The sequence below is a fragment of the Epargyreus clarus genome, unplaced genomic scaffold, assembly GCF_041222505.1.
Source record: "Epargyreus clarus isolate Ecla_fem2 unplaced genomic scaffold, WU_Ecla_fem_2.2 ptg000021l, whole genome shotgun sequence".
Taxonomy (NCBI): Eukaryota; Metazoa; Arthropoda; class Insecta; order Lepidoptera; family Hesperiidae; genus Epargyreus; species Epargyreus clarus.
In genome coordinates this window covers 8,621,072-8,896,133 of record NW_027332228.1, presented here as the reverse complement: position 1 = coordinate 8,896,133, position 275,062 = coordinate 8,621,072, and the positions used below count along the sequence as shown (strand labels likewise).

Genomic DNA, 275,062 nt, shown 5'->3' with positions numbered 1-275,062 from the left:
TAGACCACGCCCCTAATTCCCGCCAAACAGCTCTGTTCTATGGCGTTCGGAAATACGTCAAGTGTTTACTCGATACAGTTCCAAATTTGAATTATTAAAATTAAATCAAATATTCGTTCAGAAATTATCGTAAAGTTAATACAGTGTTCTTTATTTAAAAACTATAATCTAAATACAATGTTTTGAACAGAAACCCACTTAATATCGAATTATATTCTCAACTGCCTGCGACATATTTATATTTCATTGCAATCACATCTAAATAGAGCAGGCGTCCCTTTTTTCTATGTCTATAAATAATCAACTAAATTAAATAAATTAGCCGTCTAACTACAAGATAGCATTGTGTTAGATTATTATTTGACTAATTGGTAATGTCACTTTTAATTTAAGCTGATAATAAATCATAATAGTGAAATATGCGGCACACAATCAACTTCTTACTTGTAATGAATTAATACTTTAGGGTTTAGACTCATTATTCTAGTATTGTATGAGTAGATATATGATATGTTTGTTAAGTCCATGACACATACATTGTCGTACAACATCCTATTTCCATTTTATTACGATATAGAAGTAGAAAACGAGCACCATGTGATGGTAATTGGTAGAGTAAGGTCGATCACAAATGCATTACTACCCCTGAGGACTTATATGGAACACACAGATAAGTATTCCTTCCTTGCCACACCCTACAAATAAAACAAAACAATGCTTTACACTACTGTTAGGCAGTAATAGGTGACCACAAAGTGCTCTACCACGTAATTAAACTTTCACATCTTGTTTAGATCTACGTCTGAAACATATGGTAGGTATACGTCACAATTACTTAGTAGAGAAGTAATTCCCTAAAACAGAACACTAACTTCAGTATTAAGATTATTACAGAGAACATCTAAGAAAATTACAGGCTCTGTTCGCCCAAAATAAGATTACCTATCTACTCGAATTTCACACTAATGTCTTCTACCAAACTTGGCCAGTTTCAATTATAGGCAATGGTCTGGAAAACACTAGTAATTTTTATTCTAAAGATAAATATACACTAATTAAACACTTAGATAACAACTTACACTTAGATTAAATAAAATGACACATATTTTAAGATATAGGTAGGTAACTATTTATATTCCTTTTTCTATGAATAAATACATCGGACTAAATAAATAAAACCATTTTAAATATAAATAACGTCTTACTTTCATCTCACTACTCACTGCTATCAAATAAATGTATATTATGTGTAAACAATAGATAGGACGCGAACATTTTTCAGCGAAAACGTTTTAATCTTTGTACTTGAGACCTAATCTGGGACCGCTATCCGTGCCCATAAAAGACAGGTATCGCACCAGAAATTTGTAATGGTCCATCGATGTAATCCGGCTTACTAGTCGGATTATCTGAGATAGCCTTTCATGTCCAGTCCTAATTTTGGGTTCGAAGTAGAAACTCATTTATTGGGACAAAATATTTAGTTTGCACCAACATGTAAATCTACAAATCAAATAATATGAAACATACTTGTAACTTTCAAACAATGCAATAGTTTAACGTGAGAAAAGTGACATCGGCTTTTGATTTTTTATTACACAACTTGTCTGGACCTCAAAGCATATTTCACAATTTGTTTCAAGGATTCTTTTCTGGCGTATATTCATATAAACGTTTAAATTTCAAAGTTAAACTTCTTTTAGCGTATTTACGAAAAATTATGAAAATAATTTGTTCGACACTAACATCTAAATCAACATCATCAAGTTGACTTATACTTGAATATTAACATTATTAACAGAGAACTTTAAACATTTTATTTTTAGATATGTTATGATGATACGTTATAGTCCGCGCCAAACTGCTAGACCGCTCCGAAGTTGTTGGACTAAAGTATAGTCATACAATTTGCTATGGCGACGCGATTCATTTCTATATTCAGAGCGGACTAGCAGTTTTACGCGAACTATACGTTCTAATCAGTGCGATATTTTAAAGTAAAACTTCTTACTTCTTACGTATATAAGTCCATACGATTTTTAATTTTCGTATAGTTGCCGTTTGCCGTTTAGACTCTAAACTTTAGATGATTACTATGCCGAAGCCCGTACATAGTCGCGGTCGTGAGCTAGCATCTTATTATTGTAGCTTACCAAAAAGCACTCATGTACGGGCTTCGGCTTAAAATAAATACAGTAATTGGTGTCGTGAGAAAACACATTTTGTCACTCGGAAATACTGAAATGTTGGCGGAGACATTATGCGGAGTATTTGTAAGAAAGACACATCTTTCCATTTACAGTGCATAAATCTTTCGCATTTTAGTGAAATAACATCGCTCAGACACGAACATTTATTTCGGTCGCAACGCAACCCTCGCGGCCTATTATGTTCAAATGAGTAATCTCTAGTGACATTTGACATTGGTATGTCCATGTTGTGGAGGACATGTTTAGGAGTCAGTCTTTGTATCTTACTATACTAAGTACTTCTATACTAAGTTAAACATTTAAAAGACCACCAGTTATTAAAAAAAACTACGTATTCGTATCACCTCACAATTGATTGACATATTCGCAAATAGAATATGAAGAATGAAGCCTTTCTTTTTGCAGTGTTGACACGAGCATTAAGAAAAATAGTACAATATAATTAACATTTCTCTCACCTATCAACTATATTATTAACACACTACGTAGATATACACATACTTTTCCGAGGCGTTCTAGCTTAGTCCTCAAGGGTAGCGTAGCGTCGCATCTGTGGCCGACCTCAGGTAGGAATACATAATCTTATCTGGGGTTGGTTACAGTTGTCCATGGGCGGCAGTAGCCACTTACCATCATATTGAGTACTTGGTCGTCTGCTTCTCCTATATTAAAAAAAAAGATATAAAGATGCAAATTTTTCAAAACCGCGGCAAGCGCTCTACTTTCTCCAAACTGTGACAAATTATCATAGTTTCGATACCTAGTCTGATTTAGTTTAAAAGTCCTTAATTTCTTTGATGGCACTCTAACACGGGCTCCGGAAAATGTTTAATATTTACAATTTTCAATGACTTGTAATTACAGACTTCAGAGAAGCTCTGATTAAAATTAAATTTCATTACATAATAACCAAGTGCCGCGGCTTCCTACTTTCATTACAAAATTCTATTGTCTATTCAGACATCCACTTCCGAGATTAAGGCTTAATAAACGCATAAATTGGTTTCTTCATTAAATTTCTGCTTTGTGTTGCTAAGTTTCATATAAAGACGAATGGTCCTGTCGAAATAGTTGTTGATAATCGCTCATCAACCAATGATCCTTTACGCTATGAAGGAGCTAAGTGTTTAAAATAAACGCTTCATTATCTTTCAAAGCTGCGAAGCTTTGATTATAACTACTTGACTCGCTATAGCCACTCTTCCTGGAATTATGGTAAAGTAGATGTAGAGTACGGCACGTTATTAGGTTCGTTGTACGCTTTTAAACATTTTTATTTAATTTTTATAATCCAAATAGATACTTTTTGTTATCATTAGGTGCCTAACATCCTACTTAAAAAAAAACCTTACTAATTTTAATTACCAGGTGGGTTTTGGTCGGTATCGTCTCGCAAAGTTCAAACTACCTGACTAATTATAGCCGGTGATTTTCCCCGTGCATAATATTCCACATAGTAATACTCATAGTTACGTTTGAACTTTCCCTGCGTAAATAGACTACCGCCCTCAATCTGTCAGAATAATTGCACAGTCATACGAGGCAGAACTAACTAAGTTAACTCGACGAATCGGGCACAAATTCGTCGGCAACATGAAAATACAAGTGCAATTTCTATTCGTAAATCCGTACGTGTTCGTAGTCGGATTAACAACCCTCAAAGCTTATTTTATGTTGTAGCAGCGAAGGTATTACGGCCCAGCTAATACGAATTGGCCACTCAGTGATTTGTTCCCGAGTCCGGGTATATTTCCGAGACAGTCATTAATTTATTTCGTTAATGAAATTCGGAATTCGGATAAAACACACAAGAACACTTAACTGTATTTACAATTGATATAAGTTGTTCTAAAATATAAAATAAAATAAATTATAAAATATGTTACTTTATTTCAGAAGCTTAGTGTCTATATTAAACTAATTTGATACAATAATGAAGTATTTCATCATGAAGGTATTTGCCATATCACAATACACAATGTCGTTAATAACTTTTGGACAACATCCAAAAAGTTTACTTTAGCCGCCCTGCTGTCACAAGATAACCGTCCGAACTCCGAAGTCCGGAGCTAACAAGCTATTTTCTTGTGTAAGCCTCTGAAGTATATTGAGGAAGTATAAACCGAAAGTCTTTTATATGGCGGTAGTAATAGTACCATAAGGTTAAGAGGTTTACATAAACCAAAATGATACATAAAAACCGGCAAAAATCATCAATATGGTAGACACGATGTATGTATCTACACATAAATAATAATGAATTTTAAAAATTTATTAAAAACAATTAAATTGCAAAATCAGAAATGCTGTATATTTTATGAACGCTTTGTAATTCTTACATTTTTATATATAAACTAGCTGACCCGGCAAGGTAAAAATCGGTAAAGCCGTTTCGGAGGAGTACGGTATCTAATATTGTAAAACCATAATTTTATATATAAGATGAGATAAATAAGTATACAATAAAATACAAAATTATTATTTCAATGTTTTGAAAATAAACAGAGTTAATATAATAATTAATTACTTTCTTGAGCACTAATCGTTGATTGTATTAGGTATACAGATAGTTTTGCAATATTTTGATATTAAAAATCTCGTCTTCCTATTTTGCATTTTGCCACTAGAGAAGATTGATGTAAATAATGCTGGCTCATTTCCATTTTAACCAGCATCTGTTAAACTGTTTAGTTTACTTTGGAAGCTCAGTTAATTTATAGTCTGTAGTTGTCAGATAGGTAGGTACTGCTTTTTGCACCAAGAGGAAGTTATAATAGGTACTATACAAGTAGATATTCCACTAAATTTAAAAATTATCTTTGAAAACTAAATATAAAAATGTATTTCATTGTTAGTCGATTAATATTCCTATAACGCCAAAGTTCAAATCAATTTAATATGTCATAATTATACGCATGTGTATAGGAGTAGCAGCATATAGAGCAGTAATAGCCTAGGTGTTAAGAAAATCGGCCTCTCGATCGAGAGATCTCTGATTTCCAAAAAATATGTGCGTATTAGAAAATAATTATCACATCGTGAGGAAACCTGCAAACCTAAGAGATTTATAAAAAAAATCTCAAGGGCATGTGAAGTCTACCAATACGCACTTGGCCAGCGCTGTGGACTACGGCCTAATCCTTCTCATTCTGAGAGGAGGCCCGTGCCCAGCAGTGGGACAGTAATGGGTTGATGATGGATACGCATGTATAAATAAAAGTTAATCTACCCAAAACTTTATTCATCTTATTATCACGTACACAAATACACGTCTCAAAAGTAAATCACTACAATATACAAACAATATTTAAACTTTTCGTTTTCAAGTAAATTTCTGTGTAAACAAATATAGTTTGTAATTAGCATTCAGGGCAGACATGGCGCCGTTATTGAACCAACCTTAGTTTACGGAAAGCTAACGACCGCCTGTCACAACGTTAAAGGCAAAATATTTAGTCACAATCACGCCCTGCCGTTATTTAGTGACAGTCTTCGTAATAAGAGGCACTGAGATACAAATTTTAAAGTCATGTCTAGGTTGTTTTAACAAAGACAAATAAAAAGCTTTAAGTTGTACTGGAAATTTTGATAATGAGTATTTCGTACGTTTAAAATTAAAATAGAAACAATATTAGAGTATCTATGTGTTTAATAATGTTTATGTTTATTATAGTATACTATACTCATATGTATTTACCGGTTTTCTAAATTCGGGACTCCATCTCATCGTATACTTAAATATCGTTTCCTACTGTTCTAAAATAAGACGGTCCAAAGTCATACGGTTTTCGAATTATTTGTTTGATTTACATTACTTTGATTTATGAAAAAAACAATAAATTAGAATATAATAAAATTTGAATATTTGATAGACTGTAGTTTTTGATAGACAAGTAGGATTTTGTGAGACAATATGACAACACATATTTACAACTTAATATTAACACGCAGATGGCAATTATAGATCACATAAAACATTGACCAAACGCAAATAGAAAAATAGAAAATACTTATATTGTTAATTAAGACATTACACAGATGTTATCTGGTGCCGAAACAGCAAAATTTGTTAAACTTTCGTTGTACCAAAATGGAATAATATGAAACACAAAACGTAACAGAAAAACAAAATTACAAGTCTAATAACATTCTTAGTATTTTCCTTTTTTTTGCTATAAAAGTAAACTCCACGAAGCCAGCAGTAATAGCCTAGTGGGAGTGATATTAACTTCGGCCTGTCCGAGGGATCCATGGTTCAAATCAGAAATATGTCCGTATAAGAAATAATTATCATACGCTTTAAAGATAAAAACATCGTAAGGAAACAAATATGTTTTTTGGCTTCAGGAATACCTGAAGCCAAAAAAAATCTCAAACATTGTGAAGTACATACCCTTCCGGTGTGAAGCCCTATTATCTTATATTATACTAGCTGACCCAGCAAACTTCGTACCGCCTCAAAATCTATTTATCAAATATATTTCATATAAAATATAGCTTGTTATTCGTGGATATAGATGAAGCTTTCGAATGGTGAAAGAATTTTTTAAATCGGTCCAGTAGTCTTTGAGCCTATTCATTACAACCAAACAAACAAAGTTTTCCTCTTTATAATATTAGTGTAGATTATTTTAACTATCGCCCAATCCCTTTGAACCAAAGAGGAGATCCGTGGCCAGCTATACTACCGTTATGTGCTGATAAGTAAATTGAAAGCCTCATAATTATGTGTCCATCCGTAGCGTATCGAATAAATATTATCGTTGATACAGGTGTTAATAAGCCCCATAAATATTTGGGTAGTTAACGCAATTTTAAAGCCAAAACGACATTTGGCTGGTTCTGGGCTATGAAAATAACGTTCATTATAGCTGACTCGGCTTGCCATAATTCTCAGTGAAAGCAAAACTGTCCTATTGGTTAAACTAGTATTTGCTAAAGTTCGTTAAGGAGTCGAATTTTCACCATTTTTTAATTCTTAAGTACGGGTAACTATCGAAATGTTTTTGGCTATTTATTTACAGATTAAATTAGGTATACACGTACATTCCACAAACAAACAATCATGGCTTTGACTGTCAATAGCCAATATCACTCCATGAGAAGAGTTGGACATGCGTTATACCCGTTAGTCTTTTGGCCTACATACTGCCAGAGACATATAACGATATAGGAGCAATACCCTTACATACTTTATTGTCGTATACTTGTAAATTGTAGGTAGGTCACATTCTTGTGACTTCTAATATTATTTATATTAGAAGTCACAAGAATCTTAAAATTATTAAGGTAAATATCAAGGTCTACATACCTAACAATAAGTATTATAATATCAGATATATTTTATAAAATAAAAATGAATATTTCTTTAGTACGATAGAATATAACTACCAGTTTCCTTACAAAATTTGGTTCTTATTTTTTTGTGACAAGTGACGAGGCTTACAAATTAGGTCTCGAGGGAAACCGACTACGAGAAGAATAATTTACTATGAAAAAATCTAAGGTACATGTTGTAGATGTAGCTTAAATGTGTGTTGAAATTGTTTATATAATTCCATTCCTACTAACAAAGATTCATTTTGTCGATGTAGGTACCTTGAATGTTTGTTGTTATTGCTTAAATTATTTCAATCCGACAATTTAAATCATATTAAAAGTTCATACGTTCCCAAAGTTTAAGGGATTAGGTTAGTGGTCCATAATTTGCAATACGGTATTGACATTCACAACTTAGATATCTAAAAGTTCAGAACCCATTTCATATTCACAGACGCTCTACTATCCCTCAGAGAGTACGTAAAAGCATAACATTTATCTATTTTAAGTACCTATAGGTAATTTCGAAATTGCTAGTTTTATATATAGGCACTTATCCATATATTGTATTCTTATTAGCAAGATCTCTTTTAAATTTAACTGAACACTTATATTGTGAACGAATGTTTAAACTAAGGTAAAAGACTTTATAGTAAGTAATTCCAGGTCCTACGCTATTCCATGATGTCGGTATGTAGCCGGTAGCACTCAAACTCAAACATAAGCAAATTTCCAAAAAAGAACCAAGACCAAGAAAATTACCCGCGAAAATAGCAAGTATAATTTGTGTATCAACTCATAATATCAATATTGTGACAAAAAAGCTTGAATTAATGTATATTATTTTGTCCGGAATTAGCATTACAAATTTATGGTCCCTTTAACATACCAAGCTGTCAAAATTATCGCTATCACCACCAGTAAATCGGACAAGTACCTACGGTTACCTAGCTTATCTATCGATTTTACCAATATACATTTAACGTTTATAACCTTATTGGAAAAGGTCCTATCTAACATTTGTAAATGTAGGCAATATAACTACTTACCTGATATTATACCCTTATATTTTAATCGTAGGGTATATGTGCCTATTTGCTTATTTGTAGGCAACTGAGACAACTTTATATTAAAATCCTAAAAGTTATAAATAATTTCGAGACTGATGCTTATTAGCAATGTACGTTAGGCAATATATTTCAATATTTTTTATATCCATTGACTTTATAACGCATAAGATAAATAAATACTTTGAATGTGGTAGAACGTGTGATTCGACTTCGAAGCCACCACCACCGCACCTGACTTATAACTTCAATATTATTTCAAAGTTTTATAGGAAATACAAATTTTGTCCCAGACAATTCATCGTAAAATTTGTGGTAGTTCGTAGAAATCCAATAAAACTTAGTAGATACAGAATGAACAGCACAGCTCTGTTCGATAAAACTTCGGGAGTTGAACACATCATTCTTTTAATACAGCCCTACTTAGAGTAGGGCTGTATTAAAAGAACAAAGCCCACTAGAACGGAACATTCTTGCAAAACTTGTAAGAAATCATTGAAATAAGTTATGATAAAATACATTAACAAGATAAGCAGTGATAGTTATGTAGTTTTAAATTCGCCTCATTCGACGGGTCCGAGCTTCAAACCCAAGGCATTCGCCTCTAATTTTCAAAATTATGTAAGTAGACACATATTAAAAATTAAATATTATTATTTGCTTAATAGAAAGAATTGAAACTGTGCTACACACCCGAGTTCTTAACTTAATAAAAATAGGTTGACGATGACATTTCCAATAAAATATTTTTTCTTAACACCACATGAAATGATCGAAGGTACCTATCACATAATTCACATGAATTATATAAAACAGTAGGTAGGTATGAAATCAACGAGATTATGTTGAATATGTTAAACTAAGCTATATTAACATTGGATCTACTCTGAACTCAGCACGTGAGTGTTAGCTAAGCTCTAGAGTTACCCGTCAACTGTAAGCCAGTATTAAATCACAGATGCAGTCGCATTGCTGATAATTATACATTTTAGCCAGTGACATAATTCTTCGACTTACATCATTGGTAGCATTGGTGTACCATTAGTATGATAGGATTTAAAAATAACGAACATTTTAAGCCTTAGTAAAGTTATTTTAATATGAATTAATTTCTTGTTACTTTAACTTTAGAGAATGCGGGTAAATGTTTATGTAGGTAGTTACCTAAATTAAATTAATTTCATAAATAATTTCTCGAAGAGAAACTATTTATTTATTTATCTACGAGTGAATAAGTCTAGTGTAGTATGAATATAATACATATTTTAATGCATATATGTATATTGAATGTTTTTTCACATCCAACGCTAATAAAGGTTTCATTCCAACATAGAAAGTTTGAGAGCATAAATAGACCTCCGGAATACGAAGAACACTTGTAAGACTTATGTTATTAGAAGTTATGTAATACTGTAACAAATAGTTACCTTATTTTTCCTAATAAACAAACTAGGAAAGATTTAGCAAATATGTCGAAGAGGTAGGTATAGTTTATTACTTTTTGTTTATACTTTGAGATATTTATCATCTTTTTGTACATCCCATTGTTTTTATAAGCATCGAAAACATATAGGGTTTTGCAGATGACTTTTTTTTTGTTAACGAGGGGGAAACCTTCAAAAGGTACCCGGTGCCGTGGGAGCGACACAGGGTTATGTGAGACTCTTACCGCACTAAAACCCCCCGGTGGCCGTCCTCGGCGCTGCGTAGAGGATTCCGAGATCTCTAACGGAACGCAACCGGAGTTAGCGCGGTGCCCCGTCGGGCTCCACCGAGGTGAGCTTGACGCTCGCCACACCGCAACCCCGGAAGCCCCGTTTTAGTCGCCTCTTATGACAAGCAGAGGATACCGTAGCCCTATTCTGATCCCAGAACTGTAGGGACTCTGCAGAAGCCTACTCCAGAGTTAACTAATATAATTCTGCCTAATAACAACGGTGTTCAGCGCTGATGTCCTGGTGATGTTCTTGTTGCTACTTACCATCAGGCGGACTGCATGCTCCTTTGCTACTCCTTTAACACAAAAACTCTAATTTATCCATTGATAGGAGCGAATAATACAAAGATAATACGGTATTACGGTACCGTCGTGTATTCATCTATGTATAATATAATAGGTACATATAATTTATATTATCTGCTTGCTTAATACTTAATTACGAGAAAATACATGTAAACTGGTTGTCCTGCAGACAATATAAATATCAGGTAACGCAATACGTAATAGGTAGTCATTATATTTATACCCTGTGTTATTTACTGTTGTTCCCACAGCAAGATTTTATTACACTTGTTAAATATTGTATATCTGAGTTTTAAGGACCGACAACGTTCCCTGGGGGCTTCTAACATTTGTATAAACTAAGTATGAAAAAAAGGGTTCAAAAAATAAAGCTGCTTTCATTTGTGCAAAATTATTTAGTAGGTATTCAATATATTTTGTCCAATAAATACAGCAAGAATACTTTTTGTTATACATTATTAAACATATTTCTACTTAGTGCCTACACATATAAATATACAGATACAAAAATACAAAGATATTCAATCAGTAAGGTAGAATTCACAACCTTATACATTGCTAAAGTTGAGGCAAAAATTTCACGATGGCATTAAATTTACTCCACGAAATATTTTAGTCCATTAAAACAATTACATACAAAATTTTCAATCCAGAGATTCTTGCTTTGCCAAGTCTCCAACGCAATAATACAGTTTCAATATTTTGGTGTTGCAATATTTTATTTGCAAACGTAGTCGTTGGATATAAAATTCTGCACATGTATACCAAATCATATCTTAACAAAACAAAACTTATATAAAAATAATGTAATTTATTATTAATCTAATGTATTCGTATTAAACATAGCATAGACTACTTTCCCATACTAGGTATAGCTACTTATTATATTTTATTACCCTGTGAAATTTTCGCCTTGTGATAACAATAAATGTTGAACGCTGAACAATTTTATCAATTATAATATACTTTAAACAACCAGTCAAATTCAATAATAATAAAACTTAATATAAGTCTAAAACGATATGTATTACGGACGCGAACATCAAATACAACGAAAACTTATCATTTTGTGACATTTAATCACATCATTATAATACAATTATATTTTAATGATGTGTAACATATGTAATAGACATAAAAATAAACAATTGTGCAAAATTTAACATCATTAATATATTTTAGTCATCGTTATTTACAAATAAAAATCCCAATGCCCTTCGTAGTAACTTTGACTTATTTAATAATTTAGCCAAAGTCTTAAAAGCATTTGTTTAACATAAAATTAATAATATTAGTAGGTAATTAATTTAAATAAATGCGTGACCAGTTAGTTATATATTGGTTGGTAGGTACACTATTTCCTGTTAAACGAAATAAAGTAAAAAAACAACTCATAAAAAGGTACGTAGTAAGCTAATAAATAGACATAATTAAATAAATATCTGTAAAAAAATCAAATTATTAACGCCAACTACGACAAAATAATACATGCCAAAGAAAGGCCATTTTCACTGTAATTTACGCGAAAGAATCGGAATTTCTTAACGAACTAACACAAATGTTTGTAAAAAATACATTCCAATAGAAGGCAAAGGCATTACATTCAGAATTATATTAAACTCGTGACAGACACAACCATTTTAATTAAACACATTTCTATAACTATTCGATACGTTAGGCGATGTGTGTGTTTATGTACAGATTTCACGCACACATTTCTAGATATGCCTAGGATTGTCAAGTTTTATACTGTAATACCTAATTTAGATACTCTAGAATAATCCGCCGAGTAACTCTTCCAACAATGACGAGTATGTAAACGTCGTTCACGATTACAATCGCCTAAGTCTTTCAAGCTTAACAACCTAGACTCGGGTGTATACGGTAACATCCGACTAGGTTACATACTCGTGCTCGCGTTTATTCGTCTGTACACGGCGAGTATCTAAACTTGGCATAATGGTTTAAATCGTAACACTAAAATTCTTACATTCAGTAACCTAAAATCGAATGACATGATGAAAATGAAACAAATACAAAAAGTTTTAGTCTTTTCATGTATTGGAATGATATTGACCGTCTGATTTTTTATTCAAGAAATTGATTTTTGTTTAAGCATATATAAGCTAAAGTATATAACGTTAAAAGGTAAAACCGTTTTTAACATGGAAGATTAATGAAGACGAAGGTTCAACATAAGGGTAGTTTCATTAATTTAAAAGTTGGGTAGCGTAATTCATGTATCCATTCGGTAACAAAGATAAAGAAAATAGATATACCTATCTACATTTTGTTCATTACAATTTAAATAATTATGTCGTTTTATGTCATGTAAAGTCATTCAAAGTTTACCCAAAATGTCTTAGGTATTCCCGGCTGCCGGAGACATTCGTTCCAACTCTCGGCGTAAGGGGATTTCTCGTCTATAATAGCTTTACCGAGAATTTCCTTCTTCGCCATTTTCGTCTTACATCCCAGACTGATGTATATGCTGACAATGTGTATATTCGCCTTGAAGACAGTCAGTTTCACGGTAGCCGACTTGGGATCCCATCTAGCCGAAATTGTTGGCACAAATCTATCGCTCTTCCAATAGCATTCCGCCTTGTTTGCTTCCAAAATCGTCGCCTTTAAGTATAGGGGAGCTGGAATAGAAAACGTTTTGAATTAATTTGATTTGTTAAACTGGAAGGTTATAAAAATACAAACTAGGATAATTCATGGTGATTATATATAAAGAAACACAATCAAATATTACACGAGTTTATTCAGGTTAGTCTAAAAGTAGTCAGCCTGCACGGAGGGCCCTTTTTTAAACCCTGCATAGATTCCTCTCAGCCGCGGGGGCAGCGGGGGGCTATGCCGGACTCCTGCCGGCTAAAACTCCACGGTGTGTCGGGGCTGCGGGTATTGTTATTAGTTATTAATCTGCCCTCGTTGAATATAAGGACGGAATTGTACTATTAAAACTGAACTAAACATATGTTTCGATACACATATGGAAACGTATTTCATGTTCCAATTCCTGTCAAAGCGAAACTCAAATAAAAACAAATTGAATAAACGTGCTAAGGTTAAACCTAAATGCCCTTTGTTTAGAGATGACGGTGTCGTATAGGTATCGAGCTAGGCTCAAAACTCAAAAGCAGTGATTTGTAAAGCAGGCGAGCGTAATGCTCTGTGCCTATTGAAGAGGAGAGAGTTGTCGCGATTGCGCGTCGAATCATATACATTGAATAGCGCTAACAAGTCACTGCGCAATTCACTAACCGTAATGTATGCAAATTGCAATCTTCAACGAGTACGATGTAATCTAGCAGGATTCACTCATCTTTTTAACTGACTTCAATGGAACGTCGTCGAAATCACATTTCTATATACAATTACTAACTGACCCGGCAAACGTTGTGTGGCCATATAAAAAAAAGTTAAGGGTGAACAACCCTTATCTCTTAGGGATAAGATTTAACCCCAAATTAATCACGTAAAAATAGTGAAGATCTGAGAGTTCCTCATTATTTTGGATGTATTCAAAGATGTTTTACTTCTAAAGGGTTTTCCTTGAAAATTTCTGCTTGTTAGCCACAAAAATTTAAAGAACAAACAAAAACTGCAATTAATTAAGTTAAACCTTTAGAAGATATTTTCCGTTCAAGATTCCGTCGTTATTATGATAATAATTATAACCGTGTACAATGCCACGAGCACGATACTTCAAAGGTCTTTAAAAACCTTAGGTATTTAAATATATTGTCGTATGTCAGATGTTCTCAAACTTATTGCTTCCGTTCACTTTTAGAATTAAATATTTTATAGCTTCCCCTAAAACTATCATTATGTTCTTTGGGGCGAAAAAACTAAAATATAATTATAAAAACTAAATCCTATAACAATAATCTGTACCTGAAAATGGCAAAAAAATGTTCACTAGAATATAATCCCTTGATTAAATTCAATAACCTTTAAATTTCTCTGGACCATTCGCCGGCCTCTTTAGACCCTTGGTGGATTACAGGGGTACATCGCCCACTTTAAGAAACACTGTCGTATGAGAATACCTTCGCCATACCGTGTTAAGCAAAGTACCAGTCGATATTGAGGTCACATTTTACGACGTCCTGTCCTGACGGTCGGTGATATGACGGTAATATCGTACATATTGGAAATTTGGAACTTGTAAGACGATAACTATTTGCAATTTAGCGACATGCTGTGAACATGACTTTTACGCTATTGAAAGTGTATCTATGTATGTTGTAAAGTACCTTTACTTATATTTTACAACAATTTGTCTTAAGTGTAAACATATCGGTGTCGTTTCTTATTTTTATTTTTTTATAAATAACTTATAACAAGGTCTTATTTAACCTGTCTTATTTGTTCATGTGTGAGGGTCAAATCTTATATCTATTATCCCCAACCGACTCAGCTGAAATTTTTCGTACACATTTAATTTGGATGATGCATGAATACTTAAATGACATATTCTAAATCTAATATAGCGAACTCTCCAAGATGGCGAACCAATTACTTTTTTGCATCCTCTATAATACGTGTTACTTTGCTTGTGTTTGTTTTGAGATATCATATTATAATTAATTAAATAATTATATATGCACAATGCACATGGCACATCCTTTAATACAATAACCTACACTGAATTTTAAAATCGTAAACCTTGTCGCGAACATACGAGTACATGCATGCAGTAAGTTTTTATAACACGGTAATTTTCCTGTATACTCGTAGTTAGTCATCGTATTTATTTTAGTTTATCCTTTCGCGGAATCCTTTGACATCGCATTAAATATTCATATAACCACTGCATAAAAACCTCTTTTTATCCTTTTGGAGTAATAACCAATGTACTGTGTAACGTTTAAAATAAATACCTTTATACTGTTCCTGTTCTTGCATAGTTTGAACGCTGCACCGTAACCTGTTCACGGTCAATTGAACGGTATCGTTTAGTCCATCTTCACTCCCCGTGTACAGCAGAGTCACTTCCAGTTGACCCTTTTTGTTTTCCCTCTGAAACATACGAAAATATTGTTTATTTGCTTAATACATGCAAATAATAATATAAGTTAGGGAAAACAAGTTTACCAAATATAAGCACCAGCGACAGAAAAAATACCCTAGAGCAGTCTACTCATTGACTACTGTCGCCTGAGCGATAGTTAGATAGGCTACCATCCTGCAACATATCTATTTGGCAATTGCTAAGACGCTCGTAGGTCCAAATTGCTACTTGAACATCAGACGAACGACATTTCTTTTTCATTATTAGATCTTGCAACGGACGATCGTAAAGGCGTCTTTACAGATGTCGCCAGTATCATCAACAACCACTTAATCGTAAAATCTACTACAAATTTTCAAACAATAATAGCCAGTGGACAGTCAGCCTAAGTGCGAAAGCTCTATGGCAGTATATTACATGCTGTGTTAGCGCGCCTAACAAAAACAATATATATAGCGCACTAAAAAAATGAAATACCTCAATATATCGCTAGATTTACTACATAATATATTGTAACTGGGCTTGGTCAGTTGACAGTATTCCTACTCTAGTAAAGGTTTTGTATGAACGTTTCCGCTCCGCAGATTGGGGATTTCAAACGGTTAAAAGGTTCTGACAGATGGATTGGCAAGTAGCCCATAGGTAATGGTACCTAATCAATACCAAAGTCGTCTTTTACTACAATTCTTTTCTAGTTGTGAAACGTTTATATCCATCAGTGGAACATACTATGTAGATACTGACAGACAATATAATGTATGATACAGATAGCATAATTATGTCCAGGTCCATTAACGTTTGAATAATATCAAAATCCTTTGAAAAAAATATGTATAGAATGTAAAAGCTTAGATTCAGAACTCATGGAGCTCTTTCGCCATGAAGGGACGCGGAAGCTCATCAGGCGTAGATATATGAAATATAGATAAATGGAAAATCTGCGGCGTGCGCGCATATTCTGTTGTTTGCACTGAAACGGTCGGCAACTTATATCGATTACCTTCCATCTAACTGACAATTGTATTCCGCCGAATTTGCGGGCTCCTTTATAGCTACGTATCTGCTCAAAACTGTGATCTCGCGAGTTTTGAAAAGGTATACAGCGTCTGTGCGCGGAGGCAGAAGGCAAACGCTCCGTACCTCTTATTAGAAGACGCCGAATATAATTGTTAAATTGACATCTAACGACGAAGGCGAAATGAAATGTCGTTAAAGCAATTTCACTGCCGAAATGTCAAATCATCATTTTACTATTATGGACAGAAACGCGAGTTAAATTGTTTGCTTTATTATTACGATTCGCAATAAACCTTTTAAATGCAACAATCATAGGCAACAATGGCATTTATATTTATGGAATGTCTACCTCGATAAAGTCACTCAATTACTATGAAAAATTACGACACCTACTAAGTGATAAAACTAGGTTGTGAGTAGAATTTTAATTACTAACCTTAATCTATTTGACGACCCAGAAAATAAATATTGCGAATAAATTTGTATCGTTATATCCTCCTTTGAACAAGATTGAAAACAATGTTACTGGGGGATAACAACTACTTAATTGGAAGGAAGAACACAAGTTGTTACAGCCTATATTGATTAGCCAGAGTAGTGACAGCGCCTTCGTTTAAAAATAGGTCTCTCAACGTTAGGGTTCGAGACTCGAATCCCATACATCCGATTTTTTGAAATTACGTTCATATTACAATTTATTAAAAGTTGATTTAATGGTGACGGAAAATATCGCGAGAAAAACTAATGAAGGCCTGAACCATTTGTTCTTTATAAAAAAAATAGTCGAAGTCTTTCAATGCGCACTTGATCAGCGTGCTCTATGCTGTAAAGCTAAACCCATCTAATTTTGAGAGGAGACCCGTAACCCGTAACCAGTACATGGGCTGACAAAAAAAAGTTGTTATGAGTATAACGGGAACTCATTACAGACACAAATAAACTTCAATAAAGCTACCGCACACTACTGTTACAGAATCAATAAATTTTCCGACAATCTATTACGTACCAGACATTACATGTTATTAAGTTAAGATTAAAACTACTTCGCAACAATCCGCTACAAATATGTATGATGGTATATATTTTAAACCATGCAGTATGTACCACCCTCCCTCCCTCAAAGGATGCATGCAGATGCAAAAATTAAAAATATACACCACCATACATACCACCACCAACACGTGTTTCGCTCCAAAACGGAGCATCATCAGGGTAAGTTGACTCTACGACGGTTAATCGCTAAGTGACGCTGTCAACCTAATGCATGCCTTATATAATGGTATCCAACCCTCCCCTCCACAATGAAATGTAAACAACTGATGACAGTTGTGTGATAATAAGGTTATAGATTAATTATTCGCATTAAATCTGCGAATAATCATCTGTTTATTGATTGTTGGTAAAAATATGAAGTAAAGGAGAGCTGGACACATTAATTTGTTCATTCAGCAGTGTAATCCTACTGTTGTTATTGTGCTTAATAATCTCCCGTTGTTCTAATATATTAAGTCTACAGCCCTTGTCACCCGTGTGTAAAATTTCATACGTATGGTTACTTGGCACATTATGGCCCGCGTCTATTAGATGTTTAGCGAAATTTGACTTGTCTGCGTGACCACTTGTATACGCGGCTAGATGTTCGCGATAACGAATATTAAAATTTCTCCCAGTTTGACCGACGTAAACGCCATTGCAATCAGAACAAACAATTTTGTAGACGCCTGATTGTTCATGTCTACCTCTTTTTTCTTTACAGTTACAGATGGATTTAATATTATTGTTTGTTCTGAAGGCAACGCTGATGTTATGATGTTATGATGTATTCAGTTGTTTACATTTCATTGTGGAGGGGAGGGTTGGATACCATTATATAAGGCATGCATTAGGTTGACAGCGTCACTTAGCGATTAACCGTCGTAGAGTCAACTTACCCTGATGATGCTCCGTTTTGGAGCGAAACACGTGTTGGTGGTGGTATGTATGGTGGTGTATATTTTTAATTTTTGCATCTGCATGCATCCTTTGAGGGAGGGAGGGTGGTACATACTGCATGGTTTAAAATATATACCATCATACATATTTGTAGCGGATTGTTGCGAAGTAGTTTTAATCTTAACTTAATAGCATGGATTTCCGCAAAGTAACGCCTGATACAATTAACTATTACATGTTATGATTGATGGCGACAAAATTATACGAATTTAAAAAGAAGACTCAAGGCTATCATCTTACGTCATCGCACTAATAGGTGGCATACGAGATACTCCGTGCTGGGATCGCTCGAGGTCATAACCATTCTATTGTTGGTCTGCATAATAAGAATCAAGACTATTTTAATTCCCCTCCAACATTGATGATGACTCATGTATTAACAGATTCCAATTATCTACAATTGCTTTTTTACAAGGAATTTTTGAGCCTATACTAGTAAGTTGTGGAATTGAACGACATTGCATTTACTCAAAATTGTTCGTGAGTATATTAGGCATAAGTCATAACGCATATACATTGATGTGTGTCATTTTCTATTTCCATGTTTTTCACCCGACTGCAGAGGGTAATGTTTTTCGAATGTGTCGTATTATGTTAAAATCCGTCCAGCCGTTTTGGCGTTCATCTAAATTTTGGGAGTGATAGACATAGACTGATTACATTTTTAGGCAATCGGGTTTTTTGGTTTCACAATAATTTTCTAGTTACAACATAGATTACATTTTTAAGCACTCGATTTTTTGTTTTAATCAAATCTCTAGTTACATCAAATATTTGGTCCTATTACTATTTGATATTACAGTCTGGTAAATTGGTAAAGAAAATAATTTAAAATGGGAACATTCCTACTTGCTCTCGCTTACTCAATATTGACGCCTATACACAATTTCACACGCGTGTCCACCGAATAGTGTCGAACACAATCAGCATTATTTTTACTTTGGTTTTTGTTATCTGCCAGTTCCTTTGTGCTGTCATTATCTAACTAAACAAAAATGAGAACACTATCAGCAAATATAAATACGACATACTTTCAACTAATATATTTTCTCGGATTTGTCCTTACATTTTTATTATTAAATAACTTGTAAGAAGCAATGAAATAAATTGCTGGCTATACGCTAGAAGTGAGGATTTTTTAAATACAGAAATCATGTACCGATTTCGTGATTACCTAAAGTGCATATCTACATAGTTACTTAACCCTTTACGTACATACTACATAGTTACATACTTGATAAGGTCACGGTACTAAATCAAGGGACATTGTCTATACCTGCCAAAAAACTTAGCTAATGGGTGATGTAATCGCATGAAATTAGTGTGTAGGTAGGTAGGTAGGTATATAAAAGAAGCTATTATTTTTTTGTTAACGACTGCACAACAATAATCTCGCGAGTTAAGATCTTGTTGGTTCGTAAACTTTAGAAACAACCCATAAATGACGTAGCCTCGCGGCACGTTTGACTCTGATAATACGCTTCACTAATTAATCTAAAGAACGTTAATTATCGCAAAATAGTTGCCATCCACCAAACTTAATTAATATCACTTACCCGTGATTCTGTGGAGGAGAGTCCGCTAGCAATAGCGTTTATAGGTCGCCAAATATCAGGTGTGCCGATCAAACCATTCTTGAGATCATTTTGAAATAGTTTCGAGTCGAAATTCCAAGTCGCAGCTCCTACCGTCCTGCGTTTTTCCAATAACGACTTTTGCACCGCCGCCTCTGTCTTCGTTGACTTAAAGCTACTGAAAGTTTTTTCTAGAAAACCTCCTTTTGGTTTTTGTTCTGGTTCCTCTGTTAATTTTGGCGCTTTTTTCGAGTCTACTGTTTTAAGGCTTTTCCGTTTGTCTGTCTCTTGTCGTTGTTCTAATATGGCGTAAATTGTCAGCGACAAGAAATGTCCTGCAAGTTGACTTTGAAGGTCTACTTTTTCGGAAGATTTCTTCGCTTCCTTGTGTTTCAATTGAAATTTGAAGTCTTCATTCCATACTGGCCATGAACTCTCCTGGATTGATGTTTCGAATTTGCTTTCGCCGGGAAATACTTTAATCTGAAAATGGAAATACACATAACTATTTAAGCAAAAATTAAGCTTCAAAGCTAGTAATATACGGGTAGATTATAATCTTTTAAGTACGAAATTCTAACGATACCTACATATTTTTTTCAATGTTAAGTAATTGTGTATATTGTATTATTGAGTATATTTCCATTCGCCACAAATCTAATTTGTTGTTCGTTAAGCAATAAAAATATAGGTACTTAGAAAAGCTATAAAAATAAAAACAGTATAACGTAATTTTAACGCTAACTTGAGTCACGTAAATCACGTGTAGTCTCTCTAAGTAACTAAGTATGTCAGACAATATCTCGTAAATAATTGTAAACATTTTTCCTGATTTTATTGCACAAAATATAAAACTGTATTTTTCTTGGAATTTTACATACGTACATCGAACATATATATTTAGTTCAATATATAGCAATACTTACCTATTCAGTGAAATATTAATATATCAATAACAACAGATATACGTACCTATGTACTATTTATGTAAATAGGTAGGTACATCGCCTCATTAAAGGCTAGTTGCAATTATTAGTATGTTAATACAAGATTAATAAAATTGTCACGTTGTATAAACAAACAGTTAATATAACCAATCAATCATCACTCAATCAATCAATCAATTAGTCATTGATTTATGTTTAAAGGTTGTTTATAAATTCTTGAAGCAATGGTAGAGTCTCGGATATCTGTGATAGAGTCACTGCCGATACCTGAAACCACCATTGTAAAGCCAACACAAATGCTTGCGGTCAAATGAAACATTATACGAGTAACAAGGTTTGTTTATTACTTATTGTTAACTTAGGCCGGTTATTAATATTCAATCTATCCATGTTAAGATCGAAATTCGATATAAATTGTTATATTACGATGTATGGTAAGCTAAAATAGGACAGTACCCTTAGTTTTTGTTTTTACAAAAATGACTGTTTTTGTATTTGTTTACGTATTTGCACATACATTTCGTAAAAACTCGTACTAATAGCACATATTGATTAACATACGTTATAACTTGTTAAAACACTAACTTAGAAACAAAAAAGTTTTGTAAACCAAAAAGTACACCTTATTGTAAGTAGGTAACGCACGAATCTGTCGGTAGAGTCAAGTAGCGCCACAATAATCAAACTAATGTGTTGATAAACTTACAAGTAATTCCTAACTTGCTGGTGAAGAGAAAAATATTTATTTGTGAATTAAATAAATTTAACATAATGTATGAAATTTTTAAATGTTTAAAATTAAAAAAAATAGTCTATTACTTATTAGGTTTTTAGTTAATCATCAGAATCCATGATATAGAATAAAAGCAGTTTAGCTGTATCTAATAGGAAGGTTTATATTAGCTAAAATATTTATGTGTTTGTTTGTGTACAACAAACACATAAATATTTTATGAACAGGTTTTTATGTTTTGGTTTTGTGCAAATACGTTTTGCTACAATGTTTAAAATCATTAACATACAAATTACTTAAAATGTAAGTATAGATTCAAATACTAGTAATGAAGTAATATTTATTAGACACCTACATTGAAGTTAGCGTAAAATACTATCAGACAACGTTAGAATTGATAAGAATACTGGATTCTGTGTGTCCAATCACACGTACCACTATACCACACGCGAGTGAAAAAAATCAACAAGCAGTGATTACGTGTGAATACTATTACAGCAGCTTCTTGTTAACGTTGTGGTGACTGCAAAACATATTCGCCACGAAAAGATAACCAATCTCCAGTCTCAGGTTTGCTGGAAGAAATTTCTTTATAAATAAGCAGTGCCTTTGCACTAAATTTTAGATATAAGCTCTCTTTTGTATTGTATTTTTGTGTGCATGAACAAATAAAATAAATAAATAACCTCTTTCCTTTGGGGAGTTAAAACATATTTACTATAGAATGGTCAGACCACAGATCAGTTTTGGGTCGGACCCATATGAGCGGTGTCGCTTTCAATTGCGTTGTGGTTGCGATATATTCACTATCTTCTACAGTATCGTTTTGGACGACAAAATATGCTCCACGTGAATAAATGTATGCATTGTCATACTTATTTGCAGCTGTCATTGGTGTACGCGTGGATAGTCACTAAAACATAAGTGTATATACTTTTTGATCAAAACTCGAGAGTTTAGAGATCACTCGATAACTTATGAATGCATGACAGGGTGATAAGCGTGAGATAAGGCGGACCGCAAACCAATGAGTAACGTAGTTTTGATAAGGAGTGCGATAACAGCCTAATTGAATACATTTTCCGAATATCTATGTATACTTTATGAAGCTTAGCATGTCAGGTCATTAACTAGGTTCTTTTGTATGTTGTAGATGTACCAAACGAGCATGCAGTCTACCTCATAATAAATGGCAGCTGCCGCTCATGCATATCTATACATATAAATAAAATTGGAGTGTCTGTTTTAATATTGAAATAACCGCTTACTACATGCATTTGGTGCATACGTTACATGCACCAAAATAACATATTTTACAATTTTTGTCTGTCTGTCTGTTTGTTCTGGCTAATCTCTAAAATGGCTGAACCGATTTTGACGGGACTTTTATTGGCAGATAGTTGATGTAATACGGAGTAACTTAGGCTACTTATATTTTAAAACTAGCTGTGCCCCGCGGTTTCACCCGCGTTATTTTTTTTACGCGAGTGAAACCGCGAGGTTCAACTAGTCTTTAATAAGCTCAGATAGGATTAGAGTCGTACATGAGATCGTCCACTGATGCGTTGCCACCCTTACTTTCTCTGAGGACTAAGTTAGAATGCCTCTTACTCTCTTCCATACAAATCAAAACACAAAAATGTTTAAAACTGAAGTTATTAAAAATAAATATATGTAGAGATGGTAGTGGTACCCATGGAATCTAATCATGAAGGGTTCCACCAACTGTCAACCACCGCTTTGAGTAAACTCATTAATATATAAATATACTAGCTAACCCGGCAAACGTTGTGTTGCCATATAAATAAAAGAAATGTTAAGGGTGAACAACCCTTATCACTTATGCGTATGAAAAATAGATAGTAGCTGATTCTCAGAGCTACTGAATATGCATATAAACTTTGGTGAAAAGCCGTTTAGTGGGAGTACGGTAACTAACATTGTGACACGTGAATTTTATATATAGGATTAAAGCTATAATCTGATAAATACAAACGAATCTCTGCCCCAAAATTCTATTTTGAAGCAATTTAAAAAATAACGTTACAATTACTTTCAATTCAAAGTATTCGCTAACATTTTATAAATGTGGATAACAAGACTAATATTCTAAAGGTTACAAGAATTTAATTTAAATCTCAGTAAGTGTTTTCATTTCTAACAATAACCAAAATCGTAATTACTCGATTCAAATATAAATGTTTTTGTAGAGACGTTTACACGCACATACACACCATAGTAAAAGGTTAATATTTCGAACTCGATGAAGAAGATAGTTTCTTTTCTGGCCAGACTATATTGATAACTAGCTGACCCGTCCAACTTTGTACCGCCTAAAATCTATTTATCAAATATATTTCATATAAAATATAGCCTATGTTACTCGTGGGTAATGTAGCTTTCAAATGGTGAAAGAATTTTTAAAATCGGTCCAGTAGTTTTTGAGCCTATCCATTACAATCAAACAAACAAACAAAGTTTTGCTCTTTATAATATTAGTATAGATATTTCATTTCAAATGATTAATAACAATGCATGACATAGAAATAATTCTTTATCTCTATAGATAGTGGTATCTTTGCGATTTTACGGAAATGGCAATTTGTTACGTCCACAAGTAGCGGCTTAGTGAAGCCAGGTGAAGCTTGTAAAAGGAAATTGTTGATAATATAGCTTTCTCACACCGATATGTTCAATCATTTTCTTTAATTAAACCAAGTTATGCAGTATGACCGCTGCAACTATTTATGACCTACTTCTAGTCGCGGGTGTACCACACCATAAGGATGTATGGAGCGTAGGTACTCCTCTACGCTACTTAAAAGCGAATACGTCTATAGATAGATCTGTGTAAGTACAATATTGTACCTTGCATCTTGACCTAAATCTCTGTCAATGCAAGAGGAGACTCAGGTCTGTACCTGTATTATAACTGTGAGGATACCCGTGCCCAGGTGTGGGTCAGTAATAATTTAGATATTCTAGCCCGTTATTGAAATACCTCTAAATTTTAGCATTTATCTATTGAACCGAGTTACGTCTCGGAATTCTATTTTACACAGTAGTATCAAGACCCTGCTAATCCAAGTTAATTGGAATAATTGCCCGAAGGAGATCTCTGGTTAGTTACAGCGCTACAAAATGATTCACCCAAATTCCGTAATCAATTCTCAATTTGTTTTAAAATTATCCTTAATAGCACTAATTTTGTGTTTCATTGGGTCATGGACCTACAATCTAACAATCTAAGTGGTACGCGTATAAATTGCTTAATTACTGCTTATTTTACATACGATCATAATGTGATTACATGATCCTATTACCCACGAGTATCTTCTATGCATATAATAAGAATAAAGTTTCGCGTATCTGTAGGTACATCAAATATATTTAGAAAAAAAATGTCAGAAGAACAATATTATAATTTTGTCTGTCTATTTGTGTGTTCGGAAAAGAGAATTTCAGTATTTTTTTAATAATGATAAGTAACGCTTAACGCCTTCTACACTCACAGCCCCACACTGGGATTCCGTGTCGTGGGTGCTAAGGACACACACAAACAGCCAGACCCAGAAACAAAGACCTAAATTCATCAGTTACATATCTGTCTGACCGGAGATCGAACCAGGGACCACGCGAGTCGTCGTTTACGAGTGTGCTTCGTGTACTCGTTAGATGGCGTTGTATAAAGATATCATTATACAGTAATACCCCGACTTACGCTACCCCGATTTACGCGAATTCGGAGTTACGCGATTTTCAAATCTCGTCGATTCTCCTATGGTTTGATTGTGCCGCAATTCCCGATTATAAAAAATAAGCTTACTAACCCTACAATTATTCATGTAAACATTTTTATTTGTTGCACGAAGTCAACACATTCGAAATCATACCATACGATGGTATGTACGATGCATACCCCGACTTACGCGAAGTCGACTTACGCGGTTATCACTCGGTCCCAACAATCGTGTAAGGCCGAGGTATTACTGTATTGTAAATCCACGCGAACGAAGTCGCAGGCACAGTTTTTAAATAACATAGTTAATCATTTATAAAGCATAGTAAGAAAGAACGGCAGAAAAGTTCCTAAATATTGTCAATTATTATCAATCATTGTCAATTATTTCTATCTTCTTGTAAATCAAAAGTCGGAAAGTGTTCAAGTTTTTGTGCCCTTAAAAAGTTTTGTTTGCTTACTTTGCTTGATATGACTATCAAACTCACGAATACTATCGATAATATATTAAGTACCCAATATTATAGTATCTTATAGTTTATATAGTACATTTACTAATGACTCAGCCATAATGCAATACAAGTACTATATAAACGCAAAAAGTTGAGTGCCTACTTATTTAATGGAATAACCTACAACTTATTAAGATGTACATAAACATGTTAAAATTAAGAAAACAATGACAAATATTAAAATTGAGGTTAAAAAATATATAATTTCTTAATAATTTGTTATTAACTCTACAATTGTATTAAAAATTCAGTGCATGAAATTGACTGCCTTAATATGCATCTTAATAATTGACTTCGTCTCATATAGACTACCAGTCTGCTCATCTTGTACCCATTTCAGAAAAGAAAAGAAACTCAAATATTTATAGCAAAGCAGTACCTACTCTAAACCGTATCGGTATTGAGGTATTGACATAGGACCTCGTTAGAAGGTTCAGATACGAGCACGAAAAACGCCAATAGGAATGTCTCAAATCGTCCTATTACTAACCATTCCAATATTTGTACACGATCAAGATACTGTTTACCAATGTCACTCTCACAGTCTGACATTAAGATATAAATTAGTCCATTTAAAGTTTTGAGCACAATCACACTGAACTCTTACTAATTAATAAGTCCGCCAGCTTTTTACCGACTCTATGATTATTTATGTTATATTTACTTAGTATAGTATATTATTTACTTACAAATACTACTCTTAGCTCAGTGACTTGTTTCGTAAATACTAATTTGAAAGCGCAAACAACATTATTCCCATGTATTGGTATGGTTGAGTAAAAGAAAAATTATTGTAGTTTTTAGACTCCTTTAGAACAGAAAAAAAGAGAAATAAAACATTAACGTAATACTTCTTCACGAAGTATTGCATCATAGCAAGTAATATCAACAGAATCGTGGTGGTCCTCCAAGTTATGTTTGAACATTCTTTTTCGCCACAATAGTGAAAAATGCTTACTCCTTTCAGGTATCAGGTAACCTCGCTGACTTAATATTAATTATATCTGTAAGGTAATGGATATTCTTGGGCCTTAGAAAATCTTTCGACGTGGTCCTAATTTTATATTCTCAACACGATATGAGAGCGGTGGCGTTAGGGGGCGTCAGGCTTGTAAATGTCTGCAACATGTTTGCTGATTATCTGGTGATCACAAACAGGAAGTGAGAGTCAAACGATATGAAAGTGACGACGCCTTCTACGCCTACGGTATTCCTTAAGGTAGCACGCACGGCGAACATTTTATTTTTAATTTTTTTATTGACCATCACTGAATTAATTATAGGTATGTGATATTTAAATAGCTAACGCTAGTACTTAAAGTCATTATGAATATGGACATATAACTGTACATACTTATAAGTGTTTTAAACAAGCCAAAATTTGAGTTCTAAAAGTTTCGTGTGATAGTTTTTATATACCATTGTCGTGTTAATATATCATTAAGTCGTTCAGAAACTTTGTTTATGAAATTCACTTACTAAAGTTAATAACCAGTCATTCTTATAAGCACGTAATAAATAGGCGTTAAGTTTGTTTTGGTATTCAGTAGCGAAAAATTGGCCGAAATGATAATGGTCACGGTTGTCCATTGACATCTGTAACCATATCGCACGCCGTCCTCAGGTAGGATTCTAATCTATACTAACATTATAAAGAGGCAAAGTTTGCAACTTTGATTGTTTGTTTATAACGGCTAATCTTTGGAAATACTGAACCGATCATGAAAATTCTTACACAATCAGAAATCTACACTATTCAGGATGGCTACATTTTATTATGATTGAACAAAAAGCGGGCGAAGCCGCGGGTACTGCTTGTCCTATCTAAATTGGAATTCTACATGACGACGTCTACTCAGCACTCACCAAATGAGTTGCCCTCCCTAAGGACCAAATTGAGTCGGCTCGTATAAAGTTCTCATCCTTATCAGACCTTTCAAACCAGAAGAACACTTAACTCTGCTATAAATAGGAAATGACTACCCATAAACTACTATGATTGTAAAAAATACTTTTTTCTGTGAAAACATATTCAAGTTTAGATGTTTGCAGTAACTTAGTGACATAGATACCTTTGTTGACGATTTATTCAGTACCTATACGTATGTGTGCAACGGAAGGTAGTAGGTACAAGTTTCACCACGCCGGTAATTAGAGAAACAATTAGACGGATGTAAAAACACTGAACCGAAATGGAAGCTACCTACTGTATGTCGGCTATGTCGCTAGTTTTAAGGCAGTAGTTAACAAAGTACCTATTCATCGTATTTAGGGCTTTTGTACACGACGGTTACATACTCTCGACGAAATATTGGGACCGGGCGGAAATTACAGTCGTAAAATAGCCGTTGTTGTATAGCGTCTAAGGTTACCAGCTGAAAATAATAATGTATTATGTTTTCCTAGACATTTAGTCCCAGCCTGGTCATACCGAATGACCTATTTTATTTGTTGATACCTTTTTTAGTTCTTTCGGTTATATCAATAATTGATATTAGACTAGACACCACCAAAACCTTTACTTACCGAAATACGGTTATCATGCATTCGTATTCCCGATTTCGATAAAAAAAATCTCATTCGCAGGGCGTTAGATTTTTATCCATAGCCATAGGTTATGGATAATTACATATAGTTACAGATAATTGAATTCAAAAAATTGACAAATATTATGGACTTACCTGTCTATACTTATCTATAAAAAATAAATCGGATTTGTTGCAGTTTTATCAATAAGCAAAATAAATAAGCTCGTTTATCAATAATACCTATATAATTATTATAGTTATCCTTCCAAATCTACGTATAATACTGGCAGGCAAATGTTTATTACTTTTAATTAAGGACAAATGACGTAAATTCTGAAAGGCTGTTAATTAATGTTGCAGGTACGTACACAAAATAAAAAGCTATGTTAAAAATGTAATATAATATTAAAAATAATAAGTAGCAGGAAGTTACCTTAACAAGGTATCCGTGGGCCCGACTCAGTCCAAACAAGGACGGGAGGTGCCGTGCGCCGATAACAGTTACATACAAATTTTTGCTAACTGGATGCAAGGCCAACTTGAACCCTATCTCGGGATCTAAGCTTCCACTACCAGCCAACTGGTTCTCCCGGTTCGTATTCCAAATATTCTTCAATTTATTCAACGAGAATGCCATTGTAAACAATGAGCGTCTTTTCTGCGATATCACGAATTAAACAACTCGCATTTAAAACCGGTTAATTGAATAATTAATCACGCAACAATCAACCGCTGGAAGCTTGGGTATAAAAAGTTTTTATCCACATTTTAATTTATTATCATGCTACACTACACGGGTGATCACGAAAAACATTTTTCGCACAATTAAAACACAACTAAACTACTCAATTGACAGTATGAATTGTTTAATTAGAAATCGGCGTGTGAGTATGTATGCGGCTCTACTCTACACTACAAGATTCTGTTGTCGTTGTCACGGCCGCTTGACATTAGTTAACACTATCAATGTAATGCGGCTCATTCAAATGTTATGAATTATTTCGTTCGACTATCGGAACTCTCTTTCGCGCGTGTCATAACTTCCTATTCTACTATAATTGTTTGTACTATCTATAGTACAACAATATTTTTCGTATTAAACTAACCTCAATGGAACACACACACGCCATCTATGGAACCTTATCGATTAGTACTAAAACGTCACTGTTTATGATTAGAACTATAGATGGCGCTATAAAATCAATAAACCAAGAGCGGTATATTTTGATTTGGGAAATTATAAAACGATCGAATAAAAAAAACTTTGCGACTGATAATGACATACTGTTTTAATAACTTGTTCGACTACATTACTAAGTGAGCGACTGGAAATATAGAGGCAACTTTAGTATTAAGATAGATTAGGTTTTTCTAATTGAATTGGTTAGGTTAGGTTGGAACATAATATGTTATATTATAACACAATACAAAACTAAGCGAGCAGGGCGCGGCAGCGCCCTGCTAGCGGGTGGGCCCAATCTGTATGAATTCAGACCTTACCTTTATTCATGATCAATGAAATGAGCACCCAATATACTACTTATTATAGTATTTTTCAAAGTGGTTTTTGTATTCGAAACACTTCATTTAAAATAAAATGCTGCTCAGTATTTAAAAAAAAAGCAACATTTGCTAAATATTGAATAAAACGCAGGACGTAATGTTTACACTTAGACAAATATTAGGTCGCCCAAATTCGTATTTTATCGCTCATTTCGTATTTTAAGTAACTCAAATTAATGTTTGTAAGTTGCTGTTCTGTTGACTTGTCGTCACTCGTCGCAGCCAGTCGCTCACTTAGTAATACTATAACCAAAATTCATTATTTTTGTCATTCAAAACTTTTATTTGCAGTCACTCGTTTAAATACTACCCTTTTGATTTAACAACCAAAGGAGATTAAATGATTATATCTCGTGAATCTCGTGATCCTGATTTATACGTACAATTTCTGAAAAATCTAAGCAGTTTCATAAATATTTTACAAGTTATAAATAATGTTATTGTTCATAATATAGGCAATGACTCAAAATGTTAAACAATTATCAATAAATACTTTAGGTTTAAATAAAAAGGAACATCTACAAAAAATACTCATTTATTCATTAAAAGTTACATTATAAGAATAGTAATGTCTGTACAAACAGTGCCAATACCATGTCATATAGAATAATATACTTAACATCACCAAACTATGTAGCACAGAGTAACAATAAATAGGTCTTCATACTTGTTTTAATAAAATATGATTAACCGAAATTACGAAGTATGGGTTCAAATTTTGTATTTTTATGAACCTTATACAACCATTACCATTATAGGGTACTTTTTAGAATACAGAGATAAAAACGATTGTAGTTACGTTTTCTTTTTATTTCATATTTGAGAGCAAATATACTGAGTGTCAATATGTTTATTATCAATATGTTTTATTGACGAAATGCATAAACTTCGCACCATTTATTCAATTCCGCTAGCAGATTACCGTTGAATAAAGAACGGACTTAACAATTCATACGAATAAAAGTCATACATTTAAGACTTTGAAACCACTTTGCTGAGCACAGTGACGATGGCATCATAGTAGTGAATTACAATGGACACTAATAATACGAACATCGCGAAACAAATGCCGGTTATGTACATAAATTGACTCGCTTCTTGTGGTGTCGCGAGAAGTTCTTCGCTGCTCGTATCACGATCTAAGGCATCGAACTCTGAAGTATCTGAAATTAAGAAGTTCTTAAATAAACCTGCGAGATAAAGATTTAGAGAAGTATTCTAAAATTATAATAATTTTCACCAAAAATTCGTTTCAGTAAATTTTACTTTGTATAGAACCACATGTAACTAATGACAGAAAGCAATATGTGAAAATATTCATATACTCAGTCTCAGAAAAACATGGTAAGGACACTTACATAGCCTTTGAGACTAATCCTTTGGGATCTTAGAGACCACCAGAGATCTTAAAAAAAGTTCTCAAAGATATGTGAAGTCTAACAACATGCATTTGACCAGTGTGATAGACTATGGCCTAATCCTTCTCTCTGAGATGAAACCTATGTCCAGCAGCACAGCAGTAACAGGTTGACAAGGACAATTCTCTAATTACTATTTTAATTCCTCAATTATTTTAATTTTAATAAAAACAAGTATACCATTAATATAAAATATTTAATGTGCCCTTACCTGCTGGTGTTTCAACATCGCAAACCACATCAGCCTCAGTAATTTGCAAGTCCAGAAGTTCTCTGACTGACAACAGAGCTTCAGCTGGCGCTTCTCCAGGGAATAAGTAGTCACAGAGGTAGAGCGAGCCAACTGGGACGAGCACTCGTCGAGGAGGCTCATTGAAACACACTTTTTCTAAAATCATAAAATAGATATGTGACATATATTTTTATTGAAATGATGATGTTTAAACAATTTTAAATATTGTGCAGGGTACTATTAGGGTAGTAGTTATTTTTTTGACACCAGAGGCAGAGAATTAAGTCTGTTATGAGCAATGTAATAATTAAGAATGGGATAGGTTCCAGAGTCAAAAAAATAAATGTAATTAACGTAGGTAGGTATTTTAATCAGTTAATATGACATTCCTAAACTAGAATTCAATTGTCAGGGTAACAAAATGTTGAATTAAAAAAAATGCTTACCCTCTGGCAACAAATTGTCATCAATCAATGCATCGCAATGCATAGTGAATCTCGACGCTAGTGACCTTATTATATCCTGCTTCACTGCCGCAATTGCTTCACTAACAGTTGCTTTGGGGTACATGAAGATACTAGATGACACAACTCCACTGAAGTGTATGCTACCATCGCATTCTAAGTATTCCACAGATTCTGGCATGGAGTTCTCCTGAAAATTGCATGTTTTATTCCAACCAAACAAAAGAACTCGAACATCAAGTACCAAGGCATTACTGTTTCTTATCTTGTACAAAACAAATACACAAAAACTGATTGATAATTAGGAAGTACTAAAATGACACTATTTTGTATTTGTATATTTACAAGGTACGAATTGCATAATGTTGATGTAAGAAAAGTAAAATTTGTATGATAAAGTTTGTTGATACTTACAAATGGCACAAATAAAGAAACATGCATAGATTTGGGAGTCTCTTGTGTAGTTTTGGCACTATTTTTAGGCTTTTTCTTCTTGATCAATGATTCAAGAGCCTCTGACCCATCCTTAAGTTCTCCGTCAATAAACATGACACTTGACTCAATTGCTTTATGAGCTGACTCCAATATTTGCTGTAAAATAAAAGAAAAGGTTAAAATTCTATGTATTCAATTTAATCCATCCTCTATAAACAAGTCTTAAATGTTTTATTTATCTGTCAGTTGAACAACAAGACTTAATTATACACATTTTAACACTTAAACAATACTTTAAATAAATTAGCACTAAATTGGAATTGGAATCTTTCGCCGGCCCAGAAGATAATTATTAAAAACTAGTCCACATAAATTTGTATAATCATATCGAGCTGGGCTAACATACATTAAAAGGTGATATAAAATGCCACACTACCTGTTGGAAACAGTGGAAGAGATTTTTAAAACAAATGCCATAATATGCATAGGCAGAGTAAATGCAGTGCATGTGGCAAATTTCTATATTGGGATGGACACCAATGACTTTGGTTGTGGCGTGTGTGCTTTCATGTGTCAGCTCTTATATTATAAATTTATAATATATTTGAATACTAGTTTTTGCCCGCGGCTTCGCCCGCGTTTAAAAGAAAATAATATAACATAGTAACATACATAAAACTGATAAATCGTACTGTCAACTTTGCTTAAGATCATTACTTGATTAAATGCATATTTTACGATTCAATCCTTACTAATATTGATTAAAATAATCGATGTCTTGGGTCCAAAAGATCGATTCTCCGATTAATCGATCTTAGATCGCCATCCCTAGTTCACGTGGGATTTCCGACATAAAAAATATCCTATGTCCTTTCTCGGGTCTCAGACTATCTTTGTACAAAATTTCATTAAAATCGGTTCAGTGGTTTAGACGTGAAGAAGAAACAACCAGACAGACAGACAGAGTTACTTTCGGATTTATAATATTAGTAAGGATTGAATTTCTTACCTGGAATTGATGTTTGACAGATATTCCACTCTTCTTAACTATAACAGGGTACATTTCATCAAACTCGTAGTAACAATCTAATCGTTGCCATTGTTGAGGTTTGGGTAAGAACTTCCACTCAACTGGCTTCATTGCAGTTTTGCCCGTTGACCCGACCTCAAGACTCTTACACGTCAATACCTTTGTATTTGTTGACATGTGTAGTATTAACCTTTCATTTGAATGTGTGTAGTGGCCGTACATATACTGGTTACTACTCAGAACCTTGTGAGTGTAGTTCAACACTGTTTTTATTTTACTGAAGTGATTGGGATCCTCAAAAATATCTTCATCACTCGTAATGAATATACCTGAAATTTTAAAATCATCTTGTGTTAATAAATTTCTGTGAAGTAATAAACAGTCTTCTAATAACAGTAGATGATACAGATAAGTCGTGGAAAGGATGATCATAACCGGAAGATGCCATTTTGTCAAAGACTGCTAGATTCTGTCAGCTCACAAGCTTTCACAATTGTGATTGTGGCCTGTGTGGATCTATTGACTATTTAAGGCTGGTATATAGATAAATAGGAGTACCTTGAACAAACATTCCTCCAGGCAACATCCTGGTGACGTGTTTGGCGTGGTCAGCCACCCAGGCTTCTGACACTCCCAACAGATTTCGTACAACATCTGGTTTTTCCGATACGTAACTAGTGTCTGAAGCCGTATCAGAAACTTTTTCCTCAGGAGTTCGGGCTAGGTGGATCACATTTTCTCGTGCATTTGTTACCTAAAAACGAAAAATTAATGTCTGTGAGGATAAAACTGTGGCGAGTCATTTAATTTAAATTATAAAATACATACTTGACCCAAAATTAATCCGATAACGAAGGCTTCTTTCGACGCATATTGCTCCAAATATTGGAGACAGTACTCCGGAGAATACACCGTTCTAACCATTTTGATATTGACGAGCTTTCACTTTCACATGCAAGTTAATAAGTAGTAAGCGTTAACACTTCTTGGTAATTATTTTATATTTTGATGAACGGACATCTATCATTACCAAATAAATATCAATATCAACAATTCAATTTTTAATTGACATTACGTTGGGAGTCGCATTGACTGTCGGTGTCGTGTCGACGAATGTCAAATTGACAGTTACTCCTGGCATGGCATTGCATTACTGTCAATACTGTCACTATCTGCCTTGTCTGTGGTCGTATCGATTGAGCTAATAAAATATATGAAATAATATTACTAACAAGCAAGTCCCGCGTACACGAGGTTTGCCAAGGCGATTGAATCAATTAAATGCGCGTTTGGTATATTTAGCATTAATTACATAATCATCAACACGGATATTGCTTATGAACCAAATTTAATCTATGCAACTAAATATGACAGAAATTATTAGTGTCCTTCATGTCTCTGTCAATAATTCAGAATCCAGGGTTGCCAATTTTAGGGAATTTACCCCAATTAAGAGTTAGTTTAGGAAATGGTTCTGGGAAGGGTAAGGTCGATAATACAATATAATAATGTATCGACAAATTATCGAGCATTTTATTGTTATTAAGTAATAATAAATACTCCATTAAACTTATGAGTTATGAATAAGCCGATTAAAGACTGAAGTAGAAAAACTTTAGGATTATGTATTCAAATTATATAAATATCATTGGCAAGTCAACGCAAACTAAAAATGAGCGACCTTCTATCCTTCAATGGTATAGGGCCAAAATATCTTTAGAAGGTATGAATATAAGGACCCTCTAGTTCAAATAATATAGATTGTGGATCTAGGAGGACCTCAAAAATGTACAATTTAATCCATAGCGCCTATATTTAAGCGATTTCAAATCCTCCACAAAATTGTTACAGTATGATAACCCAGCCCTCTTAATACAACTCAAATTCCAAAAAAATAAATTCGATATAATACGATTTTGATATTCAATTTTAACCTTCACTGCTTGGTGAAAAAAAATGTGTTTTTTGGTGGACGTTTTTCCTTCCTGTAAGTATTCTATAAACCATTAAACAAAAGACGAATAAAAGTGTAGAGAAATTATGAATATATGAAAATGGCATTACACTTTACAAATGGCATTAGGTTAACGATACAATAACTCCGATGGCCTTTGGTCCCCCGGATTCATAGGACAGCGGGTGCTATGCGCAGACTGCTGCCGAATCTCGGGGGACCAAGGGAAGAAGTCCGCCGCCTCTACGTGGGTGTGATACGCTCGGTTGCGCTCTACGGTGCGCCGGTATGGTCGGACAGATTGTCTGTCAGCCGGCGTCGTGCGCGGAAACTGAATTCCGTGCAACGTATGATCGGAATCAGAGTCGCCCGTGGTTATGGTACCATATCGTATGAGGCGGCGACAGCCCTGAGAAGGCTTCCGCCCCTGGACATTCTGGCGGATATGGACGCATGGATCTTCCATAAGATCCGCGTCCTCCGCCAGAGGGCTGAACCCTTCAGCGAAGAGACGGTCGTAGCGCTTCGGAGGAGAGCCAGATGACGCGCTCTGAGATGCTGGCGCGATCGACTTCAGGAGCCTCGAAACATACACCATAACTGGTGGTAACATAAAGGATGGTTGACGCTATCTTGCCGAACTTTCGAGCCTGGCTAAGAAGTAGGGGTCGAGTAACCTACCGCCTAACTCAGATACTCACCGGACCTGGCTGTTTCGGTGAGTATCTATCTGAATAGAATAGGTAGGGAAGAGACGGCCCAATGCCATCATTGTGGGCATGACGAGGATTCCACATAGCACACGCTGCAGTACTGCCCCGCGTGGGACTCGCAGCGGCGGACCCTCGTCGAAAAAGTGGGACCGGATCTCTCGTAAGAGGCGACTAAAAAGCGGCTTCCGGGGTTGCGGATGGCAAGAGTGGGAGCTCGAACCGCCCGGCATGCAACCCTAGGATGGACGGCGGTATGTGTGGTCGCATACCGTCGTGAACACCAGATGGTATGGTGTGTTTCAAGCTCACCTGGGCGGAGCCCGACGGGGCAACGCGCCAAGTGGACTCCGGTTGCGTTCCGTTGGAGATCCCGGAGTCCTCTACGCAGCGCCGAGGAGGGCCACCGGGGGGGTTTTAGTGCGGTAAGAATCCACATAACCCGTGCCGCTCCCACGGCATAGGGTACCTTTTGAAGGTTTTCCCCTAGTCAACAAATAAAAAAAGGGTACCGATACAAGGTAATCTATTATGGGGTTAATAGTTTTTAAGTAAAATAATATGCAGACAGAGCCGACAGAGCCTGACCATGACTAAATAAAACTACCATTACAAATAATTTCATTTTAATTTATTATGTAATATTTGCAACACTTACTAGCATGCATATTACCGGATCCGACAATCAAGTAAATAAAAAAACTGAACTAGATACTTAATTCGTAATCGCAAATAAAAATGTACCTAATTGTTGTCAGCCCTTTCTTTTATAAGTGAGGCAGTTTTTAAACAATATAAAGTGCTTAAAGTTAAATTTCTGCGAAATCTTGATTGTCAGTTAACAATAAAATACTTAAATACTTATTATAGCACTCATTCTCTTTAAATAGGTACTCGAGCGTGATATTAATGAAATTTTCGCAGCAGTAACGCAGAATCATTATCTATTGCATTCTAATGCAACTTTCATAATTAATTAAACTTGCATTTCGAGAAATCCATTTCCGGATGTTGTTCCATGAATCTGCAAAAAAATAAATCAATACGCTTGTTATGTAAATGACGCAAATGCAATATATCGCGGAAAGAAATGACAAATTACGAAAACAAGTAAGCACGACACTCGCTATTCAATTACGTGAGCTTAACTATTATTTCTTTAATTATCAATACGTTTATTGATAAATGGGCATTTCACATGGTTAATAACAGTGACTTTTTATCCAAATAACAAGACAAAATGTATCAGAAGTGGAAGTTATAGGGATATTTTGTCAACTTTAGAGTCGCAAAAATAAACTTTTCGGACCGATTACAGTGTTTTAGATTTTAAAAACATATAACACATTACAGTTACGCGTCATTTGATACGATCATCATTATAAACTTACTTCTTCAGCACATCCTGTTTCTTTTGTTCGTCACTGGTGGGAAGACCCATCTCCTTTTGTCTTTGATCGTACATCATTTTCTCAACAAGTCCTCGAGTTTCCCCATCTAAGTCTGATAGTTTTGATGGCTCTGAAAAAAGTCATAACAAAAGATTGTCATAAATACATGATATATAAATATAACAAACTATTGAATCATTGAAATCATTATTCCATAATATTAGTACAATTCAACTCATTTTTACAGTATGAATAGACATGTTGTAGATAAAACATGTTTTAATTAAAAAACTAATGTTAAATTAAGTCTAGTCTATTTCCACAAAAAAGTACCTGGATTAATTTTCTTTGTTGATATTTCTGGATCAGTTTTCACGAGTCGGCTCCACCAGTTCATTTTGTTTACCTGTACCAAAGTAAAGATTAGGCCACATGTTCATACACTGAAATGATTTATCATATTATTACAAATATTAGCAAAAAGTTATACCTTTTCTAAATTGACGAGTAGATTCCGTCCATCTTGTAGCACCCATGTGGACTCCTCAATTTTAACGTCCGCGTCTAGTTCCCCATCAATAATAAGCGGTTGGCCTTTGATGCCAACTTTTAGGTGACGTTTGTTGATGATAACGGTCAGATCTCGTGGCCTCAAGATTTGTCGCAGTGGAACTCGTAACTGTAAACAATTTATCAAGATGTACCAAAACTCAGTTGTGTCAAGTGGCACCAGTAATTCTGTCGCCATTATGATGCAGTTGATTTAATCAAAGGAGCACAGCTGGCTCTTATGTATAATGTATGCCCTGCAACTTGAAGTTTTAATACCTCTAACACTTTTCATAGAATTCAAAACCTGACTCAGACTCTACCGTACTTAGACCGATTTATTGGTGCAGGGATGGTAGTTAAAGATAGCATCACAATCATGTCACTTTACGTAAGTACGTGACTAAATATTTATTTATATATCTTCTGAAGGTCGTCCGTTGTTGAGGACATAACGATATCGGAAATTATATTACACGCAAATGCCTTAACATTTATCAACAGTCGGCTACACACGAAAACGAGGGAATTATAAAGTTTATCCAACTATGAGCACAGACATAAAGCATATTAACATGTTCATTACCAAGTTAGCGTTGTCTGAGTGTGCATCAATGGCGAGAGGAAAAATGTTCACTACTTGGCGACCTATTGTCGTTTCGACGTTAAGAGAATAGTAAAGACCTCTTTACTCAAATAAAGGGCGATTTTACCTCTAAAGGAGTCAACATTCCATGGGCAAGGTTGAATCAACTGACATGTAACAGTATCTATATTACGCAATTTATTTAAAAAACGGCAATTTCTGAATTACAACATAACCATTCCTAGGTAGCCTATTCTGAGTAATCATTTTTATAATAATTCGTACCTAAATGATATGGATGAAGTATTATTGAAATATTTGAAGAAACTTACATGATATTGATTACCTGTATATGCAAATTCTGTTAAACAATATTCATTACCTTAAGTGTATAATATAAAAATTAAAATAAAGTCAGAACCTCGATATCTGTTAAGGTCTCGAGAAATTTGAAATAAAGCGTTACTGTTACATAACAGGATACAGTTTACAACAATTACGTATTTACGTAGACGGATATAAATGTGGCAGCAAAGCAAGGTTCTTGTACCGATACACATTGTAAAGGTTAAAGGTATTATTCACATTTAAAACATTTTTAAATTATTCTCATGTACTATGTTTCATCGGGTAAGATCATTTGCTAGTTATGACGTATAGTATCTTAAACCTGATATTATAATAATAACTGCAATAATGTCTCAATGATTCAAGAATTACAGATACTCACGCTTACAAAATACCGATCACGTAAGCTTATCCGAATTCCAAAATTGCAACATTAAATTGACTGCGAATCACTTAGATAAATCGCTTTGACGTAGTTGAAAATAATAATATGCTAAATCAATAAATATTTAATTCTAATATGATGTTTTTTATAATAAAAAAGGAGCAAGCTTCCGTGAATTATTATTTCATCATCGAATCTACGTAATACATGCATCAGGAACACGTCAAACGAATCAAGTGTTTATATGAGATAAGTATAACGTATAAACTCTACGAGTGTTTATGCATTTTTTGCTTGATTTACATCGCATTTAGGCTCTATACTCTTTAGTAGATTGACCTTATTAACATCTCATTAATTACTGTTTGCCGCTTTAGTGTGGCCGCCTGAACAAGGTGCTATAGAGGTGCTGGCGTCATAACATCATGCTTAGAATACGGAATGATAGATTCTAATATAACAATTACTATGTTTCACAAGAGGACCGCCACGAAAGAACGCGAACGACCACGAAGGCGTGATGACCTCGCATTCCTCACAAGGACGATGTATATGAATACGTCTGCGATTAACCAGAATGGACAGCTACATCACGCTACGCTATGCTTCGAGTATCATTAAAATGATGAAAGCCTGTTTGAGATGCCAATACATTAATTCAGGTCGTCAATAACCAAAGTAGGCATGCAACTGCAGACATGTCTTTGTGGACATTCAACTCGCAATGTATCGACTTATGGGAAAGCACAAAGCCAAATAATGATTCATATCTTTTATTATTCTTCATACGAGGAAGGGATCCTTTATGGGACTCGTACTTTTAAAGTACGTATTCTAAATTCTAATGTGTTCATCGAATTCTCCGAAGTTGTTAAAACGATCGTAGAATATTCTAAACTGTATTCTATTCTACTAGGGCAGATCCCATAGTTTTTCTCGTGAATCGTTCTTTCTTTTTTTTTATATAATATAAGAGTAGCAGACGAGCATGCAGTCCACCTGATGGTAAGTGGCTACTGCCGCCCATGGACATCTATAATCAACCCCAGATAGGATTAGATATTCCTACCTGAGGTCGGCCACAGATGTGCCGCTACCCCTGAGGACTAAGCTGGAACGCCTCGAAAAAGTCTGTCTCCCTTACCACACCCGTCAAACCGGAACACAGCAGCGCTTAACACTGCTGTTATTAGGTAGAAATAGGTGTGGCGGTGGTGCCGCCGGAGTCGAACCACAAAGGGTTCTACCACCTTTTTGTTTTTTTGGAATCATTAATATTTAATGTGATGTTTTTTTTTGTAATTAGGACTCTATAACAATCGAAGTGATACATGCCTGAATGTTCTCATTTATTTGAAGGAATAACAATCAAAAGTTCTTTAAGCTTGATCTATTCTCAATTAGATAATACCTACTTGAAGATGACCTTCAAAGATGAAGGATGGATTTCATCAGTATCAACACCGTGATACATACAACAAGTAGCGTCTACTATGTTTACTCAAGTAATCCTAAGGAAAATTGGCAAGCACACACGTTTTGCATTCATGATGGTGCAACATTATGTTAATTTTGACCTTGAACTCATCAATTCTGATGGCGCAGAGATACTGCCCGCCTAAAGCATGCGACTTTGGGACTTGTAAATATAAAATATACTGTATACTTATTGAAAACGTAAATATATTAAATCTAACCAAGAAAAAGTATCTCATATTCATATTAATGGTAATAATTATAAACCATAATCATAAAGTATATGGGAGGTAACACACGAATGATAGTAAATTACACGAGCGACAGTTTATGAGGGCAACCAACGCTGGCGACGTGCGGTGGCAGACAGCGATAATCGCTGGCGACGGGCCACGATAGTCGCGATGGGCATGAGCTATGGGCTCGTGTATAACTCCCTAAAAAAAGGGACTGCTCACACACCTGCTGCAGGGGCAGTCTAGGGTACATGGCGGTCTTCGCGATATCGGGAGTATCTCTACACACTTGTCTGCTATGTAGTGTTCCAGATTTCCATTTTCACCTGCTTAGGTAATGGTGGCAGGGGCAATCTAGGGACCAAGGACAGTCCCCCTACCACCCTGCCACAGGACGGATCTCAGAAATTGCCTACACACATCACAATTGTCATTCCTACACCTAAACCCTAGATTGCCCCTGCGGCAGATATGTGAGTGTGATTTAGTGTCAGAATGACAACTATTATTAATTATTGTACATCAAAATAACATCCATGAATAATTCGGATCCAAGATAATTGCAATATTACCAAAGAAATTAAATACATGGGGCTATACGAGTAGAACGGACTTTAACAAGATTTCCATACAATAACTTTCATCCCATTTCACACTGAGATCACATTGAATCGATGGACAATGGACACATACGAGGGTACGTTTTTAAGTTCGCGGAATGAGGGACAAGGAGCGAAAATAAAATGTCAAAATTATTTTTCTTTTTCTACATATTCTCCTGCAAGACGAATGCATTTTTCAGATCTTTGTATTAACTTATTTAAACCCTCATAAAAAAATGTTTTGTCCTTGTCGGAAAAATACGAGGAAATTGCGTCCTTTACTTCTTCGTCTGTAGAAAATTTCTTTCCACGAAGCTCTTTTTCATTTTTGGAAAGAGATAATAATCGCTGGGAGCCAGGTCTGGACTATAGGGTGGGTGATTTAAAATATCAAAGCTCACCTTATGCAGGGCAGCCAGTGCAATACGGCTCTTGTGTACGGGCGCATTGTCGTGCAACAGCAGGACACCTCTGGATAATTTTCCTCGTCTTATTTCTTTGATGGCTTCTTTTAACCGCTCCAAGATTGTTGCGTAATATTCTCCGGTTATAGAGACACCTTTATCTTTGTAATCTATTAACAAAATTCCTTCTGCATCCCAAAAGACTGTCGCCATGAGTTTGCCGGCCGATTGTGACACCTTAAACTTTTTAGGAGGTGCTGTACCCTTTTTATGCCACTGCATGGAGTCTTGTTTAGACTCAGGTTCATAATGGTGAACCCAAGTTTCATCTCCAGTAACAATTCGATTCAGTACAATATCCTTATCTTCTCCACAGAGGTTCAAAAACGCACGGGAACATTCAACGCGCTGTTGTTTCTGAGGCGGCGTGAGCATTCTCGGCACCCACCGCGCGCTGACCTTAGTCATGCCAAGATGGTCATGCAGAATTTTAAAAATGGTTGTATCCGATACTCCAACCATTTCTGCAAGCTGTTTCTTCTTTAGCCGAGCATCTTCCAGTACTAATTTTTCGACTTCCGCTATCGTTTCCGGAATGGTCACCTCAACAGACCGTCCTGGTCGTGGGTCGTCTTCAAGTGAATCCCTGCCTTGCTTAAAAAGGTTGTTCCACTTGTAAACCATCGTTTTTCCAGGGCAAGAGTCCCCGTAAACCGATGACATCTCTTCCATTATGATTTGCACAGACTTTCCTTGCTTGGTAAGGAACTTTATAACGGCGCGATGCTCGATTTTCTCCATACTTCCAATTTTCTTCCGGATTGAGTTGTTTAATTGTCGATAGTTTTAAAACTAATGATGCAATTGTGATAAAACTTTATATTTATACTATTTATGAGTCACACGTACCGCCCTTAACGAGCCCGCTATCCCCCCTCCAACCCTTCCATTCCGCGGACTTAAAAACGCACCCTCGTATTTTAGAACTTATTACCGATTGGTTAGAAGCTGTGGATGACACTTTTGCACACTTCTCTATAAGTACTATATACCTATTACATTATAATGTTACATTATAGGTGTGACCTCTGACCATGGAATGTTAAGAGTTAGAACGTATATAGATCACTAGCACTCGTGGTCACAATGAAAATACCAGTACCTACATATTGTTTGCATTTTAATAAGCATGTTTCATTTATAGGCAGTATAATTAGTGTAACTATCCTACGATTCTTTAGACAACTATGAAGATTTATAGTAGACAGCCTCGTTTTTAATTGATGACTGTCTTAATAGATCGCTACGACTATTTCTTATTAGATCAAGGCAAAAATAATTGTGCAGGGTAACGCTGTAAAAGTACCACTAACAAGTTACCACTTCGGTTTCTTATTTTGAAATAAAGAGTGTAGTTGGAACCATATAATCGCATTAGGCAGAACCTTGCTGCTGAGGAATAGCAAGCCCGACAGGCCTGTATACAGATGACCTATTAAACATTGCATCACACATTAATATTAACGAAAGAACATATTTTTCGACACAAAGTAAATTAAACATTTGCAACCGCAATAGCAAAACAACCACGGAACAATTTGTAACAATAAATAAATGTTATAATATTTTTTGTCAATCTGCAAACATCATTCAACTCGCCACAATCGAATATACGATCTTCGTAACGATATAACGTAATATGGCGGTCTTTACATTTGCCGTATTTTCGTACACGTGTGATGTATTATCGTCCTATTCGTACATTCAAAAAACCCAGCCATTAGTCCCCAGATCCTGTTGAAGCTCAACCTATCCGGAAAAAACCCAACCGGATCGCGGGTAATGTTGCGTGTATTGTGGTGATAATGAAATAAACAGATCCTTTAAGCCATCATTACATCGTCACCCGGTTGTATTATATTGCAAAATATGTAGTTCGATATTATGTTTGCATAGTTTATTAGTTCTATATTTACATTAATTGAAATATGTTTTAGTGCCTAGATTTAATTATGTAGTTCTAGTAAATAGTTCCTCATTGCATAATATAATTTTATACAATCAGGTGAAAGAGAACGTGGTGCTAAGAGTTCTACTTCTTCAAAGTCAGCGAATTATTGGCGACTCCTCTGATATTACTACGGCGGTAATTCCTTTCCATCAGTTAGGTTGTCTACCATATTCCTAGCATTAACTGCGTTTCATGAAAATATTTTTTCCGGAGATTACATCAACCAAAATCGTATTGCACCTCTACAATCAAATTCGTACAAAATGCTCTCAAATGAAGTGGGTTAAAAAGTTACAAATATTTCTTAAAATCGTGATTTAGCCTATAATATGAATATAATTACGGAGCGGTGCCGATTACTAGAATCCCAAGCGATTCCTTCGCCATTAGAACGTGTTGGTAATCGGCGCGTAATCGTGTGAAGGTATTATAACACCACGCTATTGAGCACAACAGTTACTGCAAGGTTTTTAACAAAAAGTTATTCGTTAAAGCAACAAAAGATTGAAGGCTTACTTAATTTCTCAGTCACACGCTCGATTCCACTTTTAATTGGTATGTGATTATACACTCAAATTCACCATAGGACTACTCAATATGGTTTTTAAGTCTTTCCTTTGAAATCACGCGCTTAATCGATTGCTTAGTATTTCAGTAGCGTCTATCTTTTCGTGTTAATGAACTTACTTCAAACAATCGACATAATTTTGCGGTGGCGAGCGAGGTGACTAATATTAGGTTACTTATAGTTGACTGTCATCGCTAAACCAGTTTGGGAAACTATTAATAACCTCAGTACAGGTATTCACAAATATTTACCAAGTAAAAAATACACAAAAATATTTCTTTGAAGAACTTATTTTTTTAAGTTGTATTATTTTACTTAAGTGATTTTGTATATGCTATTAAGGTTGTTAAATGAAGTGAAGGTAAAAAAGGGTTGATTAATCCTATTAAAGGAGTTATTGTTAGGTGTCCTCTGAATGATCTCGGAAAATCCCAGGTACCAACGTTTCAAAATAAATGGCTGCCTATAGTGCACTTATCCACCTTTTTTACGTGAGATCTGAGCTTCACAAAGATTATAAGATTTCGTCTCTACAGAGAGATTTGGTCTCTACAGAGGTCAAACTAATATGGGTGTCTATGGTAAAAAATATTGTTGTGCCCCTGGCAAGATTTGAAGTAGGTATACGCCCCCCGACACTTCTAGTAAAATAATCCAAAATAACGATACTCCTGACAACTAAGTCACAAAGCCTCATACTAAACAAAGATCTATATGTATACTAAACAAAGATCCGTTTTACCACATGCTCGATACCATTAAAGGTATCGGTACAAAAATTACTCTTAGGAAGTTGCTACACACATATATGCCTATTTAACTATCTTTAATTTGAAATCAGCACATCATTACTATTTAAAATGTTATTATCTTTTGATTGAAGATTAAAGACAATTTGAAAAAAATAAGACAACCTAGTAGGCGGTCCTCGTGTCTAATAATTGCAATGTAGACCTGAGCTGCATTAAGGTCCGTCAATCACGAATCAAATATTTATAATTACATATCTAGAAATACCTACATAATATATAAAATGTTATTAGGTTTTACACAAAGTTTTTAAAATAATTGCCGACACTGATTAATCTAATTAGGCTAAAAATGTCTTAACCCCTTGCTTAAAACCTGCGGTTTCGGGTAAGAGTTCAATATGCCGCCCAGGAAACGCGTAAACGACTTTTTTTAATGTATTAAGATTTCTAGCGTCCCCTAAAATGTACTATGAAACAGTCCTAAATCCAGGCGGGCAGTGGGCTGGCGGATTTCCGTATGTGAGCAGAACTACTCAGCTGCTAAAAGAAAAAAATACAGGTAGCGACAATGCAGTCGCCCCTGAACCATATTAAGCATTTATTATCTATATCTAGCAGCACGAATTGGGTCAAAATATTATTGATTTTTTATTATGTTACATGCCCTAGACACAGTATAAGTATCTATGCGGTATTCTATCTTCATACAAACGCACGGAACGCAAGTTATACCTACGCGCCTCGTTTTCGGTATGCACTCGATACGCGAACAGCCGCGAATGTGCCGCAGTGATGAGCGGTCGGTGTGACGATTTTTAAGCAGTGCTTTTTTATTTCAACCATTATATAGCGTGTGTAGGTACCGACATGATTTGTATCTCGATTGCAAAGCAAAAATTGATAGCAAAATACCTGGATTCATAAATAAATAAATGGGTACGACGAAGGAAAATGACATACGAATGATAATTTAGCAAAAGCTATTCTCGTTGAACAAGAACAAGTTATAACTACACTTTCATACCTAATCATTTGCAATTTATTTATTATAACTTATTATTTTGCACTAAAACAAAATGTCAGTCAACCTCTCGCCTACTAAGGAGCGGCTATGTAACGGCTGATATATAATATTAAAACGGCCAAAGTACAATATTTACAATATAAAAAACTGGAAGAAAGTCAGACGTAATTAAAACACCGGAGCGGGCAGCCCTAACGCGAACTCTCGCCCAGCACCCCTGTAGGTATATAATTCAAGGACAGGGCCGAGTTACAATACTGTGTAGATCCTTATACCATGCCCTAGATATCGTACGAGATGGTTTTAACAGGAGATACTTTAGCTTTAATCAATTGCGATCGGTTGTACATTTCCCGAATGTTAAGAACCTATTGAATCCTACATGTTTCAATGCATGGAGCACGCGTCCTCGCTCACTGTTGATGTTGCAACCATCGGGAGGTGCGTCACGAGAACCCGTAGCTATTCGCAACGTGACTTAGCTTCTGTATTGCTTCTTTAAACCTTCTCGTATAGACCACCGTTTTCCTGTAGGGTAAGCGGTAGGACTTGTTACGCGGCAATGTTTGGTGCGGACGTTGTTCAAATTGCGGGTCTGTTTTGTGTAAATATTACACGAGCACGCGTTTTAATGTCATACTTACGTAAGTAACTTCATAATTTTTTGTGTATTTAGTACAAAAAAGTCTTACAATGTCGTCAACATCCAATTTGGTATGAAAAAAATAATATCACATTTTTTTTTTGATGTTAACGTGTAAAAACGTTAACAAATTGCAATTCTTTTGTAACTACGTGTTTTTGAATGTTAATTTGTTTGTATTAAAAAAAGTAACTTAAAACATTAAAAATAATGTGAACCATCAGTTAGTGTGGCGTGCAAAATAGACCGAAACAAAAAGGTTTATGAAACAAAGTCGTTAAGCACTTACAAAATGTAAAACTGAAGCATACATACTCATTTTATGTATGAACATTAAAAATCAAATTTTGTGTTCAGGCCGGCAGCTTACAACCTCATATATAAACCTTGGTGATTGTTGCAATACTCTCAGTACGACTCTAGTCGCTTTGCCGGTTGGAAGAGGCGCGTTCTACGTCGCCGGCCACACGGAGATCGCGAGAGAGGCCTAACTCAATTTCGCTGAAGAGGCAAGGTAAATCCGTCAGACATGTGGAGTGAATGCAGTGTTCAGTGACGAAATATTAGTGAACAATCAAAACAAGCGCTCAGGTGATAACCCAAAGAATGGATGCTAAAAACCCGGTAAGTGATTTAATTAGCCTAGACATAAACAATGCGCTTATTCATAACACACGTGCCCATTAATAAGTGCAAAGGCACAATAGACTTAGATAAGCTTGTTAGTAATTCAATACAATAATGAGAATAATTTAAAAGTTCTCCTCTGAGTATGATTTACTCAGAGGTCATGACTGTTTCAGATCAATTACTATTTTTGAATTGCCTTTACTATAATTCAATATGATTTAAGAACTTAACGTGTCTATTCCGTAAGCCTTTGTATATTACTTTCGCTTAAGTGAATCTAGCAATCCGGTATTGGATTTCCATTACTATTTGTTAAAAACAACTTGTAATAGGTATACGAAGATAGTACGTTGTATTGTCATATACCTATTATAATATTTACTCGATTTATAACCGGTAGAACTAGCAACCTATGTCTAAGCAAAGTTAACGATAATTAAGGATTTAAGTATGCATCGGAATTACTAGACATAGGAAATATTTGATTTACAAAAGTTTCGAACGTTAAAATATCAAATTTTAAAATGTAAGGTTCAATGCGCAGGTGGAAAAAATTTGCTCACAAAAATACACCCATATACTATTCGTGCACCTAGTAACATCGTTATGCGACTTGGAATGTAGAATGTTGTACCTATCAAAACAAGAATTTTAACATCGTTCGAAATAACCACATCCGCATATTTATTAGCGGCGAAGATTTAATTAATAGATGGCAATAGATTGTTTTGTAGACTTTACTGAATCAACTCTCATATTATCTATTTATTCTTGTTTTTATAGCTATTTGATTGGACCGCAAAGTTTGTTAATTTTTATGAAGTTCAAAAGCTCAAGGAGTAATAAACTTTATGTTTTCTAGCGGAATAAATTAAAATACCGCGGCTAAGATGTAACTAACTTCATGTTGACTAATTAAATATTGAACGTGTCTTAAAGTTCGATTGGATATACGCATATACGTGGAGTAGGAAATCTCTTTGGTTTTTTTTTATAATCCTGTCATTGTACACAAATTTACCACTGTGACTTTAAGGAAAAGATCTTGCCTTATTTCTATAAAAAAACTAAACTTTTAAATATGTTTATATTTCTGCCCACGGGATATGGAAAAGTCCGACCTCATTTTGGTTCTTGACATGTCTATGCCCATTTTTATTATGTAAAAATTTAAAAACTGCACTTTGCACGCCAAGCTCGTTATTGAATAATATGCAATATACTTGAGTAAAATATTAATATTCATTTAGTATCTCTACTTCTGGGAACATGAATATATTGGTAATATAAAACTTACTAATAAACCAAAACTCAAGGTTTATTTAGAAACATGTGGAAGCTCGTCAACGCTTCTCGGTTCGAAGAGAAACTTACCACTACCGCACCAAGTCATAGAAAACAATCGCTCGGCTGAAAAGAACTTTGTTACAGCATACTTATTACGGAAGTAAGTACATTGCACGCGCAGATTTCAAACAATGAATCGGTATTCTCGCATTTCGGTATTAGAGGAAATAGTACCGAGTGGCCATAAAGTGAACAATTCAAATGAATGAATGAATTGCCAAACAATCACAACATGCGTTGACCAACATTGTTAGAATGAAAGGGAGAACTTAATGCCTAATTGCATACTCTATTAATCAACTCCACGTATTAGGACTGAGACTGTGTAAAGCATGTGAGAGATACGTAAATACATTCCTATAACAATTAAAGTTAAACTTTGGTTTGAGGTTTGGGTGAAAAATCTTTTTGATTTTTTATCTGTATGATTATATAAGTTAAAAGTATAAGGTTAAGGATATGGATTTCTGTGTCAAATAAAATCTTTACGAGGTTTACAAATCAAGCGGCACACTGACCTCGCCACACAGTTTTTCATGTTATGACATAAACGTAAACCTCATTTCAATTGGTAATTTACTTATTGCAACTATGTACACACATAAATAAAGAAAAGATGAAAAACTTGGTAGATGCCACAAAAGTGTAATATTTTGTTATGTGTATTATATTGTTTTTATCATTCATTCATGTAACATACACTCATATAGCAAAGATATGAGGTGAATTAAGTGAATGGAAGGCATTCAGTTTTATTGACTCAGCGGGACATTATATCTCCGTAGACAAGAACAATCTAGTCTAAGTGGATTAGATCAAGTAGCGTCAGTTAGACCCAAATTAAATAGCACAGGGACTGACAAGTGAAGTTGGCATCGACGGGCGGCCTTCACATTTCACAACACCCGGACTTGCGCGCATCCAGCTAGCTAGACCTACGGACGGCGGCGTACACTCATTCAGCCACTAATCGACCAAAAATTCTCAAATTGCTACATTCCAAATGATTATTCATCAAACATCGACGAATATAACCGATGTTAACTTCATAAAACATATTCGATACGAAATCCGGTCCCATTTTATGATTGCCAATGACACTATTAGAACTAAATTCTGTTTGTACTCCCGTTAATATTAAAGGATAAAACGACAGCTATCAATTTCGGAAATTAAAATGCCACTATTGCGAGAGTTTATGTTATCTAAATACACAATTTCTCGTTGTTTATAGAATATTCATCCAAATCAATAAAATACGTATAGTCGAATACACGATCTCCTTGTTTTTGAAGTCTTTTAAAAATAGCAATAATATACGGAAGGACGAACAGGTGAACAGGACGACAGGGAAAGTACGATACTATAAGGTTTTTAATCCTTAAGAAGCAATTATGTAAGTTACAGAGCTTTCTTAATAAATCCAGTGGGTTTTGCGTGTCACGTTATCACGTAATAAAAACAATGTTGACCAACTCCACTTAAAGCTTGAAGCAATTCTGAGTTCCATCCTACTTCGTAGTTTTCCCATAATTTCTAATTCAAAATACCGGAGCTCTATTCGGATATTGTACGTGAACTTGAGAGTATAAGTATAACAGCCAAGCGTCGAAGCTGAACGTAAATGAATGAAAGATTTGCTGAATAAACAATATTTTAGATTAAATCAACTATCGAACAAGACAGCGAAGAAGTGTGAATTATTCAAATTTTGTTATTATGTAAGGTACCATAATATATGAATTATTAATTTAAAATGTAAATTTAACTTTGTTTACCTCAAAACGGAAGTTTTCATTGAAAAAAAACCGTCTGTGTCAGTGCCAATGACATTAATAAAATTATAATCAATAGTGCCTTTCAAGGTTAAAACCGAATATTAGCGCAAAATATATAAATAAATTACATAATAACACCCATATTATTGATACTGAAATCAAATTACATATATCAGTCTGTATAATTGACGAATAATTTGCTCTACATAAAGATAAAATTAATAGGAACAGGTCATAAATATTGCAGTGATTTGAGATAAGAGTATAATTTTCCTGTCATAACGTAATGAAAGTTTGTTTATAAACAGCCTCAAGCAGTAATACGTCTGTTACGTCATAATAGCGTACTACATACATTGTTTTTAACTCGTCATAAGTTAATGTCGACTCTATTAATTCTTGTGGGTGATTATTTTCTTTTTAAATCATCCGGCATTCAATTTGAATTTGCCCTTGTCTGTTATAATAAATTTTAATGAGATATCGTATAGTTTATTGATGAACAAATTACATCATAACCATGCAAAATAAGAACCAATAAATTTATATTAAAGAAGTTTTTAAACTTTATTACTGTAATTTTTTCATATTGTTCTTAGAAAACCCTTTCATGTGATGCCCATATCATAGGGGTGCTTTAAAATAATAGATACAAAATGGATTTAGAATTACGTCACTAATCTAATCATTTGAAGAAGAATCATTTGAAGGTGGTAGAACCCTTTGTGGTTCGACTCCGGCGGCACCACCGCCACACCTATTTCTACCTAATAACAGCAGTGTTAGGCGCTGCTGTGTTTCGGTTTGAAGGGTGTGGTAAGGGAGACAGACTTTTCCGAGGCGTTCCAGCTTAGTCCTCACGGGTAGCGGCGTATCTGTGGCCGACCTCAGGTAGGAATATCTAATGCTATCTGGGGTTGATTACAGATGTCCATGGGCGGCAGTAGCCACTTACCATTAGGTGGACTGTATGCTCGTCTGCTACTCTTGTATGATAAAAAAATGCATTATTATTGACACCAAATGTGTGTGCAAAATTTCAGTCCAATCGGATATCGGGAAGTGGATAAAATTTAACTAGATAGATTTGACTCTACATACGAGTACATATTAACTAAGAAAGCAATTTAAATAAACGCCTATGAAAATAGCACGATTTTATCCATCCATTTACATTCTGTCAGCTGATTACGACTCTTACAAGTTCAAACAGCAGCTATTCGTCCCGTGGTTTACCGACCGAGTTGTGATTACGAAATAAAGCAAACAAAATTTTTCGCGGTACGAAGTCGATGAAGTGTAAAAGGTCAACGGTCACAGATTAATAAAAATTTCTAATCGTGATAAATAGTATACATAAATTATACTACCTACTATCGATTGGTAAAGTTTGCGAAAATCTTTCTTCGACAACGAGGTAGATCAACTACAACAAATGAGGTTTTGTGATACAAAAAGCAGGACACTTGTGCAATATTTAAAAGTAACGTTAGAGACACCGTTGCTGGCCGGCTGGGTATTTCACGAATTATTTTTAATAATATATGAAATGGAACAACGATGTTCATTGCAATATGACCTAGTAAGTATTACTAAATTCGAAATAAAAAAGAAATATGCAAGTGAAAACGAATACAAGTACCTACTTAATATAAAAATGACCTATTAATCGCAGAGCATTCGATCAACTTTCTAATCGGTAATGGAACAGATGTCGGTTAGTTCTCAACCGTTTTGTAACGTTCCTATTAAAATAGAGACAAGGAAATAGAAAACGAATCTTATGAAAATAACTAAACTACACAACAAAATAAAATGCAAATGACCTTAATCTCAATTGACACAACATACAAAGACGAGTTTGTATTTATCATTCACTTAACATGATAGCCAGGAAGACTGTTTTTTATAAAGACACCAGCACGTCAAGGTGAAACATACCTTTGTATAGGATACAACAACTAAAAAGTCCGCAGCTCATTTATAACAAGTGACACAACGTCAATAAGCAATAAGGACTATTATGTAATTATAGATCCAAAACAAAAAATAGATTACCATGGACACGATTGTAATCCTTATCGTCACGTAGCAGTATTTTTCATACGTCAGCAAATGATGTCATTAAAGGCATCAATACAAGAATCCGGATGAGTAACCAACCATGGTCACTTTTTCTATCGAAGCATCCCACTCAAATTATAAGTGCTGTACGCTAATGTTATGACGCAGTGTAATTATTGACTCAATCAGGGAAGTCAGTGAACGAGTTCAAAGATCAATGATTTCCAAGAACTTTTGGACATTGCTATAATATTTTATCATAAAGACTATCGATACAGAATAAACGCTTAGAAAAAGGTATATAAAATTTGTAAACCTAATTAAGTTCTACTTAATCTATGTATGTAGTAAGCCTAAATATAAACCTACATAGTAAATCAGCTGACACCCAGCTTCGCATATTGCGACAAGCTAGATTTAACTATGGCCTCTATTTACCCAACAACTCTAACTTGGCTACGCAAATTTACAGCGTATACATAGACAATTTCGTAAAGTGTTGGCATTGGGCTATAAAGTGGAAGTAATTACTTGAACGTTAATAATTTATTTTAATTTGCCAATACTTAAATAATCAGTCAAGTACAAGTCTAACTCGCAACCGGAGGGTTCCGTATAACCCATAATTTTCCCAAATTTTGGTTTTTAATATTTGTTATCGTAGCAGCCATTAAAGTAAATGCATTGAGAAATTTGAACTGTCTACCTATTAGGGTTCAATAGATAAAGGGAAAAACGTCGACACCTAGCGGTTTCTGTGAGCATTATGGCGACCCCCATTTATTTTCAACTTTTTTTTATTCTTAGTATTTATTATTATAGCGTCCACTCTTATACATACTTTGTAAAAACATCAAGTGTCTATTTATTACGGTTCAGGAAATAGAGCTCTTGATAGATGGACAGACAGCGGAGTCTTAGTAATATGCTTACGGTTTTTTCCCTTTGGGTACGGAACCCAAAAATAATTGTTTATTTGTGAACCGTATCATATCACTGATACGTCTTACGGTCTTCATTGTCAGACAGTCAGTAGTCAAGCAGCTTCCAAGCAATTTGCATTGACACGATTCCTGTTAGCTTCATAAATACGGGCAATTGAGTTCAAGGACGAGCATAAGAATCATGCTAGTGTTTGTGACCAGCGTGAACAATGAGTTATGCAGCGGTGTCCTCATGTAATCGCGTATAAAATATGATAATTGGAGGCTCAAAACCACGTTCTGCTGTCTGTTACCTCTCTACGTTTTCTTGGGTTGTTTACAAAATTATATGTTTGTGTTTACGAATTAATGTTTGTGTATCACACAGTTAACTCAGGAACATTTATATGTTTCAACTAAAATTTTTATTGTATTAAAAACGGCAGGCGAAAAACCGATTACCTATCAAATTTTGACAGCTTTCAGGGTTGCAAAACGCTGCAAAGTATTATGACCACCGTTTACAGTTATGGTTTTAATACTTTCTTTCTTGGAATGAGTAAGGCAATGATATGTGCATATCATTACAAGTCTGGAGCAAGAAATGAAATGAAAAGTATTGAAATCATGATCCCAAATCCGTTAGCCATTGTGACATTTGCAGTGCCGAAAGTATTCCAAGAAGAGCCATGCAACAGCAAACTTTCTCTTCTAAAGGGGAACAGTCTAGATGGTCGTTAACTGATTACCATGGTAAATGTAGCAAGCATTGTTTCAGAAGAGAGCGAGTAACACTTCCTCTAAAACAAAACATTGGAAATATTAGCGTCATTGAAATAAATTGCATACAATAATGTCACCTAGAAACTCTAACAGATTATACAAGCAACAAAAGAGAATCCATTTATTAGCCCCGGAACGAATTAATCAATGTAAATCCTTCGCATGTTATATATTATATAAGTTTAAAAGATTGCCGAGTTGCATAAAGTGTTTGTCTCGGCTTTGATAAAATGGCCATCATCATTTGATTTATGTATGTAAGTAATACCTAATGTGTTCCGTTATAGACACGCGTGCGCGAGCGCTTTCAATTAGATTCGTCAAGATTACTGTCGCTATTGCATAATATGTCTTGATGATCGGTTCACATGTTATTCAACTCTTCACCTATGATTACTGTATTGCGTACTTCGTCACCGTTAGGTAAAATTACCAGATAAACTAGTCGTTTTAGTGCCGGAGCTTTAACGTTATTTTAATAATCTCTGTAATTGAAAATAGTTTTAAGAATATGTTCGGGACATCATTGTTGCAAGCAATTTTCAAGTTTATTTTAATACTTCAACGACCTTCATTAAAATCCTCTGTCATTTTGTAAGCAAAATGGATACATATTAGGCATTCTACATGAAACACGAAATTGAATCCGGTGCACGTAATCATTTCGCATTCCACTCCTTGTTGCAATATCCTTTATGGGCTGACATAATCTTGATATAGGTAAATGAGAGGTATGTCACTAAATTCTTGATAAATCAATGTAAATTTCATATTCAGTCGAATTTTATTAAATTACTTTTGTTATCCACAGAAAATACGTCTTTTACGTAAGTAATAGCCTGCATAAAGTACACTATATGCAAAGGTTATCTTTATATGCAAAATATTTATAATTGCATTTAACATATTCGTAGCAGAGCACGCAGAGTTAATGGAAGTGAATGCTAATTGCCAGAAGGTAATAAAACAGACCACGCCGAAGTCCACGTGCAAATGCACACGTTGCTTTACCATAAGATATTATGATGTGATACATACATATAGATATGTTTATGTATCACGGTTCTTAGAAAAAGTAGGATTCCTAGATATAGCTTGACCTTTCCTTTGTATGCCTGATAGTATCGATATTGTACTAAATCATCAATTAAATTGAATTCAATTAATATAAAGACAATTAATCACAATAGCATTTAACAAATCAATCCTAGTGTGAGTAGATCTAATGGAAGTAAATGCTAATTGTTAGAAGGTAATGAAACAAACCACGCCGGCGTCCACGTGCAGCATACACATTAGTTTATAAATAACTAGCATCCAGCTGTCGGCTCCGCCTTAGTGTGAAGTTGACGTTCAACGTTCTCAATAATTGTAGGTACCTCTTTCCACTTCTTCGCTCCAATTTGAAAAGCTCATATAATAGTACTACCGAAACTTCGTTATTTTAATTAACCATCTAAAACTAAATTGTTTGCATGTCATAAATACTAGAGAGATCAAGCTATTCAATGAATTCCATGATATGTTGATAGCAACCAATAACATTTTGGTAGACTGCAGCTTCATAATGGAGAAAGGATACAGAATTGGATTCTATTGAGTCATTTTCGAAACATTGGCATAGAAACAAAATTTACTTGTATTTTAATTATATGAGTTATATGTAAATGTGTTTAATGTTATCTGCACACATAAGGCTCACAATGTGCTTTACAACGTGTCCGAGCCACGTGTCCAAAACAATTAAATCGTGAATGATGTAGGTGTGGGTACACATCCGTTGTCGACCACGTGCCCTTTATACTGTGCTCACACAGATTGACGCATAATTAACAACAGCACATGTAATGCAACCTAATAGATTCAGTTTACTGTACACGTTGCATGAGAATTTCGAATTCTAATTACCCTCTTATAGTTACGACTTTAAACGCAAACATTTAAATATTCTTTGTGTTGAGCTTCTATAGGTGCTAGAAATGATTGAATTATTATTTTAAAAGCGGAACCTTATGAATGATTAAATATATTCATACACCTAGCTGGAAAGTACGCAGTGCTTGTTGTAAAGGCTGTTCTGTAATGTTACCATGGTGACGCCAAGAATGAAACCGGTTTCTTTACGTTTAGACAAACATTTTGCAACATGCGCCCACCGAGGCTCTATCAGAACTCTGGTAGTGGTTGGTACAATAAATATACTACGAAAATCATTTTAATGGACTGTTGACAGGTTATTGTTCATAAAATTGTAATGTGTAACAAAGAAGTCATATAAAGCGTGGATAACCTCGCAAGCGCCCTTAAAGAAAAACGTTATTATTCTAACTAACTATATAAGCTTATCCATTATCTTATCAAAGCAACAAAGAAGACCATGAAGCCGAAAGCAAAACTAAGATTTATTGCGCCAGAGGCCGACGAAACAAGACCGCAAATAAAGAGAACGCGAACCTTGAACACGGTATCTGACAAAATCAATCGGACTCCGAACAAAACTTGACCTAAAAATAAAATTGATGAAACTTTATTAACAATAGCGGCAGAAAAGCAAAATCATGAAGACGACGCATTTGACAGTTTTTGAATTAATAATTGTAGTACTTGGGCAACAAGTTTCGCTTTACGTTCGTCTTGCCATCACGAACTCCATATTTCCAAGATTAATGATTCAAGAGTGATATTATCGCGGAACTGATACATGTTTGTTATGTAACTTGTACTCACGGTAGAGCGTTTTGATAATATTTTGACCCACTTTTTGGGACCGCGGTCACGGCAATTACTAAAATTTAAAGTTCAATTAAAGTTAAATAAAAATCCGGATAACACCCGTTTTGATTTAGACTAGTTCGTAAATCTGGCCTCTATTTCAATCTTGTTATTTTACGAAGCCAAAACAAAGATTGTTTTTAAATTAGTATGTTTGTCTGTACGGGCTGTTCTTCTGAACTTCTCGAATATGAGTGCCCCAGGGAAGTAATAGTAGAATAATTATGATCAGAGTATTTGATTACTTTATTTTTAACGACAATACAATTTTACCCATATTGTTTGAAGTATACGGTTACATCGAATTACCTCTCACAATCTGGACACAAGTCTAGTAAGGTACTTTTGAAAAATTGATTACTACTTCACCCAAAATGAAAATGTTTCATACGGTCCCGTCAAATTATATTACCCAGCCAATCGTCAATAAATAGGGGTAATTCGTAACATTGGTAAGTAAGTTTAAGTGCTTTTGGAATGCAGTTATTCCTGCTTGTTATCATGATGTAATGGTCCTTTAACCTAACCGAAGGCTATCTGGCAGTGTATAATTAATTATTGTGGGAAACGAATTCCTAGCCAAATATGGTACCAAATATTTGTAACGACCTCCCCTTTCTCGCAACAAGGCCTGGTATTATTGAAATTAAACTACAGTTTGGCACTATTACGTAACTATAAACTATGGTTATGCACGTTTTCTAGTTTGGCGATTGAACTACTGGAAATGAACCCCATTTTCATTGTCTTCCACATGTTTTAAAAGGAAGCAAAGGTATATTATCCTTTGACATGCTGAAAGTAATGGTAATGAAAAAATCTAAGCTATGATGGCCTAGTGGTATATATTTCGCTTTTCAGTTCCGGACATACGGATTCAAATACTAGAGAAAGTCCTCTGAATTTTCCAGCGTATTATCAAAACATGAGGTAAAAATCTTAAGCCTGAGGCTTTTTCTTAGATCTGGCCCTCTTTGTAAAAAATATTAATGGCGAATTGTAATATATTAGTAAGATTACAATACGGTAGAGTATACAAGTTTATTGGTGCTGCTGCATTGCAATATAGATTTGCACGTTGGCACCTAGATTGCAACACTGAGTTCAGCCGTTCATTTTCAGTTTAACTTGTTGCTTAGTCGTTGAATAGTTAACGTAAATAAGTTCTTTACTGAATACTTCGCAGGGATTTCCTCATAAACTACTATATTGCCAAACAACAAGAATTTAGCACGAACTTGTGAATTTTGAAGCGTGCATAGCTCCGGAGCTTGCACACATCTATGAAGTTAGGGTCTCAGACACGCTACATTCAGCATCGGTCGATCGAAGATTTAGCTGGTTTTTCGGAAGCTAGACACAACTTCGAATGCCTTATCGATGAGAACATCTGACGGGATTTCCACTCCCCTTATATTTATTCACCGATTCGCGTTGAAGTATTCAGTAGTAAGGAACTAGGCTTTCGAAAACCACGTATCTAGAAATGGGACATAAAAAATGGGGTTGCGTCCAAGATAATTTTTATTTACTTTAAAAGCTGATAGCAAATACTTAAATGTATGTATATGCATTGCCTTAATCGGTCGTTGCTTAGTTACACTTAAAACCGGTTAGTCTATAATGGTTATTTTTATATCGTTTTTCCTATCGAAGCGATTTTCAAGGAGAATATTTATAAAATATTTCCGGAAAAAACGTTTAAAGTTTACTTGATTTAGATCCTCTAATCGGAAGGAAACCTGCTTTAAAGAAATAAACCCTCTGGCTGATATACTAATATTTTTTAACATACAAAAAATTACATTTGCAAAAAATATTGACCAGTGAACAAAGTTGATATTCATAATTGCTTATAGCTTCCCAGCACATTGGCTTTAATTTATTAAACCAATGCTGGATGTCTAGTCAATAGGAGGCCCTTCTTTAGGAGAATGTGAGCAATCTTGGGATTACTCTAGTATCGTAAAGAATCATTTTCATCAAATTCATATTGTCCCATTACCAGGCACGGGTCTTTGAAAACTCTTTTCCTTCACTGTTAAAGCGTTTAATTTATTATATCATCTACACCCAGAGATGTCCCAAATTCCAACTCCAAGCCTCAGTAAGTCCGAATTTCCAAACCTCTAGGCTATTACCACTAACATGTACCTATGTAACACGTGTAAACAATTTCAGATAACACACGAGTGGCACATACCGCGGCCGTCGCTCGCTAGCAGCGCGTCGAGTAGCGTCAGTGACGCGCGCTCCCGCGGCGGTTCCGCCTCCAGCCAAGGCTCCTCTAGCAATCACAGCACCCACGTAAGACAATCATTATTCGATAAACACCTAACGACATCTTGCGATTGCTTATTATGGATAATCAGGGAGTGATTGAATAATTATTTGCAATTATCTATACCTAGACGTAAATAAAACTGATGTTTCTGTCTGTACTCTGTAATTTCAAAATAACTTTTCTACTATACTATACGATATTTTCTAGTATACTGTCAAAATTATGCTTTCAAGCTATTGCCAGAATAGTTCTACTAAAAATTAGAAAAAAACTACCCGATCGATTTTTCACCCAAAAACATCAAATTCGACACTTAGAAGCACAAAGAGTATCGATTAGCTAAATTATTTGATCCCTAATAGTCAGATAAATAAATAATTTTCGAAAATACAAGTACCTCATTAAACTAAAACTAAACACTCTACATTATTTTTACAACTATCATACAAAAAGCTTGAAGATCATGGGCAACTACTCTACATAAAATGTCAGCATAAAGGACTCAGGTACAAAATAAAAATAAACCACTTTAAATTTGTACGTGGGCAAAGCGCTTCCAATAACAAATACAAGAATAATAAATCTAACCCAACCCAGCCTTACATGGCATTAGATTGAATGACCTATGAGTAACTTGACCATTTTATTTTAACATCACATTTTTATTTATAAGTTTCGTGTATTACCTACCTATCACAGCCATTTATAGCCTATCACAACTTTTACCTTACATTAAAAGTTTTTAATAATTGTGCTTTCTATATTTGCTATTCTCTTTCTATTATCTATTTCAATAAGTATGTTCTGTTTTCTATATTAAGGGACTACTTTTATAAAAACAGTTGCAAAATAATTACAATACTCAAACAGGACTCCTTGAACTCTAATAAAGTTTAAAAAATGCTAGTATGTAGATGTGAAATTGTGATTTAAAAACATCAAACATTTAAGAGATCCGTATTGCAATAAAATGGTTTCGGGGAATGCCTAATGGTTACTTAAAAACATGATTTTATTATTGTCAATAAACATTTAAAATAAACACGTCATAAGAAACTTATTATTATCAAAACAGCATCCGGTACATAATTCACGAATAGCTCTAAACAACGAAACCTGCAATAAATTGCGAAATTTTAGAATCTAATCGGTGCAATGACTCACGGCAGCTCTTACAAAATTAAGCAGAACAGACTACAATGTGTTTATCGCTGGACTTATTGATGCATACAAAAACTATTGCAACTAATTTCATTGCAATATTCACACCTTTTTGTTTGTAATAGGCTTAAAAATATTACATGTCCGGTTGAAATCGATGTTTTTGTTATTGACGAAACAACAAAATGCATGGGGATATCCGATTGAGGAACAAAACGCACGTGACTCGATGTTAACGTGACGTGTCCATTAATGTTCACGTACAAAAAGAATATCCGTACATTTTTTCAGCAAGGCCTTTAGATGATATTAGCGCTTCACTTGTATCCGGAATGTTATGCTAATAATAATTAGTATGAATACCATAATATGTTTATATGGTATTTTATAAGATTCCTCGTTTTAATTTTTAATTATATCTTGGAAATCAAGTTGTTTATTATCGATAATGTTAAGTTTATCAAGCAGTTTTGCAGCCCATAAGAGGAAAATCAAGGAAAATAATCATCCACGTGACATCCCACGTCATTTGTTACCTCGGCAATGATTTTAGAATAGTACATAATTGAAAATTATTTAATAAATTATTACTATTGGAAATTCCCTTGCAATACAATAAGTGTATTAATTTGCACGCAGACTACGTTTTAATAATAAATGTTTTTGTTGCAGAGTGTTTCATCTGGATCGCTGCTTCTGAGCGCGGCACAATTAGTTCGGATGAACAACCGAAATGGTCTAAGAGAACACGAGGGCCTCCAAAACGAGCCGTTGAACTACGGTCGGAAGTCAGCTCTATCCAACGCAGTCGTGTCTATACCAGAAGAAAGCCGCGAAGCAACTGATGCATTCTGGCAAGACGTAAAGCGGGGATCAGATCCCAGACAGGACACGACATCTATTGCGAGCTCCACACATTTTACAGTAGTGAACGGATTTACGAAACATCGGACCAGTAAGGAAAAGTCGTGCTGTTGCGATCACTCGCATCAGATCACAGTCCTCGTCATATCAATGACAATCTTGTTTTCGGCGTGTATCTTAGCTGCTATATGTTTTGTCGAAAGTGAGTATACCAACATATTTTTTTTTGTATATCCACCGCAAAAATATATTTAAGAAAATACTATCGTATAGTAAGTTGCTTCAAGATGCGCTGCAATAAATAATACCTATACCTACCTACAAATTACAATACTTTTAAATTGATTTTTTTTCAGGTTTCTTTCTCTTTCTCCTATCTTTTTCTCTAAAAAGAGATTTACATACATACTTTACTTCTATTATTGGCATCGAATTAATACGCATCGATATTTTATAATCTCATAATTAATATTAGAGTTGGTATACCTATTGTAAGAAACCTTAATTCTTAACGGTTCATATTTTATCTTATCCACAACAAACCCGTACATTATTACAAAAGCCCTCAACCAGTAAATCCATTAAGTGGTTGACAACAGTTCGGTAGCTATCAATCATTGCGACATAAATATACTTTGCAGTTCATTTAATTGTATTTTTTGCTTCACAGTGCGCATGCGTAAGGAGACCGGCATGTACAAATACTCTTAAAATGGAGACGAGGACTTTTAAGAAGAATAATCATTGGAATACGACGATTTATAAAAACGGCACTGTATGTTAATTACAACGCGTATCGTTGACAACTAGCAAACATATATTAGTACAAAATACATGATAAAGTATAAGTCGTTATAAAGTGTTATTTATAGAAAAAGATATTAAAACGACAAAAAATAAAGCAATAATCAGCGAAGAATCTTCGAAGGATCTGTTACTAGGTAGTATTATGATTAGGGTAATTATTTATGAATTAGGCGAAAATAGGAAAAAATTGTAGCAAATTAAATTATTTATGTTCGTACTTAGTGCTTTTCTGTAATATTATATTATCATTTTAATCATAAAATTAAACCAACAATGCTGTAATAATTGTTTAGTAAGATTTATTTAAATTATGGATGCGATGTACAAAGCTTTCCTTAGTATGTAATCTAATACCATATTATTAGGTAAAGGTTTATGTACAATATAAATATAATGATTCTGATATATTAAAATTATTCTCCGAATAAATTCATATGCTAAAAGTAACACTAATTTTATCTATTGTCTATTTTGCAACTAAAACATGTATTATACATATAAATATTATATTTATTTAACAGGGCATTTTTTAAATATTATCACTGTATATTATGTTATAAATCGTTATATGTTAAACAGGCAAAGTAACTCAAGGTTCTATTATATTTTACCTATACTATACGATTGTCAACACCTAAATGATATAAAAATAATTAGCCAATAGTGATGTAGAGCGAGTTAAAATTTCGAATTACAAAATCATGTTAAACTATAATAATAATAATGAATAACAATTTGCAGAACTTGTAGCGCCTCAAGCGGCAATAATTCGCATCTGCTATGTATCTTTATCAATAGCAGTGAATTTCCGTGATACTACTGAATTTACAAAAATAAAAAAATATAAAGCAAAATCAATGCATAAAAATGTGAGAACATTTTTAAATTCAAGGACAATACACGACATTTACATATGTTTGTATTTTTTTGCATTCTTATTCACCAATCCTAGTAGAGGGCATCATAGTTGAATATACATACTTCCTTCTAGCAATAAGTCATATTATTCCTATTTATAACTTTACTGCACAGAGATAATTTCTTTCAGCCTAAAGGACGAACCCTTGGGACTGGTATGACATTAAATAACAATTTAATTTTTCTTTCATTGTATATTTATAATTAACTTAAATGAATTTGATTACATGTGGAATGTCTGTGAAAAATATTTAAGTATTAAGTAGAATAATTTTATTGGAACCTGTGATAATAAAACAGAAATAAAATTATGTGTGTTGTATTATTGATGAAGTAAACCTACTCTATTTTTTTACACAAGAAGTGTTGTTACACTGTTTTTTTTTCGATAAGCATATTAAAAAAACATACACAAGCATTAAGTCCATATAACATTCAGCAGTCATTGCAGTCATCTTGTCATAACATGCTTACGAATAAATGTAAAAACTGCCTATGTTGGAACAAACAATATGTTTAACCACTTCAAAAAATTATATAATCACTGGAAAGGCTAATAGACTTTTAGGACATAAACAATAAATAGCCTATCCGTGAATTTTTTTTTATCATTCCATAACCTTTGATCTGCTTTGGTTAATCTGTCATAATCTCATGTCAGTTGCAATAGTGCTAGTATGTATGACCATACCTATAGTTGCAATAGTATAGGTATGACTGTCTATCAGTGGAAATAATTTGAAGGTAGTAAAAGTAATTCCTATCAAACAAAGGTATATAATAATAAATAGATGATTCGTATTGTGAGACAATTACTGCACTGGTTTGACATGCAGTGGGTTTCGGTAGCTAGCTAAATGAGACCTAAATCATGAATTTAGATTTCTATTGTGAATCTGGGTGATTTTGTACTCATTTTTGTGTGTGTCCAATCTCCATGGTACCCACCATACGGGAAAAATCCTAGTGTGCCTATAAGTTTAAAACATTATTAAAGCATCTTCAAATGACTTACCTCAACTTCCTCCAATGTCTGTGTCCATCTATAATGTTCCAAGTCACAACCATTGCCAGAATTTGGTTTTATTTTATCCTTCTCCTTGGGATCATCATCATCTTCAGGTGCATCTGGTGTTTCAACATCACTGGTGGAAGCGTCGCCACTGCCATTTTCCTCTTCTAGATAAAGATTAAGCAAAAATTGGTTTTAGTTCAAAGCAGATTGTATGTTAGTTATGACAAATTAATATTTACATAACATTCCAGCTGGTTATTAGAGCAAGCTTGACTGAAGGTATATGGCTACTGCCGCCTTGGACATCTGAAATCAACCTCAGATAAGCTTAGATTCCTATTTATGCAGCAATACTAGCTATCAGTCACAACATTATAATCATTAGGGATAATGAGGCGAGAGTCCCTATCAGTATCGACTCTAGTTATATTTGGCCTGTTGGTGTAGACTTGGTTTCCGGATGTTGTGTGGGGACTGAATGCAGCTGTCTTGCATTAGAGAGGGAACCACTTGAGTTAGACCTGAGGACTAAGTTGGAATGTGTGTCTCTCTTACCACACCCTACAAATGAAAATACACCAGCGGTAACATTTCTGTGCCATACTGAATGTTATAAGGTAGAAAGAGTTTGACAGTAGTGCATCTGAAGTTCTAGAACCTTCAATAATCAGATTTTCTTCAATAACTTATTAATAATGCATTGTAAAAACATATTATCATACCAATAGTTATGAAAAAAGCATTATTCTAACTCATCAAGAGCATTCATTATATTTAGATCACAACATTATCACTACGGCAACCAAGACTCTTAACAATCACACAAACCTTGTAAGTATGAACAAATAAGAAAAATTATACTGGATTTAATAAGAAATTATTTTAAAGGTCAGACATTCATTGTGCAGTAAGCTAGCTGAAACACTAAGATAAATATTAGGTTTGAAGCTTGGTTCCACAATAAATTAAATGTAGCACAGTATGCACATTCAGATTTAAATTGGAACCGAACTGTACCCTTACGTTTCTTATCTTTCTCAATATCTTCTTGCATGTCAATTGCTTCCTGATCTGTTAACTCTGTGACACTTGCAGGTTCAAAGTCTTTAGCAATCCTCTCCTGCTCTTTCCTCTGCTGGATTTCCTTTAACCTTTTTTCTGCTTCTTCTTTCTCCTTCTTTGCCCTGTTAGATTCCTGCATTGCCTTTTCAGCATGAAGAAAGAATGTTTCTTTCATAACCTGAAATAAAAAAAGGAATCATATTAACATAGAACACCTATTTGTGTGCTACTCCAATGAAATACAGACTTTTATTAAAACTTATTTAAACACCATTTAATTTAATTTATATTTGCATTTGGACTGGTAGGACTATATAGTCCGCTCTGAATATAGAAATGAATCACGTCGCCATAGCAAATTGTATGACTACACTTGCTCGTAACAACTTCAGAGCAGACTAGCAGTTTGGCGAGGACTATGCTTTATGAACATCTTTAATAATGCATGATCGAACTTACCTTCTGCCACTCTCCTTCTTTGGCTCCAGTAAAGAAATCTGTTTTCCTAGCTAGAAATGAAGCTATTGTGTTCAGGAGCTGGAAAGAAAGACAAAACATTTTAGCAGTCAAATTATTACAGAGGTTAGAACCCTTTAGGGTTCGACTCCGGCGGCACCACCGCCACACCTATTTCTACCACATAATAGGGTAGCGGTGCATCTGTGGTCGACTTCAGGTAAGAATATCTAATCCTATCTGAGGTTGATTACAGATGTCAATGGGCGGCAGTAGCCACTTACCATCAGGTGGACTGCATGCTCGTCTGCTACTCCTATATTATAAAAAAAAAAGTGCCCAGGGTGTCAAAATGTTTGATTTCCTATCAGTCATTTAGATAACCCTACTCAGAAATGGCAATGCGTCTAATATAGACTAGGTTATGCTACTGGCAGGTGGGTTCCTATTATTAAAGAAATTTATAGGCAGCAGTGACCACTTAACATCAGTGGTGACGAAATTGATACTTCTGCTTCGAAAAGACACATGCATGATCAGCATATTCTGAGATAACTGCTACAATATATAGTACCGAATCTTCTAGAAGTTTGGAGGTCTGTAACTTTAAAAAACCATCTACTTACGTCTTTCACACCACCTTCATGCTGCTGAGCCATCGCTAAAAGCATGGAATCGAACCTCTCCGGGTCGTTAGCCATTGTTTTAATGTAAATAGTACCAAATTAAATACGTGAGTGTTTCGTAGATCCAAATAGACTTTATTAAATTCCTCGTGTATTCCAACGTCACAATCTCACTCAATTCTCAAATCTCAAGTAAATTCAAGAAGAATACAGTGAATACACAAACAGTGACAAACACAAAGAACAGAGACAAAAACCGATTGAAATAACCGGTAGGTACGGGAAAAGGCTAGGGATAGGAGCTATACTCAAATTTACTCAAACCATAATACGATAGCGAATGACATTGTAGAATCGATAGGAACTTTCTAGATAATGTATCGATCTTTACTTTGACGTTTTCGTTTGACATTTCAATTATTCATAAAATTATTGAAAGAATGATTTTAATGAATGAACTAGGATTATTTCATTTAAATAAAGATAAATGAACAAAATATTTATTTAACTAATTGTTTGTTGTTTGTATGTAACATCTATTACTACTCTTATGACTTTATGAAAGAAAGAAGTGACTCCTTACATCATATGAATCAGTAAATATATTATAATAAAACAAAAGTATGCACTCTTTCGTTGCTGCATTGCTAAATACTAGTTATTATTTTATTATACTGTATTAAATATTCAGAACAGTACAATAACAATAACTTTGTAAAATTATCAGTTATACTTTTTATACGACAATGTACGTGAAGTACGTGTACAAAATATTGTAATCTTGAGATATATTTTGTAAAATAATTCAATTTAATTATAAAAGAGACGCTTTCGTTTCTAAATAATAAATTAGTAAAAATTAAATATCTCGTTTAAGTTTTAAACAATATCAACTTTCCATTTAGCGAGTATCCGATTCAATGCACTGCATGTAGATATTATCTATGGAATAGAAAAGTGAAAGAAGACCGTGTCATTGGAGGTCATGCACTTTATTTTTATTCATAAAAAATATCGTTCCTACAATCTTATTAGATAAATATTGTTGATATTGTATTAAATATTCTAATGTTTATTCATTTAGTGATGTGCATATCTGACCTGCCTGTGAGTGTTTAAATTTTTGATCGAAGGATACTTTCAAGCACACTGTCATGGTTTAGAATTAGCGAATGTGATGTTGTTTTTCAGTTATACCAAGGGGAAACGTAGTAATGGCAGATCAGTTTTGTTTGCGTTGGAATAACTTCCAAACGAACATAGTCAGTGCGTTAGATTCATTGAAGTGTTCCGAAGATTTGGTAGACGTAACGTTGACTTGCGAAGGGAGAAATATCAAGGCTCATAAAGTGATATTGTCAGCGTGCAGTCCATACTTTAGGAATGTGTTCAAGGTGAATGACTTAGGACATTAATAACCTTCATGTTTGCTAATGGCACTGGCACACTTGGCTACATGATTTTGTTTGAGTTCTCTTGGCATTATGTCTTATTACCAAGTTTCTTTTAGGAAAATCCGTGTCAGCACCCGGTGATAATCCTGAAGGATGTGTCAGCGGATGATATTGTTAGTCTGCTCTCATACATGTACCAGGGTGAGGTATTCATTGAGGAGAGTAAACTATCATCATTCCTGCACACAGCAGCTCTCCTTCAAGTGAAGGGTCTCACTGGGGTAACACAGCAGGTATAGTAAACAATAGTGCATACCAAATATAGTAAATTTCAGTTATTTTTTATAATCTTCATAATGTATTGTATATGTGTTCTTAAAGTTCTATTTATTTGATTCTAACAACAGGAAGATTTTTTTGATATTATTTAATAACAATGAATAAAATATTATTGTAAAAATATTTTTATTTCTAGAATGAAAGCTTCTCATCACCAAGTACAACAAACAAGTTATATACTCAACTGACAATATCATCAAAATCCCACTTTGGTATTACTCACAAGGACACTAAAGTACCAGGGTTGAAGAAAAGACGCAGTAGTACCTCAGACAAGCCAAATGATGTGCCTATCGGAGACCATAAGAAAAGCAAGATATTAGAGACATGTGATATTTATACTAGAAATAATGGACCACACGCTGCAAGGATTGACAACCCTGTGTTTACACCAGAAAATAATGTGGAGAAAACTAAACATGAACACTCAATTGTTACAGCAAATGGAAAAAGTTCAACAATTGTAAGTGCACTTTTATTTTCTTTACTTAATTAATAATGTAAAATGTAATTAACAAGTACTAATTGTTTAAAGTTAAGAAAATTTCAGATAGAAATTAATAAAAAAATAAAATACTGACACACTTTTTATATGACAAAATCACCTTTTTAGTATAATTATCCTCACCTGCGTTCTACTACATGTATCGCAATGAAACATATAGTCTACAAATCTGTGTTCTAATATGAAAACAACAATATAATGTTTCATTGCAATACATGGATTTAAACTGTAAAAAACATATGATATGGCAATCCAGTGCATATCAACATATTTATATATAGATGAATTTAATACATATCTGGTTTTCTTACAGGTGAATGTTCAAGATGACATTCCAGTTTCAGTGAAAACTGAATGGATAGATGAAGATAATTCACCGATACCCCCACCTATATGTAATTCAGAAAATGAAGACAGTGTTCCTGACTATGAAAATAGTATGCTTGCCAGATCTTTACTATCAGGTATGTTATAACTTACTATACTTTCTCTAGCTCCTATAGTTACATAATTATTAATTTGTTGTAAATATTCTCTAAGTATATATAGACAACCATAGATATATAATTGCATTGAAGTTTATTATAGTTATAAATATATTGATTAAATATATAAATATTATTTAGCCAAACAGAAAAAAAATATTTTAAGAATTATTTTGAAGAAAGTATTTTAATTTTAAAAATAAAAATTCTTGTCAAATTTTAAATTTTGTATATATAATTGTACTTTAAATAATGTATACTGATGTGAATTTATATATTAACACAAATGTTATGTATTTTCTAGGAATAAACCCATCAAAAAGTGATACAGGCATTAACAATCCACCTTTAAAAAAGACCTCAATACCTGATTTGCATACAACAACTCGAGCTAAGGAAGCCACTATTGACTCTGTAACATTCACCAGTGCTGTCTCTAAAAGTCCAGTAAAATCAAGCTCTGGGGAGGATTCATTTGTTAAAACTGAGAAGCAATCACCGAAGTCAGATATAGAATATGAACCAGAAGTTTTATTATCGGAACATCAAGATGGAACAGATTCAGATAGTACATATACTCAAGAACAGTCACAAGCCCTATTGCTGTTAGCTGGAATGTCAACAGTGCCAGTAATAGCACCTGGCACTTCGGCATCCCCAGCTGTCGCAACACATCAACAGTCAAACCATGCAGCTATTTGTGGGGACTGCCCACATTGTGGTATGAAGTATTCAAACCAATCCGCTCTGAAGTATCACGTGAGATTAATGCACTCTGATTTAACTAATAGATTATGTTGTTACCTTTGTCCAAGGTCGTTTACAATGAGAGAAACTTTTAAAGAACATATGTGGTCGAGTCATGGTCAAAGGAATTGACAAATAAGAATGGTATTAAATGTGCCTTAAATGTTCCTTGCCAATTGATGTACATACCAATTTGTGTGAGGAATAATGGAATAGATGTGCCTTGAATATTAAAATAGAGAAGTTTATCAATTATATCATGTCTAATATTATAATGATTTGTCAATAATACTCCAGGACGAAATATTTAATTGGTATATTATGACAGATTTTTTACAATGGTAGTTAATTAAAATATACTGTGTACATTAAATACTTTACATAGATGTTTTGATATGAAAGTATATGAAAAAGGGACAAATAATTTTAATTTGTATAACTATATGATAATTTTTACTAGTGCTAAATTTCACTAGGTGCTGGATATTCTTCCATTATTGAAATGCTTATACAAAGTGTTCATAGTTTTATTTGGATTGATTATTTTGAGGCTTCAATATAAATTGAAGATTATAATGGACTAGTACATACAATAAAAGTTTTATTTAGGTTGACACCATTAATTTGGATTGATAATAATTTTGGGCCTTCAATCCCAGTTGAAGATTATGAATGCTTCGGGCAAATTGAAGATTGTAATAGTTAGTTCATAGATTGAAGGCCTTATTTCAAGGTTAATACCATTAATTTGTATTGCAATCATTTTTGAGATCTCAATCCACATTGAAGATTGTAAAAGAATGGTATGTATTTAGAATAAAAAATTGGCTCCAGTCCTTTTGGAAAATATTGAATAAATTCATTTTAATTGGCTTCTAGAAAGCAATAATATCTCATTACCAAGCATTATGTATACGTTTTTCTTTGTAAAATATTTAATTACCTAGTATTGATGCAAAACACAATATAGTTATTTATAATATTGGATTGATTAGACTTAAACACTACCAGTGTTTAAGTCTAATCAATATGGTTTCACTACAATAAATTTCTTTTTTTTTCAATTAATATAAAGCAAACTTCCATGATATAATTTAAACTCAAGGATGTTGAAAAAATGAATGAATAGACTCTTAAAAATAAAATTTAAAATACATAAAAATAAATTGAAGGGTTTTACTTATATTTCAAATTAACTGCCATAATTAAAAATTATTTGATTCTAGTAAGTCTTAGAAATACAATGCGCATTAAGAGTCTGTTAACGAAAAACTAAGAAAAAAGTTGTCGAATGTAGATTTTACCTCTGGAAGTATAGAATACTGTCTAATCATAAAATAAGCTACACTATCGAATAATACAAAAGGTATATTTTGTTTAGCGAGAAGAGATTATTGTTACATCCATTACAGATTAAGCTGTTAGCCAAGTCGCAAACGGAGTCGGAAGCAAGAGCTAGTTGTATTATGAAATTATCCGCCTTGTTCAAACTTTTCCCTGTCAGCATCAAAAGTATGTTTGTTCGTCACATTTAACGCCGATCTCGCTTTAATATGCCGTTAAATGCTACAAAAATTTGCATCTGTACAATTACTTTGCACGGAATGCGTAGGGATTGAAAATCTGAAATTCAAATTCATTGCAAATGGACCGTAATGCACTTTGGTGCAAGTATATTATTGTGTAACATGATTGTGATTCACGTTTTTATTTTCATAGCCACTTTCAAATGATTTATAATCGAATATAAAACAAAAGATCGAAATAAATTCTGTTATTGATACATTAATAATAAAATTGAAATGTGTAAATCCATTTCATTTTATGAAAACTAAAATGATACTAAAGGAAATACAAAATATAAATAAATTCTGAAAGTATTAAGTAGTACGTAATTATTGTTTTTATTGTATGATGCGGTAGCCCTTATATTACAGCTGATAAGGTCGATTAACTAGAATGCGGAAACGATTAACGATTAAATTATTAACTTTGTCAATTAAACATTTTCTGCCTACATTTTATCAATTACGATGTAATTAAAAATGTTACCTACCTTCATATTGCAACAATTTTGTTAATTAAAAAATGATTGATGGAATGTTCGAAATATTTATTAGTTAACAACTTGGTTTATAACTATGTATATTACCAATAAAAGCGTTAAATTGTTACCATCAGAACCAGTTATTAGTTTAAGAGGTGGTTACTTGAGGTGTTATATTTAAGTTTATAAAAGGTTGCCTGAATGTTATTTCTTTATATTAAGAAAATTTCGAATCTTTTATGATTTTCTCAAACGTGAAAAGTATTTATGAGTAGACAATGAACGGGATAAAACTACGACGTGAAATTAGAAAGGTGTGATACATGATATTACCTTGTGAATTTAATTTTTCTTTTGGTGACTTGTGCCAAAAAGAGTTTAGTTTAAGATGTTACTGTAATTATCATTAGGTATTCTGGTTTAAGTTACCGACATTTTTCATATTTTTCCAGTCTATTAGCCGTATGCAAAGTTATTGATGTCGTTAGATATAATACATTACGTGATAAATACATAGCGTTTGTTGTTGTTAAAATTATTGTGTGTTGAATGCCATTAGTGAGGATTTAAATTATTATTTTATAGTTTAAATATAAAAGTATAGGATAAGAAAAGAATTGCTATATTTATAGTTAATTTACATTTTATTAAGTAAATATATTAGTATATTGTTAAATATTTTCAGAATTTTACAAGATTTATATTTAAAATTATGTTATAAATAAAAGATAATGCTTCTGAATTTTGTATTAAATTCCCACTATATTCCCGAGGTATTCCTAGAGCGCTGTGACCTAAGCTTTTAAAAAAGCGAAAATAGCTGTTAGTCGGCGATGGATTGGCGACTTGTCTGGTTTTGCAAATATCTATAGGCAGTGTTCACAAAAATGTTATGTTCAAAATAAAATTGCTTCTGATATACATATATAGGTACTATATCTGTGAATTTCAACATACTGCCCCTCAGAAGTTAAGGAACTGGAGACATCACTCGCCTGTTTAGTATTTACCTTATAAAAGCAGTGTTAAGCGCTGCTGTGTTCTGGTTTAAATAGTGTGGTAAGGGAGACTTGCTTACAAGAGACATTTCAATTTTACTTCTCGACTTTGCGCTTACCAGGGATTGATTACAGATGTGAATGGCCGGTTGTCATCAGATGGACAGCATGGTCGTTTGCTACCTGTAGGTATATTATAACAATATTAAAAAGGAGTTGCTTAATTGTTTAAATAATAATTTCCAAGCTGAAAAAATACTATGATCCTTTTTGACTGATCAGTGTTGCGCGGGCTATAGGTATGCCCACGATGGTAACACGCGTGCATGAATTAAGTTTACTTTTCCTGTCGCGCATGTTTACGCTTGTACGTATCCCATCCGCACGTTTGGTATTGTCTTGTAGATACTTTTTCTTTTATCGCGTCGTGTCGCGAGGAGACTTCGGCCAATATAGGTAGCTTTTCATGTGTGCATGTGGGAGATGCGTGCGGTAACCCTGCGCGACAGAAAAAAGTATTAATTTGCTGCAACTCTCATAATTACATACCTATATATTTAGAGAAGATGGCTCTTGCATGCACTATTTACTATTTTTTGCCGGGTATTATCAATCATTAATAGATGGGTACAAAACCCATAGTTGCGCAACATGTTATCTTTATTTAACGTAAGAATAGAATCGCAGGTAGATACTTTATCTCTTTCAAAGGGACAAATAACAACATATAATACATATATTTTACCTAGTAGGTGTATATTCAGAATTCATAGTCAATTGAAATCAATCCATCTACTATTATAATAATAGGTACCTATATAATATTGTTGAAATTTTAGCATATTTTTTTCCATATCTTTTAGAAGGACGCCTGGTAGAGTTTGTTGTTAAACGATGTAAACTTTTATATAAGTATAAAATAAATAATGTATTCTTTTTATATAATAACCAGTTACATTAAGAATAAAGTAATCAACTGTCATAATTAACGTAAAAACTTAAGTATTTACATAAGTAGGTATACCTGCAGATATTTTGCAAACGTTGCAAGTATATTTTAAAACCTTATATTACAGCAACAAATTATATACTTAATTATGTATAATATAATAGCATTATGTACCAATTACTATGGCGATTGGTTTGTTGGATATATAATTGTAGCTACAGATTGGGGCATAGGTACTATACAAGAGGCATAGTTTATATAAGTAGTAGATGACGCTTATACTTCAGTATTTCCTTAAAATGAAAAAGATATACATGCCTTAAATTATATCGTACTGTACAGTACGTATTTAAAAATATCCTAGCTTAAAGAAAAATATAATTCTCACTCATAAACACCCTCACAGAGACATTGCGTTCGCAACTTACCTACCAGTATCAAACTTAGTTAATACGCTGAAGTTATTTTTACCATTTTCCTTAATTTTTATGGTTTTCTTTTCTTCGGAAAAATATTTCGCAAGTATCTTACGCCTTGTGTCACGTTTCCCGTCGAAGTATTTCAACAGTTTAAGTAACTCATTTCTACGATTTTAGGCGGTATTTCGCAACTCGTTGCTCAATGTGTTGTGGAACAAATCGCACATTTGTTTTGTAGCAAGCACGAGACGTAGTACGTGCCGTAAAGCCGAACAATGGGGAAGGATATGCACCTACCTACGCATTACTGTGAGCAATGGAGACGAGCCTTGCATAGTGGTCGCTAGCTTCTCTTGAGTAAAGAGTCTCTTAAGAGACAATAGATATCTGTTAGCATGTAGACAGATTATACGCTTATGATAATATTAGCTTTTTATATACGGAAACGACTGTTGAATTACTTGGGTAATGTTTCTGTTTAAAATTTAAATAAAAGCAGTAAAATACTTTTAGACAATAATCACATTTTTGGTTTATAGATAAGCTATTTTTATTTTTCAGGTACTCAAAACAGTATTGGCTTAGTGTATTCCATATGTTGGTTCCACAATAGAAAATGACGCGTTCCGTCTTAAATAGTCTGAAAGAGTAACAATGCATTTGTGCCTGACTGATCGAAATCCAGTGCTATATGATGCAGGTTATAGAGTTTTGTAGGCCGCAGTAGTTGCTTGACATCGGATAAACCCCGTATCCGTGATGCACTATTTATGTTGCATACAAGAAATCAAAGTAGGTAGCTTAGTAGATGCAGTGAGTATTAGTAGATAGTCATAGGTAGAGTCGGTAATTGTTTTATATTACAAAATCTATTCTACTGTAATACACTCCTTTGCAAAAAAAACGGGCGGGTTTGATTTTTTAACATTATTGGTAATAATTTAGTTCTTCAGAGGTTTTAATAGCCAAACTATGTTACTGGCACTTAATAAAGAGTCTGGGTATGAAAAAAAGTTCATTCCAAATTCAAAACTTTTGTTTTTTAAATTATTAATCCCTTTTTCATTTTGTGACACTTTTCGCGGGTTTGCGGTTAAAAGGTTATCAAGCAACTAAAAGTAACTTTTCGTTATTTTTAGTACAACAATTTATGTTTATCGCATAATTCTGCCTTATTGTGACTTAAAACAGATATCTTTGTGTCTATCGTAATGGCAGAAAAAGCAATGAGAGCTAGTAAAATTATAGCGCTGCTGGAAGAGGGGTGTAGCCAATGTTACGTCTCACAGCGGTTAAACGTGAGTCGTTCAACCGTACAAAGAACCTGGACTCGATACCAAGAGACAGGTTCCGTTCAGAGAAGGCAAGGTTCTGGGAGAAAACGTTGCACACAGCCGCGAGACGATCGCTTTTTAGTGACTCAGGCGCTGAGGAACCGCAAATGCAGTTACATAGACCTCAAAAGAAACCTTGAAGAGGTACGAGGAGCACAAGTTAGCCTATGGACTGTGAGGAGAAGACTTTTAGCTGCTGATATACGTAGTCGACGACCAGCGCGGGCCCCCAAGTTACTCCGTGAGCACCGGATTGCGCGGTTGAGGTTCGCTAGAAATTGCCTATCTTGGACACCAGGTAACTGGAGTAGCGTACTCTTCTCCGATGAGGCTCGAATTTGTCTGCATGGTGAGGACCGACGTCGGCGAGTGTTACGAAGACCAGGGGAACGCTATGCCGATGTGTGTTTTGAAGAAATCACCCCTTATGGTGGAGGGTCCGTTATGTTTTGGGCGGGCGTAACTTCCAACTATCGTACCGAGATAGTATTCATAGAAAATGGCTCACTAAATGCGCATAGGTACATAACAGAAATCCTTTCTCAAAATGCACAACCCGCACTGACTGTAATTGGTGAAGATGCCATTTACATGGACGATAATGCTCGGGCCCACCGTTCTGGCGACGTAGATGCTTATATGCAAGAGGTCGGTATTCGTCGTTTGGATTGGCCAGCGCGGAGCCCCGACCTTAACCCCATTGAGCATGTTTGGGACCTCCTAAAAAGGCGAGTACGATCTGTCCAACCACCTCCACAAAACATCAGAGAGCTTAAACGTGTAATCTCGACTGAGTGGGAACACATTCCACAGGACACCATCAAAAGCCTGGTGGGAAGCATGCCAAGACGATTACATGCCGTAATCGCTGCAAGAGGAGGTCATACTCGTTATTAATTTTTATTTTTTAATGTCTCTTTTATTAAAATACCATAAAAATACTCGTAGTCTTAATTTCATTATACCCATAAAAATGTCCATTTTAACACGGCTCTCTGTTTACATTGACTAAAACACCGATACCAGGATAAAAGTGTTAAAAAACTAGATTCTCATTGATAATAAGAAATTTCTAGTCATCCAAGCTAATGACATACTAAAAATATAATAATATTTACCCATAGAAAAGCTAAGGTAAAGTGTGTGTGTAAGGTGCCCGTTTTTTTTGCAAAGGAGTTTATATGAGAAAAAGATTTTAAATTAAGTTGATTACTAATGACACCTTTATATTGCCGTAAAAGTATTTTATTTAAGAAAACAATAACGTTATTTTAAATTTTATTATTGCTCTCGAATATTTTAGGAATTTCGTTTTATTAAAGTAGCGTAAATATCGACTTAAGTAAAATACCAAGTGTTTTTTAATTTAAGTATTTAATTTGCTATGTAATTCTCAGTAACTATTAACCCTGGTATTTGTAGGCATGAGCTTATAATTATATTTAGATAATTTTATGAACACTTATTTTTATTTACTCATACTGCCAGGTGCATTTTAATTAATAGCTAAGTTAGCTTTACATGAAAGAAAAAGTGTTATTTTCGGCAATTATTTCAGCCCTTTCACTTATACGTGGCTATGCATTAAACCGAGATCACTTGACTCCGGCTAAGCGAAGTCAATTTCGGTGAGCAGGCGACACAGAAGATTCACCGCAAAGCAAGCATAGCAACGTGAACGTGCGAAGCGTAGATAGCTTGTGGATATGTGTAAAGGCGTTCTAGGAAGCCCCTTAATGCGGAGACAGCTCCGTTGGGACGCTATTGATCGTCATCCGTCGTCAGTGGCCGAGGCGCCCCTATTGATTCGCCGCAATCTGCATGATAACCCGCGCCTGGCTTCTCTACTCGCTACAACATTACATTAGAACACACTTATCAATAATCGTGTTACGTTGCTTCGATGATGACGTCAACGAATGATTAGGTTGGGTAAAATATTTTTTGTATAAAAAAATGAAGTTTTTATTTTTTTATCGTTATTGAACACTGCAAGGTTATAGTGGCTTTAACGTACAATTAAAATAGTAGAGGTTCAATTTAATTAAAATTAGTCATATTTTCAATGAATCATCGACGACGGATTAGAACCCTTTGATCGAGATCAGACTTCTAAATCTCAACGGTCTACGTGGCTACGAACATTCGTAGGTACATTTACGGTTTCATTTAAAATTCAATAACATTTAGTAATATTTTTATATAAAATTTATTTATGTATTTAGTGTAAAAGTTATTATAGATGTTCGAGTACCTGTTACCTATATGTTATTTTAGTACCTATTATTTTAAATTGGATATGACTCATAACCCTTTTTTATTGTTGTCGATCAGAAATTTTAAAAGTTAGGCAAACGTGAATCACTATTTTTAAAAATCACATTTTGAAAACAATCTTACATTATTATTTTGTAATATAAATTTCTTATCATTACCTATACAAAGGTGAGAGTTTACTCTAACAAAAGATTGGCGCGAAGTCCGAATTGAGATGGGAGTTTCAATGAATGTTATGCGACAATAGCGATATATTCTTCGAATTCAATTTAAGTATTCCCTAAAATGTTTATGAAATCAACCGTACTTAAATACATAAAATAATAATATTTTTTAAATTCATATACGTATATACCTGTCGAATATGCACTTTTACATTTAAAATTATAATATGCACATAAATAAGTGTATTGTCAAATATTTTATCAGCTACTACGTATACAATTCGGTATATTGTATGTTCTTCTATGTTGTATCATGTGGTATGTTTTCGTCGAGGTCATAAAGACGTACCTACCTATAGGTACGTATTTATTTTTGACACTCCACTTGAAAGATTTACAATAAACACTTAGAAAGTCTCAACTATCATTTTAGCACCCAATTTATTAATGAGGTAACATAATTGCCAGTAGATAGGTAACAAGAGAATCAATAGAAATGTTATTGATCAGGCGGGAGTGAAGCTGTAAGCGTACTCGGTATTTGCCAGAGTACAGTCAGCGTTGTTAACACATCTACGACAGCTATATGTCCTCGTATGAAATTTATTTGAATACTTCGAATTAAATTAAAAGTAATTTATGTCGTTCTTTGAATAGCATATTTTCTCATTACATTTTTAAATTGGCTTTTGATTATAATTTGTTTACGATTTCTTGTTTAGTATGACTTTATAAGTATAATTTAGAATCCAAATTAAAATACTTACATATATTTTTGGGTTAAATGTAAAAAATAAGCGAACTGGAATTAGATTACTTAATACATGTAAGGTCCATTGTAGGTAATTACAAAATAATTTAAGACCTTGTCACTAAATCGATATTGATTTGTTAATATTCTTACGTTGTGCGAAGGGTTTATTCACGATACCGATTAAAGTAATAGGTACTTACATTAGATCAAGTTGTAAAGTATAAAAAAAGCTTTCACTTAATGTATCTTTACGATAAAAATGTTACTTGTAATTTGACAGAAATGTCCATACTATTAAGATAGGTAAAGTTAGTTTTAGATTAAGTATAAGGCAAATGTGTCGTTATTTACAATATAAATTAAAAAATGCAAGTTTTATAAAAGTTAATTTCAGTAGATCTTGTCACCAATATTAAGTAAAATATCTTAAATTAATTTTATACCATGAGTAATTGATTAATTGTTCGAATATCATATTAATTCGTATAGAAAGATAAAAAAGAAACATTACGGGAGGCACAATTCAAAATTGAATGAAATGATGACAATTATCGAGTTAGTCGTACTGTTTATTAATGTGGCTGAACAAAGTTTGCGGTTGAGGTCTGGTAAGCGAAGGACGAAGGGGTGATGTGTGGTGCGCCACTGATTCAATGTGGGTCACTGCCGCCTACGCGCAATTCGATAAAACTTTGCAAGTATTCGCCACTAGATTACGGCGCATGAACTGAGATTGTACGAAGCGACCCGAATCGCTGTCAAATAGTATTTAATCGGTCTTGATAAACCGTCCCCAATGAACTCGTTTAAACTAATGAAGTAGACCCGAACACAGACCCTTTCAATTTATTTTAATTACGCTAAAGCAAAAAATACCATTGTTTAAGATAGAAATAAGTAATATTTAAATTAAAATATTCAGTTGAGTTGATTTGTTAAGGAACATCTACTCTTTGATAATGTTAAAAGTTTTAATAAGTTTAAAATATTTTAATTTAACCATACTAGCCCGCCTGGATAAAAAGTTTCACTTGTGGCGTCAAGTGAAATGAAGGTCCTATGTAGAGACAGGGTGAAAGTGAGTACTAATTAATAGTGCAAAGTATTGATCAATTGTTTCACCATGGTTCTAAATATAAAATTTCGTGGAGGAAGACAAAGTTCGCGCGCAATACGGGCGCGGGCAGGTAGTGCGGGCGCGGGCACGCGGCGGCGGCGTATCGATTCCGCGGCGCCTTCAGTCGGCGTCCGTCGAGCGCCGCGCTGCGCCGAGCCGCCGGCGAGCGGGCGTCGCCCCTCCCGCGGCCCCCGCCCTTCCGCCGCCCTCCTCGTCCATCGAATCTCGACGTCGCCGGCAAACTCGAACGACCTCTTTTCGCTAACTAACGTCGCTCCCGCGTCCGTTTCCCGCCGCGAAACTGCGTTCGATTTACGCGAACCGTTCTGGGGTTTAGAACTTGGAAGACGTCGGAAAGTCGCTTTAAAGTATTGGGGATTTGTTTAGATCGAGGGTATAGTTAAAAGAGAATAGTGGGATATTATCGGGGAAAGATTGTCATGTATTTGGAGCGGGGGAGGTCGAGGTAGTGTAGAATAGGTAGCGAGGTAGTGCGAGTGCAATGAGAGCGCGTGCGAGTCGTTGCGGGCGAGCGTGGCCGGGCGCGCTGCCGGCTGCGTAGGCGCGGGTGGGCATGGATTGCTGCAAGTACGGGGAGTACCGCGGGGCGGCGCACGCGCAGTACGGCGCCGGCGCGAGCGCGGGCTGGGACGGCTACAGCTACGCGCCGCTGCCCTACCCACCGTACGCGCACGCCTACTACGCGCCGCCCGCGCACGACCCCTACGCGCGATACTATCGCTATGACTACCCTACGCACCACGTGCACCATGCTGACCATGCTATGCCCATGGGTTGGTATTAATCACACGCGTACACTTAGTTAACTGTTGTTGTTTAACATTACACACGTAATAATATATGTTCACTTCCTCTTTAGCAGTAGGAACAAAGGTTGTTCCCTCACAAAAAATATTAGATACTTAATCATTAAAAGTTGGGTGAGCCAGTATATCTAGGAAATAATAAAACTATGAAAGTAAATTAACATTGATAGCATGACACTACCTATTAGTTGTAGATATATCTATATCAATTGCACTGCTACGATCCAACCTGAAACATATATTTAGATAAACTAGGAAAAAGATCATACATTACTCTGACATTTCGAAATCTATTGCATGACCCTCTTTAAATTGTTAAATCTATAAATTAACTTATTCTACTTTAATCATTAACATATCTTCATGTGTAAGTACTTTTTACCACATTGCCTTAGAACATAATGTATAATTGTAATACCTATGTAAAAAATAAACAAAAAGTAAAAAAAAAAACAATCAATTCATTAACTGCTTCAAACTCTGTATTTTGAAAAATATTAAAAAGTCAAATTTCTTGATATTATGCTACGTAACTTTTTAGGCACGAAACTTTTACTTAATAAATAAATAATATATGTAATACAAAAATACTTTATTAAAACTGATGATTAGGTTTCTTATTAAACATGTTATTGTGTTGGAAGCACAAAAGGAATTAGTATTAATTCACAATAAAAGCGCTATTTAATTAAAACATTCCCCACATGATAGAGTTACCTTGTTTGAACTTTACTTAATTGACAGTATCATAATGATAACAATGTTGCATAAACTCAATTACTAAATGAGTGGAAGGACGTGTTACCGTGGAATGCATCAATAATTGTCCCTGCTGTAACTAGCACTAATTCCTTGAACTAATTGAATTACTAACATGGTTGTGCGCTGCCAATGTAGGTGTGTTGCAGTTTAGTTGTTTAAAATATGTAAGCGTCGTCGGCATTTGTTTACCAATACGCGGAGATCGGAATCCGCACGCGTGGCGCGACATTCTGAACAATGAAGAATGAAGTAAGAATTAATGTTTACGTTTGGGCGGATTTCTCGACGTCTACGTCACGTGTCGATGTTGGTGGGGCGGGGAGGGTGGGGTGGCGCGCTACAGGTGGTCCGTGCTCGCGCCGTCGAATTGATCGTCCGCACAGCGCACAGCCACTCACCATATTGACCGGCGTGCTGACGCCCGCGTCGCCTCTCCCTCTTAACTTTATCCTCGCTGCGTCGCCACGCTACGTAAATGAGGACCGAGTTTTCACTTTTACACTTACTTTATTTGCAATATTTCACACATCTTATTATAGTCAGTCTCACTGATCCTATGAAAAATATAAATAATAGAAAGGACTGGTTGAAAATACAAATAGATTCTTCTAAAAATATTTTATCGCTACATTTTTAAGAAGAAAGCATAATGAAACAAAAGATATACAAATATGGTCATTATAAAACTCATTCAAGTGTGGAGAAGTTTAAGCATAAAATTGTTGAAAATGTTCACTCAATTGAGTTTTATTGAACAAAAACTATTTGCATAACACTGCGTATTCGTATTCTGTACCGATCGTTAACAATAATGGATATTAAATTGTCTTCATACAATTCTCTCGGTTGGATATTGTTTTTAAAAAACATCGTATTTATTTTATTCAACCCGATAACTTTATAATTTAATATTTATATAATTTTAAAACTATTTACATTTACAATATGTCTATATAAAGTCCAATTTGCATGTTATCTTATATTTGAAGACGCAAATATAATAAAAGGTATCTATATATAATAATATAATGTTTTAAAATTAGTTTCATAAAAGTATTGTAAATTTACCAAAAATAATATTCTATTATCACGACAGGTAGGTAATTTTAATAAATTTTAGTAATAAGATTATTATTAACCACTAAAATTGTGTATTTTTTTTATTTAAATCATAACAAGTTTGACTCATCTTTGTATAATAATACTGAAGAGCTCCATAGTTAAGGTTGGTAGTATTAGTATAGTCCAATATTTACCTCTCTTTAAATATTGGATAGGAAAACGGGCTTACAAATAGAGTTCCTTCGTACGGAACATCAAAGTAACAATCCTTTAGCCTAAGATTCAAACAAAATTCATGTATATAGCTTAACAAATATTAAATATGAGTTTTTCTCCAGATTATGGCGCTTACGCGTTGAAGGAGGCGCGGTCTCGGAGAGCGTTGGCGCGCCGGGAGCAGCGGCCGCTACCTCCCGCGCAGCATCTGCCTTTGCCGCACACGGTAAGCAACCTTATCTCTTACGTGGATTCAATAAGTTTCGAGCATTGAAGATACACCAAAAATATAATATAATTCGTTTAGATATTAATGTATCATTTTTTTAGTTCATTTTCCATCATATCTAACCACATTGAGTTTACGAATAATGAAAATAAAGATATAAAAAGTTTGTAAATTATCTTCAACACATTTACCACAAAGCGTTTCTTACTTATAATTGTAAATATAAACAATTAATATATAAAACAACTCGTTGAACATTAGATTCATCAAACTCAAATCCACATTTCTGCGTAACATTCAATTTGTGTAGAGCATGGTAATAAATCAACCATATATATCCAAATAAATATGTAAGGATGCATATTCAGGACATTAATCATAAATCTTGTACAAGTTACCCTATCGGTAATACGATATTAGTGTATTATAAAGTACAATATTGAACATTAAACATAATGAATAATCAAATATGTAATTAGTAACATAAATTTGAAATTTAAAAATTAATACAACAAGAACTTAACAGGAATTAATAACATTATCAGTATGTAATAGTGTTAGTTATATCACGTAATGCTAAATGAGTTACTTTTATTGATTTAATATAATCGCTTGGAGCCGTAACCAAATGTAGGTCATTGTCAGAGGACATTCTACAATGACGCGACTCCTTTTTATAATCTGTGTTTATGAACTAGCTTCCCGCGAAAGTTTTTATCAAAACTACTTGATCCCGCCATAATAAAGCTGTAGGGTAACTAATAAGTACCCACAATTATATTTCAAGTCACAGACGTCATGAAGACATAATAATAATAATGAAATATCAAACTGACTTGTTGAATGAGAAATTATTTTATTAACCCCGACGACGGATTTTCGGCCATAATATACAGTAATTTTAGAATGTTTCATCTTCAATTGTTTTTAAATGTGAGCATACATCACTACGTTGCGTTATTTTATGTTTTATTAGCAAAGTCAAAGGTCGGTGTCCGAAGTAATTCATAAGTTATAGTATAAAAAAACATTAAAAACCTGAAAAGATTCTAAAAGCTTGGAATACGTAATTTAAATAATAGTAAAAAAACAAACCATCGACGCTGACGCCTTGAAAACGAATTCAATTGAACGAATACACAACTAAAATACTAACACCTCAAAGCTTTATGAGTAAAAATATATAAGTAGCTATAAATATAACAAATAATATCCGGGTAGACGCTCAACAGACAGTACTCGTTCAGCGTACAAGAAGGAAAGTCAATTGAATACCTCGCTCACGTCGCTACAACTTTGTAAGTAGAGTTGGAAAGAAACTGTTCCGTAGAATATTATGTGGAAACTATTGGATAAGCGTTATCTTTAAAAAACATTTATACGTACTAGATATTTATTTATATTATATAAATAGAATAATAGTAAACGAATTATTAAAAAAATAAAACTAAAAATACATTTATACTAAAGCAATTGTCACCGTTCGAAAGTTGCGAAGTGTAATGAAGAGTTCAACGGTATAATAATTATGGCCAAATTAGATGGTCGGGTATACGGAAGCAGTATCATACGTTTGGAAGTGGTATCATTACGGCGTCAGATTACGAGACAAGTGAGCGGCACAAAGGCGCTAATGAGGGCGGCGGGGGTGCGCGGGGCGAGGGGAGCGGGCGAGGCGGAGGTGGCCCATGAAAGCTGTCAGCGGTTGATTTTTCCGAGTGTCGTGGGCGCGCTGATCGATAAGTCACGTGGTTCGCGCCGAGCTCGCCACTTGCCGCTCAATAGTTAGTTAGCCTCCGCAAATCTCCCGCCACTACACTAATATACTACATGACTGGGCTTTACCTGTTTCAAGGCACTTTCCAAGGCTAGGCCACAAATACCACGAATGAGATGAACTAATCGAAGTACTTTTGCGACTTTCAAGTTATAAAGTTAATATTACCCTCAGTATGAATTTGCAAATATCACACCAATTTGCAAATATACAATACCAATTTACAACAACGTAAACTATTCATGTTTAAATAATTTGTTGACCGTTATTACAAAGTTGTGTCACAACTATTGCAATCTACGGAAGTTGTATAATATTCATTGGCACAAATTAATCGACGAGGCTGCTGACGTACGACGTAGCGCCGTAGCGCAGTGTGCTACATTGTCGTAGAGGGCTACGAAACTTTATACGATACAAGTTATATTACTTAGGGATTGTATTAATGTACTGTTTTTCATACATTAAGTAAATAGTCGTATTTTATGATTATTAATTTGCTTAAAGATATTTTTTGCTTTCGGTTTTAGTTTATAGTATTAATAGTAGCTGTAATCAACTTCTAGTTAGTTAGATAGGTTCAAGAAGTTGAGTAGATTCTAAGATTTACGAAAGAGTTAAAGAATTGGGGGTAAGATGTGATGGATGCAGTACTGCAACGCAGAAGTGCAGAGGGAGTGACGGACATCGATCGCGGCCGCCGCGCGCTGTCGCCCCCACCCCGCTACTAAACGTTATCTCGCATCGTACACTTGTACACAATGTGCTCTGTCATAATACTGGATAGCGGGAACACAAAAATTAGCTGGATACCTTTACAATGCGCAAATGTTACGGAAACAAGGTCTCACGTATTCTGAATCACTTCTAATTTAATATTTCAGTCAGTTATTTACGAGTATAGGTTTAGCAACCCGATGTAATGAAATTAAAATTACTACATTTTTCTACCGACACCTATACGTAATTTGCTGATTAATTTTTATTTAAAAATATATTCCAAAATATGTTTCACATAAAGTAATAAGACCCAGCTTGGCACAAAAAATCTGAATATAATCCTATACGATGGAAAAATCTGAATATATCCTAGTCGATTCATATAAAGATTACAATTATTTTGTGTCCTTCCTAACTCATTATTAATGTTCCGCTGTAAGACTCATGCTTATCAGTAGACAGTTATGGAACTGTTATCAGTATTTATGTTTATTGCAATATGTATATTTCGTAGTAATTACTAAAATGACGTTACTATTACACATTTTGAGGATGAACTAGTAAATTAAACTTCATTACTATGATTTAAACTAGTATGTGTACCTAAAGAACATTAGCAATACACACAGCTAGAATACATAGTACATAGACGTGGGTTATATCACGCTACGTTGATCAGGGTAATATTATCGATTGTTACCGGCAGTTCACACGCCGCGTGAAAATCTATATACTCGTCTGAGTACATGGGGCGTGCAGCGCGCCGTCGCCTGCTCCTCACTTAGAACCCTCTGAATCGATACCCGCTGAAACATACGTTCCCGCCGACGTTCTCTAATCAATGCCACACTACTTAAATGAAATACCCTCCCAGACAACACTATCCCTGTCACTAAGCGAATGAATGGAACACGAAAAGTTTTCGAATGTTATTTTATAGCGCCAATAAATTTTACCGTGATGAATGCGAATAAAGTAGGCTCATGAAATGTATCGTAAAACACTTTGGCGGTATACAAATCTGAATATAATACACCTAATCGATTACGTAAGTGATGGCTATATGTAATTTTGTGAAGGATAAAAAGATATCAAATTATATTTTGATTATTCCTTTTAGAGAAAAGAAGTATTACACTTACGCATACGCGAACATAACCAATATTTAGATAAATTATTATTCAAAAGACAAAATTTACATATTATTATGTAATATCTGTAAAAATAGTTAAGTTAAACGGATTACAGTGTATTCGCAAATTTATGATTTACTTACTATTTTATTTAGCAATTACTTATGTATTAGTAATATGCTATTACAGTAAAGGTCGTAATTGGATCGAGCGCTCGTCATAAATCACAATATTTGTATACTTATTTAATATTTTGAAAACGTTTAATTAATAAATTGTATTTATATTTTCAGCCGCCTCTAGAATGTGGAATGAATGTTCGTGGTTCCGCTTACTGCGAGCCACAAATGTGGCCACATTATCAGGTAATTGTAGACAGCAAAACATTTAATAATGAATATTTGACAATTGGATGAAGTTTGAAAATATTTTTATAATAATTATTATTAGCGTTTATCGTATAGTACTTTGAATTTTATTTCTAGTATATTTTACTAAGCTGACACTTCAGTTCTGGAACAGAGCCATTTCGTGCATACTCTAAGGGCCTAGGGGGCCCGTACCCAAGACATAAGAGGGGCCCCGAAAAGGCAATATTCGGTTACACGACACACTAAGATTTATGTTCCACATTTCATAAATCGAAACGTTGAGCATTCTCTGGTCGGGTTTTAATTATTCCTTAGATTATTTCTGAAGGCCCCTAATATCTTGCGTGCCCAAGGGCCCCAGTATCGGCGGCCCTGGATAGAGCTCATATCCTTCATTTTATCGAAAAAAAAATACAAAAGAACTTTAATGTTTTCCAGATGGGAGTTTTAGGCAATGGCGGCTGGAACGGTGCTAATTCCGTGAACGGGTCGTGGGCATCCAGAGGACCTTGTTCCAGGGAGCCTATGCGTTACACATCTGATTGTCGCCTCATGAAAGTGCGTATATGAATACATATGTTCAATAGATAAGTACTGAATTAAGTATTCATAAGGTGTTTATAGTAAAAAAAAATTAAAAAGTCTATTACCTAAATAATAGTAATATTTAAAATAGACGCAAAAATTAATTAAAGATAATATATATAGCATGGCTTGAATGGCGTAAAATAATTTTATGTTGATTGCAGAAACGTTATTGTGTTATTTCAGGCCCCTCCGCTGAATCATCAAAATCAAGCGTGCGTGCAGGATGCAAGACCGACGCAATACCCTGTTTTCGAGGACTCGTCCTACAGCGCGGAGAACGGAGGTGGAAAACATACTATAAACGATTATCCTACGAGAGTGGTAACACCTTCGGAAACTAACGTGCAGCCAATACGTGAACGCATCTTTGAGCATAGGGAATTGCGTCCAAGCCCACCGGAGGAGAAGCGGCCACCAGTGGTACCGTTACCTGCGTTTCAGCAAGCTTTTGGGTCTACCGAGATTGGGAAGTTTGCCGAAGCATTCAGTCGTGCTGAAGCAGTACACGATGCTGAAGACAACTCCAATGATAACTTCGTTTACGACTCATTCCAAGACTGGGACGGGCCCCCAGATCTGCAGTGGCCCACACAACCCGTTTCACGGGAGATTAAATGCGAAGACAACTATTAACGTTGTCTAGCGCTATTCGGGGCGGATGCGTCTATTAGCTAATTTAGAATATATTTATTTCCACCACCACGTTGCCAAAATGAGTAGCTTGATATCGACGGTAACTCGGTATCATAGAACTAGGATGTGATATCAATTTTTTTAACGTGTTCGAAAACGAATCGGCTGGAGATATAGTGGTGTGACTTTAATTCGTATACATGTTATATAATATTATTATAGTAGAATATTAGTTAGTTTATTCCCTTTAACTAGTTTTAGATAAACCTTGAAAAGTCGAAATATAGTTGTTGACAGTATGGGGATGTGGGAATATTAGGTAGGTACTGCAAAGAATAAATAACAAGATTCAATGTGCCTTTAATCGGAAACCCGGCCGCTACACGCGCGGCGTCCCTAGCCCCTCTCCTAGACGCCAGGAATATATCATGTAATTACAATAGAAATTATAGGGACCAACGTTTAGACAAATATACACGACCCTGTCGCGTACACAAACTGCGCTAAGAACTCAACGGAAACACGAAGAGGATGTTCCGCCAGGGAGTAACGAAATTTATAAGAACCGTAGTCAAATATTGATAATAACAAAATACAGATAAGCGTTCTGTGACTAATGTCGAATGCACTTATGATATTCTATTAGGAAAATTTTAGAAAATTGGAAATTATAAGATAAAATTTGGCGTTATATAAGAAGGTTTTACACTTATCTTTTTATATATAAAATTGGATACCTACTATAAATTTAATGTAGACCTTACTACCTTACTACCTACTATGAAATGTTTACCTTACGTTTTTCCTGATGAATATAATTCATGGCTTGGACATAGTTAATTCGCTGAAATGCCTAAAAGCCTATATACCAATAAGTCTATACCTTTTTCAATATGCCCAGAAGATTCCGATTCCGAAATAAAGCTTATATCATCTTGATTAAAATATTTCCTATATGATAAAAAGGAATAAACTACCATGTTTTATTATGAATCCTACTGAAATACGACTTCTGTATATGCAATTCTATAATTTTGTTTTCCGCATAATAAGTGAACCTTTTCTGAAATTAAGTTTACCTATAATTTTTACTTCCACTTCCTCTGTAGGTATATAAGTTTTGACGGGGCCCCGAAGACGCCGCGCGGCATTTTATACCTAATCTTTGACATCATTCAAGAGAAAAAAAATATCTAATTATATTTAGGTAGTGAAATTTCATAAATTTTTAATGAGATTACTTATGATATGAATAAAATGGCTTGTTGATTAAATAATTAGGGGTCCAATAACATTAATAAACTCTTCGTCGAAACTTTAATTCGATTCTGATCAATACTACAGTGCTTAAATATTTTCCGTTTATACACTTGGCTACAATTTCCAAATTCTCAGAATTTTAGATAGCACCTTTAGATTACTGTGATTGGACCTGTTCAGGCTTCAGAAGCCAAAACGCTATAATTCTTCATGATTAATTAGTATAGCAGATTCAACCAAATTATTAGTAGGTATTTAATTCCTTTTAAGCTATGAAAGTATTGCCACAGTTGTTAGATAATATCGCATCTAATATTCACAACGAATTATTTTGGTCAATCAAAAATGCTTTTAGACAGACATGAAACAAATTAAGTGCGAATAATCCATATTTAACAGAAAAATAAGGAGTGCTTAGTCCTTTGTCAATATAGGAGAATGTTTGATATTACAAGGTGTGTTTAACTTCCAAACAAAACTTCCATGCGTCTTCATTTTTATAGGGATTAATCCTACGAGTGTTAGAACTTTTCATCTTCTTTCGATAAAACCGTTAAATATTGGAGTGCCTTATGTAATTTAAATGATATGAAAATAGGTGAATGAATTTTATTCTAGTATAATTTGATGGAACACCATATAGATAATAGAGTAATTAATCTTCTTTAAAACCAAGTAATTCATTAATTCGTAGATGTGATAAAAAACTTATTTAAAGTTATTTAACATTTACATAATAATATATATGGTGTAATAACATGCATATTATATAATTTTAAAGAATAGTAATGGTGTGCGTTAATCATTGTATTAATACCGAAGAGTGTTAAAAGTAATTTGTTACAAATAAAAATAATAATGAATAGAGTATTATATTAAGGTTGATATTTTGTTTAAGATTTTATTATTTTTTTAATAAGATTCTTATTCATTTTTGTGGTTGATTGCCGAGAATTCATAAGGTAAATCTAGATAATAGTCAAAATTGAAGTTTAGTCAAGTCTTATCACTTTTTCTAAACTCTAATGCAAAGCTAAGTTATGAAAGTTGTCTTATTCAATCTTCTTCCACATTAATAGGTAATAATTACTAGCGCATAAAGCGTGGAACACCTGGGTTATACAGGAAGAGTTCTCGAATGCAATGAAATTTGTGCGACAAAAATAATATTCGCTAAAGTAAACAAATGGTTAGTATGGAGTTCCCGTTTTACCATTTCCTTACTTGCGTTGTTTGAACTTATCTTGTATAAACCGGGGTAAATTATTTATTATATTGTATTTAGAGAGTCTTTATTGATCCGGCTCCAGGAAAGACAAAGTTTCCCGATAAGCGATGCAAATGATGCTTATCAATGACGTTATATATAATTTCAGGAGGAAATGTATAGTTTTATGGTCGATATTCTCTAAAAGTTTTAAAGAGAACTTACTACAGATATGTCAAGGGTTCTACAGCATTACTGTAGAACCGGAGTTAACCTAAAAAACTTATCATAATTTGAGGGATTAAAGATCTTGAGGCAGATGTTCAGTGTGTTGCGACGGCGGTACAAAGGTTACAGCGAACAATCGTCATTTCTAGAGTGGGCTTATATTCAACTGTATATTTAATATGTGATGATATTTGATCTACTTCTGCTTACATTATTTAAAATTATATATAACGCCATTGGTTAAATAAGAGGATGTCATTACTTGAGTCTGATAAGCTGTCTCATAAGCTATATTTGGTTATCATTATATAGAGAAACGTAGTCTGTGCCACATAATGTAATGTATATACAATATACATCTCCCTAGATAATCCTATTGTTATTTATTTTAGTATTAGAATTTATAATTTATACTGTAGAGATGTACAGTGCGTAATTTTAAAATATAATACCTAAGTGTTTCACATATAATAGAGCTTCCCGTTTGACTATCCTACAATTTTGTCTACCATCAGTTAGCTATGTATGAAACCCTTAGAAAATACGCAGTAATATTTTATTTATTAATTGTAATTTGTAATAAGTAATTTTGGTGTATTTTTGACGTCTTAGCTATTATGAAAAAGTATTTCACGAGTCTCATAAGAGTACAAAATATCAGAACATGGTAATTATAACTCGCTGGTTAGGAGTAAACTAAGTAGTTACCATCACCAGACATATTTAACCGTAAATAGGCTTGTTCAATTGAAGTTACATTTGCACGATTATTATTGTGTTACAAATAATTTTATAGTTTCATCCCATAATTTTTCATGCCTACATAATACATCCTTTTTTAATGAAATGTTACATTTTTAAAATTGATATAAATCATAAAAATATGTATCTATCTAGTATTAATAATTATCATTAACTTTGTAAATACCTATTTAATTATTGTTTTGAATGTTCCACTCATATCAATCTAGGGAAATTGTTTTATTTATTAGCAAATTGTAAAACATTGATTCTGGTAACACTGAAATGTTTCGTTTATGAAATCGATGTACGATTTAAATAAACACATTTTACCGAACTGTTTCTTTCCTCTTAAACTGTCCTTACGAGATGTAGAGATTTTAGTCCAAAACGTTTCATATAAACATTATCATATAATAGAACGGAACACTTGTAAAAACAGGTACACATGTACATATACACTAACAAATTACATAGACTTGTCATTTGTACTTTGTCGTATCGTTTCAAATTGCGGTGTTGTGATGCTCTGATTAACCCTACTTTGCCTACCGGCAAATAATCATTCAGCCAGAGGAACAAGAAACATTTTAAAAATAAAATAAGCTTGTGAATAACTTATTTTTTATACATATATAATATTATACAACATTTAGGATACAAAGAAGGGAATTTGAAAAAAAACAAAGACAGGTTACATTTTATATTTATTCATAAGCAATAAAAAGTAATTTTCATATGTTTCACAAAATTGAACTTATTAATACTTAGGAAAACAATAGGAATACATCAATTTATAAATTAGACTAACGTTGCTGGAAGCCACTAAAGGATGCTAGACTTGGTATTCGAGCTAATTAGTAAAAGATTGGCAAACTATTATTCCGAGTAGCGCAGTGTTCGCATCGCTCCAAGAATTTCATGCACTTATCGATTTTATATTACGTAAAGGCACTTTTCTTTTAGGCTTCATTATTATAGTATTCGAGTAAAAAAACATCATTCTTGAGCTACCTCAAGACGATTTTAGAGAATAATCATTCAAATTGTGCTTAGGTATATAGATACCTATATCATTACATTTCTGAACTGAATTAAAATGACTGAAGATTAAAATGATATATTTTAATACTGAAAGACAGAACAGTTTTGTTTCTTCGCACGGTACGCACGATCATAGTAATAGTTTACCAAAAACTTTACTAATTACAGTTCATAGGAAATTTATTATACATACCATACTATAATACATTGTTAGATATAACTCAATACAAAAATTAACCAAGTCGCAAACTATACAAGGTGAAATTATAAAAGTACAATACTTATTATAACATTAGTTACCTTCGTATTTTACTTCAATAAGTCTTTCTAAATATTCATTCATTTTCCTACATTACTTTCCAAATGTCATTGAAGTATGAAATACAATCGCAATTAATGAGCTCATTCTTCATTTCATTTTTCACTCATATTTGTTTATTCATTTTATTAATTATATTTTCTTAGTATAACAATATCTATAAATTGATTGTATAAGTTCGTAATTATTAAATTCGAATATTTTAACATATGTATATTAATAAACATGTTTTATTTCAATAAATCACGAAACAATTTTAAACGATACATAAAATTTAAAATATAAATGCATGTGTATGTTTGACCACAATAATAAATAATTGCAATACCTACATATTAATTATTAATATATTATTATACCAGATTACTGTAAAGTAATGCAAATAAATAGTTACTTGAAACCACGATAAACACTTCGAATGTTTTAAGAGTCATTCCACCGATGATATGTCATACCTAATATGAAGAAATTGGTACCATTAGATGATATTGGTCATATATTATTATTACGTATTATTAATACGATTGTTTTTTTGTATTCAGACAAACTGCTACGTTTTTTTGCTGCTATGAAATTTTGCTTTTGCTTTTGGTTTATATTTAAAAACATCAAAATATTGTTGAACTCTACTTAAAATTACCGGAGAAAGTAAATGAATAAGACTTGAAAATTATTTTGGGTCTTTCTGTAAAAGAGGAATATCCAAACAACCAGATGCAGAGCAAACATCTCAATACCTCGTATCTGTATGGCCAGGGATCGAACCCAGAACCCTCTGTGTGTCAGTTGGAGCGATATGATGACCGCTCCGCCGGGTCAAATTAAATATATGATGGATTACATTCTTGCCATTATTACACTTTTACTCATTAATTAATTTTGCTTTATCCGTACTCTGTTCACCGCATTTTGTTGTTTTGGTACTAAGAATTGGCAACTGTTGTTGTTTGCATAATAATACACGAATATTACCGTATCTTTTGAAAATGTCTAAGTTTCTATTGTATTCAGTGCAATTGTAATGAATAAGTTAATCTTATAGACCTTTTGGATAATATGGACATTTTTGTAATTAAAATTATTTATAGATTTTACCGATTTTTAAAGTTAGCGCCTTTGGAAGCAAAATTATTAAGTATTTTAGCAGATGCAGTTTTATCGTGGTTCCAAACAATTGTATCATAATTTAATATCATATTTTATATTTGTATTAATTAAACAACCATATTGCTATTAGTCAACGGGTAAATAAAAACTCAAGAATACATGTTTTACCATTTCGCCTAACCTATGATAGAACTTTTGAATTTGATCACGAAGAGAAATTATTATCAAAACTACCTAGTGTACTTTTCCATAGGGTAAGTGCATTTGAACTATAGGGTAGTGAATGCTTTTGCCAATGTGATGAAATTAATCGCAAGTAGATTACAGCTAACTACTCTGACAATATATTTATTATATTTATTCAGTAGGCATATATAAATGTTAACAGTGAGTAACAAGCATAGGTATCGATTTATTCGTACCTATTTTGGCACTGGAGACCTTATAGAGAGTCAGTTAAAAACGAGCTTCCCCTCGAATAATCAAAACTAAAAAGGAATATTTTTCGAAAATAGGAAGGTAGAGGTACAAGGTAAACATTTAGCTAATTTTGTATTTAAGAGTTGTTTCTCCTTTCTTTTGACGTGGGTAAAGTGCAATCTAAATATCACACGATACTATTATTAAGTTGGTGTATTTTGGGTAATTGAAATATTTTTCGAATAATGTGTTTATGAATTATATTGGTATTTTCGTCATTATTGTCCTACATCTTTACCCGAAAAAATAACTCAGTAGTGTGTAAGTAGAGTTCATGAAAAATCTTAAACAATTATAAAATGTAGGCGTAATGTTGGGTTAACATGTACGAGTCCGGAATTCATAGAAATGTTTACGTTCCTCTTCCAATGTTAATGCATGAAAGACTTCAAAAACGTCACAGACTTTCCAATTTTAATATTACAGTAGATATTGAAAAACAACTCTTATATACCGTTAAAATATCATATCAATGACATAACGAACTATAATTCTTGTATTACTATTGGTTTTACAATGATATTGTCTTTATTTGTAATTAAACATTGACTTACTTATGAAAATTGATGGTGGATCTAATATAAAGGAAACTTAATATCTATCAAATTGATTTTGTAATAGTCGTATAATATCGACTGTAAGTGGAACTACGGGGGTGCAACTTTGCACTATGTCATAATATTCGTTATTTTAAAATCCAATAGTCTTTACAATAATTTAATATATGCGTATCTAAGACATTTTTTTTGGTGAAGTTTTCTCATTCCTAATCCTCATTCGAGCCATGCAGTCTTATTTGGTTTGGATAACAAAATAATAATATAGATTAAAAACTGATATTACAGTAAATGGAGTAAAAACAGACATATTTGAAGTTTGAGCTTTTGACAAAATGACAATTTGTGAGTTAACCTCGAAAATAAAACTTTTAGAAAAAATGACTAAAGTGCCCGAAGATAATGTTGCTATGGAAAATAAACTTGTACCACAATATGTTTTAATGTAAACACTTCCTCGACTTATCGTTTCCTTTCTCGAAATCTTGGCGTATCTTTCAAATTATTTGGAACAAACTATTTTACAAAAGGGTCAAATATGTGCTTAACTATGTCGCCTATCATATGACTACCACCTCGCATACTCGTAATAGGGTAAACGTGATCTTGCATTATTTCCATATATCTCTTTAATAGAAAACAGATATTTTCTAGATTAAATTTACAATCCATTATATTTCCGTGTACAGAAATTTTCTATCGTGGAAGAAAAGTCGATACTAATATAGATTCGCATCAATAATATCGAATAGGCTTCTAATTATTACATTTATCGATGCGTCTACTCTCGGCCACGGTTTCAATAGTTATTTTTCGATGATTCATACTCGTTTTTCAAGACGTCTTCGTCTGAAACTATAAGTAGCTCGGTATCTTAGAAGTCATTCCAGATGTAGACCCATCTTCAAGATTGAATTATAGTGCTTAACATTTGAGATCTTACGAATTAACTAGATCTCGACAATAAACGTAGGAAGATATGAGCAAATTGATTACCGATACATGAGCTCTCTCGACTTCCGATTAGGCTGATTTGAATGAATACAGTGAGAAATGAGCGTGTGGGTGCTTAACGAGAGCGTCGTAAACGAGAGGGACTCGTAAGAGGAGAACTGCGGTAGAGTGCGGCTCGGCCTAGTGGCGGTGGTCCGGCGCGAGCGACTTGCGGCTGGCGGAGAGGTGCGGCGCGCGCGGCGCGGGGCGCTGCGAGCGCGGCAGCGTGGTGGGCGCGCCGCCCGCGCCGCCCGCGCCCCCCGCGCCGCCCGCCGCCTCGCTCATCATGTCGCGCGGTTTCCACACGGGCGATCCTACAACACACCAAACACCGAACTCTTTTACGGGGTCCCGCGGCCCCGCGCTGCGCCGGGCGGCGGGCGGCGGGGCCGGGGCGCGGCGCTCGGGCCTCGCGGTGGCGATTTGGACGCGTCATCGTACCGATCTCCGGGATTCGCGGGTTCGCGAAAAGAGTTGAATGTTTGATGAATGTTGTCGGCGTCGTGACCGTGGCGTAAAAAGGAGTTAGCGAGCGATTTTCCGTCCTTCCCTTACGGTTGTGTTCGGTATTGTTCGTCTTGGGTCTGAACTTATCCGGTGTTGGTATCGTAATGGATACATTCTCCATTTTTAGAGATTGTACCGGGCTGATTTTGACGTTCGAGCCCTACCTCCTTTTTACACTACGGCAACGACGCCCGGTAGAAACCTCACGCATGTGCGCCCGACCCCGTAAATTAAAGATTTAAATACGCATTATTAAAGGTTCAGCGTATTTTAAAAGTAATATTATTAGGAGAAGTAGTTCCGGCGGTCAACATTACATCGAACATTCAAATAAAATTTTTAATTACCAATTGTATGTAATACATATAATTTTCGAGGAGCTTACGAATTACAACTAAGCCTACTGACACGTATAGTAAGTATAGGTATTATTATATAAGGTGCACCAGTGAGTAAATTTAAAATTTCATTCTACACGAAAACACTAGTCATTATAATTAATGGGTTGCAATTTGCCAGTGCATTCATCTATTAATAGGGAACACAAATTTAGTGCGCAGCTAATATCTATATTTCTATTTGAAGGGATTACTACTTTTATAGTTAGATATTAATTCAGTAGTATATTTATTAGTGTATTTAAACGCTTTAGGCTATCCTATTTATTATACGAGTTAGCTCAATAATTGAATAAGTATATTGTTTATTATTATATTCGAAATGTAACATGCACATATATTGATATAGGTGTTTACACATTTAGATATAATGATTGAATATATAATGCTAAAATGCAGGCTGAAAACTGACGTCACGAGACCTATTTTTATTCCCTTCACAATACGTAAATTATTAAGAATTTTGGAATAAATTGAGGGATATTTAACCCATCTAATCAATATATAATAATGTAAACTTATATTAAGCAGGCATAGAGAGAAATAACAGAATAAATTATTTTAATTAAGTATAAGTATTTCGAAATGGAAGACTTAATTAATGGTACAAATCCATGGCAATATATTGTATTTACCTGAAGGAATTTGTAATATAAACAGTCGATGTGAAATTAGCTACAAGAGAAAAATATGGGAAAAGTGATTTAGGATTAACATCAGTACGATTCCACAGCCATTATAATGTAATACTTAGCACTTGGAGGTATCTAGATTAATTGTGATTAATATAATTTTATTATGTATTATAGGTTTAATAGACGATCTACAATATTAGTACACAACTACATACGATACTTTGTTTTACATCTAAGCCAATAATCAGATCCTCATGAAGAAGGTACATGTAGTCATGATTCTTCTACTATTTGAATATTTTAGGTCAAAACCATTACGTATACGTAATTTGAACCTTACTTTTCTTTATATCCGATAGTTATACCACGTAGACAATAGTTCATTACAGTGGTTATTTTATTAATTGGTGTTTCTACTTTATAGGTCTAGAGAACTTTAATAAATTACTTAAACATATCAATAAATTTGAAATAAACTATCTAATTTTAAATTACTAATCACCATTCTTTAAATCGTCACTAGTCAATTCCTTATAGCGAGACAAGTTTAGTATTCGCAGCAGTGGCAGCATCTCTCTTCCATAACCTTTCATTCAATAGTTAATGTAAAATGAGTTTCAAAAAATAAGATAATAAATAATTTGTTACTTTAAAATAAGACAAATACTTTAAACGTGAATCTGGTTGAAGTCGCTTTTCTCGCAATGCCGGGAGGAAGGGCAACGTCCGCGCTCGAGGCTCATATCGTCCAATGTCTCGACACTGCTGCGGTCAGACGAAACAAGGATAGACTGAGTTGTCATGGATTTCCTTCGAGCTTTAGGGAACTTGCCCTTCCCCTTATGCTAGGATGTTTTCGACTGTTTCTTCACCGAGAGGTAACATTGAACGCACGTCGGGTGCTCGATAGCCTTAGCGATTGACTCCGTGGATTTAGACACGACGATGCCCATTCTCATTGCTTTATCCTCCGCTTTAGCCAGTTGGGAGTAATGGGTCATGCGATCTAGAGAGTTGGTACCGAGTCGAGCTAACTTCTCGCCGCTCGATCTAGAGGAACGGCGGCTGACATTTGGAGACTTACACGGGGATCTATCGAAACTGGCCTGAGGAGTTCTCATTATGCCTTTTTTCGGAGCAGGTTTTGGTGATTTTGCTCTATCGAGACTGCTCTCACGAGATTTCATTATGCTTCCGCGAGGGGATCTGGATCCATCGAAACTTTGTTGCGGGGAGCGTGATTTGTCGATGGATTCCCGCGGAGATCTTGGTTGATCGAAGCTACCCTTAGGAGAGCGGTGTAATGTCTTGGAATGTTTAAGACTTGACTTATTTGGTGATTTGCAAATAATAACTTTGGTAACGCGGTCTCTATCGGGGGAGTGATCCATCAAACGACTGGGCGACCTTTCTCTATTGATGCTGCTGCCACTGCCTGAACGAATGACTTTTATTTTTCTATCTGCAGACGAAGGTTTCCTCTCAGGTGAAGATTTGAGGGATTGTGACTCTTGCTTACCTAATTCCTTGACCATAGTGGGCTGGTATTGTGTAGGTTGGTGAGAAGACTGAATGAGTCGAGCCTGGCTGCCTGTGCTGCCGGCACTCAATGTAGAAGTCGTGCTGTAAAGAATATTTTAAATGAACATGAAGTTGCTTTGTCCAAACAAATGCTAAAAGGGAAAGCACGGGACATATGTATGAGTAGAGATAAGCGGCTATGCGTAAATTTTGAGAGATATGAATGAGTGAATGAACGCAAATATCAATTCGCGAGTGTCGGTGCATTGTGTTGGCACTGTAAATATAATGTGAGCATTGGCTTTTTTATACAGAACCATTATGTTGAAACAACTACACATGTTTTTAAACTTTATTAAGAGAATAAAGTTATCAAACTTATATTTCATTGTTACAAAATAAATCGCCCATTATTATCATAATATGAATTATAAATAGATACATATATTTACTATTTTATAAGCATTGTAAAATATTGTATTTCAGTAACTCCTTTTCATCTTATGTTTCATATCTTATTTAAATAACTTTCAGTATTTTGCAGTACATCGATAGTTCCATCAGTCCATCAAGAACTGAAATTTAATGTGTTTTATTTTACTCCTTATTTTTAAAGCTGATTCCTTTACTAACAAGAACCTAGTATAACTTTCCCAAGAGTTAATATCCTTAGGCTCTTAGGAATCCTATAAACCCACAATAGGCGCACAATGCTCACATCACAGTCGGTGTGTCTGGATCGCACCCATACATATGGTACCTGAGGGTGAGGTGGTTGGGGGTGCGGCCTAACCCTCGCTTGGCGGGCGGCGGCGGCGGCTCGTCCTCGTCCGACTTGGAGCCCTCCGCCTCGGTGTCCGCGCCGCTCGTCGCGCGCTTGCTGCTCTCGCCGCTGGACGCCTCCACCGCTGAAACTGACGTGTCACCTATCAAAGTGACGACACGTGTTGTAACACTTGTAACACCCGGAAAATCCAGAGGACTAGTGTTTGCAGAATTATTGGAAATCAACAGAAATTATACAGAGTATATTGTCTTTTAATCAGTGGCGGACTAAAGTCGTCGGAGGCCCGGGGCGGCAAGTTTAATGGGGGCCCCCAAAAGTGTAAAAACTTTATGTGATTTCACAAAATGACAAATGTGTCATAGAATTATTCGCCTGTGATTTGGTGATCTTTTTTGTAGCATATGTTTGCAGAATTATTGGAAATGAATAGAAATGCCATATGGACGTTCTATGATAATGATGAACTACGGCTTTAAACATTTTTGATTTAAGCAAACTGATTCATTATATTTTTTACCAGACTGCAGAGAGTAACTTTTTCGAGCGTATGTACCTAAGTTTTAATTTTTGGAATGCCCTGTAGCACAAACTGGTTGAAAGATTTTACTCGTAACATAAGCTTGAGACATCGTCAGATTGTTCTAAATTGTGGTCAGCTTTCATAATTCTCTAATAAAAAAAAATAGGTAGTAACAGAAGAATACGATTACGAGAAAGTTAATATGTTAAAAATCTTGAATGTTAAAAATAACAATAATAATAGTAAGAAAACAAATGCAAATGAAGTATGGAGGTAAACATGACCAATTGACTAACCTGCAGCTTCCCCAAGCACCTTGCTCCTAATCCTGAATGACGGTTCGTCAGAAGATATCTCTTGTGGAGGCTCTTCAGCATCTTGAGAGTTCTCACGCGACAAATCGCCCACCTGTTGACGAGCATGATTGATTATACATCAACTACTAAGGATCCCCCTAAGCGAGGTTACACAAGCTTGTGTGCTTCATTGTTCATAAGTAGATCAAGCTGAAATATCACAATTTTGGTTTTACTGTTGTATGAGCCGTGATATGCAAGATCACATGCGAAATTACAAATTAATTAGCAAAACGATTATAGTCGCTAGTAATGTAATATCGTAGATAATATACATGATAAATAAGCAAGAAATACCTCAATGTTACCAGCTGAAAGCCGCTGTCCTGTTATTTTGGGTTTCTTCGTCTTGCCCAGAGTTTGAGACCCTTGCATTACTTGCACCTATAAGGTATAAATAAATGAATCAATATCTACGTAAACTATTAAAAAGGGATATAAATGATCAAGTATTTAAAGAACTCTTGAAGGCTACCTACGGACAATTGTAAATAGTGTTGCTTATACCAACTTACATAAATTGTAAGGAAATTCTTAATATTATTATTTATATATGATGCAGTTGACAGCAGTAAATAGCCTTTTGAATTATACATAGGGTTGTTAGTGTTCGTATTCAAGCAATGCGCAAGAATCCTAGAGTTGTTCAAGTGGGTAGTCAAAGTCTTTGCTAGGCAAAGGCTTTCTCTGTAAAGAGAGATTACAGAGCATTTTCCACCACTGTGACTCGCTACGTAAGTTTTACACGCTGCGTTGCCTACTTGCATTCAATTGTGTTACCTCTTTTTTATGGACGGTTAACTGCTAAAATAAAATGTAACTGCATAAAAACGACTAAGATATCCTTGCAAATGGGTGTACCATGAAGATGAAATTATTTTAATTTCAGTGGTATTTAATTTTTACTCATAACAAATATGAAGAATTTTGTTTAAAATGAAGTAACCCTAACATTCCTCCCTAACATCCGTTACCTACTTCTATAATATCCTTCTGCAATATAAACAAAATTATGTTTTGTTTATATTGAAGAAGGAAAACTCATTATATGTATAAAAAGAATTATGTTTTAAAAGAAGCCAACTTCATTCAAGGTTTAAATAGATTTGATTGAAAAGTCCTTTAGCTGTAAAGGAAAAATGCCTGAGAATTTTCAAAAAGTACTCAGCTATGAGTTAAATCAACCAATTCGCAATTAGGCTAGCGTTGTAGGCTATGACCTAAACCCAGCTCGTTCTTAGACGAGGCTCGTGTCCTGTGGAATAGTAATGAATCGATAACCTGATCATAATGGGTCAGTGAACTTCATTGACCTAGTAAAATATGCAGGTGAGGTCTTGTACGAGTACTAAGTTCAGTAAAATAAGACATTTTTAGCAATGCCTTCGTTGTCAGGCCCTTTATATAACAATTATGTCCTACATCATGTTGATTTAATTATTGATAATAAAAAAATATATAATTTTGCTGCTTGGTTTCTCGATTTCTTACCACTTTAAATTTGGTTATTTTTAAAAACGCAAAAGTAAAATAGTTCTTCGATGAGATGAACCAATTTTGTGTATTACTGTAGCGTTGAACCCATTGTAGCGTTTTATCATTTTTTTAGTAGGTACTTATTTTTGCCAGAGGCCAGAGACCATTTATGGATAGGTTTCCGTAGTCCATTGTCCAAAGTAAATACAATATATATATTGTGGACAATGAAATTAATCTGGCTTTTCAAGATCTGTATTCTTATTTTTCCTTTAGTATGTAGGTTATATGAGGTATATAGTGATCTGACCTTATTATTAGTTTCACTTTTCAATTCTAATTTATAGGTAGTAGACCCTTTGCAGTTCGATTCCGGCGGCACCACCGCCACACCTATTACTACCTCATAACCGCAGTGTTAAAAGCTGCTGTGTTCTGGTCTGAAGGGAGGGTAAGGTAGACATTCTTTTCCAAAGCGTTCCAGCTTAGTCCTCAGGGGTAGCGGCGCATCTGAGGCCGACTTCAGGAAGGAATATATAATCCTTCCTGGAGTTGATTACAGATATCCATGGGCAGTAGCTACTTACCATCAGGTGGACTATGCTCATCTGCTACTTCTATGTTATAAAAAAAACAGCGTTCTTTTTTTCATTACCCACCTGATGCTTAGCTCTTGGCCTTGTTTCCATTACCCACGTGATGGTCTTAGCTTTGTTTCCATTACCCACCTGATGCTTAAGTTTTAGCCGCGTTTCCATTACCCCCGTGATTTTTAGGTCTTAGCCTTGTTTCCATTACCCCCGTGATGCTTAGGTCTTAGCCTTGTTTCCATTACCTCCTTGGTGCTTAGGTCTTAGCCTTGTTTCCATTACCCACCTGATGCTTAAGTATTAGTCATGTTTCCATTACCAACGTGATAACTTAGGTCTTAACCTTGTTTCCATGACCGCCGTGATGCTTAGGTCTTAGCCTTGTTTCCATTACCCCCGTGATGTTTAGGTCTTAGCCTTATTTCCATTACCCACCTGATGCTTAGCTCTTGACCTTGTTTCCATTACCCCCGTGATGCTTAGCTCTTAGCCTTGTTTCCATAACCCACCTGATGCTTAGGTCGCTCGCGGTCCAGCGTGTGCGCGGAGTGGTGTCCGTGCGGCGCGTGCGGCGCGTGCGGCGCGCGCGGCGGCGCGGGCGCGGGCCGCGAGCTCGGCAGAGACATGTTGCGCACCGACTCGCGGATGATCTGCCGGATCGTCTTCAGGAACGCGTTGCGGAAGTCCGCCGTGCTGGTGGGATAGCTTCGGGTTTTAGACGAGCTGTGTGAACTAAAACGCGTTTTGCGCGGTGCCCTAATTATTATTGTTAATTAAAAGTTATTCTTCATAATATTAACTAACCAGTGAAAGTTAACGGTCCATCAGATTCGAAATTCTGTTATTTTGTCATTGCAAACAGACAACTCGATTTTTTTTATTTTTATACATTTAATATTTCAAAGGTCTATTCTAGTTATAACGTATAATGTAACGTATGATGAGTGAGTGTATATTACACGGATGTTATAGCCACATTGGAGTTAAAAAAAGAGAATGTATTTCTGTATACTTCAAGTTTCAAAAACATTTCAAAAGTTTTCTTCGATTTTACATTTACTCGTATTGCAATCCACGAACTTTTGTAATATTGAGCGTAATATAAAATTGTATGAGCGACTGCTAGTAGTTCAGTTTTATGCTAGCTTTCCTGTTTCGGAGGACATGTTAAGTCGTCGTATAATATTAGAGTTAATGTCTTTTGTTACATTTTGACAACTGTAAGACAGCATGAATGGCAATATTTCTTGCTAGAAATGTTTATCAGGGAAAGTGAAACCATGTAACATAAATAATTATGAGTTATTAATTATTTCGGTACAAAATTAAGAATTACAAGGATTAATGAAATGTAATTTGGAGATAATTTAAGGAAACATTACATTCCATATATTATGGAAGTATACTTCCAGCTGCTACTTTGGACAAGTATTATCATCGGAATATACAATGAATTACCATTCCCAATTACGCAAGGAGTGATTTTAATTGAGATCTCTCTTTCTAGATATCTGCTCACCTGTTGGAAAGTACGTAAACTTTTTCCGAGCGACGCTGTAATTGGCTGCGCAGGTGGATGAGTTCCCACAGGAAGTGGCTATCCATATCTTTGGCGGAGGACGCGCGCACTTGCACCTCAGTCACCGGGATCAACACTTGATACCTTATAATCTCCACTTCATTTGAATTATTCTTCGAGGAAACTCCCTGAAGATTTAAAATATATTCATAGTAAAACTTTTTAATATAAACGTATTGGAATAAATCTCGAAACGAAACTCACCATCAACTTCTTCTTCTGTCTCAGTCTTTCTTTGCAGAGGAAGACAACGGCGGATTTAAATACAAAACACATTGCGTGCAATTCTAGTCCCTTCTTTATCTTTCCTAAGAAGTCTGATATATTCAACCATTCAACGCCTCCATAGTATAACAAATCACCTGAAAAATATTTGTTTTTTGTAGCACTAATTCACTCAAGTTGAAAAGTTAAGAGGGAACGGATGGGAAAAACAAACCTGGACTTAGATCTATAGGTTGCTTGCAAGACTTTTGATGTTGTCTAAACAAGTGATCAAATATAGCACCATATTCTTCATGAATTCGTTGCATTTCATTGATGTGCTCAGCAACTTTCTCCATTCCCTTGAGGGCCTCTGAAAATAAGTAATTATACCGTGTCAAAGCGAGGAAGTAATTTATTAAAATTTAATAAAGGTTTATTGCTCGTTTCTTACCAACTAAGTGAACGTGTTCCTCAGAATTAACATCAGTTAAATTCCGCAGTTGTTGAAGTAGCAATGGATATTTGAGTATCCGTTGAATAGGTTTGATTAAATATGACTCCAAAGTCGAGGAGTGCTGTTGTTTCGGATTACGCGCAGCGAGGAACTCTTGCAAAGCCTGATTTCCCTCATCTACAAGGCGAAAGTTAAAGTTGTATTATAAATCCGAGAAATAGTTACTCGAATCCACAAGACGGGGATAGAATTTAACTTACTCGGATGCAAAACTTTCTGTGCCTTGCTGTGACTGGCACAGAACGAACTGTATAATTTGAAATGGTTGACGTAGTAAAGAAAGGCGTTCCCGACAGCGAAGAGAACATTCTGGAAGAATATATTTTATATATTATCATATACTAAAATCATACGAGAATAATTGTTAGTGACAAATTATTTCAAAATTAAGATCATACATACAAGCATTTGTGAATAGGTTTAGAACTCAATGTATTGAATAGATCGTTAAATCCTTAGCCATTAAATTTACTGGAAGAAAATCATAATAACATTTATTCGAATGCTAAATATTTACCTTGAATTGGTTCGAGAATTCGAAATGATGGAAATTAGGTTCAGCCTCGAGGGCTTCTTCTAAGTTTTGCAAGAATTGCCTTTGGAAAGTTACTATCTCTTGAATGTTTCCGAACAGGGCATTGATCTCCGCATTTGATAAAAAAGTTTCTTTCTTCAACGGCTCCAAGTAGTTCTCCAACAAGTTATTGAGGTGCTGTAAGTGTTCACATACATCGCTATAGTTGCAGTTTCTTGAAAATAAAGGTATATTTAATAAAGCTTTATATGGTTTGTTATTAACATTAACTAATACTTAATTTAAAATTGAAAAATAGACATACAATGTCCTAGTAAAACGTTAAAAATGCTTTCAACAGTATAATTATCCTTACTAATATTATAAATCCGAAAGTAACTCTTTCTGTCTGTCTGTCTGTCTGTCTGGTTGTCTTTTCTTCACACCTAAACCACTGAACCGATTTTAATGAAATTTTGTACAAAGATAGCTTAAGACCCGAGAACGGACATAGGATAGTTTTTATCCCGGAAATCCTACGGGAACTAGGGATGGCGATCTAAGATCGATTAATCGGAGAATCGATCTTTTGGACCAAAAAGACGATTATTTTAATCGATCTCCAGTAACGGATCGATTCAGTGAATCGATCTTTCAACCCAGAAGATCGAAATTCGATTTTTTTAATTTACCTACAGTTACTTTACTTATCCATGTTAATCGATCATCTATCTATTTATATGAAAATGAACATTTGTCTATATACATTTTATAGAATCGGAAACTATGCATTTGATCAAGTGATGATCTTTTGCAAAATTGTTGTCCAAGAGCCCACGAAGGTTTGGGAGTTGGTAAGACCGACAGATAGCACCACTGTCATTCCAATGAATGTACGAATTTTCTGTTTTATGTATGTCATATTATATCTTTAAAATGCGGGCGAAGCCGCGGGCACCACTAGTAATCGTATAAGATTAATTATAAATAATGATATTATTTTATATAATAAAAATACATTTCCAAATCAGCCCAGTGTTTTTTTTAGGAAATATGTAGTGGACGACATATATGTATTCGTTCACTGGTATATGTAAATAAATTCTTAAGTTACGGAGGAAATTTAAAAGATTTATTTTTCTCGATTAACTTAAATCAAGGCTCCCATATTTGCTTTATAAATTTGACAAACGGAAGTGAATCATAAAAATTCACTGTGCAAAAATGATCATTAAATATATGTAATGAATTGATTTAAAATCTGACATTCTTTCAGCTTTCAAAATAGAATGTATCTATTAAATTTAAATGTAAATTAGTCGAATATTCTCCGAAACAACGTGGTATAAAGCAGAAATCGTCGAAATGTAGTTGAATAACTTTCCAATTCCATTTATTCAGTTATTACAGGAAAGTTTTAATGCCTCGTATTCGTTTACATTCCCAGTAAGAGTAAAATGAATACCGCGCTAAATATGCAATATTCATTTCAGAATTCTCTGAAAAATACAGCTTTTATATGTTTGCACCGAAGGTTTGCACACATATTTTAATCAAAATATGGTGAAAAATAATACCACAAAATTTTACTCTTTGTAAGGTAAATAAGTGAAATGTTTACATAATATATTTTAAAGCTAACATACGAGTACATTTGTCGTAAAGTATAGAGCTATATGTTTAATTTGAAAGTTTTTAAATTTAACTTGTTTATAATTCAAGTAATAAGCTAAACCTCATCAATCATGTTACAAAATTGTTCGTACTAACCTTTTGGTATATTACCTAACACCGAAAGCTCGAAATAAACAATTTAATCAAACTGGCAGTTAGACAGCCGCGCAGGTGTACGTTTCATGAAGATATAAATTTATTTCAACTTTTCGGCTTAACCGTTTACGCAACGCCTTTTCCTTTTATTATTTCCAGATTTAAATGGAGTATTTTCATCGCTTTTATTATTAATGTTATGTCACACAATGGGTAAGAGGTATCACGATAAAATAATAATACAACGAAAACTTGATAAATTACGAGTATATATACCTACATAGATAGAAAATAATATACGAGTACAATGTATTTGAGCGTATATATGTATTAAACAAATTTGGAAAAAAAAGTAAAATAAGGGTATACTTATGTGGATTTTTTTTAATTCTAAAAAATGCATACATATAAAAAGACAATTAAAAACATACCAAGATTTAACACGTAAGTTACCAAGATTTTTTCGTAACAGATTTCACGAAAATTTATTAACCTTAAAAAATGTTCTCCGATAAAATATCACCGCGATGATATTGAGAGAACAAAGGTTTCATTCTTCTAAGCGACTGTGAAACAATGCAAGGAGTCGTATTTCTTTGCTTTATTTTCGAGAATATTTATCACAGTTTTATGCAGGTTTTTATGCGAATGTTTTAAATTGAGATTGAAACCCCTACAGGATAGGAACTGACTAGGACGGTATATTAAAATAAATGTAAGTTATCTTCTAAGAATTTATTTTTTACTTTTTACCAATTTACTTTTGTCAAAGTAAACGTTGAAGTCAATAATTAATTGTGTGTAAAATATCATTATATCTTTTTCCTTTCCACATAGCTAAATATAGTCGAAGTAATTGAGTGTAATCACCGTAGTCCTTGGTACTTTATTGGAGCCTCTAAGGAATATAAGCGAATCAGTAAACCTGATTTAAGCGATTCACGTTTAGGGACACACATTTTAGTCCAAAATACACCGCGAGTGCTACAGATTTGCTTTATTGTAGAAAAATGGTTAACTCTTAATATTAATAGTTTTCTGTCGATATACACCTGTCATCAAATATGTATAAATAGGATAAACTAACTAAGGAAAGCTAAGTAACGTTTTTTATGATACATATTCCTTGAAATAAAAATGCAAAGATTAGGTAACGATTTTTTATGATACGAGTACATATTCCTTGAAATAAATGCAAAGACTTCTGCTTCTAAGAAATTAGATTATAATATAGTCCTGCTGCAGAATTCTAAAAATAAAAATATACAATTTCAAACTCACCTTGACATAAGCGCGTTCAGTGTCGACGAGTTCCATGAGCACCTTCCGCAGCTTGTCGGCGTCGGAGAGGTGTCGCGAGGGCGTGGCGGCGGCGCTGGTGCTGCCGGTGGGGCTGCCGCGCCGCGTGTCGCCGGGCGAGCGGCACCACCCCGTCACTTGCTCCGCACTCTGCCGCACACGCACACCCCCACACTTCTATATTTGTGCACCGGTTAGTGCGGCACCCGGCTAGATGTGGCGGTTCTCGAGTCGATGGACACGTTACGCATGCACGGATTCATTTACGTGTATAATATTAAACACCGAAAAGGACCGGGGTAACAAGGCAGACGTTCAAACTTGGCCACATCTAGCGTAAAATAAGCAACTAATCGATTCTATTGATGAAATGAGTGAATGAAGAAATAGCGTTCTAAGTATCATAATATGCACCGTTTGATTTATGATTCGATTATTTTATCCGCTGTTACTACTGCTAGCTGTTTATTTAAGCCAAATGTGGACGTAATAAAACTAAGAGTCTACCATGACGTTGTTCGATAGTTATAAAACTCGTACAAACAACTTGTCATCGGAAGAAAATTACTTCCAAGAGCAAAGTTTATTGTTGGAAAATGCCCGAGTAAGCTCTTACTTGCTAGATCTTTTCAAGAACTAGAATCGATAATCACACACACGGTTCTCGAAGCGTGTAGGTGGGGAAACGATACCATTCTACGTAAGCCCGCTCAAACACACTTAAGCGGTCTATCGAATGCTCCTTGGCTTTAATAGCCTTTATCTCACGTAAGTGTTGCATTCCGTTTAGTACTACTAATACGAACAGATGTCGATACATGTAAGTCAATTGAACATGCAAACACAAAATGGAGTAAACAAATAATTGTAGAGTAGAAAGATTAAACTTTGAAATGGTGACTAAAATGTTAATTAAAAGTAAATGAGTAAGTAAAAGTGTTAATTAAAAGTACCTTGAGAAGATTTTCGATTTCAAAGGAGTTTGTTCGAGAGCTAACTTTGGGCGGGCCGGTCGCCGCCGCGTCGCCCTGCGTGTCTGGTTCAGCGGGACTGTAGAGTTCTTTGCCTGGATTTTATGTTATATAATCAATAAGTGTTTAAAGTAATAATCTAACTACTATACATATACATATACACTATACATATATACTATGCATATTTTTTGTTTGGGTGGTTATTGGTTTCGTTGTATAAAAAATGTTTGGTAATTAAGTACGCACTAAAGAAGTTATACTTTATTTGTATTTACAATATAAAATAATAGTTCTTGAATTAACCTACACACACAGAAAAACTTTTTTTAATTAACTTTCAGGCCCGTAGGTTCCCTGGCGATGTTTTCTTATTGCCTTAAAACTAGTTATGATAATTTTCTCATGGTCAGTTTGCTTATTCACTGCTACGTAACGTAAGCGTAGAAATGATGCAGAGCGTGATATACCTAGGTCATAGTGAATATGGTACAAAACACTGAAATCCTTAACACTACCACTGCTTCTTCACATATTGATTTACTTCAAATTAATTACTAGTTTGCTGCATGAGAACGCCATCTGTTCTATTAGGGTTAACAGGTAATTTGCCGGTATTGTGCTGGCGAGCGTACAATCCAATTGATTTCCTAGATAACGTCTAATTTATATAGCTATATCTCTAATAACGCACTGATGGAGTAATTACGATTGATAGAGAATTATAGCGTGGAAATCTGATTCGGCCCATAATATAGTAATTACTGTGGCTTATCTAATTTTAGCTACGATATTACAGTATTTTTATAAGATTGAAGACAAATCTCTCCTGCAACCAACTATCTAGGTATAGAACAGGCGTTTTGAACCGACTCAATTTCAGATGCCTTGTCACTTCTGAGAACTAAGACTGCCTGAGCTCCACCCTTCCAAGTAATTGTAAGAATTGCTGCAAGAAAAGGGAGTGGCGGTAAAACCTCAGCGGTCGAAATATACGATTTTACGAAATATACAGTTTTAAATCCAATACATTCACATAAATATTTACATTAAATTGCGATATTCGGGCTTTGAAAACATTTTAATTTGTGTATCCCTAATATTTGCAGCCAAAGTATTAATTATTGGCATTGTAAATGTCCGTTCCAATCGACAGAAACGTATAATGCGTAACAGCATAACTTTATTAATTAAACTTCTTTGTTATTTACCACAACAGAACAGAGCCAAAGGCAATATAATATAGTGTAATATAATTAATAAAGTATTAAACATTTTAATATCTGAGCAACGTAATAATTTATGAGGTTTGGTATCATGTAATACGCGTAATACAGATGAGTATAAAGAAAAAATAAGCAACAATTAATGGTACTTTACGTAGAAAAATATGATACTATTGAAAGTTGAATGGCGTGGGGCATTTTTTTATATATAATATAGTAGTCGCAGACGAAAATGCAGTCCACCCGATGGTGAGTGGTTACTGCCGCCCAAGGACATGTGTAATCACGTCTAGATAGGATGTATTCCCACCTAATGTCGACCACAGATGCGCCGCTACCCCTGAGGGTTAAGCTGGACCGCCTCGTAAAAGTATGAATCCCTTACCACACCCTTCAAACCAGAACACAGCAGCGCTTGGCACTAGTGTTAATAGGCAGAAATAGGTGTGGCTGTAAGCAGTGATAGCCTAGTGGTTAAGAAACTCGGCCTCTCGATCGAGGGGTCCGAGGTTCGAATCCCAGGCACGCACCTCTGATTTTTCAAAGTTATGTGCGTATTAGAAATTAAATATCACTTACTAAACGGTGAAGGAAAACATCGTGAGGAAACCTGCATACCTGAGAGATTTATTTAAAAAAAAAAAATTTCAAAGGTATGTGAAGTCTACCAATACGCACTTGGCCAGCGCGGTGGACTATGGCCTAATCCTTCTCATTATGAGAGGAGACCCGTGCCCAGCAGTGGGACAGTAATGGGTTGTTGATGAGGTGTGGCTGTGATACCGCCGCATGTGAACCACAAATGGTTCTACCACCTTCGCATTTATCAAGACATCGGTTATTTTAACCGGAAAGTTACAAAATGTATACCGAGGCCACTTTGTTGTAAGAAATGACACAATGAGTTTTTTGGTTGAGGTAAGTCAACATCAGGCGCAAGCAAATAGCCCACGGAAAGGGTCGCGACCTTTATTCGGAGGCCGCAATGAGTACTTTGCTTCCAAGTTAGCATAAAATCACCCCATTTCCGGTTTTTTATTTACAAAAAATTACAAAGTTTCTATTTTTAATTATGAAGGTAGTTACACCCGTTGTTTTCGTCACGAAGGCACCGTTGCTCCTATTTCTGTCTAATAATTGCAGTGTTTCGAGTTTTAAGGGTGTGATTCGAAAGACATAGGTACTTATCCGTGGCGTACCAACTTAGTCCGATGTCAGCATCAGGTGGGACTCTAATTTAATCTGGGATTTATTATAGCTGCTCACGGGCAGCAGTAGCGACTTAGCATAAGTTGAACTCATAGACCACACCATTTTACCTAACTGCATGCTCGTTTAGGTAGTACTTCTATATTTTAAAAAAGTTAGCATAAAAACATGGAAATGGTCTTTCCATTTCCGCTTTTTAATTAAAAAAAACTAAAAAGTTGCTAATCATGACGGACGAGGCGACAGTAGCGTTAATTGTGAAATATTCTCTTGAACGGACTCATCGCTAAGTAACAATTCTCGTTACACTATGACAGTTTTTCATTTTACGCAGAAAGGGAAGACAATTTTATTATGTCGTTATAAGACACGTCACGGGACAGGTTAATGGTTTCCGCGCGCGTGACAACCTGGGCTCGCCTTACACGGGTCAATTTATTGGCTGACTGCCTGTTACGAGTATAAAGTTTTCTATTAACTTGATATTTTCGTTGGATCATTATTTTGTAGCGTTGTGTATTTTCACAGCTAACGAGGATGCGTGATGAAAAACAGTCAGTGCAGACTACTTAATGGGTAGATTAAGTAGTCGTAGTAGTAGTAGTAGTAGTATCGAGTTACTTAAACTACAGGTTACTTAAAGTCCAAAAATTTGTTCATAAATACCTACTATCAATACGTATATTAAAACGCCATATACAAATATAATAACATTTGTTTACTACGCGTATGAAATGCGTATTAGTATTAGTAGAAACAATTCTCTGTAGTCCCAAATTGGAATGGATTACAAAGGGCGTTCCGGGTGGCTTACAAAGAGATCCTGGTACAAGCACGACGTGCATTAAATTGACCCACAAAACAAACATCTACGCATACCTACAGTGACCCGTCAAACCAATCCAATATCGTAATTGGCTCTCATGTCATATCCGTTGGTACTTCGGACTTTACCAAAGAGCAATTCGGTTGGCTAACTCAAATTCATGATGGGCATAAATGATGAACAAACAGAATTAATTCTATGCGTAGGATTTTTGTTTCAATACTCGATTTCGAAACGCAAACAAAACTAGTCTTGTTATAAAAATGGTAAATAAGCAATATTTCCTGTTTTTTATTTATTTGCCTATGTTGCAGAGGAATAGGTAACGAGGGAAATCGTTTATCGCAAAGAAAAGCGGTTTTGGTGTAATCTTCCAAATACATTATGTTACTGGCTGACAGCCACAATATTGAGAATGTATGAAAATTCTGCTAGATTGGAAGCCATGCCAAATACGTATTGCGATCGTAAAGATCAAGTTGTTATGCATCAGTGGCAAAAAAAGAATAACGTTTATATTGTGTTATTAACGGACGAATAATAATATCGTTGATGTCGTACACAGGGAATTCTATTAACGAACGTTTCAGGCTCGAAAATAATCCGCTGCTATGTGTACAGAGCCGCTTTGGGTTTTTAAATGTCATTCTTATATTTAGAAATCCTGTTGAGTTGCCTAGCTAAATATGTATGTATCAATAAATGTATCTTTGGTATGCTAGCGATTGGGAAATGTATTAATTATCTGTCTACTCTTTATTTATAAATGAGCAAATACTGCTTCTAGTAAAACAAGAACGGTACAATAAAATACTTTCAGTTGAGAAATCTTTTCACGATTGTTAGAACTTTCTCGGTTCCATAAAATACCTTTCTATATTTATAGCATAGTTCCAAGCTTTTTCATAAATATTTTATTCTATACTACGAACTGAAACTGAAAAATGAATCTTTCCATCCCATCCATAATGTACCATCACAGTAAATAATTATATAAAAATGTTTGGAGATCTAATTCCTTACAGTGGCTTAAATATTACAAAATACACTCTTCAAAGCTTTCAAAAAGTAAACGAACCTTCCCTTATATTAAAAGTGTACAAACTATAGCACAACTTATAGAGAAAATAGCGAATGTAGCACACTTCACGTAGGGCGGATATTATGTTGGAGACGAGGGCGGTAGCTCTGCGGTGTGCACGCCGTCAAATCGATTATTTAACTTGCAACCGTGTAAAATAGTTTCATATTACATTTGTACCTGCCACAAAGGGGCGGTTTATACGCTTCAAGTTTCCGGTTTAAACTCGTGAATCGTGATTAAAAAATATTACTGTTAACTGTACAGTACCCTTACTAGGAGTTTTTCCGTTTCGACAAATATGACTGTTTTGGTCTTTGTTTACGTATTGGCTCATACGATTTCCTAGTTCTGACAAAATCCGCTAGGGGCGCTGATTGGAATTTGTATGGGCAAATACGTAAACAAATACCAAAACAGTCATATTTGTCGAAACGTAAAAACTCCTGGTAAGGGTACAGGTCTATTAACACGGGGTTAATTAGAGTTTGGTTTTAGTATTTAATACAAGTTAATTGCATAGAAAAATCATTTATCCGTACACTATTCAATAACACAATTTACTGTAGAATATAGGCAGGTACAATTTTGTACCGCAATAATTCGTTACATCTCTCGTCCCTCTAATAGGCGTGAAGTTGCGCTACGAAGGACATTAAAGGGAAGCTATTTCGGTTCATATTTTGTAGCAAATAAATCTGCCTAACGTAATAAAACCATTCATGAAATTATTTTACAAGTTGAGGTATATTATAAAAGTTTTTAAATGTTAAAATCCTTATTTTTAAAACATTTTATTGGACATTTTGAAGAACATTTTATTCAAAAAGTTTTAGTTTAATTCAAAGCAATGTTTAGAGTAACCTGAAAAGGTTCGAATGAATACACAGGTCAGTAAGTCACCCTTTTTCCCTACTTGTATGACTGACATGCTGCCATATTTTTATACGATGGCAATAACAAACGCGCCCATAATCCACCTGATGTTAAGTGGCAACTTCAATTTCGGTGGCCTGTCAAATAATTCGAATAAGGCCGGAGTGCTACCTGTAATATGTGCTACATTTTTATGTTGACACTGCTAGCAGTATGAGAAAAAGTGCTCTATCCCTGAAAACTGAATACAGCAGTTATATACTTCTTATATAAAACAGAATAAATATCTATACATAAACAGGCCAAAAAATAGTTCAACACTATTGTGTTGTTTTTGGACAGTTATTTTTCTTTTACAACTTTTAGTAATTTTAGTGTTATCAATAACAATAATTGGAAATCCAATGATTATAATAGTAATCAATATGTGTATGAACTATACACATATTGATTACTATTATAATCATTGTGTAATCAATGTGTGTATAGGTATTGTGTGTGGTATTGTGTAAAACCTCAAAAATAAAAAAGTACTCACTCCAAGCCGGCGCTGGCACGATGAGTCCAGATATCATGTCATCAGAGATGACGGGCGGCTCGCTGGGCGGCGGCGGGCACACCAGCGAATCGATGATGTCGTCCGTGGCAGCCCGCATCACGCCGCTCAGCTCCGGTGGTTCCGTACGAGACGACCTGTATCATGGAGGAAATTTAGTCATCGTTCTATATGATGAAGGTGGTAGAACCCTTTGTGGTTCGACTCCGGCGGCACCACCGCCACACCTATTTCTGCCTAATAACAGCAGTGTTAAGCGCTGCTGTGTTCCGTTTTGAAGGGTGTGGTAAGGGAGACATACTTTTTCGAGGCGTTCCAGGTTAGTCCTCAGGAGTAGCGAGCGGCGCATCTGTCGCCGACCTCAGGTAGGAATATCTAACCCTATCTGGGGTTGATCACAGATGTCCATGGGCGGCAGTAGCCACTTACCATCAGGTGGACTGCATGCTCGTCTGTTACTCCTATATTATAAAAAAAAAATGACTCTATCACAAATCTTGTACTTATTGATGAATATGAGCTATGGTAATTGTTCATGTTCTTAACGGGTTTTCTACAAGAATCCAATTAATGTTTGTTGTGCCTAAGATCGAAGTTTTGAAATGTCTACCGACTAGAGTATGTCAAATTTTGATCTGACAAAAAATGGATAGATTAATTATTAATAATAGACGTTAATAACTGTCACCGACTGAAGTTCCTACAATAGAATATAGTATGTAAATTCCTTAGTGATTTTCGATCCAGACTGAAGATCATTGCTTAACTTGGCATATAGTTTGCAATTCAGCGATATAGAGATATAAGCGCGCTTAATTTAGTCATAGCGTATCCCATTATAATTCCAAGGTAAAAGCTGAGCATCGTTTACCATTATAATTCTGCAGCTGGGCAAGAATACACTATTATAATAGAAAAGGTTCATCATAGAATAAGAATACATTTTGGCGAAGACGCTCATTTATGATATGTTTAGGTATATTATGTGCTACATTATCGTCTCTTTTTATTAATGTTCTAAATATAGGTATGAGTACATCTTAATTTTTGACGTATACAGAAATACTCAGACTCAAAGCAGAAATCTTAATTCATCATTCAAATAACTGTTTGACCGAGGATCGAACCCGGAACCCAATCTGTCGGACTGATATAGTGACCACTACGACATGTGGGTCATCAACATAGCTATGAAACAGCGTGCATTCATAAACAAAATAATACTAGAAATCAGATAACATATCCGAGTATTGGTCTATCAAAATGTTATTGCCTACAATGTCCGATCAGATATCATCAAGACCCAAAGGATTGTGCGACGACCTACATACGTGAACACGACTGATATACTTACTATGGATTGACTTTTGATAGATACTAGTAAAACTCACGATTCAACGCAGAGATAATATATAGGACCTATCTTTATACGCTACTTCTCAAGCGACGTAATGCCGTCAACTTATCAGTGCCATTCATTCAAGCATGAAGTTTATAAGTACTGTGTGGATTAGTGCAGTCGTTTCCTGTATTTTCGCTCTTTCCTAAGTGTAATGTTCTCAGTGTAGAATATTTGTGAGTTATGTTATGTTCCCATTGCAGTATGGCAGGAAGTTTATCGGGAATAGTTTGAAAGTGGTTATGCACACCGCTAACGCACCTCCGACCGCTAGCGTATCTGTAATTCCTTTGCTATTTAATAGGTGGATGGTGGTGATATCATTATTATCATATGCGTATTGGTTGTATAACCGAGGTTTTTGGAAAGTATGAAAAACAAATGCTTCAAGACTGATATCGATTATTATGACAATTGACAATATTACAAAAATATTAATCAACGCAATGAGTCACTATGTAGCACAAAGGAATTTTTAACAGTGTAAAACGAGTTCTTTAGGATCGATACCGTAAATCCTTGCGTTGTGTTACGTAGGTGATGTTATTAAGAAAATGGTTGTGGACTTATTTGTCTATCAAAAATATATGTTTTTCTTTTTTAATGTTAATTAAAGTACCGTGTGCTAATGTAATAGAGTCATAAATTATAAATTCCACCATCGACGTCCGTTCGCATCACGACACCCTGAGGGTTCAGCGCGCAATGACCTGTATTGTACTGCATTTGCATGTCATGCTGTGACGTATCTACTCCGCACGGGTGAGCTTACGCGATTACGGAAGGGGTCAACGTACCCGATAGTGCTGCTTCGCAAATGACGTAGAGCCGCGGCTAAACGCGATTCAGTTCGGTATGACGGCTGCGTTACTATTGCTTTTAATTCCATAATGCACAGCCGTTGACTAATAATTGTATGTCTATCTACAATCTACATTACTGTCTATTGCTGCTTTCCACTAAAAACAAAGTATTTTGTTTCGTTCGAAAAAATACACTTAATTACACTACGTATTTTAGTGGAACGACTGGATGGATTTTTACTGCATTGCTCAATGTTTTTTTATCAAATTGTTATTCAAATCCTAAAAACATATCAATGTAAAATAAGTTTTTTTAGTACTATAAGTGTTGTTGTAGTTCATCCATTCATAATAATTATCTGCTGAGCATTGTCGAGAGAACAGTACATTTGTGTGGTTACCCAATCTCTTTTTAATAGCGAGCAAATCTAATCACAGTAAAAAATACAGCAGCAATAATGTTATGCCATAGTAGTGTTCCAAAAGACGTAATGGGAAATATCGGCATATTTCCCATTACCTTTGGAGGTCCACCGTACAGTAGCCTTTGAATAAATTTGCAACACTGGCTGCCTTTCTGAAATACAACTACTACTATGAATCTTTTGAGTGTCATACGTCATATTTTTTTTTCACATACTTTTCCAGAGTTTTCTTTAACGTGTTTTTTTTATTTGTTTGAATTATCGTTATAATGACAAGTGTGGTTTTTATTAATAATTAAAATGGACTCCATCGTGATTTATTAAATTTGCTTCGATTATGTTGATATGATTATGTCTTTACTTTTCCGGAAAAGTTATTATGGATTAAATTTCTAGTTTGTACGAACATAAACGATGCAAAACTATTAATTTATCTTCATACATTCATAATTCCGGCTTTGTATGTTTATGTAATATGTACAATTTTTTGAAAGTGCCTAACTTCTAATAAAGTCTGTTCACAAATGCAAAAGACAATCGGACGAAGCTGTAACCACAGACAGTAACCTTGTACTACTATAAATAGTTATCATAAAGATATTTTACGACGTCAATATTTTAAGAAAATTAATCAGTAGTTGCTTCTAATGATTATAATAACGTTCTTTTCTATATTCGTCTTGAGATTAATCGTAAATGATAGAAAAGCTTTTCAGTAAAGTATGATTTTAAATAATAGAAATAAACAATACATTATATACAATGTTGAAAGGTATCTAAGCTTCGATGCATTTTTATTATTCTTCTCAGAACGCTCAATAAACTTTTACCGATAAGTAGCTAATAAAGTAATTATTATACGTAGTTCGGATAACCTTCTCATATAATATGGTGAGCTTAAGTAATTAATTACGTTTATTATATTTTTCCATTCAGCGTAATTTGATGACGCAATGAGTCGTAATATAAGATCATTGCTGCATATAAATGGTGTATATAAATCTGAGGATATTTCATCTAACTTTCATATAAAAGGAGGAAAAAGGCCAATATGAGAATCATGTAAATAACTTATCATTTGTGTTGGTTACACGCTTCTTACTCCACAAACTTCCTTATCGCTAATAAAAAGACCTACTTATTCATGTCATAGGGGCACATAGATAGCACTTCTTAGTTCTTACGTAGCAATATTCTCCCTCACTTTCTTTTAAGAGTATTATTTTATTCCATATTGGGTTCCTAATACTATTTATATAAATTATTCAGCATGTTCAAAGTATACTACAAAAAAAGTTCTGAAATATGTCACATGACATACTAAAATGTATCGCAATATAACAAACATTTGACTTATAAAATAATGTAGGTACAACTTTCGTGAACGAGCATTGAGTGAGACATTTTCGTTGAATATAAAACGTGGCCTACGGGCTTTTGAGAAATCAAAAATTCAATATTAAAGTATGCTTTTACGAACATGCCATGAAGGCGTTGTGTACGTCCGCTTCGTACAATATTCAATGACAAAGTCGAGGTAAATCGGCGAAGTTACGGAAGTAGTTTATAATGTTTGGTAAAGGTTCGCAGCTTAAACAGGAATCGCTCGAACGGCATAAAGGGAACATTTCAAAGAAAGATAAGTGGTTTACGCAAGTCAAAGGTTAGGATGAGAAGATTTAAGGCGTCGGGCGCACAAAGGGTAAAAAGGGAAGTGCTAACGTCCACAAACTTACCGCGGCTACAAGAATAATGTGTCGCGTTCGGGTGAGTGAGGCGGCGTTATTATCCAAGACAATAAAGTCACAACAATAACATGTCGCGAGCTTCGAGATCAGAATTTAGCGGGGCATTAATTCACGCAGCGGCGTGGCGGTGTATCGTGGCGCGGTGAAGAGGCTCGATTGCGGGCGCTCACAATGGCCGGTGTGGCGAGAGAGGCGCTAGGCGGCCGAGGGCTATAGGGCGAGGGAGTATGTAGGTCGGAGCTAGCGCTTCAGTAAACTTGTCGCGGTCGAAAGGTCAGGTGTATGAGGGCGGGAAATGGCGATGAAGGCCCCGCCGCCTGCGCCGCGCCCGCCTTCCGATTTGTTCCGCGCTCAGCTTCCTGCCATCAAGCCTGCTCCGCTCGGAACGAGGGCAAGTTGTTGCCATTTTATGCGCTTTGTATTTAAATTCAGTTGATCGCCGGATGTTAGAAAACCTAGTTTCTGTAGCTAACTTTGTCGACTAAGGCCCCGTTTATATACACAGATATTTAGTATCGATATTGAATATATAAATTAGCTATGACAGATAAATTCATATTTTGCTCTATGATATTTTGACAGGCACGTACCGTGTCTACGCGGCCGTATTATGGTTAATATAAATAAGCCAATAAACGTTTCTACGAAACGTGTCTACACAACACGCTCTATGATTGTAAATATAAATTAAATTTAACGATAAACAACCGCCCCTTAGTAGCGCTTGTTTATCTTCTAAATACCTAACAGATTATTCGTTTGATGTTCATCAAAGTTATTTTTCGTACCAAAAACTGTTCGAGCATATTAATATGTCCAAAAATGTTAACTTTACATTTCAGACCCGATTCAATTAAAATTGACAGACGTAATCTTTACCTTTTAAAATCACTTTGAAAATCAGAAAATTTAAATCTTTATTGATTCAACCTCATTATTCGGATCTGGTGCAGTAACGAAAATCACTGTGATTTTTCTTTATTTGAACTGTATTAAAATAATTTCCTGCAAAGAGTTCAGTATTCGGCTTCTGATTGTTTTTTTAATGGGCAGTTCATAACGAATTCGTTACTAGTGCAGCAAATTATGCGAATCGATGCTAACGAATGCGTCGCACAAAGCCCGTTGATTAATGAACAACGGTTAACTCGCTTCACGATCAACGAAATTGCATTAAAATGATAATGAGAAAATGGATAGAAAAAACATAAGAAACATAGACACGAGTAGACACAGACACACTAACTAACCACTTTCTACCGCAACAATATATCGATGGCTGACAAACATATGAGATTTTCTTCTTCGCATCGCAGGCAACACATCTGTGGGCTTCATGTTGAACCATTGTTTTATACGTAGTTAATTATTAATGTTTATGGGCGGCAGTGAACACTTACGATCAGGTAGACTGTATGACTGTATTACAAAATATGTCCATTCGAAAGTTTTACTGTACAAATTTTACGTTTCCGTTTAACCTGTGCGACCAGACGCGCAAATTACTTTGATATAAAATATCAGGCTGAAAATCGGTGCCAACGCACGGTTTTCCCAACTATAACCTTTGTGAAATTTGAACCTTTCTACAGGCACCTACGTTGCAACTCATTTTTCACGGCGTTATAAATTACATTCTACTCTTACTCAGTATTTACATATTTTTTTCTAATGCAAATTAATGTTTTATACAAATTCTTGTTAAAGCGAATAAAGTATTCATTCTTTCATTAATTTGCTCAATCATTAATGTTATTAGTTAAATTATATTCCTACTTGTTATTTACTGTAAATATGTTCTTTTTCATGCAAATTACCGTTTGTTTGTACACAAATTGTCGTTAACGCGCACAATGTATTCATTCACCCATTCATTCATTCATTGATTCATTCAAAAACCCACCTCATCATCATGACTAGAGACAGCTCCTCTTGCAATACGCTCTCCAAGTACATCATATCTAGGTCAGATACGATCGCTCCGTTGATCACCATTATCTCGTCCCCTTTGATTATACCTGGCGCAAAAAAAACAATAAATTGCAACTGGGATTCGCAAGTTTTTTTGTTCGAAAACAATGACGAGAGACAATTAAGCCGCACTATGGTGCTGTTATTACTGGTGTTAATGAAATAAAACCTACGGATACGGTTTTGAATTTAGATGTAGAATACACACCTCTTAGGTTATTTCTAGTTGTCTAATTAGTTGAATGAATGCTTAAACCCTTTATTGTTAAAGTGTTAGATGACTAAAGTGATTTCAAGTCATTTTCAAAAGATGACGATAAAACAAATATTTTCAAGGGCAGTGACAGAGGTACTAGTATGCGTTTATTTTTATGAATTTAAGATGTCTTATGTTTAAAGTTAATTACAGGTGACTATCAAAACCCATGACCCTTTGGTATAAAATAGCATACGTCAACAATTAAAAAGACTTAATAAAAATAAAAACAAAAAAGCCTTGAAAATTCCCTTACCGTTTTGCATAGCAACACTCTTGTCCTCCACCCTGCTGACGTAGCAGCACAGCTCATCCTGCCGCTCAGCATTCTCAATGAGCTCAGCCTCCACGCTGAAGCCCCACATCTGCTCCAAGGTGTTCCGTTGCAATTCCACTTGATACAGGATCTTCGCACATACTTCCACCACCTCGTGAGTGTGCAGCTATATAATATAAGTATAGTGTAAGTAAAACGATAAAAAGTAATAACAATAAGGCTTCCAATAATCATAACCCCATTCTAGGATTTTCCTGTGATATGGATGCTATGGTGACATACAAAAACACTTCAAAAGAAATCAAAAATCTTTATTAAGTTATACGAGTATGTATGTCTGACCGGGGATCGAACCCGGAAGGCACTGCGTGTTAGATCAATACACTGACCGCTACGTCATGTGGGTCATCAACATGGTATATAAATGAAGGTAGTACTACCCTTTAAATATAAAATCAAAGAAGTGAAAACAATTCATCCAGCCAGCGACATTGTACGCTTCCCCAGGACTTATTCAAAAAACTATTATGCCGACTGATTGATAAGGTTTCTTTATGGCTTACAAAACCAGTGCCCACTCCGTCAGACCCTACTCACGTAATATCCGGTCACATGTCGCTTTTTATACTCATAGATCTGCTCACTTTGCCTCACATCCATTGGAATTGTAAGGTTAAAGGACCAAGTAGGACAAAAAACTCGTTTCGGATGTTAAATTTAGAACATTTTTTACATTCAAATTATATTTTACATCACAGTATTTATCTGGATTATCCGAGCGGCGTTTTTTGATAAGTAATTCAATTCAGAGGGTTTCATAAAACAAATCACTCCACTGGGGCTACACCGGATACAAAGGAGGATCATTAAATAGATTACAAGCCTTGTCTTTTAAAACAACGACGTAATTCGAACGGCTCTACAACTAGGTATAGACGCCTTAGGTATCAATATCGCGAACTTATTAATAGAGGAGAACTTAGTTAAGGGTGCTATTATTTTCTTGTAGTTTAAAAAGACCTAAATAATGTAGTGAAGCAGTAATTTATCCTTTATATTTGAAGTCGTTATAACATCAAACTATCGAACCAAAAGTTGCAACACTTCCAAAAGAAATACTTACGTAAGTTTCAATAAGATCGCTTCGGTGCGGAACAAAGTAGTTATGATCTTCCATGTCTCGTCGCTTCTTAACCCGCACGAAGTGCTCGAGAGCATTGAGCGAGCGACGTGCGCAAGCAGCCGCGAGGAATTCTTCCACCGACATGCCGTCACGAACACCGACCGTGGCCGTCGTGCCTTCGGGCAGCGAAACTCTGACGGCCGCCTCGCCTTCTTCACGAGACATCTGGGTAAACCGAAATTGGGATCACGTACCCGAATACTTGTGATATAACAGTAGCCTAACCTCGATTCCCAAATCGTATTAATTCCCTAGCGTGTTCATGGATTTGTGGCTTGCACTAACCTACATAAGCAATATTGAATGCGTTTAATTTGGAATCTATCAGGAACAAAGGAATATTAATGAAAAATATTTCTACAAATATCAATGTATATGGAATCGTTAGACTTCTATAATATTGAACAGGCTAATAAAAGAACGTACATCACAAAGAACTCATTATGTAGTGTTGATTAATGTTTATAGATACAACACGAAAAATATGCGCTCATCATATACTTAAGTAAGTATTAAAACATTCAGTGATAAAGAAAAAAATACTCTTAAACAATTTCCACTTGTTCAACTTTTTAGTAAAATTTAAGTCTTATATCCAAGTGTACTCGAAAAAAGTAATTGCAAACTAGTTTCACCTAGATTTTCATTATTGAATGAAGCTGGGAATAAGCTAATTTTACGATCCGTCAAAGGGTCGATAGTTATTTATTACGAACTGCTCGTAAAATGCTACCCTATCCCTCAAATTGAAAATCATAGTAATGAGACCTTTGGTCGCCATGAAATCTAGTTATAAACCATCTTTCTCTAATTATGCGTCAATGTAAAAGGAAAAATACAAGTCATGATTATTGTCAGAAAATGTTAGTTTCATTTTTGTATTCTCCTTAAAACGTAATTCCCTCTTGACCGTTTTTCCGGTCTGCCTGTAACGATCTCCATTATAATTTGTTAAAAATGGAGCTACGTATAGATGGACTACTGAGGGCTACAAGCGAGTAATAGACTAATAGCCTCTTTTCGTGACGGCGTATATTCTTCTAATATTAGAGGACACGCCACTTCGGCATTTCCGAAGCTGAGTGCCCCTGAGGCTCGATGGGCATTTCGAGTGTGATTTAGCTTCGCGCTTCATGTAATTGATGGTATTTTACGATGACTACGAAAAGATTAATTGGAATAAATGTTACGGCCTTCAAAATTTAGAGTACTTAAAACGAATAATAGGTAAATTTTCTGTTTTCTATTTTATCTACTTCTTACATATACAAAACTATTACTTCTTACAAAATATTTTAATTCGACTATAGGTTAAAATAAACCTATAAAACTATAGGATTATTTTAACATATAGTCGAATTATATTATTTTTTTTAGTACCTCTGCTATTTGTTAATGAGAAATTATATTCTCATGATCACACTTATTCGTTATGTACAATACAATATGTTGCGTAACGTTCCAAATTGCCCATAAAAGCATTAAAATCTATTTAGTCTGATTTAGGTCCGGCGAATGGCTACATTTGCGACTGTAATTAAATTTTTCCCGATAATGGATGATTCGTATGCCATGCCGTATTTTCCGATACGTATTGGGGCTTAAATTCATTATTCATTCCATACATCTCACCTGTCATTAATGTGTTGATGTACTTACGTAGTTGTTGTTTCGAATAAAATTTTTATACGGTGACCAGGAAGGTTCAATCAAGTTATAGATAAAGGTAAATGAGTTATCGTAAATTAGTTGTAATATCGTCTTAAGAACTACACGTAAAAACTACTTTGTGCCAGACAAATTTACTTTTAGGATTGGCAATACGCGATTTAGCGATGAGATTGCATTTATGCTCACATTTCAGGACTTTCTGCATTCGGTCGCGTAAAAAAAATGCGTGCTTCAGAAACTACTTTAGTGTTACATAACGTTTTCCGCCTTTAATTGGTGCATCGTGTGACCGAAAGAAGCTGCGACTGAAACTTAAATGTGTGTGGTGTGTAGCGTTAAATTGCTGCATCTAGATTCTGAAAAGTAAAATTGTCCATTGCCGATCCTAAAAATAGCATATCTGCTGCGCCCTTATACAGAAAACGCTAAGTTAATCCCTGGAGTCTGTAACTAAGAAAATAACTAGCTGCATTATACTTCCGTCTAAAAATGTAGACGAATAAGGTTACCTGCATGGAGCGGCGGCTCGAGCCCGAATTAGAGCGCGAGAGGTTAGGCGCCCTGCGCTTAGTGGCGCCACGCCCCGCGAGCAAGTTGTTCAGGAGAGACGGCGACCGGGCGCAAATAAATGCGTGGAACGACGACACCGTGAACACGCCCAATTTGTTCAAAGTGCTCTTAGTGCCCCGGGAGACATGTGTCAGCAACGACTGGAACAAACGTCCCGGCTTAATTCACGTTGAGAACTCACTCCGTGATACAACTCAAACAGCCGGAAACTCATTAGCTCTGCATTAGTATCCGTGTATTACATTGTATTTAACCAGATTCGCGATGTGTTGCTGAATTAGGTACTCTTGTGTTAGCGTGATATGTAAACAGAATAACCAATTGAATGACTGTAGATTGGGAATGATTTTACATTGTTCTATACAAATATTTGTGATACATGCAATTGTCAAATTAGTTTTATTTAAAACCTGTAAGAAACGTTAAACATGAAGTAAACGTATGTCGTATATATTAATCAGTATTAACGAGACTATACAATTTAAGCTGAGAAACAACTTGTATTGTTCCTATCGTAACAATAATTAATTAAATGAGTAAATTGTAAAGATAAATATTCCAAGAATAATAACTGACTTTCAATAAAGATATAACCCTGCCTGTTATACAAAGGCACAGCATACTAATAAAGTAGTCGATCGCAAACAAATTAGCAAACACAATCCTGCAAATATAACTAAGTAGGTACATAATTACGTTACAAAATGCGCTAATTATAAAAAAAAATTGGATGAAAATATCGCGTCGTACCGTTGTGTAAACTACCTTCGCTACTAAATATTTGAACATTCTTGTAATTAAATTACCATGATTTCAGTGGGCCTCGGTGGAGTTCGTATTTGTATTCAACGGTGCGTTGCCAATAATAATTTTGTTTCACTCTTAATCTGATATGTAAACTGCCACCAAAATGTTTTTGCTATAATATAATTTTGTACCGTAAAGTTTATACATATTTATATTTATAGTTTAATATAAGTTAGATACTGATATGATTGAAATTTTACCCTAAAGAGGGTAAAATTTTAATCATTTCCATTCTGATATGACTTCAGTGCCCAGAAGTAGAATAGTAGTAGCTCGATGATGAAATATTGAAATTTTAAACCAAGTGTATATAAACATTGTGGAAGTAATGTATTGTATGTACGAGAATTATGTATATAATTGTGACGTTTCGGGAACGCTGGTTCACAGGGCTTTTTAAAAATGTACAAAAAGAGCTCTCATTTAACTCCGGATATGTATTGGGGTTCCTTTGCTCTTATAATTGTTTATTTTATAATGGTAGATATTTCCCATTACGGGGCCCATTGCCCCACTGTAGGGCACCAGTCTGTTTTTAAATTAGGAAGGGATTAGGCTGCACATTTGTATACTTTGCAAACCTTCGTCAACCTTTTTTTTGCAGAACTCTTTGGTATGTAGGTTTCGTCCCATTTTTTTTTTACCGTTAAAGCAAGTGTGAATTCATTTCTAAGTAACTCAAGCAAATTACGCAAATAATTTCGAAAAATCAGAAGTGCATGCGTGGGATACGAACCCCAGATCCCTAGTACTCGTAATTATAGTACGAATTTCGAACCGATCGAACCGACTATTTTATTACCTATATTTTTATAATAAGCGGTTCATCGGAGTTATGTAATGTATACTATACCTACTACATAAAAAAGTACCTACAGTCGGGTTGCTAGCCTTCAGAACTAAAATAGAACGGCTCGTGTATGTATGCTTGATTTACCGCACCCTTTATACCAGAACACAACGTAAACACACTTTATAGCAGCAATATATTTATGGGGCTTTGTGGTAGGAATAGGTGTGACAGCGCTGTTACCGCAGCCACACCACGGAGTCAGTTGTGTTACCTTTGGTAATCGTATTTCTGTTCTATTCTAAATTGTTGTTATGGTTTTTAAAGTATTTTTTTATGTTTTGTGTGTGACATGTACCCGTGTAATAATAAAACATCACTATAAAATTATGTTTCAAGTAGGTACATGTTGAGTGTAATCTTCATATTTCGTAAAACATTCCTTGTCCTAATCGCGGCGGTTCCACCACAGCGTTTGTTTTAGTCCTATTATAGCAGGCCAACGCTGCAGTTTTAATTTAAAGAATTTAATAAGGCAAACGTACTAATATATTAAAACGTTTCGCCTTAGGTGTCAGTGGTGGCAACGTATCTTCAATTAGGACTAGTGTTCTCGGTAAGGTTAGTAAGAGTTAATCACGACCAGCAGTAAACTTAATAGAATTTTACTAGTTTGCCGCTTTCATTACAAACAAAAATATCAAGGTACGTCACATTACGGCTCTTCTATTTCAATTGTTGAAAGCTATATGTAGCGTGACAAGGGTCGCGCTACAGATACTGCGCCGACCCTCCGATGTCGGTCAACGGAACTGTCAATTTAGTCAGCGAAGCCGACAAATAACCTTTTCCTGTCATCGTTACATAATAATTTACGCTTGAATTATTTACTAGACCCTTTTTAGCTTATCAACTTAACTAAGGCTCCGTGTATATTTAACGAAAAAACACCGAATTATTTTGACGTTCCATTTCGAATTAGACTCAATTGTTGAAGGAACAAATTAGGATATTATCTTACCCATGTAAATATGAAAAGCGGACACAGTATCTCTGTGTAGGATGATGAAAATATAGGTTATTATAAAAGCGGCCTAATTTTATTACTAGGAACATAAGCGGTTTTACTTTATCATTAGATTAATCAAATGTAGAAGTAATAACGTTCGTGTACTTAGCAAATACAGAAGAGATTTACAGATGTAAATGGCACGGCTATTTACTTTCACAGAGAACATCCTCACAGTTTATATCACAGTTTTATATTGAAAGCTCGAATCCAATTTTATGCGAGTATTTATATAATACGGGTCGCATTGATTTCAGTTGTTGACATGATGTGACAGGGGTCGAATTCCCCGTAAATCACCGGCGTTGGCCAGCAGAATTATTAATCTCGACATTTAAAAGGAAAAATTAAATTTATCTATAATAGATAAATCCATTAACTCACCATTGAGACATTACTGTTCGCTACTGGGAAGTTAACCCTTATAATGAGAAGGGTTCACGACCTTTTGGTCAAATGCGGGTAGGCAGTCAAATGATTACTCTGTATCTATTATGTCAATCTTTTTCATAATTTACTCCTAATTGTTGTATTTTATATAGAGAAAGTAATAATCAGTGAATAACTGCGATTATTACTCATGAAATTTATGAAAAAACTTTATATAATACTTCAAAAACGTAGAGTATTAGGCACTTAATTCAAAAACACATCAATATTAGTAAAACATAAAAAATGTCTACGTTATCGTAAATATACAGGTCGTTATCGTAAATAAAAAAAAAATAACGCATAAAAACAACAAGAGTCTCATTCATATTTCATTATGACGTCAGTTAAAAATAAACTCACCTTGGGGTTAGGCAGCTCGCCACTCTGAAGGCTGGCCATGTAGCATCGGAGGCGGAATTGTTCGCAGTGCAGTCTCTCGAGATTCTCCTCCCACTGCAGCATCTGGACCGCCAGTTGGGCCCTCGTCTCCGGATCAGAAACCACGGACTGCTGGAGGTCCGCCATGTGCTTCAGCTTATGATCCTACAGATACGAAACCGTTTAAAATCCAAAAAATAAAAACCACTTCCAAAGGTGGTAGAGTCAGTATTACTACATGCCACTACATTTTTTGCGTGAGCAGTTATGCATTTAAGTGGAAGGGTGTGAATACCGGCTAATTGTGAGGCAAAAATCCTTAGTCCTCAAGAGGGGCAACGCATCAGTCAGCTTAAGTAGACCCTGTTCTATATGTACAGATGATCACTTATCATCAGTTACACTGCAAGATTTACTCTACTCCAATCTTATATAAAAGATACAAATATCTCAGCTATCGTTAACATATATTCGACGCGAGCAAAATATAGAGAACATATTTCAGTGTATTGATGAGCAACCTGCAAGATTTTCACGTATGTTAAATTTATGTGTCAAGTGATCGAACCTTGGGTACGATGTGCTTGTACTATTAATGTTAAAGATTACATTCAGTGTGTGACATAATTTGAATGTTACAAGCGGTCTCCGAAGCCTCACTGGAGCACGGCGGTTGCTATGAATATTAATGAGTGCGTCAGGTGGTAGGATCACTTTCATACTATTCTAAAATTGCCTATACGTCGAAAACTTAAACTCAATTGGAAGATTTTGTAGATAGATAATAAGCTTGTTTACGTTAGTTAAACATTATATTCAATGTTTACACAAATGTTGTGGTTAGCGCAATAAATTCGCTCGAATGCTCATAGTTTATCGTCAGTTAACACGACTGTTGGAAATTAAAGCATATAGTCGTACATATTTGTACATGTAGTGATCGGAAGCGGCCGCAAAGGCTTTGACGCGTGTTGCGGTCGTCCGGTGCGGGTCAGGAATTGGCACCGTTTCTACGAAGTACGATTACACCGCACACCAGCCTCACATACTGAAATGTCTAAAACATGAATAGTAGTAGTACTCGGAGATACATTGGGTAACATGTGCATACGAGGTTAAGTTACACATATTTGCAGCATTTTAGTTCAATTATACCTTAAAATGTCATAATGACGTTATAAAAGTGATAATCATTTTAATAAGCAATTTCATCACGTATTCTCAAAGACTATGATTTTCTATAGCCCTTGTAATAAAGTTGATATAATTCATAAAAATGTATCAATTACTTTTGAAGGTATTTTTACACTTTGTATACTAGTACGATAATTATGACATCGCTCTTTCAGCTGTACAAAGTCGCATATTAAAATATTTTATTACAAATATTACATTAACAACCGCAATCAATTCGTTGCCGGCGAGCTTCCGCCACTAAACCTCCCCGAGCACTCGCGACGATCTCAGCACAAGCAATAAATTTATCTGCATAAATACTGAATGCTTTTCACCTCGCTACATTGTACACACTTGAGAGCTTATAGCGAGCTGCAAGTCTCATCCTCGCTTCGAATTGACCCTTAAAACTGTGTATTAAAGTCGAAACTCCACAGTTACGGTGGTAGTTAGTGATTCGTACCAGTCAAACAATACTTATGTTGGCTCGGCCTGATGCTATATGCAGTTAGGGGTCGAGCCATGCATAGTGCCCCAATGAATTTGCATTGTGAGTCAGCAGTTTTCATTTATGGGCCAGAAAAGTGAAAGCATCTAAGCCACACAATGACACGGTTTTAATTTCACACAAGATAGAACGCCCGTAATGCGTGATACTTCTTTTTCTCTCTTAATGAGTTACGATTAAGATCATTCTCGTGATAACAGTACATAAGTGGCACATGACGGAGCGATCACCATATCGTTGTGACACTCAGTGTGTTCCGGGTTCGATTCCCGGGCTGACCGACATCTGATCAATGAATTTAAATTTCTTCTCAGTGTTTTGTATTTGTCTTTGTGCGTAACCACTGCACCTACGACACTGAAATAATCTTAGCGTGGGGCTTTGAGTGTAGAAAGCGTTATAATATACTCACCGATTCTATAGCTTTTTCGAGGCGGTATATTTCTTCCTGAAGTAGGTGAAGCGTTCCGGTTTTGCCACGGTGACGCGCGAATGCCGCAGCGCATGCACTATGTATGCTATTCACCCAGTTTTCAAGCTCCACCTATGTAATTATACGGTATATTTTAAGTCTGTAAGAGTGCACTGGAAAGTGTTATATTACATTGTAATGTAAGATACTCACTTGGCAGGGAGCTTGGAATAGGTAAGCGTCGCCGAAGGCCGTGCTCAGACAGAATATGTAATCTCGTTTGGGATGTTCTGGAATTGGCTGCATGATAGCTCCGTCGACTATGATTAGATGTTTAGGGGCAGCTTCGACGGAGCGGCCCTCGCGCGAATCGCACGGGTAAAATAATAGGGTCGTGCCCTTCAGGCAGACCCAGTAACCCTTCCATCCGCGCTTCCGAGCCAATTCTATTTGATGCTTCTTGCGAAGTAGCCATTTCTTCACGCTCAAAAATCTGTTGAAGACGATGAATGATTTACTTATGAAAGAAAGAAAAATCGAAATGGACGTGAATTAAGATTACCTTATTTGTTTCGTTAAACTTAAATCCAATTCAGATTTTCATAAAATGGTAAATAAAATGCATTAGTAAGAACGAAATACTTCATTTAATCTCTTGCTATTTATTCCTACTATTTTTTGGCTGAATATTTAAATTGTTAAATGCAAAATAGTTACTATTTCTCAAAAAGAGCATATCGTTCGATTGTTCAAGAACTCCAAAGTAAACTGCAAACATCACGGTTGTATCAATTTTCTTGTCAACATCTTTCATTTTGCCTTTGCAGGGTACCACAAAGTGTTCCTTCACGAAAGAGCGGATTTTGTCGATAGGAACACCCCGTGATTCACCACCGAGTGCCTGCATAGTCCAAATGATAACATTGATCGGCGTTGGAGCTATTTTTCCTTTCAATTCTTTCGATATTTTGAAATTCGTCCGCACTCGAAATACAGTCGACTTCGAGCGCTCACTCGACATCGTATAAATATTTATATTTAAGTATAATGGTTACGTAAATCTTAATATAAAATCAAGTACACAACAATTTGTATTTCATGTAGGTTATATTAATTGTCAGTTGGCAAAAGTCAAGTAATCATCGATAGGTTGATTGCGTTCCAATTTACGTTAGTGGTAGCCTATATTACCTTATCCACCAAACAGGTTAATTAATTCAATTTAACGTTTCATTGAATTCAATTATTGAATTTAAGTGCTTCACACAGAAATAGTACTACAAGCGAACAACAATATAAATGTTATGTGCACACGACGTTATATTCATAATTGTTTATCTGTTACCAAATCGTTGTTAGATTTTGAACCTTCGTCATTACACCCTTTATTAATGTTATCAATATATTCAATGTTTTGCCTAGCAAGGCTTGTAATTATCGATTTCGGCCTACTCCAATCCAAATAGTTCTAATTTTGACATTAAGTAGTATGCAGAAATTTACAAATATTCATCTGTGGTAGATAAAACATCAGATAGATTGATTATTAATAACGGCCGTTGATTGGTCTAATCTGGATCTTTGGTAGCCCAAACAATAAATGCATTGATTATCTAAATATATATAACACAAAGGTGACTGACTGACATAGTGATCTATCAACGCACAGCCCAAACCACTAGACGGATCGGGCTGAAATTTGGCATGCAAGTAGATGTTATGACAGGCACCCGCTAAGAAAGGATTTTGATAAATTTTACCCCCAAGAGGATAAAATAGGGGATGAAAGTTTGTATAAATCTTCTTAGTTAATAATACTACTTCGTAACGCGAGCGAAGCCGCGGGCAAAAGCTCGTTATTAAATAAGGCGTTAGATGTCTTATATTCAACCAACCAACAAGTTAGTACATATATTCAACCGAGACCAAAAGTAGAACCGTGGAAGATAAACCTACATTGTAAAAATCCTTTGAGGCAACGTGAAGGTATGTCACGGATCTCATCGGCAAGGAAACGTCTCATCTTCATACTTAGGCTCTACTTTTTACGGCATTGAATGGGTCACGGCTAAGATTTCCCTCCGGTCATTTGGGATTCATGGAACAGGAATTGTAGCCTCAAGGAATATAAAGGACGCTGTAGGCTCTAGGAAAGTCGTCTTTCTACGACATCACGTTCCTTTTGTTTTCCTTTCCTTCTTCCTTTTCCTTACAATTATTTTAAAACTTTAGAAAGCCAGGTGCTTTCATATTTGTTTGTTTTCATGCGGAAGAAAATACGCGGCCACATTGTGGAATATACAGCTGATATAATATTTCTGATAGAAATGTCTTAAATTTATCTTTTGTTCAATTTTATAATCATTTTCGCGAATGACTGCGAATAATTTGTATTACCTATCAAGTAGAAATGTTATTGCGTTTTTGCCACTATCTGTGGTATATGCCTTTTTATTTTCTGTATTTAATAGGATATAATTTATGGATTTCCATAATTATTGCAATTCGAAACTGATATCATTGGGATATCTATATAATAATTAGTAAATGTGGGCAGGGAACATCCAGTCTGTCTGTTAGTTAGTAGTTACTGCCGTCCATGGACGTTAGACATCTGTAATTAATCTTAGATACCCCTGACGACTAAGTTGGATCCCCTCGGATAAGTGTGTTTTCCTTACCACACTTTAAAACCAGAACCCAATATCATAGGCATTATTGTTACACTGCTCTTACTAGGTAGAAATAGGTACATCGGTAGTGCCTCAAAAGTTAAACCACAAAGGATTCTGCCACCCTCAACTCGATGTTACACGAATAAATAATTTTCGCTTTGTATAATTATCACTTTAAATTTAACTTTGTATAATTTCACTTTGTATAATAGTAACCTTTGTTTGTGAGTTGCAAAATCAATTAGTGGTCTGATTTCAGTGTAATTTAATCAAGCAGAATACGAATTAATCGATATTTATTTCAAGCCAACACAACTGAACATATGTAATGAGTAATTAACATAATGTGATAACATTATACGCGATTCAACGTTGTATTAAATTATATCATGGTAATGATTGTATTTGTATCGTATATTATATCGTATTGGAAGTGTTAGAAGAACATGACGGGAGCAAAACTGTCTCAATTATTTCTAACAATAGTTTCGAAAGGTGGTAGTATTATTGATAATATTGAAGGTGGTAGGACTCTTTGTTTGAAAGTGGCAGAACTCTTTGTGGTTCGACTCCGGCGGCACCACCGCCACACCTATTTCTGCCTAACAGCAGTGTTAGGCGTTGCTGTGTTCCGTTTTGAAGGAAGACATACTTTTCTGAAGCATTCCAGCTTAGTCCTCAGGAGTAGCGGTACATCTTTGGCCGACCTCAGGTAAGAATATCTAATCCTATCTGGGGTTGATTATAGATGTCCATGGGCAGCAGTAGCCACTTACCATCAGATGGACTGCATGCTCGTCTGCTACTCCTATATTATAAAAAAGTGGTACAATGAAAGTGACAGGGGAGGTACCACCGATAGACTTATTTCTATAGTAAAGTAGTTCTACCTTTCAGTGGTAGAGTGAGATGCTGACTGACTTATATATGAGGTGACCATCTGTCTTGAAAGTTGACTAAAGGGTGATTTCCAACCTAGTCCAGTCTACAAATGTTTATGGAGAAAATCGACTAGTTAATATAACATGTATGGTCGTTAGAAGGTTATATTTGAAAAAATCAATGATACATCGATAACAATAACAAAAACCGAAAATGTATTTTCTAACTCCCTTGACGTTCTATTACTACAGAAACTAACAGAACAGAAACTAAACCGTTCTATAAAAGCTCTTTAAAACCGGACAATAAAGTTAATGTTAAACTATAAACCTAATCTATCACGTGTTGATAATAATGCGGCGAGCTTAACGAGAGTACTGGAATTAAATTAATCGCGATAGTTATATAGAACTTTACTGTTACTAGTATTACTCTCGCGAGAACGCGTTTAAAAGCGGTAATCAAGTTGCAATAAAACAATACGACTCTTGACGGTAATACAGATGTTTTCATGGTTTCACGTAACACGGCAAAAGTAAATTAGTATTTTTACAAACCTAAACACGTAATAGTAGAATTTTTGAGAGTTGGAAATCTTCGGCTTTCTATTAAAAATCGAGATACATAGTTACGACGTAGACGAAAATCTATCACCAGAATTTACACTAAGTTGCCAACTGAAGTTATAAAATAGATAAAATATATTTAATTATAAAATAGATAAAAATTCTACAAAATATATTTTAAAAAAAAGATAACTTCATTAAGCGGGAACTTCCACAAATATTAAGTAACATTACTTAAACGTAGAATAAAAGTTATTATCTTAGCATCTCACGCTAAAATACCAGCAGCGCATACAGTTAAAATGTATTTCAGTGGGTACAGTCTAGACAGCGTAGTATCATTCAGACAATATTAGGAAAAGTTTCTTACCCAGCTTTCCTGACCGCTCCAGTGCAGTTAAAGGAGGCGGCCGCCGCGCCGGTCTGCTTGCCTTTGTAAGGAGAGTTCATTGCGCTCTCGCCGGGTTCCTCTTCGTCAGACACCGCTGTGGTCAGCGACATACGATCATCGTCCGATATCTAGATGAAACATACAAATGTCTGTGAATTTTCATGTATTTATGACCTTATTTTTTTTGGAAAAATAGATGTTATTTCTATTTTCTATGTACTAATCATAAATAGTAGGTAAACTCAGACATGAAGATCCAAGGAATATATCATTGATCAAATTAGAAATTTATGTATATTATATTAAATTTTGTAATAAGGTTGTGAAGTCTTGTTCTTCCTTACAGCCTAATAAATTGTAAGTTTTTGTCGATAAATTATACGTCGTGTTACAAATTTGTTAGCTTATATAAAAGGTACCTGATACAATCATAAATCAAATGTTGCCACAAAATATGGGTCGTATTTGAACATGAGTTGCCTAAAACAATATAATAACTTTGTAAGAAAATTTATTATAACGTGAATTGAAAATTTTGTTATACCTTACATTGTTTAATTTAGGTGTGTCAGTGAATACTCAAATATAACATATTTGATCACGCTGTATAAAATTAATATGTCCTTTTCTATTTCATAAAAGTTGCAAACATCTATAATCGACCTCATTTGTAATCAACTCCAGATAGTATTAGAGATCTGAGATCGGCTAGAGAAGCGTTGCTACCCTGAGAATGAAGTTTGAACGCCTCGTATTAGTATGAATGTCTCTTCGTTACCACACTCCTCAAACCAAAACACATCAGCGTTTAATACTGTCATAGTTTTTCTTTCTTTTTTTTATAATATAGGAGTAGCAGACGAGCATGCAGTCCATCTGATGGTAAGTGGCTACTGCCGCCCATGGACATCAGTAATCAACCCCAGATAGGATTAGATATTCCTACCTGAGGTCGGCCACAGATGCGCCGCTAGCCCTGAGGACTAAGCTGGAACCACCACACCCTTCAATACGGAACACAGCAGCGCTTAACACTGCTGTTATTAGACAGAAATAGGTGTGCCGGTGGTGCCGCCGGAGTCGAACCCCAAAGGGTTCTACCACCTTCAAGTTACGCCGAAATCATAGTTACGCCGAAATGGATGTGCCGATAGTGCCACCGGAATCGAACCACTCTCGATTCAACGCCATTTCAGTGAAATTTAACAATAAACATTATTTTTGCATTGCATTTATGCATTGAATTTTACAAACAAGCACTGGCGAATTTGTAATCGCTTTGAAAGCATGCGGTAAGCATCGTTCCATTTAAAGCACGGAAACCCAGTTTCAAGGATATTTTGCGCCGTCGTCAGAATTAACGGTCGAAAACGTAAAACCCCGCGAAACGGTTTATAGAAGCGTAGCAGAATTTGCTTAGTTCTCACTAGGTTTTACTTTAATCTTATTCATGAGATGTTTTAACCATTTGGACTGAATCAATGTTTGTAAGCACGCTAAGTAATGGACTGCTTGTGAAGAAACACGAACAGAAAGGGATGTATTTATATTTATTAATATAATATTATAAAAAGAAAAAACCTGGCTGCTTAAACATATAGCGTATATGAGTCCCACAATTAAAAAAGTCCAACGACACCTTATAGGTTAAAATTCGTCAATCCGTTCAGGCTGTAGGCCGTTTCAAAAAATGAGACATGCATGTTGCATATATACCTCGGAACAATATAATTTTTTATAATTGTTCCGAGATATATACGCCCGAAACATTCCTCACTCGAAACCTTCCGCATTTGCTTATGTGTTGTGTATTTATATACACAATAATCCTCGGAAGAATAACCAAGCAGGCGTTATTCTAAGCAATAATCTTACTGTCAATGGCAACACCAATACAAAACTTATAAAGCAAAACAAAATATGTAGTTGACAAAAAATTTAAACGATTTAAATATTTTAAAAATAACATTTCAATGTGAAAAGAAGAAAGAAACAGAAGCTTATAAATTTGGAATAATTTACGAATAATTTAACGACCTTAACAAGTTGAATAAGCGTGACTTTACGAAAGTCACAAATGAAAATTAAGAAAGGTAATTTTGTTGTTTTCTGCGCGGTAATTTATCTTCTGTTTCGTAGAAATAAATCAAGTTTTGACTGACAAAGGGCTTAGGCTGCATAAACTTTTTTTCTACTGTTTTCTTTATTGGCATATATAGATGACTAGCTGACCCGGCAAACTTAGTACCGCCTCCAAATCTATTTATCAATTTATCAAAATTTGATATAAAATGTAACCTATGTTACTCGTGGATAATGTAACGTCGTGGATAATGTTCGAATGGTGAAAGAATTTTTAAATCCGTCCAGTAGTTTTTGAGCTTATTCATTACAATCAAACAAAGTTTTCCTCTTTATATTATTAGTATAGATAGATCCCTTCTGCCACCGTCATACCTATTTCTGCCTAATAACAGCTGTTATAAGCATTTTGGTTTCAAGGATGTTGTAACGGAGACATATTTATGCGAGTAAATCTATATCTCAGTATATCCATACTGTGGCTGGCCTTAGGTAGGACTCTCATCTTATTAAGGGATTGATTAGGTGTCTTTCGGTGGCAGTGGTCACTTACCATTAGTTGGACTGCATGCTCACTTTCTAGTTGTAAGTATATTAGGTATAAAAAAATTGTCTCAGGTAGATTTATTTTATAACAAGTAATTATAATTATTTTATACTTTCTTAGTAAAATGACCATTAAGTATAAATATTTAATTGCGTATAAGTAATTAAGTATCTTATTTATAATAATCTAAATACTCGTATATAAGTAGCCGTTGAGAACTTAGAACCATTTTAAATATCCTCTAGAGTATAATGTAATTTACAAGCTCTCGCCCTCGTTGCCGCTGAAAATTGTTACCTACCTTCTACCAGTACCTAGCAATAAGCCTTAGGCACAGGGCCGACTATTTACGAGACTTTCATTTTATTATGAATTTCAGCTGTTTTATTTATATTCTTTCTTAGAAAACAGTAATACTTCAACTTAAAATATGAACACTTTCAACGTTGCATGCATAAAATTTTTATATTGTGCATTTAGTTTCTATGGAATTTTTATTACTAACCTATTTAAACATCGTTACGTGTGTATAATTGAAACGTTATGATGGCACGGCTGGACACGGCGTCACATCTGGGAGTGAGAGGATTTTAAGCCATAGTCCACCGCGCTGATCAAGTGTGAATGACTTTAGATAAATCACCAATTATTTTGAAAGAAATTTCAGGCGTAGAAGTTCAGGTTTTCTCACAAAGTTTTCCAACTTTATACCAACTTAGAAAAACGCAAAGGTATCCGACATTCGAATGCCGGACCCAGATAGCGAGGCCGAGTTTCAACTATTACGACATCCCTGTCTGCGTGTATATTATGACTTAATTAATTTAGATATGTTTAAGCAGTATCTCTTGCGCTTTTCATCGCGACACAATATAACAAGGTAGGAATTGCTTTGAAGCGCATGCGGGCCGCGGTAGCGCGCTCTCGGCTCAATTGCTCTTGACTTCGTCGCCCTCGCCTACTCCTTTCACAAGAATAAAAGAATATACATCGCATAATAAAATCTAAAATATATAATTGAGTACACCTATATAGTTTCCACGTCATTTATTTAGGCCATACGTCTTAGTTACTATTTTTGGTAAAATTAGGTCAAAATAAAACATTTCTATTTGTGTTTAGTCGTACCCATCTTCTACACATACTTATAAAAAACATATTTTACTTGATTATAAGAACTCTGTTTTTTTCAGATTTTTTTACGAATAGTTACATTGAAGAGAACACTTAATGAGAGGGTCTAGGCTCTCGAGTCTAGACTAGATCAGTACTCTCAATTCAAAGTGTAATGTACGAGTTTGACACTGACTAATTATGCTGTTAGTGACTAATTATAGGTTGTCTGGAAGACGGTATTAGGCTCCGTCCTTACGAATTACTTTACTACCCACATGTGGGATACTAAATGGTGCTACACGGACAAGAATACCGAGCACCAGTACCCTTACCAGGAGTTTTTACGTTTTGTCAAATGTGACTGTTTTGGAATTTGTTTACAATTCCCAATCAGCGCCCCTAGCGGATTGTGTCAGAACTTGGAAATAGTATGGGCCAATACGTAAACGAATACCAAAACAGTCATATTTGTCAAAACGTAAAAACTCATGGTAAGGGTACAGTTGATGGGACATATTCCGCCAAAATTGAAAACTATCAACATGGAAACTACTGTCACTAAACTCCTAAAAATGTATAATAGAAGCATTTTAAAACTGCTCATAATAGCTTCGTTCTGTCGGGAACATTCCTACTCTCCTAGTGTGAAATAGTCATGAATTTGGCATGAATCAGCAGGCTCGTTGAAGTTAGCTTGTTGCTAACCTACATGCTCTAAACAATTATGAACAGTTATCGCTGCAACGACTGCAGATGGCACTACTATGGTTACATCCTCGTAGAAGGAAATAGCAAGTCATTCACAGATTTTTGTAAGTCTGAGTTTTATACTAAGGTCTTCATATTAATAAGAAAAACAAGACTAGACTAATATTTATTTGAAAGCAGAGGTTAATGTTGTTCGAGTGTATGTATGTCTTATTATTTAGCATGATCTACAGTACAAACGACTGGAAGCATCTAAATATATATAACTCAAAGGTGAATGACTGACGTCGTGATCTATCAACGCACAGCCCAAACCACGGGACGGATCGGACTGAAATTTGGCATACAGGTAGATGTTATGACGTAGGCATCCGCTAAGAAAGGATTTTGATCAATTCTACCCCCAAGAGGATAAAATATGGGACGAAAATATCACTTCGTAACGCGAGCGAAGCCGCTGGCAAAAGCTCGTTTTAACATATAATGTTTCGAGGGATTCGTCAAATCTGAGGGAAAAATGTGAGCTAAATTATTTTATTTTTAAGCAGTAGCTTTTTTGTTTATATAATATTTACTAAGTTGTTTGACAGACTAGCTACTCCACTGCTATCGCTACGAAAAATCCGGACTCGTCTCTCTCCACTATGCACACGGCACATACTTGACTTCATTATTCTCGTGACCAGGTAAGCCTGATAACCAAGAATAACAATAATCCGAAACATTCCATTACAATAACCAAAGCTTATTAATTACTACAAAAGATATATATAGGTTACTTAAAATTCGATTGTGGGATGTATGTATACTTGAGTTCGCAACAATAATATTTGACTTATAATAATGTAAAATTCGATATAATATTCCATAACACCTAAGCAGGCTATATAGCCATACCCACGCCTATATGCTACAATATTTACGTCAGTTAGTTAACTGACACTCGTAGTTTCGAACAAAGTTTTGCTTCGCTCTAACGTTTCGACTATAGAAACTGTCTACAGCTATGTATATTGACAGCAGAATAGCTAAAATCGATATGAAAACGTTTTCGGGCAAATACTCAAATTTTGCAAATCATCTTCAACTTAGGAAAGTTTCGTAATACAGGATTGAACATTAAGGTTAATTTAAATATATTGCTTTCGTGGTCATTTGAGAGGAAAATTTAATGTTATAGACCTAATTTATTACAGATAGTAAGTCATTATAGAAAGCCTACGGATAATCTTAACTTGAAGCTCTGGCTTGGCTCTTAAAGTCTTATTTTCCTTTCAGTATTATATAAATGCATATTATACAGCGTATTCCAAAAATATACTTTTACCGCAAATGGTAAAAAAACTGTTAAAAGGCGAGAGATAACTATAAGTAGTTACAGTTGCGAACTGTATCAGTTAGAAGCAAATAAACAAAAATCTGAACTTTCTCTGACTTAAATTCAGAGCAGAGACAGAAGTTTCATGGAAAAGGATGCCTTCTTTTTCGACAATAAGGTTTATGCGACCCAGCGAATAGAATCTGCAAAATGCAGATCAAAATACTTATGCCCCATTATAGGGGAACTAAATAAAAGGCCTCATTAGTAGAAAAGGAAATTGCAGCTTAACCGTTGAGAAAACTAGAATAAGGTCAAAATGTTACCCATATTCTACTGCTTTCAGGTAGGATTAAGAGATCATTGTTCTATAGAATTTTGAAAAAAGTTTATGTCAATCAAAATCATACTAAAGATTATACCAATTTAGAAAAATTGATTGCAGTTGAATTCATCTGATTTTCTTACAATTATTTTCCATAATTTCTATCAAATAAATTATGTAATCGTTCTCTAAAATTAAGAGGTAAATTTAACAATACTTCCAAATGGTAGCTATAAAAGGTATTGTGAGTGAATTTTCAATGTGCTACGAGGCTACGAGCTACGGCGTACCGTAGCATGACTGCATTGCATATTTCGTAGCAACTATATGGTGCTATATATAGAGTCGGCGTGGAAATGTTTAAACTCTGCACAAACGAATGAAGACATTTTAAAAGAAGTAATACACATATATAGGAACATAAATAAGTCGTTGTAATTTAAAGTTACAAGATGTGTCAATGATTTAAATAATAAATTTGTAAAGTTGGAATATTTCCATCTGAAAATAAATATATTTCTACTCAATTTCATTCCAATATTGGAGGTTTCTATTTTTTGTAACTTTTACAAATTATTATATAACTTTTTATCTGCAGTGTTCAGAAGACAAGGTTTTGGTTAATAGAAAATATTAATACAGACAGATTTTTAATATAATTCTGTTAAAGAGAGAGAGATAATCTGTTATATTTACCACACTCAGTTTTGTAAATATTACTTTACTCCTAAAACCTTTTTACTTTTCTGAAATTAAAAACAAAGAAAGTTATTTTTAATTATTCTTTCCAAATACAACTTACTTTTCGAAGAAAGGCTTCATTGCAGGTTTGCGCCGTTCCTTTCCAATGATAATGACGAAACCTCACGTTGCCGAGGAGTTTTGCACCTTGTAGGATTGATACTTCGTATACAATGCGACGAATATTGAGTACATCCGTACGTTTCTTGTATTTATTCAGCTTTCGTCGACGGACTATTCGCTCATCTGGCTCTGAATACTCTCCCGTGCTCGTAAGACCTTCCTCTGCCGCCCAAGCGCTAAGTACGCTTTCAATGAAACTAAATAATTGTTGCACATTCGGTTCCAATTTGCTAGGGATGTACAGGTAAGGTGAGACTGTTTTCTTGGGAACAATCGCTTTTTCTTCAGGTTCATCTTCCGGGGGAGGTGCCACGTCATGGTATGGACAAGTATGTACTTTATGGTGGTGATGGTGATGGTGGTGATGATGATGCTTAGTTTTACGTTTATGCTCCTTCGATCCCGAACCGCTACTGCCGTCCCCTTTTTCTGCAGTCTCGCCGCCGCTCGAGTGCGAATCGCCACTGCGTTCCCTGCGTGGCTTCGGTCTCCCGTTCGACGTCAGGGTAACGAGAGCACCCGCGGCCAGACAACAATGGTGTGCTACGCAGCAAAACCGTGCATCTCCCTTTTGAAGCCCCGTGTGGGCCTTGTGGCAAAACGAAATATCGGGCACTCTCGCGCCTAGCGCTGCCAAGTGGGCGCGGTCCGCACAGACCTGCATCAGTAGATTCTCACCGAAGTGGACAGTCTTGTGACGGCGGCGGCGCAGGTGCATGACGGTGCCGCTGCCGGCCAGCGAGGGCGGGGCGGAGGCGGAGATGGGCTTGCCGCGGGGCTCGGGCGCGCGCGCGCATCGGGGCGGCGGCGCGCGGTGCGTCTCCACCATCATTGGCGAGGAGCGGCGTCAGCGGCCGGCGCGCGAGCGTCACCTCATCACGAGTTGAAACCAGTCCACATTCTCTAGCTCCTACTTCCGCCTTTGAACGCCTTCAGTAAACGCTATTGCATCACATTCCACATTCTATACGATTATACTTAAGATATAGTTAATTGGCATTTTGAACACTTTGATTTTAATTAGTTAATTAGCAACAATCAGACACTTTTTGTCATAAGGCGTATTTTGTTGTTTATACCTGTGCAAGTTATAAAATTATGGTTATTGTATATTATGAGCATTACGAACCATTAAGACAATCCTTTCAATAGAAAAAAGAAATCAAAATAACATTGCATAAATGTCGGCTGTGTTTAAAGTCAAAGTTACAAGCCTTTGGTGACGAAGCGCCGTATAACCAAATAAAAAGCAGAAAATAGAAAAGTAATATCTAACTAAACCAAGAGCGGATGTAAGCGGTCTGCATTTGAAGTTGCTTGTTCTGCAACGGACGTTAACAAGCTGTCAGCTAGCTGTGTTAAAGCAAAAAAATCCAGCTGAATATTTTAAAGATTTGCTTGTGATAAACCGGATAATTATGTATCAGCGCTGAAGTGTATCATTGTGAATTTTTAGCCGATTTAACACTTTTTACACTTTATAAATTTATTGGAAAGTATTCGATTTCATGAAGTATTTCAATATTTGCACTTTATGAATTGAGTATTTTATTTGTGTACAAGAACCGATACCGATTTTCTTGCACCATTTAATAAGTGATTATTTTTATGACTTGTCACAACTACGCGACATAAATTAGGCCTTGTCTCCATGTAGGATGAAAAGATCTAGAAGCTAGTTGACCAGGAAGATAGTCGTTCAGGAAGATTTTACCTTAAAAACACAGAACTATCAGGCATGTAAGTAGAGCACCTTAGTCTGTTTTACCAGAGTTGTGTGAGATAAATAGTGAGCGAAATCATTAGTTCTCACAAAGCTAAGCGGGTAGAAATTGCCATGCTATATCTACACCGGCCGTGGTATATAACATTTGTACGTATAAAAATACAGATTTGTTGAACACATTTTCATCTGTGCTACGCTAATCTAAGTAATTGAATCAAGCAATCCTATTGGTAGATCTGTCAGTTCTGCATAAATTAGCTATCTCGTATATGTCTGGCGGAAAAACCTTATGATGTTTTGTCAATGTTAAATTAAGTAATAATTAATTTCAAACATGCAAATTCCTACTAATCAAGGGTAAATCCAAATCCGGACTTATTATAGAAGAGTCATTGTATATTGATACTAAGGCTATCTACTACATTCGTCTACATATACTTCAAATATTATGGGTTTAACCTAGAATTTAATGAAGATCGTTGCTTTTGTAGGTTAAAATAATAATGATATTCCACAGGTACCCAATCCCTAGGAATTTGATTTTCCGGTTAGAGTATAATCAAATTCCTACGATAGCAACGTGAGCGTCAAAAGCAAAGTTCGCTCGTAGCTAGAAGCAATACTGACTACGATGAAGTCGTTATTACACTGATAGATCTCGGTCTAGATCTTCTAGTTAGTTTTATGAACGGTTTTGATGTGAAATGAGACCATTGAATTACGAATCCTTTGTTTTACAATACGTGGCAATAATTTATTTTGTTTTCAATTTGTTTTCACGTTAACTAATATTAGTTGTGGCATATCTCTTTGCTTTTCTTTAACATTGCAATGAATATTAAAAAATAATATTCAAAGCTTCTTAAAATCTTTCTCATAAAGATGTTTAAGATTGATAACATATTGTTCATTGTTACGCTACGTACGGGGCATATGAACAAAATTTTCACCCTAGAGGATAAAATAATATAGAAAGTATACTTCCTACACCGCGGTACTCAATCATAGTGACACTTATATGAACAGCCTAAATACTCGTGGAAGTTTACTTAGCGGTGTTTGTGGGGAAGCACGTCCTGTGAAGATGTACTGGTTATTAATTACATATATTGTTATTGTTATGGAGTCTGTTCACGCATTAAGTAAATGTTTCTGGATGGGTTGATGTAATTTGACTCTCTACCAATTCATATTTAAACTATTTTTATACAAGAAAATGAAGGCGTCTCGTGGGAATGTGGATAGTTATGATTTTCATAGACAACGCAAGCGAAGCGGCCGGCAATAACTTTTATTGTACAAATTTTGCTGATAATTTTAATGATTAAAATTATATTAAGATGTAACAATGAATTCTATAATTACAACTTTTAAAATCTACTATTACTATTTAGAGTAAATATTTGCCACAACATTAAAAAACAGAAATAAATGGAACAAAATCTCTTTTTTAACTAAATTTTATATAGATCAATATCTAAGATTTAAAATATAACCGCCAGTAAAAGGTAGAGCATAGTAATTAGTCGTGTATGCAAGATACTAGGCAGTCATTCATGGTGCGAGAATCATGTATTTCTTCTAGTTTTGTCACGTTTTAATTACGCTAACAGCCGGCACGTCCCGAAGGGAAGTAGGGCGTGATGCATCGCCGCAAAGCGACATCGCATTTGGAGTATCGTGATGACATTGCGTCGACTCGCCCCCTAAATACAAGTATTGAATATCTGCAAGTCAGTCGCAAATGTGTGCGATATTTTCCGTGAAACAATTTATGGGTCACATTATGAGTATAAGGGCAGTGACGACGGCAAAGTGGCCCCGTAAGGTTGATGGATGGATATGTTTTTATTAAAAAACTGGTCTTTAATAATGCAATTAATGCTAATGAATAATAATAATCTATATATACGTATATAAGTGTCACTATGAGCTTTTCCGTCGCAAAACGTTTAACTATAATTTTCAGGTCATAATAAAAAAATACTTGAAAGCTCCATTTGAATGTCACAAGTTCTGCATTCTTAGTTTGCGCTATTCAATTCCGCGGAAAATATTGTGCTTGGTTCCGTGTATTCATTTCAATCGTTCAGGTCAAGGTTGCATTAGCGTATTAAACATCGCATATTTAAGAAATGAAAATCATCAGAGATCAAAACACAATATTCAAATATGTTTTTCCTATACCACAGTTTACAAAATGAGATTATAACATATATCTGCTGACTTAAGATGAGTACGTATTACAGCTAACAACATTCGTCAACGCGAAGTTACGACTTCGGCTTTAATTTACATATTATTAAACTTACGTCAGCTGTTAGATTTGAGCGCCGTCGGCAATGGTTTATTGATGACGTCATAAATTTCAAAGTATTTAATTACACGCAATAGAGGGTAGAGCAATTGTAACGAAATCGGCAGCAGATAAACAATGCGCCTGAAGCTAATGTGGCGATTAAATGTGTAAAACAGTTAATTAAGCTTCGTTCTCGAATTAAATTTATTAAGCGTCAAAGATATTTGCTGCTACAATTGTTGCGTTTTACTATATAGATTTTATTCAGAGAAGTAATATTATCAATAATATTGCGAACTGAATATGTTTAAATGTTATTATGCTGAATTTTTACGTGTTCATATTCTTGGCTAAATCGGAATTAAAGTCGTATGTTTTATATTCGTAACTTTTGAAAGTAAGAGGGCTAGGGAAGTGGTTTTTGAGCTCTAACTTCAAATAATGCACGAGAGTGAGTGTTTCTGTAGGTTTACCAAAAATCTTTTAAAATTCTGAAAGCTCTGAGAGAGTTTTACTAACGCGAAAATAAGCTATAGTTACCGAAGCGAAAACTCTACTCAAGACTTTACCAATAATTTTTAAATTTTACATAATAATATACGTTAAAGATATGAAAATATTTGTTATATGCAAAATTTTGCTGCTGAAATAACTAGACAAATTATATTACTGTACAGTGATTGATTAATATTACATTGATTTTGTATTACATACTCATTTCTTATTATCGATAAGATGCTACATTCGTAAATGTGGTATAAGGAAATAATAATTTGGACGACGTAAGAATAATGAAAGGGATTAAATTATGTACCTATCTATTATAAAATAATATTGAGGGAATATTTTTATGAATACTGTGGGATGTCGGGTATAATTATATCTTTCATATTAAGTTCTCGTAATGGATATTTACGCAAATTAGGAAGACATCAATTATAATTATTTCTAAGTCTTCATAAGATGTTGTAGGCGAAAGTATGAAATCATGAATTAGATAATATAATTGCCGAATTATATAATATAAATCATGAATAATAAAATATAATTTGTTGGGTTTCTGATTTCTCTTTGTTCATTTACTGATATCTATATTTAGAACATATTATATTTCTTTATAACAAATCTCGGTTCCAATTATTTACGCGTATTTCTATCGAGTTCTACCAAAATTATACCAAAGAGTGGTATAACTATACCTTGACGGCGTTTTGAAAAATAAACTAAACAATATTTTGTATTGTCGACTGTAATAATAACTTATACAGTCGTTCTTTTTTCAGCATTTTTACAGCAAGGTGTTTTAATGTTATATAGTATAATGATATTCATAACAGGAGCTTCACTTTCCCAGTTTGAAGCCGAAATTAATGATGTGGTATTACAATAATTCCGATATTCATACATTCATTCATTGGAACTGTCATATTTCTGATATTGAAATGAAAAAGTTGCATGGACCGTACTGCACGTATTGCACGTATTCAGATTTTAAAAGTACAAATATTTTACCGAAAACAAAAAAGGTAGCGTAAATTGTACCGTATGAAATATATAACAAACACTCATACCTACTTTGTAATCTTTAAATATATATAAAACAATACAATTGATACTAATTACAAGATGAAAGTATAAATTGTATAGGTGTATTTTTTGCTACACAACAACTGATTGAATTATTTTAATATGTTGATATTTAAAAATTAAGTATGACTTCATATACGATATAAGAATTTTTCTACAAAAGAAAGCAGTAACAACTCAGTAGTCTTAAATTTAAAATACTCAACTGAGTTTTAGAAATTCTATGCTTGTTTTAATAAGAAAAACAACGTCAGGAGACCTACATGCCTGAGAGCTCTCCATATGTTCTCAAAGGTGTGTGAAGTCTGCTAATCCGCACTTGGCCATTTAATTCAAAGAAAAACCTAGTAAATCAAAAGAAAAAGAACTTATTATTATATTATATTAATATTATTTTGATAATGGACTTGTTAAAATACAAGCATTTTAGTGCAATGAAGCAAAAACATGAATAAATTGCATTTTATTTCTGGATGCAACAATGACACATCTTATGGCTTGCGGAGTTACACAGAAAATAAGTTTTAAACGCTTTGTGTGAATATAATTATGGCAAACGCAAATTACTGTGAAATGTAAGCACTTTAGTAACCGAGAAAATGTTATAGTTTAAAATAAAAATACTCTTTTGAATACACGATGCATAACAGCGGTACAAAAGATAACTCAAGAATTGCTATGAAACTCATTGCATTGTATTGTGCAAGTCCAAAAGAATAAATGTTCTGATCTGAATGAAATAAAGTATCAAGCTTAATCCGTCAAAGCACAGTTTTAAATACTCAAATACACAATGCAATATACAATTGGAGCAATAATGAAAATATACTACAATTCGACTAAGAAATATTAATATAGAGAGTATCTCAATCGTAAAATAAATCTTAAATCTTTAAGAGAGTAAACAATGAAAATTGAAACTACAATTTATATTAAACGTACAATGACGAATGAGTACACTTACATCGATCATTGTTACGTGTATAAAGTGCATTCCGCATTCTACTGTCCGAAAATGCACTGAACACCGAATCGACTAAGTAAGCAATTACTGATTCGAAATGAGCGGTGAGCAACTGTGTGGACATTTCTATACAAGCGTCCTGCATTGCGCCAAATTCTCATTGGTTTTGTTCTAGTTGTTTTTTTTCTAATGCAATCAAAAACAACAAGCCACTTACTACACTCGAATGCTTTGAAATACATTAAATACAAGTTTCACACTGAACACGATTCTGTGTCTGAATTGTTCGATTGATTTGAAAGGATTGTCTTAATAATACTCGGTATTAAACATTAAATTAATAAAGTTTTCTTATACATTAATGATAGAAGTCTGTATTGGATTAAGTAAATTATGTTGCAACGAAACGTTAAACCTGTTCCGATGTCGTCTATTGCCGCGAGGATAGGCGTAGATACACATCACTTTTACACATATACCAGCGAACCTAAATAGATCGTGTTAATTTACTATCATAGTATGTAGGCTATCACCACAATTGGGTCAGGTGTTGTTTTTTTTAGTTGATAAATAAATAAGTTTATTGAGTTACATAACCGAGCACCGGGCACACACAGAACTGCTCCAACGCCCTGGCGGCTCTCACTGCGACTGGATCCGGCACGCGTCGACGGAGGGTGGCCGCGATCGTCAAACTTCGTTACGAGTCGGAATGAAACGATCGTACATCCTCGGGCGCTCTCGGAGCACGCGCGCCTGCGGGCGGCGCCACGGCGCCCGTGTGCCCCGCATTACCCGCCCGCCACTATACTCTACCAACCCAGCCTTCAATTTATTTCCACTAAAATTAAATAGTGATTTATATAAAGAAAACTTTTCACATTACCTCTGTCACGTGCTTCATTTGAAGGATCCGAACTTTCGAAAGGCCGATCACACGTATGAGATTGATTACGTGCGATAAAATAGTCGAAATATATAGGTATTCGTGTAACTGAAGAGACGCAACGTAAAACGGATGGTTTTCAATCATTAAGATTTGTTTACGATAAGTAGAAGGCATGTTATGTTAAACAAACTGAATTAAACGCGTAAGAATGGTCTTTGTACTGTTTGTTTAAAATTCCATCCCGGGATTATGCTTTTGCCTTGTCATGACAGATTACATGATGATTTATGTCGCCAGCCGGTGGCTACCTGCGGTTTCAGCACCCACCGCCTCTGTAATCTTTGGCTTTGTGGGGCGGGAATAGAATATGGTTTCCTTAAAAAGATATACATTTATTTATCTAAATCAGTATTCCCACTGATTGAGGTACATTTATTAAAACATATCTCGATAGAACCTCAACATCAAAGCTTTTAGCAGATGTACTAATGAAAATTATTTTATAGGGACAAAATATTGTGAATAATGTAAGCGGAACAGTTTCTACGAGCGCTAGTCTAATCTAATTATACTAAAGAACGTTATCGCCCGACTGTCACGTTTCTCGAGTGAGTTTTTCCCACGCGGAAAATATTCTTGCCGTCTGCTTACTAAGATGAAGAAGCAGAAAGTTATAAAATGCTGTTTATATTTGTAAGAGGAGGCTGGGGTGAACGTACGCTAGACGTTATTTGCTGTTAGGGCACGACATCAGATATTATTGATTGATGTCTTTTTATCTTTTTTTCCAACATATCGTTCGTGTATACAACGTAATGGAAAAGGCGACATAGTCAAAGTCAGCTACCAGGATTTGGAATTAGGAATTTAGTAATATTAAAATGTCTTGCTACTAAATATAATAAATGTGTATGCTGAACTGTACCTAAATTGTAATTTAGAATAAGTACCAAATATGTTCTCATGTAAGTGAATTTCTTGTAATTCTTAATGAGAATAAAGTTTCTTAAACCATTAGTATGGTAAAAAGATCATTAATATGTTTCATTTAAAATTATTTTATGGATGTTGATTAACACAATTTGTATACGTACTGAAAAACTAAATAGAAACTATTTGAAAACTCACAGTCCGACATATCCCCTGTTTTGCAGCTGCCAACAACACCTATACAAATACCCGAATTCAGACAAATGTAAAATTGTTATTTACATGTCTGCCTGACCAGGAAACGAACCAAGAACATTGGTGTCAGGGTGCTAGGGGACCGCTGCGCTACGCAGGTCATATCAAGTTACAACCCCTTAATGTATTTCATTAAAATAAAGTAAATGATAATTCATTTCTCCAAGTTTTTGAGCTGAAAACTTTAACATTTTATGAAAATACGTCGGAACATACGATATTTCAAAGAACCGAATTTTAATATAGTTTTTCAGTAACGGCAACGTATTACAAATTCTTTTTTCGATATAAAGCCGTATGTATTATGCAAACGACATGAAACAAAGTTAGTCGGAACGGCTCTTCTTGTTTCCTTGTATAGGATTAAGAAAAGAAGGAAAAAGTCAGTATAAGTACCTACGTGAGTGAATGGTAATGTGAATATGAGATATACGGTTAAGAGTACTTTTAATCTAGCTTTAGAAAATTCCGGAGATTATATTTAAACGAAACATTTTTTGTCAAAACGATTTTTATTATGTACTTACTTTATTTATAATGTAACTTTGCTAAATATTTTAACATGTTTATTATTTAGAATGTACGCGATTGTTTCACAAATTTGAAATTCGATAATAATCCATTGTTCACTATGTTTGTTCAGATGTGTTATTGATAACAGCCTGTTAATAATAGCTACAAAACAAAATTCGAAAATCATCTGACTAACTAAAATAATAAGCTAATGAAATACATTGTATTCGATATCTAAATATATGTCGTCAGGCATGAAAATTGCATACTTTAAAACAAAAGTTACCTATGCTACTTGGGTAATTGTTATATTGATTTCTGCCAAGAGGAAAATAAAAATACATATAGGAATGGTAGTCGGAAGGAACCCTTCTAAACACATGTCATCGTTTCTTCCCCGATTCCTACAAATCAAAGTATTATTATATTGTTAAGAGTGGTAGAATTATTTGTGATTTGAGCGTGTCGGCACATTGTTGCTGTCATATTTTCTTTGGCGAAGCAGTAAAACGCTGCTTAGTTCTGGTTTTAATGGCACCTACTTATAGGTACTGTAAGGGGCCAATTGAGCCGGTACGAGTTTAAAATCTATGCATTAGGGATAAGATTCAATTTCAAATAATGCACTTACAGAATGGTTGATGATAGCAGCATTAAAAAATAGAAAAATAAAACAACCTATTCATAAAAATAAACTTGTCAAGTTTATAGTGCAGAGAAAATCTTTGCTTACATATTGACTTACTTTATGAGGAAGAGTATAAATAAAGTAGATTAGTTTTAAACTCCAATTGGCGCAGAAGTATAGCACTTAACCTATTTTGCATTTACGTTAGGTTAACTTGCACTGTATGTACAATCTGAAGTTTGTAAATCCCTGAGTCTCTAGTCTGAATAACAATTATTTTCCATACAATGATATTTTAGCTGAATAAATATATGCCACGAGATATAACATTACTTCTCAAAACTTCATGACACTAAAAGTAACTAAATGTTTGTATTTATCGACTGCACCATATTACTTTTTGCTAAATAAATCTTATATATAAAATTCTCGTTTCACAATGTTAGTTACCGTACTCCCCCGAAACGACTTTGCCGATTTTCACCAAATTTCTGCAAGGTCTGAGAATCGGCTACTATCTATTTTCATACCCGTAAGTGATAAGGGTTGTTCACCCTTACCATTTTTTTTTATTAATATAGCAACACAACGTTTGCCGGGTCAGCTAGTTTAAGTATAATTATTGCAACATATTATTTAAAATACCAATAAATCTTGTTTTGAAAGTCAAAATTCGAGTACGTTGCTATTAAAAATAAAGACATAGGAAATTCCCTTGTGAATCCAAATATATCCATAATAGTTAGAACATAATGGATATTTATTATTTATTAAATTGAAAAAAAAAAAACTACGAAGAACTGGATAACAATAGTGACTTTTATTAAACCACAAATAGGAATTGCAGTATTAGAAATGTGTGTTCCATAATAACTCCCGGGATGGGAAACCTGAGAAGTGCCATTGACTCGATCATATTATATCTAAGTAGCGCGCAATTTCCGCCCGCAATAGAAAATGGAATATGTTCCTGAACGATTTAACCACAGAAATAGCTTATAGCGTATAATATGGTTATGATAGCTTATAGCGTGGTAACGTTAACTATAGGATAAAGCATTATGTTTAAGGATGGCAATTCTGTCCGAAAAATATCGATTCTTGAATCGATTCCAATCGAAGAGTAATAAATTGATTCGATTAATTGACAAAAAATCGAGGCTCAAAGAATTGATTCTCCAAGAATTGATCTTCGATCTTTTTTAAGGTAATCAGATCACACAAGTACTGAAATACGTATCCGTCATCAGAAAATGTCTACAACACATTCAACCATATCGAAAAGATCGACTTTCGATTTTCCAGGATGAAAGATCGATTCATTGAATCAATCCATTACTGAAGATCGACTAAAATAATCGATCTCAGTTAGCCATTCCTAGGTATGTCAGCTTATACCGTGCAAGTTGGTTATGGTATTGTAAGTGTTTGCCACTTAATACTGACTTTACGATATTCGTATACAGTGAAACGACTGTCCTTGCTTTTATTACTTACGAAGATTTACTTTATGACTCCTTTGCTTAAATTTACAAGAGTATAAAATATTTTCCTGCGATTATGAAAGACATGCTACGAAACAATACCGGTAACTATATAAATATATTTAATGAATGAAATGTCGATACGCTTGATTTTACACTGTAATTGTACCTATGTGGACTGCGGAGGGTTATATTATTTCTTTGACAAAATCTACAGAACAGGCTTGTCGGATTTAAATATATTGGATTCGATAAAGTTGTGGGAGTGCAATATTTAAAAAAAAAGTACGGTCTTTTGTTTTAATATTTCTGTAATTTATGGTTTTAGTGGTTTAAAACTGTTGAGACTTTGTTATCAACATAAATGGGATTTTCTATAAGATTCCTATTGCTAAGAATCGCAAGCCACGTTGTACCCCGAAGAAAAACCCTTCACCGGAAACTCGAATTAATCCAACGCAAGCCACCCATTGATCCGTGGTCTGGCATTGATTTCTTGTTAGTTCAGACAATGAATATCAAATATACGTGTCCTTTTAATTGAACTGCCACTCTACTGCGCCAACGTTACGACAGAACCTGTTACGATCGGAGTCAAAACCGATTTTCACAAATGCATCTGTAAATCTATAAACGTGAATATATAGTGTTCAGAAATGATATGAAGCTCGTCCTCTCGGATGTCAAAGCCTTATATCCCACCTCTGATTTTGTAACTTACATACGTGTAGGAATTAATTATTACTTGCCTAAATGGCGAAGAAAAACATTGTTACGATACCGGCTGAGATTTCTTTAAAAAAGTTCTTAAGGGCGGTGGACTGTGGCCTTTACCCTTTCGACACTGAGTGAAGATCAGGAGACCCAGCAGTGAGATAATACGGATAGATAACAATACATAATGTATCTCATATTATATGTTTAAACGGATTTGCAACAAATATTTATTAAAATTACTGCGTCATTTAATTAAAACAAATCTAGCACTAATTATTTTTTTTTAAATTGATGTATGATTTTTAGTGTTACGGCCAATGATTAAAGGTATAAATTGATATCATAATAATTGTGTACAATAAATATATGACAACAAATCATACATTATGTTATATTAAAATACCATGTGTTGAGGTTAAAATTAATGAAGCGCTCGTTTAAAATACTTTAACTATGCTCGCTCGGTCGTTAATAGTGAATGTTTACGTAAATTCTGTTTATCATCTCCGCTCGTTACATATTAGCTTCATCACTCTCTTAAGATTGCGTCGTTTCTACGAAAGGGTATGTCAAGTCAGCATCCGTGAAATGTACTTGGAGCTTACACGCTAATTAATACGAAGCACTTCTGGCTCTTATACTAATGAATATATTCAGATTGCTAAGTGAATTAAATTATTCATAGAAATTATATGTAATATTTAATAAATGTGCACATTAATCAATGTTGTATTAAGTTAATATTTGCTAAGTAAGGCCACATTATAGAAAAAAAATTCAAGTACACTCGACGAATCCTTTACGATATGAAAAGTTCTAAATCGAAATTCCTTTGTCTTCGAATCTTTATTGAAGTTTGCGTTCGGGTTATTGAATGAGTGTGTTTTATAGAGGTTGGGAATATCTGTTTGATAATGCATAACAAACGAAAATTATATCACGTTAGCTCGTCGCTTCAATACGATGATAATTGACTGAGCAAACGAGCCGAGAGTGCGTTACAAGAGAATAATATGGCGTTGGGAGTTAAGCGCAGGCGTGCTTTACTGGTCCCCTCTTCCGCTCTGCCCCACGCTCGCCGCTGCAGGAGCGAGTGAAGTAACCCGATGTCGGAATCGACGCGAACAAGCGCCAATACTGTCAGTGACGCCGACGTCACAACCGTCACTGACCCATTGCAATCAGCGTTAAAGAGAGCGGAAGCAACTGGCTACGTGACGAAGCTAAATTTAATATAAAACGAATGGCGCGCGGAATCAAAGCGGGAAACCTGACAACTGTTGAAACACAATCACCACTGTTCTATAAAATGGCTTAATTATTCCGTTCTGCTGTAAAAATAAACCGTTGCGACATCGTTTTTAAGGAAAACTCTTTGCTTTTTGTAACACTCTTTTGTAATCACAAATTCATAAAGAAATAAAGAAAAGCTTTGATTACAAATTGGACCGGAAGCCATTTTTGTAATTGGTAAAATATTCGTAGATAAAATATAAGGCCTCTTTGAAGTTTAATTACAGCAAATCCTTACAATTAATATTATATTTTTATAGAGTATTTCAATCAGGAAGTAGCAACGCATTAACGTAATTAATTTTAAATAGGACTCATGTTTTGTTTAAAGTTAGTCACAAATATAACATAATATGAGAGATAGTAATATTTTTATTAGTATTATTCGTGATTTTTCACAAAAATATAGGCACAATTGAGATTAACCATCACCAACGTCTGTTCAAACAGAGTTATATATTCAATTAATCCATTCAAAGACGTAGTTTTCTTTCGCGGAAACATTTCAATGCGACTTCTCGGTTGTTAATTTAAAACGTGACCTTTTTCTGTTTACTGGGGAAGAATAAAATTTCAACAATCTTCTCATTGCTTAAGTGATGGATTAACTCACAGAAACGAATTTATTCAAACGGGTTAAAATGTATCAAAAAAGGATTCGTGGATTTGAAACGTTTTAGACATTTTTAATATCTCAACATATATTTTCGGTAGTCCGGTAATATCGAATTGATGAATATAAAAAAAATATTTTTATCAAATTTTGTGTCGAAAAACCTCTTTTTTCGATTTCAGTTAAAATACCGAATGAGTGGCTTAGCGGCTAAAAATTTAGCGTTATATTATTATTATGTTTTTTGAGTAAGAAATGCCACAAATGTTGATTTCAATAACCGTGTCACCGTCCACGTCTAATTATACCTAAAAACCATATAGTTGTAGTGGACAAGTAAAAAAAAAATCATCACAATTCAGGACGACTTCATTCAGAATTGCGATATTTCCATCAAATCATACTTATGTAGTCAAAAATTTAGTATCCGCATAACTATCGACTGTCGTCCTCGATTTCGCTCGGACAAAGATACGCCATTATACTCGTATTGCGACATGCACGTTATACAACCACTTCTCTCTTTTACGTCTTTAGTTCCTTTATGTAGCGTCGACTTGGTATCTACGTCAAAGCTAGCACTTAAAAATTACTCTGCTTTCATTAAGCCGTGCATTATTAACGTTAATAGAAAGGGAAAATATTTTTTATTTGAATTTCTTTCATAAACTGCCATTCACTCAGAAACAATGAAAATCTGGTGAGATTGACGCACGCAAGATTCAACAGTACACTTATACTTTAACATAACTTTAACATGTTAATACAAGTGGAAATTGGCAAAGGTATAAAATTTAGTGTCATTATTATTAAACCAAATTACTTTCCTAAGGCATAGGTTTTTATAATAGGTATTTGTTTTTCGGCGGTCACACATTTTGAAATGGACCGCGCTTGAAATTCCTTAACACATGACGGTGCTGCATATACAAAATAGTTATATAGTAAAGTAGTGCAATTATTATGACAAGTAACAACTTGTGGTTGACTTCTACTATGTACGACTAGTCAATTTTAATTAATCAATCTGATATAAATAAACCAGGTAGAGCTAACATAACATAATGTTATCCACCTTTAACTGACTTACTTACCAAATCCTATTACAACAGGAGTCCTATTTGATACCATAATACCTACTTGCGTTACTACGTCGTAAGACTTAGAGGGAATGTCTTACAAGAGTAAACAGAGTATCGTAAACACTGATGATAAATTAGACAGATATACGTGCGGCGGTGGCGGCGCTACTATTAAACTACGAAGGATAATTTTCCGGAACAAATACAATGAAATAGAATATCACGTTCTATATGTGATACATAACGTTTATTGTTCCAAATAAATAACTCACCTTTCACGCTAACGTACATATAATATGATCATTGTAGTCCTAAACAGCAAATTTTTGGTCGATTTTAGATACTGTTTATATGGAGTTGGACTTCTGTCGCATAAGTACATTTTTTTATAATATAGGAGTAGCAGACGAGCATGCAGTCCACCTGATGGTAAGTGGCTACTGCCGCCCATGGACATCTGTAATCAACCCCAGATAGGATTAGATATTCCCCTGAGGACTAAGCTGGAACGCCTCGGAAAAGTCTGTCTCCCTTACCACACCCTTCAAACCGGAACACAGCAGCGCCTAACACTGCTGTTATTAGGTAGAAATAGGTGTGGCGGTGGTGCCCCCGGAGTCGCACCACAAAGGGTTCTACCACCTTCATGGGCGGCAGTGACTATTTACCAGCAGATATAAGCTCGTCTCTATCTTATACAAACATTCTAAAATGAAGTATTGTATCCTACTGTAGTTCATTTCCTGTAACTTTTATTGTTGAGCTTTGTTGACAGTAATTGTCAAAGTGTATTCGTATATCGATGTTTTATTGTTTCTGTTTGCTGCGTTTTTGTATTTGTTTCAAATGAAAGCTAACACAGTATATTGTTATTGTGAATACCAAACTCGGAAAAGACTTTACGTTACGTTTTTACGAATGTGATATTCGTTTTTGTTCGACTGTATTTGATTTTTTTGTGTGGTTTTTTGACTACAACCTTTTTTGTTGAGCTAACGTTGTTTGTACCGTTATATGATAATAATTACATATTCCTAAGAGCTTATTGTTTAAACAACTTGAATAAATTAAATAAAAGGTTCGCACTCGAAGCCTCTGCTTTAAACTATCGTTGTTATAGGCATCAGGAGATCACTTAAAATTTACTATTTCCCGAAATTTGTGTGCTTATATTGTTCGTAACCACATATTGACCTTCTTTGCAAAATATAGATGTGTATACGTTTACATGATTATATAGAATTTTTCGAGTTTTTAATTTTATTCGTAATTTAAAGAAATATATTTTATTTTTTGTTAAAATTTACAGCAAACAAAAACTACGCATCGAGTTACAAAGCCACATAGTAACATTAATTACAAAAATATTTAAATACAAATAGGCACACGGCTTTTAGTATAAAACAATTCTTTAGGGAAACAGCTGAACAATATGAAAGTCGGGATAACCCTGAAACATTTAGCTATTTGAACTCAACAGAGAAGAAAGAAACCTTATTTACTCCCCGCCCCTACAATTAACACTCGCAGGTACACCGTGGCTTATATCTAAAAGCTTTTACGAAGTTCTCCCCAACAACAATAAAGCGAATTTTTAGAGCCAAAACGCCATGCCCACGTATTAGAGTTACGTAGTTGTTTTCGAGGAAATAGTACCAACATTAAACTTAGATTATCTACTTACCTTTCTTTGTAGGAACCTACGCCTACTTGTATTGACTTACCTGTAAACAAAGAAATAAATATTAGTAAGGAACAGCCATAACAAAATATCAGGATGAAACACCTATATTTTTTATCATAAATAATACCTTATTTTAATACACAATACGATTTGGAATATTTTAAAAATTTAAAGATAATCAAAATTTAAAGGAAGTCCAAGAGATGAATAAAGAATACATGTATAATGTATATTCATTGAATAAGTTAAGTGTTTTTCCTAACGAGTCCTTTGAAGTATATTATGTGACTTGGGAATTACTTGGGCCCTTAGTTACTAAGTAGTTCGGTAAAGAATTAGTGGCAAATTGGTGTTTAATATATTTACAAAGTTAGTAAATTTTTCATTTGTAGATAAGTCGATATATAAATAAAATAATATATACCTAATTTACATTATTACTATACAGCGTTAACGAAAAGGAAATATTAGTACAATTGTGAATAAAATAATCGTTACTTTTTACGATTATATCTTAAAACTGATCAATTTTCCCACGTGCATTTCAAAGTACAATGCCTATTTTGAGACCAATCTGCATTTAGTAGGTAAATCTGTTGCTTAGTCACCAGAATACTGAAAACACATAGCATGTATGTATACTATAGCAATGGTCGGGATTACTCTAAGAAGTTATGGTAGCACATATAACCCTCTTTACCCCGTTACGTATTTCCTGTGAAAATATATCACGTAGTAGCGCGTTTTTCCAGCCATTTATTTGGCTAGCAGAGAAAAATTATATATATTTGTCTTGAGAAGACTTTTCATATGTATTTGTAACGATTACTTTCTTTTGATGTGTAGGTAGATAAACGAGTATGTTTCGTAAGAAATAAAATTAACTAACCATCTGATGTTAAGTGACCATAATCACTCATGAACATTTGCTGAAAATGGGTCTACAAACTTTGAAGGCAAAATAATCTAAAAAAATATCTAAAATACGAACATTACGTGTAATAAATCAGATCCTATTTCTTTTTCGTTATGTCTAACCAGCCGAGGTAATATTTTTACGGTAATGGCTATAACATGCCTTGAATCTAAATTCTTTAAAGGGTCATACCTATTTTGCAGCTGGTGGCCAATATAATTTAGGGTTAGATATTTACAGAGACCTTCCTACGTCACACATACGTTAGTTAAATTTTGGAAAAAAATATTAACCTTTAACCATCGGAATATTGTTCAAATTAAAATAATTTCTCCAAAAATATCAATTAAATATGTAGTACAAAATGTTTTAGTACATAATTTAAAAATAAATAAGCCAAATGTAAAAAAAACTTCGTATACATTTTATCAGAAAGGTCCAAATAGTATCTTATTACAAAGGTCTTATTAAGATTTAAAAATTGAGGTAATATATTATAATTAAAAGGGACAAATTTTCATGTTAAATATACATATTTGAACGGTTTTGTATATACCTGCGCTGCCCTTGTCTCTATTAATTTAGGCTTTTGTTTACTTTCACGTAAAACAGGATACTTTACATACATTATACACACATACTCTGATAATATGATAAACGGTTGTTTTATAGAAACTTATAGATGCTATGAAATTGCTGACATGTTATATATAACATTCATGCGTCACAATGTTAGTTACCGTACTCCTCCGAAACGGCTTTATCGATTTTCACAAAATTTTCTATGCATATTCAGTAGAAATGAGAATCGTCTACTATCTATTTTTCATACCCCTAAGTGATAAGGGTTGTTCACCCTTAACATTTGTTATTTATATGGCAACACAACGTTTGCCGGGTCAGCTACTACTCATATATGAAAATAGTTTTATTCGTTCTTTATTACCTACGATTCAACATCAAATATAAAACACCGAAAGGACAAGTGGAGAAATTAACATATGTAGGTAACTCGCTTTTCCGTAATTAAAGAAGAATATTGGGTAATCCTTAATCTCCTTCAAAGGATTAGAGTACGGTGGAGATCCTTGTTCAGTACGGTTATAACGGTTTTACGTTAAATATATCTTCATAAGATAAAAATGACATTACAGAAAAATCACTTCTTTTAAATTTTGGTATAGTCGTAGTGGAACTAAGTTCATAGTAATTTATTAATGTTAAATAATAAATAAGTTTAAATTTAAGCCATAAATGAACGTAAAACGCAAAGTTTTAATGAAAATAACGAAAATATACTTTAGACACTATAATAGTAAATCTTCTGTTAAATGAGAGAAACAACTAGGACGTAAGCGTTAAGAGTAATAGTTTACTCCACTTTATCTATTATTAACTGCACTTTGTTTGGCGAAAATAGCGCAAATAGCTCAGTTTGAGTTACGTCCTAACGTAACCCACAGCTTTTGTTATGGGATCCTTAAAAAGCGCAAAAGGGCACTTTCTCGAGCTGGCGACACATTAACGACTTCTTTGAGGTGCAAATGATCAAAGGTGGCGATGACAACTTACAAATGGTTAAGTGATAAAGCGCTTGCTTGGCTATAAAAGTTTGATGTTAGGAAGTTATATCATACTTTTTGTAAGATAATCGCGAACGAACATGAAGTCCACCTGAAGTTACTTGGTAAATCAAATCAAATTTATTTGTGAAATGCTTAATGTACATATTTTAAAAATATAATACTATGCATTTTGTCATCACGGACGTACAAAATTATTATAATGTTAAAGTATTAATTATTATTTTTTGAATACAAAAAATATTACACACATTTATTATAATTAATATTCAATAGTTTATATAATGTCAGGATTTTACACCCTTTATACAATAAGATTTAAATATAATAAAACTTAATATTACTGAATAAATATTGTTCATTTCATGTCCAGAAATTCTTGCACATTGTAGTAACATTAGTCAATTAGCCATACTCTTAGTTTTTTTTTTAACTTTGTTAATGGCAAGTCTTTTATATCCGTAGGAACAGCATTCAATATTCTTCCATACATAGCGACACAATTTCGGTGATAGAAAGCTGTTCAAGGTTTTCTAGGAAGTACTAGTCGGTCTGGATTTCTAGTATTCCTAGGGTATATGTCACTTGCTTTTACAAATCGGTTATGATTAGCTCTAGTAAAGCATGTTACTCCTAAGGACTAACAAGGTCGCCTCATATATAAGTTAGCCAGCGTCTACAACAATTACACCAAAACGCAAGAACCGCTACACGCTAGAAACAGGTGAGGCAATGGTACCTTCCTGGCCGAACCAAACTTGCTCTTCCACGTTTAAAATCATTTTACTTACGAGTGTTTTATAATTAAATAATTTAGAATGCTATAAAATTATGTTTTACAGTCATTACGCCCGGGTCCAAAGATTCCTGTTCCCTATATTCTTGCGATGTCCTCATTCTTTTCTTAAAAGTAGAACAAAGTACTTTTAAGAAAAGCATCACGACATCGGTTGCAGATGTTTGCTGAGAGCCTTAAACTTTTCAAGAGTTCGATTTAAATCGATAAAACAGTTTGTAAGTTTTAAGTTACGAGATAATCCTCAATTTGATACATTATAATATTTCTTACAAAAACCGAATATTGATTCTTAATTAATATGAGAGCAGTGAATCGAGAACCTACTAGTAATTATCTTATTTTCTTTTGGACATTAATTCGTATTCGGAACGGGACCGACGTCATCAAAATATACGGCATTCATCATTCAGTAGGCCCTGAAAATAAGAGTGGGAAAAAGAAACGCCAACAAATTTATTGGTAGAATCCATTCTGTATTTTCAATAGGGTATACTTTGGCAATCTTCCCAAACATCTAATTGAAAGGCTAAATAATTTGAATTGGAGATTTACCTGTGTACGTTGGGATTGGGCAACTGAAAACAGTGTGAGCTGGTGTCGCAGTGAAAGAAGCGAGATCAATAGGAAGTTGACCCTGACACAATTTACAGTAGCCGTGCCTTGCAGACGTAGTTTGTAGCATCGTTCAAGAATAAACACTGGCCCTCTGGATCCTATTATACGAGTGAGTTGAGGGAGTGAACAATCAAAGTGCATTTTTCATTTCGAGGCTACACGCTGCACTTTATTCAGCATGTGTACTCTGCCAGTATTGGCTCTCCATTGCACGTATAACAAATGCTAGTTGTTACAAATTGCTTTCTGCGTCATATATACTCATATATGCTTTATTTGTATTTATACTTTCTTATTTCCAACAAAGGAAGACAGGTATTGACTATTGATTGAGACTGTATAATACTAGTGTTCATAAACTAATTTCCGATAAAGCAAAACCCTATGTTTTGTGTTCGGTATTACTGGGAACAGGTATACCTACTCTAAAAATGGGTTGGCCATAGCCTGCCACGCTGACCATGTTTAGGTTTCATAAAATACACTTTTAAAAGTTAATGGAGAAATACTATGTAAGTTTTATTATGACGAGTAGTTAGAAACATTCAAAAGTCATAAGTGAGATTGATACCCGACTTAGACCGGAATTTAAACGCAGTAGGCTACAAGTACAATTACAGCGACGAATAACCTTTTTCGATTGGAATGTTGGTTAAAAAGCATATTACCTTTTGAAAGTTTTGTAATATGTGAAACAGTTACTTTTGGGTCTAATATTTTGTACCCGACTTTGACCTCCGTCATAAGACTAGCGTTCAGGGAGGTAAAGATTTATTACGTGTATTATGATATTCATATCATGTGTAAAAAAATTCAGCTTATAATCTTTCGAAAAGCGAAAAATTAATATTTATTTTTTTACTCTAGCGATCAATCATTGAAGCTACATGGTACACAAAATGAATTATAGAATATTTTATAACACTTTACTTGTTTTAAATATTTATAGGTGCCGGTGACCACCTGTACCCTTACCAGGAGTTTATACGTTTTGACAAATATGACCGTTTTGGTATTTGTTTACGTATTTGCCCATACAATTTCCAATCAGCGCCCCTAGCGGATTGTGTCAGAACTTGGAAATAGTATGGGCCAATACGTAAACAAATACCAAAACAGTCATATTTGTCGAAACGTAAAAACTCACGGTAAGGGTAACTTAAATTTCGAACTGCCGATGATATTATGTAGTTTTATGACTCTCTTTTACTATTACTCTAATTTGTAGGCTTTTACGGCAAATCAAACTTTTTATTACACTAAAAATATCACAATGGTAAAAACGTGGTAAAGAACTCCCTATGAGTTCAACTATATTCGATTTTTTTATTAAGACGAAAATAATATGCCAAATGCAAATCTATCGTCAATCATCATTTTGATCATCATCTACACTAATATTATAAAGAGGAAATCTTTGTTTTTTTGTTTGATTGCAATGAATAGGCTTAAAAACTACTGGACCGATTTTAAAAATTCTTTCACCATTCGAAAGCTATATTATCTACGAGTAACATAGGCTATATTTTATATGAAATATATTTGATAAATAGATTATGAGGCGGTACAAAGATTGTCGGGTCAGCTAGTTTTGATATAAAGTTCACACTGAGTTTAATCAGATTGGTATAATCGACAAATATTTGACTACCAGGCAGATGCTGTAAGAACCTTCCGGTACCATTATACAAGGTTAAGGATATCTTACAATTTTACGTAAAATATTCCTATGATCACACACTCACAAACGAAAAAATAGTTAATTTCGTATAATGTGGTTTTATCTGGAGGCACGGCAGTGCCTCCGCCAAATCGAGCCTAAAAAAACAAAATCTATTTGTTAAAAAGTATTGCCCACTCAATTACATGTCTTAAAAGCCAGTTTAATTTATTTAATTTACAATTTAATAAATACTTCAATTAATTTCACTTCATTTCACAGTTGCAGACAAAATAAGACGAAGCAAAGATAATCTAGTTTATAAAGGAACTGAACTGAACAAAATTCTTATGCAATGTCTTGACACAGGGATTTTATCGAAGCGACGAGAGAATCTTTGCAACCTTCCATCTTTTATGCTAGAATATAAATTATAATACGTCGGACGTTGTGGGGGCGCTCGCCCATAACCGTAATTTTGCGTTAATATATGCTTATTACTTTTTGTATCTTCTCCTACACGCTGTCCTTAACATTTAATAACCAGGTTCTACCTATTTTATCTTTATTTTATTTTATAAATTTATTTTCTTATATTATTTTATAAAATAAACGCTTTCTATGCTAGGATTCCGTGTGTCGTGGGTACTATGGACACACATACAGACAAATATACAAACGCCCAGACCCAAAACAGAAATCTAATTATTGCTTAGATATCTATCTCGCCGGAGATCCAACCCCAGACTCTCTGCGCTTGGACCAAAAATTAAATCGGTTAAAAAACAAAAGAGAACGGAGTTTCAATCACATTTAAAAAATGTAACACGAAATTGTATACCTTCAATAATAATAACAGTTTCTTGGAAAGTATTTTAACAGTAACAAATATATATTATATACCCCGCTAATTATTTATTTTCTCGAAAAAGGGTATTTATTGGTGAAAAATATATTTTTCTACGTTCAGCGGAAGATTATCTCCTACGTTCAAAACTTTGAAGCATTATCTCTGTATAATATTGTATAGATACTAGCTGACCCGGCAAACGTTGTGTTGCCATATAAATAAAAAAATGTTAAGGGTGAACAACCCTTATCACTTAGGGGTATGAAAAATAGATAGTAGCTGATTCTCAGATCTACTGAATATGCATATAAAATTTGGTATAAATCGGTAAAGCCGTTTCACAGGATGGTATGGTAACTAAAATTGTAACACGAGAATTTTATATGTAGATAATACGTGTTGAAAATTACTCTGCATTTTGTAGCCACGTCCTTGCTTACCTACAGGTAAACTCATGTAGGTAATCGATGACGCCGGGCTGCAACCTATTCATGTACGAGTATGTATGTCACGGAATTCAGATGGTACAACTCTTTGTCGATAGCATCGGAACCGCTGCCTCTATTTGTGCTTTCTAGGAATAGTGTTGGCACTACTATATTCAGATTTTTGGGTCTAAAAACGACTTTAAAACGAGTTCGCATACTAAGGGTTTTGTACCACCGTCAGACATTGGTGTTAGTGTGACAAACCCAGCGAAAAACACTGAATAATAAAAATTAAACTTGTATAAATTTTATATTATTTAAGCATTATTTAAAACAGTGGCCGTACTAAAATGTAAAGTTTCTACCTATTAAGGTCCAAGAGATAAGCCGAACAAAACTTTATTTATTTACTGTTTCATGTCTAGTATCTATCGTCTATAGCCGCCAGCGGCCATACACACTCTATAAACACTTCAAGTCTCTAAGGTTCAATTACGGATCAAGAGATACAGCTCTGATAGACTAACGGACAACGGAGCCTTAAATAGGGTTAAGTTGACCTGTGGATTATAGAGCACCATAAACAATCCGATTAATTTTCTTATTTCCCGTGATTCGATTTCAGTACCCTTAGAATGAGTTTTTACGTTTTGACAAAAATGACTGCTTTTGTTTTCGTTTACGTACTTCCCATATATTTCCAATCAGATCTGATACAATCCGCGAGGGGCGCTGATTGGAAATGTATGGACAAATACGTAAACAAATACGTAAACAGTCCTTTTGTAAAAACGTAAAACCTCATACTAAGTGTACAGGTTATACTATTCTATGTTGTAATCCTAATATCTTCATCAGCTGTAGTGACCACACATTAGATAAACGACATAATCATTTGCTATATCTATCACCTTAAGATGTTCGTTAAATAGAAACTAATTTCGAAATCTACTGGATGTCTCAAAAGTGTAACTGTAACTTACAGCTTACTAGAATATATTCTATCATTCAATTGTATTCTAATTGTATTCCTAAAGTGTTAAATGCTTAAACGATTGAAACATGCTAATAGTACCATTGTAATAGTAACATATTAATTGAAGTTATCACTTATTGCTTCTCGAAATTGGTTGGTGTATTTATCGATATGAATTCAATACAACTCTCATTAATAATTCATGAAGATAATTGAACGAAATGTTAGTTTCGGTATTACATAGTTGAAACTTTTCTCTAATAGAAATGTTTGGCAACTAATAGTTTCGAAATTGCTTTAATATTAAATTGATATTACGATCTCTAAGGTTTATTGTAAGTAGCATGCGTTTTTACTAAATATTTCAAGTTATTATGTAGAGAGACCATACATTTTCCAACACTGAATTTTAATAATCTTATGAGTGGATTATGTGGTACTTTTGTTTATTTTTAAAAAGCTTCATGAAGAAAACGAGCATGCAGTCCACCGCATGGTAAATTGCCACTGCCAACAACATCTATTACCAACTCTATATCAAGGCTTGTACTTTTAGCCAATCAAAAATGCCTTGCTACTCCAGAGGACTAAGATGTTCTACCACCCATCAAATTTTATTTCAATGGTAATAAAATATTAAAAAGTTATACCTTATTTCTAACCTATTCACAACAAATATAATACCGAATATTTTAATGTGTTTACTAACAGCCTATATCATAGTTTCCATATTTACAACTTATTTTTAATTAGAAAAAATGAAAAACCTAAATAGTTGAAGTATTTAATAATATAAGGCAAGAAAAATTTCAGGTTAAGAAGGTTAGAAGTAAGTAAGTTGTACTAAGAGAAAGAAGACACAATGAAGATAATAAAAAATATAACATTACCTTTACAAAAACAGCATTCTTTGATTTGATGGCCCCCATGCAGTTAACGCGATAACATCTTAATATTAATAACACCTACTCTATTCAAACTTTTAAGAAGTATAAATATTTTGAAGTATAAGAATAGTATAACAACAGTAAGAATTTGAGTAAAGAGATTCTTATTTAATGAACAACAAAGTTTTATTATCAATTCCTCTAACAAATGCACTATATAGCAAACACTATAACATTAACTTTCTAAAAGTTAGAGTTTATTGTTTACGCCTACATTGGCAGCTCAGAAGTAACACACAAAGATTAACATTTACTTAGTAAGATGAATTTAATATCACAGGTGGAGCAAGCGATACACAAGCAGGAACTCTACTTTAACATTAACATTTATTGTAATTAAATTACGTAAACTCTTCTTATTGTAACGAAAACACGAAATATTAACAATAACATAGGCCTAATTGACTTCACGTTAAGACGCGGATATGTCTTCAAACACGTTCATATAGTCCTTCCAGTGTACAGTTTAACTGAAATTTAACAACCGTGAATACTAGATTTCATTAACGAAGTGTAACGTAGCGAAATAGATGGTATCTTCTTTGTCCATGCACTTGACAGTAAAAGCTTTGTATTTACACAAACAAATCGTCTCAGTTTCCGGTTCAGAGTTCTCTTTCGCGACATTCGATAAATGTATGTTTCGACGTTTCTAAACTTTCGTAACTCACAATTGGTTTTGTTATTTGTATTGTATTTTAAAATAACCTCAAAATAATATTTTAATGCTACGTTCAGGATACAATTGAAGAAGCTCGCGGCGCAGCGGCGCGCGTTGCCCACTGCGCACGCTCTGCCGACGGGATCCGAGGACACCCGACCTCACCCTGGCCGTATTCCTGCTCGAGCTCGACTATATTTCACTTCATATAACACTAACATCCCTCGTCTAATTAGATCAGACATTAATGTTTATTATGAAGTTGATGGGGAAACTACCTTCAAAGTCTTGCAATTATTTAGCGTTACTTCTCTAAGTAGTAGGGATGTTGTATGCATTGCGCGCTCCTTTAATGAGTGACCTCTGACTATTGATTTATGTTCAATGACAAAGGAAAATAGCGATGCACAAGACACTTTCGCTGGCCCTAGTTGCAAAATTATGATTTCGGTTACAAATAAGGGTGTGCCTTCTCAGAAGGGCGAACAAAGGGGCAATGGCGAGGCGGTATTAAAATCTTAATATATCGATATTTTCATGTCGGCTACGCTGCGCTTCTCGGGCGTGGTTCATTTGTCAGATGTAATTAATTGATTAAATTTTATGGCGCAGCGCCGTGTACTACCGAACGTATCTTGAAAATAATTCCTAAATAAAACGTAGGGACTGCGTCCTTCGCAAACTTCGTTTCGCTTCGAAACAAATGTTTAATACAACAATAGCAATGCTATTTTTACTCAGATGACATGATCTAAAAATAGTATTCTCTGTATAAGATGGATTAATCAATAGCTTGTTAAGCACACTTGATAAGCACAAGTTTAATTATAGTTTTATATTACAACTTGAAATATTTTTCACGACTTGGTATAAATAAATCCTCTCGGTAAATTTAGTTATTCGACTGAATGATTCGCGCAGCTTTTTAAAAAAAGCAAAACATAGTACGTAGACAGTAATTGAACTAAGCGCGAATACTGACAATCCGTATAAAGCAATTTAACCCATCACAAGGGATGGATTCGATAAGTCAGGTATTATTGAGAGCTGCTCTGGATTCCCAATCAGACCTGAGAGTATATCGATCGGCCTCGCTACATACAAAAAGCCTGTACACGGTACAGTTAGAATGCGAATTGAATTTCAACATTCACGTAACTTTGCTGCAACGAGCTGGAGTGTATAAAAGGGCAAACTTTTTCATACGGTTTCTAATTAGTGGCGAGTCCGGCTTAGTGCATCGGTAACTTAATTAGAATCACTTTGAGTGCCACCTGCTCTATGAAAGGTAATTTTCACGACGCCTCCGCTGTCTATAGACGTAATTATCTCAGGATTAAGAGTATTAGCTGTGATTTATCATCAACTGACGTAATATACGCTAATGTTTTATTAGATTACAAATATTTTTTTGATTATGACATAATCTTATCATAATGCCAATTTTATTGAATAAACACAAAGGCTATAAGATGAATAAATATGAAACCTAATCGTGAGCAGACATAAAATACATATATTGTAAATAATGAAAAATATAACGATTGTATCGAGAGAGATCGAACTAATCGAAAGTAGGGGTAGATGTAAATAATTTTTACTTGAATAATTTCGATAAATTGTTACTTAAATAAATTAATAAATTCTTCTTATAGATCATATGGCCATATCACACTTAGTCGATATTAAATGTGATATGGCCATATGATGAAAAATACATGAAGTTGAGGACTATGTAGTACATTTGTGGTCGTTTTTATTTCATTCATGTTTATTAGTAAATGTATGTCGTAATAAACATACTCGTAACTTGTTTTATATTTTCGAAACCTTCAAGCTGTATTATATACTTACTTACTTTCTGAGCTGACGCCAGAGACAGGAGTTAAAAGTACGAAATGTCTCTTAAACTTTTAATACCACTTTTTAGGAGTATAATGAGTACATTTTAGCTTTTTTGAACCTCCCTTTTACTAGTTACTCATATACTGACAAATTAAGAGTAAAATCAATTTTCTAAAGGAACGCTTCACAGAAAAACCTTAGCTCGTGGGCGTAGCGCCTGTTTACTAAAAAAGGCAACTAATTAATATCTTTTGTCTTAAAAAATCTTAATATCTTTAAAGCTTACCTCGCTAGACGTTAGATAGCAGATCCTGGAGTCAGTGCTGTCAATGGAAGCCTGCTGCACGATGCCGTAGCGGGTAGACTCGCGGTCGCTGGTGTATTCGGAGCGCACGCTGTCCTGCCGGTCGAACACGCCCCTGAAAGTTGACCTAATTTAAATATGTATTTTGTAAACACTTGTGTTTGATGTGGTCTACAATTCTAGGTTTTTATAAGAGGACGCACGGCCAAACGTGACTAAGCCAGAAAACGCTTTTCTATACGAGGCCTCTAAGGGGTTATGTATCTAAAAATGGACAAAACCCTTATAATTACACAATTAAATTATGTGTTACGCTTTAACAATATAAGATGCATGTGTAACTACGAGAAATGGTGTTAAAAAAGTTCTATCATTCCTAACCAATCACATTTTTTACAGTCCTTGATTCCAAATAAACGGTTTTTAAAATAAAATTCCATCCCCTATTAAATAACCTTAAGGGTTGATATTCCAAAATCTGTTTTATAGGTGTCCTATTATTTTCAATCAGAAAGCCAAACTCGTAAGAGACAAAATGTGCTTCTTATGCTTTAAATGCATAGACTTCGACAAGACGATTTGTAATGTAATTTTGAGACTTCGAAGCTTTGCGCTACGACATACATTACCTTACAGGTATATATATCCCCTTTTAATGCATTGGATCATTTTTTAACACGTTATCATCAATTTATTATCACATTTTTGGTAGAAACGAATACTCTTAGACAAATCATTTGAAAACCAAGCGCGTCTGTAACAAAACCATTTTCATCTCAATTTTAGAAACATTCGCGATGTTGAAGTCGCACACAATTTCAAAGCGATCGGTTTTACGGATTTATCCGATGTGACTTATTTATGTTGTGTTGTGTGTCTCGCACATTGATTTACGAGCAGAATTTATATCCAACATAGAAGATCCAGAGAATATATAAGTAACATACGTTCCACATTTATTTTAGGAATCCATAAAGTGTTTTTTTTTAATTCGTTAAACAAAGTTAGCCCTGAGGGTGAAGTTGGAATAAGTATCCGTATATAGAAATCGTGCCATATATGTTTTTCAACTAGGACATAGAAGTGTAAAGGCGAAATACCTTTACGTTCGTTTTATTATAACATTAAATGCAGTCTATCTGCTAGCAAGTAAGGAATGCCACCTGTAAGCATCTGGAAACAACTTCATATCTAACAGGGATTCTACCTGAAGTAGACAGTTAAAACCAAGATCATATTTAAACCAGCGGGCATCCACACCATTCTAGCATTCTTCACATATTCATATGAAAATAGGAAAAGTTAGTATAAATATAATATGTCTTGCTAAAACCATTATTGTATTAAGTTTGCTTGACGTTATTTTAGTAGAATAGAGGTAAAATTAATTACGTTTCATAACCCAACGTGAAATTTCCAAGGCAACGCTTGTTTTCTTTGGCCTGACACAGCGCGCTTCCCTGCTAAGCCGAACAATAACTGGCGTCAGCACGTCCATATTACAATGGCGTGACTGTGAGGCCACAGACAAGAGGAACGTTAAAACCAGGCAAGTGTGAGTAGGGCTTGTGTTTTTGACTATTTTCTTCATGATTTTTTTTGTTGCGTTTATATTTCTTTGGCCTGACACAGTGCGCTTTCCTGCTAATCCGAACAATAACTGGCGTCAGCACGTCCATATTACAATGGCGTGACTGTGAGGCCACAGACAAGAGGAGCGTTAAAGCCAGCCAAGTGTGAGTAGGGCTAGTGTATTAATGCATCTGTGAACTATATTGATTTAATTTTTGATTATTTTCTTTAGGACCTTTTTCTTTCGTTATCTCTGGCCTGACACAGCTCGCTTCCCTGCTAAGCCGAAGAATAACTGGCGTCAGCACGTCCATATTACAATGGCGTGACTGTGAGGCCACAGACAAGAGGAACGTTAAAACCAACCAAGTGTGAGCAGGGCTTGTGTAGTAATTAATCTGTGCACAATATTCATTACTTTTTGATATCTTCTCTAGGTTTATTTTGGTTTTGCTTTCTCTGTCCTGACACAGTGCGCTAGCGTCAGCGCCTGTTATTACTGACTTACATACTTACATTACATACAGATATACATGAAATTTTAAATTTTAAATATTTTGAACATGTGTAAAAACGGCTTTTAATTATTCCCTCATACAATTAGTTTGAAAAACTATTATATATTTTTTCTAATCCTCATTACTTTCTTCCAATTGTATAAAAATTCCTTTTGTCTCTGAAAGAAATAAAAAGCGAATAACAGATATACTAATTAGTCGGAAATTATCAATTCTTCGCTTAATAAACATTTTCACGAATATGTTCTAAATAAAATGGCTACTGTAGTAGTTTTCCTAAACATAAAATATAAGAAAGCTACCAAATTGGACGAACACTTCGTGTAACAAATATTTATAGGGGACCGTGAACATTTACTATCGGGGCCGTGTGCCTTTTGGCCGCCTAACGATTAATTATACAGATTAGGAACCATAAACTATCCAGGTCATACCCCCAAACACGCATAGTACATTTATATAAATTTTAGTACAGAATTGACAAAATTTTCCTCCTAGCTTAGGCTAAATTTCTGGTATATAACAGCGGGTATGTTATGTTAAGTAAAAGCAAAAACATACATATACTAAGTATACTCGCTGAAGTTATACTAAATAGGTTTTAAGTACGTATCTATCAAATGAAGGTGTGTTGGAAGAGATATCTTAGAGCAATAAAGTATTTTTGTACAGTTTAATTTTTAAATTGTCAAATATAGTGTGTACAAAAATGTTTACATAAAATAAATGGGCATTTAATTCACATAGTTTACGTTAATATTTAACATTTCTACTTGTTCAAATAAATGAAAACGCAAGTCCATAATTTCAACTCTCGAATATAACTCCATAATTTCAAAGCTCGAATACAGTTTTTTGTTCCCATGCACAGAGTTACTTGTAAAATTACATAACTAAACATACGTCACTATACCCATAGTAATGGTAATACCATTAGTGTAGACCAATCCGACAAAAAGTTTCGTCGAATATCCTGGCATTTTTACATTTCACTAGATGGAAAATAAATGTTCACACGTCAAAGTAATTTAAATTCATCCTGTCGGGGTTCAAGCTAGCGAATATTATTCTATTTTTTACTTCAGTTTTGTTTCAGCCACTGGTGACATAGACAGTAACTTAGCAAAGTATTTATGTAAGAAAACGAAGTGTTTTATAATCAATTTATATAATTTAAGGTACTTAATGACTTCCAGGTTGTACAATTATATTGAAATGAAAAAATAATATTAGTACGCAGAAGTGTTCACGATCTAGATTTGGTAGACGATAAATTGGAAAGATTGATTATAATTGGTAACGGGCGGCAGAATTTTATTCCAAAGAGATAATTTACGGAGAATTCAAAGAATACATAAAGGTATATTTTGTGGATTTTATTTTATGCTTATTTAAACATGGATCACATAAGAAGTAAAGATGAGAACGAGACGTATTTTTCTTTAGAAAATAACAAGTGATTTATCTACACTAATATAATAAAGAGGAAAACTTTGTTTGTTTGTTTGGTTGTAATGAATAGGCTCAAAATGTACTGGACCGATTTTAAAAATTCTTTCACCATCCGATAGCTACATTACCTACGAGTAACATAGGCTATATTTTATATGAAATATATTTGGTAAATAGATTTTTAGGCGGTACAAAGTTTGCCGGGTCAGATAGTTTACAAATAAAACACATATTCACAGGGATAAAATCGAAAAGTAAGCTATAACTAAAAGTATTTAATACCTATTACTTACATGGAAATTATTTTTAATTTTTGTATTCGTTTTGTCTTATAGTGTAATAGTGTTTTACTGTTAGTGCGAATAAACTAGGCTATGTTTTATTTAAAACGTTGTAAGAAATGTAAACAATTCCCTCGTTAGCAACAACACTTCAAGAAATCTTGAAGAAACAAGACTCGGCGAAATTTCTGTTATTAAAATGTACGTACCTACAATAAAAATATGTATTTTTTAAGACGTTTTATATTACAATAAATTTTCAACATTACACTGATTATTAATAGTCATGTAGTCTACACAACAGTTTGCTGCAATGAAGTCTTAAAATGGTTGGAATATAGTTGTAAAACTGAATTATCTATTTGACCAGCATCTTGTAAAGATAATTTCATATGTTAAGTTGAATAGCTTTGCATCTTAATAAATGCATATAATTGCTACACATAGCCATGCCCTCTCAGTTCAAATTGCGGCAATATCGTTACAAAGTCAGTGGGGCCTATGGCCTTTAATCTTGAGTAACATGCCATTTCCATATTAGCTTATATTTTCTCTTGCAAGTATGCTATACGATATGTCAAATATTACCGAACAACCCTAGATATGTGAGGAAAAAGGGAAAATATCTAAAGCCCTCATCGTGTCGCGAAAATCGATGCAGCAGTTTCTAAGATTAAACCATATAGACCGCCAAAAATGTACGGTATTTTGTAAAAATATTAAAGACAAATGTTCCTGCTTAGATATCAAAAACAATGCATAGTAACTCACACACAATGCAGTCAACAAAATCACGGACAGACATATCGATTTCATGCATATGTTCCAACGAGGTGTTCGTTAGGCGTAACTCATTATAAAAATTGTTAATGCCACATGAATTTATATTGAATGTTTAATTACAAAATCATTATAACGGCACTTGAAATAAATTAAATACGAAGCATCGGTTACACAACACTTTCCCTACTGCCGTGTAAATAACATGTACATATTTAATGTACATTTGGACAGAAAATCTGTAACAGAAACGAGCGGCAACATTTACATAAATTTATATTGTACCCAAAGCATTGTCCGTATTTTAGGGATGCCAATTTCAAATCATTGATGGAAGAATCGATTATTGGACTAAGACCATCGATTTTCTTATTCGATACTAAGCAATGAATCGGTCTAGTGTCGATGTCAGAGACTAGAAAATCTGCATTCGACATTTTTCCGGTTTATTTTTCAGCGATGTTTCAGAGTTTGAAATAAAATGAATAGAACGCTGAAGCTTCGAATTTTTTGTCAAATCGAAATTCCAGTTTTTGTATTTTTAAAGATTGACACAGCCTTCGAATTCGGTGATTCTCTTCGAAAAATCTATCTCGGAAAATCACCATCCCTACCGCATTTTCGATCTTGTCTCGTAAATGAAACACAATTATACGATATCGATTCCGACAAGGTACGAGGAAACATAAATAGACCCTGATTTTTATGTTCCGTCCCACGATCCCCAAATTAACGTTCCTTAAAGTTGTAATTTTTCTCAGAACACCCATAAGGGAAGGAATCCCATTTCTTTTATCATCTATTAGGAGAGTTTATTTTTAGTGACGTATTATCAATAATAAATTAAATTCTAATGTCCTTTTAGACTCCACACTCAATCATTCCATACTAAATCAGTACTTAGTGTAATGGATGTAGAACGTGCCTGCTTCTTTGTTTTTATACAATATGAATTCGTTGGTAATTACTTGGGGATTTTGAATAGAAAGACGTCTGAATACGTCTTATGAAGTTCTGAAAAGTTTTGCCCGACTTTTAATGTAGCTAACATTTCTGGGTGAGATATTACCAAACTAATAAATTCAAGCTTATTTGAATTAACTTTTAAGTTCCTTAATGTAACATTTAACTTACTTCGAGAAACTTCCTGTAATATGAACGTAATAAAAGCTACGTAATATATCCTAGGAGTCAATAACAAATGCTTTATTTATTTTAAGTCTATTTTAAAATAATAATATAATTATTCTTTAACTTTTCGAATACCTATTCATCACATACATGTTTAATTGTATGTAAATATTTACACGACACAAATTGTGCCTATAAAAATAATTTAGTTAAAAGACAGATTAAGAAAAAGCTTAGAAAGTGGTATTTGAATGATGAAGCAAGTAGAAACAGTACTGCCCTTAATGATTTATAAGAAAAACCGTACTACAGCGCTTTATCAATTAAAACTACATGAACTCGCGAAAATAGACAATGTCTGAGCAGTTTAATGTGATGTTTGAAGTACCAAATAGTTTAATGAGTTTAGTACTTACCGTTGTTCAAAGCTATCATTGCGGTTGCTTCTGTAACCGGAGTCGTTGAGGCTTTCTTCGTGGCGAAGGCTGGGTAACGAGTCCCATGGAGAGCGGCGTGGGCCTGGTGGTGGGGCGCCACGCCAGCCATCAGAATGTCTGTACCAGGCCGAGCGTGCTGACTCCCCAATGCAGGAGGCGCAACGTGAAGCGCTCACGAAACTGCGATGGAAATAAGTACTGTACCCTTAGTATGAGTTATTACGTTTGCTCGAAAACGTTCAAAGTTTACGAATTCGCTGATACAGAGCCCCCGTGAACCGTATTGGAACTAAATTCCACAGTATAATTTTGAAAAACGGAACAATAACGCTATCAAAATTAAATTAAAAATAAATGCGTTGTATTTATATTTGTAAAATCAAATATATAACTATTCCGTTTTTAAAACTCATAATGTGAAATTTTGGTTCTGGTACGGTCCACTGGGGCGCTGTGTGTACAAAAACGTAAACGGTTAACGTTTTGGAGCGAACGTAAAAAATTATACTAAGGGTACTAATGTGTTTGTTATGTCATACAGTGAAATGAGATGGTAACAAGAAGGATGCTACATGAGCATGTTTTGCAGAGTTGAAGAAGATTGCAGAAAAAGTATAGGTGTGAAGAAGTTTGATAGAAATAATTTAACAATATATCATTAGTCTTATTTGAAACATACGTATCCAAAGTATCTTAATATCCTGTGAATTATTAAGATCAAACAAAATAAGTTGTTTGTGCACTAATTGAAATAAGAGGCTTTAGTTTTTAGAGTTTGTTATAAACAATAACAAAGTAAAGGGACTGAAATTATAATAACCTATGGACTCGTTAAATAAAAACTTTGAACTATTTAATAAAACTTAAAAACGGCAATTTTCCCGACTGTTTGAACTCGTTCGCCTTCACCGCTTATCTTTATTGACTCTCTGTTAAATCTCTACGTGAACTCGGAAACTACGTTCCAAAGAGGATTTATCTTCAAACACTGCATTACAAATTGAAGCAACCTTTCCGCTGTATTCTAAGTCATCTTCATTAAGTACTATGTAGTTTCTGGTTGCGACATCCCTTTACGGCATTACACTTTACTTTGTAGCTATTATGTAAGGAGACTCATACCAATTTTGATAAAATTACTAAAAACTATGTACATAATTTATACTTAATTTATGTAAATTTCATACAAGAGAAATTATCCCGTTAAATATGTTAACTAAATTTTTCTACTTTTATCAAACTGAATTTGAATATGGTCTAAATCAGTATTTTTAATGACGCCTTGGGGTTCTCATAAAGAGGTTGCAGGTTGCAGGTTTAAGAGGGACACGCGAAACCTTATAAACATTTTAAAGTTTTAAAAGACGTTTTTATTAAAAAATGACAATAAAGGGATATTTGTGAACTTCGTTATGTATCTAATCGATATTTAGTTGTGGAAGTATATAAAAATGTTGTACAGCATTAATATTTGTAGTATAATAGAAAACAAGGAGTCGCGAAAATAAGGGGTCGCGAAATATTTTCACAGTCTAGGGGGGCCGTAATAAAGTAATAAAGAAAACCTTAATCAAAATAATATTTTGAAATTTGAATCGGAAAATATTTCAATCCGTTCTCAACATTGCACAAATAAACGTAATTTAAAATGAAATTCTCGACGTTCCCTCGACGCCAGGACTACTTCGTGCCTGTTGCGATAGCCGCTTCGAATTCCATTATGAGTTTAGCAGTAGACATGACAGCTTGCCTGGCCGATGCTATAAATAGCCCTTTCACATCAAATGTTTCATAACAGCTACCAAAATAGCTTCTGAACCGTAAATACAACTAACTTTGAGTATTGAGTAAGTTCGTATTTATACCCAAAATATTTCTCTATTGTCTTTATATCTCTACATTTACAATTACGTGAATCTACTTATATTACTCACAGTGGCAGACTAAGGCCTTCGGAGGCCCGAAAGGGAAAGTTGAATCGAGGCCCATTCTAAAAAGTTTATTTGATTTCATAAAATTACACTCGTCGACAAATACGACCCTGGTGACCTGTTTTTTAACTAATATCACTGTGTTTGGGGCCCCAAAGAAACGGGGGCCCGCGGCAGACCGCCCCTAATTAGTCCGCTAGAGACTACTCGTACTTGTGATAACAAGCATAACAAGCTCTAATTTAATTATCTGCAGTGATAAATGTTAAGTCATTAATTATAAAATATTTTTCAATTGAAAGTATTCTGAGATAGTTTAAAAATAGTTGTGACCTCCCGTAAAGCGCCATTAAGGGTGAAGAATTAAATATAACAAGTGGTTTGTTGTTACTATATTTAGCACGAGTGTGATTTCAACGAACACGTTTTAAATATACAGTCGTTTAAGAATAAGTATTATTGTTTAATACGTGATAAATTTTGTACTTATAAAATTCAATATTCATAATGAAATGGTATTCAGTGTTTCTATATTAATTATATTTCCTAATAAAGATTTGAAAAATAAAAATTAACTCTGTGTTCTAAAAAGCATAATTATGTGTTATTTCAGATATTCTTACTGTACATACACGTTGCTTATATTATTGAACACATTTCTAAGAAACCTTGATGTGTTAAACCGTTAAGGATCATACCAGAAAGTTAACCTTAGAAGATTATTAAGGTAAGTTTTAGACAACACTTTGAATTTCAAAAGTTTCTTAATCTCTTTGTGTTAGATACGTAATACAGATATTATAATCCGCCTTTATAATACCGTTCATATTATAATAATGTACATACACGGTACATATACTAAAGGCAATACGGTAGCACCGCTTCGGGTAAAAAGATAAGAATTTGATGTATTTTCAGATTACAACCTTATGTTACAGAAAATGTCGATAGCATCCATAATAAGTTACATACGTCCATGTTACATACGTGACAAGACGCGAGTGTAGCTTAATATTTAATGTTTCTCAAATGTTAGACCTACAATGTTAAGAGCTACCTTTTTAAAAATGTAGTAGAAATTCTCAAAACGAATGTGTAGAACGCGTGGTATAAAATGGGAGGTTAATTTAAAGATATATTTTTGTAAAATTTTAATGTACCTATTCCTGAATATCCCTATTTTGTTCCTACTTTTGTATATTGCCAACATATAAATTAATCAAAGGCGATATATAATTAAATAATCTTATATTTAAAATTCTCGTATCACAATGTTAGTTACCGTACTCCTCCGAAACGGCTTTACCGATTTTCAACACATTTTATATGCGTATTCAGTAGGACTGAGAATCGGCTACTATCCATTTTTCATACCCCTAAGTGATAAGGGTTGTTCACCCTTAACATTTTTTTTTATTTATATGGCAACACGTTTGCCGGGTCAACTAGTATTTTTATAGAAACACAATTACACAAGCGTACAATTTTAAGAAATGTAGTTATAAATTCAATGTATATGATAATAAATCCGAATTTAGGATATTTTATTTTTTTCGGATCTTATTTTGTATTCAAGTAAAAAATCAGGTCAGTAAAAATAATCAGTTTAAAAATCTTTACATTTCGATCCAATGAATATTTTTTGTAAGACAATCCATTATTCAGTCCGTATAAAAGGTTTAAAATACTTTTTACCGCTGATAGATATTTTATGGCAAATCCAGTAAAACGGACGAACCCTTCCTCGAAACCCACCCTATAAAATGGTACACACGTCCCTGTTATACTAATAGAATTCGAAGCGACGTGCAAATCCCATTCGGATTCTATCAAGGGAATTCGATGGATTATCAACCTATCTTATGTTAAGCAGGTATTACAAATTTTATAAAACTTTTTAAATACGTATATGAAATATTCCATAATCTAAATTTTCGTTAGCCTATACAAATAGCGCTTTAGTGAAAGGTATGTGACTAACTAAGTGTAACTAAGTATCTGACTATTTTTTAGTTAAACGTTGTTTGCATGTAACATTAAGTAATGAATACTTAAAATTCAAAATTGTATGTACAGCTGATATCTTATACGGAGAAATAAAAATATATTTTATTTTTAATTCCCGTCAAAACATAAAAACCAACTTGAATTTGAAAGTTATCATATTTTACAAGAAATGAAGATAAAGAATTTAAGGAAGTACCAGTAACATTAACATTTTAATTTAAAAACTTTTCATAATTAATATACGAGTATTTAGAAAATCGTAATCCACTTAAACCCTGTCTCGTCATACATTTTTACCTAATATTATTAAAACCATAGTCATTTTTACGCAAAAATGTTCCCAAACGTAAAATATTCTCATAACCCTTTCTTCCCTTTAATATAAAACAACAGCAATCTTTTATGTCATCTGACAATTCTTTGTTCAGGCAAAATTCAAGGCCGTGCAAAAATGTGCTTTGAACTTTAGTGCCTGTCCCTACCTACTCACATACTATTCAGACGAAACAAAGAGTTTATAACCTTCTTGTGTCAAGAGCGGAGCGAGATACACTCAATGAATGACTACGTTTTTCAGGCCCTACATCTACAACAAAATTGCTAAAAGTGTAAAGTGAAGGACGTACACACGCCAAGCACTACTTGATATCCAAAAGTGGCGCGGCGTTGTCTCATTATGACATGGAGTATTCTTAGCCATCACTAAGAAACCTGTTACTCCTCGCTGCAATCAATTTAGTGCTCTACAAACTACTTCCTTCCCCTACTTCTGCGTAAAGTGTGTATTATCGTCTTCAACGCTTTATTGTCCCGCTGGTATGGATTTCCCCTCAGAGTGAAAGTGACTTAGGCCATAGTATGCCAGGCTGGCCAATTATGCGAATTAGTAGAATTTACACATCTTTAAAATTTTTATACCTTCAGGCACGATCTTTTTGTCACCTTTCTATGAATTAATAATAATAAATTTATTAGATACATCTAACTTCGAAAAATCAGGGGTTTGTAACTAAGATTCAAACTTAGGAATACCCTATTGAGAAGCCAAGTTTCAATCACTATTATCTTATTACTAAAATATTAAACAAAAAAATATAAACTATAAATATTTCAAGGTAAACGTTCTATATTGTATTATCTAAAAATATTTTTAACGAGGCAAGAAGCGTCTTAGAAAATATTTTTATACCGTAGCATCCTCTAAGAAAGTGTCAACTCTGTTTATAAGTACAGTTATAATTTTAGATTCAGACGATGTTCACAAGCATTTCTATGCATAATATTCTTTGACGCATAAATAATTTTAAGGAAAACGAGAAAATAATTGACATTAATAAAGTTGTCCGCGTAGGGAAGTAACACTAAAGATAGTAGAACCCTTTGTGATGCGATTCCAAATTTATTTCGCTGAAATAACAGTAATGTTCTGGTTTAAAGGGTGTGTTAGGGAGATACTCTCATACCAAGTGTTTCAAATTAGTCCTTAGGGTAGCAACGCATCTGTTGTCGAATGAATTAGGGTATAACTCTAATCCTATCTGGGGTTGATTGTAAATTTCCACGGGTCCAAGCAGTTGCCGCTTACCATCAAATGGACTGCTTAAATTAAATTAAAAGTAACAAATTCAGATAAAATATCATCAGATTTACAAACCAAACGACATTTTTAGAAATGTAGAGTGGTTATTAAAATAAGTGTAATAATTACTGGAACCCGTCAGCCTTGCGGTCTATTTGAATAGCTTGAAACGTGCTACGAATCTAGCCTGAGGCGATGTGAAATTATAAAAATATTTTTTAACTTTTTAAGCACATTTTAATTACTCTTACTTGGGAGGAAACAATGAAAAATTTTAAATTCAATCTTTTGAACCTTCGTACTCCATACCTATACTAGTCGCTAGCATTGTTTGATTAAAAAAACAGTTTTGCTGAACCTAACGCTATACGTGTAGTTGTGTAGGTATCTACTCCGTATAAGAACCGTCTGTCTCCATATTTTATAATGAATCTTTATATTTCTGTAACACTCTAATGTTATATTTTAAAAAATGCTCTTTTTACACTCATAGCAACACATTAGGATTTCCTACATTTTTCACGCCATAGATACACATGTAGAAGAATATACAGACATCCAGACCCAGAACAAAAATCTTAATTTCTTATTTAAATGTCTGGCTGACCCGGGGTTGAACCGGATACCCTCTGTGTGTCAGATCAGTATGGCGAACGCATATAGGTCGTCCAATATTGAAATATCACTCTAGACCAAGTTAAACTCTACTAACTTACGGACCATCAACACGCTAAGTCAATACTTTAATATTATTCCGTCTTAGAGCTAAACACGTGTTTGCAGTGTTATGTATATTTTTATTACTTGCAAGCGAAAGAGCCCTATGTTCCCCCACTCACGTCGGTCTTATGAATGCACTGCATACGTTACAGTTTAAAATATATATAAAATACATAATACATACATGTTAGAAGCGGATTCTTTGAATATAACACATTTATTGTATGAGAAACCTTCTGAATATTTTATTTTATTAAACACATAAACTGTGAAAATTTCAAACTTATTATGTTTCAAAAGCTGTACTCTTTAAAAGTAGGACAGATGGAAGGACGGGCGAGTAAGCTTAATAATAAAGTTCCTTTTTGTATGGAACCCGAAAAAGAGTACATAACGTTCAAGTTTTGGGACGCTTTGTTATAAGACCACTAAAAACATATTGTACAGAGTTGGTTGATATTTTCACTTTTCTGCAGGATGGCTGAACTCAAAACCTTTGCTTTTTATATCCATCCACTAAAGTATGGGTTTATTAAGCAGGTTATTTCACCGGGGAACTTGGTGACCCGAGGCCGTAACAATGATTTTCTGATAATGATCTAACTAAGCCATTCTATATGCCCTAGAAAATAGTTTCATTTTTGGTGTAAATGACCGATCGATTCTTAGAATTACAGCTCAGGTTATTGACAGAGTTATAAATGACCTATTTGAAAAAAATCTCAATCATTATTTCCAAAACTATGAAATGTTCTTGATTATTAGCAGAGTTTGCCAAAGTATTTACGCAAGGAATAATCAGTTTCATATTTAACTATATTTATAGCAACTTTTTTCGTAAAATTCAAATAAAATATAAATATTATAATAAAACCTGTGGTTGTGAGCAAAAACTGAATTAATAAGTTAAACGCACAAGGAGAGACAAGAGTCTCATGGAGCGAGTATAACGCTTTCTTCCTTACCCTATTACCATCGCATTTTCACAAAAAATATACGACGCGGTACCGAACTGGGCCTTCATAACTTTTTTATTCGTTTCAATATTCCTGTTCAATTCAATACTGATATAAGAACAAATAACTAATTTTTAATTTGACTAATAAGCACTGTTTATGAGCCAAGTTGTCAATTAAGTAAATATACGTAACGTAAATTAACATTTCAAAAGTATTCATGTTATTGTTTCCGAAAATTAAGATACTTGTGTATAAATACGTCTCTTCAAATAGACTGAAAATTGGAATAAAATAAGGTAACAATGGGGCCTGCTAAAAATACAGCGCATACCCATGTCACTTTTAATAAAGTTGTATTTTAATTAATTCAATTTATTTACACCGTAAGACGACATTTTCGGCTTTCCTCTTCTTAAGATTTTATTTTCAAAAGGATTAGATGAAGCTTTTTTATTTATTTACATAATCAATATTTAATCTCTTTAAATAAAAAAATGAATCTATATAATATACTGGGAAGCGAACCGTAGAAACCATGTTATTATAATACCTTCGTTTTATCGAGTCGATTGTTAACGACAGAAGTATCTGTACTCATTTTATTAAAAGCATTCACATTTGAAAAGCAAGAATCCTTATTACATAGTATCTATAGCTAACACAAAGAAAACAATCGGCGATCAGAATCATTCACACGAAAATAGAATCTTTAATATTTTGTTTTGAGGAACCTATTGTGCGACAACAATAAATTGTTTTACAGTACTTACTGTACAATAAATTGGTTTATGATACAAATAGACACTTACCTTGATTGGTGATCGCTGAGGTAGCCTTGATCACGATCGCGTACTCGATCCCTGTTAACAATTACCACAATAATTATAAGCTCGAATTATATTTGATACACTTATACATACATACATTACACTTATAGCTACACTCAAAGCAACATTGGATTTCCTTGTAGGTATCTTGATTTCAAAGACAAGTATGCTTGTATAAACAATTACAGTCATCTGCAATACTCTGTATGGAAGCTTGATATTATAAGCATATGTATATCAATAAAGCAATATCATTACGCTGACTTTAAATGGTAGGTAGAGTTTAATGCTGTAACAAATTTTCTGATCCATTTCTTCGTAATAGCCATTTGGTTCAAAAGTAATTCATACACCAATTTTTCAGCCCTACTTTAATGTACCTAAAGAATTTCAATATCAATTACAAGTATGAATATCTGTGGGCATATGTTTCGTGACACCACGAAAAATAAAAATTATATACCTACGCATTCCATTTTAATTCACTAATTCATAAATAAAAGGCCATAATAAATATGCGCTTCCTGTTAGATGTTCTACTATCTAGATGTTACGTAACAAGACTACGATTTCGGTAAATGTTGAAACTATATTATTTTTGTCTTATGATTATTTAGTAAAGGTACGCTACTTTGAAAGTGACATTTAAGTTACTTTGAGAGTGAAGACTTGTAATCCTAGCCCTGAGTTTCAGTTATTTTTTCGAGTTCGAGTTGCCCAAGTTGCCATTTTCAATTAACAGCAACGTAAAATTTGCTTTATTTAAATAAAAGAGAAAGTAACCATCACACAACCCCGAACCCATAATTACTTTTGAAATCATTTTCATATTAAAACATAACTCAAACGAAAAAAACAAACCTGGTATTGTGGTCACTCAGATAACCGCGTTCCCGGTCCCTCTCCCTCTCCCTCATAAGTTCGTTGCGGTCGCTAGAACAATAGATACAATCGAAATTTTAATCACAGCTTAGATAAACAATAAAAAGAGCACGCCCCACTTTGTACGCTTGGAGATAATTTCAGCAAATATATAACTGTGGACCAGTGACTCCCAACCATTGAATGTCACAGCCAATAAACCTTGTGACCCTCTTATTATAATACTGAAATTATATTTTAATGATTTCTTTATTAACAATAAACTTATTCATTCATTTTAATGTCTAATCATTGTGAAACAAAGTAGCTATACCTAAGCTATGCTTTTTTCATGACGTTATTACATATTTAATTTTGTAGCATTACATTAAAATATTCTTGTAATAAACCGATATTGTGTAAACAGATCTTATTATAGTTAATGCGATCCCCAAGTTTGAGAAACGATGTCGCACAATGAGCAACTGTGTTTGATGAGTTCTTCGAACTGAATCATGAATTGGAACAATGTTTATTTGCTCATTTATAAGCTTAAAATATTTAAGGCGTAACATTAATTGTAAGCTTTGTATAATCTTTAATATTTCACGAGTTGTTTCAAAGAACAAAAGGCGATGACAGCTCAGCAGTGTATTTAGCCTTCAACTCTAAAGGTTTTAAAAATGTAGAGCTGATTTTTAAAGTAATAATAAAATTTATCGGTTAATGCTCGTATACTCGTAAACACTTTTTTAAATAAGTGGTTTCGGTTGAATTAACATGACAATTGATGAAGGTAAATTTTTATCCTTATTTTTAACCTACTTTAAAAGAGGAGGTGTTGTATTCCACTGCTTGTACTCGTATGTATAAAAGATTGTATGTACACAATTTTCTCAAAAACTGCGGATCCAATTTAGATGGGGTTTTGAAAGCATGTTTTAAAAGGAAGGTTCTGATATATAGTATATTAGAAATGTTTTGGTAGTTTTCGTAAAAATAGAAAAAAGAAGATAAGTAATCTTGAATACCTCTAAGGTTCTAAACCAATTTCAAAATTATTTTCATTACGTCGTAAAATGATAAATCGTGAAATGATAAATGGAAAACATTCAATTTTTTTTTTTTAATAATTACTTATTTATTGTGAATACAATATTTTTTAAATGGATTATAATGGATATTTATTTTGGATACAATATCTAAAACGATTATTAAGGCTTTCCATGTTTGTGTAAACTTTGTAGCGTTTCAGTGAACTTTCTCGCAATAACTATCTGATGCCAACCACAACAAATACTAGTAATCCTCTTTAAATATTTAGATATCAAACTAAAAACATTAATTTAATGAACAGAAGAGAACTATCCCATTTATAAATGAAAGTGAACGCTTTATTTCTTTAAAGGGGTTAGTAAACGAGCGACATCTAACGTCAACGACTGTGACCGCCCGTCGCCAGGGAACGTCAGGCGTTAGTAGACACGAACTGTCGCTCGTGTGTTACCTGCCTAACTGTATGCTATCACATCATATATGGAATCCGAAACAAACACCGAAAATCTATCTTATAAATTTAAAAATATTATATAACTCGTGTAACACAGCGATTTCCATACCGGAGTAACGTATGTACCAGACCGTTCCTCAGACAAACGGACGAATATCCCAGAAATTCTAAACTGAGATTGAATACATGTCGTCGTCAACCCATTGCTGTCCCACTGGTGGGCGCGGACTTCCTCTCAGAGATGGAGGGGTAAAGGTCGTAGTCCACCGCGTTAGTCAAGTCCGAATTGGTAGACTTCACACATCACATAATTTCTGAAAAGTCTCAGGTGTGTGTCTTGGATTCGAACCTCGGGCCTTCAGATAAAGAAGCTGAGTTCCTACCAACAGGTTATTATTGCTTAATAATCATTGACGACATAACTGTCTACTTCAATTTATGTTTTACTTTCCCACAACTCCTACAAGACAAACTTTCGCTAAGTGAGTCTGTAAACTTACACAATGTCGATTTATAATTTATTTACGGAACTTCAGATCTTCTTTATTACCAAACTTCGTTGCTAAGTATAAAGTGACCACGAGCCATTTTTATGCTTATATACTTCATTCATTTTAATGGGCAGAAAAAATCACTAACTAATAACCCACTCTTCTTGGGATATGTATTACAGACAAGTATATTGTGAAACTATTATATATTACGACATTCACCCATCCGTTGAATGGATAAGGAATATTTTGAACTCATTGAAGAAAAAATCACTTCCTATATTATTACTCTATCCGATAGTAGGTATCGCTTAAGGTTCAAACTGTGCGAAGTAATGATACATGTCAAACTAAAGGAAAAGCAAATTCTCAAATAAATACATTTTATTTCATACATTCTCATGGTTACCACTCCTTATTTTTTCATTAATCATAGTCTGACCAGGATTCTTTACCCACCCCACTCGCGTGGAATTTTTATTACACAAAATTTGATATAATAAAAGCTTTTATCCATTAAGCATAGGCTGATGGTCGTCCCTAATTCGGATTTTCTACTACTTCCCCTATGCACAAAATCGCGTCTGACTAGAGTGGTGAAGTCCTCAGGCCACCGCCAAACACAACAAAAGGGTTATATGAACATCTAGCTGACCCGGCATACTTTGTACCACCTCAAAGTCTATCTATCAAGTATATTTCATATAAAATATAGCCTATGTTACTCGTGGATAATGTAGCTTTCGAATGGTGAAAAAATTTTTAAAATCGGTCCAGTAGTTTTTGAGCCTATTCATTACAACCAAACAAACAAACAAAGAATAAGAGATAAAAGATAATAAGATATAACTAAAAGAAAAAATCCCTACTGTCAATTAGTTTCATCTTTAGATGTATGAACTCATACGTAGGACTATCTAATTTTGAACATGCTTAATTGATTGAGCTATTTTCTTTCTTTTATTTTCCTACTCTTATTTTTTTTATATAAATTAGAAGTAGCAGACGAGCATGCAGTCCACCTGATGGTAAGTGATTACTGACGCCCATGGACATGTGTAATCAACCCAGACAGGATTAGATATTCCTATCTGAGGTCGGCCACACATGCGCCGCTACCCCTGAGGACTAAGCTGTAATGCCTCGGAAAAGTATGTCTCCTTTACCACACCCTTCAAACCAGAACACAGCAGCGCTTAACACTGCTGTTATAATGCAGAAATAGGTGTGGCGGTGGTGCTGTCGGAGTCGAACCATAAAGGGTTCTACCACCCCATATAATCTCTCTATTAGTCTAACCTTATTTATTGGTCTAGGTTTATCATATCCTCACATAATTCTATTTATTTATTTCTTTGTGTTGTTAACTGTTTTCAGTGCATTATGTGAAACATTGCTTCTGAGTCAGAAATAGGGTTAATGTCGATCATAGCTTTCTTCTCTTCTCTTTATTCTTAAGTATCAAAAACCTCTTCAATTTTTGATTAAGTATCAAGAGGAGATAATTTTACCTCTGGTATACTTTTACAAGAGTATAATTTTGCCAGTAACATAATTTTACAAGAGTATAATATTACCTGTAATATAACTTCACGAGAGTATAATTTTACCTGTAATATCCATCCCGGTCAGATCTTGCGCTGTGTTGGCGTTCAACACCGAGTCTATGCGGCAGCGGCAGCGTTGACGAGCGGCTGCCACCTCCCCCACCACCAGAGCACTGTGATGCTGGTCCTTTGATATAAACACAGTTTTATATATTCAGACAAATACCTGACGAGGCTGCTCCATGTCCACTAAATTTTTGCCTAAAAGTCCTACTAAAATTAATTTACTATGTAGTTTTCTAGATTAGCCAGTTCATGTTAAAGAACAAACAAATTCATTTTCAAACCTTATAATATGATATTTGTAAGTATAGAATGATACAAATAAAAATACATGGAATCTTCAGCCTTGAATTTTGTATCTTTTCATAATTAGATTAAATAAGCTGGGATGTTACTAGATGTTATTAAACTAAACCCTATTTTGTACAGTCTTCTAGAACGTGGCTATTAGTTTTTGTTGAAACACCTGGGGTTTTAAAATTAACCCCATAGATTACTTTTTCATTTACGTTAATCAGAAGATATTTTTTGCACGCTAGTCGTTATATCGCTGTCGCCATGTAGAGCTGATTCCTTCACATCCATCAGAACCGGATTAACCCTTTCAGAGGATCTAGACAACGCAATTCTCGGGGCCTCTTTTCTTACTCTAATTAACCGAGTCGTGTTGTTTCGGTACGATTCCCGGCAAAGGTATGGATCTTGGTCACACAATGATCCTTTTTTTCTTGGTGCATGCACAGGGCCCCTCGTAGATGGGCTCCTATTACCTATTATGCCTAATGGTTAATCCGGCCCTGATATGTAATACATTCTTATTGGTATGTATTGCATATCTTTTTTGAATTGGGTGTTGTTTCTTACCATATTTGGTCTACTGTTAGGTATATTATCGTAGTTTTCATTGCATAATTTCATACTTTTAAGACTCATTTGGTTTTTAGTTCATTCACATAGAGTTAATGTATATATTTCAGTTGCATATAAACCTACCGTATTTAAATCTGAAAAATGAAATATTACTTTAAAGTAGTAATATTATAAAAGCGTTACAAATACTTACGTCGCCTAGACGGATATGGGCTTCGTTGATTTGATGGCGGCATATTGTCATTATATTCTAGAAACAAAGGAGACAAACATCAAGTAATATATTCTATTATAGTGTTTATATCGCAAGAATACGATCTATGTTCGATATAACTCCGTAATATTATTGCCTTGAATTTTTTTAAACTTAATTTTATTATTTTATTCCAAACTGAAATAGTTCTTTATCTTCAACAACTGGATACTGTAAATCGTATAGTTCAAATTTATTATATTAAAATTGAACTATTAATTCATGAATACCCAAGTAACTGATAAAAACATTAATTTATCTTGTTTTGGGTATTTTTCTTCTACACGAAAAGTTTTTAAGTACAGAGTAGAACATAGATAGAAAGAAGGAAGGAATAGTTTTAACTAAGTCAACATCAAAGCATGATATAGTAGGCTACAACATATAACTATCTACGCAAAAGCAATTCAGCTTACACTTTACTCGTAAACATAAACAATGAAGCTACAAGATATAGGTAACTTTAATTTTTGTTTTAACAATTTAATGGGTCTATATTTTTTGGATGCTATTTTACATGAAGTATTTTTATTTACCTAAATCTTCCATGCTCTGACTCAATAAAGCTTCGAACGTGTGCAGACTGTAGCTCTCAGCGTCCATACCTTTGGCGAGGGTATTTCGTAAATGCATCTCGTATTCGAGGAGGAGGCGCGAGGTCGGCGAGCCCGGCGCCGGCGTCGCGCTCGACTGAGACGCTTGGCGCGACAGGCAGGGCTTTTGCTGGAGACATAGATTACGTTAATTCTTTTTGGACTGGTTATTAGCCCAGCGTTAACCTGAGAATACAAATTGTCCTCATAACAATCCACACTTAACTATATTACATAACTACATAATGAGAAAGCCAATGAGGACAGGCAAGCCCTACCAATAAACGGGCTCAGTCTGTCGATAGTTAAATGTTCTTACCACATAATCACTAAATTCAAAATGGACAAGAGTAGAGGTCCTATTAAAGCTAAAAACCTCATTTTTCGGGCTGTACTATACATTTCACATCATAAAACAGCTACAATAACTGTAAATCGTCTCTCTTTCCTTCTCACTTTTTTACTATCAATAAGGATTGGTGTAATAAAACAATGCAATAGTAGTAATATTTATTTGAATACCAATCTAAAATATTTCTACGGAAAAAAGATAAATATGGTAAGTAATATTGTACTAGAATAGAAGTCAAAAGTCTAATCTTAACCAAAACTTCTGGACAGTAATCTCATTTTATTAGAATTTATCTTTTGATTACTTCGATGTGTTAATACTTTATGTTCTTGAACTCCCAGTGTCGTAGGAAGTATAATTCATGTTAAACTTCGGAAAATTCGGAAACATTCGGAAAATGTTCTTCTACTTAGCGTTAACGCTTCAAGGATCTTAATACTGTCGCGAATATCGCGAAATCCAAATAATCACAATTATCTTGATGATAGGGGAATCAAGTAGACCAAGCAATTAGGATTTTCACTGTTGTGGATTAAAGTTTCTAGTAAAGGACGAGGAGTGATAAAATCAATGTGTATTAAAAAAGTTTTAGAATAAAAGATACTAAACATAGTTGATACTCACAGGATGATGATGTTGTCGTGGATCGCGAGGATCACGGAGATCGCGAGGATCGCGAGGATCGCGAGGGTCACGAGGGTCACGTGGGTCACGTGGATCACGAGGATCACGAGGATCACGGGGATCACGAGGATCGCGAGGATCACGGGGATCACGAAGTTCACGTAGATCACGAGGATCACGGTCGCGACGACAGGGCTCCTGGTCGGAGTTTCCATTAGAAGATGATGGAGTGGTCGCGTAGCACTGGTTGTCGAACATCACGTTGTCAGAGGGAGGCGACATGTCGCGCTCGCCGCCGCCCAGCTCCAGATACAGTCCACGCCCTGGGTATCCACTTGGTGCGGCGCCCACGCCAACACCGCGGCTATACACAAAATTAAGGGGATTTATAAACGGTAATTAAGTGCTTCAGTGGTTTAGGTTTTTTAATAAATACATGCTTGCTTTATTACTTTCCGATTTGAAAATAGGCTTAGACATATTGTGCTCGTCTACCTTTTTATTATTAATAGTCTTAAAATATTAAAGGATTAGTTTTTATACATATTTTAAAAATAGGTAAATATGGAAACCCAAATAAGTGTACAAGATAGCAAATACATACTAGGAGTTTCGTACATAGCACATAAACACATTTTTATCTAACATTCCCTGAAAGTATTAATCTAAACAATACCCTTAGTATGAGTTATTACGTTTTTACAAAAATGACTATTTGGTATTTGTTACGTATTTGCCCATACATTTCCAAACATCGCCCCTAGCGGATTGCATCAGAACTGATTGGCAATATATGGGTTATACGTAATTTTTACGTCATTTTTGTCAAAACATAAAATCTCATACTAAGGATACAGTATATTGCGGCTACAGTTTTCAAAGTGCACTCTAACCTAGCAGAGGAGTACCGTTGTGAGTTTTGTCTGCTGTTGTTGTTCACGATGTGTGCGTAGTGTCCGTGGTGCATGTGTTGCGAGTGGCGGTGTGCGTGCGACGCGCACGTGGGCGGGCACGGCGCCGTGCCCGCGTAGCGCCGCCGACCCATCTCCGGTGACGTCACCGGGCTCTCCGTTGACGGCATGGGCTTCAGCATGCGTTTTAGGGTGCTCGAATCTGTAATAAATGAGGAGCCATGCTTTATCTCTAAACTAGAAAAAAAATGGTAAATGCCATTTTTTCTCTAAACTTTAATTTGAAGTTCAGAAATAGTGGAAACATGGCATCCTTTTATCCATGGATCAAAAAAATCTTGTACGTTTATACAAATATTTAAGAATATATTGTTTACCGTATAACTATAATGGAAAACTTAAAAGTTTAAACGCAGTTTCATAAAGTGATTGATTATCCATGGAGTTTTCGACAAGCCCAATCCAAATGGATTAAAAAAACCTTAATTTAGATATTTGATATTGGGGCAAACTTAATTAATAAGTATTTTATTTGCTGTAACATCCTAATTTTTTACAGCATCTATTAATATAAATCTTTAACTCACCCATATTCATATCCTCAGTGCTCTTTGACTTCGTGCGACGAGATCCTGATGTGTTGTTGTTGATCACGTTGTGATTGTGCATCGAATGTCTATCGGATTCGCGTCCCTGGAAGTGTACAAATGCATATTATTTTTAATAATTATTTAAAAGGTGGTACAACTAGTATAGTTTAACCGAGGATGTACCACCACATCAATTTCTAGCCTTAAGTAATTCTTGCGGGTAACAGAATAAAACTATTTCTTGATCCAATTAACAACTTTTATTATTCCCGCGCAAAATAAAACCCAAAAGTCAAGAGTGTTCTTTTTTTATGCTAACTCATAGAATCGTACCAGCCAGTGACTATGGGCTCTTATTATTATAAAAATAACCATATCATAAAAATAACAAAAAATAATTATTGAAAATATTACTATAAATATCTTTTGTATTTTTTTTCATATTTTTAAAACTACACTTCTATTTTTTTTTAATAAATAATTTGAATATATTTCTAAGACGTGTAAGTTGACTAAAAGTGTCAACGCATCTGTGATCTACTGCATGTTGAATCCACCTCACTATTTAATAAAATATTTTTTACATAGAGAATATACATTTTTTTGAAGTAAAAGTGTTATAGATATGTTAATCAATGATAGTTCTTCTATCTTCATATGAGAGTCCCATCAAAATCTATTTGCCATCAAATGCTTCGTAGAGCCTATAAAATTTGGTAACACCTCCATAACTTAACTCAATAAATTAACCATTCTCATTTTGTAGAAAAGATTTTTGACTATTTAAGTTTAAGAATTAATAACACTAGTTTACAGTAGGTACATCTGTTGCCGGAAAAAAAATCTGTTCTTGAGTACATATATTATAATCTTACCGATTCATTTCCATCTCCGTAGTCAATGCTCTTCGGCATGTGCTGCAAGTGTTCCTTGCCAGATCGAGTGGAGGTGGCCGAGGATTTAGAGGTGGTGAGGGTGCCTCCTGCTTGCACTCCTTCAGACTTCAGATCTTGGCTGCTCTGGCCACCGCCAGCAGCTTGCTGGTCTTCAGTCTATACAATATTTATGGGATATATAAGAAAAATATTTACGTTATATATGTACCGATATTATTCAGACCTCTTGGCAGTTGCAATTAATTCCCAAGTAGATCTGATGTGTTTTGCAAAAGAAGAAATTTCTGAACTGCTTGTTGACCCAAAAATAAAATCAATAGGAATTACTTTCAACCGTATTTAATTTACCTTTCTTATAACGACTAATTGCAACATTTTAAAGAAGATTTGTGATTAAGAATTTAATTACAGATTAAAATTATTTTAACGATTTATTTTTGTTATATAAAAGGAGAAGCTATTTTTCATGTTTTCATTTAATTAGCGTAAAGTTACTTAAAACTACTTGCATCCTTTAGAAATAGAAGCCTTTAGACTAGGGCTACCGAAAAATCCTTCCACAGAAAGAAGAGTACCTAGTAACTACAGTCGCGGCCATCGTGTCAACAAGAGATAATAAGATTGAACACTGCAGAAAGGTCAGGTACATTACCGTGCAAATAACATGTGGGATGTTAAAGTATTTATAAAACGTTCGCAGAAATTAAACAAAGAATCCCCTAGATATTTCTTGTATATTAAACTTATTGGACATCTGTACCCTTACCATGAGTTTTTAGGTTTTGACAAATATGATTGTTTTGGTATTTGTTTACGTATTTGCCCATTCAATTTCCAATCAGCGCCCCTAACGGATTATATCAGAACTATAGTGTCAGTAACGTAACATTGAATGTCTAAATTGACAAAATGGCGCTTTATGTTTTGTCTCTTTCTTTTGCAAACATGTGAGGTAGACAAAAAGACTTGATCACTTACTTATTGTTACGTTTACTCCGTCTACTAAGCAAACGGAACAGAATAATGGATTGAGTAAACGTAACGTAAAATTGTGGGATGCTTTTAAAACTCATGGTAAGGGTACTGTAACTGACCACAAATAAGATGCTCCGAGGAATAAATTGAAATATTTCATGTTATGGCGCCTTCGATAAAGCTATTGTGTTTCGTGCATCTGTAGCGCTTCCACTGTTCTGCGACCACAGCGGCCACATTGAAGGCGCTAATCACTGTCATGAGACAGAAATAGTTACAGCGGTAGTGTCGCTGTCGTCAAACTACTGAGAATTATACCTTTAAAGCGATGCTAGTCCAGGGACATCCACGGCGGCACAACATACCACTAACGCGTAAACTTACGTTATTTCCATGAGTACCGACCGAAGCGGTGACGGTCTTCGGCGCTGTAGACGTGTTGGTTGTCATCGTGGAGGTCTCCTGCGACTTGGGCGGGCGGGAAGAAGACTGAGCCTCCGATTGACGTGCTGCCGCTATAACAAGTTATATTATTAATCCACTTAGAATAAAATGTATGGTTAAGATAGTCGTTGTTAGTGTATGTAGTTACTTATTTTAAACTTTAATAAAAGAGTGCTTTTGCCCGCACATAACATCGGTAATACGCATATCACAGTTAACAACATCTATAATATCTATGAGGTTTGTGATCATTATGTTGAATAACACATAATTTTGAAAATAAGAACGGTTTGTATCAATATTAAGTTTATATTATTTTATTATTTCTTTGCTCTCAAAAGTAAGCACAGGAAATATACGAACGAAATCAAATAATTCATTGAAGAAGAATAATATAATAATAACGTACTTTAACATTATAAATTCCTTGAAATACTTATAAATAATCATAGATTATTACGTTTTGGTGTCTGAGTAGCCGGCTGGCTATTGGAGACGTTGTCGTAGAGTGAAGTAGAAGAAGTAGCCGCAGCTACTTTGTCGGAGCGGCCGGCGGTACCAGCGGCGGCGTTCGCGTCTGTTTCGATAGCGCGAGTCGTGGTCCGAGGCAACGTTGATGAACCTGGTACACAATTAGTAATTATGCTCGAAAAAGCAGTTAGATTAATTATTTAATACGTTTTACCAATAAGCTCGTGATTACAAACGTCGTACCCGTGGGGCAATAAAGCGAATGGGACATATTGTACTATCTGACGTACTTACTGGCCTTATAGGAAGGGCAGTTTCGTACCACCGCGTAACTTAATTTCATCGACAAATATCTTAAATATAGGTACAGGCAGGCCTCGTGACTGAATGCAAATATGTTACAATTGCTTAATAAATAATTTAAAAACTTTAAATCATTTAATAATTGTTTATTGATCAATATAAGAAAGATCAATATCACTTTATAAAAATAATAATGATTTTTATTGATTTTATTATTCGCGTTATTATTACTGAGTCATTGTCACAATAAATTATTGTATAAGACCGAATAAACTAAATAATTAATTCATATTAGTGCGCATATAAGTACAACATCAATTTGTTTGGAATTCATAGGCTTTTAAATACGCATAAGCGATAACGCACTGCACGGCGTCTGTAGCGTTTACATTTTTTATTGCCCCAAGAGTACGGCGTTCCTAAACGCACTAAGTAAAAACGTAGTAAGAAGTACTATCATTATTGTAGTGAATAAATCAACAATAATTACGATAGCGAGGATCTTGAGCGCGGAGTCGTGCGTATTGCTCCTGCGTCATGCAAGTGCATTGCGGTTCGCGACCGTAGGTTAAACTGTAACAATAGTTAGTAAACCATAATAATATTGTAAGAACTATGAGATAAATCGTGTCTTTAAACCATAATATTTTATTTAAGTGTATTTTTATTTGGGATTGTGTATTTTAGAATGAAGTTAATTTATAAATATTTAAAAGAATAATTATTATTTCACACGGCATTTCCGGTATTATAAAAACAGATTGTTAAAACTGTAAGATAATTTAACATACAATATTTTAATAATTTATTTTTATTTGTGATTATTTTATTGCCAAATTAATGTAATTTATAAACAATTAAAAGAATAATTACTATCGCTCACGCCATTTCCGGTATAATAAAAGCAGTTCCTTTTGTTTAGTTTTTCTGTTCCGGTCACAAGGGTAGTTGGGAGGTGGCGAGTGCGAAAAGTGGTATTCGACTTTTAGTTCTGAGCGCGAACGGTCGTAACTGTGTATACCAGTGTGATTGGTTGGAATTTGTAAAAGAAGCAAATAAATTATTGTTAAAGGTGAAGAAAGTGTTATTATTTCAAAGTCTAACAGTTCAGAAGGTGGGATATAATCGTGAAAACGTTTTAAAAAACGTTCTCGGTGAAGAACTTGGCGCCCATATAACGTAAGTAAAATCAAGATTTTTTCTTTTAACTCAATGTTTCATTTTTATGCTAGTTTTTTTTTCTTTTCTTTTTATGTTTTTCTTTCCTAATTCTATTTGGTTATTAGCGCACTAATAACATGAACTACATTTTATTTATTCATTTATTTACTTTTTTCTCTATATTTATCTTTTAATATCTAATATTATACTTACTCGCTATATGTATAATTTTGTTAGTTAATGTAATTTAGCCATTCTATATACATTCAATTACATTGAGGTTAGACATCAGATAACAAATAGTTATCATTTAATAATATTTAGAACACCCAATTTTTCGTATATCTTTATTAATTTCAGAGAAAAATGGGTCGCAAAAGAAAATCTGGTCATCGGACAAGAGTATCCGATGACTCAACACAAAGTGATACTGATTCGTCGGAACGGAGACGTCCAAAATCTCGGCGGAGACACGGTGCTTCCAGGACTCGTGACGGGTCACGCAGACGCGAGGTGTCGCCAGGTCGCGACCGGTCACGAGAGCATACGGCGTCACGTGATCGTCGTGCATCTTCAGGCCGTGATGCCACGCTGCTGCACCAACCATCGAGCTTCGTGCACCCAAGTACTACACACGAAGCTGCCCCAGCGGTGAGTCCACCTTATGTTGACTCCAATAGTAATGTTTTACTATCTGCGTTTAAAGAACTGATTCAAACTATGAGAACAGAGGGAAACAGTGAGCGCTATCCCGTTTTAAATGTCATCCCAGAGTTTGATCCTGCTAAGCGCAATCAAACTATAGAAACATGGATAATAAAAGTTAATGAATGTGCTGAAATTTATAATTGGACTGAAAAACAAATTATTCATTACGCTCTTCCAAAATTAGTGGGTATGGCGCAAAAATGGTATCAGGGTTTACCCAGTTTGTTGTTCTCATGGACTGAATGGCAGGAAAAACTAAAATTAGCATTTCCAAGTGACGAAAACTATGGACAGTTATTAACGGATATGCTTGCTTGCAAAGCCAGATTTGGTGATTCATTAGAAGAGTATTTTTATCAAAAGATGGTGTTGTTAAATCGATGTAATATAACTGGAAAGGGTGCAATAGATTGTGTCTTGTTTGGCATAGAAGATAGATCTGTAAGAACCAGCGCCGAAGCAGCACAATTTACAGAACCCGATAAATTGCTCGTATATCTCAGAAATGCAAGAATTAGAAAACATGATAGACCAAATCAGGCTGTGCAATCAAGTAATTCTGATAGACATGTAAAAACGTATAGAACACCTGTCAGTGATTCCGATAGAACTCGTAGGGATTATAGGCTTACAAAGTGTTACAATTGCGGAGAAGACGGACATCCTTACTTTAAATGTAAACAACCAATCAAACGTTGCGAAAGTTGTCATAGGGTAGGGCACATAGCTAACGATTGTCCCGGTAAAATAGAATTCAAAAACAATAATGTTGATAAAACAGTTTTGCGAATTTCGAAAGAGCAAGATAACGACTCCAAATATTTCAAGGTTGCACACGTAAATGGTCAAAATTTAAATTGCTTTGTAGATTTCGGAAGCCAGTGTACAATGCTACAAGAATCCGCTGCTAGAAATTTGGTAGGATATTGGTCAAAGTCTAACCTACCTGTATTAAGGGGTTTTGGGGACAGTATAGTCAACTGTTTAGGTAGATGTATTGTTGAGGTAGAAGTAGATTCTGTTAAAGCTAACGTAGAAGCTCTCGTAATATCCGATCACCTTTTAAAAGTTCCTTTATTACTTGGACAGACATTCACGGAACAAGATCATGTAATTGTTTATAAAACCAACGATCAATTGAATTTTTCTATGAAACCGACTGAAAATATAAAGTTATATGTCAATAATTCTATTGAAGTAGACGGATACACGACGGTAGATGTTTATTGTAAGCCAGAATACTCTGGAGATTTGTTCATTGAACCTAGTTTATGCCAAAACCCTCAAAGAAATTATGCGATCCTTCAAAGTGTGATTCGAGTAGAAAAAGGACAGTCTAAAATAGTAATAAAAAGTTTGAACTCTAAATTTAGCCTCATAAAAGACACCCTTTTACTTCGTGCATTACCATTAAATAAAGTAGAGACCCTTAACATTGATAGAATTGTTCGTTGTCCGGAAAATACTAAAGTAACTGAAATTCAAGCCAGCATGATTTTAGTAGATGATATCGGGTCGGAATACATAAGTCAGTTGATTAATTTATTGAATAATTTTCGGGAATGTTTTGCTTTTACAATTGAAGAGCTAGGGTGCATAGTTGGTTCTGAAATGGACATTAAGCTTAATGACACTACACCTATTGTATACAGACCATATCGATTATCACACGTGGAGCGTCAGGCAGCTCGTGATATAATACAAGAATTAGAAGACACTGGAGTTATTAGACAATCCTCTTCAAATTATGCTTCCCCAATCGTACTGGTGCGCAAAAAGACTGGCGACTACCGCTTGTGTATTGACTTTAGGGCACTTAATAAGAAGACAGTCAAAGAACATTACCCACTTCCGCGTATAGACGATCAGTTAGATAACCTATCAGGCTATAAATACTATACTTCGTTGGATCTCGCATCCGGATATTATCAAATACCTATGGCTGAACATTCAAAACACCTCACGGCTTTTGTGACTCCGGACGGCCATTACGAGTTCAACCGCATGCCGTTTGGACTTGTTAATGCCCCGTCTACATTTCAGAAGACTATTAATAACATTTTAGGAAATGCGAGATTCAAAGAAGCTTTTGCTTATATGGATGATGTAATTATCCCTTCCAAAAGTATAGAAGAGGGATTGCAAAAACTCCAGGATATTCTGGAATTATTTAGATCTTGTGGGATAACTCTTAATTTATCTAAATGTCATTTTCTAAAACAATCAATAGATTATTTAGGTTTTGAGGTTAGTGAGTCGGGAGTAAGACCAGGGAAGAAGAAAATTGAAGCTGTAGTTAAATTTCCTAAACCTATGGACCAACATACTGTTAGGCAGTTTTTAGGATTAGCTAGTTTCTTTCGTAAGTTTATCAAAGGGTTTTCAATAATAGCCAAACCATTAACGAGACTTTTAAAGAAAGATATCAAGTGGCAATGGGGTACCGAGGAAGAATCCGCATTTTTAAAATTAAAAGAGGAATTAGTAAAACGTCCTGTACTTACTTTCTATAACCCTGAGTTTGAAACACAATTGCATACTGACGCTTCTAAAGTTGGTATAGCGGGTATATTGGTCCAAAGGTCTAGTAAAGAGAGTCCTTTTAGTGCAGTAGCATTTTACAGTAGACAAACTTCTCCCGAGGAATCTAAGTTCACGTCTTATGATTTAGAAACGTTAGCTGTTGTGACCTCGTTACAGCGATTTCGAGTATATTTATTAGGAATTCCTTTTACTATTGTGACTGATTGTAATTCTCTTCGAGCTACATTTGAAAAAAGGGATACACTAGCTAGAGTCGCGAGATGGTGGAATATTATGCAAGAATTTGATTTCAATATAGTTTACAAACCTGGCACAGCTATGAACCATGTCGACGCGCTTAGTAGAAATCCAATATTATCTAATAACGCTGAGTTCCATGTAAGACAAATTGATTCTGATTGGGTGGCTACGGTACAACAAAACGATCCGGAATTGCAAAGAATTATAGCTATATTAAATGATAAAGAAACAGAAAATATTCTAGAAACAAAAAAATGTTTTATAGTAAAAAGAGGACTACTTTATCGAAAAACTGAATCCGGGGATCGTTGGGTTGTACCGAAAGCTGTCCGATGGCAGATTTTGAAATCTAATCATGATCAGATTGGACATTTCGGATTTGATAAAACGTTAGAATTGATTAAAACTAATTATTGGTTTCCTAAAATGAGACGCTTTGTAAAAAAATATGTCCAATCATGTTTAGAATGCGCTCACGCTAAAGTACCAGCAGGGAAAAAAGCAGGAAAATTACACCCCATAGAAAAAGTTGATCAGCCATTCCATACTTTGCATATAGACCATTTAGGACCTTTTGTAAAAAGCAAGCGCAAACATTCCTATTTGTTAACAATCATAGATGCTTTCACGAAGTTTATTATATTAGTACCTGTTAAAAGTACAAAGTCTAGCCATTCAATTTCTGCAATGAAAAATTATTTTCACACATTTAGTGTCCCAAATAGATTAATTTCTGATCGAGGTACGTCATTTACCGCTAAAAACTTTCAAGCATATTTAAAATCTTTGGGTATAAAGCATATTATGACTGCTGTAGCAACGCCGCGAGCTAACGGGCAAATCGAAAGATATAATAGGACAATTTTAGCCTCTCTGACTGCTACTAATTATGGTAAGCCTGAAAATACGTGGGACGAATCGGTATCCGAAATACAATGGGGTCTTAATAATACCCAAAATAAAGGCACAGGTAAGAGTCCCGCTCAAGCGCTGTTTGGCATTAACATGACAAGTACATCGAGTTCTTTACTTCAATTAAGCATTACAGACGAAACTGACGCTATAACCCCATCGATAATAGACACTAGAAAAGAGATATCAGACCACATTAGGGATACACAAGATAAACAGAAGGAACGTTATGATAAAACCAGAAAAGAAATAAAGTTTAAAATAGGAGATTTAGTTAGAGTAGAGCGCGAAATTCCATCAGTGGGTAAAAGTAGAAAGCTAATTCCAAAACTTAGAGGTCCTTATCGTATAGTACAGGTATTAGACAATGACCGGTATGAGATTGAGGATACACCATTATCTCGCGTAGGAAACAGGAAATTTACTGGCATCTTTTCTGTAGACAAAATACACCCATGGATGGTGTTTAATAGAGTTGATTCGGATACGGAGAGTTCTGATAACCAGGACACAGACTAATGCACGTTTGATTGGATTTTAAATTTAAAATGTGAGGAGTTATTATACCATAATATAATTGTATAATTCGCACTAACGTATTGTGTTAGTTAAAGAACAAATGATTAACTCATGATTCCGTTGTACTGAAATAAGTTAAATATGACTAGAGGCTTGGCTGAGAATATGTATGAGGTCTCAGTTAAGACAGTTATTAAGGATATGTATGAGGCCTTAATAACTTAGTTAAAAGGCCTGATTGAGAATAAGTAGGAGGTCTCAATTAGGACAGATGTTGAGGATATGAAGGAGGCCTCAATATCTTATTTTATTTTACGTATGGATGTTGGGGATACGAATGAGGCCTCAACATCCGTAGCTAAGTCTGAATAAAGTTACATTTGTAGCCAAAATGATTATTATGTATATTGGTTTATTTTTGTTAAATGTTGAAGATGTGTATGAGGCTTCAATATTAGTACCAGAAGGATATATATTTTTATTTAAATTTCACGGGACGTGAAATATGTCAGGAAAGGCCGACTGTAAGAACTATGAGATAAATCGTGTCTTTAAACCATAATATTTTATTTAAGTGTATTTTTATTTGGGATTGTGTATTTTAGAATGAAGTTAATTTATAAATATTTAAAAGAATAATTATTATTTCACACGGCATTTCCGGTATTATAAAAACAGATTGTTAAAACTGTAAGATAATTTAACATACAATATTTTAATAATTTATTTTTATTTGTGATTATTTTATTGCCAAATTAATGTAATTTATAAACAATTAAAAGAATAATTACTATCGCTCACGCCATTTCCGGTATAATAAAAGCAGTTCCTTTTGTTTAGTTTTTCTGTTCCGGTCACAAGGGTAGTTGGGAGGTGGCGAGTGCGAAAAGTGGTATTCGACTTTTAGTTCTGAGCGCGAACGGTCGTAACTGTGTATACCAGTGTGATTGGTTGGAATTTGTAAAAGAAGCAAATAAATTATTGTTAAAGGTGAAGAAAGTGTTATTATTTCAAAGTCTAACAATATATAACCATTATAATAACTTAATAAATATAATATAAAGTAGGTTTATTGTAAGTGAAAGTAAAATAATGAGGGAGTCTTTATTATTAACAATTAATATTCACATTATAGAATGTGAATTATAATTGTTACTACTAAAGACAACAACAATAATACTTGTCACGGTAAAACTTTCATGTATTTTTCAAAATTAATAAATTATTTAGAGTCAGCAGTAAAACAGACATTTTTCCTAAAGAAAGTTATTACTGACAAATTTATCATACAATATCTTTGCTATATTTATATGACAACTATTATATTATAACCTATTTAGGAAGATACCTATTGAAGCTCACAGAAGAAGGAAGAAGATGAAGTACGCAATTTATTTTTATAAATTAAAAGTTAAAATATATACCTTGATCGATTGGGGCTTGCAGGCGTGGAGACTGGTTTCCTCTTGGTCTTAAACTTCTGCTTGCTTCCTGGAGGCTCCAATTTGAGGCTGTAGCTCGAAGATGCCTTTCGTGAGAATTTGAATGATGGTGACTAAAATCATAAAATATGCTCGTAAATTGACATATTTTTTTGATTTTTGTGTTATTTAAAAATGGAAAGATGGGTTGAAACAGATGTAACGAATTGTTACATTATGTATCCGTAATTTATAAATTTACATATTATTATGTCGTAGAAATACAAATATAACATGCATGTTATAGTTTTCCGGAAATTTAAAACTAAACTAAGTGTAAGACACAAAAGCATTGCTTTTTAATAAGACTAATTTAGTGTGGTTAATCGAATTAATATTAGGCAAGGACCGAATTACCCATCTGCATTCTATTTTATCACAAAGAGAGTAATTTCCAGTAGGTACTATAGAATCATATTTTTGTATAAAACACAATATTTATTCATGAATAATAACACAAAATGCGCTATTTTTTATTACTTTCATATATCATGTGATCTAATCAACCGTGTTTTTGCTTAATTAAAATAACAATTGAAATCTATTACTTTACCTATCTTATAGCAAAATTATATTAGTGGACAGAATTGGTCCTATTGGTCTGTGATTACATTAAGACTTGCCCAGAATATCCTTCCTAGAGAAATTATAAATAAGGACTGACCTCTTTTGAATTCGACTAGATCAGTAAAAAAAAATACTATGTAACATAAAAAAAAATACTATTAACTTACGCAGCACTCGCGGAATTGTTTGGCGTCAATGGGCGACGTAAAGTTTAGGCCCCAGGTGTCATTAGTCATTGGGTCTTTCCAGTACACGAAGCATTCCGAGGCCTGGCCGATGCGGGTGCCTGCAAAGATCACAGGATTTTAATGCATTTTGATATGGTTCTACTACTTATAAATAATCCAGTTCTTCAAGGACTGATTTATGTCATTTTGAATGGCCACCTCTCTGGCTTAGTTCTTTTTTTCTTTATTCTTTAAATTATTAAAGGTAAAGTTTTCATACAACGAAAGTGTTTTACGCAGTAAATGTACATGCAGTCGACTTGATGTTAATTGAGTGTTTAAATATCATCCAGGGTAGTTTGCAACCGATAGAAGTTCACCCTGAAGTTTCAACTGTTTTTTTATAAGATTCAAGATTTAAACGAGTATGCAGACCACCTTATAGTAAATGGTCAATAGTAGCCCGGAGCGCGATGACACAGGGCTCTTTAAAAAAGGTGCCAAAAGAGTTCTCATACAAAGCTGGCGACTTCTCTGGTGTTGCAAATGTCCATAGGCGGTAGTCCATCAGTAACACGTCTGCTTAATCGTTAGGCTAAACAATAAAAAAACGTAACTAAGTCCATAGAATAGAACAGAGGTTTTACGTGAAACTAATCACAGATGCGTTGCAACGCCTAAGGATGCTGGTGATTGTGGTTGGATGAGAACAGTGTCTTATAGTAACCGAACGAGCAACTAATAGCTTTAAAAAGTGGTTACGGCAACAATCAAAAGTAGCTCGGCGACTGTAGAATTTGCTTCTATACAGAATTGACTGTTGATAGACTTTTTGAATAAAATCATACTGTCAAATCTGTCAGTAGCTCAAACAACAAATTGGACACCCGTGCAGCAGTGGATTAAGAGACTTCTCGGTAACTTAAACGGTAAAATAAGAACTTAGCCTTCCTCACGCGATAGAAAGCAATGTGCGCGCAGCTTTAATTTTTTAAGTCAGTTTCCCATAAAAAAGCAACATCGTTCTAACATGACGCTATAGTAGAAACGAGTAGAAATTCTAATTGAGTGAAGTTCATAATTTAATAATATTACTACGGTGGGACCCTGGCACAATTAGGTCAAAGCATTCGTTCACTACGTAGCCAGGTAACCCTGTTACAGTTAAGGGTATTTACAATGCATTCTTTTACGTAACTTAAATATAATCAAAAAATGACAAAAATGTTTAACTATATGTACAAGCGTGACTTTTCATTAATAAAAACTAATTTTAAGTTTAGTTTCCACAATAGGACCTATGCATACATACGAGTAATGGGGTAATATATTTCAAAGAATATATATGTTGCGATTAATAAATACCACATAATCGGCTATTTATTTAGTGATCATTAGTAACCGCAAGCTCTATCTATTCGGATAGAGAATTTCAAGAATCTATAAAAAATAATAGATTACTTTTCATTTCGAGCCTCATTAAAAATCACTTTAATAGTAGGTAGAGGTTTTATTTTAATTCTATGGCTATCATTAATATGGGTATGGTATATTCTATGGTAAAAACGTGGCTAATTTCACTGTTTGCACTTAAAAGTCTCTCACTAATCAACACTTAACGCAAAGTTTAACCCAAACGTTTTTTAAAAATAAAATATGCACAGTAGTTCTTTATTTATATTATATAGATAACTTGGAAACGAATTGAAAACATCCTATTTGGCGATAAAAGCAGGGCTAACTTAGTGCTATGAAATTCAGTCTGTTAATCTGGAGGTTCGAACCCCAAACCACACACTTATATTTTAAGTAATGTACGTATCAGAAATTAATCGTAATTGCTCTAACGGTGAAGGAAAACAACTTTAAGTCACCTACAGCCGGAGAGTTCTCAAAAATAATAATAAAGGTATTATAGTCTGTAAAATCTGCCAATCCGCACTCCACCAGCGCAGTCGACTATGGCCTTAAACACTTCTTGTTCTGCGAGGTAAACCCGTGTCCAACAGTGAGACAGTGACAGCACCTAATGGGTTGATGAGAAGAGATAAAAACTGTTTTCGTATAAATAAACTACATTTTAAATAGTATCCATAATCCTAAGAGTTATTTGCTAACCTTACAGTGGTGAAAACAAATACAGGTTACAACTATGAATATTTTATGATAAATTCACAAGTCAGGGAAAATAATATACCGCTATGCAGTTGGGAAACAAAACTACCGGTAACTCTAAGAAGCAAAGTTTTAGTTTAACATTGTTTGGTCTCATGGGATATGCTAACTTTCAGGTGAAGGAATAATGAATGTGTAAAATAATATACGGCGAATGTTTCAGCTTGGAGTGGATAGGGAAATGAGAAAATAAAAGCGTGAAAGGTGTGGCGAGCGCCAAGCTGACCTGGGCGGAGCCCGACGGGGCAACGCGCTAAGAGGGCTCCGGTTGCGTTCCTTTGGAGATCCCGGAGCCCTCCACGCAGCGCCGAGGACGGCCACCGGGGGGGTTTTAGTGCGGTAAGAATCCCACATAACCCTATGTCGGTTCCACGACACCGGGTACCTTTTGAAGCTTTCCCCCTCGTAAACAAAAAACAAAAAGGCTTTTCCTTTAGTTTGTCATTTATCATTACTTCCCAGAACTTCATCCTTACCTATAAGCCACACTATCCGATAGAGCAATAATATAAACAGAGAAGGGGAATCAGTGATTAACCATCAAGTGGACTGTAAGCTCATATGCTACTTCAACCTAATAAAAATAACCTGTAGTGAAACACTTGCTGTCTGGTCCACCTAGTTCCACTCAGTACAACTAGTTACTTTAGTTCGCTTCGCTTTATCTTCCAGTTTTTATACTATATAGAAGTTGCAAACGAGCATGGTCTCCACATGATTGTAAGCTTCTGCCGCTCATTGACATCTGTAGTCAAACCGAAGTTAGAATGCTTCGGATAAGTTCCTGCCTACCTTTCACACCCATCAAATCAGAACACAGCAGAGCTTACTATTGTAATTAGGCAGTAATAAGTGCCAGTATCCATAGGCACCACTGACACTTCAATCTTCAATCAAGGTTTCCTCTACCTCCACGTGATTTTGATATGGGTAATATGAAATTAGTATGTGTGAAATCAAAACACGCATAGATATACTTACTTTTTAAAATATTATCAAAACAGTGCTGTGGACCTGAGGACTATAATATTTTATCAATCAATAAGCAGAATAATGCCTTCCATTGCAATATATTTATTAAACTACTTACTTCAGCCCACGGTTTGAGTGCGACTGGAATTATTACCCAAAGGCGGTCAATCGAGTGTCATTCCAGTGCTCAATGAATATTCAAATTTGAATGGTATTTATTCAAAATGAATTCCAATAGAACTATTCTTGGACGGCAACTAGCTATCACCATTTGGAGGCGTTTCAATATGGAGATGAAACTTGGGCAAGACAAAATTGACATATTTAGATTTTTATTATTTGGAGAAAGATTATTTAAGATAAGATATTTAATATATTAATTTACATTACATTTAAATTTAATTATTATCAAAGTGTTGTCAGAAGAATGGTCAGTTAAATGATGTCTTCCTGTGAGGTTTTTACAGTTTTCTACTTAAGTCTTCCTTCAGTTTAAAAAATGTCATGTTTAAAATAACTTTTCATAAATTACATATCGCTGCTTTGCAAGAATAATGGCACAACTCAAAATTCATTTTTCTGTTAAATATATAATTTAATCCCAAATATTTCCTACACAAAACTACCTATACAAAACTACCTATAATTGTATTTATCATTATTTTAATAAAAGCTATTTAAATAAAAGATTTCGAAACAAAAACATTGTTTAATTTTAAACTGGCTCTCCTGGAAAATTACTTGTTATTCGTGCAAAGCAGCGATATATTATTATCACCACTATCGACTATAAGTAATTGAAACTACAGAGTTCACACATTAATTAGAGCTCAAAAATAAATAATGTCTTTTTCTAGTGCTTACCAATCACATCACCAATTTCCAGTAGGTACATTAGCGAGAATTCATACGTACGCGATTCAATATTGAATAGTTTTAATTTTCCTGTCAAAACGTTCATAGCTACCCGCTAAAATTAATCACCTACTAATTTATCTAACACCGTTTACAATTTAGAATCTACAAAGCGGATGTATTACGTTACATTACATTAGTTCATTTGGAAAAAAAAAAACCTTGCATTCAAAAACGTGAGATTTAACGTTTTTACAAAAATGACTGTTTTTGTATTTATTTACGTATTTCGTCTACTACTACGTAATGTATGGGCATTTCCAATCAGCGCCCTTAGCGGACTGTATCAGAGCTGATTGGAAATATATGAGAAATACGGCAATGTTGCCGTACTCATACTAAGGGTACAGATCTCATAATTACTGAAACAAAGCGTGAGTTCCTACATATTCTGCTTACAGAAGCAGATTTCGGTCAATCGTCCATGTGTACGTAGTGTAAATTTAAAACTGGGTTACAGCGGCCAACGTACTTTTGTATTAGCTCATAAAACTCGTATTTATAAATCATTCATTGAAAACAACACTTGAGAGTATATTTTTTGATAGTGGTAGTAAATCTAGTGGTGTTATTCTTTTCTTGAAGTGAATCGTTTTAATACGCATTACAAGATATAAACATTAACAATGCGTGGTCGAGTGGAAATCAATTGAAAATCTATTTGCAGAATTAGTAGAAACCGTGTTTGAAATGAAATGAAATGAAATATATTTATTTTGTATAGGCCAACGACGGCACTTGCAAATTGTCAGGTACAATATTTTTCTTAAACTACTACCGGATCGGAACGCGACCTCTACTGAGAAGATCCGGTAAGAAACTCAGTGGGTTTGTCTTTTTTTTAATGATAATTATTCTCTTTTTTTAATGCCTACATTTTTACATATAATTAATAAAGCATTCGCTCCAGTATCTTGCTTTACATTTATCTAAAAAAGAAGTTTGTTCGTTTGTTTGTGATTAAATATCGTGTTTTAAGAGACTTAAAGAAGGTACTGGATTAGATGAGTATGTTTACCTTATTACGTACATATTAATAATATTTGCTCAACTATACCAACAAATTACGAAGACTTAATCTGTTTTGATGGGCTTGTCAGTTTCAAGGATGTTTCATCTTTCTTACACATATTCATCACCTATTTTTACGAATTAAAACTCTTGTACCACAAGTAATGTGAGTGTAGGTCAATTTCAATTATATCTTTATATAAAACAGTCTTGAATTGTTTCCGTTATATCTCGAATCTATACAAATAAATAAAATTGAAGTGCCTGTTTTTAACATTGAAATAACCGCTTTTTACTATATGCATATGAATATACACATACGGTACATACACCATAATAACATTTTATTTAAATTTGTCTGTCCGTCTGTCTGTTTGTTCTGGCTAATCTCTGAAACGGCTGGAACGATTTTGACGGGACTTTTACTGACAGGTAGCTGATGTAATAAGGAGTAACTTTGGATCATTTGACGATTTTTTTTGTTTATGATATTGTTAGATTTCTTTTTGATACGGGTGAAACCGCGGGGCACAGCTAGTTTTCAATAAACTTACAGTGACGTTCCTAACCTTGATGCCAAAAAAACCAATAACGTTCTCAAAGATCGGTGAAATCACATAATAAGTAGCCTTTACAGTCGTATTCTAAAGATGGAACTCAGAAATCTTGTGAACAACATCTGTGGCAAGAGAAGTGGTAAAATTGGGTGTCAAGTGGTAAATGGATGTAAGTAGTAAAATACTAACTATATTAGATTCACTTATTCATGCTCTTACATTTTCATACCTTTCTTTTAATTTGAGAAGTGTCCAAGAAAAATAGTTATAGCCACTCTTATGTCAAATTGCTGGACACAGGTCTCTACGATTGAAAGAGGCTTGAGGAACCATAGACATTACCACGCTGTAAAGATGCGGTTCGGCAGACAACCCTTGCAACCCTTGCAGCAGACAAGCTTTTCAACTCCCGTTGAAGTCACTTACAAAGTTTACAAGTGTGGTTCAATAATACCTAATCATGACGATTGGTAAAGCAAACGTTTATTCCATCACTCACCAGGCTGCAGTAGTCTCACGTCGAGGATCTTGTCGACCTGCGAGTTGTAAGCGGTAATGTGGAACACACACTCCGGCGAGTCCTGGATGCAGGTGATGTTCACTGGTACCAGGTCCTCGGATACCTGCTGCCACTTCACTGTGCCAGCGCCGCTCGCTGACACGTGGAATACCTCGGCCCATAGTCTGGAAATACCATTCGTTTAAGTTATACTGTAAAAGTTTTTTTAAGAATAGAAGAAGTAGCTAAGGATTTCAAAGATGGTACAACTATCATGGTTCAGAGGGTATCTACCACCACACCTATTTGTAGCGTGACATAATTCTGAATTTCGGTTGAAAGTTGTGGATGCTGTAGATGTCATATGAGGCGACCATCTTAGTCCTTCGGAATAGCAAGGTAGGTATAGATTGCAACCTCGTTTGGTACTACAAAAATGTAATGCAGATTTACTTATAAAAATACCTTGGTAGGAAAATCAGTCAGTGCTTTTTTATAAGCCTATTGAAAATTATATTTATATTAAATTATATTTAGTAACATGAACATTTCAATCTTTAATTGAATATAAAAAAAAACTGACCACATTCTACTAATAAAGCAATTTCAAGTACCTCTCCAAGTTACTGTAATTAAATAGTGTTAAAATTTTAAGAACTTCTTAATAGCAGCGAAGGCAATCCATACAAGTTAAATTTGTCTATAATAGACATGCCTGGGGCAGTTTCAAGAAAGTTTTCACTATTTATCTTTATCATTGGGTTCCAAGTATTGATGAGCTCTGTTTCATTATTTTTATGTTTCAATGTCTGCTCCATTTTTCGTATTATCTGCTATTTATCTATTTTTCTAACAAATATAATTACTTATGTTAAAGTTCAAAAGTAACCTTAGTATACTCTTATACCCATGCAAAGAAAACCTTACTACTCTTCAAATTCGTACTAAATAATATAGTAATTCACTAGTCCAATTTTAGAAAAGTTTATATTTTACATAATTTTACAAAAGTAATGCATCAAATATGAGTTGGTGACAAATTTGCTTGATGTAAGTGCTAATACATTTTGCAAGATGTAATATGTGTAAATTATGGCTCATAGATTAAAATTTGTATAAGTGACTGCTTACACAATCAATTAGTCCCATAAATTCTATCATTGAGTGGCAGCATACTAATTGAATTATTCACGATGTTTTCCAGTAAATACCGGTTTTCTTAGCGATGATCTATAATATAAAGTCAGCGATGACTTATAGCATCTAAGCTGCTGATTACCTCAGTAGATGTCCGTCACGTCGTCGGGAGTTCTGCCACGGGCTGTCTTCATAGCGGTACGCCTTGCGGATGATGGGCGCGCAGGAGCACGACGAGAGCTTGTTGCCCATCGTGCGTGTTCCGCACTCGGCGCACTGAACTATGCTGCCTGTTGACAAATTATACAATTAAACTTATTATAATGTTTTATACTCTTTTTTGAATTAACTTATTAAACCCTCAATAAAGTTTTATTAGTTAAAGTAGCAGACGAGTATGTAGTCCATTTTATGGTATTTTAGAAAAGAGATCATGCCCGGGCATGACCACCTAGCCGCTGCGCTAGGTGATACCCGGAGTGCGGCTGTGCTCCAACAGTGTCAGTTCGGAGCTTAGATTATGTTGTTGAGACAACTTGATAGCGTGATTCAGAATACTCGTGGCTGAATCTTTAAAACCTGAATATATAAAATATGAGGGAAACTACCCATCTATTGCTAGTAATATAGAAACCCCGAATAGAAATTCATGATTTTGTAAATAATTAGGTAGGTGTAGGTGGTAGAACCCTTTGTGGTTCGACTCCGGCCGCACCACCGCCATACCTATTTCTGCCTAATAACAGTAGTGTTAAGCGCTGTCGTGTTCCGTTTTTAAAGGCTTGGTGAGGGAGACATACTTTTCCGAGGCGTCGCAGCTTAGTCCTCAGGGGTAGCGGCGCATCTGTTGGCGACCTCAGGTAGAAATATCTAATCCTATCTGGGGTTGATTATAAATGTCCATGGGCGCAGTAGCCATACCATCACGTGGACACTACTCCTATACTACTCCTATATTATAAAAAAATGATTCGTAGGGTGCTTTAGTTCCTTTAAATAGTTAAATTTGCTGTTGGGGACAGGCAGGAGTGAAGTTAATTTGATCCTGATTTAACGTATAAAGTGATACCTAGATTAGATCTATGATATTTTTGTATTTAATTATTTAAAAGTAGTAGAGATCTTCCTAGTGACAAGAGGGTGAAGCGCTGCTGTGCTCCAGCTTAGAATATGGTAAGAAAAACATACATTCTTCGAGGCGTTCCAACTTAGTCCTCAGTGGTAATACCGCAACTCTCTTCACTCTTATGAGGTTGATAATAGATGTACATGGGAGACACTGGCCTATATCAGGTTATTTTTTATATTTATAAAATGATGGGTCAGTAACAATTTATAATGATGCCACAATCCGTTTGAATTTGCGTCAAAGTTAGGATGTCCATTAGCGACTGTTAACAAATATTACGCTAACTAACATCACGAATGAGTAAATATCAGTCATTAAATCAGTCAGTGTACATCGCAATAATCTGCTGATAAACCGATTTTTATTTAGTTAATTAGAATATTCATAAACCGAGATTAGTTTCATATAATTACATAATAAATTCATTGTTAACTAATCCGTCTATAAATAGTAAATGTCTGCCGGTCGCGGCTCTCATCATAATGTATGAATAATAGACGCAATCACATCATCGTATTACTTCATTAATCCTGTCATGACAACATAGCATTAAGTATGCGTGTGTAACTCTTCAACTAAACGAGAAAAACAACTGGCTTGATATTTCGGATTTAAACAAAAAAGTTGGTCAAAATTTGAAAGATGGTAAAAATAGGGTTAGTCTCCAGTACAACAGTGTCTCACTACTGCTATACATATTTCTTGCGTATAGCAGTTATTGCGTTTCGATAGAAGGGAGGGAATGTCGGTTGTCTTTCTTATAAGACTAATATATATGTGCTCAGGAGTGACCACCCATCAGTGATCGACTTCAGGTAAATCCTCTGTTCTATATGAAATTGACCACTTGCCATTAGGTGAACTGTATATTAGTTTGTTACTTATTTTTAAGAATAAATAAAATATATGACACGGAATCATTACGGATAAATGACATTATCTTACGAGGTTCCAATTCAATAAAAGCAAATTACTAATTAAGGTTGGTTAGTTTGCTTATATTAGGTTGAACTCTTATGGTATGACTGAAGATATAACTTACTTAAGCAGGTGGTACAACCATTCGATTGGAGATACAGCATCATGATAAATAATAAGTAATTACTGCTTTTATAAAAGCAGGGGAAAAGGTTTCTGCGCTATGTTGCAAGGGTGTGGCAATACAGAGGCACATATACAATGACTCGTGTACTTAAAACTAGTAGCTAGGATTCTTGTTCTATTGGTTAGATGTCCATAGCACTAACGCCAAAATATAATTGACCTGCATGGCCATCTCCTACTTCTTTTACATAAAATATAAAACTAATATGTAGTTCTCTCGGCTTTTTAATCCAGCTAATTCAATATCTTAAACTCATACATGACTGAAAATTGCCAGATCATGATGGTATTACCACATATGACAGGTGCTCCCATGTTTGAAATATTGCATGCCATAATTTGGTACGTTGATGAAGTTTTCTTAGTTAGTTTCTATAGTCTTTAGCACTTTTCTCAAATTGAGACGAACTTAGGTCAAATGTGGTTGGTATGCTTCACAGAATTTAAAATATTGTATATATCCTCACAGGTATGTAGGTATCTTCACAGTATTTTCCTGTTTCATTCAATAAATGTAATGAAAAGGTCAGAGGTGAGTTGTATTTTAGCCAGAGCTATAGTGTGGGAGGCTTAAAGCTGTTTCCCTTGGAATATAGCTCTAAAAATAAAATAAATATATATAGAGATATTGGTTGAACCGCTTACTCGTAGAGGATCGAATTCTAAGAACGAACCTCAGTATTTTTTTTAATAATCATGTATCATTCACTACTTATTACGGGGAAAGAATATACCATGAGACAACCTGAGAGTTAAAAAAGATTAAGTACCTTTAAAAGGCACAAACATTGAGTGTTTTTTTTTTAACTTTCGGTATGTGATGAAACTTCGCACTTCGCAGCGTGGTGGCCCAAGGTCCTTATTCTCAAATGAGACGCGTACCCAGCAGTGGGATATTCATAGGTTGACGAGGATACTATGTAGTACTTACCCGCGGTCCCGTGATGTCACCAGGTCCCATCGGAGCGCGAGAGAGAGTGTCCGCGGTTGAGACTCTGCGAGCGCTGCGTGCCGTGTCTGTAGTGATGTTTCACGCCATGCTGAAATGCCCACGACACAGCTTAAGTTACTTTTCCGTTAAACCTCACACATCCAACAGTTGACATAAATAAATAAATTAATTATTTCTGATTAAATTTTAGTGCATAGGACAGAATTTAAAGTGTTTTTATCTTATTTTAAAACATTGAAAAACGGTACAATAAATATTTCACTGAATACAGAACAATATATTTGAACACATCTACAATTTATTTATGTACATAATTTAGGAGTTTATTTACAGACAAGTTTTCTATAATATTTTTAGTCTATATTACTAAATTTTAAAAAGCATGCAGATACAGAAAGTCCACGCACCACACCTTTATTTTTGTTTAAATTCCTTTATATTACTCATTAAGTTTTAATTAAGTTTCAGTAGTAATAAACCGCAGCTACAGGTTAATTTGTTTCGTTGGGGATTTATACTGAAGCAACATTCACAGCAAATTAAAAATTAATTTTGTTAAATGGTTAATAATACGTTAATAAATCCAATAATCCGCATAATACGAGTAAATTAAATATTATGAAACAATTGAATATCGCGTGCTTAAATAAATTTTGTGGTAAGTAGACTTTCCAGTCAAGTACATATTGTCATCCTATTGAACGGTCACACCAAACGAAAACAAGTGAATGTGTTATTATGTAAATGTCAAATGAAGTGAACATGCATGGAAGCGAATAGGAAATATCAATATACATACATATCCAATCCATTCATATACTCATTTAAATTACCAATTTATTACTGTGCTATATGAATGCTTAAAGTATCTTATTCTAATCCCCCTTACGAGCTATACGGTTAAAATGGAATTTGTTTATGGAATTGAGTATATTTCGTAAATTGAAGCTAACAAAAGCATCGTTTTAAGTCACACCTACATAGAGTAGTCGTTGGTTACGCAAATTGTCCATTCACGCGCTTACTATAATTATTACCAATGCTAGTTTGATTATATACCGGTACGTAATATATACATTTGTACAACTCGTCTCATATTTCCATTTAATAATGTTCACTTACTGTATCGTCGTTATTCTATACCAATATGACGTACGTAAAAACTAAAGGTCGATATAAATCAGTGCAATTGGTATGCATATTTGCCATTTGTTTAGCTACTGGCATTGATAAATATTGATGACTCTATAAAGTTGTTTACTAGTCATGTGCCTCAATAGTATGCCAGGCTGTGGAATAGTTTAGAATATAAATGTTAGCTCCTCTTACAGACATTCTGACATGGCTTAGAAACCTCACATGTTAACCAGCGCGTGACCACGCCTCCTAGCAGGCCATCAATCAAGCGCTTTCAATTGTATGTAAACAATTGCTTTATTTGTAAGAATAACAATTCCAACTATTAATAATTACTATGACGTTAAGACTATTGGGGTATAAAAATAATTACCTTACTTTAAAACAACATAAAGAATAAAGCATCAAACAGTTTGCTATCACTTAATAGGTATTGATTTTAAGGCGGGCGTCTAAGTCTATGCTATCAAATAGTAATTAAAATTCAAGAGCCGCATTTCGATCTCGTTGGTGGGTCTTCAATCATGATAGACTAATCTATAGAGATATATGTGGGTCAGCCCGGTTTGTCGCTGCTCTAAACTGTCCAATCGCACTACATTTCCGAGGTAGAGTTCGTGATATTTTGTCTCTACAAAGAATTGAGAGCACTTACTTTGAAAACTGAAAACATGACAGTTTCATCATATTGTGACTAATTGTTGCATACTAAAACATAATTGAAGTACTCTCATTACAGTTTTATAATGATGATGACAAACACAGTTACGGGTTGAAATATATTACACAAACTTAAATCTCGAATCTACCACGCAATAATTTTCTAGTCAACCTCAACTAATGTTAAACGTGTTTGATGTAAACTCACAATTTCGTCTAACCATTTGTTTGACGCTTCAGTATAGCACTTCAAAATTTATAATTAAATTATTTAATAGTTTATTTAAGGAATGTGTTAGCATGCAATGTAAGACTCATATTGTTACTGTGCATAATTTTTATTTCATTTTAAATAATGCCAATTTAGACTTAATATTTAAAGGCTTTAAATGTCCACAAAACAGACATCACGAGGAGGAAAGGGATACAAACACTCCATGTGCAAATTATAAGGGTATTACGAACCTCGAAGTTGTTCCAATTTTGCGCAGAAAATTTAGCAGCCTCCACGCTTTCTTTTGCACCCATAGTTATAGTTTTGTGAAATCACTCGTATGAACTATGACAATTCGGTTTCGATGCGAATGCTCTGAACGTTCGTGACACTAGATTTTATATGTGCTACGACTGTGCTCTCTGGGGAGAGTCGGGTTGAATAAGCATTAATATACCTCTATCGCTGCTCGTTCGAAATGTTAAAAATTCACGGCTCCGAATAGAATATGAGGGGAGTGTGTTGCAGCGAGCAAGCGCACGGGGCGGCGCGGGTGCAGGCGCGGCGTGTAAACACCGCCAGCTGGCTCGGAGCGCTCGGCTCGGAGTCGCCGCAGCCCGAGCTGCTCGCGCCGCACGCGGCTCCCGATCGACCTCTGCACAGCCGCACCGCCTCGCCTACCTCCCTACGCGCTATCCACCACGACCCAACCCAGTCACACTACCGATAACTACGTTATATTCCGAAGTGCGCAGAATTTCATATGCGGCGGCACGGCAAAGCGAGCGGCACGATAGGAAGACACCGGCGGCTCGGATAAACGTCAGAGCGGACTGGGTCGCGAGGCGAGCGTGCGTGGCGGCGCTGTCGCGCACAGTCGCCGGTCGCCGCCGCGCACCGACCGCCCGCCGAAAGCCGAGACGAGACGCAGCGACGCCCAAACCTAGCGAACGATACGGCGGCCAGCGCCCAATGTTTTATCTCCACTATATACCATTTCCTTCATTACATTAAACCCACGAAACTAATTTTAAGTCCCCTTCTATTGAAAAACCTTAACCGATCATTAAACTACACGTGTACAGCTAAAATGATGCATACAAATAATGTTAGTAATATGTATTGAGATTAAGGAGATCATCAATGGACGTTCGGTATGGTGAGGCGAGGGGCGGGAGTTGCGCGCGCAGTCTCCCCGAGACATTCGATTTTGGTCCATGACTGTTGGATGCTTACTGTGGCCCACCGGGTGATTTAATAGTTCGTTCTAGACTATGACACGGCAAGCGAATCCTTATTAATTTTAATTCACGAAATCCGAAGCTCCAGTATTAATTTAAAATGGATTTGGGTCATGTTAGCTTAGGGCGCTCTTAACACAATCAAATATATTGCACGTGCCAGTTTCTGCACGATTATTACCTATGTAGGTATATAATATAATATTTTTAGTAAAAAATGCTAGTGCATTGAGTAACATGCATAATAACGATGGTACCAAAGCAACCACGAGCAAAGCACGTTTGATTCCGTCGATCCGATAGTATTATAAATTCCGAATGTATACTAAGGACTGTTGCCCAAAATGACTACGCCAAATATTGCAGTAGATAACATCCGACAATTAATGATGTCTATACAGGAGCGAAATCACATCACTGCCATACGTTGATGTCAATTAAAAGTCGGTGTAATCAATGCCAATTAATAACCTAATGCCAGGCTGGTCTACTTCAATGTAGCGTTCGGCATCGGAGTACAACAAAATACTCTAATTAAAGTGGAGGAATTTGCTGCAGTTGCTTTTCGCCTTTTTCCTTTCACGTTTAAGCATACACTAAAACAGTAGCTACGGGTGCCACGTTACAGTTAATTACAGGAGAAAATCCTGTAAATTCGGGAATATTTTAACGGTTCGTTTGTTAAATCGGTGTGCTTCGTAGTTACTGAACTTTGCTGAGTACTTTTCAAGTATTTTGATATTAAAGTAATGTATTTTTCCATGATTTGTATATTGCGGATAAATTATATCTTTTACTTACAGCAGTTACTATTTTTTTTTATAATATAGGAGTAGCAGACGAGCATGCAGTCCACCTGATAGTAAGTGGCTACTCCCGCCCATGGACATCTGTAATGAACCCCAGATAAGATTAGATATTTCTACCTGAGGTCGGCCACAGATGTGCCGCTACCCCTGAGGACTAAGCTGGAACGCCTCGGAAAAGTATGCCTCCCTTACCATACACTTCAAAACAGAACACAGCAGCGCCTAACACTGCTGTTATTAGGCAGAAATAGGTGTGGCGGTGGTGCCGCCGGAGTCGAACCACAAAGGGTTCTACCACCTTCAACTTGTATGTAACTTGATATAATCTTGAAAAAAGTATTTAATACATAAGCTAAAGTAAGCTAAGTGATTTATAAGATGTAATTTTCAGGAAGCACTTATTTCTCCAAGAACCGCTGAACGGCGATCGTATGTTGTCATTTGTTTCAGCTACGAATATTGTTAAAGAATATTATGATATGTTTATGTCCATATGTCAGCTTAATGCTAAGTGGTCACTGCCGCCCATGGACATCTGTAACCAACTCCATTTATAAAACTGGTTCTATCGGAAGCTGATCAAAGTTGCATTGCCACTCCTGAAGACTAAGACAGTCGTAAGTCTTATATTTTGTCTTATATTTATTAATCGTCAAAATAATTTGGGGCCAGGGGACCTCCACTCCTTTATTGCCCCAAGGCCTCTAGACCTCTAAATCCGGCCCTGCCTCAATCACATAAGGATTTATTTTTATATAGATAGTCACTAAAACTTCTCGATAACTACCTACCAAACAAAAAAAATATTAACATGAAATGAGCTTGACAAATGAAAGAAAAAAGTTCTTATCCCTTTTCCTTAGCCTATGTATATAATAACGATTAACTTCCAAGTTATTACAACATAATAATTATAAGCCCTTTAATGTACCGGAAGTAGGCACGAGGAAACCTTTCAACGCACGTGCTTATTTTCCCGTCTACAGTGAGTACTGTAAAGGCTTCTAATCTATTCAGCAAAGACTGCAGATCTTTGTAACTATGAGATCATTAGTGGTATTTAAGGGTACATTTTATTTAAATGATGGAAAGACGAAAAACTCTGGTAAAAGTTTTTTTTTATAATATAAGTGTAGCAGACTTAATAGTAATAGTCTTTATAATATAAGTGGACAGGACAGTGGTCATTCTTGCCCACTGACGGCTGTCCTATTTCGTTCATTTGTTGATCCTGAAGACTAAGTTGGAACGCCTTATGTTTCCTTAGATAGTAATTTAAATCGCATTACGTTAGCGTATAATATCATATAAGGTACAAATAGATATAGATGATATATGGAATAATATAATTTGACCATTGTCATTTTTAGATTGAAATAGCAAACAATATCCAAGTAAGTTTTGACAAATATGACTGTTTTGGTATTTGTTTACGTATTTGCCCATACAAATTCCAATCAGTGCCGCTAGCGGATTGTATCAGAACTATAGTGACAGTAACGTAACATTAAATGTCTAATCGACAAAATGGCGCGTTATGTTTTATCTCTCTTTTTTGCGAACATGTGAGGCAGGCAAAAAGACTTGAGCACTTATTGTTACGTTTACTCAATCTACTGAAGCAAACGGAACAGAATAATGGATTGAGTAAACGTAACGTAAAATTGTGGGATGTTTTGAATGAAAACTCATGGTAAGGTTACAGTCCATACATAAACGACCAACCATGTAGTACGGGGCTCTATCTGAATCATAGTTGCATTGCTACTCATAGAAACTGAAATGTTTTATTCGGATGTCCTGTAATTAATATGTAACGGTCCTTTTGTAACTAGAGATTTAAAAATATTCCAAATATTATATGTCATCGTAAATTGTAGGATAACTGTAACTACTCTTAAATAAAGACCGACCTGTGGATATTGGTCCTCCTGAGACCTACATTGAAATGCCTAATAATAATAATTATATATTTTTGTATTTTCATTCCTACCTACGCTTCACAATTAGAATATTTAAATACAACTAGATTATATATAACTTATTATCACTTTCTTAAAAAGCGAAGGAAAACATCATAAAGAAACCAGCATATATAAGAAATCTTAATAAAAGTTTTCAAAGGTAAGTAAAGTCTACCAATTCGCACTTGGCCAGCACGGTGGATTATGGCGTAATCCTTCTCATTCTGAGAGGAGACCCGATCCCAGCACCCGGACAGTAATAGGTTGATGATGACATTATTAATATGTAGAGTCGATTCCATTTTAGAATAATCAAATTGTTCAAGGTCTTAAAAAGAAAATAAATCACACATTTTATAATGCTATCAGCACCCACATATAACTTCACGTCACACTATTTTAAGGTGCAATTGTAATAAAATTTAAGTATTGAGTTAGTCACTTTGGACAGACGTGAGTAAACAAGTTTTATATTCACAACTTATATAATTCAAGTTAAACCTAATTGAGAATTGCGTTTTTATTAATTAACTAGCTGACCCGGCAAAATTTGTACCGCCTCAAAATCTATTTATCAAATATATATATAATGTAGCTTTCGAATGGTGAAAGAATTTTTAAAATCTGTCCAGTACTTTTTGAGCCTATTCATTACAATCAAACAAACAAACAAAGTTTTCCTCTTTATAATATTAGTGTAGATAATATCGTATGCTCAATAATGTAAGTTCCAAAAATAACGTGTAATTTGATCAATAATTTTAGTATTGGGGCAATAAAACATAGATGATAGCAATTTGGTATCATATCCAATATTGCAGTTTTAATTTTCTAAATTTCTTGTTTGTAAGAATCTCATGTGAATCATATACTTTCAGAACTTACTACAAATTAGATTACGATATGAAGACATTAAGCTAGTAAAAGCTAGTTAATCGTAATTTTACCTGCTAAAGTTCCTTAACTAGTATAGAAATCATTGTAAAAGTATAATATCTATATTTATAACATTGCTGCTGATAGTCTAATGGTTAAGAAATCGGCCTCTTGATCGAGAGGCCGAGATTTCAAATCTTATGCACCTCTGATTATTCAAAGTTATGTGCGTATTAAAAATTAATGATCACTTGCTTTAACGGTGAAGGAAAACATCGTGAAGAAACTTTCAGACCTGAAAAATCTTAAAAAAAATGTTTTCAAAGGTATGTGAAGTCTTTCGCATTTAGCCAGCGCGGTGGACTATGGCCTAATCCTTCTCATTCCGAGAGGAGACCCGAGACAGAACTTTGCAGCTACTTAGAGACACAAATATTTATGTCGTTGGCTTAAGCATAGTTCAATATAGCTTCAATGCAGATTAGTTCAGTTTAAAAAACATATAAAAATATTTACCAAGAAAGAAAATCAATAAAGTAGAACCTCAAGAAAACTGAACGTGAACCGAGCAACGACAAAATAAAATACTGCGGGAAAATTGTTAGACTCTTATTGGCGCACCGTACTGGCAGTATCGCGAAGTATGTATCATTGTCTTACTTATTACTATTCCGATTGATTGCATCCGAGAGCAATTTCCTCGTTTCTTTAAAGTAGTCTCTTTGAACGATATTTATAGACATGAACCAATTGATATTATAAATTGATCTCTCTTTTATTATTTTATGACTTTATTGCATATCGATAAATCAATTTGTTGCGAACAGGAAATTGGTATCTAATAGTGTCACAACACAGCAAAGTTACACAACGAATAACAAAGCTAGCATGATTTGCTTCTGCTACGTAAAATAACGTAATTGAAAAATTGTAATATTATTCAATCTACCCACCTTTTCAATACGTAATCTCTATGTACATCGGATTTTATGATAATTATACATTAAATTATTATACCTATAATTATATAAGGTATATACTTTTTAATAGCTTATATACCTACCTACCGTACATTTGAATCTTAACTAATACATAGGTTTTTATAATCATTGCATCAGTGTACCTATAGAATTTACCAGTGAATTGATATTGATTTTTTCATCTATATAATTGAAATTAAGTTATGGCTTATTTACTCATGAGCTCTTTTATAATACGCCAAAGTACATAACTAAACTGTATTCCACATTTCTATTCTATATTTAAATTTCTACATTTAAATTACTTGACCAGTCCGTGTTTTAGAACATAATATAGAGTTTCGACTAATGATAAGCTCAGTAACATAATTATAAGTATGTAAAGTGGAATCCTCCGCTGTATTCAGCTTCGCATAGCGGCATATGCTAAACTATTCACTAGCAGGAATGGAGCAAACGTATGTATGTAGTTGATAAGCCGAAGCAACTTTTGGCTTTGCTTTGTGTATTATTCTTGGCTTCTAATTCTTACAGTTGTTCAGAAATAAATTAGACATATTATTAGACTAGTCACGATGTCATCACAAAGATGACTGACATCATTGTTCGGGAAAAATCGAAGATTGCATTAATTTAGCGTAATGTATTAATACAACTCAATACCACAGAAATGGGATATGTAGTCAAATGAAATATATATATTTGTATGATATTTTTAATGGTTTAATACCCACCTAACCTTTAAGAACTAATTATGGTTTTAATATCTATTATAAAAAACGTTTTTTAAACAATATTATCCTCTATATGCACTTTAAAATGTGCCTAAAATATTTGAGTAGTCATATTTTTATTCATGGTACAGTCCAATTGTAATTAAATTAGTTGTCCAATTAAATTAGTTATAAAACAAACAAATGAAAGGAACTAACTGCATTGGGATGCCACTTCAGCTCATCTATGTGCAACGAAATTCCACTGACCATACATCTGAGGTCAGTCGTAGATGTTTTCCTATTCCGAGGGCGAAGATAGAACTCATACACTTCAGTACTAATATCTGCAGTGTCGGCACTTAACGATACAATATGTATTTCTTTGAACTTAAAAAGTAACGTATAATACCTATTGATCATGTAAAATTAAAATGTATTAACTACCAATATTATGATAAAAGTATACTTGTATCATAATAAAGACAGTTCACTTTTAGTTAGAAGTTTAGTTTGTCAGTTCAGCGAGGTAATGTTGTTAATATCTTGCGTATGTGTCAACGGGGCAGTCATTTGGCTCATTTATTTTATTGATAAAATTTTGGTGTATTCAACAGTATGCAATTGTATTTTAAAACTGTATTGTATTCCGTAATCCTTATCCAAATAAACCAAAACATTTCCGTAGGCACTATTTAATATGATCGAGTTACTGAACTAAACTAAACATTGTGTAGTATTCATGAAGTATATGAACTAAACATTGTATACTAGACAATGTGTAGTTCAGAAGCTCGACATATCCTAAACTATTCACTAGCAAGAGCGAACAGAACGGAAGTTTAATAAAGGCAAAGCAATTTTCGGCTTAACTTTATATGTTATTCTGAGTTGGACTTTCGAAACATACATTACTATCTTCTGATTGAAATTTAATTTATATTACTAGTGCTCACCCGAAACCCGAAATTTGACTATACATAATAAATTATAGGCTGTCCGAGGATTTTTGTTGATAACAGTGAAGCTTACCACCACCACCTTATTAAATTGTGGTTAACACGATTGTGAATAGTTTCTCGTTGACTATTTAGTAATTTATGCAAACGAGTAGATTTAATTTATACAATCGACTGTCGTCATTTTTTTCGAACAGAATCAAATATGCACCACTTGTCAGTCGTTCAAACAAGAAACCTCGAGCGACTAACTGGTAGCTTTAACAATTGTTCAACAGTTGTCTACGGGTGAGCGATAAAAGTATCAAACGTCAATGACCAGTAATGACCAGTTATGTGACCAGTGTCATCCATGATTATTTATCATCAAATCGAAATAGGGCAAAAGTAGGTACAACTTAAAATCGGTCGCAACTTCAATTCTGCTCCTGGGGTTCTAATGTTTTATTGTGTCATTTATTTTGTAAAAAATAAATGATACAATAACGTTATATATGTAATCACGGAAAGCCTACCTAGACTCATTAATAAAATAAACTCCAAAAATATCACAAGACCTCAAAAATATCTATTATATAAGAAAGCTTTAATACAATTTAAACTTAAACAACGTTACTGTTGTTAACTTGTACTACTCGTTACTTAGACACGAGATAGTTACAACTAGGAGGGAGATAAGAGAACCGATGACCTTGGCTCGGCTTTGTACCCGCCCGATACCATGTTCTTCCGTACTGTCGCCTTGTCATCCCTACATGCACGAATAATGTATCTATATATGTTATCAAAGACATTCAACTGTAGTAGACATGGAGAGGACATGGGAAGACAGTGTCATCAACGATTTAATACGATCAGGGTTTGTTAGTATGTGTGGGTGAAATCTTGCAACTGAATCTTAAACCAGATAGTCTCAAGCGATAGGGTTGAAATATTACTTCTTTAATTTTAGTGATGTTATTGTAAGTCCAATATGACGAACGACTCAATGTGGCGCACCAATTCTTTTTTATGCAACTTTATGATATGGGTATCAAAATTTCTAAATCTGTCCTTGATATAAACATGAATGTCTTAATAAATTGGTATTCTTACCATCGCAGTGACTTCAATATTTCAATATTTTTTGTTAAAACCCTATATCCTGATTTACCCTCACCCAGGACTAAATAACCCTCAGAAAGCCAAGAAACAATACTTCAATACGCCACTACATCATGCCATGCCATTGACCCATCTTTAATCATGACATAATATACACATACATAACAATTACAAGCTTCATTCATCATCTCATTTTGTCTTATAAATAAATTAGGACGTTGGTTGCATTATCATGTTGCAAGTATTAGATGGACTTATATAGAGTTGTAATAAACATAACTTAATAATATAACATCCGTACAATGAACAGTCAACCTACTACTATGTAAATTGTTAGTGTTATTCACTATTTTGGGAATCCTTAAAGTTTCAACAAACAACGAACCGAAGACAATATACCTGGAATCAAATTTCCGTGGGCTTTATTCAATTATCTAATGAAACGAAGTAGTTGCTCTATTGTTCTCGGCTCGATATACTCGCATATGCTAAACTATTCACTTACGAGTAGAAGCGAGTGAGCGAAACTTCGGAGCATGATTAGGTGAGCCAAGTAGGCACATGTAAGTTTTGGGCGCTCAACTATACTCCTACGAACTGCTTCACTTAATTGTGTTATTTGTTTTTTTTAACCTAAAACCTAAAATGCACTTAAAGGCCTCACGGACCTCAAAATCAATATCGGCTTGACGTATAAATTTTTTTTATGTGAAAACTTCTTTAATGGCGTTTTACACTTTTTGTGATGCTCAAAAATGTTAAACTTGCGTCAGGACACGTGGGCTCATCGAAAATTCGTAAGACTGTAAAGTAAAGTGCAAAAGTCAAGATGTCTTCCGGTGTCAGTTTACAAAAATATGTCAATGGGTGTCAGTTTTATTTTTTTATTTATTATATTTTATTATTCAGTTTAGGTTTCGAAAGTTTCCACTTCGGTGGGCAATTTTTTTCCGCGGAGCATTCCTCATAGATCCTCTTCCGCCCGGAGAAGTGTGAATGTCACCCAGTCATTCCACATAATATCATTATCACTCGTAGCTAGAAACATTCATTTTGATATCTTTTCAGTTGAAAGACATTTTACGAAACTAATTAGTTGTACTATTGTCCTTCGTGATTAGCTGTTAAACACACTCCCATATGTTTAACTATTCACGTACGAGTGAGTCCGACGTGATAAGGGATAGGCGACTTTGAGAGGCTTTGTAGATGACATTATTTCTCAGTGTTTCCTAGCTTTCATATCTAGAAACTGTCGTATCTATGACAGTAATTATAATTTATTGTTTTTTTCTCCAATTCCGCCTTCAAATCTTCGGTAGTTTACACATTTTTTTACACATTAAATCGGATTTATTAGTATTAAGCTTATTTGACTTTAAAATGTATCTGCTTAGAATTCCTCCGCGAAATTCTGTCCTCTTCCGTCTGATGCACTTAGTAAAGTTATCGAAGCATTTTATTTATAAAATAAAACATTTCAATTAAAAGCGTTAAAAAAAATTAAAAGCGTTTCAAATTAACATGGTAATAATTTTCCATATAAGGTGTCGTTAATGACATTTGGTTGATCAAAAACTTTTAAAATCATTATCAGTAGCACTACCATGAGTTTACAAAAGTATTACTCGCTAGCGACTGCGTAAAATAAATGTATGAAAAATTGTACAGCGCCTCTGGTGGTTACTCGTAGAACTAAAATCCGTAGTGTGAGCCACTACGTAACTCTAGCACTACCATGAGTTTACAAAAGTATTACTCGCTAGCGACTGCGTAAAATAAATGTATGAAAAATTGTACAGCGCCTCTGGTGGTTACTCGTAGAAGTAAAATCCGTAGTGGCGTAACTCGATACGTAAAAAACGTATCGAAATCAAATCGCTAGCGAATGTCATTATGATCTATTGCCATACAAATTCGGTCCCATGAGTCATTAATTTGTCAGACTATGTCAAAAAATACCGTAACGATAGTAGTTATGTTATTCACTAGCAAAATGACAATAGTTTTCTATTTACAATTTCTATAGTGGCGTTTCTATGCCAACTCATGGTAGTGCTACAGGATATGTAAAAAACCTATCGAAATCAAATCGCAAGCGAATGTCATTATGATCTATTGCCATATTTGCCATACAAATTCGGTCCCATGAGTCATTAATTTGACAGACGTTGTCAAGAAATACCGTAACTATAGTAGTTATGTTGTTCACTAGCAAAATGACAATAGTTTTCTATTTACAATTTTTATAGTGGCGTTTCTATGCCAACTCATGGTAGTGCTACAGCACCAACGCAATTTGTATGGAGTATAAATATTTCAGGGGTCCTTAAAAATAGAACGCCTATTAATAAGAATATTTTTAAAAATAAAAGCCCTGTTTTTCCGAGAGGCATTTCTATAAATAAATTGTATCAGTAATGCTTTCTCCTTCATTTTATTCATCTTTTCAGTTATATATATAATTCATAAGCTCTTAAACTTTAAAGAAATATTTTATAATAATAATAAGACACTTAATTCGACCCAGAAATGAAATATAAAGAACAATATAATTGAACAATAAAAAAAAAATTTAAAAAAAAATACAACCGACTTCTATGTCACTACAAAGTAAAAAATGATTGAAATAAATGTTGGTTTAGTACATATTTCTGAAGTCGGCGCTCAATATATTTCGGTGGATAACGATTTAAACAGCGTGTCTAATATGAGTGTATAAATATGTACTAAACCAACATTTATTTCAATTATTTTTTTACTTTGTAGTGACATAGAAGTCGGTTGTATTTTTTGTTAAAAAAATTTTTTACCCTTTTTAGTGATGACATACTAACATATATATTAATACAATATAAAATTGTATAAACGTGATCATGAATGAAGGTAAGGTCTGAGTTTACATTGATTGGAACCGCACGCTCGCAGGGCGCTACCGCGCCCTGCTCGCTTAGTTTTATATTTTCTTATATGTTCCAACCTAACCTAACTAAATAGTCAATGATGAACTGGCTTTGCAATTTCATTAGAACCTACACCAAATATCTTCAAACACAACTCAATTATTCCCATCGGTTGAGGAGTTACATATTTTGTCACCGAGCCACATTATCAGACCCTTAAATAGTCAATGATGAACTGGCTTTGTAATTTCATTAGAACCTACACCAAATATCTTCAAACACAACTCAATTATTCCCATCGGTTGAAGAGTTACATATTTTGACTCCGAGCCATATTATCAGACCCTTAAATAGTCAATGATAAACTGGTTTTGCAATTTCATTAGAACCTACACCAAATATCTTCAAACTAAACTCAATTATACCCATCGGTTGACGAGTTCCATATTTTGTCTCCAGAACCCTCTGATCCTCATCATATTTAAATGGGACCAACTTGTAGCAATTGTACACACACGAAATTAAAGGCATTAAAATAGGTTCATAAACGGCGAAGTTATGGGTGTTATATTTACATGGGTGGAGGAGTTCCCCTCATTTTCTCCAGAACCCATCGATGGATCCTAACCATATTTAAATGGGACCAACGTCCAGCTTGTCTCTATACAATAAAAATAGAATTATTGAAATCGGTCCACTAACGGCGGAGTAATTCGTGTACATACATAAAAAAAAAGATACCGGCCGAATTGATAACCACCTCCTTTTTGAAGTCGGTTAAAAAAGGCGGTGTTATCATTCTACAACGATTTCTTCCGGGCAGCCTTCGGTGCGGGTTAATGTGGGAATGAATATAGAAATAGGTAGGATGCAAATAACATATTTAGAACAATTTTAGTGTTATAACACTAGTATATGTTTTAGTCATTGTCTAGTAATTTATTCCACTAGAATCGAATCCTCGAATCTAAATGTAGGTGCGAATTGCAATCCATTAAGCCACTACGCCACTCCAACAGTATATTAAAGATTGACCTCGATGCAAGTCGTCGGCCAAAAGTAGACGCTATATTCAAGTTGAAAATCGATATGTTGAGAATTTGTTACTATACCAGATCTTAAGTCGTTTTCGCAATGTTACATGACGAATGTTGTGGTAGATTTTACTAAGGCAAAAATATGAGTAAAATTGTGATAGCCAAGAATTAATTAAATATGATAAGAATTTAAAACAATATCTACTGCAACAGTGACGGCATCTCAGATAAAATTAATGAAACTATTCCAATTAAGATAGTATTTCCTTCATGCAGCATTACACCCGTAAGTAATAATATTGAAACTTAACATTTTTCCAATAGAAAATCGAAATTTCACAATTTGATATTTCGTAGGTGCCTTATTAGTAAAAGGCGTTAATCTTGGCCAATTTAAGTTTCGATATATCGCGAACTCAGAAATATTCATATTTACAGGACAACATAAAGCTACAATTTAAATTAGGTACCCGCATCGTCAAAATTTACGTTTTCACCCACTCTTATAGTGGAAAATTATTTATCAACAACCCATTACTGTCCCACTGCTGGGCACAGGTCTCCTCTCAGAATGAGAAGGATTAGGCCATAGTCCACCGCGCTGTCCAAGTGCGTATTGGTAGACTTCACATACCTTTGTGATTTTTTTTTATTTTTATAAATCTGAAATTAGTAACATATAAATAATATGAGTATGTGCGTGATACGTATATTAAAGCAATGTTAATCAAATCCATTTATATAATGTTGATAATCGAAAATGGGCCACCAAGAGCAACAATATTCGACAATGATCTAGGTTTAAGTGAAATCGATCACAAATAGCTTCAAAGCCAAGCCTCTCTTCAAACATAGTCGGATTATGTAATATATATGTTGCTGTATATTTCCAGACTAGGAAAGAATTATTTACTGTGAGCTTTTCCTCATCTTTAAATGATAATCTTTAATGCAAAAACTAAACGATTTATTCTAATATTTACTATTTTAAAAAGTTTAATCAGGTTACCTAATTAAGTACAAGAATTATCAAGTATATATATTCAGAAATGATATGATTAATATAATTAACCCGGCTATACTACTGACTATTATTATAATTGCAGTTAGGACTTGAAGTTCACCGAAAGTGATAGCATATGAAAGCTACCCAGTGAAATATAACAAAGATACGTTTACTTTAAAATCCCAATCCTTAGATTTAGAACATTTAATTATTGACGAAAATCATCGATTAAAATGAATATTCTGATGTTTATTATTAACACGTAAAGCTCTTCGTAAAGGTCACGTAGAGAGTGGGATATCGTAAGGTGGTATAACGGTCTTAATTAGGCTAGAAGAGCCCACGCAGCGTCAGGATTTACGAGATCAAAGTTAAAATGATCTTATTGTATTATGATCAAATATGTTTTCAAAGATACATTGGAATTATTTGAACAGTAGTGGTAGGATTTGATGGTGAGAAGCAAGTAAGTTAAAAAGTTATATATTAATGTGTAAACAACTGAAGTAAATGATAAAAAAAACACCAATCAATCAGCGGATGTTAATTAAGTTTATTTCACTTATTTGTAGAAATTGTCAACGTTTGTCGATATAGAATATATAAATGAGAATAAAGCAGTGAATGCAATAAACAGGAAAGATTTCTTCCTTCAGGTTATTAATTTTCGCATATAGTAATTGTATGTTATTTTCTGCTATACATTTAAAAGAAAGTAAAAACGTAAAGTCAAAGATTTTCTCCTTGGTCATGGCAGAGCTTTACCATCAACCATAAAACATTTACAAACCATTCCTAAGGGATTAAGAGTTTTAATAACCTTAAAATTAATCAACACTAAAAGATAGACTCTCTTCGTTCGTAGGAATAAATGCAAACAATATTCAGAATTATTTTAAAGCAGGACAATGCAAGCGCGGGGAGATTACAAAGGAAAAATAAAAAAAGATTGAAGAATTTAAACAATCAGGTGAGCTCCTCGTCTCTACAAGCAGCACTCCATTACATTATTTTTGCAATCTTTCATAAATTTTATAATAATTGCGTTTATTAAAACCCGTGCAATATTTGTATTGAAACAAAGTCGGTAATAATACGTCATATCCGTCGTACGTCAGTTATTATTAAGCAATATATGCCATGTTTGCCTGCCATCGACATTATGTTTGACAATTCCTTCATATGGTCATTGTTAAATTTCAATCTTTGGTAGGTGAAAATTAGACAGATTGACTATTAATAACGGGCTGTATTAATTCATTGTTCAATAAAAAATGTACCTACATATATCAAAAAGTATATCAAATAATATTTATTCTGTGTTAATCAGTTGAAGGGCCAGAACCTTACATATTTTCCGAATCACAAGTATGTTACCTTTTTTTACCTTTTTTTTTGAAGTATGTTACCTATTCTTCTAATAACTGTCTGTGAGCTACTTCCAAGGTTACCTGGATATCATGACCATGAAAAGCTAGGATAAGGATAAGATGGTACACATTTTAGGTTACATTTCAGGTCTATAAGCAATATGACAAACTTTGATCGTTCTAAAGAAATATTGCAAGTCATCAAAAGGATGAAACGTGGGTATCATTATCATCAATCAAATATTTTCCCTGCTAAGGTTTTTATGTCACAGAAGTCACTAACGCAAGATTAGTACCTACTCCTGATGTTAAGTAATCAGTGCATCCGATAGATGGGATTGAACAGCTTAAGCTTGATCATATACTCATCGTCAACCCATCACTGTCCCACTGCTGGGCACGGGTCTCCTCTCGTAATGAGAAGGATTAGGCCATAGTCCACCGCGCTGGCCAAGTGCGTATTGGTCGCTGGCAATTGGTATTCTATAATAGGAATTTGTGTGGCCATAGTCCCTCTACACTCGAATCCAGAAGAGTTGTTGATCAAAGGTGACACAAAGTCATTTTTATGAAATGAAAATAATTGTATTAGATACGCAATACTGATTTGAATTGACAGATTAAATTACTTTGCGTCAAATAGCCGCTAGACATAATTTTTTACCTTTTTTAAGTTATAAAAATGTGAAATTATATTAATTAGTGATATTAGTAATGTCTTAATTTATTTTAAATTATTTTAATTCTTTAATATGATAAATCTTTCAATCCTATATATCATCACCATCAGATTTAATAATTAATCCGTTATTAATATTTACCGTTATTAATAATTAATCTATCTTATGTTATAAAAAATCAAACTGTCTTCTAGAATTGTAAAATTTCGATTGTTCATGGCCAAAATTCATCATGAGATAGATAAATTATTGATATCGGGTGTTAAAAGATTTCATAAAAATGTGAAGTTAAAATACCACGGTATTTGCAACGATGTTTTTCCCACACTTTTATTAGCTTGACCTGTATGTATCTAACAAAATCTTTGAACTCGATTTTTAAACACTGTGAGCGGTCAGTTTAATTATAAAAATTAACAATAATGAAAAACCGATAACAAGACTCGATTTTAATAATTTGTCACATTGCCTTAATCAGGATCATCGGGATTGACGATTTTCGAGGCGGTGATCATACGCCTTTGAGAAAGTTAATGACAAACTTACTAGATTGCAACAATTGTTACTTTTTAGTTTTTAACCGACTTCCCAAAAATATACGAATGTATATATTTTTTACTAAGTATACTAGCGTGGTTTTTAACTTTTTACTAGTAATGTTAATTAATTTTTAATTGAAAGGATTTGATTAATAAATGCCTTTATAATTTTGATGTCTGGCAAAAGTTTCGACACGAGTTACATTAAAAACATATTTTTGGGTAACACGGTCGCCAATAATTTTTAAACAACATCAGTTTTAAATCTGGAACTTTAAGCGATTTCTCATTTGCGTGATCAGTTTTTTTTGCCATGAAAAATGTATTACAAGATTACTAATATTAAAACAAGTAATTTAATTAAAAAATCAAAAACCCGATTGCACTAAAAAGGCTGAAGTAGAATTTCCAAAAATGGTGAAATATGCGTTTCATTATTTTTATCCAAAAAGACAAATACAAAGTTTCATAGTAGGTTCAAATAATATTATCCTATTTTATCCTCGTAGTGCTCATTTACGCTATATAAAGAACCTATGTGTAAAATTCTAGCACTCTAAAGTTCAGCGGTTTCCCTTTGCGTTGATCTATGGCTCAGAAACACTACTCATTTAGTCGGACAGTCATCTCGATATATTATATATAGTATATAGATGTAATCTCCTTTTGATTTCCTTTATTTTGATACCCTACTCGATAGGTTTGGTTAACTTTTTTGAAATGTTATATTCGCGATTTCTATATTATATTCTATTTCGCGAAAAAAGTCCACCATTTACGCTCTTTAAAATATATAACTTCAGTAATTCAAAGTTCAGCCATTTTTTTTACCTCGTTAGGGTTGGAATTTCATTATTTTTATCTAGCAAGCCAGATACAGAATTTTATAGTGTTGTATAGGGTAAAATAGGGGTTGAAAGTTCATATAAACACGAACTTTCAACCCCTATTTTACCCTCTTCAGGGTTGTTCCTATCCAGAAAGCCAAATACAAAATTTTATAGCAGTTGTTTCAAAATTAAAGGATTTAAAAAAAACTGTCATCCCCTATTTTACACTCTTAGGGGTAGAATTTCCAAAAGGCTTTTCTTAGTACTTATTTATGCTATATAGAGAACCTATGTGCAAAATTTCAGAACTCTAAGGTCAGTGGTTTCGGCTGTACGTTGACTTTTGAAAAATGAATTAGTCATTTAGTTGGTCAGTCAGACAGTCACCTTGCTGTTTTATATTTAGACAAATATGTTTTTATAATCTCTGTTTAATTTCCTTTCATTTCATACCCTACTCGACAGGTTCGGTTAACTTTTTTTTTTAAATGTGTTACTATTTCGCGCCAAAAATCCGCCATGATGCCTTTTGATTTTTTTCTAACACCTAAGGATATTCGAAAATCATCCAGCCGTTTGTTAGATCCAATCGAATAAAGAAAGACAAACGTACACAAGATAATTAAATATTAGAATTAATTATTTAATTTTAAATTGAAGGAAAACATGATAAATAAACTAAACAACTGAGAGTTCCTTTAAAAATCTCCAAGTTATTTAAAGTCTACAAAGGCCAGCATGGTGGACTACATCTTATAAATACCTTCCTCAATCTGAGAGACCCGGTGTCTAGCAGCAATTGGGTAGTAAATAGGTTGACAATATACGCTACTGGCTATAGAGTGACGGTTTGACTAAATGTATATATATAGATACAGGTTTGTCAGTAAATCGATCTACATGTAAATTTCGGTTTTACTGGCTTCGCTTGTCACAAGCCAGTCCACGATTACATACATATTTATAGTATGTAAGTACTATTCAAAGGGTAGTTCGGCAAGTTGAACATTTTTATTTTTTGTATACTAAAATTTTAGGAACAGTGTACATTCGTAAATTAAGTCTAAAAAAGATAAAAATATAATTAAGAATATACATATTTTGACGACATTTAACATTTAGACTTGAAATAAAAGTTTAAATCAAATACCTACACGATTTAATGTTGTCTATAATAAAAATATTTTAAATAACACGTTGACAGATTCTACTAGATTTATTTTTAAATAAATTACGCCTACCACACCGTTGGCCCGTGTTGGCACTATCTCCAAAATTGGTAAATTATAATTTTATTATGAATACGTTTATTGTACGAATTTGGATTCCAGCCATTTAGCTCATTTCATGATAAAAATATTAAAAAGCTACCCTAGTGGTACAACATATTCAACAATTCTTGTTGGTAAGTTATTAATAATAAAGCATTATAATCATATATTATATTAATATATTTATCAACCCACCCAAAGAATATACCAGAAATATCTTCGCAATTACATGCATTTAAGTTCACTAGAGGGAGCTGTCAAAATGGCTACAAATTTTGATATGATTTGGATATTTTATTAAAGCCATGTGTTATTTACATGTTGTCTGAGTTTTCATGGGTGATGAAATTACCAGTTTCCTTTATCACCGTAATTTTATTTAAGGTATCTTACAAATTATGATGACCATCATACAAGCTATGGAAAAGTTATGAGAAATCAGGTAAAATTTAAACCATAGAGTTTTATTTGTTTTAATTGTAATAATAAGTTGAACTAAGGTATATGGTGTTAAGTGTCACCTGCGAATAGTATTTCGCCCTCTTAATCCATGGATGTCTAAGATAAAAAATGCAAATAAAATATTTATTAAATTTAAGCCAAATTATTAATCTTTCTTAAGTCTTGTGTCTAACAAATTGTCTTCTAATGTATATGTGTTCAATCTCCATAAGATAAGTTTATACCATAATGGTATGTAAAACCAGAAATCTATCCTTGCCAACTCGCTTGACAGAATTGTTAGTCTGTTGCCAGCTTTTAAGAATTCCATACTCATATTTCCAGACATATACATGACATGACTAGCATAACCAGATTACCTCAGATGGATGTCAGTCCTCAACTAGGAAGGATAATAAAAGATAGTTGCAGACTCCAACGAATCCAAAACTGTATTTTCTTAAACATGAAGTATTATTATTCAAAGTCATTTTTTTTTGAAAACCCGTTAAGGGCGTCTTTTCACCTATAAACATAGAGTCGAATAAAATGAACTGTATGTCTACCCTATATGTCTATGGTAGGTTTTCTTTCATAATTTACCAATTATGGATATCTTCTAAATATATATAACTCAAAGGTGACTGACTGACATAGTGATATATCAACGCACAGCCCAAACCACTGCACGGATCGGGCTGAAATTTGGCATCCAGGTAGGTGTTATGACGTAGGCATCCGCTAAGAAAGGATTTTGATCAATTCTACCCCCAAGGGGATAAAATAGGGGATGAAAGTTAGTATAAATCTTCTCAGTTAATAATATTATTTCGTAACGCGACCAAAGCCGCGGGCAAAGGCTCGTAGGAATATAAGTGACATCATTCAAATTGTCTCACGATAGCTATGCTGAGTTGATTTTCTGACCGGCAAGAGCCGATTCCGTGTCAATAATTACAGGAATACACTTAGGTTTTCCTCTCTCGCGGGTATAGATCCGTGTGCGGATCTGGCCCGCATATGCATCGCTGGCTTCCTATCGTTACATAGATATCATTCTCCTGTCATACGTGCCGCTCGCACGCGGGTTACAAAAACTGCAGCTGAATAATTCACGCATGTAGGTAGGATATGCTTATGGGCATAAATCATCTTAAAAAGGCAAATAATGCTTTTTATTTTGATACCCCCAATAAATATTACTTTTATATAACATGAACATCAGAATAAGGTAGAGAGCGCTTAGAATAAAGTAAGTCTAGATTAGATGGCGGTAGAAGTAAAGGAAGGAACTTCAGTAATTAAGTTGGTAGAACTCTCTGTAATACCGTTACTGAAACAGATCTATTTCTACCTTATATCATCTAAATGCGCAATGTCATCTTCAGGTAGGTACAAGGCGTTCCAAATTAGTTTATGATGGTATCAATGCATCTTACTTCCGGTTTAAAATGGGTACTTTGACCAGCAGTGACCACTCATCAATAAATTGAATTTACGCATATGATTTTGGTATAAAAATTGGACTTATCTATTTTGAAGGTAATGATATGTTAAAAGATCGCATATGAAATCTGTAGTTTTAAGTTTTTTATATCATTCTGTAAACTTAAGAAATAAATGTAGGTATAAATTTATCAAATTTAAAATAAATTATTCTTTACGAAACATCTTATCCGATTTTTTATTGCCCAAATATGAACACTGCTAAGAAGAACTTATAATTCTATAAAATAAGTTTAAATATCATAAACAACTACAATCATATAACTGATGACCTTGGGTTTTCTTGTAATGAAAAACATTCATGTATTAACACTAAATGGAGAAATACATGTAGACACGGTAATACGCTGTAAATTCAGGTCAAATCATATAAAATTCATAAACTAAATCCTCGCTAAAATGACGAGAGAGTGCGAAGGGAAATGCAATCGAATCTAGTGTAGCCGTAAGTTCAATGTTAGCTCAAGAGAGTACAGATGGCGGCTCCTTTACGTCATAGATTATAACACTACTCGTTATAAAATGGAGAAGTTATTTTAAAGTAGAATGATTTCATGTATGTATTCAATTTTACACTAATACTTTCATGCTAATTGTAAATTTCTAAGGAAACTCGTTCTTCATAACCAAGCGGGCTATGTCCGATGTTTTACAACATCAATCCTAAATGGTGTGTCGTATAACGTTTAATGCCACTATAAGTAACTACCTGCATGATCGTGAATGATCGTCTATTTGGTTGGTTGCCATGATTCCGCTTGATGTTCGTGATGCCTCTAATATCTAAAAAGCGCAGTTGTCAACACTACAAACGGTGTAAGTATCAGACCACTTACCAGAAGAACATCAATGCCAATAATTGTCCAATAAAATGATTGTATTTGAAACTGTTGTTGATCTAATTACACATTGCATTTCAATACGCGACTGATCACAGTCTGTTTTGACAAAACTATTTGTACAATAAAACGTAATGTAAACGTATATTTTATATAATATAATTTATTGACTGTGCCTAAATAGTTCTATACTCTATTAGATATATTTCTTGATAATTGTACTACCTAAAATACTGCAATACTATTCTAAATTAATCTATATTCCTCTAGTTATTATGATTCAATAATTCTATTGATATAAACTAAGCAATACCTAGTCATATATTATAAAATTATTGTAACATTAATGTCATATATTTTATTAATTTTATAATTCCGTGACATACATTAGCAATCATAACATCAGTATATCAAATTAGACATGCTTCAGCTTAGTATCAACAATAGGAAATCTCAATTATCAAAGACAGTACTATCAACGATTTGTCGTAAAGAGACCGATTGCAACGCCGTTAACTAGATATTGAGAAATGACATCGATGCATCCGGCCACCGGGGGCGGTGTCGATCTATACGCTAATAAAATACGAACGAACATTAGCGCGTGCACAGCCTCGTTATGCACCTCGTCCTTATTAAGCTCGATACCGAATCAGTAGTCCAGAATGTGAAACGTCAAGTGATTTGAACTGGTGTAGTGCGGGGCGCGTGAATGATGCCCACTCGGTCGGAGCGCGGCGCGGCACACACTAGGGCGGGCGGACACGGCAGCGTTACGTCAGCGAGGGGCGCGGGGCTGGTGGGGTCGCGGGGCGGGGGAGGGGAGCCCCGCACTGCTGCATCCTCGGAGCGCCCATCTTCGCCCGGCTCGCTCGCCTGAAAAACGTGACATCTCTCGGCATAGAACGCCCCCGCGCGCGCAACCCGCCGCTCTCCAAGGACCGTGACGTCCCACACTTGCGTTCACTTGCTGCAGAACTTGTTACTCTGGCGAATAATCCATTTTATTTTAATGCATGCTTCTTGAAACTGACGGTCACAAAATATAATAAAAATACCTTTCAACAAACCATTTTTCTGTAAGCAGGATATTAACTCTACTCTTAAAATTGATACATGTTTAGCAATGATTGGATTAGCTGATACCCATATAAGTATGCCTCAAATGTCTCTATCTCAATTACAGAATGTTTTTCAAATCCTTTAAAAGTGATCGCAGAAACAGTTATAATGCTTTTTTTTATAATATAGGAGTAGCAGACGAGCATGCAGTCCACCTGATGGTAAGTGGCTACTGCCGCCCATGGACATTTGTAATCAACCCCAAATAAGATTAGATATTGACCGCCACCCTTGAAACCTAAGCTGGAACGCATCGGAAAAGTATGTCTCCCTTACCACACCCTTCAAAACGGAACACAGCAGCTCCTAACACTGCTGTTATTAGGCAGAAATAGGTGTGGCGGTGGTGCCGCCGGAGTTGAACCACAAAGGGTTATACCACCTTCAGTCCATCCCTGCATCCATAAAAACATTGTATTTCCTCTTACCACTTACAGTTACATTCCCTGTAAATTAATTATTAATTAATTACAATATTTCTTTTTTTTTATATTTGAACCTGACGATAAAGCAGACGCGCTACCTATTGGAAAGTAGTTAACGTCGCCTATGGACATTTGCAATGCTAGAGGAGTCGCCAATGCATCGCCGGCTTTGAAGGAGAGCTCTTTTTTGAAAAGCCCCATGGCATAGCACTCCGGGAATTCCTCGGAAGGAAGTTCATTCCACATCTTTCACGGCCGTGGCATGAACGTCCGTGCAAACCGAACCGTGGAGGACATCCTTCGGCGAGTGGTGCGATGGAGAAATAGTGACTTAGGCACCAAGTCAAATAATTCCTTGGAACACTCACCATTGTAAAGCCGGTAGAACACGCAAAGGGACGCTATGTCCCTACGCAAACTTAAAGGTTCTAACCGATCGAAAATCCTCGGATCGTTGACAATTCGTACTACGCGTTTCTGCACGGAGTCGAGTGGGTAAAGTTGGGGCGCCCCTGCTCAAACATGCGAGCGGTACTCCATGTGGGGTCTCACTTACGCCTTATAAAGCAGAAGGAGTTGCCCCGCAGTGAAGTGCCGCTTCGATCTGTTCAGGACGCCCAGCTTCCTTGATGCCAACTTCGCCTTAACGTCCAAATGACCCCGGTACTGAAAATCACACGACATGTCAACTCCTAGGATACCTATACTTTTATCAATGGTGAGTGGAATTCCGTGGAACCGTGGCGCTATGAGGAAAGGGGTTTTTTTTTAATAAAAGCAATGAACGCTGCCAGTTTTGACATGCAGAACATGTCATTGACATGCAGAATGAATAGCGTGGGAAAGAGGACAGAGCCCTGGGGCACGCCTGCGTTAACAGGCTTCGTATCTGAGCAGCACCCGTCCACTGCGACTTTGATTTGCCTCGCAGACAGAAAACTGGCTGTCCATGTGGACAACCTCTCGGGAAGACCGTTAGATAGAAGCTTCGCAAGAAGAGCCCTATGCCAGGCCCGGTCAAAGGCCTTTGCGATGTCCAGGCTAACCATCAACGCCTCACTCTCATTAGCATTACTCTCAACAGCTTGCGCCCATCGATGTGTGAGGTACACCAGAAGATCGCCAGCTGAACGGCCCTTGCGGAAACCATATTGGTGATCGCTGATCAGCTGGCGATCCTCGAGATACCTCAGAAACTGGGTATTAACCACACGCTCCATTACCTTTGAGAGCAGGGAGGTTATCGCAATAGTCCTTTATAGTCGCAATTAGCCGGGTCAGTGCGGTTACCCTTTTTGGGAATCGGGTGAACGAGGGCTACCTTCCACGGAGACGGTACTTGACCTGTGGTAAAGCAAGAACAAGCGCATTAAGACGGGAGTCAACTCGGGAGCACGTCCTCAGCACCACTGCGGGGATTTCATCCGGCCCACACGACTTCTTGACATCAATAATAGAATAGAACCCTCACACCGCGGGGTGGTCGGCGGTGTGGCCCCTTGTCATCGAGAGTCGAGTATGAGGCAAAGAGGGTACCCAGAAGATCGGCTTTCCCCTTTGCCGTGTGGGCCAGAGAATCGTCTGATTTCCGCAGGGGCGGTAGTGAGGAGTGACAGCAATTACCCTCGAAAGCCTGGGCCAGCGACCAGAAAGCTAGACTCCCTAAGGGATAAACAAGTAGCCGCTCGCCAATTCTACAAATGTGCTTAAACTTCGGTTGGGCCATATACTTCTTTGCCGAAGAGGTGGCAGCGTTAAGTGCGGTTCCTAGCTCGGAGGTCTTCGGATTATTACACGCGTGCGCCAATGCCCAAGCTTGGTAGGCCTCTTGCTTATGACATGTGATGCCTTAGCGCAATACCCATCAAAGCAGGTCTGACTCCGCCCACCGACGGACACGACAGAGTTTGGAATGAAGCATTCCATACCCTGCCGTATGACGTCGGCCATAGCGTCAGCGCACATGCTAGGATCACCCGAGACGAAGCATAGCTGCCTCCACGGGTACGAGGCCAGATATTCCCGGAACCCGTCCCAATCTGCTGAACTGTAGTGCCATACTTGTCGCTTTCCCGGAGATCGAGTCCCCGTGGGACGCTACAAGGGCACAGAATAACTTACCAAGCAATGGTCAGAAGAACCAAGAGGAGCCTTGACCATCACTTGTTAGTCATCTCTATGGTTGGTCTGCAGAAGATCCAGCAAAGACGCAGTATGGGTCTCAATATCAGGTACCGCAGTATGTCTGGATACGACCTGGGATCGCCATATGCCAAGGAGAAGTCATATGCAGTTCTTCCGGCGAAGTCCGTGATTCGGGAGCCCAGCCATCAATATGGTGGGCATTAAAGTCACCCAGAATCACTAACTCCGTCGAAGGACACTGCTGCAGTATTTTGTCAGTCCCCCACTAGACGTGCTCGAATAGTCGAGTTGTTTCAACATCTCCGATTTAGGACCTATATAGGCACGCGTAGACGCGGGTCTGCCCCCAATATCCACGCGCACCCGGAACAAGAATAGGTCCTTGTCTTCAAGGCAGCTGAGACGGTTGCAGCACATATCACCCCGAACATACACACATACCCCGGCTCGACGTGAAAAGCATGTTCTAAACTGTATCCCGGGTAATCTAAATACGATGTATCGCCCAAGGGTGATATCTGCGTCTCCGTCAAAAAGAGGAAAGCCGACTTTGCTGTCTCAAGGTGGTGATAGACGGCAACCAGATTGGAATGAAGCCGCCGATACGCCGCCGGAAGCAACACAGAGGATGGGAGAGATAAGGGGAATAACTGGCTCCCAGGCGCACTACCGAAACACGACCAATCGTTATTAGCGGTAGACTTCGGCCTGAGGGTGGTAGCTAGCCAGGCAGATCCCACGAAGAGACCTTACCACCAAGCGGAACACATTTGGGAATTACGCCAGGCATTGTCAGACCCAGCAACCAGTGAGACCGTCGTAGTAGGATGTTAAATGCCCGAGTAGACGCTGCTGCCCATCGACCCGGTAGATACCCTTAGTCGCCTTCTACGACACCCACGGGCAGGCATGGGGTGGTCTATTCGCCGCCGATCTGATAATAGCAGTGTAAACGCTGCTGTGTTGTGGTTTAAAGGGTGTGATAAGGGATACATACTTTTCCGAAGCATTCCAGCTTAGTCGTCAAGCATCATCAAGCAGCATCTGTGGCTGACCTCAGGTAGATATATCTAATCCTATCTGGTGTTGATTACAGATGTCCATGGGCGGCAGTTACTATCAGTTGAACTACATGCTCAATGCTAAAAAAAAACAACATGAAGCTGATTAGTGCATCGCAGTACCGCGAATGGATGGTCACTCCGACTAAAATTTTCCCGGAAGTCTATGTTATTTCGCTTGTACTCATGGGGCATAGTGGGTAAAAATTATTCTGAAATTCTTACTCGTATAAACAATGAAGAACACAATTCTGTGTAACATCAAACATAGATCAAGTACTATGTTAGAACGATTCGGTTATACTCGTATGCTTACAATACAAACTAATAAAGGATAAAAATGCTAATGACGACAGGCGGTAAGTATTATAGTTATTCCCTACCACACCCATCTTTATGCTGCTCGTATAAGGCAAAAATAAGTGTGGCGTTGGTGCCTCAAAATTATTATTTATAGTTGCTTCCAAATTAATTTAAATATAGAGCGATCAGTAACTACTACTACTAATCATTCAAATTGTACATACTTATTTCTTATTTGACGAATTTCGGGTACGAAGAAGTAGGATATCAATTGAATTCAGCTTTAACTACAAATATACATGTGCAAAAATGGATTGCTTTTCGTACAGTACTGAAGTAGCAAAGGAGCATGCAGTTCAACTGAAAGTGTCTACTGTTGCCCATGAAAATCTGTAATCAACCCCAGATAGGATTAGATTCCTACCTGAGAACGCCTTGGAAAAGTATGTCTCGTCTCAGCAGAGCTCGTGTCCTGTCGTGTCGTTAGGCAGGGATAGGTGTGGCGGTGGTGCCGCCGGAATCGAACCACAAAGGGTGCTACCACCTTCAAACCACCATACCATCTTGCTAGGTTTATGCTGTGAATTTAAGACAATTAAATCATACTTGCCAATACGAATTGTGACTGTATGATTTGTATGTAAGGACAGAAACGTCAACATTTCAAATTTTGAATTTAATTTTTATAATCAGTATTTCCACCTGAACATACGGGCTAACCAATATAGTCATGCGGCTCGTGAAGATTGTACTTGTATGCATTAAGTGGTATGGGGTGCGGTAGGGATTTCGATGTGTGACCGTTAACTAGGTAGGTAAAAGGTGTAAAAAGAGCTCTCCTCCAAAGCCGGCGATGCATTGGCGACTCCTCTGGTGTTGCAAATGTCCATAGGCGACGGTAAAAAGGTACATGCGTGTTACGGAAGTGTTAATATGTCTATCTTAGCTGTTAGCATTGGACACCAGCTGTTAAACCTTTCGGTGGCATCTAGGCGTTTTGAAAATTTCCAACAGCACCTAGCCTGCATTTCTCTGCCAATCATCATCGTAGCAGCAAGGTCGAATATGTTCTAAGCATTCGTTTGTTACTTACAGAACTTAAAAATCTGTAAAGAAAACTAACGAGTTAATCTTAGTAGGATTTGGTATAGGTAAGTAGAAGACTCATGACTGCGGTATAACATTTTTTTATAATATTGAAGTGTTAAATGAGCATGTACTTACTTTTTCTAATGGTAAGGGGCAACTGCCACCCGTAAACATCAGTAATCAACCTAAAATAGAGACGACCAGGAAGGTTGTACAAAAATCCGTAGCTCCCCAGATAATTAATTTTGGAGATCTTAAGTTTCTGATCCTTGCCACACCCCTCGAGCCTGAGCACACTAGTTGTGGTGTGGAGTCGAGCTACGAAGGATTCTACCAACCATAAATCATATGATAATTACTACGAGGAAGGGTGACGAAATAAAACAGCATTGTATATTTTGTACTATATTTTTCTTTGAAAAATAAAAAAGAAAACAAAATTTAAACTCTAAACATAAGAAATACAAAACCTTACTCGGCAATCAGCAAAGATAGAATGCAAAATATAATCGCTAGACTTTGTATATGTTCATAATATTAACTTATCAATAAACTCTATTTAACTTCATTAAATTATGAGGTAGATGATTTCAAATAGTCTTTAAATCCTTAAAAGCTACATTATTCCCGTAAAATATAAATCTAAGAAACCCGTATTTGTAATACCTCATTTGACAGTGTCTTGGTTGATTGTGATATTGTTATAGTTTCATAATTTGACCCTTAAACTTATATAATTTACCTAGTTTAGTGCAACTTCACAAAGAGCTAAGCATTTTTGTAACATTACAGTACCATACAACCAGGCAGTCCAACTGATTGTAAGTGGTTGCTGCCCATGATTATCTATAAATAACTTCATGTAGAACAGGGGGTTCTATCGGAAGCTGATAGATAGTTGCCACATCAAATGAATTAAATGGTTGCCTCAAATTTGAAGTCTTTTCAAGAATGAAAAAGCTCAGAAGAAGAATTTTATTTCTTAACTATTATAGAGGATCCGTCAGGTTTCCCAATATGCTTCTATAGGGTAATCAAAGTTTACAGTGGTCAGATTATGAAAAAGACATCATATTATTAATTATAACAAAATTGTGATTATACTGTAACTCATGGCATTGTTCTTAAAGTAAAAATGTTTTAACAATATAAAATCCTTAAATTAATCATTCTTAAAAACTTATTAGAAATCGATGGGCTATCGCTATTCATTTATTAATTGTGAAATAATTATGCATTAATACTTACTTACCAAAATGTCAATCTAATTTTAAAAAAATATTACCGTTTATTTAGTTTTTATCTAAAATTCTATCTTATATGGCGTTGAACATGTGAACTTATGTACATGTACGGTATGGAACATGTACGGTATGTGATACTATCGAATATGATAACATAGAGGCAATTATCGTTATTGTATGTTATTAATCAGGATGCATGAACTTGGATGTATGATACGATCTGACAAGCTTATTAATATGTGTAAAGTCCGCAAAAAAAAGTTAATCATCTATTTTCCAGAGGACGTTAATAACAGTCGTTAGTCTGTGGCAGAAGGCGACAAAACTACAACTAATTAATAGGACACTGGACAGGATGCTAAATTGCAATGGTTCAGGCTATCCTCTGACATAAGAATAATAGAGGAAACATAGAAGGGGCATACGTTTTTAAAGGAAAGGCAAACGAATTGTTTTCTTTCTATATGAAAAATGAAGAAGGGAGCATTTTTTTTACTCTTTGCTTGATTTTATTGTAACTTTGTAGCAAGTTACATGATCTCGATTAAAAAGTCTGTGGTATGCCGACTGTTAAGGGAGAGGATACATACACGACGATATTATAAGGATTTCATATTCACCTTTTAGTTTAGTAGTTTAATTTTGGAGTTCTGTACCCTTACCATGAGTTTTTACGTTTTGATAAATATGACTGTTATGGTATTTGTTTACGTATTTGCCCATACTATTTCCAATCAGCGCCCCTAGCGGATTGTATCGGAAATTGTATAGGCCAATACGTAAACAAATACCAAAACAGTCATATTTGTCGAAACGTAAAAGCTCATGGTAAGGGTACTGAAAACGGCACGCAAAATCTAGAGCTTTACAGTAATGTCAATGTTACTATTTATTTAAACTGCGTAATTAATTTATAATACGTGTTTCGCAAAATCGGAGATGCATTGGAATTAAAAAATATTTATCTCCGCTGCAATCAGTACTTTACAGCCGACAGAAACAATAGCAACACACAAACACAAATTGTAAGTACTATAAATCTAATAAACATGTACATTATGTCAAGTTATTTGGTTGATTAAATGCAATTGCAAGAATACAATGTATTACGATAATATTCTTTACTAGTTTTTGCCCGCGGCTTCGCCCACTTTTAAAAGAAAATAATATGACATATCAACATATATAAAACTGAAAATTCGTACCTTCATTGGAATGACAGTAGCGCTATCTGGCGAAAATTGGTTGTACCAAGTCTGAAACCTTCGTGAGCTAATACCGATTAAAATAATCGATTTCTTTGGTCCAAAAGATCGATTCTCCGATTAATCGATCTTAGGTCGCCATCCCTACTTCCCGTGGGATTTCTGGGATAAAAACTATCCTATGTACGTTCTCGGGTCTCAGACTATCTTTGTACAAAATTTCATTAAAATCGGTTCAGTGGTTTAGGCGTGAAGAAGAGACAACCAGACAGACGGACAGACAGGCAAACAGGCAGAGTTACTTTCGGATTTATAATATTAGTAAGGATATAGTGAAAGGATTCAGAAGGCTGAGGCGGTGGTCGCATACGGATTGTGAAAAAGTATGATGAAGTTTGATGATAGCAATACTTTTATAATAACTGCCTTCTTCTTTGTTTTTTATTTGGTTTTTAATTGATGAACGACCGCGGGTTAAGTACCTTGGATACAAATAATATTTTCACTTATATAATAATTAGGCTTTTGAGCAAAAAATCGCAAATATTGTATTTGAAGATAGTAAACTTATATTTTATGGATTACCCTTGTCAGTTGTGTATTAAAATTTAACATGTTATTTTTAAGACGGTTGTAAATATAAAATGAAAGACAGAAAAAAATGTATCTTATGTGGCAGTAGTAGTAATATAGATGCTTTTAGTTTAGATTCAATGATAGGATTTTTAATTCTCTTTTCACCAGATCTAGCATGACGAAACAATAGGTTTATTAAAAAATACCTTACACCATAGATTAGTAAAGATTACTCACTAATAACAAGAAAATGTAACCAGTTTTGACAATGGAAATTGTTACTGTCATCTATTTTCGTGTTTGAAAAATATTTAAAAAATTTAGTTTTTAGATCATTTACGAATGAAACGATATTTCTCCGCACTTTTTCTTCGATTTCGTGTTTTTGCGCCACCTATCTGCGCATAACGGCATTGTTCCGCGTAAATTACACCATGACAGCCTGGCTGACAGAATTGTCAACCGTTTAAGCCATTTAATGGCTTCCTTCCATTACAAGGCGGTGAGATATCTATACTTATCTATGCCTTACACTTTGTATTTTTTCTGTAATATTTAAATGAAATAAGAAACGCTCATGCAGTTTATCTGACGATAAGTAGTCACTGTCGCCAATTAACGTCTGTAACTAACTAACTGCATGTAACAGGGGTTCTAATGCAGATCTGAGTACTAAAATGGTTGCCTCAAATGTTAGTCAGCTGGCATCTAAATCCTTACAGAATAGAATAACAGATAGAATAACTGCTAACTAGAAATATTCCTAAAATAAAATTCCGACAACTGTATCGTTGACTTGCTGCATCAAATATTATCTGCCTTCGATATCTAAAATAATTTGATATGAGTATATCAAAATTATATATTGTTTTCCAGAGATAAGTGTATATTTGGAATTAAAATTTTGACATTTGAAGTAGTTTCCTTGGGTAATCCTTCAAAAATGTTTTTATTTATTAATCAACGTCACTGATATTCTATTTTATTGCGTCATTATTACTTAAATTCGAAAAGGCAAGTACGTAAAAGTAAACTTAATTGACGCTACTGTTTAAATTCTAATTTATATAATAATATTATTGCAACTACATTCAAATTTTACTTTGGCACATTAACTTCGATTCAACTTTCCGTATTATTGGTACTAGTTAAATATTTAGGCATGATAACATTATCAAGAATAGTCTAACATAAATCTTGACTCAAATTAAAATAACTATTAACTTGTGTAAATACCCGTTAATTTGTGATATATTGTGTCAGGTAAAAGTAGCGCTTACAATAAGTAAATATTTATTATTTTACTTTGTTTATCAGTTACGAACCCGAGGATTTTACGTCCGATATTTTGTTCATAGCCAGTCATAATATCTAACCTACAATCATTACATGCTAAAATAACATAAATTGGTCATAATATATTATAGCAACAAAATTATTATAATAATATAATCGTAAACACACACTAACTTTGGGTATACAGTAAAATGTAAAAATAAAAAAAAAGGTACCGACACTCGAACACATAAAATTTGTACTTAAGTTACATTTGCAAACTTAGGTTATAAAATCTATGAGTAATATTACTTTGTACCTAACGGATTTGTACTCATCAGTCTTGTACATAATTCAATAATTAAAATGTATGTAGTATCTTTGTTACAATGAGGTAGATTTGTTCCATAATCTAATTTACGTTAATCCGTTTAAACCAAGTTGATAATGCAGTTTGGCGGGTCAGGCCGAATGGCTACGGGTGACAGATATACGTAAGTAACATTGCAGGTCGCTACGAAGCATGTACTCGAACAATATACTTCAGTATATCTAAAAGAACCGTATGCTTATAGAAGTAAATGCCATTGGGAATTGTAGAAGTCTTATACCAAGCTCCTATACTGTAGCTCCTGGATCCTTGATTCGCTCGTAGGACATTAAGATTGTTGCGGGCTGCCTTGCTGGCTACCTTGGGAACTGCCGGAGCTCTTTGATTGTGATTCGTCTTTTTTCTTCTCAACCTAAAACAATCATAAAACAAATCTTTTTATTTTATCACCATTTTGCTACTGGTGGCTTATAATCGATATTCAGGTTGCCACGCCCTACTTTGAATAGGGTTATAAGGTACATGAAATAGCTCAACTTATTCTTCGGAAATAGCGAAGCATATGGTCAGATCAGGTTTAATTCTTATTTGAGGTTCATTTCAGATGAACAAATTACCTGTCTAGTGTCTACTTTGTTTATTCCACAAATACGTAACACCAAAAACAACTATAAAAAACTTCATGGTGTGTGTCAAGTTTTAATACTGTAGAATAAACTATAGGTGCACAATGGAAATTTACCTTGCCACTGACACTGTGACCTGCTAGGAAAGCATTCGTGCGGGACGACGTATGAATATATAATTTTACCTTTATAGGGCAATCGGCGATGAGGTGGTCCTCGCTCTTGCAGTTGTGGCATCTCTTTGGTTGCGGCCCGATGCTGCACTTGGCGGCTATGTGGTTGGCAAACTCACCGCAGTTGTAGCAGCTAAAATAAAAGGATTTTTTGACATATTCTTTTTTAAGTCGAGCTAGTTTCTGACGCATTTTTTCTGCAATTCGTATTGACTATTTTTTACTGCGGCTTCTCATGACACATTACCACTTTGATCAGTATTTTTTTTAATTCATGATCATCAATATTAGAAGCATTCATTTTGTGGAGGAACTGCTAATAATAATAACGTTTTATTGCGCCTAATGTGTGGATTTCTTTTCAGCTAATTCGTTATGTTAAATTTAAATGTTACAAATAAATGTTTACCTTCTATAATCATTAATTTAGACTTCAGGCGTATAAAAATCGTTGTCGCAGTTTGTCGGCAAAAATAAATAGTATTAGAATTTTGATACTAATTAATAATTTATGTTTCAATGTTCAAATATGGTGGGATACTTTAATGAACCCCATGTTAATCAACAGGAGTTTTTTTTTTTCTATTTAGCATAATGAGGGTACAACTTTCCTTTTTTTGTGATATAGACCTTTCTCAAAAACGAATAGGGGATAGGCGATGAATGAAGTTCCCATGAAAATACCAAATGAGAATGTATGGTTGACAATATGCTGTTCCCTTAATTGCTTACTTTCGTATTATTTTTCCTGTATTTGAAATTGTGTGTGGCGACGATTGTTGACCATGCATGTGTGTCTCTTTTCTAATTTTAGTCACATTTTACTAGTCATAAAATGAACCACGCTAAAGCGATGAAGGAAAACTTAACTATAGACTTGTAGTTAAGGTATATATGTAAGGTCCTTTAAATGTGTGTAAAATTCTATTGCATTTGTCTAACGCAAGATGTGATGATAAGTTACTTGTTTGCCCTTCTTTAATCAGAAATGCCACTAACACATGTATATTTACCGTATTTTCCTGAACCGCTTCTTGGACAAGGGTCGACGGTGCGACCCCTGGCAGTCCACAGAAGATGGTCCGGACACGCGCGTGGCCTCAAGCCCCTTGTCAGACTCCTTGCATTCGAATTCCACTTCCTCTTCATCACCCAAGGATCGAAAGCCTGGCATTTGTATGACGCTCTGAAATTTTAAAAACTCAGTTTACTTTTGAATATACACCGTGTTGGGTCACCAGTTTTTACTTTTGTGACTTACAAAATATATATTTTTTTATAACCTTCTTTTTGTTTGGTAAAAATCTTTGTTTGTAATAGGTATACGTTCGCAATAGTATTTATACACGTAGGAAAACCTCAACCTCTTATACTTAGAGTTTAGACTTATAAATATGTTTGTCAAATAAAGCCATATTAATAACATTTATCAATATGTATCAGGATGGGTTTTTGTAGTACGTACCTACCTACCACAGACAATTGAATTTCAATAGATTAAAGTTTGGACGTGGATTATTCGCTTATGTTCGGATAAATTTAACCCAAATATTGAAAAATATATTCAATTAGGATGTGAACCGCTGAACACCGTCAGATATTCTTATAACGATGGGTTGGAATTACACATTTATTATTTAGTTCCCTACTTTAGACTTCACGTTGTATGTAATTATGTAGACTTTGTGTTTGACTCATCACGACATTAAATATCCTAACATCCAGACTCATCAGGAAACATTACTAAACCAAGCCCTACGTTCCCTTGCCCCATATAGGAACTTTCCTACGTCCCCTTCATATGAACGAATTATGAAACAACTTATCATGAGAAAAAGTCAACCTTATCAACTTCCAATAACGTAGTCTTGACCTAATATAAATTTTACCGCTAGCGTTGTTGCAGTCGAACGAAGTACAAATTTGGTGGCGTAAATGTATAGAAAAAACATCCGGAGTTGATAAGCCGAACAAACAAATAAGCGCACTATCAGGTCAACCGCTAGATACGACAGCATGTTTTCTCAATGGATTTATTTTTTACTATAACTGACTACTAAGAAGCTCGTTAAAAAATCGTGCTTTGACGACATTCTTACAGAATTAACTATTAAACATGACAAAAAGTTATCGATCCCATTATTTCCAACAATAGTGCGTACAACGACGACGAACTTTGATTTTTTTGTACTTTTACCATTATTGAGAGGACTTATTGGAAGGCGCCCTGCGCTAGTCACTGTAACAAGTAGCTTCACGGCGTGTATCATATTAAAAGCTCTTCTAAGTTCGAAATCAAGTGAATCTTAAACTACAAAAGTTTCATTTAAAAATTAATAATCAGTAAAGTAATTAAAACAAAAAATAAATTTTACTAAAAAAATCAAACTTTTATTAAAGCTTTAATTAGCTTTATGAAACTGAACAAATCAACGATAATAAAATAATTGATAAAAAAAAATTAGTTCATATAAAAAGAAACTGATATACATATCTTAATTCAAAATTCTGTTTAGAATGATTACCTGATGAACAAAAACGTCTTGGCCGCCATCATCGGGGGTAATAAACCCCCATCCTTTAGCCACGTTGAACCACTTGCATCGCCCGCGCCGTGTCACGTCCGTCACTCCGCCCGCACCTGCAAACAGTTATTACTAATCAATATTATTACACCCTTGTAATAAATTTATATAACTCCTCAATTAATACCATGTGCAGTTCACCTGACGGCGAACAACTGCACTCGACACCTGCAGCAGACGCAAAGCTTGCAGGTGTCTTGTCACGGTAAAGACAAATGGAAAGTATCGAAAGCCAGTAATTACTTTAATCGTCCAGCCCTTCTAACAGGAAAACGATTTTAATATTCAACAGAAGAATAAATTTATTGAAGATAGAGAAAACTAATGAAACACTGCCATGTTCCCAAGAACTTAATTCTTAAATTTTAAGCTCAAGCACTTAAAATTTAAACTTCTTAAATTTTAAGTGCTTTAACTCATAGAGTAATTATTTTTGACGACTCTCATTTACGAGTTATTTCTCACACACTCACTTACGAGTTATTTCTCACACAATCTTAAAACCTTTATTTTGTGTTTGCTTTAAAAAACTTTGTCTTAAAAGACTTAATTAAAGTTACTACTTAAGTACCTTCAGTTCAGTGTGACCGCGTCAGTATTAATTTAAAGACACACGAGAACGAACAACAATTTATTGAAGCTTTCTCTAATTGAATTTTAAAAAGTAATGTAGTCGACTAGTTGTGAGATTGCATTAAGTGGATCGTCCCCTCTTTTTAAATGCATACATACTCGAGCATTTTACCGTTCGGAAATCTATTAGCAATAAATAAGGGCCCACGATCGTTTACAGGACTAAGAAAGGGTATTCTATTCCCCTTATCGGCTCCTTCACAAAAAATAACGTGGGAACCGAATGAAAGAATGAACTCTTCTTTTTATGTGTAGATATCGTATAGTTGTTAAGGTTGAAGACCTCATTTTAAAGGAATTATTACATTAACAGATCCCTCGAATTCATGAATTTAAATAAATCGACTTCTTGAAATATTTCATTAAATTGGTAATCATTCAATGTAAAAAACATTTCCGAGTAAGTTAGTCATAAAATGAGTCATATCCGGTGCGTAAAATAATAGAAGTCCTTTTGAATTAGTCTTATCGATTTGTGCTTATTTCGATGTCATCTTATATGACTAAGTAAGCTACAACGTCCTGAAAGGTGGTATAGGTATATTTAAAAAAATGCGGCAATTTCCGATTGAGTCAACACCAGTTAGTCTAATGAGTAGCTACCGATGAAATCATATTTAATTTTTATTGTAAGTAGTAAACTTCGTCAAAATAACATCATAAAGTCTAAGAACTAATTTATTTTAATAATATTACAAATATACAAACAAACAACGTAGCTTATTTACGAACGATTTAGCCAATCAGTAAACTAAGAAAGTTTATCAGCATCGCTAATTCGATACATATAATATGTTGGTATGTAACAGAGGCATATTATTTCGGGTTGCAACGGCGGTAGGTAAGAGCGGCGGGCACACGTGGCGACGGCGGGGACTCGAAGAATGTGCGGTATTTAGGTTGCGTTTCTGGTACCTCTTCATTCATTGCCGTAACACTGCACCTTGCCGACCGCTCGCTACGTACTCTATAGGGAGAGCTGGCGACCGATAGGCTCACGTCTTTAAACTTGATATACACGTGATAACAACTTTTGATGCTTTCTTTAACAAACATGACGAGAATCTGGTAAATTGACATTCTAATGTATTAAATCATAATAATGTACGATCCTAACATTGATCATAGAAACTTACACTTGGAAAAAATAACTTTGTATCAGTACATAAATACCTTAAAATAGCGTATACATATACGTACACGAGTATCTATTATGTGCATAGTGCACGTTTTTTTTATCTGGTGTTTAGACACTTTTCAATAAAATAAATAGATTTATTTTTATTATAACACAAATTTATCAATTGTATTATTTATTGTTTCTGAAATTTTGTAGTTATAAATGTATTTCAAACACAAGACAAACATATTCAAACTATTTAATAAGTATTTTTAAGTTTTGATACTATTATTATTTTCATCATAATATAAGCCTATATTTTTTAAACATACTTAGCAGTGACACTTTTCAGTAATATATCATCTGATTAGTATTTTGAATAATATAAGCTTTACGGAAATGACGTAAGCTTAGCGGTAACAAGCTCTCGGCCTAATCGGACCACCACGCACCGCGCGCTCGCTGTCCACACCACAGCTCGGCTTATTATACGCGATATTCAATATTTATTATTCCCTATACCGCATTAATGGGAAAACGTAAATTCATTCCGAGTTTCAGAGGTGTGTCATGATAATTGTATGCATTTTTGACATACCTTTCACATGAAAATTCTTTAGAATTTTATTGTCGGTTGTAAACCAATTCTCGCTTGTGGTATTCATTCTAAACCGTAATCATAGAAGCTTTCTTTTCTTCACAGTTTATTCATGCGTCATAGCATTTCCTGTGCCATTTTTAACCATAACATGCTTTGAGTTCTTTGTTATTATGTTCTAATACCAGCCCATGTTGATTGATAGAAGATTTGTTTTATAGAATTATTTGGAACGCAATTGTTGAACGTACTTCAGTTACATAAGTGTTTTTATTTTTTTATCAAAAGACTTATCGTATCTTGTTATATTTAACAGTTTATATAATTGAACGTAGTGTTGACGTGAATATTGAATATAATAGATGTGAAAATGTATAGTACAATTAAGTAAAAACATTATTACTCACGATTTCCAATGCCTTTAAATAATATGCCGTTTGAATTTTATACATTAAACTTTATATGTTAACCAAATTTGTAAAATTTTGGGTCACCGGCCATTTAAATCCATGTACGCGTAAGTCAGCTAATGTGTAAAGTTTTAAAAGAACGAGCAAACTGTGCAGATAGTTTATTCTTAAGAAATCTACATAGAAAAGTTTCATTGGTGTGTACCGAACATATTTATAATACTTTCGTATTGAATTACTGAATTCACCGTAAACGGAATGTTTTTGTCGTAATTTGTCAAGTTCTTTTTTAAATTCCATAAAGATTGCTAAATTAAAATTTTAGAAAAACTTGACCAGTAAAAGTAAAATTAAAAAAAATAAATTTAAATTTATAACATTCGATCCTATCTAGAAATAATTATATTTCAAAATACTAAAAAAACACGCTTTTATGATAAAATGAACTAAAAAGTAGAAAATAATTTTCAATCGAAGAAAAGCACCCTTAAATGATTCTTAGATTGAAAATTATTTTCTACTTTTTAGTTCATTTTATCATAAAAGCGTGTTTTTTAGGTTTTTGAACTATAATTATTTATTAACTTTTAGTATTTGTTGTTATAGCGACCACCATTATGCATCGTTTGTAAAAGAATCAAGCGTCTATCTATTACGATTTAAGAGATAAAGCCCAATGACACACGAACAGACCGCAGAGGGTTTCGTTTTAACCTTTGAGTACGGAATCTTAAAAATCATTGTACAAGAGGGCATTATAGATATATTTCAGAACATTAGAGTTATAGGGAAATAACATTATTATTTTCTAAACTAAAAATCACGCTATAACAGTTATTGAAACTAAAAAGCAATAATTATTTGCAATCTCGTAACTTGCGATGAACTTCCTCTAAGGCGCTTGAACCATCTCACCTCGAAAATCGTTAATCCTGAGGATGTTGATAAGTACCCTTTGAGTACGGGATCCAAAAAATCATTTTACAAGAGGGCATTATAGATATGTTTCAGAACATTTGAGTTATAGGGAAATAACATTATTATTTTCTAAACTAAAAATCACGCTATAATAGTTACGCCTATTGAAACTAAACAGCAATAATTATTTGCAATCTAAACTTGCGATGAACTTTGCTGAAGGTGCTTGAAAAATCTCGCCTCGGAAATCGTTAACCCTGAGGTTGTTGATAAGGACAATGGTACAAAATTATTAAAATCGTGTATTGTCATCGGTATTTGATAATTCTTCAAAATTTTGAATTAAACTGAACGTTCAAAGTGGATTGAAAACGGCTCAAAGATTCCGTTACTGTTACGTACATACATACATACAAACGTACAACCCAAGCTAATAAATACGTGTTAAAAAGAAAAAAATGTCTTTTGTCATACTTAGTAACACTCGTGATCTAGTCACCTTTCAAACAAAGAAAACTTAATCAAAATCGGTTCATCCGTTTAGGAACTATAATGCCTCAAACAGATATACACACGTGAAACTTAAACTCTTCTTTGCGACGTTGCTTAAACTCCTAACAATGTCGTTATTAAAATGTAATTTAAATAAAACCGCAGCTAGAAAATGTTTGTAGAGTGCATTAAATTATGCCAAGGGTATAATAAAGCTGTAAAGGATTTCTTTTCCGCCAGCTCGTCTTTTCCGTACTTTTCTACGCCCCTTAACCCACTTTGAGAATGTCCTTAATAAGATAGTGGAATTTTTCATACTCTGTTTACTTTACGTCAAATGTTTTTAGTTATTGCGTAAGTAATAGCGAGTTTAAGCGTTTGATACATCCAAACTGTGTTAAAGACTATAAAAGCAGGAAATGAATATATAAATAGCCAAAGACAAAACAGTTTAGTGGCTTTTTCTGTTTTGTTTGTCAAACTATTTTTGTTATTTTTTCTTTGGCTGACGAATTTAAATTTTATCAATTACTATTATAATAATAGCTTATAAACATGCAAGTTATTATTAGCCTTTGGTCAAATATCACTGAGCGAACCCGTATTTATAATTAAGATCGGAATAATTTAAAATATTTCATTCATACTAAAATTAGTTACAGTGGATAAATTTAATTAACAAACTTAAAACACGAACCTGCGATATTCATTGATACTCGTACGAAGCAACAAGAGTGTTTTGTATAATTTTGGCCTGAATGAAATGCACGCTCAAACAACAGCCACTACCACTACTACCGTGAACATAATGAACTGGGAGAGGATATGTTTGGACAACGCGTTCCAAAATGAACAGCCACGGACTTTTCCCCATAAAAGGAACTGGAGTAAAGCTCGGGATATTTACACGTGTTTCCCGAAGAAACCTTTTTGATTAACACCCGGAATGTAGAGATAAAATGTTTAGCGATTCGTGTACGGTTTCATAATGTGACAGCTCTATCCGAACTAATTGCACATGCAAGCGAAGCTTTCATACGAGTAAAATGTTTTAAATAAAAAATAGATAAATCAAGACATATTTATCTTTCTAATAATTTATAATTATAGGTACACATGGTTTGTCTAAAGATAAATCAATAGAGCTTTAAATAAAAATAATCTGTTGTCTTGCTCTATTTATATATCATTAACTTATTATCTGAAAAAGCTTTCTCTGTTGTTAACTAATAATTGTAAAGTATTGTTTAATATTGTTTAATTTCTAGTTTGATTCAAATATGTTGTTGTTGAGCATGCGAGTGGGGCACCGGGCAAGTGCACGCCGGTAGCGCAGGCGCATCCGAGTCGTGTATCTGTTCTGTTTACTCAGCATGGCGCGCGTGAGTCGACGCCCGCCCGCCGCCCGCCGCGCCCGCATCACCGCGCCAAGCTGTTCCACCTTCCACCTACCCGTCAACATACACTTTGGAATTTCAAACTTCATACGCATGCTTAACTTTTGATTGCATTCCATTAGCCCGAGCTCTACGATGTTTGTTAATAAAATATTCCTCTAGTTTCATTTTCAGACGTTCCGCTTACGATGCGCGCTCCGGCCTAGTGGGCCCTACTCCGACTGCTGACTTTAAAAATACACACTAAGGTATGTTTAAAGAGGTTACTAAATAAACAGCGCGACTGAAATATTCCCCGGCATTATCAAACCCAAAACAGATCGTGACATTCTTGCTCTATTTAGTTCCTTCGGGGATTACTTAACTATTTTAAAACGCGAGTTAATTTAAGCTTGACTTATTTTAAAAGCAGGAAGGGGAAATACTACGCATATTTTACGTCAACCATTTAACTGTAGGTGCACACTACGTTAACGCGTAACATTATAATAATTATGGCTATTGTTATAAACCGTGATAGTGTTTTACACAAGACTACTAGTTAGACATTGCGTTTTGAATTATGTTGATAGCGGGGAAAGGTGCATTGACCTATTTACAAGTCAATAAGCGCAGAGTTGTATTCACAGTTTTATAGGCAGTAAAATTAAAACAAATTCCTTAATTAGGTACAATGATGGATAGGTAACAGGGAAATAACGACGTTAATTAGTCTAATAACATTTGATAAGCAATTAAATGGGTATGCGTTTAAAATAAAATCGATCAATTTTTGAATTAAAAACGAACATCTGCTAATCTATTAGGGTTTTAATTTTTTAACGCTCATTTAAATTTGACAACTATGTAGGTTACTGAGGCACCTTTTCGTGATAAATATTATCTACAAATTCACTTTTTAGAAAGGGTCATTTCGGACAGCTGTTCCTTATACATGTAATAAATTGTATAATAGATTTAATGACTTACTGCTCCATATTATATGATTGTGGCTCAAATTATTAAGGCAAATAGATCTGTTTTCCTTATAAAAACTATTGATAAGCTTCTGTTTTGGCAATTTCCGGTAAAAACCACGTTTCAATTTAAAAGGAAAGGTATCAGAAATCCTCATTATCCCTGATAAGTACATAGTGCGCGTCATGTAATTAGAAATAGAATATAATTTGTTTCCTGCTAAGTTCCTGTTAATGTCATTTATAATTTTGTAGTTTATAAATTAGCTGTGGGAATGTGAACCAAATACTAATGAATAAAATAATGAAATTCCAATCCAATTTGACAAATTATGCGGGTCATAGTGGGTTTTGGTAAAGATGCCCTAGGAAATATATTTATTTTGATCAACACAGTTATTATTTAATTAATTTATTTATTTGCCGTTATTAGAAATTCATTGATACATATATATTTATGGATAATATATTACTCTCCTAAAACTGAAGGCGAACTTTCTTTAAGGTTAAAAAACTGCCTAATATCCAAGATCATCTGCTGTTCAAGTGTTCATCTGTTAAATATTTATTTTCTGTTTAAGTTCGTATCCAAATGTCCGCGATCAGTTATGACTACTTGACATTAGGTGCTAATTTAAGGATTGTAATACCTTAGTTTTTCGACTAGCGGCATCACCGCCAAAGCTATTTCTGACATATTATATACATAACAGCAAGATAGAAGTAGTAAATAATGGAGTATGCAGCTGCCCTAATCGGAGGTATACTGCTGCTCATAGGCTTTTGTGACCCATTCTATATTGAACAGGTTTCAGCTTTAACCTGAAGCTGATCACAAATACCTCACCTGAAGACTAAAACGTTCGTCTAATATAAGTCAGATGGCATCCATACCCTTCCACTGAAATGCAAAATATTTCACATGCTAGAAATGTGTGACGGTGGTACCTACGCGGTCGAACTATGGATTGATGATGAAGTGATCCTTGGTACTTAATTTAGTCTAATAGTCGAAGAGTTTTAGCAATTAGTCATACTCCTATATTGTAACTGTTTGTCACATCACATACAGGACTGCGAACTGCTATTTTCTTTACTAGTTAGTTAAAGCTATATACTACTACCAGTTACTAAAGCTACTTATAGTCTGAACTACTGAAAATATTGGTTTGTGGTTTATGATTAATTTCAGGTGAATTATCAAAAAATTTGTTAATTTTGTTATTTAACACATACACCTGTTTTCAAGCCACAAATTAATAGATAGACTTTGGTATATATCAACTACGGTAATGGCTTATTTCTCACGTATAGTAGCAGTGTCGTAATATAGTGTTCTAGTAAACAATGTTTGGATAAATAGGCTTACTTGCACGAGAGTCAAGTTAGAACTTAAAAGCAGCCCTTCAGATAGAATTTCAGCTAGAATGTCTAGCCTTTTATCAAAAATATCAGTATTAGAGATATCTATAGATGCTCGAATACACTTAACAGTTGACTTAATGCCCGTTTTCTATGTTTACCACACAATCCTATAATTTTTAAAGTAAATTTAGTAGAATAAATGTTAAAATTCAAATTATCCATGTGTGCAAAACAAAACTCGTAAATACGTATGTTTACTCAGTAAACAAGCAAGACACGGGCGTGTTTCCTTTGAAATGCGTGCGAACGGGAAGAAAATAAAATATCTTTAAACGTTGTGCCATTCACTACTTTTTGCTGTTATCAATCGCAGGTATGGAATTTAAACATGAATCATCGTCAAGTGGCGCTTGTGGCTCGGGATCTTTGGCTAGGAGTGAAAGAGACGGCTGAATGTACCACCATTCAGACTTAATTGACTGGTTACGAACTCGGACCCTGCCGTAGGGACGTAACGTTACTTAACATCGACTTTCTAAAAATTCCAAATAGGTAGGTAGTTCTTCAGCAACTCTCTATGAATAACAATTTCTATCGGAAATATCACTCGTGCTTAAGGTATTTTCGATGTGATGATTACAAATAGTGTTATGTTTGTTCGTAATTTTTTCATATTTCATCGAATTTTTAGTGAGTTTCACGAAACTTGATAAGGAATAATTCGATATTGATGTTTGTTAAAAATAAACATGGCTTAATTTATTTTTATTATCACGTAAACATCGAGCAGGTTCCATCACTACCGCTTTGGTATGTCAACGACAAAAACACGTAGTTGAAGAGTGGTGGGGAATGGAGATTACAATCCTTCGAAAATGCAGCCGGCTTAAACGCACACTAACTTCTGTAACTCACACAAACTGACGAACAGACGTTTGGATAACGAACCCTGTTACGATAGAGTTACGATCGAGTTTTACCATTATAATTTGATTGCATACAACGTTTGAAGCCACGATAACTTTACGGAATCATACGCTCCGTGTAGTACAATATTACGCTGTAGATATCTGTAAAATTGAACGCACCTTTCCAACTAAACACTTCTTCCATTTGATCTAGTAAGATATTAATTATAAAAAAATAACAAATGTTAAAACATAACAAAAAAAAACATTTATTCTAATCAAACCCATTAATAAAACTCAAATCAAAACACACATCTAATTATAATAAATTTGTTTTATATTATTATGAACGGTAAAAAATACATATGACACATAAAAAATATTTTACGCAAAATAATACTACTAGAAACCGTTCAATTACGAAGTAATCATTTATAATTAGTTGTATGTTGTTGATGAATATGATACCAAGTAAACATGGCACGCATATGTGCGACATTAATGAAACGAGACTATTAACCTCAATTCAAATTATTTCAATGATGTTGTAAACAATTTCTATGATTGCCCTTCCAGGCGATGCGTGTCACACATCCGCTCGATAAGGGCCATGACAAGTTCCAATGCAAAGAACAGCTTTTGACGTACGTCGATTGTACGCACACCCAACCACGTGCGATCCAACGTACACAAACATATGAGGAAATATAATAAATAAGAAACATTAACAAACAGGGGTAAAAAATCTAAATGTGTACTTACTTGAAGACGGAACTGCATTTCCGCCTTCCCTCCCGCTCATGTTAACAAAAATATCTCAACTTGCACCACTAATATCACCTCTGCGTACTATCCATCCTCCGTGTAAACAAAGGCCACTTATTTTAGAATGAGTTCATTCAACGATTTTTTTCTGTTTTTTTCTTTTAAAAAAATAGTTAACAATTATCAAAACTTAAAAGGTGCATGAGAACGAACGCGCGTGCGCGCGAAGCGACCAGCGACGCGTACGCAGGTCGACTGCATCGAAAATGAGTGGCAGTGGTGTAGAGTAGGCGACGCGCGGTAATGCGGTTGGTCCCTTCCCGGATATAGTCAAGCAAGTCGTTTTTAAAATAGAGAAGCTAACGGAACGTGTGCGCGGCCCGAAAGCGCCGGCTGCTTTACCCCAATACAAAATATGTCACTTGTCGACGCGCACAGTGTAGAGCCACTACCAAGAAGGGAACATCGTAGGCTGGTCGGCGCGAACTACCACACCCGCCTGCCGACTGCACCGAACACCAAACAACATTCTATCAGCCTCACAAAAACATTCCCGAAACGAAACGCCAATAAATTTAAGACGCTCCACCACATTCAAAAGTTAACCATCTCTACCATTGTTTTCGTCGTGTAACCTCGTTCCCGTGCTATATATTTTCGAGCTTATGACTGTGGCGTTTTTTCCATAATTTAAAGTTGTTTCGTAGAGCTTTATCAACTTAGTGCCGCTTGCCAAGTTGATAATGCAAAGAGTAATAGAATGTATTTAGTTTAGGTGCTCTACTTTCGGTTATGTAACTACCGTATCAACGTATATTGAGTAGGTACTCGTACTAATGCATGGGATTCGTAAACTAGTGTTTTATATCACTTTGTCGAATAAATTTTTGGACAAAATATTTACTAAATTATCGGGTTTTATACAATTATAATAACATACTTTGTTTAAATGTAAAAACATAAAATAAAATAACGATGAGAAATAAAAATAAATGATGACGTAATTTATTGATACAAGAAATAGGTCGGAAATCTACAGTAACTATTACGGTTATAAATAAGTATAACTTATATAAAACACATGGTGTTAATTTTTAAACCGGTTCGTAAAAGAAAAAACAAGATTATATTTAAAGACAAAGTATTGGATAAAAATGCGCAATTAAAAGTTGCTTAACTTATCTTCTACGTATCGTTTATGTTATAATGCGTAAATGCTAATATAAACAACACATGGATAATTTATGTATGAATCACAGTTTTAAAACTATTATTTTGATATTATTAAAATAATACATTTTAGTTAAACAATCAAATTAATATTCAATAATCTGTAGTATCCGTTCAACGGCAATGACCTGATAAAATTTGTTTTGTCCATCTCAGGCATCAAATATTTTTAGCCTACGAAAATAATCGACTATATAATTGCACAGATTTAATAAATCTTACAGCAACACAATTAAATTCAACAACTTTCACTCATAACCGATTTTTCTCATGACTACAATGTTACTTTTATTCATAGCCCCTTAGAAGCAGATGACGCAAATTTTAAATCGGGCATTTTCACCACCCCAAGTAATCGAGGAAGTCCCCTTCACCAACTTGTCACTTTGACGAACTCGTCTGCTGAACCTATTGTCACTATCTAATCCAAAAATGATTATGCACCAACAGTGTCTAAGAATAGCCGTCTTACAGGAAATTCGAGTTTTCAAGACAATGTAACTCGATTGATTGTTTGACTTGTCACTTTCTCTGATATTTCCACCCCATGCAAACCCGAGACCTAGTTAGCAATTTCGTTTTCGTTATGCATAAATGTAAATTAAATCTTTCACCTAATTATTGTATTGTAAAAACACCCCTTTAAATCGACACTGAGCGGCGGATTATTTTTATCGTATTCTTATACAATAATCGCTTCCTATTGTTATTAAAGGTATTCCAATTTGTCCTAAGACTTCAGGTATCATTATGTTATTCAAAGTCAGTTACAGATATCGGATCCATAGATACCATTTAACATGAGATGGTGCATGGTCGTGTAGTTCTAATAAATAAATAAAAAACCTGTGACCTCGTTTTTTATAACTTATTATTACCAGCACACTGGCCAATATCCACGTAAACATTTACTGAACATTACCAGAATTTTTAAATAAAATGATCTTATTACAATATTACTACCCGGTTGAAGATTTCTTTAATTATCCGCAATATATACCAACAATTAATTCGTAATAATTACGAATAATCATTTTATAACTAAGTACAAAGTTCGATCAGATTATTCTAAAAATCAGTGATTCATCACTTTGAAATGGATACTTTAAGTGTAGTTCTTGGAAGTAACTCTTACAAAAATAACAAAAAGTGACCTATGACAAGTTTGTATCGATGACGAATGGCGATGACTGATACAATACGTTATCTTTATTTACTCACTAAAATAGTAGAGTATGAGAAATACTAAGATTTATCTTGAACCGTTTACTGTGGGTATATTTTGAACTGTTTGGTTGAAATTTTATATTATATACGGCGTATATAATATAAAATCTGGTAATCGAAAAAAAATATTGTACGTAATTGACAATTTTAAGCGCTACCTTGGGCTTCAGACAAACCAAAAAACATTTCACTATATCAGAAATGCTTCAAGATTAACTTCATTTCAATAACATATTACTATAAAACTTTCGAAATACTATATTTATAGTAATATTCTTTCTACAATTATTTTAGCAATTCCAAAGCTGGATAAAGCTCAGTCAGTTTACAGAAACTGTATTATTCAACTCCGCTTAGTTTAGTTAACTCAGATAATTTATCACTTGAAATATGAGTAATATTAGGATTCCGACAACACAATACTGTATTCAGACAACCCAAACCCATATTTCCCAAAATGTTAAAATACCAATTTACACATTTATACAATCCTAGAGCGACATCTGTAACAAAAACATACAAACTCTTTGTAGAGTAGTTTACGACCTTACTTAAATACTCCTACGGAGAGCTTACTACGTTGAACCTTTATGTAGTTTCAATATAAATCGCTAGATGTCAGGCCAAAGTGGCCCACTAGTGCCATCTATATTTCATGACAGACATTAACGTACAAGCTTGGCGATCGTTTCGTTGTGTGCGTTTTTTCCACCCTAAAAATATATTTAAATTTACAAATAGAGGCGGTGCCGTACATAGGGGTGGTATCTTATTTAGTTGATGGGTGAGCACAAACTTAAGTTAATATTTGAATATGGTGTAGGTGGGTGAAGTGGGTGGATGATTAAAACTTATTTTTTACTAAATACTTTAATTTTATCGCCATATTTTGTTACTCATGGAGTAAAGTAGCAATATAAAAGAAATTTCTCATGTCAATTATGTTACTCATAAGATTTATTATTACCTGGTAATCTTAAACGGTTTTTATATATCTTGGCATTAGATGATTGATGCCAAAAATGTAAAAAGCCATTTACTTGAAGACAATTTCATATTATGACGATGTGACTTGACTTGATCAAAACTTTGTCCAAATTCAACGGTCTTTGATGAGGTAGACTAATAATTACTACCTACATAGTAACCATCCAACACAATTAATTCTGCATGAAAGTTCTATTCGTCTTTTAGTTACAATATATCAAAGGGCAAAAAATTCGAAATGATATCAATGTGGAATAAGTTAAAAAAATGTGTTGTTTTGACCTTAAATAATCTATATGTGTATTTTTTTCTCACCGCATTTCTTTTTTTAAACTAATTAATCTTTCGTAATTGAGAGTTTACTCACAGTTCTTAGTAGTGTACCGAATCGCGTCACCGTTGACAATTCCGTTGGTGACCACGACGGGAGGTTTAGGAGCCTCAAGGTCGTACGCCGTGTCCCAGGATGCCGCCGCCGCCGCCGCCGCAGCCGCGGCTGCGCATACGCTGCACTCTGCAATTAACAAATAATGATTAAAACTACAAACTGACTTAAAAATTATTTCATTTTTGTTGTAACTAAAAATATGCAAATGGAAACGGACTTAATGCTAAGAGATATTTACTACCGATCTTCTACCTGTATTACTATTAAATCAAGCAATCCTGTATAAGGTTAAGTATTTACTTAGTTTGATGGGCTTATTATAATAAAAATTAACAATTTTAATGTTATTACGAAAAATATTTCGATAATAACTTTTGTATATAATGATTTTCATGTAGAATATTATATGGATAACTTGATTGTTGCTCTCTATTTACTATGCTGTAATAATCAACTAAAAACAACTATATTAGATTAGTCGGCGACATAATTATTTTTATTTTACTTTTGATAACTTTACTGCTATTTATAGGTTTATATTTTAAGTTCAAGTAGTACCTAGTTCAAATTTAAATACCCAAGCCCAAGTTTACTAAACTTACTACTAATGTTTATAAAATCTTTTCGAAATAAATCTCCTTAAAAATGAACTATTGTTATTGTACATTACAACAATTCAAATTGACGGCGATATATAACCTTTCCCTAGTTTTTTCCTGAATTCATATATTGTCCCACTATTTAACTAATTTAGGGTGAAAGTGGGTGGTCACAGAAATGTCAGTGACGAGCCAAGTGATGGACGTCCATCAACAGCGACAGTTGAAGACAAAATAGAGACAATCTTCTCAGTGTATCCTTTAAAAAAATGTCTACAAAACTAAATAGGGAACAAGCGGAAGGATCAATATGACTGCCTTATTGTTCGGAAGGAGAGACCATATAAGAATAAAAACATACCTAAATGTGAAAAAGGGGCCAATTTAGTATAAACAACAATTGCGGTACATCGTTGTCACCGATAAAAGGCTGAGTTCTAACGGGTGCCAAGTTCCACAGCAATTTCTTTAATTATTCAAACTTTAACAATGTATTTTGTACAATGTGTTTATTGTTATAATTAATAATTCGATTAATTTACAAAAAATACCGTTTAAATATAAGATCTCGGACTTAGCTTAAGTTTATTTCTGATTGAATTAATTAAATATTTTGATCATAATTTATTGACTAATAAAATTTATGGAAGAGTCGAAAATACCTCGTATTTGTTCGTGTGTGAATATATGCTTACTGGCCATTTTGTCGCTATTTTCTTTTTCCGACTTGACGGCTACACTGCCGTGTGCCTAGATATCGAGTGTTATCGGATATAATACACTAATATGTTTTTGCCTTTTGTGTTAGAATAAAAGAAAGTTTGAGAACAACGACCTCACCCGCGGACCTCACAATAGCAATTCATCAACAAAGCAACCCCTTAAGTCACCAAACCAGACCCAATAAATAACAATATGAAAAGTATACTTTTGATCACTATATAGTCCCGGTTAGCGCTATATAACTTATTTATTCCCAAAAATTAGGGGAAACGCCGACGAAGACGCAGAGTCTGAAAAGTCTACTGACTTTTACACTGAAAAGAAGACGAGGCCTATATTTATTGTGATTTCACCGGATTAACTTCACCAGATTAACCCAATAGGTATAGTGTGGTAAATTTTAATCGATACCTTGAAATCATTTTAGTATTATCTAAAGTTAATCTTTAATCGTCAGTTCACAAGAGTACCTAGGCATACCAATGCTTTCAGTCCCATTTGCCGATTAGCTGTAGGTTTGCAACCAAATTATGTTCAGTTTGCTGCAGATTGATTTGTTTGTCCTTTTTTTGTGATGAAATTTTATATTGTTTCTCCGTTTTCAGGAAAACGATCATAAAGTCTACATCAATGGCCATCAAAAGCAAAGAACAACAAATAACATTTGTTAAAATTACTGTCAAATGTAACTGTTACTATAGAAAGCTATATAAAAATGTTTATCTACAGTTTCAATATCGTTGTTATTCCATAACACAGATTGATATCATAAAAATTAAAATTCTTAACATTTAGAAATACCTTTTTTTTTGTTGACGAGGGGGAAACCTTCAAAAGGTACCCGATGCCATGGGAGTGACGCCGGGGTATGTGGGATTTTTACCGCACTAAAACCTCCCCGGTGGCCGTCCTCAGCGTTTGGTCGAGAACTCCGGGATCTCCAATGGAACACAACCGGAGTCCTCCTAACGCGATGCTCTTCTATCGGGCTCTACCCTGGCAAGCAATTTACGCTCCTCTCACATCCCCTGGTGATTAAAGCGATATGAGACCGCTTCCCGGGGTCGCTTGCTGGACGGTTTGAGCTCCCACTCTTGCCGCCCACATCCCCGAAAGCCCCTTTTAGTCGCCTCTTACGACAGGCAGGGAATACTGTAGCCCTATTCTAGTCCCGGTACTACAGGGACAACATTTAGAAATACCTATCTACTGCTTTGGTTATTATTAATATGGTAAAGTTTACCTACAATTGGTTTTTATTAAAATTATACAAACGTCTCACTCAGGTACCTACTATTTAAAAACATAATATTTCAGTTTGTTGTAGTTTAATAAGTTGATATATGATTTTAAATAAAATATAACATTTATATATTTACATATCGAACATTTTTATTAAAATATCGCTTTTATTGATTTTAAACTTTTATTGTTCATTATAACATAACACGAAAACATTGTACATAGCATGATTTTCTGTAAAATATTGTTAATGATTATGTTAATATCACGAGTTCCTTTGTTATCGGATCAGTTGTTATTGCCTTAACAGATTAAAATCTTCAAAGATGAATGTCAATAATGAATGAATAAGATATACCATTTTTATGATGATACGTGAATACTTATATGATAATTAAGTTCGTATCCAAAATACAAGAATCTAAACTAGAAATGCTATAAGGAATCTCTAAAATAATGCGTAATACATAACAGTAACTCACCCTTCATGTATTCCGCGGGCCACCCCTCTCCAGAAATCGCTAACCAACCTATCACCACATATTTGCGCTAATATTATCGCTTAAAAATATTAACAAAATGTATTTTATTGTACGACACATTGTATTGATAAAAAACGCTACAAAAACACCTCACTTGACTCCTAAGAATTATTTTGCGCTGCGATTCTCCTTGCTTTTTGAATGAATAAACGTCGTATTGTTGATATTATTATCTTATAGGATTGTTAATAGATTTTTTGAAAGTGGTACAAATAGAATAATTTTGACAATACATGCTAGAGAAGTGGCGCGTGTGGCGATTTGCGAAGGACTGCGTGGTACATTTTGCGTGATTCTGGGGTGACGCGCATGGACGGGGGATGCTTACTACATTTACTAATAGTAAATAGAAACCCCTCTAACGTTTGCAATTTTATTAATCAGTAATATCGGCGTCCTTAGTACAATTCAGGACAAAAAATAAATCAATATAAGCTTAAGGATCGCGCAAAATGGCTGATATGAGTTTATGTTGATACGGCAGAATTCATCCAATTCCGAAGATATTTTTTAACAATTGTGGTCAATTTCTATTTTTTTTCTCTTACCTTATATATCCACTATCTAACGTTTTAACAGTAAGGTAAATCTGACTCCCGTCTTACATTTATTAGGTAAAACAAGCATAATATGTAATTTCACATTCGTACAGGATATTATTGAGGTCGACGTATTTAATCTCTTTCTAAGACTTACTTTTCTCTCTCTTTATTTCTTAATTGTCTAAAATTTATTTCCTTAACAGCTACAAATTACATATAGCTACTATAGCTAGTTAAATATGAATTGATTTTATTTGAGATAAACTCTATAAAATGATATTATTTGGTTAAAGATAGTATAGTAAAATAAGTATAACAATTTTCAATTGCAATACACGATATGAATTAAACAGTAAAGTGATTGGTTTTTAGCACAATTTTTATAGCTCAATATGTTTTTACATTATTTATTACATATTGATTTATGTAGTATAAAAATACTTAAAGGAGAATAAATCTTTTTAAAAAACTATTAGAGTGGTAAAATTGTACGAGTTCCGAGTTCCGACCATCGATAATAACCGTTTTACGTAAAACAATAGGTATTTGTTGCGTTCTCTGTTTAAATTTTCTTTTTGAAAGTGGTAGAACCCTTTGTGGTTCGACTCCGGCGTCATCACCGTCACATTTCTGCCTCGTAACAGTAGTGTTAAGCGCTGCTGCGTTCTGGTTTGAAGAGTGTGGTAAGGGAGACATACTTAACCGAAGTGTTCCAGCTTAGTCCACAGGAGTAGTGGCGCATCTGTGGCCAACCTCGAGTAGGAATATAATCCTATCTGGGTTTGACTACGGATGTCCATGGGCGGCAATAGCGACTTACCATCAGTTAAGACTTCTTCTTTTGGAGTTGAGATCAACTATTTTTTTAAAAATAAAACATATTTTCTTTTGCAACTATCTTATACAATTATGCAAGTATTAGAAAATATTTTATGTTATTTTTCATATTTTGCATGTTACTTCCAAACTAATGTTGTCTGCGCCATAAGATTCAGAAGAAATTATTTAATAATACCAAGTTATACGAAATAACAATAAAATATATTGTCATCAAGAGAACCTACTTTAGTGTACGCAAATACTTACGGACTTATATATCTATAACAGATAGGTTTTAAGTTTATTTTTAGGATATTCAACTCTGATTACGCAATAACAGTTTACAAACTAAATAAAATAAGTCGTGGTTATGTAGCCCATGAAATATAATTATCCCGTACTTCTTTTTGGACCTATATTATATAGAAATATATAATTTTATTTAATGGTTTTGTTAAGTTTAGGATATGCGAAGTAAAATGTATAATGATGTAATCGTAACGTGAGATATAGTAAACATGTAATGCAATATGAGCGGCCATATTTGTGTATCGACGCATGCGCCGTGCGAGCACAGCCGGCCGCACAGCTGCTGGACAGCGCGTGGACACAATGCTTGGTGTAGGGACACCATGATCTTTATTTTTTTTATAATATAGTAGTAGCAGACGAGCATGCAGTCCATCTGATAGTAAGTTGCTACTGCCGCCTATGGACATCTGTTATCAATCCCAGATAAGATAAGATATTGCTACCTGAAGTCGGCCATAGCTGCGCCGCTACCCCTAGAACTAAGCTGGAACGCCTCTTTTAGACAACCTATGATTTTAAAATGCATTTTTTTATTTTATAAATTAAACTATAAACAAATCATATGTATATAAGAATAAACATACATAAAGCCGAATACGTACCCGCCTCCTTTTGAAGTCGGTTAAAAACATTAAAAGTACATAAAACGAGAAAATTATCGGATGATTCATTATATTTGTATTAGATTCTATGATTTTATGAAAATAAATTCAATTGGATAACAAAAGTTGATCTGAATTATTTTCCTGTTTTTAGAATAGTTTGGAGAAACATAAAATAATTGAAATAGGTAATTAGTTGCTGTAATTAATACAATATTTAAGAGTAATCTGTGACGTATATACCTACGTGTATTGTAAACCGCTTGTTGTAGGTAGATTATTTGTATCGTAGTTAATATGAGATTCAATATATATGTATAAATAAATGTCTACAAATATCACAAAATTCTCGTACTATCTCTTCCGATTGGAAATTTATGGTTACCCTCTCCTTACCTGACCCACCCCATAGCTTTACATTCATACTCTTTCCAAAAAAAAATTACTTTTCAAAATCAAAGCACAAATTGATTCAGCATCCATTACCATATCATAATTACACTTTATATTAGTATAAAGTAAACGACAAAAGTTGGTAAAACAAACAACAGTTTGTCAAGTTTGTTATAAAGAACAACTATGAAGTTAATAAAATCACATTAAAACAAGCAAACGGATGCAAACCAATATAACAATTAGTTCAGTTATGTAACAAATAACCCCATTAGTTATTACAACAGCTTTAAGTTGATGGCCTAAATAACGAAGCATATATCTGTTTTATCAATCGACGTGGGTCGTGGAATGTTAACAAAGCCATGAATGAAACTGTACCAAACGCGATAAAAACAGCAATAAAAAAATGTCACGATAATGTTTCATGAAATATTTATATTTAATAAGCTCTTAGATCAAAGGTCCGCGCTAGTTTACAAATAGGGGAGGTTTTTTGCGAAAAGTAGCGCAAAAAATGAATGTGCGTAAAAAAGCCAAATTGACGCGTGTCAGATATAGTGGACGGTGAAGACTTTGCAAGGGGCTAGTTAATAAGGTAGCCATTGAACATCGGATATGATAAATAATGAATTATTATAGACATATAAGGAATGAAGCAAGTATTGAGAATTAAAAATCGTAAAGTTCTTAATTGTTTATTTAATAATGAAACGAGCACTCGAGACTGGTCTGGAGTTGGACTCCTATACACTTTTTTTATTTTTATGCAAATAACTTAGGTATTTAAATATAGGTATAATATGTTTGTTTATAACGTTCCGATTTATTTATTTATTTATTTGTTCATATTTCCTACTTATCTTTAAAATAGACAACTTAAATTCGCTGAAATTTATTTAAACTGTATCGAAATACCTACGTCTTAATAATTATACAAACGTTTTTAATTTCTATAAGTAAATGGAATATAATATGAAACTACAGATTATTCGTTAATTCAGTCTCGAGAATACATCTACTTTGATGCTTTTAAAATGTTGGTAGTTTATTATATTAACATTTTATACAAAATGTCAATACCGATTTCCAAACGATGGCAAAAAATATAGAGCATGCCCGAAGTTACCAATCTATTACGAGTACTTGTATTTTACTTTTTTTGCTTTTCGCAAATGCAGATGTGCGAATGACCGCTCCCCTTGCTGTCAATCAATCAGGATCTGGAACAAATATAAAGAATGACCCCACAGTGACCACGGGGAAAAATGAAAAAAAATCACAATAGGACCCAAAAAACCAATAAGTATTCCGGGTAAAATCCAAATTAATGGGAAAGCCATTCATTGGAATTAAGTCCACGTGCCTCGCTAAAAATAGTATAACGGTTCAAATTATAAAACGAACATTGAGAATCATATTTATTTGAAAAAATAATATAATTTTAATGTGCTTAGCGACATATTCTGTGAAAGGACTTTTATGTGAATCAAATGCTATTTCATCCACTGATTTGGTAGATAAATAGTACAGATATTCTAATAAACACTAAAAGGACAGTTAAATAATTATTTTATTAATTATAAAAACAACGAATTACACCGAAATTATCGAGGAGTAATGTCTCCCTTATCCGACTACTCTCATTCTCCTACTACCTCCTCCTACCCTACTACCCTAAGTATAACATCTTCAGAACCTATCCTCCTTTAACAAACTCATAAATAATGTTTCATCACTCATCACAACACTTCAGCCTTTATTATTCCACTGCTGGACATAGGCCTCCCCTAGGGTGTACCACAGCACTTGGTCCTGCGCCGCTTTCATCCAGCCACTACCACCAGCCTTCTTTAGGTCGTCGATCCAGAGTGCCGGGGGGCGTCCTACACTCCGTCTACCGATTCGTGGTCGCTATTCGAGAAGTCGCCTGCCCCATCGGCCATCGGTTCTAAATAATGTTTAATTATAATCAATAATCATCATCGCCAAAAGCTTCTATACAATTTTGTTTTGTTTCATTTTATGCCTTCGTAAATAAATAAACAGTAAGCTTATAATATATGTAGAATAGATTAATTATAAGCAATCGATTATACATAATATATGTGTAAACAATTACGTTGTCTAAACTCTCAACAAAAACTTTTTATTTTTATGTTATTAAAATAGCAAAAGAATTCGCAGTCTCCATTCTCCCCATG

At 34.6% G+C, this 275,062-nt stretch overlaps 9 protein-coding genes across 33 annotated transcripts; 4 read left to right on the top strand and 5 right to left on the bottom strand.

The window, feature by feature from the left end:
* Positions 1-10,994: 10,994 nt before the first annotated feature.
* On the bottom strand, positions 10,995-29,737 carry LOC140750590 (uncharacterized). The gene is made up of 4 exons (XM_073084237.1): positions 29,118-29,737; positions 20,208-20,708; positions 15,512-15,650; positions 10,995-13,264 (listed from the first exon to the last, which is right to left on the bottom strand). Exons 1-4 carry the CDS (start codon positions 29,319-29,321, stop codon positions 12,957-12,959), a joined length of 1,152 nt encoding a protein of 383 aa, XP_072940338.1. The 5' UTR covers positions 29,322-29,737; the 3' UTR covers positions 10,995-12,956.
* A 1,209-nt stretch (positions 29,738-30,946) lies between these two features.
* On the bottom strand, positions 30,947-34,949 carry LOC140750703 (protein odr-4 homolog). The gene is made up of 7 exons (XM_073084397.1): positions 34,655-34,949; positions 34,385-34,580; positions 33,806-34,155; positions 32,776-32,952; positions 32,344-32,551; positions 31,877-32,053; positions 30,947-31,410 (listed from the first exon to the last, which is right to left on the bottom strand). Exons 1-7 carry the CDS (start codon positions 34,748-34,750, stop codon positions 31,220-31,222), a joined length of 1,395 nt encoding a protein of 464 aa, XP_072940498.1. The 5' UTR covers positions 34,751-34,949; the 3' UTR covers positions 30,947-31,219.
* Positions 34,950-37,099: 2,150 nt separating this feature from the next.
* On the bottom strand, positions 37,100-67,322 carry nudC (nuclear distribution C, dynein complex regulator). 2 transcript variants are annotated; one of them, XM_073084245.1, is made up of 8 exons: positions 66,956-67,322; positions 66,333-66,410; positions 65,829-66,051; positions 64,812-64,975; positions 38,372-38,560; positions 38,215-38,287; positions 37,882-38,011; positions 37,100-37,514 (listed from the first exon to the last, which is right to left on the bottom strand). In XM_073084245.1, exons 1-8 carry the CDS (start codon positions 67,028-67,030, stop codon positions 37,463-37,465), a joined length of 984 nt encoding a protein of 327 aa, XP_072940346.1. In that variant the 5' UTR covers positions 67,031-67,322; the 3' UTR covers positions 37,100-37,462. The 2 variants fall into 2 exon arrangements, with proteins under 2 accessions (XP_072940346.1, XP_072940347.1); XM_073084246.1 differs by having other exon boundaries at positions 65,835-66,051; positions 66,956-67,320.
* Positions 47,378-64,107, top strand: LOC140750599 (uncharacterized). Its single transcript, XM_073084247.1, has 5 exons — positions 47,378-47,466; positions 47,823-48,089; positions 59,944-60,069; positions 61,880-62,273; positions 62,742-64,107. The coding sequence occupies exons 2-5, from the start codon at positions 48,072-48,074 to the stop codon at positions 62,780-62,782; spliced, it is 579 nt and encodes a 192-aa protein (XP_072940348.1). The 5' UTR covers positions 47,378-47,466; positions 47,823-48,071; the 3' UTR covers positions 62,783-64,107.
* A 590-nt stretch (positions 67,323-67,912) lies between the features above and the next one.
* On the top strand, positions 67,913-73,214 carry LOC140750550 (uncharacterized). The gene is made up of 6 exons (XM_073084156.1): positions 67,913-68,062; positions 68,147-68,349; positions 68,466-68,642; positions 68,825-69,151; positions 69,507-69,657; positions 69,983-73,214. Exons 2-6 carry the CDS (start codon positions 68,170-68,172, stop codon positions 70,555-70,557), a joined length of 1,410 nt encoding a protein of 469 aa, XP_072940257.1. The 5' UTR covers positions 67,913-68,062; positions 68,147-68,169; the 3' UTR covers positions 70,558-73,214.
* Positions 73,215-80,618: 7,404 nt separating this feature from the next.
* On the top strand, positions 80,619-92,575 carry LOC140750551 (uncharacterized). Its single transcript, XM_073084157.1, has 5 exons — positions 80,619-81,278; positions 83,474-83,577; positions 87,504-87,575; positions 88,020-88,139; positions 88,353-92,575. Exons 1-5 carry the CDS (start codon positions 81,059-81,061, stop codon positions 88,800-88,802), a joined length of 966 nt encoding a protein of 321 aa, XP_072940258.1. The 5' UTR covers positions 80,619-81,058; the 3' UTR covers positions 88,803-92,575.
* Positions 92,576-92,932: 357 nt separating this feature from the next.
* Positions 92,933-239,671, bottom strand: sif (guanine nucleotide exchange factor still life). 24 transcript variants are annotated; one of them, XM_073084143.1, is made up of 43 exons: positions 218,714-219,476; positions 216,431-216,539; positions 213,409-213,556; positions 212,130-212,314; positions 206,001-206,119; positions 205,210-205,340; positions 198,192-198,274; positions 197,388-197,549; positions 196,868-196,998; positions 195,488-195,664; positions 194,610-194,715; positions 194,005-194,224; positions 193,112-193,475; positions 192,079-192,265; positions 191,483-191,539; positions 190,420-190,543; positions 186,809-186,880; positions 185,930-185,980; positions 177,904-178,104; positions 171,736-171,880; positions 136,525-136,673; positions 132,245-132,524; positions 132,032-132,163; positions 129,918-130,100; positions 126,399-126,599; positions 124,159-124,383; positions 123,015-123,201; positions 122,435-122,549; positions 116,139-116,293; positions 110,365-110,477; positions 109,394-109,588; positions 106,346-106,540; positions 106,029-106,137; positions 105,766-105,945; positions 105,547-105,684; positions 105,312-105,469; positions 105,048-105,235; positions 104,038-104,260; positions 101,760-101,846; positions 101,403-101,514; positions 100,560-100,725; positions 99,798-99,901; positions 92,933-97,052 (listed from the first exon to the last, which is right to left on the bottom strand). In XM_073084143.1, exons 3-43 carry the CDS (start codon positions 213,516-213,518, stop codon positions 96,880-96,882), a joined length of 6,393 nt encoding a protein of 2,130 aa, XP_072940244.1. In that variant the 5' UTR covers positions 213,519-213,556; positions 216,431-216,539; positions 218,714-219,476; the 3' UTR covers positions 92,933-96,879. The 24 variants fall into 24 exon arrangements, with proteins under 24 accessions (XP_072940244.1, XP_072940245.1, XP_072940251.1 ...); XM_073084144.1 differs by having other exon boundaries at positions 100,593-100,725; XM_073084150.1 differs by having other exon boundaries at positions 104,038-104,221; positions 109,394-109,561; positions 171,736-171,868.
* On the top strand, positions 198,323-202,877 carry LOC140750793 (uncharacterized). Its single transcript, XM_073084514.1, has 3 exons — positions 198,323-198,880; positions 199,223-201,676; positions 202,821-202,877. Exons 2-3 carry the CDS (start codon positions 199,229-199,231, stop codon positions 202,875-202,877), a joined length of 2,505 nt encoding a protein of 834 aa, XP_072940615.1. The 5' UTR covers positions 198,323-198,880; positions 199,223-199,228.
* A 10,305-nt stretch (positions 239,672-249,976) lies between the features above and the next one.
* lin-28 (protein lin-28 homolog) lies at positions 249,977-263,624 on the bottom strand. Its single transcript, XM_073084158.1, has 5 exons — positions 263,250-263,624; positions 253,631-253,746; positions 252,119-252,291; positions 251,118-251,238; positions 249,977-250,718 (listed from the first exon to the last, which is right to left on the bottom strand). Exons 1-5 carry the CDS (start codon positions 263,287-263,289, stop codon positions 250,635-250,637), a joined length of 534 nt encoding a protein of 177 aa, XP_072940259.1. The 5' UTR covers positions 263,290-263,624; the 3' UTR covers positions 249,977-250,634.
* Between the last annotated feature and the right edge of the window lie 11,438 nt (positions 263,625-275,062).

Bases quoted from the DNA above. Each gene is read 5' to 3' on its own strand.
- lin-28 (XM_073084158.1), bottom strand. From the start codon at position 263,289: ATGAGCGGGAGGGAAGGCGGAAATGCAGTTCCGTCTTCAA. The intron at 253,747-263,249 runs GTAAGTACACAT...AACTGTTTGCAG, and splicing joins AAATGCAGTTCCGTCTTCAA to GTGCGGGCGGAGTGACGGAC. The intron at 251,239-252,118 runs GTAAATATACAT...CTTTTATTTTAG, and splicing joins AAGCGGTTCAGGAAAATACG to CTGCTACAACTGCGGTGAGT.
- LOC140750703 (XM_073084397.1), bottom strand. From the start codon at position 34,750: ATGGTTAGAACGGTGTATTCTCCGGAGTACTGTCTCCAATATTTGGAG. The intron at 32,953-33,805 runs GTAAGAAATTCA...TTTATTTTACAG, and splicing joins CTGTCAAACATCAATTCCAG to CAAATATTGGAGTCAGCTCA. The intron at 31,411-31,876 runs GTAAGGGCACAT...TCTTAATTTCAG, and splicing joins CGATGTTGAAACACCAGCAG to ATACTTCAGAGTTCGATGCC.
- LOC140750793 (XM_073084514.1), top strand. From the start codon at position 199,229: ATGGGTCGCAAAAGAAAATCTGGTCATCGGACAAGAGTATCCGATGAC. The intron at 201,677-202,820 runs GTAATTATCCCT...AATCATGTTTAG, and splicing joins CTTTTGCTTATATGGATGAT to AATGCGCTCACGCTAAAGTA.
- sif (XM_073084128.1), bottom strand. From the start codon at position 213,518: ATGGGCAACAAGCTCTCGTCGTGCTCCTGCGCGCCCATCATCCGCAAG. The intron at 191,540-192,078 runs GTAAATAAAAAT...CTTTGTTTCTAG, and splicing joins TCAGAGCATGGAAGATTTAG to AATATAATGACAATATGCCG. The intron at 126,600-129,917 runs GTGAGTTTATTT...CGTTTGTTCCAG, and splicing joins GCGAGCTGCCTAACCCCAAG to TCGTTGCTGACACATGTCTC.
- LOC140750551 (XM_073084157.1), top strand. From the start codon at position 81,059: ATGGATTGCTGCAAGTACGGGGAGTACCGCGGGGCGGCGCACGCGCAG. The intron at 81,279-83,473 runs GTTGGTATTAAT...GTTTTTCTCCAG, and splicing joins TGACCATGCTATGCCCATGG to ATTATGGCGCTTACGCGTTG. The intron at 88,140-88,352 runs GTGCGTATATGA...GTGTTATTTCAG, and splicing joins CTGATTGTCGCCTCATGAAA to GCCCCTCCGCTGAATCATCA.
- LOC140750599 (XM_073084247.1), top strand. The intron at 60,070-61,879 runs GTAAGACAATCA...TTTTTGTTGCAG, and splicing joins CTAGCAATCACAGCACCCAC to AGTGTTTCATCTGGATCGCT. The intron at 62,274-62,741 runs GTGAGTATACCA...TTTGCTTCACAG, and splicing joins TGCTATATGTTTTGTCGAAA to TGCGCATGCGTAAGGAGACC.
- LOC140750550 (XM_073084156.1), top strand. From the start codon at position 68,170: ATGGCAGATCAGTTTTGTTTGCGTTGGAATAACTTCCAAACGAACATA. The intron at 68,350-68,465 runs GTGAATGACTTA...AGTTTCTTTTAG, and splicing joins ACTTTAGGAATGTGTTCAAG to GAAAATCCGTGTCAGCACCC. The intron at 69,658-69,982 runs GTATGTTATAAC...TGTATTTTCTAG, and splicing joins TGCCAGATCTTTACTATCAG to GAATAAACCCATCAAAAAGT.
- LOC140750590 (XM_073084237.1), bottom strand. From the start codon at position 29,321: ATGGCATTCTCGTTGAATAAATTGAAGAATATTTGGAATACGAACCGG. The intron at 15,651-20,207 runs GTAAGTGATATT...CGTATGTTTCAG, and splicing joins TCTCCTCCACAGAATCACGG to AGGGAAAACAAAAAGGGTCA. The intron at 13,265-15,511 runs GTATTTATTTTA...TTTCTATTCCAG, and splicing joins AGAACAGGAACAGTATAAAG to CTCCCCTATACTTAAAGGCG.
- nudC (XM_073084245.1), bottom strand. From the start codon at position 67,030: ATGGCTAACGACCCGGAGAGGTTCGATTCCATGCTTTTAGCGATGGCT. The intron at 66,052-66,332 runs GTAAGTTCGATC...TTTTTATTTCAG, and splicing joins AAGAAGGAGAGTGGCAGAAG to GTTATGAAAGAAACATTCTT. The intron at 38,012-38,214 runs GTACTTTTTTGT...GACTTTTTTCAG, and splicing joins AACAAAGAAAATTAATCCAG to AGCCATCAAAACTATCAGAC.